The 285705-nt window shown below is 37.7% G+C and overlaps 5 protein-coding genes and 1 non-coding gene across 17 annotated transcripts; 4 read left to right on the plus strand and 2 right to left on the minus strand.

The window, feature by feature from the left end:
* Positions 1-10856: 10856 nt before the first annotated feature.
* Positions 10857-30642, plus strand: LOC127866889 (protein PERCC1-like). Of its 4 annotated transcripts, XM_052407726.1 has the most exons (3): positions 20317-20567; positions 26219-26341; positions 28345-30642. In XM_052407726.1, exon 3 carries the CDS (start codon positions 28396-28398, stop codon positions 29395-29397), a length of 1002 nt encoding a protein of 333 aa, XP_052263686.1. In that variant the 5' UTR covers positions 20317-20567; positions 26219-26341; positions 28345-28395; the 3' UTR covers positions 29398-30642. The 4 variants fall into 4 exon arrangements, with proteins under 4 accessions (XP_052263685.1, XP_052263687.1, XP_052263686.1 ...); XM_052407725.1 differs by lacking the exons at positions 20317-20567; positions 26219-26341 and adding an exon at positions 10857-11015; XM_052407727.1 differs by lacking the exons at positions 20317-20567; positions 26219-26341 and adding an exon at positions 11592-11739.
* A 6268-nt stretch (positions 30643-36910) lies between these two features.
* On the plus strand, positions 36911-192990 carry LOC127866890 (serine/threonine-protein kinase SMG1-like). 3 transcript variants are annotated; one of them, XR_008043150.1, is made up of 70 exons: positions 36911-37429; positions 42551-42687; positions 44752-44810; positions 44996-45073; positions 45526-45607; positions 47079-47123; positions 47701-47826; positions 55992-56162; positions 56561-56728; positions 57518-57590; positions 58557-58708; positions 59112-59213; positions 59960-60229; positions 61199-61329; positions 61584-61745; positions 62532-62738; positions 65029-65130; positions 65428-65610; positions 66340-66445; positions 71959-72151; positions 74358-74485; positions 76782-76946; positions 85569-85723; positions 86462-86663; positions 89222-89355; positions 89639-89812; positions 91862-92012; positions 92505-92628; positions 93329-93583; positions 94246-94373; positions 95018-95168; positions 95569-95728; positions 106879-106939; positions 107611-107706; positions 114528-114710; positions 117011-117320; positions 124437-124602; positions 125202-125421; positions 126090-126260; positions 126681-126907; positions 133708-133806; positions 134555-134834; positions 137222-137476; positions 138005-138124; positions 138355-138629; positions 139119-139292; positions 140116-140215; positions 141389-141529; positions 143990-144180; positions 144979-145114; positions 148171-148264; positions 149126-149224; positions 150549-150742; positions 153494-153682; positions 155641-155883; positions 157649-157849; positions 159349-159599; positions 160749-160914; positions 167108-167284; positions 169363-169487; positions 171751-171829; positions 173158-173283; positions 174841-174939; positions 176419-176603; positions 182399-182487; positions 182749-182877; positions 183740-183790; positions 185056-185162; positions 186445-187910; positions 188063-192990. XR_008043150.1 is itself a non-coding variant. In XM_052407729.1 (69 exons), the coding sequence occupies exons 1-69, from the start codon at positions 37021-37023 to the stop codon at positions 186520-186522; spliced, it is 10770 nt and encodes a 3589-aa protein (XP_052263689.1). In that variant the 5' UTR covers positions 36911-37020; the 3' UTR covers positions 186523-192990. The 3 variants fall into 3 exon arrangements, 1 of the variants encoding a protein (XP_052263689.1); XR_008043151.1 differs by having other exon boundaries at positions 188209-192990; XM_052407729.1 differs by having other exon boundaries at positions 186445-192990.
* Positions 192991-194712: 1722 nt separating this feature from the next.
* On the plus strand, positions 194713-223820 carry LOC127866892 (axin-1-like). Of its 5 annotated transcripts, none has more exons than XM_052407741.1 (11): positions 194713-194980; positions 197017-197981; positions 202070-202210; positions 206134-206230; positions 206455-206604; positions 208484-209124; positions 217159-217302; positions 219260-219481; positions 220278-220409; positions 221112-221297; positions 221579-223820. In XM_052407741.1, exons 2-11 carry the CDS (start codon positions 197035-197037, stop codon positions 221754-221756), a joined length of 2838 nt encoding a protein of 945 aa, XP_052263701.1. In that variant the 5' UTR covers positions 194713-194980; positions 197017-197034; the 3' UTR covers positions 221757-223820. The 5 variants fall into 5 exon arrangements, with proteins under 5 accessions (XP_052263701.1, XP_052263696.1, XP_052263698.1 ...); XM_052407736.1 differs by having other exon boundaries at positions 194714-194980; positions 219257-219481; XM_052407738.1 differs by having other exon boundaries at positions 194714-194976; positions 219257-219481.
* Positions 223821-238126: 14306 nt separating this feature from the next.
* On the minus strand, positions 238127-280982 carry LOC127866893 (H(+)/Cl(-) exchange transporter 7-like). 3 transcript variants are annotated; one of them, XM_052407743.1, is made up of 22 exons: positions 280886-280982; positions 277394-277516; positions 273497-273562; positions 272033-272165; positions 269391-269500; positions 267578-267721; positions 265256-265339; positions 264366-264524; positions 263888-263998; positions 263531-263585; positions 262339-262538; positions 261507-261600; positions 259711-259880; positions 256313-256364; positions 248171-248298; positions 247726-247811; positions 247279-247426; positions 245714-245788; positions 245128-245220; positions 244771-244854; positions 241252-241332; positions 238127-240872 (listed from the first exon to the last, which is right to left on the minus strand). In XM_052407743.1, the coding sequence occupies exons 1-22, from the start codon at positions 280964-280966 to the stop codon at positions 240771-240773; spliced, it is 2379 nt and encodes a 792-aa protein (XP_052263703.1). In that variant the 5' UTR covers positions 280967-280982; the 3' UTR covers positions 238127-240770. The 3 variants fall into 3 exon arrangements, with proteins under 3 accessions (XP_052263703.1, XP_052263704.1, XP_052263702.1); XM_052407744.1 differs by having other exon boundaries at positions 280904-280966; XM_052407742.1 differs by having other exon boundaries at positions 280880-280966.
* Positions 252046-252162, minus strand: LOC127870521 (U5 spliceosomal RNA). Its single transcript, XR_008044868.1, has one exon. It is a non-coding gene; the product is annotated as a U5 spliceosomal RNA (small nuclear RNA).
* A 1776-nt stretch (positions 280983-282758) lies between the features above and the next one.
* Positions 282759-284189, plus strand: LOC127869704 (uncharacterized protein K02A2.6-like). The gene has a single exon (XM_052412360.1). The coding sequence runs from the start codon at positions 282759-282761 to the stop codon at positions 284187-284189; it is 1431 nt and encodes a 476-aa protein (XP_052268320.1).
* The last annotated feature ends 1516 nt before the right edge of the window (positions 284190-285705 follow it).

Genomic DNA, 285705 nt, shown 5'->3' on the forward strand with positions numbered 1-285705 from the left:
TATTATCGCATGAATATGTAAATTAAAAATGCTGAGAAATTTTGCTTCAATAATGTTTGTTTTAACATTTTTTATGACACTGTCATGTTATATAGTGATGTTCTATATTTACAAGGCGGGGTATTGAGATCTGCGAAGAACTACTTTTATTGTGCGTGAATTATGTGGTAAAGCGGAATTTTGGGAAATTGGTTTTTGGCAGCAAGCCAATTCGGATAGGCTCAGAACTGTATATCATGTATGGCCTCGGGGCTACGCCCCAGGCCAAAACATGTTTAAACATACACCAAATACACCGATTAGGAGTGTATTCATTCTAAATTACTGACATGACTTCATGACACTAAATGTATGTATTGGCGTCGCACTGGAGTGCGGCGACTAGTATGTTATGCATTTTTCTCGCTTATGGGAGAAGTTATTTTACGGATCAATGTATATATTTTTGTTTTAAGAATATCTTGCCTAGTGGTGAAATTTTGTGTAAATTAGTGTAAATAAGTACTGCATTTGTGCCTATTACATTTATTACAACATTTATTGCCAATAATGCAAAGCTAATTGTTTAATTAATAACTGATCCACAACTGATCACAGGGGAAAAATCACAGGGACTGGGCAAAAACGCGAAACGTTCTGGTTTTGTATAAAAACAAAACATAATCAACATATATTTATTTTGAGGTTTTTCTAATTTGCTTATTTAGTGGAGAATCAATTTAGTACGATATTTGACAACCTATTGCGCAAGCAAGTTTATTGGAAGGCGTAGTGGTACGAAAACGTACACTGTATTAGTTTATTAATAGACATATAATTACGATCGCTATACACAACTTCACCAAATAGCAGTACATAAATGAATGTCAGCCTGAAAAGCTCAGTTGGGAGAGCGTTAGACTGAAGTTGTTTACGGAACAGTCATCTGGAGGCCCCCGGTTCAATCCCGGGCTCCGGCACAAACGGAAAGGTTCGGCCGCTTACAATCTTTTTTCAGTCAGGTAAATACACATAATAAAGCTTTATTTTATGTAGACATTTTAAAATCCATTTTAACACAATTTGACATTTTCATTAAAATTAATGGATGCCGCGTGGTGACAACGTTATTTAAAATTTCTGACATCACTTAAATATCTTATAAAACATACACGTGTTTTTATATTAACAAATATATGCAAACAACACATCTATTATCCTCGATTTTTATGGTTGTCTATCATAGGCCCTAAGTACTATCCCTACCAAATATAGAGCGCGAAGCGCGACACGTATTATTGATTGTAACAATGAGTTGCGATAAAGGAAGCAGCCGCTTATCAAGGAGGACGTGTGTCCCAGCAACCCGTTTCCCTAGAGTCAAGCACTCCTCGGAGTTTTTTTAAGAACCACATATAGAGCGCGAAGCGCGACACGTATTACTATCCAGGTGGTATGGACCCTTTAGCATTATCCGACCATTACGGCCATAGTTATCTTCCTTAGAATTTCCTTGTTCAAAGTCCAAAATTTTCATCCGATTCTTTCCAAACTTGCACAGGTTTTTTTATCAATGAGGACCCAACCCAAACCCTATATGAGCAATATCGGACCATAAGTCCAGAATTATGTCTCTTTGAATTTAAAAATAAAAGTGAAAAACTGCTTGGTGAGGTGATTATGTCAACATTTTTCATCAGATTCTTTCCAAAATTACAGTGTCTTCATATCAATGAGCTTTTTTACCTCATTTTAAATGAGAAACATCGGGACAATAAGTCCAGACATTTTTTCTATTAAATTTGAGAAAATAAACAATTTCCACTTGTTTAAAAGATTTCACAACTTTCGTCTGAATCTTTCGAAACTTGTTAAGTGTTTTTATATCAGTATTACTCGAACCCTATTGAAAATGATGAATATTGGAGCAATAAATCTATTATGATCTTTTACTGAATTTGAAAGTATTGTGAAATGCAGCTTCGTATGTGCAATTTACAGTTTTCATTCATTTTTTTTCAAACTTTTACAGTGTTTTCATATCAATGAGTACTCAACCCCTATCGTAAATGAGCAACGTAAGAATAAGTTCAGAATCATCTCCCCTTGAAGTTGAGAAAAATATGAAATTACGCTTACAAGATGAAGCAGATTTTTTAAAACCTACACATTTCTGTTCCATTAATGAAAACTTCACACGGATGCCATTAAAAAACGAAACCAATGTAAATAAAATGAACTATGAAATATTTTGGGGTTACAACACAAAATCATAGATAATGGTTATTTTGGGGTTATAACATAACATCATAGATAATGGTTATTTGGGGTTCATAACACAAAATCATAGATAATGGTTATACCAGTATCTTTTTCTATTTTCTTTAAAATAATCGGTCAATATATTAACATTTACAGTGGAAAAAAAATCGTTCTATGTAACTTCATTGAGTGCCTTTTACACTGAAATTCCCGACGCCCTTTGATGCTTTGCATCAATACTTATCTTGTTAATGAATTTAGTGAACTAGATTTACTATACAGAAAATCCTTACTACATTAAAATGTTTACATGTATACAATTGGACGATTTAATATATATACTGCAAATGCATATTTATGATAACTTCGTGTTTGAATATAAAGTCTATTTCATCAACACAGATCAGGTTTTCATAAATGTATCTATAGGGCATTGAACAATAGTTAGGGTTTACAAATAACTTTCTGGTATGTCTATAACGTTTAACTCAGTATTATTATAATGAACACAGTATTTGTTTATAAGTTATTGCTATAAGAGACAATGGATACGAATATAAAGTCTATTTCCTCAGTTCTGAAATGTGACCAAGCATATTCACCATTCAGCGTGATGTTTTTTCCGTGTCACTACCAACGGCCAAGATAACGGTTTCCAGTATACTAAAATATGATTTATCTTCCGACACACTGTCAGCCGGGACGCCCACTTCAAATATATACCTTTGCCGCAAAAATATTTCAAGCATTACCTCCCGGTTAGATTTGAATTTAAAAGTTTGATAACATATTTTAATTGACAAATGTTAGTGCATGACTCAACTGGATTATCTGAGCTACGAATGCGCGCATCAACCGTCAATGTCATGCGTTTGATCCCGTAATCTAGAGTACTGGCGAATAAGAAACTTGTCGGTTGGTTATGTTTCAAAGGATTTCAGTATTTAAAAACCGCAATACCCGAATAAACGAAACGATACAGCCGTTATTGGCCATTTTCCCACGCATAGGCGTTTTAAAATCACGTTCCTGTAAATTCGTGTATTTGTTTTATCGACGAAGTTGAAACAATCATTATTCATTCTATGTTTGCGGGGGATTTTAGAGTCACAGTTAATTTAGACTCATTCTGGGAAAACAGAGCTTAATGCATGTGCGTTAAATGTCGTCCCAGATTAGCCTGTGCAGTCCGCATAGGCTAATCTTGGATGACACTTTCCGCGTTTACTGGATTACCGTCAGAATGGACCTCCATTTTAACGAAAAAGTACATCAAAGCGGAAAGCGTTGTTCCTGATTAGCCTGTGTGGACTGCACAAGCTTATCTGGGATGGCACTTGACGCACATGCATTTAGCCAAATTATACCAGAACGGGGCTCAACCAAAACATATTGTACGTTGAAATGTATAGACAATTCCAAAATCGATAAATTGACCGCCGCCATATTGGCTATCACGTGACCAGCTACCATTACGGTACTGAAGAACTCATAGACTACAGCGTTCAAAGATATCACAAACACAAAGATTGGAAACATTAACGCATTATGTTTCACATCATTAAAAAGTAAAAGTTAGATTTCTTACATATGTGTCTCTACAGCAATATTCAGTGACAACATGTAATGTTTAAGGCTGAAATAGCTGGGGGTTTAAAGTACTCATTTCAGTTATGCCTTTGCTTAAAACACAATAATTTCTTTTTGTTTAATGTAATTATTCGACTATAATTTTAAAGTGTATATCAGCATCTTAAGTCTGAAGTAACTTTGTGATTTTTAGTGTTAATAGTTCCGGTGATAATAATTGCGAAACTTTGAAACATTTATTTCCGAGGTACCCACATAAATTGAAAATCAGATGTCTGCCTTTGTTCAATTTGTTTGTATAAAAGCTTCTAATTCCGGAGATACTCATCAAGAAAATGTTTAAGATTTAAGACAGATGCATACTTTTTTATTGAATAGTGCATAGCTTTGTTTTTCTTAACATTTATTATTCGTTATGAATATTTTTTATTTAAGTCTCATTTTTAAAGGTAATGCAAAAATCTATAGCCGGAATAAAGTTTGTGATTTTTACTAAAATTGATCGGAAAATATTTACAAGCGAACTCAGTACGAATTCCGGTAGAGGCGAACTGTTTAGTATTAAAAAGTATCTGGTTTAGTCTAAAACGTAAGTACTTTTTATTAACATCTTTATTTATGGTTCGCTTTCAAGCTAAAACAAAAATATCTAGCCGGACATGAATTTTGTGAATTTTGTTATGTTAAATGAACGAGTACAGAATATATTTATTCGCGCAAAGATCTACAAATACAGATGTTTCTTAATAGGTCTTTAATAAGCAAAAATGTGTAAGATGTCAGATTTTTTTTTATTATTGAAAAGTGCATATCTGCTTTTTGCCTTTAACTTTATTTTAATTTTATTATAATAATAACATTTTACTGGTAAAATCAAAGTCTAAATCCATACAAACATTGTTTTTGTGTTATTCTCAATATTTTCTTTCTGATTTCTTGCTTTTTTATATTTTATTTAATACACATTCTTCACGTATGTCGATGCCGTTATTAAGATAAGATGCCATGCGTCACCATCAAATAACATGTATAATGACAATCAAGGCATAAATCATGCTGTGTTTTATAACGTTAACAAGAGTGACAAACTGTCACAAGATACGCCCGTTTAAAGGTTTTGGGCAACTTGATAACTTTACCATTTGACTAATGGACTAGGGTAAAAGACACAATGGTGATTGTTTTAAACGCACTAAGTGTCCATTTTATTGATCCGGCATGACCCATATTTGAACTTCTGACCAAATTTGTTGAAGATCGGATGAAAACTACTTCAATTAGAGAGCGGACACCATGCTAAATGCTAGAAATGCACTAAGTGACCTCGTGACCTAGTTTTTGACCCGGCATGACCCATATTTGAACTTGACCTATAAATCATTTGACACAACTTCTGACCAAAATTGTTGTAGATCGGGTGAAAACTACTTCAATTAGAGAGCGGACACCATGCTAAATGGTTGAAATGCACTAAGTGACCCCGTGACCTAGTTTTTGACCCGGCATGACCAATATTCAAACTTGATCTAGATATTGTCTAGATACAACTTCTGACCAAGTTTGGTGAAGATCGGACGAAAACTATTTGAAAAAGAGAGCGGACACTGATGTGGACGCCGCCCGCCCGTCCACCCGCTTGCCCGCCCGTCCACCCGCTTGCCCGCACGCCAAGGGTGATCTTATAATACGTCCCGTTTTGAACGGGCGTATAAAAATGCAGATGAACCTTATTTCAATTAATCACAAAATAACTGATAAACATATTTGATTAAAAAATCCGAACGATTGTGTGATGATCAAATCGATAAGTGAAACTATTTTAATCTTCAAATATATTAAATATAATCGCTTCGCTTCCTCTTATTGTTCAGGTATCGACGAGTATTCCAACATCGTGGCAGTTCTAACATCGTGGTATCCATTATTCTCGTGACCTCTCGTCGCGTGCGTTATTTTTCCGCGTGCGACTTCTGTGAAAAGTGACATCGGTTTGTTTACATAGCGTCCGAGAAGAAATTCAGCGAAAATGCGATTCAAACAGGTAAATAATAAAAAAATGAATTACCACATTTCTAAAAAAAAATGATATTTTACTATTCCATGTTCATATCACGTAAAAAATGACCGATATAACGCCCCAAAGTGTTGCCCCCATTTCTTTTTCGTTTACAGAGCAGACGACCTGATCTTTCCAGGGCCGCGCATGCATATGGGTATTTAAATTTTAGGCCAAGCAATTTTTATTTTTCGGTTAAAGTGACTTGATAGCTGTTTTCTACCTTTTATCAATGGTTTGCAATAAAATAGCACTGAGTTTAATGGGTTAATTAAACGCTACTAATTACATCATGCCTATGGTATTCACTGGATTATCATTCAAAGGACCTCCATGCTGCATATTAAAGGGATACATTATAAGAACACAAGTTTTAAAATAGAAACTTTCACATTTAATGAACAATAAAGAATGTATATTCCTGTTTGTTACACACAATAAAGTAAGAATGTATTTTCCAGGAAAAGGTATCAGTCCTAAATATGTTCTTATTTCAGCCAATTCCTCAGCATGTGATTACAAGGAGGCAGTACTCACCTACAACCTTAACAAAGGCATACCTTGCAGTCAGGGAGGAACATTTGAGTGTCTATAAAGCCTCCAAAGTGTATAAAATACCAGAGCAAACACTTCGTGATCGAGTGATAGGCAGAATCAGCATCGATACAACAACCACTGGTCGCTTTCCTGTCTTTTCACTTGATGAAGAAGAAAAGTTAGCGTCCTATCTTCAAGTTATGGCCAAATATGGTTATGGATATATAAGACAGGAGTTATGCAATATTGCTACCGATTTTGCCATCCAGCTTAGGAAAAGGACAAAGGAGAATTCTTTCACTTTAAATTGGTAAAACAAGTTTATCAAGCGATGGCCCCAACTAAGAGTATTGAAACCAAGAGGTTTAGAAAAAGTAAGAGCTAAAGGAGCCTCCGATTCTGTTGTCGCTGACTACTTTAAGGAACTTGAAGCCATAATAAAAAAATATGATCTTAGCGACAAACCAAATCTGGTATACACATCGACGTGAAAGGAGTTATGCAAAACCATACTCCACCTGCTATTGTTGCTGGCACTGACTTTCATCCTCAATCAGTTGTTACCCAAAAGGGACAGACATCTACAATTATTGGATGTGGTTCTGCAAGTGGTGTAGCTGTTCCACCCTTTTTTGTCTTTGCTGGTAAACAATGTATTCCAGATCTCATGAAGGGTGCATCACCAGGAGCTGACTGCATGATGTCTGATTCAGGGTGGGTGAATGCAGATGTATTCAGATACTATATTGCAGAAGCATCTGACAAAATTTCTACCACAACGAGAAAATGAACAACACCTTCTACTAATTTTGGATGGTCATAAGTCCCATATATCGCTCGACCTTGTAGAATGGGCAAAGAAGCAAAACATCATTCTCTTCATTTTACCAGCTCATTGCTCCCACATTCTCCAGCCTCTTGACGTTGGCTGCTATGGACCGTTCTTGAGGATGTATAATTCCACCTGCAATAAGTTCATGCGAGAGACATCTGCAAGTATTACCAGATACAATATATGTGAGCTATCATCTAAAGTTTATTCTACAGCTCTTTCAGCATAGAACTTGCACTCTGCATTTAAGAAGACTGGGATATATCCTTTAGAAAGCACGGCAATACACAAAGAAAGTTTAATACCTGCTGAAGTATTTTGTGCTACAAGTGGAACTGAAAGTGACAAAGAAGATTTCAGTGAAAAGAATGAAAACCATATGCCTGCTTCTTCAGATAGGCAGGTAAATGAAGATGAAGCTGGTGATCGGGATGAGGATATTTTCACGTCAAAAGTGAAGGATTTATTTGAAATCAAAGGGAGAAAGGATGAGAATATACGAAAAAGGAGAAATGTGAGTGATATAATAGCAGGGAAACCCATCACAGAAAGCCCAATTCAATCAAAATTGAGTACTTATAAAGAGCAGCCAACATCAACACAGAAAAGAGAAAATGTCAAAAGAAATAAAGGGAAAGTTCCAATATCAAGCCAAAAGCCTATGTCGGCCTCATCTCAGAACAAATCTATTATAACAAGGACTCCAGCTGATGACCCACAAAGGCCTGGTACATCTCATGTATACTTAAGTGAAAGTTACCAAGTTGAAACTGATGAAGAGATGCCCGAATCTGAAAAGTGTTGCGTCTGCAAGCGATTCCAGCCTAAAGAATTGGTCAATTGTGTATCTCTTGTTTTTACCAAGTGGGTTCAGTGTACTGTTTGCTCTCATTGGGTGCACCTAATATACTGCAGTGACAAAAGAGTTGTTAGGAGTGGGGATCCCTTTTACTGCATCAATTGCTCACCTGGTTCAGAGGAATAAGTTATGTTTTAATGAGACATGTTAATAGTGTTTTTGTTGTTTTCAGTGTTCAAAAGTTATAACTTGTTTATCCCACATACAAAAAAAATTCTCAGCTAAATGAAAGTTAATTAGTTACAGTAAACAATTGTTTTGATTGGCCTAATGCAAAAAATAACATATTAAAACCGGAAGTTGATACATTTTAACCTGGAATGTTTACCACGAACTTAGGATACACAGGGACCGAGACGCTGAGCAATGGGTATGCAATGAAAAGGTAAATTATGTAATATTTTGCTGCATGTTTTTTTGTTTTATCTACCGTAGTTAACATTAACCGATAACCGATGTACTATTTAAGTGTTGAACCGCCATGATCTCTTGACAGTTTACGTCGCGCGAGGATGACTTTCGTTATTACCACGATGTTAGGATACTCGAGGATACCTGTATAAATATATAGGTCCCGGTATCGTTATTCGGTACCATAATGGCGGCGCATGCGAGTATTCAGGGGAGGTAATCCAGTAGATATCGAATTCTGGGAACCTTTGAGAATGTGTGTTCTTTACGTATCATACAATTACCACTTTCTTTTCTGTACTTTACATTTGTTACAGGGCTTGTGATATAGGAAGTAATGCATTATTTTCTGCCGCTCTTGTCTACCAACATTTTATTCTTTAAAGTTCAGAAGTCCAAGGCTTCCGAAACTCCATCATGTTAAAATATATATTTGAGAAGAAAATTTCAAGTGATGTTCTAAATATAGATCTATTTCTCTACATGATTCGCCAAAAAGTATTAAGTAAAAAAGTGTTATCGTAACCTTGCATTTATACTTACTTTCAATTCCAAAATAGACAAAAAAGCGTTTCAATTCTTCATTGCCACTATTGATAATATTTATAGCATTATGCATTTATTTGCAAAACACATCTATTATTTTATTAAACTGCTATCCAATTTTAAGCACTGCATTTTGCTCAACATTATTAACAAAATAATGTTTCCATCTGACAAAACATCTTTCTTCCCGAGCATACTTCTTTAAATGAGTGCCAAATGCTGGTCGCCACTCTCGCAGAGCACAAAGAGATGAAATTCAGTAAGTATTCTTGGATGGCCAAAATACCATCCGCATCATTACAATAGTGTCTTCTTTGGATGTAACACGTGTTTAGTAAACTGAAAGATAATATTACGCTTTAAAAACCATATTGAACATATAATGTATGCTAGGAATGTTAAATTAAAGGAAACATGTTTGAAAATTATACAGCGATGAAGGTTTTCTAAGTTATATGTATAAAAAATCCCTTTCACGACGTTTTAACATTTAAGACTGTATAAAACTTTATTTTTTGTTGTTGTTGTTTGACATATCTTCGTGTTTCTCGCTTGCTTAAATGTAGGTTTTATTATCATTGACATGCAAAAGTACATACGTGGTCTCTTATAATCCTATATAAGGCTGGAATGCAATAGAGCCATGCTCTGTGAAAAGGGGGTTTCATGTATGTGCGTAAAGTGTCTTCCCAGATTAGCCTATGCAGTATGCACAGTCAAACCAGGGACGACAATTTTCACCTAAACTGGATGTTTGCTAAGAAGAGCCTTTCTTTAAGAGAAAATTATCATAAAAGCGGAAAGTGTCGTCCCTGATTAGCCTGTGCTGCCTGCACGGGCTAATCTGGGACGACACTTTACGTACATGCATTAAAGCCTCTGACCTTGAAATGAAATACATGTTAATCAATACATATAGATTCAATTTGAAAGTGTGCAAATTTGTCATTTAATCTATAGCCTAGTTAGCAAGTAATTTATTATTTTTCAAACGGTACCGCTTTAAAAACCGAAAGTATGATTTCTATACGTATACGTCCATTTCGACAAACGCGATTATTTTTAAGTTTAAAAGCACAAAAAAGACGGATTTCTACCTTGTAACCACCAGATATATTCTAATTGGCATATATTAAATTAAATTTATAGCCTAGTTAGCAAGTAATTTATTATTTTTTAACAGTACCATTTCTAAAACCGAAAGTAGGATTTCTAGACGTATACGTCCATTTCGACAAACGCGATTATTTTTAAGTTTTAAAGCGCAAAAAACACGGATTTCTATCTTGTAACCACGTGGTATATTCTAATTGGCATACATTAAATATGTTTCATATTTATACTTTAATTTACTATGCCAAATAAGTTGTGTGACTTAAAACCCCCTTTTCACAGAGCATGGCTCAATTATAAAAAATGTTATTTTTTATGCCATAATGGTATGAATGTATATAGGTGAGACTCAAATAAAATAAAATATACGTTACATCAATGTCACCTTAACTTTTTAACATGAAAACATATCATCAAGCAAACGAACAAAAACCACATATAAACCTACCCATAAAAAAAAAAAAACAATAAATTAAAGGCCGACATATCAACTCATTCTTGTGGGAAAATATTAAATCACAGCATATTAATTTACTAATAAATGTTCACCTATTTAAAATATGACTGATGTGGTAAATCCTTTGAGATAAGGCACGGCGGACTGAAGTTGGCTGCACAAGCGCCATGTTTCCCGTGCAACCTGTCTGCCATGATGGAATGCCTGAGACTGGCCATACGCACTCAGAGGAGCGCAGTCTAGCGGCGCAGTGAATATAGAGTGGTGTACAAGACGGCAGACAAATATTGCAAAATATACTTACTATATACACGATTGATTTAAGTGTATGTGCTGTGTTTTCTATGTGTGTGGTTGGGATGTTGAACGCAGGGTAAGAATTGGGGTTCTTTTTGTAGTTTGTGTGTGTGTGTGTTTCTTTCTTCTTTTTTACTGCGTGGGGGAGGGAATTATTATACCTTCTTTTTAATTTTAAATATGTTTTTGAAGGGAAAGTAAAACATTCATGTCCGTCACAAACATGGACTTTAACATCCAAGAATCACGATGTTTGTAAGAACGGCAAATTTCTGCATATTTGCAGCAATGTTTTAAGAATACCTGAGTAGTCGAAATCAACGAAGGAATTTACTCAACAAGATTAAATATATAATAATCAACAGCCTCATTCAAAGGATGCGTGCAGTACCCATGAGTCAGATCGAAGATGACATCGCGATATTTGCCTTAATGGGGATGACAAACACATTTTCCATCTATCCTGCGATGTCTAATTCAGAATCTAACAAAGTGTCCACGGCGTTTGCAGATATTCGGACAGGTGATTGACAGTTACGGATACCTACCAACACAATATTGGTGTATCTTCTTATTAGTTTTGATAGGAAAATATCGACCGCTATTCTTCGAGTGTCAACGAAAATGATAAAAATCACTGGATTAGTTCAATTTAGTAGATAAAGCAAGTGTCAAGATCAATGTTATCATTTCTTTTAATTCGCTGGACCATTCACATTCAATATTTTGACTACGACATTTTAGAGGAATTCATACATTAATTTATGTTGAAACAAGCCAATTGTTGAAGTTTGTGTCAGGTAAAATTACCAAAGATAATTAATTGTAAAATTAATATTTTTTACTCTAGTCGTAAAATAGTATTTATTTATTCAAATTATAATGTTTTATTAATTTTATTCATTTATTTAATTTAATATTTAATATAACCATTACCTATATGACAATGACATGTTATTGCATTTTTAAGATTATGTGTTAATTTATAATGAGATTTTTTAATATGTGTACTTGTAGTTACAGAGAGATTATATCCAAAAGTAATACAGTTAAAGAAACAAATATATATAGCATGAATTATGTTATGACATGCGTCTAAGTTGATTGGTGCATTAAAGATGCCAAACGTCTTGTAAACATGATGTCAATAATAAGAACAATCGGGAAGAACTTATTTTCGAACAAAACTTATGTTTTAAAGAAAGCGGAACAATAATTTCAATGCCAATTTTTATTATTGAAAATATATTTTATTATTTAAAATATCTCAAAATATTTTATTATCTTTGAGATTTAAAAAATATTGAGTTACAATACTTCTCTTAAATTAATTTGGATTGTATCATCTTAATGTTCAAAGACATAAAATTGTAAAGGGCGAAGATAATAACAATAGAATAAAAGGTACTCTAATTTTCATTTCATGAAATAATTTATTTTTTTACTTATTTACTTATGTATTATATCACCAGATAAACCTATTTTGCATAGTTCATATAATTCAAACAAAGATAAAGGTCAAACTGAAAAAAGGTTAAGTTTGTATATTCAACGAGAGAATTCAATAAATGTATACATGTATTTGTTATCATTAAAATATGTAAGCCAATGGAATGTAAGTGTTATTTAGTTGCCTTTGATTGGAAATAAACTTATGATATATTAAATGTTTTATGGGCACGTTTTTTGGAGTGGGCGGGAATATTTATATGTATAATTCAAAAAGTGAGGCATGGTTAACACGCGTTCTTATTATGGATGTCCGAACTTTAGGGAAGTTTCAACCGACTTTTACCTATTTTTGTGTGGAAAACTGGTCACTTGCATAAAATAATACACTAGCCGACTATATAAGGTTTGGTAAAACAGTTAACATGTTTGAATTTATCAATATTTACAAGCGATTGCAACAACACACATAATCATTGCGGATAGGTGATGTTTTGGTGTTTGATTTCAAATCTAATTTTGCTGTGACTATGAGATGCCTCGAAAGAAAAACAAAACATGTCGAACATTCGTTTGTACAATATACATCGAGAAACCCTATGTTAAAAGGATCTTTTCACGTTTTGGTAAATTGACAAAATAAAAAAAAATGTTTCAGATTCGGAAGTTTTCGTCGTAGTTATGATATTTGTGAGGAAACAGTAATACTGGACATTTACCATGCACTAAAATACCCATTATATGCATCTTTTGACGATTTAAAAATCTGAAAATTATAAAGCGTTGCAACGCGAAACGATTTAATAAATTAGAGAGTTTTTTTGTTGTCGTGCAATTGTGCGACACTACGAGGATTGCTTATATAAAGTATAAAATACAACAATCATTATCTGAGCACGGATGGTCGAGTGGTCTAAGCGATAGACATTTTCTCCAAGGGTCAGTGGTTCGAGCCCACTTGAGGGTTACTTTTTTTTCTTTCTTGAATTCATTCTTTTTTTACTAGAGCTTTTTAGATCCAATGTTTACATCTATCAATATAAAGCATGAAAAACTTCAATACATGCCAAAATCTCTGAAAAGGCACCTTTAATGGAATTACCAACATTATTACCATTTGTTCATCGGTGGTTCTATACCAAAAGCTCCTATGTATCAACAATAAAATTTGAATCGATCAAATTTTAATATAATGTGGCATGAAGGTAAGTAATGTGAACGACGGAACAAGTCGAACCTCACAGCGGAGGTTGACAGCGCTATGAAATGCCTAAAATATGCATTCATGACTAAACAAATATAAGTAGTTGTTGTTTTTTTGCATTATTGGTTTATTGTTCTTATGTTTGTAATACATGCAAATATTGGTACGTTTATTTCGTCGATATTAAATGAAATATATTTCAAATGTTTAGTCATTAAAACGCATTCCTGTTTTATGCGTTATTTATCGAGTTGTTCATATGTTCTTTGGTGGTCAGTTATTTAATGAAAGCCATTTCCCAGTAAAAATAATTAATATTTAAAAATGACATCAGTTATCAGTTGAATAACATTTTGTGTGGGGCGAATGGATACATAATTTTCAATATTGTAAATATAAGTACGAAAGACCACAGTGTTAAATATTTACTCGATGTCCCCCAGACTCTCCACCGATTTCGATTTCAAATACTATGCTATTAATAATTACCAATTTGAAAGCTGTAAAACATAACCCATGTATCTACTATCATAATGATTATTACCAAATATGTATTGTATCAATGATTTAAATAGTTTTATATTGATACTCACCAAATCTTAATTATATGAAATATATACGATGATATTAAAAATTACGAAATATGTACTTTGACCGATTCAGCTACTATGATATTATTTACAACCAACCCTGTATTATATGACCAATTTAGATGCTATGATAATAATAATCACTTAAGCTGTATTATATGGCCCATTTAGCTACTTAGAAATAAATAATTACATAATTTGTACTATATGATCCATTAAACTAATATGATAATAAAAATTCAAACTTGTATGAGAACGATTTAGATACTAGGATATTGATAATAAGGATTCTATAACATGAATAATAATAGAGTAAGACAGGTAATGAAAGTAGTGTTTCGTCTCCACTGTGTAGTAACATACGTATAGAAAATAAGTGCAATTACAGCCTATTCTTTTTCTGAATTATTTGATAGTCATACTGGTGTGTAAAAACGTGAACCTTTATCACCATTATTATTTATATTGTTAGTTCATTGAAATTGTTCTCGAACGGCAAGTTTTTAAAACTCAAAATTGAAATAACCGTCTAGAGATATGTTTTCTCTATATAAACTCTTTCTAAAAATTCCATGCAGTATTTCCGATAAAATACGTCTTTTTGATGCTATAACTTTTTTTTTAAATATTGACCTATGGTACGGAGATTTGGGGATTCCATTCCAGTCCCGACATGGAGAAAGTCCGTTTAAAAATCTTAAAATATACACTGTCTATTCAACCACAAACTACGTCCGCGAAAGTGTATGGCGAGAGGGGTCGTTTTCCTTTTGAGTGTGTGAAAAAGATGCGTATTATTAAATTTTGGTTCAAAACAAAGCGAATTCCAGATTCCTTACACAATAAATATTTACTATAATTATATGACATTAGTTCACATATTCCTAACTGTGGTATTAAACTCAAGATATTGCTCCAGGAATAAGGGTGGTAGTTTGAGTATTATAAATCTAAGACAGCCACTAGTGATGTTAATTATATCTTTCAACGTATACATAATATCAGTTTACAATATGGTAAATGCTTGTGGTAGGATTTGCTAGACTAGACTTCGCTGTTCTGCACACGCACTGTCATTGAAGAAGGTAGATATACAAATATTCCAAGAAGCAAACAAGTATGTAACATGTGTAATATTGGTGTAATTGAGCATAAATACCATTTTTAACTTGTCCATTACATAGAGATTTAAGAAAATTGTTGTAACCTAAATATTTTCTACGCTGGCCTTCTATTAAAACAAATAAGCAACTGATGTCTACTTCGAAAAGGAAGACGTTAATTAAACTGACTTAATTTACCAAAATGGCCTTCGATCTATGCTCTTGTAACAATTAATATTAATTAAGTATATATGTATATTGTTGTTGTTGTTTTTTCATTTATTTCATAGTTTAAAAAATTGTACAACATGGTACATAAAGTATATATTACACATACAATATGTTTTGTCTGCTTATGGCATAAGAAATAGCAAACCAATCAATTAAAAAAGCATCATAGTTGATAAATCAAGCAAACAAAGATACAGGTTTATAAAATTCAATAAATTATATAATTTAATCTAAAAATTTGAGACAGTAAAGTAATAATACTATTATTGGTAAATGAATGTTATATATGTGGTCCTTAATAAATTTAATGTAGTTGACCTAGAAACAACAACTAATTTAAACTAGAAAAAAAACCTCAAATAGTAGCAAGCAGATGGGTTTTGACGGTGTACTTTAAAATGGGGAGGTTTTTAGCCTGTCTTATATGATGTGGCATTTCATTCCAGAGAGAAGAACCTTGATATGAAAATGACCGTTTACCAAAACCTATTAAACCTTTGGCAAACAAAATTTCCAGTGTCTGTGAATGAGTCACTAGAAGCACCAACTGACACTCTTAACCTAGTGGGATAGTTATGAACTGCACTAAGTGGAATAAAATGCTCATTTAGGTAACCTGGTGATCTACCACTGTAGATTTTGAACACATGGCACAACATGATTTGATCAACTCTTTAAGAGATTGGTTTCCAGTTTAGCTTGACAAAATGACTTTGATCTATATGAGCCCTTGCTTCAAGATCCAACACAAACCTGATCATTCTGTTCTGGGTGACCTGTAATTTATTCCTAAGTTTCCTGGTGTGTTGTGGTATTTCCGAAACTAATGTCACCACAATTGATCTAGGTTGTGATGTCTACGAGTTGGCTACTCTTTGCGTATGTTATTGTGGTCAACATTCACACAACCATTAAGCATTATTTCACACCCATTATATATACATATACCATACTGTTCATCACCATGTTGAATAAGCATTGCCACTATCTTATTTTTGTTGTTTGTCTATGTACTAATGTATTTGAAATAAAATTGACTTTACTTCACTTGAATAACGAAATCTGTATTTCATGAACGATTCCAAGGCAGGTTGTGAATTTGGTCTGTGAGATGGTCAGAACGAAGAATGTATGCACAGTTTTTTTTATGTATTTGGGGATCGGGTTTTAAGTGTTTTCAGCAACGCGTATCAAAATAAATGTTTCGTATTTACGAGTTCAGAATAAAAATAGCTTTCTAACAAAATTTCAGAACGTTGACTATAAGTTTGAACTTATTTTAATTAAATGTTCACGAGATGCTTTAATACACATTTGCAAAATTATTCTTAAAGTGGAACATAAGAACGATGCATTTGATCAGTGAATTCAATTTTTTGTAATAAATCTGATTACAAAATAATAATTTATAAAGTAAAAAATATTTAACTTGATGGTATGCTTATTTACATGTAACTGTTTAAATGATCACTTGCACATAAAACAAGTTCTTCAAAATATATTTCGATGACTTTGAACTGTTATTCAAATGAAATTTGCAATTCATTTTTCTAAACTTACAATGAAATAAAATACAGTAGTATATGCAACTTCTGATCCTCAGATATTGCAGAATTATTTGAATCAACCTATTTATCAACTAATAATATATGACGCGATATGAATTTGTCGAAGCAGTTCAAAGGGAAAATTATGTACATGTATATTTGAGAGACATCGTCCAGGGTAATCTGTGTTAGAGCTCCTATCAATGATAACCGCATGACTGCAACACTTTCATTCTTGATAACGTGCGATAATAACATGATAATCACACTGGAAATAATGCACCTATTGATACAATTCTTTGACAAGAATAACGGTCATTTATTCAGCTGTATCTTATTTCTTTGATAAAAAGAGAAAAATTTAATATACTAGTATTATAATGTGTTATTTTAGGTAATGTCTTAAAACAATATTTTAATACAATACATTCTAGTAATAATTATTTACTATTTCGCCGCTTGATTGCTTTAGTGCTCTAACTACCATTTTCATTTTTTTGGAGAAAACGCGTGTAAAGGTTTAACCTTTATTTTCTCACTTATTTATGCACGTATGTGGACAAAAATATACCGGAGTGGTTATCAGCAAACGGAGAATATGAATATAATAAAATATTTATTTTAGTAAATTATATGTTAATGTTAATTGCGATTTTATGTATGGAGATAAATTCTCGCAATTGATAGGCTAATCTGTGCGTGAATTTTACTTTGCTCTAAGTCCCGGAGATGGTGCAGTACAGCATTCACCCGTTTGTAAAAATGTGGGAGATAGAGCAAAATGGAATCGAAAAATAGGGAGATAGGGAGCAAAATGGAATAGAAAAACTTCTTCTGTGACGACTGAATCTTGAATCCGATTACGTCATATTAAAGATCTCGTCCTCACGAACACATCGATAAAAAACAACTCATTTTTGAAAAAAAATGCAGATCGAGCACTAAATAGCAATAAAGCGATGATATTAGTATAACAACATTTTTAATTCATAAAAATAAATCACAATAAAAGGACATCAGTTAATATAACACTAATTTTGAGTATGTTTGTTGTCAAAAATGATCATACAATTAGTTGTCCATTGTTTATGTTGAAATGACATTGGACACTTTAGTATCAACAAAAACAGTCCCCAGTGTCTTTATGCGAGTTTTTCAGTTTATGTTGTTTTCTCGCGATCACGTTCTTTATGTTACCGAGATGTTGATTAAGAACAGTTACAATTGAACTTAAAAGCAATCATCGAGTGCGTGTTTTTCCCCTAAGGATTCAGGCTAATTAAAAAGAGAAAACAAAAGATATAGTGAGTACAAGCATTCTTTATTATTTATATCATAATGCAAACATTTAAAACCAAAATTTTAAAATTGTCTTGTTGTTTGGAACTTTTTTTAAATCAAATACAGGAAAATGATAAATAAATGCAAAACAAATTGCTGGAATATGTTTTTATTTGTGTGCTGTTGTTTTTAATATCAAAACATATATAACGTTAGCAGGCTATCATTGCATATCAATCGACCTATGGCAATGGCAACATATTTTTTAACTTATTTTACCAATTAGTTCCTCCAGATTGCACATTCCAAAAATAAAAACATACACACAGGCAGCAATGTTTAAGGCAACAATGTTTTTCTCGGATGGGATCGTATTGCGGCTTCTGACCTGCAACGATCTAATGACTTAAACAACGTGTAGACTGTTGTCAATGATATTGTTTTGAGGCATGTTTATGTGTGAGGGACACGAATATCTAACGGATTGTTTAATAATCGTTTTGTCTCCTTGATTGAAGTTATTAACTTTGCACCACAGACGGATTTTTTTTTGATTTAATTTTAATATCTTAACCAAAACATTCGTGGCAGACATTATACCTCCAGTATGCACACTTTTAGAGTAATACTCGAACACCTTTCCAGAAAAATATGATAAGAAGAAAACTGGTGCTTCATGGGGCATCAGCAAGACATAACCTCTTACCATCTCAAGTCCTTCATTTAAAGCTCATGACCAATGACACGTAAAAAAGACACAACACAATTCAAATCAACTGGCATAAACAATTATTTGTTTTAAATTAAATTACCATGCAATAATTCAGTACTTGGATGCAGACCAGAGGAATTGACAATCAAAACGACGGCATGAAACCAAAATATTAACTCATCAGTTGTTATTTAAACAAGACTTAGAGATATAGCATCATATCGTTCGAATACGTCAACACATGTCAACTTTATTATTATAATACGAAAAATAACATAGAATGCCGTCAGAGGGGGTTATGACGTGATAATCAAGATGGCGAAGTCCATGCCGAGACTGTTATTTTTCGCCGTTTTATACCCTTTATTACTTTTGTTTATTTTTAAAAATAACGCTCACTTTCCAGCCATATCAGTAAAAAGGTGATTAGCGTTTATTTTGTATTAAAATTCGCTTTATATCTCGACTTTACTCCACGTAAATTCTCTTAGTGGAGCCCTAATTAAGTCATCCCGCCAAGAAATTTCTCAGCAAGTAAAGTCGAGATATAGAGCGAATATTACTATTAAATAAACGCCATTAACTTTCTTGCTGATATGGCTGGAAAGTGAGCGGAATTAAAAACATAAATACAAGAAATACAGGGTATAAAACGGTGAAAAACACCTGCATCGGCATGGACGTCGTCATCTTGACAATCACGTGATTACCCCCTCTGGTCGTGTCAATGTAAACATGTTTTAACCTTCGATCTATTTTATTTTGCGAAGTAAAAAACTTGATATTGATGAGTAGTTTATAGACAACTTGTTTTTTACATACAAAACAACACATACAGGGATCTCTTGCAACTGTCTTTAAAAGGAGTAAATGAGCGTGGCTGCACCTACCTGTTGGACCCGTTTAGGCATATATTCTATGGTTAAATTTAAATTGATTTAAATAAAAACCTAATTTAAACGCGATTATTCATTATGCAATATGCATTATAAGTTTCCATTAAGGCTAATCGCCAAAGCAAACTGGTCAATATACTAAGATTATGCTGTCAGTTCTTATCAGAAGTTTGTCTTTCGTAATGGAAAGGGCTTGTACTGGGCTTATTTCTTCAGCGATGTGTTTACATTATGCGATACTGGAGGGAAAGACTATTGAATATTCATGTTAAAATACGATTATCAAATCTCGATTCTGATTGGCTGAAATGTTAGTTGTATCACCTCCCAAATGGAGGTGAGAAAATGACAAACTTTTGATAAATGCTTTAGAGAGATAACGGGTAGGAAATTAAATAGTGTAGTATTTGTTGACGGGCATTACTCAATGTTGTGCCGTGAGTTAAACAGAACGAAAGAAACCTAGTTTAATATAATGAAACTTGCATGAAATCGGGATTAAGGCTTCTATGAATAAAACTGGTTAATTGTTAACGTTTGTTTCAAGGGTGAAGGACAAACAAAAATGTGTACTATAGTTAAATAAACGGACTTTCGGAAAATCGCTTTGATGTGGTAAGATTGTATTTATTTTCGATTTAATAACAAAACATTTTTCGTAAATAAATACTGCCAGTACTAGTAGAAGTTGAGTAAAATGAGCAAGTACTACGGCAGTAGTAGCAACAACATCATTGTTGTACTTGTTGTTGTAGTTGTTGAAGTAGTAGTAAAAATTATAGTAAAAGTAGTAGTAGTAGTAGTAGTAGTAGTAGTAGTAGTAGTAGTAGTAGTAGTAGTAGTAGTAGTAGTAGTAGTAGTAGTAGTAGTAGTAGTAGTAGTAGTAGTAGAAGTAGTAGTAGTAGTAGTAGTAGTAGTAGTAGTAGTAGTAGTAGTAGTAGAAGTAGTAGTAGTAGTAGTAGTAGTAGTAGTAGTAGTAGTAGTAGTAGTAGCAGCAGCAGCAGCAGTAGCAGCAGCAGCAGTAGTAGTAGAAGTAGTAGGAGGAGTAGTAGTAATCGTAGTAGTAGTAGTAGTAGTATTAGTAGTAGTAGTAGTAGTAGTAGAAGTAGTAGTAGTAGTTGTAGTATTAGTTGTAGTAGTAGTAGTAGTAGTAGTAGTAGTAGTAGAAGTAATAGTAGTAGCAGTAGCAGTAGTAGTAGAAGTAGTAGTAGTAGTAGTAGTAGTAGTAGTAGTAGTAGAAGTAGTAGTAGTAGTAGTAGTAGTAGTAGTAGTAGTAGTAGTAGTAGTAGTAGTAGTAGTAGTAGAAGTAGTGGTAGAAGTAGTAGTAGAAGTAGTAGTAGTAGTGGTAGAAGTAGTAGTAGAATAGTAGTAGAAGTAGTAGTAGTAGTAGTAGTAGTAGGAGTAGTAGAAGTAGTAGAAGTAGTAGTAGTAGTAGTAGTAGTAGTAGTAGTAGTAGTAGTAGTAGTAGTAGTAGTAGTAGTAGTAGTAGAGTAGTAGTAGTAGAAGTAGTAGAAGTAGTAGTAGTATTAGTAGTAGTTGTAGTAGTAGTAGTAGTAGTAGTAGTAGTAGTAGTAGTAGTAGTAGTAGTAGTAGTAGCAGTAGTAGAAGTAGTAGTAGTAGTAGTAGTAGTAGTAGTAGTAGTAGTAGTAGTAGTAGTAGTAGCAGTAGTAGTAGTAGCAGTAGTAGTAGTAGTAGTAGTAGTAGTAGTAGTAGTAGTAGTAGCAAAAGTAGAAATCGAAGTAGTAGTGCATGTAATTGACGTCGTCGTAGGAGTAGTAGTAGTAGAAGTAGTTGTGGTAGTATTAGTATTAGTATTATTATTAGTAATTATTAGTAGTAGAAATAGTAGTAGTAGTAGTAGTAGTAGTAGTAGTAGTAGTAGTAGTAGTAGTAGTAGTAGTAGTAGTAGTAGTAGAAGTGGTAGTAGTAGCAGTAGAAGTAGTCGTAGTGTTGCTGAAAGTAGATGCTATTGTTCTTGTTGTTATGCTAGTAGTAGTACTAACAGCTGTAGTGCCTGTAATTGTAGTGTAATATTACTTTTAAATTGATTTGCTTAAACCATTTCCGGGTGATTGTAAAAGCTGTCGCAAATCATTCTCCAAAACGGGAGTTTCATTTAATTTTACTTTCATTTCCTGATAACATATATTCAATTTCGAAAGTGGGATTACATGAGGCTTAATTAGCTGTAGACTGATGAATACATGTTCTTATAGGCTTTTTTTCTTAATGATTTTAATGTTATCGAAAAGTAACATGAATCATTTTTATTTAAAAGTTCGTGTAATATATATATAACTTTTAAATAGTGAAGCCACGTAATTGACCCCAAAGAAATATAGATAAAACCTCTCCCATTAAAATATATACATTGTAACATTAATTGTCTACGCGAGGCGTAAAAAGTGTTTTGTTTCTACCTTCCCGACAGAACCTATTTTTGTATGTTTAGTTTTCGATAATGTTTGCGATGTTTTATTTTAATATCAAAATTTAAAATGTTATCGCAAAATGAATTTAATGAAAGATATTTTGTTATTAGATTCAGAAGATTTCTGTATGCGAACACTATTATCCTATTTTTGGTGATTTGAGTGGAAAACAAAAATTAAGCTCTTTTGGGGGACCTACCGGCAATCTTATTCTTATAATTCTTATCAAAATAAGTCAGCATCTTTATGCCTGTATTAAAAAAAACTGGACTTTGTATATATTGAGTTTTATCATGTATCATGTATCGTACATGTGGTCTCTAATCAATTACGAACACTTGTTAAATGCACTTCACGCTATTGCACAGTCGACATTGCGCTGCAATACGGTAGGGCGGTTTTAGTTATCGCGTCAAACTTTATATCCGTACTTCACATTCGATTCATCATCTTTGATTTTCTGCTTTTTACGTTTCAAGTTCCTTAAACGTTCAAGGGCCGTATTGCATTTATATATTTACACATGCTTGCTTTTCGAAGTGCTTCTATAGCATTTTTCAAGTGACGCTTGGTATACTACAAACAGAGTTGTGTTGTTTTATGTGAAATGTCCGGTCTTTCGGGAGGGTCTGTATTAAATTAGGTAGGCGCAAATATTAACTGTCAACGCATTTATCGAAATATCAGCTGTGTAAACGCGATAAACGGTCATACAGAGCTAGTTTTCTATCAATCGTTTAACAAATTCATTTCCTTTCACAATACTATCTCACCTATAATACAGCGGCCGTATATATTTGTTATGTTAACCACATATTTGGACATGTTGGTCATATTCGTGAGTTGGCAGATATTTTATTAGAACTCTGTGGGTTCGGCGAGGGATTATGGCCGAGAGATTGAACGTATTATCGTGTCAGATATATGTTTACGTTGGAAATCTGTAATACGGCGTGAGTTGAGACCGCAGCTTTATTGAGAATAAAGCCGGATTTGGTGTTGGAGAACATGTCCAAGTTGTACTTTGCTGTTGTTTTGCTTGTTTTAATCATTATTTAATTCCGATGTTCATAGAACTTTGCAATGCAGAACACAGTGTCACAACTGAAACTATGATTTTTTCTTGTAAATGGCTCCATCGGTTCGCTCAATGTAATAATAACATATGTTCAAATAATATTTGTGTAAAGCTTTGCAGTTAAACAAGTGCAATCCCTAACTGGTGACAGATGCCAGCTGTTGCTCTTTAAGTTAGTGCGACATCCAAACAGGATGGATTTTGTAAACTACAGTTGAACCACGCTCTGGGAGAATAGGGTTTGATGCATGTTCCTAAATTGTCTTGTGAAGTCCGCATGGGTCCGCAGGGACGGCCCTTTCTGCTTACATAGTATTTTTTATTTAAAAGTAGTCTCTTTTAAACGAAAATATAGTTAAGGCGGAAAGTCTCGTCCATGATTGGCCCTCACAGGTGGAAAGTCTCGTCCATGATTGGCCCTCACAGGCGGAAAGTCTCGTCCATGATTGGCCCTCACAGGCGGAAAGTCTCGTCCATGATTGGCCCTCACAGGTGGAAAGTCTCGTCCATGATTGGCCCTCACAGGTGTATGTGGGATGATACTTCATCCACATGCATTTAGTCGGTTTTTCCACAGAGCGGGTCTCTTTTTTTGATTTGGGAAAATACTGCGTCAATATGTCTCTAAACATCGGCTAGAGACCTCTTTTTTAGCAAGTATTAACTGAATAATTTGGATTTTGACAAATACCTAGTTCAGCATTTTATAAAACATAAGTTTGTATAATTGTTTATACTTTATATCTAAATAAATAGTATAGCCCTATCGGCTATTACAACAATATAACAATATAATTATATATATTTTCTTAAAACCGAATACATAATATGAACCCATGTCTTACCATTTTAATTCAATATTTGAAAAGGCTGATTTCGTTCATACATGCTATTTCATTTGCATACTTAAAAAGTTATTATTCAAATAAGATTAAGTGCACAATAATTGCGTTCAGCTAAATAGTCGGCGATCTTCTGACTTAAACTATTTATCGGTATACTTCGTTTTTTCTGTATGAAATTATTTATTGCTTCTTAAACAGACAACTAAATTCTCAAGTTTTATTTTTTTACTTTTACTGTTAATTTATATGTTTACAAATATATTTTAATTATTTGCAGATAAACATTTAATCACTAAATGTCTTTTTTGCGGGAACTGTTATCAATTATGCTATTTCCCTACAATAATGAACACTTGAACAAAAACAACCTGGATCCCAATATTGATACGGATCCGCAAACAAATTCAATCATGTGTATATTGGTTAATTTCAATATTAAATTAACGTTCAACTGACAATTAATCTATTTTAACACGGACATTCGGTCAAACCATTTGTGATCTCATGCATTCGATGGTGCATGTTATAAATGTAATCCGACATATGGCTTGTTTTCAACAAAGTCACTTCTCTACAATTGATGGCGTTGTTCGTGCGTGCTGCAAAAAAAACATATGTCGAACAATCTCACATGTCACATTACCTCCTATCGCTAAGGCATGCATGGTATTTGTTATACGGAGACATTTTTATTTACATTGTATATTTGAGTGTGTCCTAATAATGTTAATATTGTTTAATATATATTTAAGACTGTTTTCCGTTTTAAATGCATAATAAAAGTATGTTTTTATTTGCCATAGTGTATGCCAAAAGCCCATTCATGAAATATTACATCCCTCGCCCCCCCCCCCCCCCCCTTTGATACATTTAAGTGAAACAGTTCAGATATGTCTTCAGTATATATGCTTATTGCAAACCCAAACGTATCATTCTGTTTTAAATATGTGATATGCAAAAGAGTTGTGTACATAAAAATTGATTAGTAACACATTTTAAAATTACAAACCATACAAACCAAAACATTTGCAATTTCTTTCATTTTATGCTCAGTTTTAACCCTTTCTCACTTTTGAACGAACTAAGTCAATATACGCTTTACAGAAAAGTAATGACCAAATTAAAGTTAAATCTCAACTTTCTGAATGGACGTATGATGCAGTTGAACAATACTTGAGCAGTTTAATTAATGGTTTAATATGCACGAGAGCAACATTTTGGAAGCTTTATTACTGCTACTACTGTGCCAACAAAACAACTATGACATTCGTCGCCTGTTTCTTTTCTGACGAGTTTTTACCTTATTGGCTCGACAAATTGGTTTGCCGTTAAAACAGTAAAAATGCAGCTTAGTTACACATATTTACTCTACTTTTTTTCTCTTGCCAATTCGTATTGTACGCGGATACGGTAGTGAGCCAAATTTGACTCATTGCCTTTACTTTTCGGCCCAAATATCATCGCCGATTGGTGCCATTCGCTTAGTTAGCTATCTGCAAATGCGTTGATCCGTTTGCGTTCCTTGTGTCTGCAAACGAGCACAGAATGCGCTGCCATTTTAATTATTTGTCGATTCAGAATTCAGCCCATTCATATAAGTACAAGCACATATTGTCGAATTCAAACAAATGAACCGCGCTCTTGGAAAACGAATCTTCATGGGGCGTGATCTGTGAATAAGGGTTTTAATGCATATGCGTAAATTGTCTACCCAGATTCGCCTGTGCAGTCCGCACAAGCTAATCAGGGACGACACTTTCCGCCTAAATTGGATTTTTGCTGAGAAGAGACTTCATTTAAACGAAAAATGTAATAAAAGCGGAAAGTGTCGTCCTTGATATCCTGTGCGGATTGCACAGGCTAATCTGGGACGACACTTTACGCACATGCATTATGCCCATTTTTTTTCAGAACACGACTCGAATGAACCGCGCTCTTGGAAAACGCATCTTTATGCATGTGTGTTAAGTGTATTCCCAGATGAGCCTGTTCCGTCCGCACAGGATATCAAGGACGACACTTTCCGCCCGTGCAGTAAGCCCCTTTTTCCTTAGCGCGGCTCAAATATATTGAAAAGGTAAATGGTATCACCATGTCGCGGATAATATGTCAGCGTGACAAAAGTGGTTTATCATTGATCGCCGTTGGAAACGCAGGTGTTAGGCAGGTGTCATCTACGCTGCATGGAAACATTCGTGTTCTTCGCTTGATATTAGATAAAGAACCAGCTCGCAAAATAATCGTATGTTTGACATGTTAGACGATGTTCATACGTACTGGCCATAGTTGATGCATTAAGTCTTATGTTTTCCATATGCTCTAGACAGTTTCGACAGACTGCATAATTTATTTAAGAGTTCAAATTTCATTGAACAAAACGCAATATCAAGATACTATTATATTATTAATATGGCAGCTGTTATTATCAAAAAGTTATCTTTTAAGCAAAGTTGATAGCGTTTTTTTTTATTAAACTTGGACACATGTGTTTAAAAAAAACTTTAAATATTAGTAGGAGAGGAACGGACAAAATTCTGCGTCGGCTGTTGTATTTATTTATTTGTTAATGCCTATTTATTCATTTATTAATTTATTATTAATTAATTAATTTTATTTATTTATCCATTCATTCATTCGTCATTATAGTACCGGTAATTAATGCATTCATTCATTTAGAATATTTGTTCATTTACTTATAGTCTGAGATACAAGTAGATTTTTTTCGTTAGCAGATGACAGCTAGCAATGCCAACAGTCGGTAGATAGGCAGCTTTAAATAGCCGCAAAACATTTTCGACAGCTGCCAATCTAATATCGTTCAAATGATACGTTAATAACAGGAACAATTATGAGACGACATGGTCTTGTTCCACATACAATTTCAATCAACCGCCCTTAATTGGATTACAACTTCATTACGCAAATTCAATAACAACTCACCGCGGTCCATTATTAATTCCGCGGCTCTGTTAATTGCGGGAGATTTGCAAGCGAAGCTCTGTTTCTAGGCATATTGCCCGGACAGGGCAAAATACGGATGCTCTGGAAACGGCAATGTAAACAAACCCCTCCGGCACAAACAGTTTGGACGAAGTTTTAATTAAAATTCACCAACTCAATACTCGGATTTGTAGAAATGCAATAGTAGATTAAACAAATTGAATTAAATCGGGGTAGCACGAGTTTCAAAATCTGCTTATTTCATTGTAAATTTCATTTGGTTGTTCGACGGTGACAAATCTTACGTGAATACGTTTTATCGGCATAGGGTCTTTTTATCTCGCATGTTGTGAAAATTTTGATAAATGTGCGTTGAAAGATTTCAGTAAATCTTCCCCCATCTCGATAGGGATTTCTACACGTTGTCAATGAAAATAATCGGTAATCCTAAAAAGCTTAAAAGCATTCAAGTGTCATAGAATAAATCACAGCCTGACATATATACAATGAAACTTTTATCGGCTTTTACTTTTTAAATGGAGGTTTATCTCAAAAATAGAGAGCATCTCTCCACACGGGTAAGCCATGTTCCACTTCCGACACAAAACGGTATAGACCGGAGGTTAGCAACTGAGGGTGTATGGTCAACAACAAGCTCGTATTATTGGAGTATTTGTTGTCTTTTAGCGATAGATTGTTTTAAATAATGGCTCACAAGGCGCCATTTTAATGCCTGGCTTCCTTCATGAAATCCGGTTCATGCACTTTCGGACGTGTGGGATTTTCAGCATGGGGGCTGAGTAAATTTGTTTGTTATTTTGTCTGAATATTTTTTGTGAAGTTCCTGATTGTTGAACGACATTCCCAGTTAATGACTGCTTCTATATCTGAACAAATATAGAATGTTGGAACCAATAGTAAATCGTTTGCTTTTATCAAATTTAATTCAGATGCATAGATAAATATATATCTTTCTGATTTTCGTTATGGATTTATATTGTTGTTTCGTGTTTTTGTCAATATTTCATAAATTAGAAAATAAGGATCAATATGTATACATGTACTTATAATAATTATAAATATGTTGTTTATTTTAGTTGATGCCCTGACCTCTCCAAATACTTCCGGTTACACAGTTCGGCGGACAGATGCTTGAGGTGGCCGGGTACGGACCTCTCCCGCACCGGTTCCCCGCCATGCACGACAGGAACGCCATGGTGCTGGGACAACAAGACCGGATGACGCCGAGCGGGACTCTAACCCCGCTACATCCGGTTCCTCCCCGTGAATTACAACATACTTCCGTGATTAAGAAGCTAGATCATTCAGTAGATTCCATCATCCCAGTCAACAGGAGCGATGGAAGTTCCCACGTATCAGCCTGCGTGGACTCTACACCTAGACCCATGTATGAGACGCGAGTAAGCGATGCGTTCATGGAGGACGATTTCAGTGACCACGACTCTCATTATTCTGAAGATTTCATGGAGGACGATGATGATATGGAAGTTGAAGAAGTGGCGCCTACCCCTGACATTACTAAACAGCTTCTTAACTTTGCCACTATGGTAAGTACGGATATTCAGAAATTCTTTGGAAGAAAGAAAGGCGAAGAAGATTCCTGTGATATTTACGAAGACAAGTGGGGCTCCACGAAGTCGGGCAGGGAGTTGTACTATGCTGATCTCATGAAAATTGTTCACGGGGAAGATAAGGTCGGGAAAAGCAATGGTTCGTCACTTCTTGATATTTCAAATTCGGTTAGTGAGAAAAATGACAATAGGGATAGCTTTTCCGGAAAACCGGACAAGAAAATTGGAATTGGTCCGCTTAATGATTTGTTTGAATACGGCCTGAGGCATTTTCTTACAGACAAAAAGTTGAAGCAATCTAAAGAAATAAAGAAGTTAAAAATAGATCCTAAGAAATTTGAAAATGTTGCTCCCATGAACACTAGAAAACTCCCAACCTCGTTTTGGAAAGAGCCCGGCACAGATTCGCGCGCGTTTGTTCAAAATGGCGGAAACTCGACTGTTTTGCAGACGAACAATCCACCGGATTTTAGTGACTTGTTGGAGAGTTGGAGGCTGGATAAATTTAACGGAGATATCTCTTCGAGTGAAGTCAGTATGTCCCCAGAATCGGTATGAAATAATGAGTAAAGTCACCACATTGGCTGTGGTTATATGTCACTTTCATTTATAAAAAAAGGTTATTTCTAGGTATATACTAATTGCTATTTAGATTATTGCTGTGTTCATTCAGTTATTTTCTTGAAAAGTTAATGGAGACTAGAATTGGTATTACATTATTTCAACATGATTATTTAAGATCCGATCTTTGTTTTGTTTATGTTTTGTCATTTCATCTATAAGACTGTAACTATATATTTTTTCATCATAGTTGATTACAAGTGCTATACGAGACTTTAATGCCTGTATAAATGTGAACAATGTAAATAGTCTATTTCACGTGTAATTTGTTGTTGTTGTTAACCTTAACTTGTATTTGTAGCACGTGTACAAATGTATAATTATCTGTTATTATGTGAAAATAGGAATGTGAGTCCGTTCCTGTAAAGTCGGGACTGCGCTGGAAAACAGATCTGAGTTTAATCAGCTTTTATTTCGCTAGGTTTTATTGTTATGTATCTAATTAAAAAATAATGTTATGTAAATGTATTTTTGTATTGAAAATGGAATGAATTTCCAATCTGATGTTGTAAAAAGAAATCCCTGAATTAGTTGGTGTTAAATACATTTTAGATATGTGGACATAATCATTTATTCTATGTTATTGTTTATTAATACATTTTAGCCGTGCTTTGTGAAAAGGGGGCTTAATGAATGTGCGTAAAGAGTCGTCCCAGATTAGCCTGTGAAGTCCGAACAGGCTAATCAAGGACGACACTTTCCGCTTTTAAGATATATTTTATTACAAGAAAGTATACTCATCATGCTTTATACGTAATGAATAAATATAATAAATATCTATATCAATATAAAAGTAGTAAATATGAAAAAAATGAGAAAAAAAATTCCAATACAAAATATAACCAATGCGTACATGTTTCTTTAGCATTATTGTATTCTTTATAAAAAATCATGTTTTATACACATTTTGTCAGAGGATATTTAAAATATTTTTCTTTAAACTACAATGCAATCAGATGAGTAGATTGTTGGCATTAAATTGTTTTCTTAAAACAAAAAACGGCAAAAAACTGGCGGATATTCATGTTATGATTAGTGCGTTGTTGTATTTCGACGTTTTGGATATGTCTGTTCTGTGTACATACAATATTTGGGTCGGTTAACAGGGTAAAATTGTACTGTATCTGTTATTTGCGATTATTTTGTTATGTATAGAATGACAAATAAATTCGCATATGCTTATTGTACGTGTTAGAACATAGTGTTGAGATTGTCGTCGTGCTCATGTATTTTTTATATGAGGTTTCATATTCCCTTACGACTAAGGTCTGTTAATTGTTATTTATAAAAGCAGCAGGATCCAAATATACATACATGCATATAAATGAACACATTAAACCATTTAAAAGGCACCTGTAAGGAGCATGCGAAATACGGACCATCGGTCTAGCACCAAAAAATATTAAGACCTATTTTGTCTATTTCGGACACGCCTCAAGTACAAAACAAGGAAGTGTGACAGATTATGCCTGTGTACACCTGGTCCGTATACACATCTCATTTTTAAAACTAAATTCATATCTAGAACCTATTCTTGAAAATGTTATGCTACAAAACTGTTTATAAAACTCTCATTTTGAATCTAGGGATGAAATTGTCATCATAAAGAAAAACGCCCATGAACGGATAAATGGCATACACAGACCAGTATATTTGCCAACACACGAGACGAATAGTATGTGCCAGTTTTGTCAAAGACTTTTTTATTCGTTAGTTGGTGACATGGATCTTAATGTATCATATGACTGTGAATGATGAGAAGAACCCAAACACTAAACACCTACGGCTACAACCATACAGAAATATAAACCAATTTTTGCCTAGTGGACTTTCCCATCCTTCTAAATTGGATCAATTTATTTCCAAAATTAGGGATGTATAGTTTTTTTTCTCTATATTTATAATATTTCTTACAGAAATTCCTTTAAGCGAACGGCGCAGAACCTGATGAGACGTCTCATCTGGGTCTATGCTGTTTGCCAAGGATTTTTTTCTAGACGCTAGGCATAAATGGGTTAATTAATCAAATTAAAGTAGTGTATAGCATATATACTTGTTAGTGTGTGTGCATTTGTTTCTAACTGCGTCGTAAATTAGGCATTAGCAAAAAAGTAATATAGCATGCATTAAACCAGGTTTATGACAAATTAAATTAAATTTTGTAACTTTATTTGCGGCATACATATAACAATCTTAAACCGGTGGCTGAAAAGGGAATAAATAAAGAAAAACACCTTTATCACATAACACATACCGGTAATAAACATGAATATAAAGATATAATAATAATAATAATAATAATAATAATAATAATAATAATACTGATACAATTAACAGTAATAACAACCATCATACTAGTAGTGGCATTATTATGCAGTATTGGGACGATACTGAATGTCAAACATTAGAACTAAATAATCAAATTATTAAATTATTAATAGCGTTTTGGGAACAATCCGTTCGTTTCTAGAAGCCATGCTATCCATGATTTAGCAGTTGCGCACTGTTTTCGTATCCCAGATTGCACGGGTTTGATCATCCGCTAAGAGCCTTTTACTTTAACGGCTTGCACAAAATGTTAATTAAATTGAGGAGAAGTGTACTGTTTTAAGTATTTCAGTATTTCATATTGATCTATGTTGCCCGCAAAATGTGAAATCTATAGTGTAATAGGACTTATGATATTCTGTAAAAGATTAATTCTGGGCTCATAAAATATATATTCATATTGAAATGCATACAGAATTGCACCCAACAACTGTTACAGTGGTTTTAAAACGGGCTGGACAAAACGTAAACACGCCGTTGAGAACTACACTTTGCAAATATCTCAAGATATTGGAAGAAATTTGCATAAATCTTTAGTGCAAAAAAAAAACAGTTGTTCTTGCAGTTTGTGCCTATATCTTAAGATTTAAGAATAAACCATTAAATACGGCTGAAATCGGTGCCAAAATTTCACGTTGCTTGCAGCATAACCGTGTACATAAATGCGGTATACATCAACATTTTGGCCAAGAACACAGGCTTATTAAATAAAGTAATTATTATCTATTTCATACTGCCATAAGCAGAACACAAAACTTTCTTTTATGCCCAACTTGAAATTCTTAAGAATTAGTTTTTAAGTTATTTGAAAAAGCTGCAATTACTGGTGTGTTTACATCCATTAACGTTTAATTGTGAACCCCACAAAGTCACGTGATATTGCGCCCTGATTTATGTCATGCATTTGTGAACATAATTCATAAAAGTAAAATCTTAAAAAACTTAAATGTAAATGGTCGAAAATTAGAACTCTCTATACCGGTCTAACACAAACGGGACCCGTACTCTCTTGATGACCGTTTTTCAAGGCAACTCCTTAGCCTTAAACTGGAGTTAATGCATGTGAGCAAAGTTTTGTCCCAGATAAGCCTGTGGAATTTGCACAGGCTAATCGGGGACGACACTTTCCGCTTTTATGGAATTTTTAATTTAAAGGAAGTTTACCGAAAATCCGGTTTCGGCGGAAAGTGTCGTCCCTGAATAGCCTTAGCCGACTGCACAGGCTAATCTAGGACGCCACTTTGCTCAAATGATAACGTCCAGTTTTTCCAGGACGCGGATCATATCATTGTCGTCATATCGCCCACCAGCCATGAGTTCCCGTCTCCCAGACGGTGGTTTATCTTTGTAAACATACAATGTCATTAACATACCTACGGTCCTAAAAACAAAGGGATTTTCTACCGCGGTTACCCGCGACGTTCGGCGTTTGATCTGAGGAGGATTTTACTTTGAAACAGTGTCCCTGATGCCATTTGCATTCTTGTATTGACGTGTCTCAAAAGATGTTGATGTTAATTGATCCTCGTTCTGTGAAAACTGTGCCTCGTGCATGTGCGTAATTTGCCATCCCAGATTACCCTTTGAGGTCCGCACGGGCTAATCCGGTATCACATTGTCCGCTTTTATGTTATTTTCGTTTAAATGAAGCCTCGTCAAACGAATATCAAGTTTAGGTGAATATATCAGTCCGCACAGGCTAATCTGGGACGACACTTTGCACAAATTGCGTTCAAAAGCAAAAGTATTTGTTATGTTCAGTCATAGACTAGTATTTATAAAATCACTTTCACACATTAACAATTAATCGATACATTGCGTAAGTCGATATTACAAATATACACCCAGGTTTTGCAACTGTCGTCTGTCACTATATATATATATATGATACAAACTGCTCGACAAAGGCGGGGCTAGCATGTGCATCATCAGGAGTTTATGGACCATATGTCTACAACATCAAATCGATATTGCTCGCTTGTATTTCTAACATGTTATTGTGTGTTTTATAGTATTGCTACATTGCCATGAAATATGGTAATATGGGACGCTTAGTTTTGTAACAGCAAACGAATATCCTTACAAAATCGTTAAACCACCCCATTAAAGGGGCCTTTTCACAGATTTTAGCATGTTTTGAAGTTTGTCATTAAATGCTTTATATTGATAAATGTAAACATAAAATTTTAAAACCTCCAGTAAAAAATCAAGAATAAAATTTAAAAAAGGAAAAAAAAGTAGCCCGCAGCAGGGATCGGACCAGTGACCCCCGGCATTCTGAAGTAAAATCGCATTAGCCAACTGAGCTATCCGGCCAAGCATACATAAGATGCGTATTTTATACGCTATATAAGCAATCTTCGTAGTTTCACAAATTTAAACGACAATAACAAAACTCTCCAAATTATTCAATCGTTTCGCGTTGCAACGCTTTATAATTTTTAGGATTATAAATCGTCAAAAGATGCATATAATGGCTATATTAGACCATGGCAAATGTTCAGTAATACTGTTTCCTCACAAATATCATAACTAAACCGAAAATTTGCGAATCTGAAACAATTTTTTTCAATTTTGTCAATTTACCAAACCGTGAAAAGACCCCTTTAAAAACACAAAAAACACCAGATCATTATTTTTGCTAAATATAGCAAATAAAGTGTTAATTTATATTGCAAAACTATTTGTTTCGTCGCGTTACCTTAGAGAATATTGTTATGATAACATTTGTTTATTTTTCAATGAGCAGCGATTTGTAGATTCGTATAAAATAAACCATGAGGGCGTTAAACCGATTTAATAATTAAATAACATTGTATAACCATGCATCAGAACGTAAATGCGTTGTTTATTGACGGATAAACAACGAAAATGCGAAAATGTTTTTATTATAACATTATTTGATTTATATTTGTTCAATTAGAACTAAATTTCGCTCTGCAGTGCTCACGCGCAGACCTTCTTTCCTTCTTAAGTCATGAAAGGGTATATAAACCATCACGGCATCGTTTTGTTTCATCGTAAATAAGCAATGATTAATGATCCTCGCTCTGGGAAAACTTGGTTTGATGCAAGGGTGTAAAGTGTCGTCCCAGATAATCATGTGCCGCCCACAAAGGCTCGTCGGGAAAGACAATTTCTGCTGTTATGGTATTTTTCGTATTAAGGAAAGCTCTTCTTAGCGAAAATCCAGTTAAGGCGGAAAGAATCGTCCCTTATTATCCACGGCACACTGCGCTCATACAGTAAGACCCGGTCCCTTATTATCCACGGCACACTGCGCTCATACAGTAAGCCCCGGTCCCTTATTATCCACGGCACACTGCGCTCATACAGTAAGCCCCGGTCCCTTATTATCCACGGCACACTGCGCTCATACAGCAAGCCCCGGTCCCTTATTATCCACGGCACACTGCGCTCATACAGTAAGCCCCGGTCCCTTATTATCCACGGCACACTGCGCTCATACAGTAAGCCCCGGTCCCTTATTATCCACGGCACACTGCGCTCATACAGTAAGCCCCGGTCCCTTATTATCCACGGCACACTGCGCTCATACAGTAAGCCCCGGTCCCTTATTATCCACGGCACACTGCGCTCATACAGTAAGCCCCGGTCCCTTATTATCCACGGCACACTGCGCTCATACAGTAAGCCCCGTTTTCCCAGAGCGAGGATCATTTGTTATGTTGATGCCTGCAGATTATTCTACTGGTTTAAAATTCATGCGTATCAAAACCGTAACTCGCCGTTTACTTACATATAAACAACATATAAACAACTATAACAGAACATCATGTCTTTTTTAATATAATCGGTTCTTTCGGTCAATGCTATATATCAAAGACATTTTTCTTTAAAAATTATTTACGGTAGATGTTTACTATATTCAAATGTCCAAATTTCATAACTCCGAGCTCTAAGAGTAACATGCGCTATAAGTAGCAAAACATATTCAATTGAAATTTAATGTTCATGTAAACAATCAAACGATTGTATGTTTCACATGAAAACGGCGCAAAAATACGTTCGATTTGGTTTTGGGGGGAAACCGGCCTTATTGTATGTGTCTAAATATATCCGGGATATCCGGGACGACACTCTGCTTTTATAAAATTTTGTGTTTCAAAAAGTATTATCAGGGTATCTAAGCTAAAATCTTCTATGCACAGAAAATAACTTTACATATAAATAATTATTATTTGTTCAGATTATTAAGATAAGATCATTGTTGTTTTTTCATTACAGTTGCTCAATGGTCATTCATTTTTAACACATGAGACTACCTTTCTTATGAACATCTCTATTCTCGATTCCTTTACCTTATGCACGGCGCATGACAGGAAGGCAGTCTGTACCGCTAGATTCAACTAGCCACTTATCACATAAGGTCGTGGCTCGCGGTAGAGACTCGAGCCTTTGACCTCACGTACCGTGAGGTACAAACACGATTATATAAAACCACTGCGGCCAGTTATGAAACATGAATATTGTGAACATACTTAAAAACTATGGGATTCATTTGTAGCTATTGTACTGCATTTTATCGCGCTTCGAAAAGTCTCAATGATGTTGCTTTGCTTTTTTAAATATTAAACCATAGAGAAATTAACTTGAAATTAGATTGAAGTTTTGAATTAATATTCTATATTTATAAATTGTTTTAAATTGAATTGCGAATCAATCTGGCCTAGCTGTGTTATTCGGGATACCTTTAAAACGATTTATTCCCTCATCACTTACCCAATCTCACCCCACCTGATTGGCAAACATTTCAAGCAACACCGCTGTGGCACCGGTTGGAATATGTTTAAATAATGTTGTTTCTGTTTTCGTTTGTATTGTCTATATGTAAAATATGCTTTTTGGGTATTGGCAAGGGTTATTCTCCTGGTTGTGTCCATGTGGTTTTAATATTTCTTTATTGAATAATTAAGTTTTTCAGTTCATTTAAAATCCCCAAAAGAGGAATAGCTATAGATCTAGACTACTCACCAGATGTTTTGGGTCATTTAGCATGAAACAAATATTCATTCACCTTAACGCTAGAAGATAAATACTTACTGGTTTGTAACCGCGTCTCTTTATTTTCATTATTTTAACTTCGGCCCGTATATTTAGAGTCCGAAGTTATCCGAAAAAACAATTCGTTACAAAAATGGAAAAATGGCGATATCTAATTAGAAACCCGTGAATTAGATAGAAATGAAACGTTAACAAAAAGTTGTAGGAATGAATGAGGACTCAGATGGCGTAAGAGATAAATCCGTTGAGATAAAAAATGACGGTCAATCGAAAGGCGAAGAGAATGGGGGTGGCAAACCCACCCCAAACCTGACTGAAAACGCAAGTAGGAATTCGAAACTGGTAGAAAATGGGCCTACGAAATTGTCTTCTGCTTACGAATCGAAAGCTGCAGACAAAACAAAGTCTGATAGATACGGGTCTTATGATAAGCGCTATGATTACAGAGACAGAGGTTATAAGAATGCTAATGGTATGAAGGGTGGGCCTAGTGGGCGCGGACGAAGGGAAGATGATCGACGTTCCAGTCCCAGCAAACCCTATCGGGGTAGGCAAGAGTTGAAAAGTTCTTATAGGAGAGATGACAGGCGAGAATCTGACAGCAAAAGACCTTATGGTAAACTAAACTTTGCTTCTGTTTGTTGTTGCATACATCTTTTTAAGTATCATTAAAGTACCTCTACCATACATGCCATAATTTTTTAGGTCCAAAGCGGGACATTCCATAAAAAATTGTCGGGACATTTGACCAAAAAGCAGGACACCTAAAACGATCTATTTTTCCACCTTTACTATAGTGAGTATAGTACTAACAAAAACCCTTGATACTTTTATTCAAGACGTAAAACATCTGATATGAAGCATGAAATCTAAAACATAACAATAACAGCTTTATTAAATAAGACAATAGTAAACAACGAAGATAATATTCATCTTTTTAAGAGTACAAAATGTAGAACATTACGACAACAATACTCATTATATTAATTTCAATGGCAAACATTAACGCAGGGGAGGCTATCCAGTTGACTGAAAGTATGGGTTACAGTACACTATCTACCGAACAGTTACATCAGTTACACACGGAATGCGCGGCCGTACACATTTCCGAGGTAGGGTTTTGGTGGAAGCAAACCGTCTTTGTGTTCATTTTAACTCGCAACAACGCCTCAATCGTTTTATGGCCCTGATTTTCTCTTTCTTCTTTCTGGATTTTTTTTTATTGCGCTGAAACAGCGTTCTGGATCGGCGTTTGAATGCGGGATTGACAGCGCTGCAAACGCAAGTGAAGAGAGTTGCGGGAATGTTCTCTAATGTTAATAATCATATTTTGTTTTCTTCTTATATACACAGATTAAACAGAATTGTGAATTGTCAGGCGCTGTATTGGGGTAGTGTCAAACTGTCATGAATAACAACACGTTGTTTTTATTACGATAACACAAGACAAGATGGGTACCACTTCTACTGTTTGTTGCGATGTTTTTTTAAGCATGTATCCATGTGCAGTTTGTTACTTGTGAATTGTCGCGGCTTAATTGGAGTAGGGTCAAACTGTCATGCATAGCACCTCGTTGTTTTTAGCTTAATTGGAGTAGGGTCAAACTGTCATGCATAGCACCTCGTTTTTTTTTATTACAATTACACCCAATTACACAAGACAGGATGGGTATCACTTATTGGACTGTTTGTTGCGATTTTGGTATATTGCACATTCGGATTATCCCGCTATATTGGAACTAAACATTGAATGTAAAAGACTCATTAATGACGTAGAGTTAATTTTACAAAACAATTGTTTTGTAAACCGTTTCAAACAAATACAAAAATAAACACATTTTCAACATTAATTTCATAATAAAACAACTATCGATAGCAATAAGCGACCACTATCTTGAAGACCACCATGGTGTGAATGCCTGATGAAATCAATAATTAGCCGATAAATCGCTGATAAGGTGTCATAAACAACACTGGTACACACGATAAGTAGAATCGGATTGTTAATTGGGGGCAATAAAGGGATTAGCGGTGGTAAGTGTTAGCGAAACAGAGCTTGAATAGCGAATTTTATTGGGAACCTATAGACCTTACATCGTTTTTTACGAATGTCGGGACAAATCATCTCATGGCGGGACGGCGGGACAAAGGGCCCAAAAGCGGGACTGTCCCGCCGAGATCGGGACGTATGGCATGTATGACCTCTACTCGAACCTCACCTCTTTTTGAACCCTTAATTTGTAAATATTTCATATGCATGCGCGCACACGCACGTCGTCACCGTTTTTTGTGTATAAGAAGTTTACATCTACTTGCACATAGCGGCAAATCAATGAAAATAAGTAAAAAACCAGTAGAATAAGTAGATTAATCATAAAACACATAAAAATCAAGTATTCCTTAATGCTTTTTACATATGCAGGGCTATAGATAACTAGCGTACTTGCATTATTACTCAATTAAAATAACCAAAAACGTAATTAAATTCAAAATGAAGCGTACAAAACGCAAATACAAATTTAATAATGCAATTCCAGTAAAAAACCTTGCGTCACAAAACGCAGTTGTTACGAACAACAGTGTATATTTTAGACTGGTTAGTTTCTGTACAATAATGTACTGCATAGTTTATATGCAGTTCTATGAGGAAAAGAAGGCAGTCTTTCCAGCGATTATCAATCTTTGGGGTAGTATGTAATTATTTGTAGACCCGTCTGATTTCTACTTTCATTTAGAGCTGCAACGATTCGATCTGATTCATCGAAAATCGATTCGAAATGCTTTGATTCGATTGCGATACCAAACGTACCAAACTGGATTCGATTCTTTAACATATATACATATATATACATAGATACGTAAAGCACGCTGTATTCTGACTATTGATACAGGAAGATGAAGGTTTTATCTTTACCTGTAATTACGAAGTGCGCGATTGGTTGCTTATTACTTTAGTCATCCAATCAATAAGCGCATTACGGTCTACTTTCGGAAAAGGCGTCCAAATGGCTGAACAAGTTGTTGCCAACAAATTGAAATTATCAGATTCGCCTTAAAAGCTAAAATCAAAAGTGTGGCAGTATTTTGGGTTTCGGGATGGTAGCCCTACCGATAAAGCAAAGTTTTAACTGTGCTTCACGGATCTGGCGTACGCTAAGTCCGGCTGAACCACTAATCCAATGCAACATGTCACAGAGCTCCAGATAAGGTTTTGTGAAATTCTTAAATTACCACCAGATTTTCAAAAAGAATTCTTAGCTCTGAAATTTTATTCTTAACGTTACTACTAAGTTTTGGAAAATAATTCTTATTTTTTCTAAATGACCTAAAAATAAATAATAATGGTTATTTTCATGCAAAAAAAAATCAAAATAAACATACTAGCAACTTTATTTATACGAGTTCAACAGTGTCTTTTCAGTATTATACAATTTTATTTTTCCAATACCTTCATATGCCCTTACTGTGTTTAGATTGCATGCCTTAGATGAATTTTTAGTTTTTTTTTACATATTTCACATTTAAAACAGGTCTCCCCTTCAATCTTTTCAACGATTAGCCACGGGACTTGTCCCTTCCACTCGTTCAATGTTTTTTTTTGTGTTTAAGTTTGGACCCGTCGTGTGGCGTTTTTGTTTAGCTTTTCCAACTGTGTCGGCAACTGAACATACAACATTGTATAAGAACTTTTCTATAATGTCTTTCTAAACATTTAACTTCGGCTCACTTTGCGTACAATATGTTAAAAGCGTGTTTTTGGACGCTTTGCAGTTTTTTAGAACGCTCTCTCTGGGCGCCGCCATTGTTTTTTGACAGATAGACTGTATACACCGCTTTTATTGGAAAAAAATGCGCTTTGTTAAACAAACCTGATAACCATTCTATATAAGCACCGCAAAGATCTTTAATACGCGAAAAGAAATCAATAAAAATCGATACGAACCGATGTAAAAATAATATTCGTTACTTGATTTTGTAATTCTTTATGGTACGACAAGATTTTAAAATAAATACTTAACTGACTTGAAAATAATCTGAATTACAAAAATACGACCCTTATCTGGAGATCTGTGTCAAACGCAAACATAACGTTGATTTAGCAAGACTAAGAGGTCGCACAAGTGCAACTACTGAAGTCGCGAGCCAGAAAAGTAGTTCTATTTCTGTTGGAATTTTGTTAAGTTTATTAGAGAATGTGATTTGTCCTACAGGTAACAGGTAATGCTGTCATGGCACAATGGTAGACATGCTTATAGCGGTTTTGGGTAAAAGTATAATAGTGATAGTACTATCATTCAACTGATTCCAGATATGTTCTTATGATTATTTATTTATTTTTTATATTATTGTGTAATCAACACAATCTTCTAGTCAGAAGTTTTTATATTAAAATTCCTAATTTGCTTTTCTTTTTTATGTGTTTTATTGAAATCACATTCGAACAGAAATGTTAATTTTGAGGCATAAGAGTGAATATATGATAAAACTAGGTTTGAAGATGAATCGAATCGAAAAAATCGGTATCGGAGTGTCTGAAATCGAATCGAATCGAGCTGTTGGTGAATCGTTGCAGCTCTACTTTCATTGTCAAGGTATTCAACTCAAAGTGACCCGAAAATGTGGTGCATCGCTTTGAACAGCCATAACTTCATCAATTGTGCAGCGACTTTCACGAATTCGGTCTTATCAAACGCAAAAATGAATAACTTTGATCAGAAATTCAGTAATTGTTTGTTGTTATGTACAGGTATCTTTTTGAATTCCATTTGTATAAATAATATAGTAACCTTAGTAGATTTGTATTATGTTATATATGTCATTCCCTAAATTACCCAATTGAGTAAACAAACCGGGGGTGAAAAACCCAATAAAGCTCAAAAGTACGGGGTGAAAATTTTTTATAAAACTATTGAATTTACAAAAACCCTGTTGTTGTCAAAAACAGGGGGTGAATTACCCAATATATCCCAAAAGTTATCTATAGCCCTGCATTATCCATATGTAATGATTTTCATTAATTTGTTTAATAAATACATGGTCTTATTTTCGTTCTCAACTTTGCTTGACAATTTACAAAAATCGCCTGCTGTAACAAGTCACGTGACGATGCTCAAATCATGGGGCGAATCAATTTTTAATGATGTACACTGAAGGGTTCCAAAGCAGGTACTCGTTGTTTTGGCGGCAATGAAAGTTTAACATGATATGGTGGTGCTGGAAACTTGCAAAAAATCTGTTATCAAAAGAGGATTAACATAACAATTAAAGTTGCCAGACATGTAGAAACAAGTTATTTATGAAAAAGAATTCCTATTAATATGTTTCACTATTTTCAATCTTAATTGTCACTATATTTGACGTGTCAAAAATTAAGAGGTTCGAAAGATGGTTCGTCCATGATAAATCAAAAAGTCGAGATTGAACAGGAAAAGTGTATCTGGTGTAGTGCTCAAACCTTTATATCACTCCATATCACATGCTTAACCATCATAGATAACCTGATAACAGGCCATCAAAATAAGCTGTTACCTCCTGTCCTTCTCCCCTAGCTGCTATCCCCCCTCCCAAAACCCTCAAAATTGTCATTTTGTCATGCATAAAGAATAAACACAAAAACGTGAGTTGAAAAATTGCTGTTTTAGGCAGCAGAGTCTTTCATACATATCTATAGATCACCATATCTATTATAGATCTTCAAATCTGCTAACATATTTTTTTTTAAATTATATTGTAATAGATTCCAGCAAAAGTTACTCAGATGAACCAAGGCTGACAAAGCTTATCAAGAAACTTCAGCGGGAGACTGAAAGGGACAGAAGGCTGTATGTCGTTAAGCAAATTTTAGATTTCCTGCCTACCCCTGATGGAAAAAAGGTAGCTGTATGATCCTGTAATAATCGTTGCATTTCATTCAAAAGATTAAGAAAGTAAATGCCTTAAAATGCTAGATTTAAGCCATGGAACTCTCAAGTTTTATTTTAAATTCATAAAACCAATATATTCTATGAAAGAAAATAAATGAAAATTTAGAAAAAATCAATAGCCAGCTGGACTGGAGCCAGTGTCCTTTGGATAAAAAGGTTTTGCGGTAATCCTTCGGCAATCTGAATATTATTTAACTGCATGCATTTTTATACTTCATATAAGTGATCCATGTGTGGACATTGTTTTGCATTTGTAATACTTAAAAATTATATCAATTTCAAATGATGATGGTTCATAAACACAGCTGTATTTTTATAACAAGGCTATGTTTTAAATGTTACATAGCCCCCTCCCTGATTTACTTTGTCCTGACCTTTTTTGAATCTGTTACAAAATGAAAAATATTTTAATTGTGACAATATGTGCACAAGTCTCTTAAGACTTAGATCTGTGTGTGCTGAGAAATGTAGTGAGATTCCAAAATCTCAAACTACTTAACTCCAAAAAATAAACAAATTTTCAAACATTAACTCCACAATGGTTATTGAACGTTTTATATGACTGTCAAACACTAAATAACCAGCTAGGTTGCGTCAGACAAGTTGGCCATATGACTAAAGGCCACTGATCTAATGTTCACTATGTTTGTATGGTTTTCACAAATCGAAACTGTTTTAATGCATTTTGAGTCGCTTTCCTTGGAGTTCCATCCATACACAAGGTTTCTCAATTTTAAAACCGGTAAATTCTTTGATAGCTGCTTGAAAGAGATTTCACGAGACATTGAAAGTTAGGTACATAATTAGCATGTGCAACATTTCATTATACATTAAACATTACGCATTTTTAACCAGGTTTTCCGAAGGAAAAAACTGGTTATTAGATTGGCAAATGTCGGTGGGCTGGCGGGCGGGCGGGCGGAACAAGCTTGTCCGGGCCATAACTATGTTGTTCATTGTGAGATTTTAAAATCATGTGACACATTTGTTCACCATTATGGGACTGTGAGTCGCGCGAAAGAATTTCGTCAATATCTCCAAGGTCAAGGTCACACTTTGAGTTCAAAGGTAAAAAATGGCCATAAATGAGCATGTCTGGGCCATAACTATGTCAATCATTGTGAGATTTTATAATCATTTGACACGTTTGTTAACCATCATTGGACGGTGTGTCGTGCGAAAGAATTACATCAATATCTCCAAGGTCAAGGTCACAATTTGAGTTGAAAACCTGGTTTTGTGACAGTTTTGTCCCTTGTTATGAATTATATTCTCATAAGGTTGTTTTAGATATTAAATGCATTAATAAAACAAAAAATTGCTTCAAAAATAAGTCTTCTTAAACAATTGGCACATAAATGCATACATTGCACCAAGACATTTTCCCAAAAAAGAATAGTGGCTCTTGAAATGATGTCATTGCGCAAATGGGATGTGCACACGTAATGCAAAAATTGGGAAATGAAATTTACTTTAATCTGGTCCAGGAAAACAAGGCTAATACGGCTGATCACGGATGACTCCGCCTAAATTGGTGTTTTACTAAAAAGAGACTTCCTTTTATCGAAAATTACCATAAAAGCAGAAAAGTTCAATGCTTTTTACTCTGTGCAAACTGCACAGACAAATATGGGACGACAATACATTGAATCCCATTGTCATAGAGTAAAACTCATCTTAATATGTATCTTTAAGCAGGGTTTCTAATGGCATTAGTTTTTTCTTTTTCTAAATTTACCATTAATCATAGAATTTACTACCGAACCTTAAGAAAAAAAGACTATATATGAGGACTTGTAGCTAAATGGAAAATTTTTGAGGTAAAAAATAGTAATTGTAGCCATCGGCTAAATTGGGGATTTAGTGAGAATGTTCTCAATGGCCCTATAAATAAACTGATCTCTAGATGCTACAACTTGGCAATATAAGTGAGAAACATTTTATTGTTTATGTCAAAGTCATGTCATGTTTTGTAATTGAAATCTAATTAACATAATTAAATCTAACTTTTCAGGCATTGCTGAGAAATGGCGATGAACATCTGGATAGTTTGAAAGATTTTTTCTTTGAAAGGTAATAATAGGCAGTATAAGAGTTCTCATGGATGTTAGAGAAAAAGGAAAAACGTTTGGCATGGTTTCCTTTAATTCAAAGTTTCATTTGTTTGTATGTAAAAAAAAAACAGTTATGCTGTTATTGTTGTTAAAATTCCTTATTATTACGATGCACCGTAGTTTAAAATATATGTATGATTTCAGGGGCTACAAGGATGTGAAGTCAGAGGTCGTGAAGTGTATTGGATATATTGGGGCTGTGCTCAACCATGATCCACAGAGGTGAAGGCATGCCTGTCTTATCAAACATTGCTAATTTAAATCTCCACTCAATTTACACGAAATGATCGTTATATGAAAACTTATTTATATGTGCAGCACTTATTTTCCTGATGGGTTTTTCTTTTGTTGAAAGATTATTAGAAAATTAGAGTAATACTTAGAATGCAAAAAAAGTAGAAAATATAAATTATTTCTTTTAAAGAGTTTGAAACTGCCAATTAACTTATTCAACTTATAAAGATGCTGATGATGCTTGCATGCAGTCCTCAAAAGTAACATGCCATCAGTCCTGATTAGCCTGTGTAGACTTCTCATGCTTATTTAGGATGACACTTTTGGCACATGCGTAAGCCCACATTGTCCCAGAACACAGCTCTTATACAACTGTAATTCTGCCTAAGCCTGTTTCATAATTGCCTATTGCCATTGCCTATATGTACCGCTGTTTACAGGTATTTCAACTGGATGTTTAGCCAGCTATCGGCAGTGGAGGAGGATGAGATCAGAATCTACTTCCTGCAGGCTCTGAAAGAGGTATGCTGCAGTCACTTGGCCGTGCTATGTACTTAATGAATAATAAATAAATGATAAGTATGTTGTTTAAATGAGCTTTAACATTTTGGTGAGAAGGTGATATGCAGAGGATATTTTTAGCTCGGCGTTTTCGGAGAAAACCTGAGGTATTGTCATAGCCAGCTCGTCGTCCGCCGTCCGCGTCGTGCTAAAACCTTAATATTTTGTTAAGGTTTTGAACATTAGCTCTAAAATCAAATTGCTTCCACCTACAACTTTGAAACTTCATATGTAGATGCAACTTGATGAGTTCTACACACCACACCCATTTTTGGGTCACTAGGTCAAAGGTCAAGGTCACTGTGACTAAAAAAATAATCTGACAAGCTTTCATTTATTCAAAACTGCACCCGTAGCCAAGCGTGGCACCCGTTATGCAGAACTCTTGTTTGCTTTTGACATGACACAGCGAATTATTTCCTCAGTAAAGTAAGAATATACTGTAAATCCAATATAACGCCCACCGTTATAACGCTGAATCCAATATAACGTGGGTGGGTCTTGGCTCTCATTTTTTCTCCAATCTTCCATTTCGGTTTCAAGCATTTTATGGAAATTTAAATATGGCGCCCGTTGTGCTGATTGCATTATTGCTATCATTGATTAGAGGCTAACAATTACCCATTGTCCCATAATGCACTGTACTCTTTACACTTCTGAAAATGGTGTGAATTTGTGTTTTGAAATTCTTAAACACATTTATCGTCATAAATGGCCAGAATGTTGTTTTTTTTAATTTTGATTGATTTTGTTATTATATTGTATAAATATTTTCCATCAAAAGTGGCCACATTCAAAAAAGTGTTAATTGAGTAAAGGGTTAATAGGCAGGTAAATCGAGTTGAAGCGACAGCGGAAGCGCTGAAAGTGGAGGAATATAGAATTGACGTTTTCCGTCCACAAGTTTGTCAGTCTGTCTGTCAGTCCGTCTTTAACACAATTTTGTAAGGGCTATACCTCAGAAACTTTGTAAGATATCAACATGAATCTTCATGGTCGTATAGATATCAATTATTAGAGGTACCATGCAGAAGAACCATAACCCTACACTTTGTTATTTAAAAGTTATTGCCCATTGTTTTTTGTTTGTCTAACTTTTCAGGGCTATATATCAGATACCATACAAGATTTCAGCATGAAACTTTATGGGTGTATTGATATCAATGAGTTGAGTAGCAATGCATAAAAGCAATAATCCTACACTTGATTTTTTGTTTTTGAGGAGTATACCGTATATAAAGAGATTTGCAACCATCTACAAACAAAGTGTATTTGGTGCGGGCTATGTATTCAACAAATTTGCTTGTTTTTTATAGTGGCCAAGTGGAAGATTATTTTAATAAATAGTGATTTAATGTTATGTAGCACTCAAAAAATGTATATTTAGTACATGTTTATACAAGGGTGCTCTATTGGTATCTCTCAATTTCAGACAATCAGGCAAATTGACAGACAGTTGATTGCGAACTCTGTAGAGGTGAGTTTTGATTTGCTTATAGATTGGCTAAACAAATGATCTTCTGAATAAAGTTTGTGAAGTAAATATTTTGCTTTGTATTCCTGATGACTTTGTTGAACTGTTTTAATACGTATGCAAGCTGAGAATGTGGTGGATCTTGGTATTATGTAAAAATACTAGGTTTTCTATTATCATTAATCCATGTTATTGCATTTTTGTCTAATATTGTAATTGAAATAAGTTGACATGCACCATTGCACAAAGTACAGTGTGACAAAAATGTGTGATGGAGAAAAACAAGGAATTTCAAACGGAGCAAAAATGATTAAAATCATTGTAATGTATAAAGTATCTTATAATTTAACTATAAATGTCAGGGAAAAGCACTTTCTGATGAAGGAAAAACACATGTAAGTTTGTCAACTATACTTATCATGCAATTCTGCTTAAATGTTAAGGTCATTGAGATGTGCCGAAGGCATGAATCAGTCACACCAGTTAACAGTCAAGGGTATATTTCATTGTGGAAAGTTTAAGACTAAAATTGAAAAGAACATTATGATTACATACAATAAGATAAATGTGTTTGTTGCAGGACGTGCTGAACACCCTACAGAGTCACCTGGAGTGTGCAGACACACCTGAGCTGCTGGTGGCCGTGGTGGACGTTATACTGGAGGTGACCAGGGGATTCCCAGAGGTCTTCCAGTACTACTTCAGGGTATGTAGAGGGGGCCTTGTAGTGAGACCCGCTATGGAAAAATGGGGCTTAATGCATGTGCGTAAAGTGTTGTCCCAGATTAGCCTTTGCAGATCGTACAGGCTAATCAGGGATAACCCTTTCTGCATATACTGGATTTTTGTTTTGAAGAGACCTTTTGTAACATAAAATTCCATAAAAGCAGAAAGTGTAGTCCCAAATTAGACTGTTCTAACTTGACAGGATAATCTGAGATGAGGCTTTACCAGTGCTCACACTGGCCTTCAGAAAATAATAGCCATGGTTTTTTCCTTAAAAAAAATAAAAGCCAAGACAGATGCGGACTTTTCCGCAAAATGGTACTGAAGGAAAAAAGAAAAAAACAATTAATCTAATTTTATGTTTTATCAAATGTATATCTATTGGATTTGAGTTATAATATATACTTAAAAACAAGCATAATATCAGTGTCATTTTCTTATAAAATATTATCATGGCTTTACTATAAAGAATACAATCAAGGTTGTGGGTGTGTCTTAACAAACCAGACATCAGCTACATTTACATACATTTATACAAAAAGATACATACTTTTATTATGCCCTCCTTCGAAGAAGAGGGGGTATATTGTTTTGCACATGTCTGTCGGTTGGTCCGTTGGTCTGTCGGTCGGTCAGTCCACCAACAGGTGGTTTCCGGATGATAACTCAAGAACGCTTAGGCCTAGGATCATGAAACTTCATAGGTACATTGATCATGACTGGCAGATTACCTCTATTGATTATCAGGTCACTAGGTCAAAGGTCAAGGTCACAGTGACTCCAAATAGTAAAATGGTTTCCGGATGATAACTCAAGAATGCTTAGGCCTAGGATCATGAAACTTCATATGTACATTGATCATGACTGGCAGATGACCCCTATTGATTTTCTGGTCACTAGGTCAAAGGTCAAGGTCACAGTGACTCCAAAAAGTAAAATGATTTCCAGATGATAACTCAAGAATGCTTATGCCTAGGATCATGAAACTTAATAGGTACATTGATAATGACTGGCAGATGACCCCTATTGATTTTCAGGTCACTAGTTCAAAGGTCAAGGTCACAGTGACTCCAAATAGTAAAATGATATCCAGATGATAACTCAAGAATGCTTATGCCTAGGATCATGAAACTTCATAGGTACATTGATCATTACTAGCAGATGACCCCTATTAATTCTATTTCGTCTAAAGAATTTCTGTCGTTCTTAAATGAGATATGTTGTGCATGCGCAAAGCAGTTTTTGTTGCGAGCGCTTCCGACGAAGCAGGTAAAAATTGTGAGTGTAAAATTCGATCGTAGATCGAAAAATACGTAATAAATACTAAAAACACTATTGCAGACGGAGTTTGCACATATTAATTTACATATAAACGCCGATAAACGTACAAAATAGTGCATTTTGTGACAAATAAACATACAAAATCGTATCAACACGTGGTGTTGAAAATACAAAATGGCCGACGCCATGACAAAATTGGCTGTGGAGGCACAGCCTGGAGAGAAATGTGACAAAAAGGCGAAAGGAAAGCAACCTGTTAAAAAACAAGTGGACAAAGCAAATGAGTCTAACTCTTCCGAAGTTCAGGTTTTAGAAATTTTGATGACATTGCAAGGTACTTTAGAGAGACAATCCTCAAAGTTGAACGAGTTCAACGAGAGATTAAATAACATGGAACAGACTCAACAGTACGAGGAATACTGTGATGAATATGAAATGGATTGTGAGGATCAATCATATATGATGGTAACGGAGGGTGACGGCCCTTCTGGATCAGAAAATGTCACTACAAAAAGATCGAATTCAGGCGATCCTGATCGTAACAATAATAATACCACTTCTGAAAGTCAGTTTGAGACAATGTCAAAACGATTCAAAGCGCATGAGGAATGCTCAGTCAATGTGGATGGAGTTCTTGCTCAAAACATAAATGAACTTTTCGTTGAAGGCATCGATGATGGCCGATACATGGAATTGACTAAGGACGAGATAAATGCCCGCCCTGAAAATTGTCATGGGCTTGTTGTGGTGAAGTTGAATCAAATGATATGGGATGCAATATCCCCTATGGCTAGAACACGAGACAAGAAAATGCAAAATATTGAAACGTCCGTGATAAAATCAGCTGTGATCCTCACAAAAGTAGTCAACAAATTAGCAAGCATCGAAAAGGAAAGAAATGACAAATTTGGCACAATAATTGACGAGTGTAATGACTCACTGGCTTTACTTGGACACGCTAACAGACAGATAAATTTGACACGGAAAGATTTTTTGAGGCTTGAACTGAATGCTGAGTACAGTCACCTGTGTAATCACAGTAGACCTGTGACATCATATCTATTTGGTGACGATGTCTCTAAATCTGCCAGAGAATTGGAAGATTCAGCAAAAATCACCAACAAAATGTTTACATCTGGTAGACCATACAGAGGTGGATTTATGCGCAGAAGAGCCGGACGTGTTCCACGTTACGGTTTTAGAGGTGGCAGAGGACGTGCTTCCCGTGGAAGAGGTCAATTTTACTTTGACACGCAAACAAGCGCAGAGTCAAAAAACTTCACTCCCAGGGGGTCATCCAGGGGAGTAGCCAGGCAATGATCAATGTAAGTACATGTGTTATTGCTGGTAGATTAAAAAATTATGTTTCAGAATGGCGTAAATTGACTGATGACCCACAGATTATTGATATTGTTGAAAATTGCCATTTTGATATTAAAACAGAAATGTTATCAGAATTGTTCCATCAGAACTATCAATACAAATTTAATGAAAGAGAAAATCCTGCTGTCAACAATGAAATAAATAAATTGCTCCATCTAGGGGTTTTGAAAAAAGTTGAGCCAGAAAATGGCAAAATTTTATCACCAATTTTTCTACGACCCAAGAAAAATGACGAATATAGAATGATATTGAATTTAAAGAAATTAAATAAGCACATTCCATATAAACATTTTAAAATGGATACCTTTGAAAAGGCTTTGACCTTGATAAATCCTGGTACTTTTATGGCATCAGTTGATTTGCGTCATGCATATTATTCAGTGACAATTGCTGAGGAACAGCAAAAATACTTTTGTTTCCAATGGAACAACAATATATATCAATATACATGTCTTCCCAATGGCATATCGGAAGGCCCTAGATTGTTCACAAAACTTCTTAAACCAGTATATGCTCAATTACGCAACATGGGACATGTAAACTCAGGATTCATAGATGATAGCTTACTATGTGGTGATACACAAGATGAGTGTAAGAAAAATGTATCAGATACTGTTAATCTTATGTCAAAGGTGGGTTTCATAATAAATGAAGAAAAATCTGTGTTTGAGCCATCTACAAAGATTGTTTTCTTAGGTAATATCATTGATTCATTATCAATGACTGTTACATTGACAGAGGAAAGACACAATAATATTATAAAAGCATGTAAAGAATTGGTATGTCTTTCACAAACAACTATTAGACAAGTTGCAAAAGTCATTGGATTAATGGTTGCCAGTTTTTCAGCTGTTGAATATGGCAAGTTGCATTATAGAAGCTTAGAAAAAGCCAAAATACTATCACTGAAACGAAACCAGGGAAATTACAATGCTTTAATGTTCATATCAGAGTGTATGAAACATGATATAATGTGGTGGATACAGGAATTACATAAACAAAAACGAACAATCTTAAGAAAAAATTCAGATATAAGGCTCTATACTGATGCATCTCTAGAAGGCTGGGGTGCAGTTTGCGAAGGTGTACATATTGGTGGTAGATGGTCAGACACAGAAAGGCAATTTCACATAAACAGCCTGGAGTTAAAAGCAATCCTGTTCGGTTTGAAGTCGTTTACGATCCAATTTAAAGATAAAAGTGTTCAAGTTTTTTCTGATAATTCCACAGCAGTAAGCTACATCACCAATATGGGTGGTATTAAATCTGAAGAATGCAATTTAATAGCTGTTCAAATTTGGAATTGGTGTATAGAAAACAACATATGGTTAACATGTTCCCATATTGCAGGGTCATTAAATTGTGAAGCAGACATAGCTTCCAGAAGTTTTAATGATAAATTGGAATGGAAATTACATTCCAAAATTTTTGCAAATATATGTAATATATGGGGAAAACCAGACATTGACCTGTTCGCAACCAGGTTAAATGCTCAAACATCCTGTTACTGTTCCTGGAAACCTGACCCAGAAGCACAATTCATAGATGCATTTTCTTGTAATTGGAACACATGGAATTGTGTTTATTTATTCCCTCCTTTCAGTTTGTTAGGAAGATGCATCCAGAAAGTCAGACAGGATCAGGCAACAGGCATTGTGATCGCACCGTTATGGCCAACTCAGACGTGGTTCCCACGGTTGATGGAAATTTTGGTGGATATATCAATTATAATCCTAAAACGGCACAAGTTACTTCAACTTCCATATCAAGACAAGGAACATACACTGTGGAAAAAACTCAAGCTGATTGTATGCAAAGTGTCCGGGAAAGTTTTAGAAAACAAGGTATTTCAGAACAGTCTACCAACATACTTATGTGTTCCTGGAAAAGAGGAACAAAGAAACAGTACCAGGTATTCATATCAAGATGGTTTTGCTACTGTAGTGAAAGGCAAATCAATAAATTTTCTCCAAATGTGGCACAAGTGATTGAATTTCTAACTGAACAGTTTAACAATGGACTTGGTTATGACAGTTTAAATACAGCCAGAGGTGCATTGTCTTCTCTTGGTATTAATTATGAGGGATTCAGGATCGGATCACATCCTCTTATAATACGATACATGAAAGGAATTTTCACATTGAAGCCACCTAAACCAAAATATACAGCTATATGGGATGTTCAACCTGTGCTTAAATATTTGAGAAAACTTTCACCAGTAAAACACTTAAAATTAAAGGACTTAACTATGAAGCTTGCAATGCTTGTTGCCTTAACGAATGCTGCACGAGTTCAGTCGTTGCATTTTTTAACTGTTGAAAATATAAAGAAGTTAAGAAATGAATTTGTTGTTCAGTTCTCTAGTTCGTTGAAACAAAACAGGCCTAACTATAATGTTTCATTTATGACTTTAAAGGCCTACCCTCCAGATAGGAGACTATGTGTATTTACCGTTTTAAAAGAGTATTTGTGTCGCACAAGAAGTGCAAGAAACGCCAATGGTTGTAAACAGTTGTTTATTAGTTATGTTAAGCCTTACGATGCAGTCAGTAAGGACACCATATCACGATGGATTCGAGCTATCATGACGAGAGCTGGAATCGATGTTCAGGAATTCGGAGCTCATAGTGTAAGGAGTGCAGCAGTGTCTACAGCTCATGCAAATCATGTACCAATATCAACAATTCTTGACAAAGCAGGGTGGTCAAATGAAAGAACTTTTGCAAAGTTCTATTGTAAGAAGATACAAAGCACAGATAAATTTCAAGATGGTGTCTTGGGATAAAGAATGCTGATTAATAGGAAACAAGGTATGCCGTTGTTTATCACATTATTGCTTTGAAATCTCATTTAAGAACGACAGAAATTCTTTAGACGAAATAGAATTTAAAAATTAAACGAGACTTACCTTGGTTAAGTTGACGTTTAATTTCAATTCTATGAGTTATAGAATTGATGGAGGGCTTAAATCCACCCACCCTCCCTGCAAACTAACTTCAAGGAAGTTTCAAATATGAAAATTTGACGATATTGTTCAATACATTACTTTCATTTTTAACTGGTAATATATTATAATAATGTGAGAAACATCGGGTTTTGGAAACTGCTTTGCGCATGCGCAACATATCTCATTTAAGCCCTCCATCAATTCTATAACTCATAGAATTGAAATTAAACGTCAACTTAACCAAGGTAAGTCTCGTTTAATTTTTAAATTTTCAGGTCACTAGGTTAAAGGTCAAGGTCACAGTGACTCGAAACAGTAAAATGGTTTTCTGATGATAACTCAAGAATAATTAGGCCTAGGATCATGAAACTTCATTCAGGTACATTGGTCATGACTGGCAGAAGAACCCGATTGATTTTTAGGTCACTAGGTCAAAGGTCTAGGTCACAGTGACAAAAAACGTATTCACACAATGGCTGCCACTACAACTGACAGCCCATATAGGGGGCATGCATGTTTTACAAACAGCCCTTGTTAAAATACTATTTATAAAGTAAGAAAACTGCTCTTTCAAATTGTTCAATTTTTAGCTCATCTATTTTTTGAAAAAAAAAAATGAGCTATTGTCATCACCTTGGCGTCGGCGTTGGCGTCGGCGTCCGGTTAAGTTTTGCGTTTAGGTCCACTTTCCTCACTTTTCTCAGAAAGTATCAATGCTATTGCATTCAAACTTGGTACACTTACTAACTATCATGAGGGGAATGGGCAGGCAAAGTTAGATAACTCTGGCATGCATTTTGACAGAATTATGTGCCCTTTTTATACTTAGAAAATTGAAAATTTTGGTTAAGTTTTGCGTTTAGGTCCACTTTTCTCAGAAAGTATCAATGCTATGGCATTCAAACTTTGTACACTTACTAACTATCATGAGGGGACTGGGCAGGCAAAGTTAGATAACTCTGGCGTGCATTTTGACAGAATTATGTGCCCTTTTTATAATAGAAAATTGAAAATTTGGTTAAGTTTTGTGTTTAGGTCCACTTTATTCCTACAGTAACAAAGCTATTGCTTTCATACTTGCATCACTTATTAACTATCATAAGGGGACTGTGCAGGCAAAGTAATGTAACTCTGACTGGCATTTTGACAGAATTATGTGCCCTTTTTATACCTAGAAAATTGAAAATTTGGTTAAGTTTTGTGTTTTGGTCCACTTTACCCCTAAAGTATCATAGATATTGCTTTCATACTTGGAACACTCGCAAACTATCATAAGGGTACAGTAAAAGGACAAGTTGCATAACTCTGGTTGTCATTTTTACGGGATTATGGCCCTTTTTTGACTTAGTAACTTTGAATATATGGTTAAATTTTGTGTTTCGATCCACTTTACTTCTTAAGTATCAAGGCTATTGCTTTCAAACTTCAAATACTTTCATGCTATCATGAGGTTACTGTACCTGGCAAGTTGAATTTTACCTTGACCTTTGAATGACCTTGACTCTCAAGGTCAAATTATTAAATTTTACTAAAATTGCCATAACTTCTTTATTTATGATTAGATTTGATTGATACTTTGACAAAACTACTCTTACCTGACATACCACAATAGACTCCACCCAAACCATCCCCTGTGCCCTCCCCCCCCCTCCCCCCGCCTATTTTTTTTTTTTTTTTTAAGATCATCTCACAAATGACCACCACACCCTCACACTATACCCCCCCCCCCCACCCCACCCCCCACCCCCAATTTTTTTTTTTAAACAGTTAAAAAACACAAATATTTATTTTATTAAAAATGAGAGTCCCTTAACCTTTCAAAAGAAAATAGATTAGCGGTCTGCACCCGCAAGGCGGTGCTCTTGTTTAAGTCTGTCTTGGTGCAAGTTCTGGTTTGTACAATACTAAATATTGTCAACCAGACCATCCGTAACACCTCATATGTATTTGTCATTCTATAAGAATGTTATAAAGAACGCGGAAAGTAAGTTAAAATCGACAAACCGTACGTATGTAAGTATTATGTTTTCAGATCAAAATGGATGAACACCAGCCAATGTTTTTTTGTCAACTTCAGGACCAATGTTTGGCCCATAACCAGTCGCAAACAGTTTTTTTTTGTCCAAGATGAATTCCTAAACTTCCCAACTGAAAGTTTCCATAAAATAAAATAAATAATTTTAGCAAAACACCAATAACTCAATTTAAGTCAAAACAATGGGAATTTTACTAATCCAAATGTCATGTTCCCTATCGCAAAATGTTGAAAAAAAACTCTGACCATGAGACAGGTATAACTTTTGCTAAGTTTGTAGGACACAGTTGACATCCTTGTGGGCTGGTACATTGATTTCAGTCAGTGTGATTGAGTGATTGAGGTTACGTCATCTGCCCTCATTTCGTTCAAGCAGTTCTGGGTGCATGTGCGTTAAGTGTCATCCCAGATAAGCCTGTGTGGACTGTACAGGCTAATCTGGGATGACACTACGTACATGCATTAAGACCCCTTTTCACAGAGAAAGGTTCATTTGTAGGACACAGTGGACATCCTGGTTGGCTGGCACATTGACTCCAGTCAGCGTGACCGAGTGATTGAGGTAACGTCAGAGGCCCTCATCTCGTTCCAACAGTTTTGGGTGCAGGACCAGGAGTTCACACGAGAACTTCTCGGACAGTTCCTGGAAGATATGGAGGCATATGCAGAGGTGAATATGCTCTGCAGTAACATTAAGTAACATTCAGTTTGGAAAAGTTTAATGGGTGAAAGCAGTAAAATCTGCAGTTTAACTTATTTGCCACAGTTTTATTTGTCTAGTCACCAAGTAGTTAGAGCTGTGCTACTCACCTTAATGTGGGCATCCATGTAATGCTCTTGTTATGGTAAATGTGCCACATCTCCATATAACTGTTTCTACTACAGGTCTTCAATGGAACCATCACACATGTGTTTGAAGGAATTGTTCGAGGTCACTGACCAAGTACTAAACTCTGACCTGCAGTTTTGCAGATTTATGCAATTTTTCTCATGACATGCCACACATGTATTTATTTAATGTTGAATGGTCAATTTTGTATTCACATTAAACTGTGTATTTCCACTCAGGACCTTAGAGTTCTTGTGAAAGATCAGCCTGGCAGCCTGGAACCATGCCCAGAGGAAATACTGAAGATTGGTTCCCTCTTGAAGGTCTTCACAACTGTAATGAAGAGCCTGGGAACGGAGTTTGATCCCAACCAGTCTGAGGAGCTCTCCTTTCCATATCTGCTGGAGGTTAGAAAAGTCACTGCCTGTTTTAAGTTGGGACGATGTTTTGTTTGCAAAACTTTAAACGATTTTGTATAAAATGCAGTATCATTCAAAGTCATATTTTTTTCAATGTCTTAATGAGAAATGAAAAATATTGGGCCCATAATGATATTTTCAATCCCATTCTTAGAATTAAGAATAAAGAATTTACGTAGAACGAAGAAAAATACATTCAGAGTATGAAATATGCAGGCTTCCACTTGCGATTTTGCGAATATGTCATTAAGAAAATGTTTCACATGACGAATGATGTAGAAGAAAATGATTTATTCAAAGTTTGACTAAAAATTAAATCAATTCTTGAATAATCCAATTTAAAGAATGTTCTTTATTCTTGAACTTTAATCTAATAATGGTTTAGTGAATACGGGCCATGAGCAGGGCAAAAAGAAAGAATTTATTCAAACATTACCAAATATACTTGGTTGCTTTGCTAGTAAGAATCATATTGAAGTGACACCATAAGCCAATGACATGCATTTTCTGAGACTGTCAATTTTATATAAACAGATCTGTCACATTTTTATTCATTCAAATGAATTGCTTTGGATTTTGTTTAAAAGAAAAAATTCATAAAAGCAGAAAGTGTCGACTCATCCATAAAAAGCCTGTGTGGACTGCACTGTCTAATCTGGGATGACATTTTACCCGCATGCATTTTTCCAAGTTTTCCAAGAAGGAGGCTGAAGTAATACAATCCTCATGAAACGTGCTTGCTGTTGATGACTAATATGGTGGTTGTTGTGTTTCTAGATGTTTGAGAAGACAGTGAGGACTATCGACAGCGCCGTGAAGTGTTCCTTCTCTGAGTACATCATCATTACAGGTGAAACCAACAGATAGAACCAATCTTTTGTATTGAATGTGCAAGCTTTTCACACTTAACAAATACTGATAAATATTTATATAGTAAGCTAAATTTGTACATGTTGTATCACTGGCTACCTTTGCATGCCTATTATGCAAGATGCATATGACCTTTGTCATGTAAAAATTGGTCTTTTGACAAATGCGGCCAGCATAGCTGGGAAGTCTGGTCAGTAGCTACCCTGCCAGCATAGCTGGGAAGTCTGGTCAGTTGCTACCCTGCCAGCATAGCTGGGAAGTCTGGTCAGTAGCTACCCTGCCTGGGAAGTCTGGTCAGTAGCTATCCTGCCTGGGAAGTCTGGTCAGTAGCTACCCTGCCAGATATTTGACAAATGCGGCCAGCATAGCTGGGAAGTCTGGTCAGTAGCTACCCTGCCAGATATTTGACAAATGTGGCCAGCATAGCTGGGAAGTCTGGTCAGTAGCTAAGCTGGGAAGTCTGGTCAGTAGCTACCCTGCCGTCAGTAGCTACCCTGCCAGCTAATAAGACCACAAAACCTTGTGGGAATTTATAGCTGACTGGGGAGTTTTAGAGCAGAAAGTGCATATGCACTGGCTGGTCTGGAGCTACGCTGGCTTCATATGGCTTACAAGTTACAACCCATTTTTGCATGACTTTGGTCATTTGATTATTTCTTAGGATCTCTCCTATGTCATCCCTAATCCAAAAGGGCTATACAGCAGCTACTGGGGGAACTTGTGTTTATCCTTGTCTTAAATGTGCTAATCAAATATCAGTTCTGATGATATCATAGTCTATGAAACAGTCATACTACTGATGCATTGAGAAAAGTTTTGTTTGTTCAATAGTTAAAACATCAGGTTTATTTAGGTTGAAATAATCATACATACCTAGATAACTTTTTCAAAGTTTTATATTGTTAATAATAAGGCTAAAACTACAACAAGACTTCCTGTTGTTCAGGTGACGAGTGTTTTGAGGTGATTCTGGTGCTGCTGCGTGGCGCAGTGCAGGATTGTCGGGATGTCCTACTAACCTACGTTACCACAGTAACCTTCCCCGCCCACCCGGTATCCAACAGATACATCTGTGCTGCTCTCAACCTCGTGTGCAAGGTCAGGGTCAGGGTTTTATCAAAGATATTATCTCAAGTGGAAGTCATAACTGTATTTGTAAAGAAAGAAATACCTTAATGATCAGAAGTAAAATACAGGACTTGAGGAAGATACCGTGTTAACAAATAGATATACTGCAGTATAGTGAGGATAGATGTACTTAAGTAAATTGATTATGTTTATATGTCCATATTTTTTATGGAATTCTTGTTTAAAGGAAGTTTCTTCCCTATGAAAATCCAGTCTTAGTGGAAAGTGTTGTCCCTCATTAGCCTGTTCAAAATGAAACACAGGCTAATCTGGGACGACCATTGTTGGCACATGCATCAAGTCCAGTTTTCCCAGAACAAGGTTCTAATAAACATCTCATACCAAACTCAAGTGAGCTCTATTGCTTTTACAGACAGTGGAGGTGTGTGGTGTACAGCTGCCTGTGTCCTGGCTGACCAGTGTACTCAAGACTGGCTCCCTGCTGAGGTCCAGCAAACTGCTCCACGACTCACAGGTATGTAACACTTGATATATGACACCTGTAACTGTGTCCTGGCTCACCAGTGTACTTAAGACTGGCTCCCTGCTGAGGTCCAGCAAACTGCTCCACGACTCACAGGTATGTAACACTTGATATATGACACCTGTAGCTGTGTCCTGGCTCACCAGCGTACTCAAGACTGGCTCCCTGCTGAGGTCCAGCAAACTGCTTCATGACTCACAGGTATGTAACACTTGATATATGACACCTGTAGCTGTGTCCTGGTTCACCAGTGTACTCAAGATTGGCTCCTTGCTGAGGTCAAGCAAACTGCTGCACGACTCACAGGTATATGATGTTTGAAAATAGGGTAGGTCAACTACACATATATCCATATCTTTTGTCGCTACCTGTGATTTTAAAGACTGCTTAAATGTCAATTCGATATAGCCTTTCCGAAAGGTAAGCTTTGATGTTTTAATCCATTGCGACGCTCACAAGCAAAGTGCTATATGCAACCATTACAAAACCAATAACTCACAGTCTGTTCAATTTTTATGCTGTTTGATGCTCACCAGTACCTTATTGTTAGAAATGAAGCCATTACAACTTGGATCTAAACTTGGATTTAGTAAAAAATCTCTTGAATTTAATTTTGATTTTCAAAGGAACTACAAACGGGTCAAAATGCATGCATGCATGTCTGAGTGGTTAAGAATAAATTAAGGCAGATTTCAGTACCTTCTTTAAAACCTTGTTTGATCTTCCTTTCCTCCAAGGTTCTTAAGGCCCTCATCCGGGTGTACAAAAGGCTACTCAGCCTGCGCAGCATCCCCCTGCTGGAAGAGACGTACCGACACCTGCTGGGAGACATTGAGGTGGCATTCAATATGCTGCTGGGGACCAGTGGGGACGAGGGGCTGGTCAGGCTGGTTACCAGCAACCCCTTCGAGGGCAAGACGTACAGCAGGATGGAGGCCGAGACTGTTTGTGTGTTCAGTCTGTGTGCACTGGGCGAGATTGGAAACACAAAGAATAACCTGATTGGGGTAGGTCACTGCCATGTGTGCACTGGGCGAGAATGGAAACACAAAGAACAACTTTATTGGGGTAGGTATCTACCCTGTGTGCCCTGGGCGAGAATGGGAACACAAAGAATAAGTTTATTGGGGTAGGTCACTACCCTGTGTGCCCTGGGCGAGAATGGGAACACAAAGAATAACTTTATTGGGATAGGTCACTACCCTGTGTGCACTCGAGGCTATCAGAAACACCGATAATAACCAGCTTGGGGTATGTTACTGACTCATGAGCGGACATGGATTAGGAAATCATAATGTTTTGAATAAAATCTGGAATTTGGTGTTTTATTGCCTTTTGCTGACATATACTTTATTTAGAATAAAAGTTTTCTTCAAAATTATATATACTTAGGTTCAACTAGTAGAGATGGATATGGAAAATGAACTTAATGTTGCAATTCTAATAAATGTATTTTTGGGGGGAAACCTTTAATTGGGAAATATTGGAAATCAGTTGGGAATGTATTTATTTCAGATAGGGGTTTGGCCAAATATTGGCCTGAAATTGACAAAAACAACAACACTGGCTGCCTTAATATACTCTGTTTAGAAATAAGTGTAAATGTTGGTCATAAAGTGGTAAACAGCTTCCCAACTTTAAAATCACCTGTAAATTATCAATGTTTGGGAAAGTCTATCAAGGTCTTCTTTGTCTACAAACATCTTAAAACAAAACATGTGCCTAACTCTGGGTAAACAGGGCTTTTTGCATGTGGATAAAGTGTAGTCCCACATTAGCCTGTGCAGTCTGCTCAGGCTAATCAGTTACGACACTTTCCTCATTAACTGGATTTGCGCTAAGAAGAGACTTCTTTTAAACAAAAAACCCATAGAAGTGTAAAGTGAGGACTGCACAGGCTAATTTAGGACAACACTCTGCACATGCATTAAACCCCTTTTCCCAGAGCGGCTGACATGTATGTGTGATGTTTTCAGATGTGGGCCCTGTCACCCAGCCTGTTTGACCTGTACAGTGAGAGGCTGGATGTGGTACGATCCTCCATTAGTGTCCAGTACCCCGCCCTACAGTACGCCATCCTGCAGGCTCTCTACTCACACTGTAACACGTGAGTATGGCATTGTGTCTTACCTCAGATTGGAAATCAGTTTCTTTTACACTTATAAGAATAGTTTAGATATGAAATTTAAAAATTAACCTAATATACCAGGATTTGAGGTTCATCTGAGCTCAAAAGCATAATCATAGGGGCTTTCTAAAAACCACAAGGGTCAGAGGTTTAATATTTGATGTGTAGCATCTTCAAGTGGTCTTTTCAAGTCATGCCCTTGAGATCAAAAATGGCCATTCTGCTGTTTGTAGTCATGGCAACTTCATCTCAACGAGCTCCCTGCTGACCCAGACCTCGCCCATGGAGGGCTCCCTGATGGCCAATGTAAGCCCTTCCACGAGCTCCAACTTCACGAGGCTGCTAAAGGTGCTGGCGGACCTACTCAGACACCCAAACACCTCCTTTGATAGCAAGTAAGACATTGGTACATAGCTTTTTACCGCTAAGAAGCAAAGTGAAAATGGCTATAAGCAGCCAGCATAAAACAAGACCAGCGTGTGAGATACGTGCAGGCTTTTCAGCTTTTATTCTGTTTGTTGCTCATCTGTATCTTAGGGCTGGTCAACAGCATGTAAGTTATTTGGGCTTAACCCCTGACCACTCAGGTACCCATTTTTAGGCATTTACAATATCAATAAAAATCTAAGAAAATTAAAGACCTTTTTTACTAGATTCAAGTTTTAAATGCTAAATTTACAACCCTAAGATTCTCATGAGGAGCAAACAGATGACACTTTAACAGCCTGCAAGTTACTTGCATGCTGTTCTGGTTTTGTTCTTGATGCATTTAGCCATTTTCACTTTCCTTCTGAGCGGAAAAAAGATTAAGACATGGGATTGGTTTTTAAACTTTTTTTTGGTAATTGAATTTTCTCTGGAATTGTTTAAAGGTTTTTCAATGAAAGTAACTTATTTAATATTTGAAAATCTCTGCTTCATGCTGGTAGTGTAGATCTACATTTTTGTCTTTAATGTAAAATATACAGGAGCATTTTAAACTGTGTAAACCAGTTAAATCCACGGGAAACAAATAAGCAGGATTTTTATTTCTTCAATATTCTTGCATTAGAAGACAAGGTTTGCAAGAAAGCTCATCTTAAATGAAATACAGTCGTTGCTTGTGGTCCTAGTACTGGAAAAATTTCCTCTTGTCAGTCAACTATTCTCTATGTATTCTACCCTGTCTCTCCCTGCCACAGGCTGCTGTCAGTGCGTTGGGTGACAGAACTTGTGTCTAGCCTGCGCTCCAGTCCCCAGGTGTACACAACACGCCAGTTTCTGACCCTTGTGCAGGCTCTCTACATCATGGGGTATGACTCAGAGGAGGAGGTGGCATCCAGCGTCCAGATCTGCCTCACCAACCTCTTCCAAAACCCGCGTACCTACCCCACCTACATCGTCAAGGGGTGAGTAACCCACACACATACATATGTATACTTTTATGCCCCCGGTAAGGTGGCATATAGCAGTTGAACTGTCAGTCCGACTGTCTGTCTGTCAGTCTGTGTGTTCGTCCGAAAACTTTAACATTGGCCATAACTTTTGCAATATTGAATATAGCAACTTGATATTTGGCATGCATGTGTATTTCATGGAGTTGCACATTTTGAGTGGTGAAAGGTCAAGGTCATCCTTCAAGGTCAAAGGTGAAAAAACAAAATCCAAGGGAAGTAACAAGCTTTAAAGGGAGATAATTTCTATTTATCATTTGGCAGGAACAGATCATTTTCACAAGGGAAGTCATATTTTTTAAAGGGATATAATCAAAAACACATTTTTAATTCAAAGCAGCGCAGTAGGGGGCATTGTGTTTCTGACAAACACATCTTTGTTTCCATTGAGAATGGGGCTTTTGAACACAATTTTGAACAGAAAAAAACACTGGTATTAATGTTTTTCCCAGGAGGGCAAAGGGGCATGGCGCATTACTTTCAAAAAGGGCATTTTAGCGCGCAGTTTAGGCAAAAAAGGGCAAAAACGTTACCTGAATACCTGAATACCTGAATTACGGGGCAACATGTAATCGCATCAGAAGCAGTTGTGGAAAAATAACATATAAACAAGCACATTTAATCGTAATTGATGTATTTAACTTACTATGATTTATATTAATATATTTACCTTGCAATGTTTATTTAAGTTCCATGCTGTTTCAATAAACTGTACAGCACGACAAACATAATAAAGCAATATATGCATATGAATCTGATTATACACAGATCCACTAACATATTAATGAAACCATGTTTGTCTTATCCCATTTTCTAACAATAATCTTGCCAGATATTTAAAATAACATTGCGAGTAAAATCAGTAAATTGATCGCTAACAATATGCAAACACTCGTTTCCGTGACATACATCCACCAAGTAGATTACAAATAAATAAATAATGTTGTTGCTATCTAAAACATGTTTATGCATTGTTGATTATCACAGACATTTCATTAATTCCTTCTTAATGTATAATCTCCATCGTTCATTCGATCGTTTACGACGTTATTTGCCATTTTTGCCGAGTCGCAATTTAATTCTGTATAGTCCATCATGTTGTTCAAATGTCAAATGATGTAAACGACAGGTGCGCATAGCAACGTTAAATTGTATACGCGATTCGCATTTTGTTAAATTAGAATACGTCTCAGTAATTATTACAATAAGTAGATCTAATTATCTTAAAGACGAAAGCGATAAAGAATAAATTTGTTTGTGTTTTTAAATGTAATTATGCGTAAAAATATATGTTTTGATATAACTGAATAATGCATGCAATGCACAATTGCCACGAGAATAACATCGAGTTTTTCATCAAAAGTCTCCGAAGTAACGATTTTATCGTGGATGAGTACACATTGTTGACCGAAAAGTGCTCTTGGTATAACATAGCCTCTGGCATTATCGATTGATACTGACACGGGGTTATTCACGCATGACTAATTCATAGCTTTGGAGCAGTCTACCTATAAATCGAGCACTGTAATAGATTAAATCTGCTCAAATATAGTCAATTAGACGTTGACGTCTCTCGAGTAAATCAAGCACAGTCGGAGCGTCACAGACAATCAAGGACGCTGATTTTTGCGGACCAAGTTAGATCGTAAGGCAATAAAGATGTTATCGATAAGGGCGCGTGGCGAAATGTGCCTTTGAAAAGAAGGGCGCGTGGCGAAATTTGCCTTTGAAAAGGGCAGCGTGGCGATCCGGGAGGGCAGCGTGGCTTTTCGCCACGCTTAAATGGCCTGGGAAAAACACTAGGTATGGTGTCTGCCGTGTGACTGGGAGATTATTGGCTAGATCTCTAAGCAATTTTAGATCTCTCTTAAGGACACCAAGAACTTGTTTCACCCCGTTAAATGACTCATACTCGTTTCAGTAAGCCTAATGCATTGAGCTGAAATGAATAGGGACAATCCAAGAATTACAGTATCAATAACAGAAGGAAATGAGCCTAGCTTAAGGATAACAGAGCTTTATGCATGTGTGTAAAATTTCGTCTCAGGTTGTCCCTTGTTAGCCTGTGCGGATTGTAAAGGATAATCTGGGATGACACTTTACGCGCATGTATTAACTTAAGCTTTGTTTGTTCAGAGCGTGGCTCAAACGTACCTGTTTTTTAGACTTACCTGTACTAAGTTGTCTCCGCCACGTACCTGTCTTTTAGACTTACCTGTACTAAGTTGTCTCCGCCATGTTTCAGGTGTGTGAAGCTCTGCATGTACCGGCTGAATGAAGGCAGTGAGACACTGAGGGACAACTACTTCTCCCTGCTGTGTCTGCTGCCTCTCAATGTCACCGCAAGGTCAGCTCTTTAGTGTCTGGTTTTAATATAATGAGCTCAAGACGTGCTCATGCTTTGTCGTCGTGAATGCAGCCGATAATTGCTACTAATACACATTCTTATTGTTACGTGCACCTGTTTCGTTTGTGTTCTTAATTTTAGTAACTCGAAACGACTGACGCAACATTGTTGTTTTCAGTTCAAACATGACTTTTGCAGTGAAATATACTGGCCGTTGGCCGTTATGGACAATTGCATATGGCAAAATATCCATTTTAGAAGTTAAACAATTTTAAACAAAATAGCATGTCGTTTCAGTAAGAACAATGGCTTGTACCTGCTAGAGGAGGTGACCCAGCTGGCGTACAGTGAGCACGCAGTGGGGCTGGAGTCCCTGTGGCAGGTGTGCAGGCAGTACACCACTCGAGTGCCTCTCGGCTCCTTCCACTCACACAACTTCAGACAAGTCATGGCTTATCTACTGCACAACCAGAAAAACAAGTATGGTCTGCTTTACTGAAGACACTTTACTTGTGGGAAAACTTAGCTTAATATATTGCAAACAACAATCTATCTAGTGAAATTCAATATCGGGCCTTGAAATAAGAAACCTTGCATTATTACACAAGAATGTTGCAATGTGTAAGTATATCCACACTTCTGTTGACATGTCCAGCATTTGTATTATGCTGGTTATGACCTTCTTTGAAGAAGAAGTGGGTCCGTAGGTATGTAGGTTGGCCTGTATGTCTATCAGTAGACCTTTTTACCTTGATATATCTAGAGAACGCTTTGAATGCATCCGTTCAAATTGGTATGATGGTTTCTTGGTTTGAATCAAGACGCCCACATATTTTAAGGTCAACTGAAATAAAGGTTAAAGGGTATTGCAACAGGAAATTCATTTCAAAATTATCTTTTGAGAATGCATTGATTAATGATCGTGCAAATTGGTGTAGAGGTTAAGATTGGATCATCAGGTCAAAAGTTTGGGTCAAAGGGTCTAATACTGTGAAATTGTTTTCTGCACAATATCTTGAGAATCCTAAGGATGGTATAAATGAGTATGCTGCTAACTGTTGATTAAGGATCACCCTAATTATTTTTAAATCATTTGATCTAATGTTAAGGTAGCAAGGAGTACTTTGCTGCAAAGGGGTGGGGCATACATGTTTTACACACATCTCTGGTTCCTGTTTCAGACTGGTTCATCTCTTGTTCCTGTTTCAGAGTGGTTGGTTCCCAGGCCTGGTTGGACTCCATGTTCCAGGCTGCCCAGCGGCCCAGCAGTAAACCAGACTGGAAGTCAGCTGACATGCTCGTCATGCAGAACTACGTAAGCAGGGTGTTTGATTGAAAGTAGATATATAAGCTCGCTCTGGGAAAACGGGGTTTGATGCATTTGCGTTAAGGTTTTTCCTAGATAAGCCTGTGAAGATAGGCTAATCAGGGACTATACTTTCAGCATAAACAGGATTTTGAAAGAGATTTCCTTTAAATGAACAAGAGCTGTCTTCATTGGAAGACATATATCCCCGAAAAACGTTTTTTGGAAACCTTAACGTGGACCCCAAGTTCAAGGCCAAGGTCAAAAGGATCAAAATTTGTGTGCGTATGGAAAGGCCTTGTCCATATGCACATGCATACCAAATATAAAGGTTACATCTGAAGCGACATAAAAGGTATGAGCATTTTTCAAAACCTAAATGCAAAAGTGTGACGGACAGACAGACAGACAGACAGACAGAAGGAAATGCGATCACCATATACCCACCTTTGGGGGCATAAAAAAACAATAAAAGTGTGAAGTGTCGTCCCTCTTTAAATCGTTTTCTCAGAGTATGGCTTCATTTAAAGACTTTATGAGATGGAATAAAGCAGTTTGGAATGTCTTATCAGCACAATTAACATTGAATGTTTACTACAATATGACAACTGGTTTGGAAGTAAGGAAGGGGGGTGAAGTGTTTGTATGCCTTTAACCCTTTCCCACTTAGAAGCAAAGTGAAAATGGCTATGTGCAAACAGAATAAAACCAGAACTTCCTGCGAGGAGCTTGCAGTCTGTTCAGGTTTTATTGTGTTTGCAGCTCATCGGTATCAAAGGGTTGGAAATGAAGCCTTTAAAACTTGAATCTAGTAAGGAAGGTCATTAATTAAATTGAACTTTCTATGGGACTACAAATGCATGAAAATACGTATCTAAGTGGTAACGGGTTAAGAAAAAAGTCACTGTCAGTCATTTGGTTGGGTTGTGGGTCAGTATGCAAATAGATGTGGAGCCATTGACTTCCAGGTTTTTAGCTCCACTGGCCAGAGGCCAGCGGGGCTTATGTCATGGTCCTGTGTCCGTCGTGCGTGCGTTAAGTTTTTCTTTAAACATCTTCTTCTCCAAAACTACAAGTCCAATTCTGATGAAACTTCTCACAAATGTTCCTGGGGTGAACCTTTTTCAAATTTGTTCAAATTATGCCCATGGGGTCAAATTTTACCCTGCCCCGGGGGTCACAAAAATGAACATATGCTTATATAAAGCCTATTTTGTGCAAACTTTAAAAATCTTCTTGTCCATAACCGTAGGGCCTAGGGCTACCAAATTCAGTATGTAGTGACAACTTATAGTTCTCTACTTAGTTTGTTCAAATTATGCCCCTGGGGTCAAATTTGACCCTGCCCTGGGGGGTCACAAAAATGAACATACGCTTAAATAAGGCCTATTTTGTGCAAACTTTAAAAATCTTCTTGTCCATAACCGTATGGCAATGGGCTAGCCAAATTTGGTATGTAGTGACATCTAATAGTCCTCTACCAAGTTTGTTCAAATTAAGCCCCTGGGATCAAATTAAAATGTTCCCCAGGGGTCACAAAATTGAACATATGCTTATATTGGGTCTATTTTGTGCAAACTTTAAAAATCTTCTTGTCCATAACCATTGGGCCTATTTCTACCAAATTTGGTATGTATTAAAACTTTTCAAATTATGCTCCACGGGTCAAATTTGACCCTGCCCCGGGGGTCACAAAAATAAACATATGCTTAAATAAGGCCTATTTTGTGCAAACTTTAAAAATCTTCTTGTTCATAATTGTAGAGCCTAGGGCTACTAAATTTGGTATGTAGTGACATCTAATAGTCCTCTAATAAATTTGTTCAAATTATTCCCCTGGGCTTAAATTTGACCCTGCCCCTGGGGTCACAAAACTGAACATATGCTTATATAAAGCCTCTTTTGTGCAAACTTTAAAAATCTTCCTGTCCATAACCATTGGGCCTAAGGCTACCAAATTTGGTATGTAGTGACATCTTATAGTTCTCTACCTAGTTTGTTCAAATAATGCCCCTGGGGCCAAATTTATCCCTTGAAGGCTCCCATTAAAAAGTTGTTCAAGAAAATTTGATTCGTCAAAAAACATGGCCACAGGAAGTCGTTGAACTTTGCATGTTTATGCGTTTTTGCTATTTATTTATTATGGGATGAATAAACTATTTTCTTCTCAAACTAAAAGTTTATCAAAATACACTTGGAATAATTTTTTATCCCCCGCCAGAGGCGGAGGGATATTGTTTTGGCGTTGTCCGTCCGTCCGGTACTTTTGTGTCCGGAGCCATATCTTGGAAGTGCTTTGGTGGATTTCATTGAAACTTTGTATGAGTATATATATGCATAAGAGGATGATGCACGCCAAATGGCATTGTACACCATCTGTTAAAAACAGAGTTATGGCCCTTTGTATCTTGAAAAAATGCTTTTTACTATAGGCACTTTTGTGTCCGGAGCCATATCTTGGAAGTGCTTTGGCAGATTTCATTGAAACTTGGTATGAGTATATATATGCATAAGAGGATGATGCACGCCAAATGGCATTGTATACCATCTGTTAAAAACAGAGTTATGGCCCTTTGTATCTTGAAAAAATGCTTTTTACTATAGGCACTTTTGTGTCCGGAGCCATATCTTGGAACTGCTTTGGCGGATTTCATTGAAACTTGGTATGAGTATATATCCCCCGCCAGAGGCGGAGGGATATTGTTTTGGCGCTGTCCGTCCGGCTGTCACTTTTGTGTCCGTAGCCATATCTTTGAAGTGCTTTGGCGTATTTCATTGAAACTTGGTATGAATATATATATGCATAAGAGGATGATTCACGCCAAATGGCATTGTATGCCATCTGTTAAAACCAGAGTTATGGCCCTTTTTATCTTGAAAAAATGCTTTTTACTATAGGCACTTTTGTGTCCGGAGCCATATCTTGGAAGTGCTTTGGCGGATTTCATTGAAACTTGGTATGAGTATATATCCCCCGCCAGAGGCCAGAGGCGGAGGGATATTGTTTTGGCGCTGTCCGTCCGTCCGTCACTTTTGTGTCCGGAGCCATATCTTGTAAGTGCTTTGGCGGATTTCATTGAAACTTGGTATGTGTATATATATGGATAAGAGAATGATGCACGCCAAATGGCATTGTACACCATCTGTAAATAACAGAGTTATGGCCCTTGGTATCTTGAAAAAATGCTTTTTACTCAACACTCTGAAAATTGAGTGTATATAAACATTGAATATTTTTGTGGAAAACGCATGACTTAATAATTCACCTAAATAAATTTTGAAGGCTCAAGAACCTTCCTCTGTCTTAGTTTTGAGTTTTTGTCCTCCGTCCGTCCATCTGTCAGTATGTTCATCTGTCCGATTTGCACCCATCCTCAAACAAAGCATATTTTGCGGGGGATATCAATTCTACAAATTTGCTTGTTAATTATAAGAGATAAATGCATACATGTTGAGCGTGAAAGGTAGACCAACATGTTAACTATCCATAAATGTTAACCCTTCACCAAACGACACATTTTGGACTGCCCCAAATTGAAAGAGATTGCAGATGAGAAATAATATTGTAAAGGACTATTTATAAATTGGCTGGCTGGGGTAGAAATCATTGTGATAAAAGGAGAAATTGCTCATCATGAGCAATTTCTCCTTTTTGAAACCGGAAGTCCTGTTTTCAAAACGAAAACAGACTCTTCAGAAGGAAAGAGAAAGTCACATGCTTGAGTACATTTCAACCGATGCGCATTGCATGCTTTTTTTTCGCATAAAAAAAACAGTGGAGCCATCATGGCCCTCTTGTTTAAGAAATGAAATGAAAATAAAAAATTTGCTGTGAAAATCCCCGTGAAATGTGTATGCCATGCCTCAGACAAAGCAATGCTGGTGTATTCATCCATGTTTGTGGCAAATCTCTTTTTAATACCATTATATATTGAACCACCGTCTGAGAGAACTGGGCTGAATGCATGTGCAGTAAATGTCATGCCAGATAAGCCTGGGCAATCTTCACAAGCATACTACATTCTGTGTTATGGGACTATTTGTTTAAAGGAAGTCTCTTCTTCTGCTAATCCACTTTAGGTGGAAATTGTCGTTCCTGATTAGCCTGTGCAGATTTTACAGGCTAACCTATTTTAACATTTAACGCACATTCAGTTTTCCCAGATCGAGGCTCCATTAAAACTTGCTTTCGGTTCCCTGCTTTCATTTTTACCTTATTGGCTCAGCTGGTAGAGAGCTGGATACATAAACCCAGGATGGTGTGTTTTATTCTAGGCATGGGCCACATGACTTGTTGTAGTGATTGGTCATGAAAAATGTTCTACAAGCATTTCTCCAGCCTTTACTTTTGATTTAAGGAGACAATTTTCAGTAACTGTCATTAGTATGTTCTGATATAACAAGCTCAACAAGGAAGAGCGTCAGTGAGTTAGTCCTGACCAGAGTTCTTATATACTGTTCAAAATGCCAAATCTAAACTTTTAAGCTTAAATCTGACAATGGTGGCTTGATTCAAATAAACAAGTAATTTCCAAAGTTAAATCTGCACAATAATTTTTAACCAGGTTTTCCGAAGGAAAAAACTGGTTATTAGATTGGCGAATGCGGGCGGGCTGGCTGGCTGGCGGGCTGGCGGGCGGGCGGAACAAGCTTGTCCGGGCAAAAACTATGTTGTTCATTGTCAGATTTTGAAATCATTTGGCACATTTGTTCACCATCATTGGACGGTGTGTCGCGCGCAATAATTACATCGATATCTCCAAGGTCAAGGTCACACTTTGAGTTCAAAGGTCAAAAATGGCCATAAATGAGCTTGTCCTGGCCATAACTATGTCATTCATTGTGAGATTTTAAAATAATTTGGCACATTTGTTCACCATCATGGGATGGTGTGTCGCGCGAAATAATTACGTCGATATCTCCAAGGTCAAGGTCACACTTTGAGTTCAAAGGTCAAAAATGGCCATAAATGAGCTTGTCCTGGCCATAACTATGTCATTCATTGTGAGATTTTAAAATCATTTGGCACATTTTTTCACCATCATGGGACGGTGTGTCGCACGAAAGAATCACGTCAATATCTCCAATGTCAAGGTCGCCACGACTAAAAAAAGATTTTTTTTTAAAACAAACTTAAAAAGGGGGTTAATTTTGTTTGTTCATTTCAAAAGTTCAGTTTGAGTTTTCTCCCTTTATCAGATTTATTTTCACAATGAAAACCTGGTTTTGTGACAATTTTGTCCCTTGTTAATATAGATGTAATTTGACTGTAAAAATAACTGTTAACTCTATTTTAAATTTGTATGAAGCTTGAAATTGATGTAATTGAGCCCTGTTCAAGAAAACAAGACTTAATGTCTGTGCGTTAAGTTTCATTTAAGATTAGCCTGTGTAGTCTGCACAGGCTGATCAGGGACGGCACTTTCCGCAGACTGCACAGGCTAATTTTGGACAACACTTTATGCATATTTAGCCCAGCTTCCCAGAATGTGGCTCAAATGGTTTTCATTCCCCCTGTTAAGGTGAGCCAGAGTGTGACGGTGCAGTGGTTCTGGGGGACGTGGGAGGCAGCCCAGTTCTGTGTGCTGACGCGGCTCAAGACGCCCCTGGGCAAGCCCCATGAGACATTCACGTCTATAGAGGCCGTGCTCAAGTCCCTGGCCAATCAGGTGCAGGTGCACTCACAGGAGGATGAAGACAATGACAGGAAGAAAGGTACATGAGCAGCTGCTAATGTTTTATTAGCATTGTTGTGGGAAAATGGTGTTTATTGCATGTGTCTGCTGTGTTTTCCCTGATTATCCTGTGCACTGCACTGCACTGGCCAATCTAGGAAGGCACTTGACACACATGTTCTGAGCCCAATTTTCCCAGAAGACAGCTCATAGATTTCAGTAGATTGTCCCCGTTTCAATGCTGGCATTGATCAATCAATAGATTTTCAATCTACAGGAGTGGTTTAAAAAAGAATTTGGTGAACCAAATAAGAAGTGTATGGTATTTATTAGGGATGGCAAACCTAAGCAAATCGAGCGGTTAACCGGTTAACCGACTTTCGTTGTACCACATACATGAAACAAAAAATGTCCGAAAAACGTATGCAATATGCAAATATATTCTGTTTTATTGATTGTCTTGTAATCTAATTACTTTAACCATTTTATCAATGAAATACTATTTCTTTACAAATTTTGTTGGTCCTTTAAATTGGGAATTCAAATTCTAAATTTAATTTTATACATTTTGAATCTAATACTTAGTCATTTTCAAAAGTCATTTTCAAAAGTCATTTCCGACATTTTTTAACATGCTTGTCGGTGAACTGTGATATATTTTTAGCTGGGCATTTTCAGAGAAAACCCGAGGTATTGTCATAGCCAGCTCGTCGTCCGCTGTCATCGTCATGCTAAAACCTTAACATTTTGTTAAGGTTTTGAAGATTGGCTCTAAAATCAAATTGCTTCCACCAACAACTTTGAAACTTCACATGTAGATGCACCTTGACGAGTTCTACACGCCACACCCATTTTTGGGTCACTAGGTCAAAGGTCAAGGTCACTGTGACCTTTAAAAAAAATCAAAAAAAATCTGACGAGCTTTCATTTATTAAAAACTGCAAACGTAGCCGAGCGTGGCACTCGTTATGCGGTGCTCTCGTTTGTTGTAATATTAGCTTATGTCATTTACACATAATTATTGTTCTACATCCTGATCAATAAAAGCTAGATATACGTGCAGAATTTGAATTATGTTGTGTTTTATTAACACTCATTATCCTTTAAGAATTACTTGCATTAACAGTTTTCTGATAAATAACACTCGTCAATTAGCGTAAATATATTTTGCAATGGGCAAAGTGGTTTCAAAACCTCTGTTGTTAAGGCCTGTTTATACTCAGTGTCTTTAATAGGGCGTTTAAGTTTGCAATAGTTGTTAAAACAACATTTGGACCGACTTTATACTGGATATTCACGTTCATGTAATATTTAATAAAAAAGGACATGTGGCAGTAAAATGTGCTAATTGACAAGCCTAATTGGTCTGTTTATAATTTAAATATATCAATATGTGAATAATTGAAACACAATAGAATGTAAAGTGCTAATTGCTCGTGTGCCTACTTATTAATCCGCTGCACCCCGATGGTTTACAACTCTAATCGCTTTTGATCCAATGGGAAGCATCACGGGATGGTAATTGCCGATAATTGCGATAAGATAAGCGGATTAGCCAATACAGTGAAATGAAGTCAAACAAAACTTACAATTTGAGCATTTATTGCGTTCAACATACAAAAAAATGTTTTCTGCAAGAGTAACCGAATATTAATTTTGTAACCGGTTAACCTCCTTAAGAAACGGATAACCGGTTAACCGAATAACTGTTGCCATCCCTGGTATTTATTCACCATTCAGTTGATCGTCCACTTTTCAATGCCACCATTGCTGATAGATTTCAACTTTAAAGGGGCTGATTAAAAGAGAATTTCTGTGTCCATCCCTTGTTTATTTACAAAATCACACCCCGTCAACTGCATTCAATGCCAGTCCCCATTTTCTGGAGCTCAGTTTTCGGTTAAAGTCGCACACTTAGTAATAGTGAATGGCTAAAACTGGCCTAAATTGGTTGTAGCTTTTCTTGGGAAATGTTTGAGTATTATGTGTTGTCAACCTGTGTGAGTCTTGTTCCAGGACAACTGGGCTAAACGCATGTGATTAAAATGTCGTCCTAGATTTGCACAGGCTAATCAGGCATTATTGAATTTTTCATTAAAGGCTTGTCTCATCTATAGAAAAATCCATTTTAGGATGAAAATGTGTTCCCTGATTAGCCTATGCAGAATCCATAATCTGGGACAACACTTTATGCATTAAGCCCTGTTTTCCCAGAACAAGGCTCAGTATGTGTCTACCTGTTACAGGCAAGGTGTCCAGTGGAGAAGGAGAGCTGCAGCGTGTCAAGTTGCTGCTGCAGTTCATGGAGCAGCTAGAGAAGCACCTGTACAATGCCTTCGAGGGCACTGCAGGAGCAATGCCCAGCCTGCCCAAGGTACTACTGGTCTACAGTAAATACTTTGTTGCGTAAAAATATGTTTGTTTCTAGTTACTTGACATAACTAATAACCCTTGACCTGACAATAATTTATTATGTATTATGCCCCCCTTCGAAGAGAAGGGGTATATTGTTTTGCTGGATGTCGGTCAGTCTGTCAGTAGACCAGTTGGTTTTGATTAGGGATGGCAAACCTAAGCAAATCCATAACCGGTTAACCTGTTTTGATATTCGAACGGTTAACCGGTTAACCGCCTGTCTTTGTACCACATAAATAAAAACAACATCCGAAAAACATATGAGTTTATAAACAATTTTTCATACGCTTGTCGGTGAACTGTGATATTTCTTTGTTGTAATATTAGCTTCAATTCATTTACACATAATTATTGTTCTACATCTCGATCAATAAAAGGTAGTGCAGAATTTGAATTGTGTTGTGTTTTATTAACACCCATTATCCTTTAAGAATTACATTCATTAACAGTTTGCTGATTAATAACAATTGTCAATTAGCGTAAATATATTTTGCAACAGGCAAATCGTTAAAGTTTGCAATAGTTGTTAAAACAAAAGTGATCGGGTGTAATCAGTGTCACGCTTTATTGATTTTTATCAAGAAATGGTAGTCAAAACAATGGCATACTTCATGGCACGTGTAACTTGTGACATATCATATCATGCAAAAAAATATTGTAATTGACTCTCTTTCTGAACCAGTCATCTTTTTCGGAGTATTTACACAGCAGTCCAGTGATGTCAGCTTTACTGGAGATGGCTCACATCGAAATTCAGCGGGGTGTTGTAATCTCATGTGATTACGGAGCTTGGATGTACCCCCCTGCAACGACAATGTCTTTGGGCATAGTATGCATGTAGCTGATTTCTTGTCAGCAGCCCGTTTAAAACATTTCCAGGCATCCGATGATAGAGACATGATTATAGATTGTCGCTTTACTTTTTATATACGTGCTATCTAATCAAGCTTTACCGACTTAATACTGGATATTCACGTTGATGTTCTATTTATAAAAAATAGGACATATCGCAGTCAAATGTGCTAATTGACAAGTGTAATTTGTCGTTTTATAATTTAAATTTATCAATATTTGAATAATTGAAACACAATAGACTGTAAAGTGCTAGACAAACACACTGCAGAGTAGGTGCTCGTGTGCCTTCTCATGATACCGCTGCACCCCGATGGTTTACAACTCTAATCGCTTTCGATCCACAGGGAGGCATCACCTGGTGGTAATTGCCGATAATTGCGATCAGATTAGCGGATTAGCCAATACAGTGAAATGAAGTAAAAACAAAACTTTTGATTTGAGCATTAATTTCGTTCAACAAAAATTGCGTTTTCTGCAAGAGTAACCGAATATTAATTTTGTAATCGGTTAACCTCCTTAAGAAACGGATAACCGGTTAACCGATTAACCGTTGCCATCCCTAGTTTTGATCAATAACTCGTCAACGAATTGACCGATTGGCTTGATACTTTACATGTGCATTGGTCTTTGACAGTAGATGATTCCTATTGAAATTGGGGTCACTAGGTCAAAGGTCAAGGTCACAATCACAAAAAGTGTGAAAATCGTTTCCGATCAATAACTCATCAAAGAATTGACCAATTTGCTTGATACTTCCCATGTGCATTGGCCTTGGACAGTAGATGGCCACTACTGAAATTGGGGTCACTTGGTCAAAGGTCAAGGTCGTTGTCACAAGAAGTGTGAAATTCATTTACAATCAATAACTCATCAATTTATTGACTGATTGGCTTGATACTTCCCATGTGCATTGACCTTGGACAGTAGATGACCCCTATTTAAATTGGGGTCACTAGGTCAAAGGTCAAGGTCACTTTGACAATAAGTGTGAAAATCGTTTCCAATCAATAACTCGTCAACAAATTGACCTATTGGCTTGATATTTCCCATGTGCATTGGACTTGGACAGTAAATGACCCCTATTGAAATTTGGGTTACTAGGTCAAGGTCACTGTCACAATAAGTGTGAAAATTGTTTCTGATTAATTGACTGATTGGCTTGATACTTCACATGTGCGTTTGGCCTTGGACAGTAGATGACCCATATTGAAATTTGGGTCAGTAGTTCAAAGCCCTGTTTTGGGAGCATATGTCTCCGACCACGAACTCTTGTTTATTTGTTGATTTATTTAGAAAATTTAGGTTTGTAATCTCAACACTATTATTAGGAATACCAGGCATGTTTATTTAGAAGAAACGCTTAGACAGACTTGAAATGACATTGAGTCTCTTTATTGCAGGCAGTCCGCACGTTCTTTCGTACAAACAAGAACACATGCCTGGAATGGCTGTCTCGTGTGCGTATGTATGTGATCGTGCTGGCGATGCATGCTGGGATGTATGCCACGGTGGTGAGGCAGGCCTCGGTTGTCCTACGGGACCTCAAGGATACAGATAACACACAGGTCAGCTGGGGAGGACAGCTATTAAGCATTGTGAGCTGTGTTTTGTGAAAAAGGGGCTTAATGCATGTGTGTAAAGTGTCATTCCAGTTGGCATCGTCTAATCAAGGACAACATTTAACGCCTTAACTGGATTTTCGCTAATAGAGACTTCCTTTAAATGACAATATAGTAAAAGCAGAAAGTGTCATCCCTTATTAGCTTGTGTAGACTGCACATGCTTATCAACGACGACACTTTACACAGATGCATTAAGACCAGTTTTCCCAGAATATGTCTTATTCTTTAAGCTTTTTTGTATTTTCACTTTAAGTCTGATTATTCACTGAATAGTCTGAGCTCTACTGCTCACCCAAATGTCTGCATATGCATGATGCTCTGGTTAAGGTAATCGCGCAACAACTCCATAAAACTGTTTCTACTTTAGATACTCAATTGAAACTCCAAACATGTGTTCATGGTCATTCAGTGAGATCACGGACCAAGTTCCATTACTTGGACATAAAATTAGTATAATTATGTCCCTTTTTGTAAATTCAGGTAAACCTGTCCATGTGACACCTCCATATCTCTATGTCTACTGCAGGTATTGAAATAACACTAAATATATGTGTTTAAGGTCTTTTAATGTCATAAATACTGACCTGTTATCATATGCTTATACTTTCCAAGGGGAAATAACTCATCCGGAATTTTAACTGGGAATCCGCCACCTCAATACCGTAATACAGGCCAGGTTAAACATAGTGCAATGCCACCTAGCCAAAAATCGGTAACCAACCCTCAATATTCTTTCCGGATCAACCAGGTGTATACGTGTCTTTTACGGCTCTGAATTAAAATATTGTTTTTCACTTGGTTGATTGGGGTTTTGAATAGATAAATTGTGTTATTTATCTTTTTATTTCTCATTCGGATTAATTTGTGTGGATTTAATGGATTTTGTTTCATTTGTAAAAGGTAAGCCATGCTTGTTTTTATCGAACAATGGTTTATTTCTACCATGCTGGCTGTTTTCAGGCGCGAACGACCACGTGCAAAACGTGCTCTTCTAATACATTGCTAGAACGTGCAAAGCATGTTCTTCTAATGTGTTACGAGATCGTGCAAAGCGTGTTCTTCTATTGACAGATTGTTCATCATTTGCCATTGTGTGCAATAATGATTTTAACGTTCCGTTTGACAATCTAATTGATCGTCATTTTATTTTTCATCTGTTTTGAATTAAACTTTTGTTTAATTTATGATCTACGGCAGTATTATTATAATTTTCATTATGGTCAAATAATGATTTTATGTGCCGTATGATAATCTGGTCTGTGACCAGTTTATGGTTGAATATGCTTTGCGCTTGTTTTTCAAATATTCGACTACATGATGGTCGCAGAAACAAGAGTGGATAAATACCCGGTGACTTCGCAGATCATGGATGATAGTTGCAGTATCAGTCACCGGGTATCGGGAACGATCGCGACCGTACTATGCTAAGTCTCTTGGACAGTCGGTCAACATCAGACCATATGGCGACACCCGTCAGCCGGTCTTTGCCCGATGGCATTGGTCAAGGACATCGACCAATGCCGGACCATTTGGCATCCGCCATACGGTCATTATCCGGTGACAACACTGGTCATGATATGACCGGTACGTCACCGGGGACGTTGATCACTGACCATTGATCGACGTCTGACCGGCCGGTCCGGTCACCGGTCATGTCACCGGTCCGGTCCGGTCATTGAGCACCGGTCCGGTCACCGGTCATGTCACCGGTCATGTCACCGGTCCGGTCACCGGTCCGGTCCGGTCACCGGTCCGGTCATTGATCACCGGTCCGGTCACCGGTCCTGTCCGGTCACCGGTCATGTCACCGGTCCGGTCACCGGTCATGTCACCGGTCCGGTCACCGGTCATGTCACCGGTCCGGTCCGGTCACCGGTCCGGTCATTGATCACCGGTCCGGTCCGGTCACCGGTCCGGTCATTGATCACCGGTCATGTCACCGGTCTGGTCACCGGTCCGGTCACCGGTCATGTCACCGGTCCGGTCACCGGTCATGTCACCGGTCCGGTCATGTCACCGGTCCGGTCATGTCAACGGTCCGGTCCGGTCATTGATCACCGCTCCGGTCACCGGTCAACAGTCATCAGTTAGGCCTGCCACCGATAACACCAGTCACCGGTCAAGAAGAAGATCTCGGTCTTCTTCATTTAATTATTCTCCTATTCTTCGTTGAATACATCGTCTTCATCAAGGATTAGACATCGGACACGCTCTTCTTCGTCGAGCAGTTCTCATCGTCGCGGCTCTCGTAAGCGATCACGTCGTCACTCACGGAGACGTTATTCTAGAAGATCTCGGTCTCATCGCAGCCGATCCACATCTCGGCCGATCCAGATCTCGACATCGCAGGAAACGAGGACGTCGTCAACCTTCACGTAGACATCAGCGGACTGCATTGAGCACCACTGGATAGTTATCGAACATACCTCTCCTTCATTGAGCAGTTCTCGGCGTTGATACGCTCGTAAGCGATCATGTCAATGCTCACGGAGACAATATTGTAGAATACAATATTTCCAGCGTAGCCGAACAATATTTCGGCATCGAAGTTATATGGATGTCGCCACTTCTCACGTAGGCGTTAATGAACCTACTGGTCATATCGACGTTCTCCATTTTATTCCTTTAGGAATATCATGTCTCCATTCCACGTGTGATGGTTCTTCTTATGGCATCCACACATGTTGCAGTCACCGAGCCGTAGTTGTATACGAACACTAGTTCGTTTAACATTCAGGCTTCGGGATAAGCTGTTCTTTTCTCCACTACGACTACAAGGACACTTATGCCTATTTATACTGATAATATACCGTTGTTTTCCGGTTAACATTATCAGATGACTTCGTGGATGGTCATTCTTCTGCACCAGATATTTCCATTCTGACGTTATATTATACCGGTCCCGATCACCGGACATCGGTCACCATTCATCGGTCATATCACCGATCACTGATCACCGGTCAGAATAAGTGATGTCTCATCGCCATCTAATTGGATTTTTTGGCATGATCTTCTTTTCCGAGCAGTGCTTGACATTGATAACAGACCATGTGGATTCCACCATTTTTCGGTCTTTAACTGGTAACGTCACCGGTCATATTATGACTGGTCCGTTCACCGGGCTACAGTTACCGGTCATTGACCGGTCCGGTTCGGTCACCACTTACCAATTACCGGTATTCCACTGTGTTTTCATCGGTCAATTTTTAGTATCACGGGTATCGTCTACATTACATAGTTGTATACCCCTGGCTATGATTGTTTTGAATACTATATTTTATGGATTCAACAATCTACATGACTTTTTGTGTTTTTCAATACTGATGTTCTACTGGCGACGGTTACCAGATCATGCTATATCTGTTATTTGTACTTCTATCTCAACCGGCTACATGCAGACTACTGGTCTTGCAGATAGATCGGCTGAAGTGGGCTCGGAGACTAGCATTGAGGTCGAACATTACTGTTTGACCTCTATTAATTTATGTTCGAGACCCGAAGGATGAATTGTTTTAACCGCCTTTACCTGTCGGCTACAGACTTTGCAGTCAGTGTCACGGAACAGTTGGGACACATTAATGACGCTAGCAGGATTAGCAAGACGACATTTGTATCGACTTCTGCTTTTCTATTGCTCCTACGGCAGTGCATATTTTCAAGCTACTGGAATCAACAAGAGTTCTGATACATAGGATTGCCTATCAGATTGACCGCATAGCGGCTACAGTCTTGTAGATGGCTTAGGACCTATTGAACTCAGATCTTAGATCCTAGGATCTGGAGGGACCTCATCTTAAAGTTATTCTTCTATTACACTTCTGGCCATAACAGGCCGTCTTCCTATAACTGGTCGTATTCCTTTCAGAATTCGTCCCGGTTAGAAGTCTTGAAGTAAATGGATTAATCAAGTAAGAATTTAAGACTTCCATGCATTCTACCGGCAAGCGTGGACCCGCTTAAGGTTACCCCTAGGGTTTTCACCTTTTTCTGCCATCACACCTCCGATTCCGGAGGTACCACTATCAATCATATTTCCGTACTTCGCAAATCGATGACTTCGCGACCTGTATTATCCAGGATTTTAAAGGCGCCTGTTATTGGTTCAAGAAGAGGCTATATTCTGTAGATAGGTCATAAACTTATAAGTGTTAAACACTGTCCTATTCTACCAATTTTCAAGTGTGTTTGGAGTGGGAAAGTTCGGCTTGCCGTGGTTTCTTTGCCCACCCATCCTTGACAAATGGTTCCGGTCACCGGTCGGTATTTACCGGTCCGGTCACCGGTCCTTCTGCTGAGATGTCTTTTCTTACGTCCGTTTCAGCTTTATTTTTAAGATAATTGTATTAATCTCGGGATTATTTAATGACACAGATTTCCATCTTTTTGTCATTATTTACCACTATTCAGTGGTGTCTAGACTAGAAGATTATCTTTGCAAGACTATAGTTTATTCTACCACAACCTTCCTTACATCTTATACAGATGTGAGCAGATAAGGTTATGAACGATCACATAGAACAACGTATCTTGATTTTCTCAATTATGTGGTATCCTAACGAATATCACCTGCACATCTACATCTTGAAAAGCGAAAATTCTTTTTAGCTGTTTTTCATTTACAACACATTTTCACGATTCCTTTGTGATGGTTTCAACTATCACACATCGGTCGTGGTTTACTTACAGACACGGAGATGATCATATTATCACTCCTTGTAACTGGAAATCAGGAACTTATTCGTTCTTTGCAAGAACAACAATTTTTCTCAATCGTCTTTCTCATACCAGTTCATCTCTACGCCCTGTTGGACGTTTTGTCCTGCAGTTCTTTCTTTCGAATTATTTTTCCGTTGGGTTCAATAATGTAATTGCGCATGCGCGGCAGTGAAGTTGCAGACGAGTTGCATGGTGTACATAGTATATCAAAGAATGTTGTTTATCATCAAACGCTAGTTATTAGCGTTATGCGATCGTATATCGCAGTGTATACCGGTATGCTGAACAACGTCAACAATGCAGTTCACAGAAATCGATCCAGCAGGGTGTGCGATTGTTATACATTCGTCCATTGACATAAACTGGAATATCTTGCCTTCTTGGTGAGTTTTTGCAATAACTGAGTTTTTGCCATAATTTCATGAAATATACTTAATGAACCATGGGATTATGGTTCTACGACCTTTTAAGTCTCCTGTACAATTATTTTCAGGAAACTTCTTCACAGGTCAAATATCATATCTCACTGAGACATATTTTTACTGATCCAAACATGTGCCACTTCATGTCTGGCCATTAATAACTTTTAGTTATCTCTACAGAAGAACGTTTTTCTGTTAGAGTTTCAATCCTTGTTACTTGTGCAAGGATAATTCCATCAGAACTGTATAAGGTTCTATGGAAATTCATTTTTTTACTGGGTAATTGAGAGCATAGTTATTACCTTAATCACTCTGCTAGATACATAGAGGTTTTTTCTCATCTTTTTCTTGATGATAAGAAATTTGTTCTTTTCTTCATCAAAGGATAGAGATTATGCTTTCGTATACCTTGTTTTGTGTAAGTCATCGCAACTCTGTGCTGTCTTACCTATTTTGGAACTGATCCAAACTATGGAACGTCAACACTATGTTTTTCGTTCCTTTACCTTCTTAAGCGGTTTTGACTTGTGTAACATGTAGGGATGCTTAATGAGCTCCCTATGAACCTTTTTCATCAGGCTTATTAACAGTTCCAATATAATTTTAAGACGGTTTTCCTTCTTATTATGGCTTTTACCATACGGAGAATTGAAATTCATGCTTTTTCTGTTGAATACGACCAATTCCAGTTGGATCTATTGTCGTTTTCACTTTGTTGTGTCAGCCAGGATTCCTTGCTTAATATCAAGTCCTCTATATGGCTTCTACCTTCAAGTTTCCAAGTTTTCTTAAACTGGTAGTCATGAAGATGAGGATAAACTTCTTTGGGCAATCAGGGCTTTGAAGTTCTATCTCAGCAGTGTTAGTCAGAAGTCCATTCGAGGTTCTCAAAGACACTCTTCATTTCCCCAAAAAAAGGGGGGGAGATGTGTCTGCGGCTTCTATTTCTCGGGGTTAGACCTCGACTAAGGAAAGTTAATCTTATCCTATCTAAGGATTCATTCCTTTTTAGGATCTGACCTCATGAATTAAGAGCTCTGTCTGTTTTGTGGGCATATATTAATCACACCCCACTTTTTGACGTGCTCTAAGCTGTTTACTGGAGGAATCCGACCACCTTGTCATCTTTTTATCTTCGTTTTCTGAAGTGCCAACAATACAATTTGTATACGTTTGGGCTTGTTGTGGTTTCACTAACGGTAGTGTCTTCTTTACGACATAGACATATTACTCTGTCTGAGAAGTCATAATTAATACCGTTTTAACGAAGATTACTTGATATCATTAGCTGATAACCCTGTTTATGGGTTCTACTGTGTTGGGAAAATATATACGAACCTTCCCACCGCAGCTGCAAAATCAGCATATGATAACAGGTCAGTATTTATGACATTAAAACAAATTTTTTTAATAAAATTCATTTTAATTATTAAATACTTACCTGTTATCGGTAAGTCCCACCTCCCACCCCGCTATTCGATTAATATTTTTGTATATATATTGAAAGAATATTGAGGGTTGGTTACCGATTTTTGGCTAGGTGGCATTGCACTATGTTTAACCTGGCCTGTATTACGGTATTGAGGTGGCGGATTCCCAGTTAAAATTCCGGATGAGTTATTTCCCCTTGGAAAGTATAAGCATATGATAACAGGTAAGTATTTAATAATTAAAATGAATTTTATTAAAAAAATTTGTTTTTAAACAATAAATGACATTTTGTATACCTTTGACCAGCTTTTTTACAGGATTATTCCCAGTTTTCTTCTAAAAATAGTCAGGTTAAGGTAAGGCATGCATGTTGATATTCAGGTTTTAGTTTGCATGCAATAAGGATATATCTCTGTAACAAGTGCAGATCTTCCATTGAAACTTTACTCATGTGTTTGGGATCATTATGTGAGGTCCCCAACCAAGGTCTTTAATTCTTACCTGCAATTAGCAGAGTTGTTCCCCATATATGTCTTTTTTACTTGGGAAATTGAGTTAACTGTTTGCATGCAACAACTCATATCTCTAGCTGACATAGAGTTGCATTTTGGGCCAGTTGGGTCAAGGTCACCATTGCTGAAAACAGATAACAAGTTTTCGCGGAATAATATAAGGTAGGATCGAAACACTGTGCAGAAATTGTGTGTGTAGATTTGTTACAGGCTGATGATTGCATTTTGGGCTAGGTGGGTCCAGGTCAATGTTACTAAAAACAGAAAAAGAGTATCTGTTCAATAACTTAAGTTTGGATGGAGGTATTGTGGCTTAATTTTGTTTGTAGGTAGCTTTAATGCAGACAGAGTGGGATTTCATTTAGGGCCCATTGGTTCAAGGTCAATGTTGATAAAAATAGAAAAATGATTGAAACTCAATACCTTGTATTATGATGGAGGTATTGTGATGTAATGTTGTGCATAGAAAGCTTCAATGCAGACATTGCTTTCAAAGTTTATTATATTCAACTAAATTAATTGATAAAAAGTTAAATATAGTTTCCTAGCATAGTCAAGTTCCTTGTTTTAATGTATAAATTTTCAAATTTATGTTTTACATATACTATATTACTACTACAGATATTCAACATCTAATATGTCTTTGTGGTCATTATATCAGGCAACTGACAAAAAGTGTATAGTATACCATCTAAGCGGAAGAATAGTTGAGACTTTGTCTTGGGAAAGCTCTTGTTAATGATTGAAACCGCTATGTTTCATTTTGCAAATGTCTGGCATCTTTATAGCTGATTGTGAAATTAATGTTTCGGACATAGTAATGAGCTGGTAAAATGGGGCTTAATGCATGAGCAGAAAGTGTTTCATCCCAGATTAGCCTGTACCGCCCGCACAGGCTAGTAAGGGCGACACTTAACGCTTTAATGGAGTTTGTTGTTCAAAGAAATAGAGAATATTATGTGAGCTTTGGATAAAGATCAAGTTTATCATACAAGGCTTAGAACCGATGTAGCGCGAGGCTTGCCGAGCGCTAACATGGTTCGTGCCGAGCATGATAAATTTGATCTTTATCCAAAACTCACATAATATTCTATTTATCCTATTATTTTGTGGTCGTTTATCGTTCAAAAAGAGTAAAAATACTTTAAAATTCAAAGAAACAGCGCTGGTTTTCCAAGTTGACTCCGAAGTGTTTGTTTACTTCAACGTCATCATTTGCTATGACGTCACATTGAAACATATAGTGTTCTTAAGATAGAGATCGGAAAACCATGGTCTTAAAATAGCGATATTAGGTATAAAGGTAAAGTTTATACGATCGTTGTTATACTATCGATTTTCATCTGGTAATAGGATAAAGTCTCTTATTTTCCAAAATCCAGTTCTGGCAGAAAGTGACTTTCCTGATTAGCCTGTGCAGAATGCACTGGCTTATTGGGACGGACACTTAATGCACATGCCGTCTCTGTTCTGGTCCACTGCAGGGTTCAGAGGTGGAGGTGATGGTTCAGTACCTGGTACAGGCATTGTGCAAGCTGGGTGAGGCAGACGCTGTACAGGGCGTGTACTCCTGGTGTCGGGAAGCCCTCGGTAGGAAGTTCATGTGGGTCAAGGCTGCCGTGGAGAAAGCAAGCGGCAGGTGAGTGGGTGACCAGCGATTTGAGTTATAATATCGCCATGAAATTATATGGCATAATAGTCTCATGATATCATAATCTTAACAAAATTTGAAGAGTATCCATGAATTGCTTGTTTGAAGTTGCTTTATCGTATTAACAGCCGTATACATATAGAAATATGAACAACAGTATTAAAAATGATAAACTTCATGAAAAATAATGATTATAATAATTATGCATTTTAACAGTTTCTTAATTATGTCTATCCTTTTTCTCTTTTGAATTGTGTGTGTTGGAAGGAGAGGGGGTGGAAGAGAATTTTTCAAACTAATACTTATGACCTATTTTATCATAAATTATTACATAAATGACATTTTGTTTTGTATTTGTTATTCATGTTTGTTTTTGATGAAAAGTGAGAGGGCTACTAGTGATTGCCCCTCAAATGTATGGCACAAAATGTAGTTAAGTATGACTTGCCTGCTTTGAAGACTAACATTTGAGCCGGATTTTGGAGAAATGGAGCTTAATGCATGTATTTAAGAGTTAACCCAAATACGAGTTTGCATGAACGCCACTTTGCATAACTTGATTTTTATTTCGAAGAGAATTTCTTTAAATGAAAATTTCATAAAAGCGTAAAGCATTGTCCCTGATTAGCCTGTGCAGACTTCACAGGCTAATCTGGGACGACACTTTTCGGACAAGCATTTGGCCCAGTTTTCCCCAAACGTGTCTCAATGGTACATGATCTGCAGGTATGAGAGCGCAGCCAAGGAGTTCCAGTCTGTGATCAAGGTGACCTTGCAGCAAGTCCTGGACAGTAAGGAGGAGGCTGGGAAGGAGAATGAAGTCCCCACCCCCTCTCGCATAACTGGCATACTGAGCAAGCCCTCGTCCTTGTTCAACTCTACCCTGCCCACTGGGATACACTTTAAACTCAACATGTTTGTCAATGAGGTGAGATTAGTGGCATTTCAGGGTATTATGAACATTTTAATAATATATGAGCCTTGCTCTGGCAAAATAAGATGTAATGAATGTGTTCCAGATTAGCCTGTGTGAAATGACACATGCTGATGTAATGAATGTGTTCCAGATTAGCCTGTGTGAAATGACACATGCTGATGTAATGAATGTGTTCCAGATTAGCCTGTGTGAAATGACACATGCTGTAATGAATGTGTTCCAGATTAGCCTGTGTGAAATGACACATGCTGCTTTGAATGTGTTCCAGATAAGCCTGTGTGAAATGACACATGCTGTAATGAATGTGTTCCAGATAAGCCTGTGTGAAATGACACATGCTGTAATGAATGTGTCCCAGATTAGCCTGTGTGAAATGACACATGCTGCTTTGAATGTGTTCCAGATAAGCCTGTGTGAAATGACACATGCTGTAATGAATGTGTCCCAGATTAGCCTGTGTGAAATGACACATGCTGCTTTTATGGTATTTTTAATTTAAAGGAAGTCTCCTCTTGGCGAATATCCAGTTTAGTTGGGGAGTGTTTTCCCTAAATAGCCTGTGTGGACTGCACAGGCTAATCTGTGACAAAACTTTATTCACATGCATTAAGCCTCATTTTTCCAAAGCAAGGCTTATATGCAAGTCCTGTACTCTTAATGTGGAATCTTACTTGGTTTTCATGTTTAACATTCTTAGAATTGCTAAGTTTGAAGGCTTTGAAAGCAAAGGGAAGACACTAAGTGACTTACCCACTTACCTTTGTTACCTAGTGACTTCCCGTTGTCACTAAGTGTCTTCCCTTTGTTACCCAGTGACTTCCCCTTGTTTCTCAGTGACTTCTTTTTGTGACACAGTGACATCCCCTTGACTTCCCTTTGTTCTACAGTGACTTCCCTTTGTTTCTTAGTAACTTGCCTTGTTACCTAGTGACTTCCCTTTGTTACTCAGTGACTTGCCTTTGTTACGTGGTGACTTCCCTTTGTTACTCAGTAACTTCCCTTTGTGAAACAGTGACATCCCTTTGACTTCCCTTTGTTCTAGAGTGACTAACCTTTGTTTCTTAGCAACTTGTTTTGTTACCTAGTGACTTCCCTTTGTTACTCAGTGACTTCCCTTTGTTACTTGGTGACTTCCCTTTGTTACTTGGTGACTTTCCTTTGTTACTCAGTAACTTCCCTTTGTTACTCAGTAACTTCCCTTTGTTAGCTCCACTGGCCAGAGGCTAGCGGGGCTTATGTCATGGTCCTGTGTTCGTCGTGCGTGCGTTAACTTTTCCTTAAAACATCTTCTTCTAAACTACTGGTCCAATTCTGATGAAATTTCTCAGGAATGTTCCTGGAGTGAACCTCTTTCAAATTTGTTCAAATTATGCCCCTGGGGTCTAATTTGACCCTGCCCCGGGGGTCACAAAAATAAAAAATTGCTTTTATAAGGCCTATTTTGTTAAAACTTTCAAAATTTTCTTGTCCATAACCATTGGGCCTAGGGCTATCAAATTTGGTATGTAGAGACATCTAATAGTCATCTACCAAATTTCTTCAAATTATGCCCCTAGGGTCAAATTTGACTCTGCCCCGGGGGTCACAAAATTGAACATATGCTTATATTAGGCATATTTTGTGAAAACTTTCAAAATTTTCTTGTCCATAACCATTGGGCATAGGGCTACCAAATTTGGTATTTAGTGACATCTAATAAACCTCTACCAAATTTGTTCAAATAATGCCTCTGGGGTCAACTTTGACCCTGCCCTGGGGGGGTAACAAAATTGAATAAACGCTTATAAAGCGCCTATTTTGTGAAATCTTTAAAAATCTTCTTGTCGAAAACAATTCAGACTATGGCTACCAAATTTGGTATGCAGTAACATCTTATAGTCCTCTACCAAATTTGTTCAAATTATGCCCTGTGGGTCAAATTTGACCCTGACCCGCGGGTAACAAAATTGAACATTATATACGTCTATATCTTGCTTATTTTGTGAAAACTTTAAAAATATTCTTGTCCTTAACTCTCTGACCTAGGGCTACCATATTTTGTATGTTCATATAGTAGTGAGATATAGTAGTCCTCTACAAAGTTTGCTCAAATTATGCCCCTGGGGTTAAATTTGACCAAGCCCAGGGGGTCACAAAAGTGTACATGTGCTTAAATAGGGCCTATATTTAAGTATTTGCACATGCAGAGAATATTTGTTTCAGCCTTTTTTCAGCAGTGGAGCGATACAGGGCCATCATGGCCCTCTTGTTACTCAGTAACTTCCCTTTGTTACTCATTAACTTCCCTTTGTTACCCAGTGACTTCCCTTTATTACCCAGTGACTTCCCTTTGTTACCCAGTGACTTGCCTTTATTACCCAGTGACTTCCCTTTATTACCCAGTGACTTCCCTTTGTTACTCAGTAACTTCCCTTTGTTACCCAGTGACTTCCCTTTATTACCCAGTGACTTCCCTTTGTTATCAGTAACTTCCCTTTGTTACCCAGTGACTTCCCATTATTACCCAGTGACTTTCCTTTGTTACCCAGTGACTTGCCTGTGTTACTCAGGTGCTGGACTGCTATGTGCAGCTGAATGACTGGGAGGCGGCTCTCACCTGGCAGCAGGCGTACACTGAGATGAGGGAGACCTCTATCCTGAACACCCCACCACCCACGTACAACATAGACACAAATGTCATCAAGTAGGTGAAAACCCTCAAAACACTGCTTAGGGCCTATGTCCCTCTTGTTAATTAGTATTTGTATGATGATCATTGGATGTGTCAGGTACCATTTTTGTTCTCCTAGGTGAAAAGTTAGTGACCATTAGATCAATGCCTGGTTATAGGTTATGAATTTTCATTTCTGCTTTTAATGTTTAAAGATTAACATAATGTCATAGGAAAAACATGCATTCAAAAATAAAATTTAATAGTCATGACATAGTAGTAATATAAAATGTTACGCCAGTTCCTTTTTTTTCAGAGCACTGTCGTTGTTTGACCAGGGTGAGGTGGGGTCCGTGTCGGACCTCCTGGAGCTTGTACCAGAGCCAACAGGGTCGGGTCACTGGGGCGTGGCAGAGCGGGAGAATCTGGTGTTGAACAGGCTCCTGCGTGCAGCAGCTATCACCCACCAGCATGCCAACAACAATCACAAGTAAGGGGTGTAAAGATCTATTTCTGCACTAATGAGCTTTGCCCTGGGGAAAGTGGGCTTGTGCGAGTGTCGCCTCATATAAGCCTGTGCAGTCTGCTCAGGCTAATCAGCAAGGACACATTCCGCCTAAAGTTAATTTCACTAAGTAGAGACTGCTTTCATTATAAAAATATCTTAAGGGCCGAAATTGTCATTCCTGATTAGCTTGTGCAGACTTCACAGGCTAATCTGGGACAATACTTTATACCCAAGCATTAAGCCCTGTTTTCCCAGAGCGATCTAATTTGAAAAGCCTGTATACTTCTGACAGGCAATTGAAGGACAACCATGTAAACTGTTTTATAGGTCTGTGTATACTTTGAAATCTTCTTCCTTCCAGTCTTAAAAAGTTTTAATTTGAAAAGCATTTGATTATTGATAAGCATTGAATAAGAAATGACGGAAGTTGAGATTTGAGATGATGAGATTTTGGTAAATATTAATTTTCATTTCATATAATGATTTATAAAAATTGTGCGGGAAATGTTTAAGTAAGCTTTCAAAAGATTGGCTTACTGACACACTTTTTGTTTAATCAAATATGGTTTGATATGGCATTTTGTGTCAGATCCTATATTTCTTTAAGCCTACTTATAGCTTTTTCTGGATATACTATTTTTCATTAACAGCGGTGTTATGTGGTTTTTAGCTCAACTATTATATATGAAATATATATAGTGGAGCTATCCTACTCACCCCGGCGTCGGCGTTCCTGTTAGCGTAAGCGTGCAAATGTAAAAGATTGCGTACTACCCCAAATATGTCCTTTGACATATTGCTTTTATATTTTGCATACTTCTCTACCAACATGACCCCAATCTATAAACAAGAGCAGACAACTGTATCAAGCATTTTGACAGAATTATGGCCCCTTTTATACTTAGAATATTCATATTATTGATAAATCTATGTTAAAGTTTGTGTACTACCCCAAATATTTCCTTTTTCCTGTGACATATTGCTTTCATATTTTGCATACTTCTTTACCAACATGACCCCGATCTATATACAAGAGCAGACAACTGTATCAAGCATTTTGACAGAATTATGGCCCCTTTTATACTTAGATAATTGAACATTTGGTTAAGTTTTGTGTTTTGGTCCATTTTACTCCTGAAGTATTATAGCTATTGCTTTCAGACTTGGAAAACTGGCTAACTCGCTAACTATCGTAAGGGGACTGTTCAGGGCACGTTGCATAACTCTGGTTGGCTTTTTAACGGAATTATGGCCCTTTTTTGTCTTAGTAACTTTGAATATTTTGTTAAATTTTGTGTTTACATCCACTTTACTTCTAAAGTATCAAGGCTTTTGCTTTCAATCTTCAAATACTTTCTTACTATCATGATGGTACTGTACCTGGCCAGTTTAATTAGACCTTGACCTTTTAATGCCCTTGACTCTCAATGTCAAATTAATTTTTTTTGCTTACATTGCCATAACTCCTTTATTTATGATCACATTGGATTCATACTTTGACAAAACAACACTTACCTGACATACCACAATTCACTCCACCCAAACCATCCCCCACGCCCCCACCAAACCCCCCCCCCCCCATCCCCCCCAGAAACCCCCCCCCCACCCAATTTTATTTTTGTGATCACACACCCACATTATACCCCCCTCCCCCCTCCCCTCTTTATGATGGCTTACGTTATACTGTCAAGCACTCGAATAGTCAAGCACGCTGTCCTCTGGCAGCTCTTTTTTTTTACATTTTGGGAGTTGGGCCAGGACCCATTGGATTTGGAAAAATCACCATGTTTTGACTAAATTTGTAAATTGATGTGTTTTGTTTGCTAACACAAACTTAAAAATTGAGAATAAAAGTCTTATCACTATTATTTTAACAAAGGCTCAGATATAGATCTGATTTTGGGATATGCACTTAATGTTGCAATTTGTGGATAAAAAAAGGGAATTTCAGTCAATCATTTGGGAAAAATATGTACTTTTTGAGATTTGGAATGGGGCTAAATTTTGATCTGATCTGTCACACTTTTACAGGTCTGAGATAGTGGGGCAGCTAAGCGAGGTGGTGGAGATCTGTGAGGGCCTCCTGAAGGTGCAGTGCAGTGACTGGCCTATCCTGGCCTCCCCTGACACCCTGGCACTGCTCACCATAGCTGCCACACTGCAGGACCATGTGGACAACAAGGTACCATACTGACATAACCATAACCCTATTGACTGGCCACATTGCAATCTCAGTCGGCCATGTTAACATCACACTTTGTTTTGGATCCAATATACATTGAGCCTCATTCTGGGCAACTGGGCTTAATTCATGTGTGCAAAGTGCCGTCCCAGATTTTCCTGTGCAGTTTGCACAGGCTTATTAGGGACTACACTTTCTGCCTTAACTCAATTTTAGTTAAAATGAGACTTCCTTGAAACAAAGCACTGGAAAATGATGATCCTCGAATCTTCTCAAATTTGCAAAAAGTAATCCCAGTCTGCACAGGCTACTAAGGGATGGCACTGTCAGCTTTTATGGTATTTTTCATTTTAATAAAATTTATTTTTCATGAAAATCCAGTTAGGGATAAAGTGTCAGCCTAGGCTAATAAAACACATGCATTAAGACCCGTTTGACTAGAGCCAGGGTCATGCGTTTCAACAGTTTACGTTGTAGCCTCTGTATCTTCAGAGTGTGTGCCTGTTACCACTGAGTGACCGGTTCCACATGGATGAATCCGACCATCGACTCTCTACATTCCTGCAGGCACTGAGGCTTGTACAGCTGCAGCATCACATCTCTAATGGGACGCCAGGTAAGTAGACAATGGAGCCTCTTTCTGTGAAAACTAGGCTTAATCCATCTGCGTATAGTGTGGTCCCAGATTAATCTGTGCTGCATAGGATAAATAGGGAGGGCACTTTGCACCTGAACCGCATTTTCATTTAGAAAATACTTCCTTTTAAAAAAATCCTATAAAACGGAAAGTGTTGTTCCTGAATAGCTAGACTGCACAGGCTAATCTGAAACTACACTTTCACAAATGCATGAGCCCTGTTTTCCCAGAATGAGTCTCAATTGGACTCTAGGTACGGAAACAAAGGTTAAAATTAGGGATAAGTCCTAAACGCGTTGTCTTTTGTATAGCTTTGTGCATTATTTATGCATTTTCAAATAACTTTGAGAAGTGACAATCATGGTGTGATAACATTGTTTCATGCAAGAACCAGGTCTTTAGGTCAAAGAGTCATGGTTGCAGTTTAAGGTATAAGGTCAAGTTTGATTAACCAACATATAACACTTCCTTCTTAGCATATCTATATAAATCATGGATTGAAATGTCTTGGCTAAATTGATGGGCATTGTTTGACCAAGAATGTCATTCAATGCACATGTTTCTATTTAATTTTTCAAGATTAAAGGTCAAGACATAGTCTTCTTCAAAAACATGATTTTGAAAGAAATTGGAATTCAATTAATGAAATATTATTTTTATTGTAACCATTTGTTTGTAGATCTTTTGGAGCAGTTACATCGTCTACAGCTATCTGTTGCAAGTCTTGCCAGAAAACAAAGCAACTCAGGTCTTGCCCAGCGTATCCTGAACACCCAGGCGACCTCATTCCTAGAAGGTCAAGGTGACATCAAGGTGGGGTTTGACCTTGACTCCCTCAAGGTCAACATGAAGCAGCTGCTGGGGGTTGAAGGTTACAGCCAGGTGAAGTCTCTTAGACTGCAGAGAGAGGCAGCCAAGCTCTTACATTGTGCAGGTCTGTGGCTCAACAAATTCGTGCCAAAGTTTGTTTAAAAAATGCTTCAGTTATTTCATTTAAGGTAACGGTCAGGAATATTTTAAATAGATTTAGTTACATTACTTGATTATTTTTCCTATAAAGAACACAAATAGACATGAAATGAACAAACAATAGTTTAGTAGAATAGATGTAGAATTGAGCCGTGATTTGGGGAAATTGGGCTTAATGCATGAGCATAAAGGGACGACACTTTTCACCTGAAATGAATTTTCCTTTGAAAGCGACTTGCTTAAAACAAAAAATACAATTCAAGTGGAAAGTGGCTTGCCTGATAAGCCTGTGTGGACTACACAAGCTTATCTGTGATGACACTTGATGCACATGCATAAGACCCAGTTCTCCCAGAGAGAGGCTCAGTTGTCTTGCTTTATGAAGTTTTAACCAGTTTGAATGTTGAGCATTGATTTGACATGTAATTGCTCTACTACCGACCCTTAGCCTCTCTTCACCATTTAAGTCATTGGTTGGATCCGCAATTGGGGAGCGTTGTTGAGATCTTTCTCATAGAAACAAAGTACTGGTTCTATTCAGGAAACAGACTTGAGAGCATTGCAATAAGCCTTAGGTTTTGGATGCAATTGAACAAAAAATAGATTGAAATTAAATCCCACTTACAGGTGACCACCGGGATGCGGTTGATCTGCTGTCCAGCAGCGTGGTGGGGTATGTCCAGTGCGGAGTGCGATCTTCCACATGCAGTGACCTCACCGCAAGGTCACTCCTCACCCTGGTCAAGTGGCTCCAGGTGAGGTTGCATTATCTGGAAAAAACATGCATAATGCATGTGGATAAAGTGTCGTCCCAGATAAGCTTGGCTTATCCAGAATGACTCTTTCCCCCTTAACTGGATTTTGGCTAAGAAGAAACTTCCTATAAACGAAAAATACCATAAAAGCCTTAAGTGTTGTCCTAGATTAGCCCGTGCAGTCTGGGGCGAGACTTCATGCCCATGCATATATCCCATTTCTACTGAAATATGGCTCAATAATGTTCACTAAAATGAGGATGATTACCAAGATGATTAAAATTATTATGATATCCTTGGTGATACTTACCATGATAATGATAATGAAGATGATGATAACAATTATAATGGTAATGGTGTAGAGGAGGATTACTATGAGAAAACTGCTGTAAATGATTGCCATGAAAATGAGGAAGATTATTGTGGTTACAATGATAATGATAATAATGTTGATGATGATACCCATGCTTAGGACAATGATGATAATGATATTCATTATAATGAATATTTCTAAGTTGATGATAACCATTATTGCAATGTGAATAAATACAACATGTAATGCACATGCATGAACCCAGATTTCCCCAGAGCGAAGGCTCATACCAATCATTCCTATTGAACTAAAACCTGTCCCCTGCCTGTAGGTTGACCACAAGCTGCTGTCTAGCCTAGCGAGCAGTGTGGGTCAAGGGGATGGTCTCAACACGCTGGCGGTCAATGTACAGCATCTGCTGGATCTGGAGGAGAAGCAAGCCTCCAGTAACATGAGACTGATCATCAATAAGGACAGCGCAGGTAAGCAAGCCTCCAGTAACATGAGACTGATCATCAATAAGGACAGCGCAGGTAAGCAAGCCTCCAGTAACATGAGACTGATCATCAATAAGGACAGCGCAGGTGGGGATGTGTGTAGGTTTTATTAAGGGAATGTTTAAGAGGGATCATTTTAGTTTACCCTTCATGCAGTGCTAGATAAATGCAAATATATATATATATATGTCTTATATCATTACAATTTATCAGCTTAAAAAACCTATCTAATATTTATTTTATACTCAATCAATATATCGTACCTTGGAAGTTGAAAGCAATAAAATATAATGATTATGTGTCGTTTATGGCTGTTAAAACATGCTTTTGTATACTAACAAGGACGTGCCATTCTTGTAAACCATTTGAACATTGCTGGTCTCAGATTTGAAGATCGGGGACAACCCTATCCTGACTGATACGGACCGTATCGTGGGTCGCCTGCTTCACCTGAGCACAGTACAGAGCGAGAGTCTGCCCAAGGGCTGGTACGCCTTCGCAGGCTGGTGCTACAAGTGGGGCAGGAAGGCTGTGGACAATGCCAGGTGAGTGGGACACTCTTATCTTTCTATAATTTCTCGAATATTTTCTCAAGTTTGTTTTAATACGATAAATTGAAGCTCATTTTGTTATTGCAAGAAAATTCACACAAATGTCTTTTAATAAAAAGCAGAAGTGTAGTTGCAATTAATTTGTGAAAAAAGTGTTCAATGATATTTGTCAATCAAAAATATTTATGTAATCATATCACATGTATAATTTCATTATATATATGAGCCATGTCATGCAAAATTGACCTTAAGCCATATGTGGCAAGCCTAGCCCCAGTCAAGTCTGAGCATCTGCACAGTTGGGTCTGGAGCTACCCTGCCTCCTGGGTATCATGGTCTCATGGAGCTACCCTGCCTCCTAGGTATCATGGTCTCATACGTGGACAGGTTCTGGTATGGAGCTACCCTGCCTCCTAGGTATCATGGTCTCATAAGTGCACAGGTTCTGGTCAGGAGCTACCCTGCCTCCTAGGTATCATGGTCTCATAAGTGGACAGGTTCTGATCTGGAGCTACCATGCCTCCTAGGTATCATGGTCTCATACGTGGACAGGTTCTGGTATGGAGCTACCCTGCCTCCTAGGTATCATGGTCTCATAAGTGGACAGGTTCTGGTCTGGAGCTACCCAGCCTCCTAGGTATCATGGTCTCATAAGTGGACAGGTTCTGGTCTGAAGCTACCCTGCCTCCTAGGTATCATGGTCTCATAAGTGGACAGGTTCTGGTCAGGAGCTACCCTGCCTCCTAGGTATCATGGTCTCATAAGTGGACAGGTTCTGGTCAGGAGCTACCCTGCCTCCTAGGTATCATGGTCTCATAAGTGGACAGGTTCTGGTCTGGAGCTACCCTGCCTCCTAGGTATCATGGTCTCATAAGTGGACAGGTTCTGGTCTGGAGCTACCCTGCCTCCTAGGTATCATGGTCTCATAAGTGGACAGGTTCTGGTCTGGAGCTACGCTGCCTCCTAGGTATCATGGTCTCATAAGTGGACAGGTTCTGGTCAGGAGCTACCCTGCCTCCTAGGTATCATGGTCTCATAAGTGGACAGGTTCTTGTCTGGAGCTACCCTGCCTCCTAGGTATCATGGTCTCATAAGTGGACAGGTTCTGGTCTGGAGCTACCCTGCCTCCTAGGTATCATGGTATCATAAGTGGACAGGTTCTGGTCAGGAGCTACCCTGCCTCCTAGGTATCATGGTCTCATAAGTGGACAGGTTCTGGTCTGGAGCTACGCTGGCAGCTTATGTCAGAAGGTCCATTTTTGCATGTCGCAGCTCTTATTAATTACAAAGTTTCTATACATTAATTTTAATTTAACTTTGCATATGGTTGCCTGTTTAACAAGTGTTTCTGTTCTTAAGTTAAAAATAATGTAAAACAAAATGGTGCTCTTGTACTGCTTAAAAATATCTTCTCTATGTTAACCAATTGCAGCAAATGCACTATTTTCATGAGGTTAAAATTACTCACTAAGAAAGTGGCCATGATTTTATTATGCAGACATACACTGTTTAGACAGATAGGTTTGGGTGGTATTAAAAGCTGCACAATACTGCAAAACCATTCCAGTTATCTAGCCATAATGACAAGACAGGGGTCATCCGTACATTGCTGGCAAATCATGTTAGAACTATTGTGCATAAGTGCCATAAAACAAGTCCACTGTGTGTACAATTATGTGTTTATGATGATTTTATAAGGACTGGAGAATGTAAGAAATTTGTCAGACCAAATGCCAGTAATTTTAGACAGTCATTTTAATGTCATAAATACTGACCTGTTATCGTATGCTTATACTTTCCAAGGGGAAATAACTCATCCGGAATTTTAACTGGGAATCCGCCACCTCAATACCGTAATACAGGCCAGGTTAAACATAGTGCAATGCAACCTTGCCAAAAATCGGTAACCAACCCTCAATATTCTTTCCGGATCAACCAGGTGTATACGTGTCTTTTACGGCTCTGAATTAAAATATTGTTTTTCACTTGGTTGATTGGGGTTTTGAATAGATAAATTGTGTTATTTATCGTTTTATTTCTCATTCGGATTAATTTGTGTGGATTTAATGGATTTTGTTTCATTTGTAAAAGGTAAGCCATGCTTGTTTTTATCGAACAATGGTTTATTTCTACCATGCTGGGTGTTTTCAGGCGCGAACGACCACGTGCAAAACGTGCTCTTCTAATACATTGCTAGAACGTGCAAAGCATGTTCTTCTAATGTGTTACGAGATCGTGCAAAGCGTGTTCTTCTATTGACAGATTGTTTATCATTTGCCATTGTGTGCAATAATGATTTTAACGTTCCGTATGACAATCTAATTGATCGTCATTTTATTTTTCATCTGTTTTGAATTAAACTTTTGTTTAATTTATGATCTACGGCAGTATTATTATAATTTTCATTATGGTCAAATAATGATTTTATGTGCCGTATGATAATCTGGTCTGTGACCAGTTTATGGTTGAATATGCTTTGCGCTTGTTTTTCATATATTCGACTACATGATGGTCGCAGAAACAAGAGTGGATAAATACCCGGTGACTTCGCAGATCATGGATGATAGTTGCAGTATCAGTCACCGGGTATCGGGCACGATCGCGACCGTACTATGCTAAGTCTCTTAGACAGTCGGTCAACATCAGACCATATGGCGACACCCGTCAGCCGGTCTTTGCCCGATGGCATTGGTCAAGGACATCGACCAATGCCGGACCATTTGGCATCCGCCATACGGTCATTATCCGGTGACAACACTGGTCATGATATGACCGGTACGTCACCGGGGACGTTGATCACGGACCATTGATCGACGTCTGACCGGCCGGCCGGTCCGGTCACCGGTCATGTCACCGGTCCGGTCCGGTCATTGATCACCGGTCCGGTCACAGGTCCGGTCACCGGTCATGTCACCGGTCCGGTCACCGGTCCGGTCCGGTCATGTCACCGGTCCGGTCATTGATCACCGGTCCGGTCACCGGTCATGTCACCGGTCCGGTCACCGGTCATGTCACCGGTCCGGTCACCGGTCCGGTCCGTTCACCGGTCCAGTCCGGTCACCGGTCCGGTCATTGATCACCGGTCCGGTCCGGTCACCGGTCATGTCACCGGTCCAGTCCGGTCACCGGTTATGTCACCGGTCCGGTCATGTCACCGGTCCGGTCATGTCAACGGTCCGGTCCGGTCATTGATCAACGCTCCGGTCACCGGTCAACAGTCATCAGTTAGGCCTGCCATCGATAACACCAGTCATCGGTCAAGAAGAAGAACTCGGTCTTCTTCATTGAATTATTCTCCTATTCTTCGTTGAATACATCGTCTTCATCAAGGATTAGACATCGGACACGCTCTTCTTTGTCGAGCAGTTCTCATCGTCGCGGATCTCTTAAGCGATCACGTCGTCACTCACGGAGACGTTATTCTAGAAGATCTCGGTCTCATCGCAGCCGATCCACATCTCGGCCGATCCAGATCTCGACATCGCAGAAAACGAGGACGTCGTCAACCTTCACGTAGACATCAGCGGACTGCATTGAGCACCACTGGATACTGTGAAACCATTATTAATCGTCAGGCATTAATTTTCATAAATTTCGTCAGTCGACCGATCGGCGAATTTAAGATCCTAACGAACAATCATGCTCTATGTTTGAACACAAACAAACACTAAGTTGAACAATATTTTAAAAGTTTACCGTAGACATGAGGCATTAAATTCCAACATAATCCATGCACACATTCACTGCTGTTTCGCAATCAAGATTAATCCGGTTTTGACACAAAGGGAAGTTGATTACACAAGGTACTTAACTGACACTTTACACTTCTTTAAAACGCGTGTGCAGTACAGCTGTATCGAATGCGTTAACTTCGTTTATGTAGAATGGTAATGAATTAGCGCTAATTGTTTATAACTTTATTACCCATTAGGTGCATTGTGTTATTCAGGGGTGTTGCATATTAGCCATCACGCAGCGAATGCTGATGAAAGACAATAAACCAAATGAAAAGATGACGATGTGTGATCAACATGCGTATTTATCACAAATAAATAAAGAATATTTTAATTGCTGTTTGTTGTTTGATTGTTTGCGTTTAACCGCACTTATTACTATTTTATATGTATCAATTTATTTATTTTTAAATTATTGACATTATTGATTTATATACCGGTAGTTTACTTTTTAAGAACAAACACACACATAGAGTTTATAATTTAAATGTTTATATCAGAATAAAAAAGCATTTTATTTGAAAAAAAACCACTTAACAATCTGGAACCTCTTTCGTATAACACAAACAGTTTTAAAACGGTATTGACAGCATTTTAATAAAATTGTTATCAGTATGGCAATTATAATAATAGAATAAGACTAATTGGCAATTGGCTTCGTTGTTACAAACACTCGTTAACGGTTATTCGATCCCACTTGTCCGCTAATCATAACAATGAACGTGTGAATGACATATATTATGAGGGTCCATTACTGTCCCTTGATAACAAAAGACTAGTTAATTGGCATGTGACAAACAGGCCCCACCTCCTGCAGTGATTCTCAAGTGTGTTCCCGCATTCGTACCATTTTTCGCAACTGCGATTGATCGCGAATATGTATTACACACAAATCGGATATTGGCTAACGCATTTTTTAAAATTCAAAATCAGAAATCGGCGAATTTAAGTGCTGACGAAATCGTCATTTTTATAAAAATGACGAAATTTTGTGCTGTCGAAAATAAATGGTTTCACAGAAGTTATCGAACATACCTCTCCTTCATTGAGCAGTTCTCGGCGTTGATACGCTCGTAAGCGATCATGTCAATGCTCACGGAGACAATATTGTAGAAGACAATATTTCCAGCGTAGCCGAACAATATTTCGGCATCGAAGTTATATGGATGTCGCCACTTCTCACGTAGGCGTTAATGAACCTACTGGTCATATCGACGTTCTCCATTTTATTCCTTTAGGAATATCATGTCTCCATTCCACGTGTGATGGTTCTTCTTATGGCATCCACACATGTTGCAGTCACCGAGCCGTAGTTGTATACGAACACTAGTTCGTTTAACATTCAGGCTTCGGGATAAGCTGTTCTTTTCTCCACTACGACTACAAGGACACTTATGCCTATTAATACTGATAATCTACCGTTGTTTTCCGGTTAACATTATCAGATGACTTCGTGGATGGTCATTCTTCTGCACCAGATATTTCCATTCTGACGCAGTTATATTATACCGGTCCCGATCACCGGACATCGGTCACCATTCATCGGTCATATCACCGATCACTGATCAGCGGTCAGAATAAGTGATGTCTCATCGCCATCGGATTGGATTTTTTTGGCATGATCTTCTTTTCCGAGCAGTGCTTGACATTGATAACAGACCATATGGATTCCACCATTTTTCGGTCTTTAACTGGTAACGTCACCGGTCATATTATGACTGGTCCGTTCACCGGGCTACAGTTACCGGTCATTGACCGGTCCGGTTCGGTCACCACTTACCAATTACCGGTATTCCGCTGTGTTTTCATCGGTCAATTTTTAGTATCACGGGTATCGTCTACATTACATAGTTGTATACCCCTGGCTATGATTGTATTGAATACTATATTTTATGGATTCAACAATCTACATGACTTTTTGTGTTTTTCAATACTGATGTTCTACTGGCGACGGTTATCAAATTATGCTATATATGTTATTTGTACTTCTATCTCAACCGGCTACATGCAGACTACTGGTCTTGCATATAGATCGGCTGAAGTGGGCTCGGAGACTAGCATTGAGGTCGAACATTACTAGTTGACCTCTATTAATTTATGTTCGAGACCCGAAGGATGAATTGTTTTAACCGCCTTTACCTGTCGGCTACAGACTTTGCAGTCAGTGTCACGGAACAGTTGGGACACATTAATGACGCTAGCAGGATTAGCAAGACGACATTTGTATCGACTTCTGCTTTTCTATTGCTCCTACGGCAGTGCATATTTTCAAGCTACTGGAATCAACAAGAGTTCTGATACATAGGATTGCCTATCAGATTGACCGCATAGCGGCTACAGTCTTGTAGATGGCTTAGGACCTATTGAACTCAGATCTTAGATCCTAGGATCTGGAGGGACCTCATCTTAAAGTTATTCTTCTATTACACTTCTGGCCATAACAGGCCGTCTTCCTATAACTGGTTGTATTCCTTTCGGAATTCGTCCCGGTTAGAAGTCTTGAAGTAAATGGATTAATCAAGTCAGAATTTAAGACTTCCATGCATTCTACCGGCAAGCGTGGACCCGCTTAAGGTTACCCCTAGGGTTTTCACCTTTTTCTGCCATCACACCTCCGATTCCGGAGGTACCACTATCAATCATATTTCCGTACTTCGCAAATCGATGACTTCGCGATCTGTATTATCCAGGATTTTAAAGGCGCCTGTTATTGGTTCAAGAAGAGGCTATATTCTGTAGATAGGTCATAAACTTATAAAGTGTTAAACACTGTCCTATTCTACCAATTTTCAAGTGTGTTTGGAGTGGGAAAGTTCGGCTTGCCGTGGTTTCTTTGCCCACCCATCCTTGACAAATGGTTCCGGTCACCGGTCGGTATTTACCGGTCCGGTCACCGGTCCTTCTGCTGAGACGTCTTTTCTTACGTCCGTTTCAGCTTTATTTTTAAGATAATTATATTAATCTCGGGATTATTTAATGACACAGATTTCCATCTTTTTGTCATTATTTACCACTATTCAGTGGTGTCTAGACTAGAAGATTATCTTGGCAAGAATATAGTTTATTCTACCACAACCTTCCTTACATCTTATACAGATGTGAGCAGATAAGGTTATGGACGATCACATAGAACAACGTATCTTGATTTTCTCAATTATGTGGTATCCTAACGAATATCATCTGCACATCTACATCTTGAAAAGCGAAAATTCTTTTTAGCTGTTTTTCATTTACAACACATTTTCACGATTCCTTTGTGATGGTTTCAACTATCACACATCGGTCGTGGTTTACTTACAGACACGGAGGTGATCATATTATCACTCCTTGTAACTGGAAATCAGGAACTTATTCGTTCTTTGCAAGAACAACAAATTTTCTCTATCGTCTTTCTCATACCAGTTCGTCTCAACGCCCTGTTGGACGTTTTTGTCCTGCAGTTCTTTCTTTCGAATTATTTTTCCGTTGGGTTCAATAATGTAATTGCGCATGCGCGGCAGTGAAGTTGCAGACGAGTTGCATGGTGTACATAGTATATCAAAGAATGTTGTTTATCATCAAACGCTAGTTATTAGCGTTATGCGATCGTATATCGCAGTGTATACCGGTATGCTGAACAACTTCAACAATGCAGTTCACAGAAATCGATCCAGCAGTGTGTGCGATTGTTATACATTCGTCCATTGACATAAACTGGAATATCTTGCCTTCTTGGTGAGTTTTTGCAATAACTGAGTTTTTGCCATAATTTCATGAAATATACTTAATGAACCATGGGATTATGGTTCTACGACCTTTTAAGTCTCCTGTACAATTATTTTTAACCAGGTTTTCCGAAGGAAAAAACTGGTTATTAGATTGGCGAATGCGGGCGGGCTGGCTGGCGGGCTGGCGGAACAAGCTTGTCCGGGCCATAACTATGTTGTTCATTGTCAGATTTTAAAATCATTTGGCACATTTGTTCACCATCATTGGACGGTGTGTCGCGCGAAATAATTACGTCGATATCTCCAAGGTCAAGGTCACACTTTGAGTTCAAAGGTCAAAAATGGCCATAAATGAGCTTGTCCTGGCCATAACTATGTCATTCATTGTGAGATTTTAAAATCATTTGGCGCATTTGTTCACCATCATGGGACGGTGTGTCGCACGAAAGAATCACGTCAATATCTCCAATGTCAAGGTCGCCACGACTAAAAATAGATTTAAAAAAAAAAAAACTTACAAAGGGGGTTAATTTTGTTTGTTCATTTAAAAGTTCAGTTTGAGTTTTCTCCCTTTATCAGATTTTTTTTCACAATGAAAACCTGGTTTTGTGACAATTTTGTCCCTTGTCAGGAAACTTCTTCACAGGTCAAATATCATATCTCACTGAGACATATTTTTACTGATCCAAACATGTGCCACTTCATGTCTGGCCATTAATAACTTTTAGTTATCTCTACAGAAGAACGTTTTTCTGTTAGAGTTTCAATCCTTGTTACTTGTGCAAGGATAATTCCATCAGAACTGTATAAAGGTTCTATGGAAATTCATTTTTTTACTGGGTAATTGAGAGCATAGTTATTACCTTAATCACTCTGCTAGATACATAGAGGTTTTTCTCATCTTTTTCTTGATGATAAGAAATTTGTTCTTTTCTTCATCAAATGATAGAGATTATGCTTTCGTATACCTTGTTTTGTGTAAGTCATAGCAACTCTGTGCTGTCTTACCTATTTTGGAACTGATCCAAACTATGGAACGTCAACACTATGTTTTTCGTTCCTTTACCTTCTTAAGCGGTTTTGACTTGTGTAACATGTTGGGATGCTTAATTAACCTCCTATGAACCTTTTTCATAAGGCTTATTAACAGTTCCAATATAATTTTAAGACGGTTTTCCTTCTTATTATGGCTTTTACCATACGGAGAAGTGAAATTCATGCTTTTTCTGTTGAATACGACCAATTCCAGTTGGATCTATTGTCGTTTTCACTTTGTTGTGTCAGCCAGGATTCCTTGCTTAATATCAAGTCCTCTATATGGCTTCTACCTTCAAGTTTCCAAGTTTTCTTAAACTGGTAGTCATGAAGATGAGGATAAACTTCTTTGGGCAATCAGGGCTTTGAAGTTCTATCTCAGCAGTGTTAGTCAAAAGTCCATTCGAGGTTCTCAAAGACACTCTTCATTTCCCCAAAAAAGGGGGGGGAGATGTGTCTGCGGCTTCTATTTCTCGGGGTTAGACCTCGACTAAGGAAAGTTAATCTTATCCTATCTAAGGATTCATTCCTTTTTAGGATCTGACCGCATGAATTAAGAGCTCTGTCTGTTTTGTGGGCATATATTAATCACACCCCACTTTTTGACGTGCTCTAAGCTGTTTACTGGAGGAATCCGACCACCTTGTCATCTTTTTATCTTCGTTTTCTGAAATGCCAACAATACAATTTGTATACGTTTGGGCTTGTTGTGGTTTCACTAACGGTAGTGTCTTCTTTACGACATAGACATATTACTCTGTCCGAGAAGTCATAATTAATACCGTTTTAACGAAGATTACTTGATATCATTAGCTGATAACCCTGTTTATGGGTTCTACTGTGTTGGGAAAATATATACGAACCTTCCCACCGCAGCTGCAAAATCAGCATACGATAACAGGTCAGTATTTATGACATTAAAACAAATTTTTAAAATAAAATTCATTTTAATTATTAAATACTTACCTGTTATCGGTAAGTCCCACCTCCCACCCCGCTATTCGATTAATATTTTTGTATATATATTGAAAGAATATTGAGGGTTGGTTACCGATTTTTGGCTAGGTTGCATTGCACTATGTTTAACCTGGCCTGTATTACGGTATTGAGGTGGCGGATTCCCAGTTAAAATTCCGGATGAGTTATTTCCCCTTGGAAAGTATAAGCATACGATAACAGGTAAGTATTTAATAATTAAAATGAATTTTATTTTAAAAAATTGTTTTCAAACCCAATTATATATCTTTCTGGTCAAAATGAAATTGATATGATCCCTGATTGTTTTAGAAAAAAGTAGTCATGTTGCTTCATGCAGGGGTCAACAATGTTTTTTTCAGCAACTTGCTCTGCAGGGCAAGTAGCTAAGAATTTCACTTGCCCTGCTGAAATATGTACTTGCCCTGCAATTTATTGAAAAAATGCAATAAATCAGTAACTCATATGTTTTATTGTGATTTTTAACCAGGTTTTCCGATGGAAAAAACTGGTTATTAGATTGGCGAATGCGGGCGGGCTGGCTGGCTGGCTGGCGGGCTGGCTGGCGGGCGGGCAGAACAAGCTTGTCCGGGCCATAACTATGTCGTTGTTCATTGTCATATTTTAAAATCATTTGGCACATTTGTTCACCATCATTGGACGGTGTGTCGCGCGAAATAATTACGTCGATATCTCCAAGGTCAAGGTCACACTTTGAGTTCAAAGGTCAAAATTTGCAATAAAAGAGCTTGTCTGGGCCATAACTATGTCATTCATTGTGAGATTTTACAATTATTTGGCACATTTGTTCACCATCATGGGACGGTGTGTCGCACGAAAGAATCACGTCAATATCTCCAATGTCAAGGTCACCACAACTTAAAATAGATTTATTTTGAAACAAACTTACAAAGGGGGTTAATTTTGTTTGTTCATTTCAAAAGTTCAGTTTGAGTTGTCTTCCTTAATCAGATTTTTTTTCACAATGAAAACCTGGTTTTGTGACAATTTTGTCCCTTGTCTATTGGTTATCATATAGAACTGTTAACTCATGAACTCCAATAAAGTAAATAACACACTTTTAACTTGTTTGTTTTTCATTTTGTCCTCATGGTCGCAATCATTATGATTACACTTTAGGAGCATTGGAGAGTCCGAAAGGCATTTTGTTAAACTCAAGCCTCTGTGTGATAAAAGGCAGTTTTTTCTTTGTCATTTTCGTCCATTAAAACTTGCCAATAGCCACTCTTAAAATTTTAAGATGTGAAGAATTTAGACAAATTTTTTAGCAGTATTAAAAGAATCTATACCGTACTGTATAGGATACATTCACAGAACATACTATTATTGGCGTGTAACGGGAACAGGACTAGTTTTAGCGCAGTGTGCAATAATCAACATCCAGTTAATTTTTAATCGCCGATTAAACATTGTTTTCTTTGGTAAAGATGTGTTAAAACTTGAAATTTTAGTCTTTTCAGCCAGAAATGCCACTCGCCCTGCAGGACGAGCGCTGCCGAAATATTCACTCGTCAGGAGCCGATTTCTACTCGTAATTATGAGCGGGCGAGTGGATTTGTCGAGCCCTTACTTCATGTCTTGTGCAGCATTTGTTGAAGGGCAATAAAATAATGCATCTTTTATGAAACCAGATACATGTATAAACACAAGCCTGTATGTAACTTTGTTTCAGTCATGGCAGTGTACAGTTGTTGTCAGAAGAAAAGACCCAGATTCTTTCACTTTTGCCAGAGGTACAGGGCTCTTACTGTCCTTTACTTTAATAATGTTAGATAATACATTTAAGCTTAGCTCTAAGAAAACGGGCTTTTATACATGTGCATAAACTGTCGTCCCACATTAGCATGTGCAGTTCGCATAGGCTTATCTGGGACAGCATTTGCGCATGCATTAAACCCTATTTTCCCAGTGTGAGACTTATTAATATTTATTTTACTTTTCTGTGGTTTAATGCAGTTGTTATTTCCATGAACATTTTGTGACTTTGAAGAACCTGTTTTGCCTCTTATTGTGACCTATATTGTGATTTTTAACACCTGTTATTTCTTACTAATTTGCTGTCACTCTTATTCTTAATATTTGCAGTCATGTTGTACATATACAATGCAAACTAAACACAGTTTCATGGTTGTAATTTTGCACACGTTGTCTGCTACATAAAATAATTCTTAATGTAACATATGGGAAAAAAGTCCGCACAGGCTTATCAGAGACAAAACTTTCAGCTTTTTTATAAAATTTATTGTAAGAGTCTCTTCTTTATTAAAATTCTGTAAAGGGGGAAAGTGTCATCCCAGATTGGCCTATATGAACTGAGCAGGCTAATCTGGGATGACACTTTATGCACATGCATTAAGCCCTTTTTCCAAAAGTGTGGTTCATATGGATGATTGTTTGGCCACAGGACATCAGTGAGGGGGAAAGAGATGCAGTGGTCACTATACTGGGTCGTGTCCACTCCAGCTTGACCAGTGAGGAGGATATTAGTGATCAGGACCAGGTAAGTGACCAGCCTTGTCTGACATAATGTGTTTTTGGTGTTGGTAGTTACACGTTGGGGTGTAATACTGAACATATTATTAGTGTCCTCATTCTTTTCAGTAGCCATTAGATGGGCTTGAGCGCTGTCAAGTGTACAGTTTCTTGCTCGTGAAACTGATTAATGTCCTATGTTGTTATTGATTTTAATGTCATAAATACTGACCTGTTATCGTATGCTTATACTTTCCAAGGGGAAATAACTCATCCGGAATTTTAACTGGGAATCCGCCACCTCAATACCGTAATACAGGCCAGGTTAAACATAGTGCAATGCAACCTAGCCAAAAATCGGTAACCAACCCTCATTATTCTTTCCGGATCAACCAGGTGTATTCGTGTCTTTTATGGCTCTGAATTAAAATATTGTTTTTCACTTGGTTGATTGGGGTTTTGAATAGATAAATTGTGTTATTTATCTTTTTATTTCTCATCCGGATTAATTTGTGTGGATTTAATGGATTTTGTTTCATTTGTAAAAGGTAAGCTATGCTTGTTTTTATCGAACAATGGTTTATTTCTACCATGCTGGGTGTTTTCAGGCGCCAACGACCACGTGCAAAACGTGCTCTTCTAATACATTGCTAGAACGTGCAAAGCATGTTCTTCTAATGTGTTACGAGATCGTGCAAAGCGTGTTCTTCTATTGACAGATTGTTTATCATTTGCCATTGTGTGCAATAATGATTTTAACGTTCCGTATGACAATCTAATTGATCGTCATTTTATTTTTTATCTGTTTTGAATTAAACTTTTGTTTAATTTATGATCTACGGCAGTATTATTATAATTTTCATTATGGTCAAATAATGATTTTATGTGCTGTATGATAATCTGGTCTGTGACCAGTTTATGGTTGAATATGCTTTGCTCTTGTTTTTCATATATTCGACTACATGATGGTCGCAGAAACGAGTGGATAAATACCCGGTGACTTCGCAGATCATGGATGATAGTTGCAGTATCAGTCACCGGGTATTGGGCACGATCGCGACCGTACTATGCTAAGTCTCTTAGACAGTCGGTCAACATCAGACCATATGGCGACACCCGTCAGCCGGTCTTTTCCCGATGGCATTGGTCAAGGACATCGACCAATGCCGGACCATTTGGCATCCGCCATACGGTCATTATCCGGTGACAACACTGGTCATGATATGACCGGTACGTCACAGGGGACGTTGATCACGGACCATTGATCGACGTCTGACCGGCTGGTCCGGTCACCGGTCATGTCACCGGTCCGGTCCGGTCATTGATCACCGGTCATGTCACCGGTCCGGTCCAGTCACTGGTCATGTCACCGGTCCGGTCCCGTCACTGGTCATGTCACCGGTCCGGTCATTGATCACCGGTCCGGTCACCGGTCATGTCACCGGTCCGGTCACCGGTCATGTCACCGGTCCGGTCCGGTCACCGGTCCGGTCATTGATCACCGGTCCGGTCACCGGTCATGTCACCGGTCCGGTCACCGGTCATGTCACTGGTCCGGTCCGGTCACCGGTCATGTCACTGGTCCGGTCCGGTCACCGGTCATGTCACCGGTCCGGTCATGTCAACGTTCCGGTCATTGATCACCGCTCCGGTCACCGGTCAACAGCCATCAGTTAGGCCTGCCACCGAGAACACCAGTCACCGGTCAAGAAGAAGAACTCGGTCTTCTTCATTGAATTATTCTCCTATTCTTTGTTGAATACATCGTCTTCATCAAGGATTAGACATCGGACACGCTCTTCTTCGTCGAGCAGTTCTCATCGTCGCGGCTCTCGTAAGCGATCACGTCGTCACTCACGGAGATGTTATTATAGAAGATCTCGGTCTCATTGCAGCCTATCCACATCTTGGCCGATCCAGATCTCAACATCGCAGGAAATGAGGACGTCGTCAACCTTCACGTAGACATCAGCGGAATGCATTGAGCACCACTGGATAGTTATCGAACATACCTCTCCTTCATTGAGCAGTTCTCGGCGTTGATACGCTCGTAAGCGATCATGTCAATGCTCACGGAGACAATATTGTAGAAGACAATATTTCCAGCGTAGCCGAACAATATTTCGTCATCGAAGTTATATGGATGTCACCACTTCTCACGTAGGCGTTAATGAACCTACTGGTCATATCGACGTTCTACATTTTATTCCTTTAGGAATATCATGTTTCCATTCCACGTGTGATGGTTCTTCTTATGGCATCCACACATGTTGCAGTCACCGAGCCGTAGTTGTATACGAACACTAGTTCGTTTAACATTCAGGCTTCGGGATAAGCTGTTCTTTTCTCCACTACGACTACAAGGACACTTATGCCTATTAATACTGATAATCTACCGTTGTTTTCCGGTTAACATTATCAGATGACTTCGTGGATGGTCATTCTTCTGCACCAGATATTTCCATTCTGACGCAGTTATATTATACTGGTCCCGATCACCGGACATCGGTCACCATTCATCGGTCATATCACCCATCACTGATCACCGGTCAGAATAAGTGATGTCTCATGGCCACCGGATTGGATTTTTTGGCATGATCTTCTTTTCCGAGCAGTGCTTGACATTGATAACAGACCATATGGATTCCACCATTTTTCGGTCTTTAACTGGTAACGTCACCGGTCATATTATGACTGGTCCGTTCACCGGGCTACAGTTACCGGTCATTGACCGGTCCGGTTCGGTCACCACTTACCAATTACCGGTATTCCACTGTGTTTTCATCGGTCAATTTTTAGTATCACGGGTATCGTCTACATTACATAGTTGTATACCCCTGGCTATGATTGTATTGAATACTATATTTTATGGATTCAACAATCTACATGACTTTTTGTGTTTTTCAATACTGATGTGCTACTGGCGACGGTTACCAAATCATGCTATATCTGTTATTTGTACTTCTATCTCAACCGGCTACATGCAGACTACTGGTCTTGCAGATAGATCGGCTGAAGTGGGCTCGGAGACTAGCATTGAGGTCGAACATTACTATTTGACCTCTATTAATTTATGTTCGAGACACGAAGGATGAATTGTTTTAACCGCCTTTACCTGTCGGCTACAGACTTTGCAGTCAGTGTCACGGAACAGTTGGGACACATTAATGACGCTAGCAGGATTAGCAAGACGACATTTTGTATCGACTTCTGCTTTTCTATTGCTCCTACGGCAGTGCATATTTTCAAGCTACTGGAATCAACAAGAGTTCTGATACATAGGATTGCCTATCAGATTGACCGCATAGCGGCTACAGTCTTGTAGATGGCTTAGGACCTATTGAACTCAGATCTTAGATCCTAGGATCTGGAGGGACCTCATCTTAAAGTTATTCTTCTATTACACTTCTGGCCATAACAGGCCGTCTTCCTATAACTGGTCGTATTCCTTTCGGAATTCGTCCAGGTTAGAAGTCTTGAAGTAAATGGATTAATCAAGTAAGAATTTAAGACTTCCATGCATTCTACCGGCAAGCGTGGACCCGCTTAAGGTTACCCCTAGGGTTTTCACCTTTTTCTGCCATCACACCTCCGATTCCGGAGGTACCACTATCAATCATATTTCCGTACTTCGCAAATCGATGACTTCGCGACCTGTATTATCCAGGATTTTAAAGGCGCCTGTTATTGGTTCAAGAAGAGGCTATATTCTGTAGATAGGTCATAAACTTATAGGTGTTAAACACTGTCCTATTCTACCAATTTTCAAGTGTGTTTGGAGTGGGAAAGTTCGGCTTGCCATGGTTTCTTTGCCCACCCATCCTTGACAAATGGTTCCGGTCACCGGTCGGTATTTACCGGTCCGGTCACCGGTCCTTCTGCTGAGACGTCTTTTCTTACGTCCGTTTCAGCTTTATTTTTAAGATAATTGTATTAATCTCGGGATTATTTAATGACACAGATTTCCATCTTTTTGTCATTATTTACCACTATTCAGTGGTGTCTAGACTAGAAGATTATCTTGGCAAGAATATAGTTTATTCTACCACAACCTTTCTTACATCTTATACAGATGTGAGCAGATAAGGTTATGGACGATCACATAGAACAACGTATCTTGTTTTTCTCAATTATGTGGTATCCTAACGAATATCACCTGCACATCTACATCTTAAAAAGCGAAAATTCTTTTTAGCTGTTTTTCATTTACAACACATTTTCACGATTCCTTTGTGATGGTTTCAACTATCACACATCGGTCGTGGTTTACTTACAGACACGGAGGTGATCATATTATCACTCCTTGTAACTGGAAATCAGGAACTTATTCGTTCTTTGCAAGAACAACAAATTTTCTCTATCGTCTTTCTCATACCAGTTCGTCTCAACGCCCTGTTGGACGTTTTGTCCTGCAGTTCTTTCTTTCGAATTATTTTTCCGTTGGGTTCAATAATGTAATTGCGCATGCGCAGCAGTGAAGTTGCAGACGAGTTGCATGGTGTACATAGTATATCAAAGAATGTTGTTTATCATCAAACGCTAGTTATTAGCGTTATGGGATCGTATATCACAGTGTATACCGGTATGCTGAACAACGTCAACAATGCAGTTCACAGAAATCGATCCAGCAGGGTGTGCGATTGTTATACATTCGTCCATTGACATAAACTGGAATATCTTGCCTTCTTGGTGAGTTTTTGCAATAACTGAGTTTTTGCCATAATTTCATGAAATATACTTAATGAACCATGGGATTATGGTTCTACGACCTTTTAAGTCTCCTGTACAATTATTTTCAGGAAACTTCTTCACAGGTCAAATATCATATCTCACTGAGACATATTTTTACTGATCCAAACATGTGCTACTTCATGTCTGGCCATTAATAACTTTTAGTTATCTCTACAGAAGAACGTTTTTCTGTTAGAGTTTCAATCCTTGTTACTTGTGCAAGGATAATTCCATCAGAACTGTATAAAGGTTCTATGGAAATTCATTTTTTACTGGGTAATTGAGAGCATAGTTATTACCTTAATCACTCTGCTAGATACATAGAGGTTTTTCTCATCTTTTTCTTGATGATAAGAAATTTGTTCTTTTCTTCATCAAAGGATAGAGATTATGCTTTCGTATACCTTGTTTTGTGTAAGTCATCGCAACTCTGTGCTGTCTTACCTATTTTGGAACTGATCCAAACTATGGAACGTCAACACTATGTTTTTCGTTCCTTTACCTTCTTAAGCGGTTTTGACTTGTGTAACATGTTGGGATGCTTAATGAGCTCCCTATGAACCTTTTTCATCAGGCTTATTAACAGTTCCAATATAATTTTAAGACGGTTTTCCTTCTTATTATGGCTTTTACCATACGGAGAAGTGAAATTCATGCTTTTTCTGTTGAATACGACCAATTCCAGTTGGATCTATTGTCGTTTTCACTTTGTTGTGTCAGCCAGGATTCCTTGCTTAATATCAAGTCCTCTATATGGCTTCTACCTTCAAGTTTCCAAGTTTTCTTAAACTGGTTGTCATGAAGATGAGGATAAACTTCTTTGGGCAATCAGGGCTTTGAAGTTTTATCTCAGCAGTGTTAGTCAGAAGTCCATTCGAGGTTCTCAAAGACACTCTTCATTTCCCCAAAAATGGGGGGGGGGGAGATGTGTCTGCGGCTTCTATTTCTCGGGGTTAGACCTCGACTAAGGAAAGTTAATCTTATCCTATCTAAGGATTCATTCCTTTTTAGGATCTTACCGCATGAATTAAGAGCTCTGTCTGTTTTGTGGGCATATATTAATCACACCCCACTTTTTGACGTGCTCTAAGCTGTTTACTGGAGGAATCCGACCACCTTGTCATCTTTTTATCTTCGTTTTCTGATGTGCCAACAATACAATTTGTATACGTTTGGGCTTGTGGTTTCACTAACAGTAGTGTCTTCTTTACGACATAGACATATTACTCTGTCCGAGAAGTCATAATTAATACCGTTTTAACGAAGATTACTTGATATCATTAGCTGATAACCCTGTTTATGGGTTCTACTGTGTTGGGAAAATATATACGAACCTTCCCATCGCAGCTGCAAAATCAGCATACGATAACAGGTCAGTATTTATGACATTAAAACAAATTTTTAAAATAAAATTCATTTTAATTATTAAATACTTACCTGTTATCGGTAAGTCCCACCTCCCACCCCGCTATTCGATTAATATTTTTGTATCTATATTGAAAGAATATTGAGGGTTGGTTACCGATTTTTGGCTAGGTTGCATTGCACTATGTTTAACCTGGCCTGTATTACGGTATTGAGGTGGCGGATTCCCAGTTAAAATTCCGGATGAGTTATTTCCCCTTGGAAAGTATAAGCATACGATAACAGGTAAGTATTTAATAATTAAAATGAATTTTATTTAAAAAAATTGTTTTAAAGTTTGGCAAGTACCAACCAATTCTTTTTGTATTACCTGAAAGCAAAAAAAAGGTATATTCTTGACCCATTTTGTTCAAAACTAAGGATCTAGGATTTAGGTACAAAATTTGACACGCCTCATGTGAAAATCTGTCACCTGCCATATGGGGTTAAAGTAGCTGCAGCCCATCTTGCAATCCCGAGCAGGCTTATGGTATCCTGTCTGAAATTAAGTTACACAAGGTTTCATGGTCTCATAAGTGGAAAAGGTAGACCCTTACCAAAAATGCGTGATCGGGCAGGCTGGTCGAGAGCTAAACTGGCTGCATATGGCAGAAGACCCAATTTTGCATGAAGTTTGCATGAAGTGGCTCGTTTATTAGAGCAAGGCTTACAAGAGACTGCTTACAGTACGCTCATTCTATCTATCAATTCCAGAGTCAGTATGATGATGGTACAGAGACGCGTCGTCAGTTGCTGGTCTCCTGCGAGGCCCTGTGTGACTCAGGTGATGCATTGGAGGCCCTGCTGGGGGTGTGGCGGGGCGTGGTACACAGGATCTACCACTACTATCAGCTGGCTGCCAGCTCTTACTTCAAGTTCCTCAAACTGAACGGAGAGGTATGTGTATATAGGGGATGGCATATCACTTTTGATAATGTCTTGATAGAACAGCCCTCTGATGTATAAACATCGCACAGGATTGATAGAAAGAACTTCTGATTTGTGCCTGTCTTTGTGTTTATAGAACTACCCCTAATCAGTGCTCCAGCTAGCAATAAATAGAGGGGCGCTGCGCCCCTCTAAAATTTGCCCCCTTAAAAAGGGCCCCTCTATTTTTCTGTCAAATGCCCTTTTGGTCTCTAAATTCCTGTTTGCAGGCCGTATAAATCGCAAGAAACATCGACTTGAATTCACAGATAAGACCCTTATCGGTCCATGACTGCCTGTGGCATATTAAGTCAACACATTGTGAACAAACAAGCCCCAATGGCATGGTTTGTTATCAGATCACTAATTAGCCTTTTGTTGCAGACGATAGTAACATGCTGTGAAAGATTATCTCTGAGGTCACACGCTTGGTTAGGCACAATCAAACTCCAATGAAATCAAACTCAGCTCTATTGATTTTTTTTAACTTCTGAATTCTTTGGCTTTGATTTTTTGTTTGCCAAAATAGTGATTTTTAATTCAAAATACCTATTAAAATTTGAAAATTAATCATCTTTTTTTAATGCGAATATGCGATTAATTTCTAGTCCGAAATAACGGCATGGTAAAACATATTTGTGTTTGGATTTTATTTCTGAACTTTAAAACACTGTCTGTCCTTAATCATGATGAATTTTAACATGAAAAGGGGCAGACAGTTGTTATTTTAACAAATAAAGAGCTTGTTTGAAAGAAGGATTTATCACTCTGCAAGTAAAATGTAATTTTGATATTGTCATATATTTGTGCGACCTAACAAAACTGTCAACGTTGTTGACATTAGTTGAAAAAACGTGTTGTAAAATGAATATATCCTATTATTAACGATAAGAATGTTTTATTTTAATCTCCAGACTGGATGCTACTTCGTGGTGATATTGATCATTGTTTTGACTTTAAATTTGTCAATATAGATTTTTGTTTTAATTAGATCTAATATTATTATTGTGAACAAACATTGGCTTAAAGTTATTTAAAGCAACGAATTTAAGTGGTGACAGTCACAACGTTTTTTTGACCAAGTGAAACCCCTGAATTTATTTCATGTTTTCTTCGTTTCTTCCACAAGACCACTGATGCTGAAACTGAAACCTGAAAGATTAACCTGCAGTTCAATGATGATAGTTGATAAAGAAACATCAAAATCCCCCCCCACACACACACACCGGAAAGAAATACATCTACATATCTCCAATGTAGTTGGATGCTAGCCCAAGTCGGTTATGAAATTGGCTACTAAGTTGTTTTCCTTAGCGCCAATGGAGATAGTAATATATTTATTATAATTTCATTACAGAAAATGAGGAACAGCATAAAATTGGTGAAATCATCCAATTCACTAATGTTTACAATTCATAAGTATATAGTATAACCAAAGTATATAAAATTAAGTATATTTATAACCAAATGCCCTATTTTCCAAAATAAGGCGTGAAATGTGCCCTTTTTGGGAAAGCTCCCCTCTATTTTGAAAAGCTTGCTGGAGCACTGCCCTTGATTCATGTAATTGACATTTTTAGAACGACTCTTGTTTGTATAGATTAATACCTTCATTTTTGCTAACTGACAAATCTCTTGATGTATAATTCTGACACTTTCCCCTTATTTATAGAACAATACCTTTATTATTCGCCTATAACATTCCCCATATATATAAAAAAACACTTTGATGTATTATACTGACACATTCCACATAATTATAGACCAACCCTTTGATTTCTTAACCTGACATATTCTCCTTACTTATAGAACAACCCCTTTTAGTATTGAGCTGACACATTCCCCATAATTATAGACCAACCCTTTGATTTCTTACCCTGACATATTCTCCTTACTTATAGAACAACCCCTTTTAGTATTGAGCTGACACATTCCACATAATTATAGAACAACCATTTGATTTCATAACCTGACATATTCTCATTACTTATAGAACAACCCCTTTTAGTATTGAGCTGACACATTCCGCATAATTATAGACCAACCCTTTGATTTCTTAACCTGACATATTCTCCTTACTTATAGAAAAACCCCTTTCAGTTTTGAGCTGACACATAACGCATATTTATAGAACAACCCTTTGATTTCTTAACCTGACATATTCTCCTTACTTATAGAACAACCCCTTTTAGTATTGAGCTGACACATTCCGCATATTTATAGAACAACCCTTTGATTTTTTAGCCTGACATATAGATCCTTATTTATAGAATGATCCTCTCAAGGAGGAGAACACAGAGGACTGCAACGTGATCAGCACACTGCGTGTCCTGCGACTCCTTGTGAAGCACGCCTGGGAGTTGCGCACAGTTCTTGAAGACGGGCTAGCGGAAACGCCCACCACCCCCTGGAAGGGGATCATACCCCAGCTGTTCTCACGGCTGAGCCACCCAGAGGCGTATGTGCGCCAGAGCATCTCTGACCTTCTGTGTAGAGTGGCCGAGGACGCCCCTCACCTGATAGTGTACCCCGCTGTGGTAGGCAGCTATACCACCAAGATGGAGGCCAAGACGGAGACTGGTAGGCTCTTTGTTGTTCTTCTTCTTCTTCTTGGCGTTCGCGCTACACAATCATGCCAGTTTCTGCAATGAATGTTGTAGTCCGTCTTAGATCTTCCAGACCTCCATACAGTTTAAGTTCTTTGTTGTTGTAGTGAACAGCGTAAACTGGATTTTTGCTTTGAAGTGACTTTCTTTAAACGAAAATGCCATAAAAGCAGAAAGTGCTGACCATGATTGGCCTGTTATATTAACAATTTTTTTTATATAAATCCAAATGTTCAGTTGATTTCCTTATCAACTGTTATGAGTTGATTCTGAGGAGATATAATTTTAACAATACATTTATTTTTCAATTTGATAGTATTTTAATATCATAAATACATACCTGCTATCCCTAGCTATACCTTTTCAAGGTGGGTTAGCTTCTCCAGAAATCTTCAAGTGCCGGAATTCGGCCACCTTCCCACTGAAAACAGATCAGGTTAAGCATAGTATAATGTAACCTAACCGGAAATCAAGAACCGTAACTCATCTTCCTTTTCTGGAGAACACCGAGACAGACTGCCATTTTTCTGCTCCTGTGAAATTTGGTGTTTTCTTTCATTTCTGCGTGGTGTTTTGGGTTTACGATTTGATAAATTACATAATTTGTCATTTCTGCTATATTCAGAATTTTTTTTCTTTAAATTTCGTTGTAAATAATGTTTTTTTCAGATTTTGCCGGGTTTTTCTACGGGCTTGTGCACGAGCTTTTCGTGGGTTAGTCAAAAAGTATTGACTATATTTTGTACAGTTTATATACCGTATTTAACGGTTTCATTCATCATAATTGTCACAAAAAGTATTGTTTCTTGTGTAAATTCTTTTCTATTTTCTAAATAAGAAATTAGAATGAGTTTTCAACTACTTGGCGTTTGTGGTCATTTAAAATGTCATGGGATAACCACAACACTTGTTTATCATGCACTTTGTGTACAGTTGAACATAAATGTTCTATTTGTATTTCATGGGACGACGACATTTGGCAAAAATCAATACGTCGCAGAATGTTTTTGAGCAGGAAACGAACAGATGTACCATCAACAGATGGTTTTTGCTCAGTGACTTTACTGACGTCAGATGATCATTTGCAGCATCAGTCACCGGGTATCAGGCAAAATGGCGATTGTACTTTATCAACATCAGACCTTATGGCGACAACCATCGGCCGGTCTTTGCCTGATGGCATTGGTCAAGGACATCGACCAATGCCAGAACAATTAGCACCCGCCATGCGGTCTATATCCGGTGACAACGCTGATCATGTCATGACCGGTACGTCACCGGGTACCGGACCGGTCACTGGGGACCGGTCTGGACAAAGACCGGTCACCGGTCATCGGGGAGCGGTCAAGGCAACGGAGACCGGTTTGGTCACCGGTAACCGGTCTGACCCACCGGTCACCGGAGACAGGTCCGGTCATCTATTATTGATGACTGGTCCGACCCACCGGTCACCAGTCATCTGTTACTGATGACCAGTCCGACCCACCGGTCACTGGTCATCTGTTACTGATGACCTGTCCGGTCACCGGTCAGTACTACCGGTCACCAGTCATTGGTCAATACTACTGACAGGACACCGGTCAACATGCACTGATCATTAACTGGTCAACAGTTTCCAGTCACCGGTCGACGATCAGAAACAGACGTTCTTCTTCATCGGATTATTCCACTTCTTTGTCGTCAAATGCACATTTGTCGTCGACTAGTTCCGATTATAGAGGTAGACGTCGGACATGCTCTTATTCATCGAGCAGTCCTCATTCCCTTCATCGTTAAGATCATGATTGATCATCACGAAAATGATACTCGAGGAGACTTTATTCCCGTCGTAGCTGTTCTTGCTCTCGGCGTCGTAGCCGTTCTAGATCTCGACATCACAGGAATAAAGGTCGTAGACAAGCTTCACGGAAGCATTGTCGTTCCGACTTTCATGACCGGTCACATTACTATCTTTTTTCTGATTGTAATGTCTTCATACCCTATGCACCAGTTTCCAGTGTGATGTCAACACATGTTGCAGTGACTGATCCGATTTCACAGCCCTTCAATTCTGGTCATCTCACCACAACGTCTGTTTTGTCTGCACCCAGGGTATCTACTACTATTTCTAGTCGGAAACCCCCGGTTGCTACTCCGTCTATGCGTGACACATGGATTCAAGATTCCTTTGGGAATTATGTACCTATCACTCCTAATAATTCACTGTCTATTTCCGGTTTTAATTATCAGTGTGTAGACTTTGCGGATAACCATTCTTCGTTACCGGAGAAGCATTTGGTGCAGGATAATCCTCGTATCATTCCTACCACAGTTTCTATGGATTCTTTGCACACCTCTGGCGTTGTTGACAGTGAGCATGAATCGGATGCAGATAATGATACTGATCATTATTTAGCATCCATTCATCAGATATACGAGCTCATGTTCCAGACTCTTGGCAAAGAGTATTTTTCACGACCTGTGGAGGTGTCTGCTTATTCGACCATCTCTGTCACTGAGCATTTGGTTTGTACATTTGATCCTAACAGGGTTACTAAGGCTAGTTCCCACCTTGATACACGTCTTCCGATTGGTGCTTCAGTTTTATCTGTGTTTCAGTCGTTGGAATCAATCAATAAAACGATTCCTAAACAAGGAGAGATATGGAGAGTACCTAAAGATTTCTCCAAATCAAAAACTCAGGAACGTACTTGAAGCTATAAGCCTCCAGTACCTGATCCGAATTCTGGTTTAGATTTCTCTAAATTACCTATTCAGGATCCTGACATGAATAAACTGTTGCTTACCATACTTAGTTCTTCAACATCGGTTTCGGTTCCTTATGCCATCTTAGAACAATGGGAAAGAAGAGAGAGAAGAGCTTAAGGTTTATCTAACCAAATAGACTTAATGCTAGCAGCTATCCTGGGCCTTGTTTGTGATTGGTCAGATTCGGTTCCGGATGAACTTCGGGATTTATTGATACATTTATCCCGAACGACATTGAACCTTTCACATAATGCTGCTTCTTCAAGGTCGGAGATTTTACGGATTCGTAGAGATCTTATCCTTTCGTCTTTACCTAAAGAATTTCTATAGGAGCCAGGTATGAATTCGCTCAGGTCAGCACCTCTCTCATCAGGATTTCATTTCGGTGGAAAGATACAAGAAGCACTCACAGCTGATAAAGATGATCAACTTCATGCTTCTCTTGCAAGAAATAACTCTGGACAACGCCAAGGGGCCTTTAAGCGACCGGCTTCTAGACCACCGGCAGGTCCAGTAGTTAAGAAGGATAAGAGGACTTATCTTTTCTCTAAAAAACCTTCCTGGAATCCTCGGTCAGGTTCTAATAGATCTACTCAGAGTAACAGACCATCTTTTTCTCAGAGGTCTTCTGTTAGGAACCCTGCTAAAAAGAACAAACCTCAGCTAGATAAGAGGAATTCCAAACCTCCTGTCGGCAGGGGCGGGCCTCCTTCTTATCAGCCCTAAAAAACAACCCTTTCTACCACCATCTCCACCGATGCCGGAAATACCAGAAGGAGCCAGACTTCTACATTTTTCAAATCGATGGCTTCAAATAACTTCGGACGCTTGGGTTCATTCTCTTGTTGCAAAAGGCCTGACTTCAGTTCGAGAACAGACCTCCTCTTTCACGCGTCCCAATAGAACTGGTATCTCCACATCCTCATATTCCAGAGTCCATTCATGTTCTTATGGAAAAACAGGCCGTAGAAAGGGTACAAGATCCATATTCTCCAGGATTTTACAGTCGTCTTTTTCTTGTTCAAAAGAAAAATGGTTCCTGGAGACCAGTTATAGACTACAAAGCCTTCAACATGTATCTACTCAAACCAACTTTCAAAATTGAGACTCCTTCCTTCATAGGGGACTCCATCAAACCTCTGCACTGGGGTGTGTCCTTGGACTTGGAAGATGCATACTTCCATGTTCCTATACATCCCAACTATCGGAAGTACCTGCAATTCGCCTTTTTAGGCCAGGTCTACCAGTTCCGAGCGATGCCATTTCGGTTGGCAACGGCTCCACTAGTCTTTACCAAGCTAATGGCTGCGGTCGGAGCACACCTCCAGGTGCAGGGTATCCTTATTCTCCAATATTTCGATGACTGGCTGTTACACCAGCTCGATCGTCAATTGCTTCTGCATCACATAGAATTCTCTTGGAAGGAACTCTTATCTTTAGGACTCCTTCTAAATGCGGACAAGTCAGATCTCATTCCTTCTCAAGATTTCACTTACGTGGGAATGAATTTTTTTACTCACGTCAATCGGGTCAGAGTTTCATGTCAATGTATATCAGACCTTTTGCTTAAAGTCAAATGGGTTTTGTCCCAATCTCATATAACAGCTCAAGAATTCTTCTCTTTCAACGGTATCCTGAGCTCAGTAGCATACTTTGTGCAGTTGGGATGTCTGTTCCTTCGTCCTCTTCAGCATTACCTCTCAGCGTGTTGGAAATGGTCTCTGGACAATCTGTTTACAAAGATTCCAATTTGTCCAGAATTACTACCCCATCTTCAGTGGTGGCTAGACAAGGACAATCTCTTGGCAGGAGTACCCCTTCTCCCTCTGCAACCTTCTTTATTCCTAATAACGGATGGGAGCAAGGAAGGGTGGGGTGCTCATCTGGAACCACTCAGTCTGATAATTTCAGGGTTGTGGTCTCATCTGGAGTCACAGCTACATATCAACAATCTAGAAATGAGAGCAGTTTTTCTAGCAGTATCTCATTTCCAGTCACGCCTTCGAGACTCGTGTGTGATGGTGTCAACAGACAACACGTCAGTTGTGAATTACATTCAGGCACAGGGGGGAACACATTCTCACTCCCTGTATCTGGAAACCAAGGAATTACTTGTTCTTTGCAAGACGCTTAATATTTCTCTTCTGGCCAAATATATTCCAGGTCGCCTCAACGCCCTTGCAGATGGGTTGTCTCGCAAACACCAATTACTACCATCAGAGTGGACACTTCATCAAGAAGTGACCAATCAGATCTTTCACATTTTTGGTTATCCTCTGGTCGATCTATTTGCAACCAGACACAACCACAGGCTTCCACTGTATGTCAGTCCAGTGTACGATTCAGCAGCGTGGGCAGTAGTCGGCTTTCGTTCGATTGGGACCAACTGGACGCCTACGCCTATCCCCCACCCATTCTGATTCCCCAAATATTGGGGAAAATCAGGGTGAGTGCATGTCTCATACTCCTGATTGCTCCTTGGTGGCCCAGGAGAGCTTGGTTCAACGATCTTCTCAGTCTCCTGTACGATTATCCCTGGAAACTCCCTTACAGGTCAGAGCTTCTGTCTCAAAGAGGCCGACTACATGCGGATCCAGCAATGTTCCACTTACACGCTTGGCCATCAGGCAATCTCTGCAGAAGAAACGATCTTCTGTCAGGGCTTTAACCCTCGTTGCTTCGGCAAGAAGGAAGTCCACCAGAGCAGTCTATGATGCTCGCTGGAAACTCTTCTCTAATTGGTGTATTCGAGGGAAGATTGATCCCCTCAATCCCTCTGCTGGACGTGTAGCAGATTTTCTCATCTATCTTTTTGATGATAAGAAACTTTTTCTTAGCTCCATCAAAGGATACAGATCTATGATTTGGTATACTTTGGCTTTTACTAAGTCATCACAAGTATGTGCTGATCCAGCAATTTCGGAACTTATTCGAGCTATGGAACTCAAACGTCCTTTTTCTCGTACACTTGCACCTAAATGGGATTTTGCTTGTGTTCTTGATTCTCTTACTAAGGCTCCATACGAACCTCTAGATCAAGCTTCTTTACAGTTCCTAACTTGGAAGACAGTTTTCCTTCTTACTATGGCTTCATCCAAAAGGAGAAGTGAAATTCATGCTTTTTCTATCGAGGATGGTCATCTTCGTTTTGATTACTCAGATGGATCTTTAACTTTGTTATGTCAGCCAGGATTCCTTGCTAAGAATCAACTCCCCTCTATGACTTCTAAACCCTTCAAAGTTCCAAGTCTTTCCAATACTTTTGGACATGAGTAAAAGAGTAAAGTCTATTTGAGGTTCTTGTAAGAGACTTTTCATTCCGTTAAAAGGGGGGGATGTGTCTGCTGCTTCTATTTCTCGATGGGTAGCCTCGACCATAAGGAAGGCTTACTCTTCTCTGTCATCTAGGGATTTATCCCTGTTTAGGATTAGACCGCATGAATTAAGAGCTCTTTCGGCTTCGTGGGGGTATATTATGTTCCACTTTTTGAAGTGCTTCAAGCTGCTTTCTGGAGGACTCCGACCACCTTTTCCTCATTCTATCTTCGTTCTCTTGAGTGTCAACAGGACAATTTATATATGTTGGGTCCTCTTGTGGTTGCTCAAACAGTAGTTTCTTCCATGGCATAATGTACTTGTGCTATTAAGAAACTAAGTACAATACTGTACTAACGAAGATTTATGAGGACACAATTCGACTATCTCTGGCTGAAAAACCTGATTATCGGTTTTTGCTGTGATGGGAAAATATAACTAGAACCTCCCGCCACAGCTACAAAATCAGCTAGGGATGGCAGGTATGTATTAATGATATTAAAACAAATTTTTCTAAAATAAAATTTGTATTAATTATTAAATACGTACCTGCTATCGGTAAGTCCCACCTCCCAACCCCGCTCATCGTCTTATATTTTCTGAATTAATTTGAAAAGGAAGATGAGTTACGGTTCTTGATTTCCGGTTAGGTTACATTATACTATGTTTAACCTGATCTGTTTTCAGTGGGGGAGGTGGCCGAATTCCGGCACTTGAAGATTTCTTGAGAAGCTAATCCACCTTGAAAAGGTATAGCTAGGGATAGCAGGTAAGTATTTAATTATTAAAATGAATTTTATTTTAGTAAAATTTGTTTTAAGCAAGAAAAAAAAATGTAATGTCCCAGTTTTAGTCCAAACAATTCAATTTTTCCCAAGCCAAAGGGCTCCCGCCACATTCTCAAAATGATGGAAAAAAACAATGAAACATTGGTCATCCAATGGATTAATATGAAAGTTTGCTGATGATGTATGATCAATATGAGACTGTAAACACTTAACCTTTACTTTTGACCTTGACATTTCAGGTCTACTGACAAACTACTTGGCTGTGGAGGGTGTTGGTGAGGGTGAAATGGAGGGTGATGTGGTGCCCTTGCAGGAGGAGGAGGGTGACACAGACCCTGAGGCAGACTCTATGCTCCACAGCTGCATTGTGTCCATGCTGAACACCCTGGCAGTGAAGTCTCCACAGTATGTATCTTGTGCCCATTAAAGTAGCTGTAGTAGTAACCAAATTGTTTTGTTTTAGAGAAATTTGTGTCTTTAGATTTTGGTATGTTGTCTCATTGGTTCTCATATTTTACTTGACAATATTGCCGCTTCCAAATGAGATTGACCTCTGAATGAAAATGGGTGACATCATTCATTGCTGGATACTAGGGTACATGACTCGGTGCATGACACAGGGTGACCTGATTCAGTCCCTGAAGATTAATTCAGATTTACACAACTCTGGGATGATATTGTTTCCATGTATTGTATGCGCTTATATCTGCAGAATGATTGAAGACAAGAGATTGAGACTTTCTTCGTTAAATAAACTGTTCTTTGTTATGTTAAAATTCAGCATCATACATTGCCGAAGTATTTTTCTGTGTCAAACACAAGTTTTCTCTTTTGAGGACATGAAAGTTGAAATGCAGCTATTATACATAGCTGTTGTATATTTCTGTTTATGAAACACAAGTTTGTGTGTTTAGAATGATTGGTGACGTGAAGCACTTTAAATGCAGCTATTATATATAGTTGTAGTATATGTCTGTTCATCAAACACAAGTTTGTGTGTTTAGAATGATTGGTGACGTGAAGCAGCTGATAGAGGAGCTGCGTCGTATCACGCTACTCTGGGACGAGCTGTGGCTGGGAACTCTCAACCAGCAGCACCAGGACGTGGAGAGACGGATCTCACAGCTCGAGGCAGAGATCAAGAGGGTCAACAACAACTCTGCCCTTGGCAACGACGAAAGGGCCGCTATCATACGGGAGAAACATAAAACCGTTCTCAAACCGGTGTGTAGCCCATCTAACTTACTTTGAGCGGCGTTCAGGGAAAACAGGGCTTAATTCATGTGCTTATAGTGTCATCCCACCCTTCATTAGCCTTCACAGGCTAATTTGGGACAATTGAATTTGAAAGGAAGTCTCTTCTTAGCGAAAATTCAGTTGATGCGGAAAGTGCAGTCTCTGATGAGCCTGTGCGGACTGCACTGGCTAATCTGGGACAACACTTTATTCACATGTATTAAACCCTGTTTATCCAGATTTCTTTATATTCTTTGCTATTACTGTAATCTTTTTGATATCTTTTTATTTTTCAGTCTTATTAATCCATTTCAGGCGGTAGACAACTTCAATTGACAATGCGAAGCAAAGCCTCATAACATTTGAATTGCAACTTTACGATAGATTGACCTACTAGTTACAGATTAAAAATTGTTGTTAGTATGTTTGTGTTTCTCGCGTTGAACTGTACAACGCAAAAAAGGATTTTTTCTTTCATATTTATTTTTGAAGAACTAAAATCAGGGTAATACAAATAAAACAATATCCCAAATTAAATGAATTAAGGCGTAATTATTCTGAGCCTGGTTCCGTCAGCAGTGTTGCATTGTTTGGACATTGTTCTCCCCCTGTTATAGACTGTGTTTATGATGGAGTGTGTTCTCCCTCTGTTTAAGACTGTGTTCATGATGGAGCGTGTGAGTGAGATCACCAGTCAGCCCCCTGCCACACCCCACGAGGTTTGGTTCCAGGAGGCGTATGGACAGTTGATCGCGAACGCTCTTAACAAACTGAAGAACCCACCAAACCCCAGCCACCCCCGGGCCAGCTGGCACCCTTTCAAACAGGTCTGAATCTACCCCCGATGGTACTGTAATATCAATCTCATTCTTGTGTGCATTAGTGTGTCTTTGTAATTTCTACAACTAGGATGGTACTTTAATTTCAGTATTCTGCATGTGTGCTCTGATAAGTCTTTGTAAGACATACACCATAAGCTTTAAATTTTTAATTAGATTTGACAGATGAAGGAAATCCTATGTGTTTCACATCCAGAACATTTTTAGAAGACAGTTTTGCTATAAATTTTTCCTTTAAAGGAAATCTCTTATTAGCAAAATTCCAATTAAGGTGGAAAGTGTTGTCCCTTATTAGCCTGTGCTGACTGCACTGGCATATCTTGGACAACACTTTACGCCCATGCATTAAGCCTGGTTTTCCCATACTGCTGTATATATAATTTTTCTTGAACTCCCTGCTCCATGAAGATCCACGTGAGCCTCCAGCAGAGGGCCCAGAAGCGTGTCAGCCTCATTCTCAAGATGGAGGAGATAAGCCCAAAGCTGCACGCGCTGCGTAACACCGTGATCGCCATGCCGGGCCTAGGGGCCGCCGGACAGATAGTCACCATCGAGTCAGTCTCCAGCGCAGTCCAGATCCTACCCACCAAGACCAAGCCCAAGAAACTCGTGTTTAAAGGGTCCGATGGCAAGAGGTTGGTGCTTGTGAATTGCTTTAAAAAAATATATTTATTGACACGCTTTTTCTGTTTAAGGCACTTAAAACCAGTTGTTATCAACTGTTAGAACCACTTTAAACTTAATGCTACTATGTCTTCCATGTGCTTATATCTGCATGTTTGTGTTCAAGGGTGAAAATGCCTCCTGTTGGTAAGGGATCTAATTGCCCCCTGTTATGTTCCACACACATAGTTTACAGCTCTGTGTTCTATGTCAAGTGTCTACCTTGTCAAGTGTTTAGATATTTGAACTTCCAGCTCTGTAATACATTTAGTTATTTACCGCTCTATGGTCCAGGTACCTGTTTCTGTTTCAATGGGTTGGAGCATAGACAGATGCCTGCTGTGTGTTAAATGGATCTTTGTGGTTAGGAAATGCCATTGCAAAATAGATAATTCAGATACCTGTATCTGTTAAAGAGTACAGACAATCTTAATTGCTGCTTTGTGTACTGGAGATCTAAATGTCTGCCTTGCCCTTATTTAATTTTAATGTCATAAATACTGACCTGTTATCGTATGCTTATACTTTCCAAAGGGAAATAACTCATCCGGAATTTTAACTGGGAATCCGCCACCTCAATACCGTAATACAGGCCAGGTTAAACATAGTGCAATGCAACCTAGCCAAAAATCGGTAACCAACCCTCAATATTCTTTCCGGATCAACCAGGTGTATACGTGTCTTTTACGGCTCTGAATTAAAATATTGTTTTTCACTTGGTTGATTGGGGTTTTGAATAGATAAATTGTGTTATTTATCTTTTTATTTCTCATTCGGATTAATTTGTGTAGATTTAATGGATTTTGTTTCATTTGTAAAAGGTAAGCCATGCTTGTTTTTATCGAACAATGGTTTATTTCTACCATGCTGGGTGTTTTCAGGCGCGAACGACCACGTGCAAAACGTGCTCTTCTAATACATTGCTAGAACGTGCAAAGCATGTTCTTCTAATGTGTTACGAGATCGTGCAAAGCGTGTTCTTCTATTGACAGATTGTTTATCATTTGCCATTGTGTGCAATAATGATTTTAACGTTCCGTATGACAATCTAATTGATCGTCATTTTTTTTTTCATCTGTTTTGAATTAAACTTTTGTTTAATTTATGATCTACGGCAGTATTATTATAATTTTCATTATGGTCAAATAATGATTTTATGTGCCGTATGATAATCTGGTCTGTGACCAGTTTATGGTTGAATATGCTTTGCTCTTGTTTTTCATATATTCGACTACATGATGGTCGCAGAAACAAGAGTGGATAAATACCCGGTGACTTCGCAGATCATGGATGATAGTTGCAGTATCAGTCACCGGGTATCGGGCACGATCGCGACCATACTATGCTAAGTCTCTTAGACAGTCGGTCAACATCAGACCATATGGCGACACCCGTCAGCCGGTCTTTGCCCGATGGCATTGGTCAAGGACATCGACCAATGCCGGACCATTTGGCATCCGCCATACGGTCATTATCCGGTGACAACACTGGTCATGATATGACCGGTACGTCTCCGGGGACGTTGATCGCGGACCATTGATCGACGTCTGACCGGCCGGCCGGTCCGGTCACCGGTCATGTCACCGGTCCGGTCCGGTCATTGATCACCGGTCCGGTCACCGGTCCGGTCCGGTCACCGGTCATGTCACCGGTCCGGTCCGGTCACCGGTCCGGTCATTGATCACCGGTCCGGTCACCGGTCATGTCACCGGTCCGGTCACCGGTCATGTCACCGGTCACCGGTCATGTCACCGGTCACCGGTCATGTCACCGGTCCGGTCACCGGTCCGGTCATTGATCACCGGTCCGGTCACCGGTCATGTCACCGGTCATGTCACCGGTCATGTCACCGGTCCGGTCCGGTCACCGGTCATGTCACCGGTCCGGTCATGTCACCGGTCCGGTCATGTCAACGGTCCGGTCCGGTCATTGATCACCGCTCCGGTCACCGGTCAACAGTCATCAGTTAGGCCTGCCACCGATAACACCAGTCACCGGTCAAGAAGAAGAACTCGGTCTTCTTCATTGAATTATTCTCCTATTCTTCGTTGAATACATCGTCTTCATCAAGGATTAGACATCGGACACGCTCTTCTTCGTCGAGCAGTTCTCATCGTCGCGGCTCTTTAAGCGATCACGTCGTCACTCACGGAGACGTTATTCTAGAAGATCTCGGTCTCATCGCAGCCGATCCACATCTCGGCCGATCCAGATCTCGACATCGCAGAAAACGAGGACGTCGTCAACCTTCACGTAGACATCAGCGGACTGCATTGAGCACCACTGGATAGTTATCGAACATACCTCTCCTTCATTGAGCAGTTCTCGGCGTTGATACGCTCGTAAGCGATCATGTCAATGCTCACGGAGACAATATTGTAGAAGACAATATTTCCAGCGTAGCCGAACAATATTTCGGCATCAAAGTTATATGGATGTCGCCACTTCTCACGTAGGCGTTAATGAACCTACTGGTCATATCGACGTTCTCCATTTTATTCCTTTAGGAATATCATGTCTCCATTCCACGTGTGATGGTTCTTCTTATGGCATCCACACATGTTGCAGTCACCGAGCCGTAGTTGTATACGAACACTAGTTCGTTTAACATTCAGGCTTCGGGATAAGCTGTTCTTTTCTCCACTACGACTACAAGGACACTTATGCCTATTAATACTGATAATCTACCGTTGTTTTCCGGTTAACATTATCAGATGACTTCGTGGATGGTCATTCTTCTGCACCAGATATTTCCATTCTGACGCAGTTATATTATACCGGTCCCGATCACCGGACATCGGTCACCATTCATCGGTCATATCACCGATCACTGATCACCGGTCAGAATAAGTGATGTCTCATCGCCATCGGATTGGATTTTTTTGGCATGATCTTCTTTTCCGAGCAGTGCTTGACATTGATAACAGACCATATGGATTCCACCATTTTTCGGTCTTTAACTGGTAACGTCACCGGTCATATTATGACTGGTCCGTTCACCGGGCTACAGTTACCGGTCATTGACCGGTCCGGTTCGGTCACCACTTACCAATTACCGGTATTCCGCTGTGTTTTCATCGGTCAATTTTTAGTATCACGGGTATCGTCTACATTACATAGTTGTATACCCCTGGCTATGATTGTATTGAATACTATATTTTATGGATTCAACAATCTACATGACTTTTTGTGTTTTTCAATACTGATGTTCTACTGGCGACGGTTATCAAATTATGCTATATCTGTTATTTGTACTTCTATCTCAACCGGCTACATGCAGACTACTGGTCTTGCAGATAGATCGGCTGAAGTGGGCTCGGAGACTAGCATTGAGGTCGAACATTACTAGTTGACCTCTATTAATTTATGTTCGAGACCCGAAGGATGAATTGTTTTAACCGCCTTTACCTGTCGGCTACAGACTTTGCAGTCAGTGTCACGGAACAGTTGGGACACATTAATGACGCTAGCAGGATTAGCAAGACGACATTTGTATCGACTTCTGCTTTTCTATTGCTCCTACGGCAGTGCATATTTTCAAGCTACTGGAATCAACAAGAGTTCTGATACATAGGATTGCCTATCAGATTGACCGCATAGCGGCTACAGTCTTGTAGATGGCTTAGGACCTATTGAACTCAGATCTTAGATCCTAGGATCTGGAGGGACCTCATCTTAAAGTTATTCTTCTATTACACTTCTGGCCATAACAGGCCGTCTTCCTATAACTGGTCGTATTCCTTTCGGAATTCGTCCCGGTTAGAAGTCTTGAAGTAAATGGATTAATCAAGTCAGAATTTAAGACTTCCATGCATTCTACCGGCAAGCGTGGACCCGCTTAAGGTTACCCCTAGGGTTTTCACCTTTTTCTGCCATCACACCTCCGATTCCGGAGGTACCACTATCAATCATATTTCCGTACTTCGCAAATCGATGACTTCGCGATCTGTATTATCCAGGATTTTAAAGGCGCCTGTTATTGGTTCAAGAAGAGGCTATATTCTGTAGATAGGTCATAAACTTATAAAGTGTTAAACACTGTCCTATTCTACCAATTTTCAAGTGTGTTTGGAGTGGGAAAGTTCGGCTTGCCGTGGTTTCTTTGCCCACCCATCCTTGACAAATGGTTCTTCTGCTGAGACGTCTTTTCTTACGTCCGTTTCAGCTTTATTTTTAAGATAATTATATTAATCTCGGGATTATTTAATGACACAGATTTCCATCTTTTTGTCATTATTTACCACTATTCAGTGGTGTCTAGACTAGAAGATTATCTTGGCAAGAATATAGTTTATTCTACCACAACCTTCCTTACATCTTATACAGATGTGAGCAGATAAGGTTATGGACGATCACATAGAACAACGTATCTTGATTTTCTCAATTATGTGGTATCCTAACGAATATCACCAGCACATCTACATCTTGAAAAGCGAAAATTCTTTTTAGCTGTTTTTCATTTACAACACATTTTCACGATTCCTTTGTGATGGTTTCAACTATCACACATCGGTCGTGGTTTACTTACAGACACGGAGGTGATCATATTATCACTCCTTGTAACTGGAAATCAGGAACTTATTCGTTCTTTGCAAGAACAACAAATTTTCTCTATCGTCTTTCTCATACCAGTTCGTCTCAACGCCCTGTTGGACGTTTTTGTCCTGCAGTTCTTTCTTTCGAATTATTTTTCCGTTGGGTTCAATAATGTAATTGCGCATGCGCGGCAGTGAAGTTGCAGACGAGTTGCATGTACATAGTATATCAAAGAATGTTGTTTATCATCAAACGCTAGTTATTAGCGTTATGCGATCGTATATCGCAGTGTATACCGGTATGCTGAACAACGTCAACAATGCAGTTCACAGAAATCGATCCAGCAGTGTGTGCGATTGTTATACATTCGTCCATTGACATAAACTGGAATATCTTGCCTTCTTGGTGAGTTTTTGCAATAACTGAGTTTTTGCCATAATTTCATGAAATATACTTAATGAACCATGGGATTATGGTTCTACGACCTTTTAAGTCTCCTGTACAATTATTTTCAGGAAACTTCTTCACAGGTCAAATATCATATCTCACTGAGACATATTTTTACTGATCCAAACATGTGCCACTTCATGTCTGGCCATTAATAACTTTTAGTTATCTCTACAGAAGAACGTTTTTCTGTTAGAGTTTCAATCCTTGTTACTTGTGCAAGTATAATTCCATCAGAACTGTATAAAGGTTCTATGGAAATTCATTTTTTTTTACTGGGTAATTGAGAGCATAGTTATTACCTTAATCACTCTGCTAGATACATAGAGGTTTTTCTCATCTTTTTCTTGATGATAAGAAATTTGTTCTTTTCTTCATCAAAGGATAGAGATTATGCTTTCGTATACCTTGTTTTGTGTAAGTCATAGCAACTCTGTGCTGTCTTACCTATTTTGGAACTGATCCAAACTATGGAACGTCAACACTATGTTTTTCGTTCCTTTACCTTCTTAAGCAGTTTTGACTTGTGTAACATGTTGGGATGCTTAATGAGCTCCCTATGAACCTTTTTCATCAGGCTTATTAACAGTTCCAATATAATTTTAAGACGGTTTTCCTTCTTATTATGGCTTTTACCATACGGAGAAGTGAAATTCATGCTTTTTCTGTTGAATACGACCAATTCGAGTTGGATCTATTGTCGTTTTCACTTTGTTGTGTCAGCCAGGATTCCTTGCTTAATATCAAGTCCTCTATATGGCTTCTACCTTCAAGTTTCCAAGTTTTCTTAAACTGGTAGTCATGAAGATGAGGATAAACTTCTTTGGGCAATCAGGGCTTTGAAGTTCTATCTCAGCAGTGTTAGTCAGAAGTCCATTCGAGGTTCTCAAAGACACTCTTCATTTCCCCCAAAAAGGGGGGGGAGATGTGTCTGCGGCTTCTATTTCTCGGGGTTAGACCTCGACTAAGGAAAGTTAATCTTATCCTATCTAAGGATTCATTCCTTTTTAGGATCTGACCGCATGAATTAAGAGCTCTGTCTGTTTTGTGGGCATATATTAATCACACCCCACTTTTTGACGTGCTCTAAGCTGTTTACTGGAGGAATCCGACCACCTTGTCATCTTTTTATCTTCGTTTTCTGAAGTGCCAACAATACAATTTGTATACATTTGGGCTTGTTGTGTTAGTGTCTTCTTTACGTCATAGACATATTACTCTGTCCGAGAAGTCATAATTAATACCGTTTTAACGAAGATTACTTGATATCATTAGCTGATAACCCTGTTTATGGGTTCTACTGTGTTGGGAAAATATATACGAACCTTCCCACCGCAGCTGCAAAATCAGCATACGATAACAGGTCAGTATTTATGACATTAAAACAAATTTTTAAAATAAAATTCATTTTAATTATTAAATACTTACCTGTTATCGGTAAGTCCCACCTCCCACCCCGCTATTCGATTAATATTTTTGTATATATATTGAAAGAATATTGAGGGTTGGTTACCGATTTTTGGCTAGGTTGCATTGCACTATGTTTAACCTGGCCTGTATTACGGTATTGAGGTGGCGGATTCCCAGTTAAAATTCCGGATGAGTTATTTCCCCTTGGAAAGTATAAGCATACGATAACAGGTAAGTATTTAATAATTAAAATGAATTTTATTTTAAAAATTTGTTTTTATTATCTGATCTGTGTTCAAGGTACCGGAACCTGTACCTACACTCCATGACAGTACCTTCTCTGTGTTCATTGCATGATTGTACCTACTCTGTGTTCTAGGTACCCGTACCTGTTCAAGGGTCTGGAGGATCTCCACCTGGATGAGAGGATCATGCAGTTCTTGAACATCGTCAACAACATGTTTGCAGCTGCCGATAAGTATGGGTGACTTTGATGTCATTTGTATTCAGAATTACATCAATTGTCATTTACTGTAAATGGCTAGATTTGGTAATTATCTTACATATATTAAAGAAGTTAGACCATCATTACATTGAGGAGGTGCAATATGCCTTTAATTTTCATTTCTAGGGAGCATTTACTTTTATTAGCTTCATTTAAACATAATGAGTACCAAACGGCGATATCATGTAATATTCTATTGAGTTCAATCTTATTTGTATAAAGAAAAACTGAGGTAAAAACTTCAAATAAAATCTTATAAGAGTTTAAACCATTAATTGCTCAAACAAAGATTGAAATTGAATATTACTACTAAACAATACAACCAAAGATTTAAACTAGCAGTGTTCAATTAGGATTTTATGATGATTCACTCCACTTTTATAGCAGCGTTGTGGGAAAACTGAACTCATTGCATGTGAGTAAAGTGTCGCCCCAGAACAGTCTGTGGGAAAACTGGAATCATGGCATGTGAGTAAAGTGTCGCCCCAGAAAACTGGACTCATTGTATGTGAGTAAAGTGTCGCCCCCAGAACAGTCTGTGCAGTCTTGTTTGGAGTTTTTCGTTTTAAAGTCTCTTCTACAAGGGAAATCCAGTCTAGGCTTAAAGTGACATCCCATATTAGCCTGTGTAGACTTCACAGACTAATCTAGGACGACACTACGCACATGCATTAGGCTCGGTTTGCCAGAGCAAGGCTTATTTTTTACCTGTTCATTCCAGGGGTAGCCATGAGTTGTACCGCGCCCGCCACTACTCAGTGACCCCCCTGGGGCCGAGGTCAGGCCTCATACAGTGGGTGGACGGTGTGACCGCCATGTTTGCCCTGTACAAGCGCTGGCAGCAGCGAGAGGCGTTGATTCAGATGATGAAGCAGCAGGCTGCAGGGGCAACCAATCAGCAGCAGACTGCAGGGGGAGCATCTGCCAATCAGCAGCAGCCCAATATTCCACGTCCTAGCGAGGTCTACTATAATAAGCTGACACCTCTACTTAAAGAAAAGGTACATTTGAGTTGTAATAACGCATCAGCGTTCAGAGTCTGAAAAATTAGTGTTTGTGAAATGGCATGCATTTGAAATTTTGTAATAAGAACAAGTTTCTGTTTTGGCTAAAGTGGCTTTAAAATTAATTATGAAAAAAGAGAGATAAAAATTGTGCATAGACATTATTGTGAATTATTGAGAGAAAAATATAATTAATTGAACATGTAGACATATGCAGAAAATAAGTGCTAAAACGGGGAAAACTAAAGTTGATGTTTTTTTCTGTAGTCTTTTGACATGTGGTTATGCCCTTTAAAGCGACATGTAATCATAGCATGATACATAATAACTTATTAACTCCTTCCTGCTCAGAAGCAGAAGAAGAAATGAGCAACTCGCAGACTGTTTATGTTTGTATGCTGTTTGCTGCTCATCAGTATCAAATGGTTGGAAATGAAGCCTTAAAAGTATATCAGTATGCACAGGCTTATCAGTATGCACAGGCTTATCAGTATGCACAGACTTATCAGTATGCACAGACTTATCAGTATGCACAGGCTTATCAGTATACACAGGCTTATCAGTATGCACAGGCTTATCAGTATGCACAGGCTTATCAGTATGCACAGGCTTATTAGTATGCCCAGGCTTATCAGTATGCACAGGCTTATCAGTATACACAGGCTTATCAGTATGCACAGTCTTATCAGTATGCACAGTCTTATCAGTATGCCCAGGCTTATCAGTATACACAGACTTATCAGTATACACAGTCTTATCAGTATGCACAGTCTTATCAGTATGCACAGGCTTATCAGTATGCACAGTCTTATCAGTATGTACAGGCTTATCAGTTTGCACAGACTTATCAGTATGCACAGGCTTATCAGTATGCACAGACTTATCAGTATGCACAGGCTTATCAGTATGCACAGACTTATCAGTATGTACAGGCTTATCAGTATGCACAGTCTTATCAGTATGCACAGACTTATCAGTATGCACAGGCTTATCAGTATGCACAGTCTTATCAGTATGCACAGGCTTATCAGTATGCACAGATATATCAGTATGCACAGGCTTATCAGTATGCACAGTCTTATCAGTATGCACAGACTTATCAGTATGCACAGGCTTATCAGTATGCACAGTCTTATCAGTATGCACAGTCTTATCAGTATGCACAGGCTTATCAGTATGCACAGTCTTATCAGTATGTACAGGCTTATCAGTTTGCACAGTCTTATCAGTATGTACAGGCTTATCAGTTTGCACAGGCTTATCAGTATGCACAGGCTTATCAGTATGCACAGGCTTATCAGTATGCACAGGCTTATCAGTATGCACAGACTTATCAGTATGTACAGGCTTATCAGTATGCACAGTCTTATCAGTATGCACAGACTTATCAGTATGCACAGGCTTATCAGTATGCACAGTCTTATCAGTATGCACAGGCTTATCAGTATGCACAGTCTTATCAGTATGCCCAGGCTTATCAGTATACACAGACTTATCAGTATGCACAGTCTTATCAGTATGCACAGGCTTATCAGTATGCACAGATATATCAGTATGCACAGGCTTATCAGTATGCACAGACTTATCAGTATGCACATATATATCAGTATGCACAGTCTTATCAGTATGCACAGGCTTATCAGTATGCACAGATATATCAGTATGCACAGGCTTATCAGTATGCACAGTCTTATCAGTATGCACAGATATATCAGTATGCACAGGCTTATCAGTATGCACAGGCTTATCAGTATGCACAGGCTTATCAGTATGCACAGGCTTATCAGTATGCACAGTCTTATCAGTATGTACAGGCTTATCAGTTTGCACAGACTTATCAGTATGTACAGGCTTATCAGTATGCACAGGCTTATCAGTATGCACAGGCTTATCAGTATGCACAGGCTTATCAGTATGCACAGACTTATCAGTATGCACAGACTTATCAGTATGCACAGACTTATCAGTATGCACAGGCTTATCAGTATGCACAGTCTTATCAGTATGCACAGGCTTATCAGTATGCACAGGCTTATCAGTATGCACAGGCTTATCAGTATGCACAGGCTTATCAGTATGCACAGGCTTATCAGTATGCACAGGCTTATCAGTATGCACAGACTTATCAGGGACGAAACTTTCTGCTCACACTGAATGTTTGTTTAGATGAGGCTCCCTTTAAACAATAAAGTTTGATAAAAGTGGAAAGTGCCGTCCCTTGCTACACATGCTCATCTGGGATGGCAATTTTTGCATATGCACGAAGCCCAGTTTTCTCATAAAGACGCTCATTTAATAACCTATTACATGCAATGTCTATGCAACTTTGAGTGCTTGACATCTTTAGCCAGCACCAACATAATGCTACTAATGTTCTGTGACAGGGTATCAAGGACCTAGAGAGTCGTAAGGACTGGCCCCTCAGCGTGCAGTGCAAGGTTCTACAGGATCTGATGGCAGAGACGCCCCGTGACCTCCTCTCTAGGGAGCTCTGGTGTACCAGTACTGGCCCCAATGAGTGGTGGTACGTGACCCAGACATTCGCACGCTCCACCGCGGTCATGTCCATGATCGGCTACATCATTGGGCTTGGAGACAGACATCTTGACAACGTGCTGGTGGATCTGTCTACTGGCGAGGTGAGACAACCAGCACCCGTAGTTACCAACCCATTCTTAGACTTAAGAATAAAGAATAATCTTAGACTGACCAAAAAGCCCCATGTGTCAAAAAATATGTGAAGTCTTCAATACTTTGCTTTATAATGTCCTATTTTGAGGATTTTTTTAGGTACTATCAAATACAGACCTATCATCAGATACATAGTATCATACACAAACAAACAATTCATTCATCATTCTAGGTAATGATCCAGCTTAAATCATATAAATTAGACACAAACAGTTTGAAACCTTGCAAAGAAAAGTTTGATGACCCAAAATATTTTGCCTTAGGAGTTTTTTAAACTTAAAAAATCTGCTTTGCGTGCAGTAGGAACATTTAAGGTTAAAAATGATTATGTTGATTAAACTCAAAATTGACTTGTTATTTTTTATCATCCCAGATTAGCCTGTGCAGTCCACACAGGCTTATCCGAAATGTCCCTGATTAGCCTGTGGGGCTCACTGTATTTCTCTCCCTGACACATGGTGTCTGCCTGTTTGCAGGTGGTCCACATCGACTACAATGTCTGCTTTGAGAAGGGCAAGAGCCTGCGCGTGCCTGAAAGAGTGCCCTTCAGACTGACGCAGAACGTGGAGTCTGCGCTGGGAGTCACAGGAATAGAGGTCCACATTTCTCTTGTTTCTGTGAATATTTGAATTTCATACACAACAAAAGTAAATAAAGAATGTAGCAGTAAGCAAATATTATTATCCAAAATAAAATAAAATGCTTGCATGGGCACTTAATTAAAGTTTTTTAGATTTACTTAATATGAACATATAGGGTTTGCATCACCAGTAGTTGCAAGTTTTTACATAGGAATAATATAAGATGACCTACTTTCCTCAATTAGGGTACATTCCGCCTAGCGAGTGAGCATGTGATGAAGACACTGAGGAAAGGCAGGGAGACCCTTCTCACCCTTCTTGAGGCCTTCGTATATGACCCCCTGGTCGACTGGACGACGGGCAACGAGGGGGGGTACACAGGGGCGTTCTATGGGGGCGGAGGAATGGGAGGGGGTGGAGGGGACAGCAGACAGGGCCGGGTGGACATGGAGAGAGAGATCACTGCCAGCATGTTCTCCATTAGAGTCGCAGAGATGAGGGTCAACTGGCTTCAAAACAGGTACAGGGTAGAACTTGCTGGTTGCATGTTGTAGGGAATTGTTCAATGTTTAATCTGTGACAATGTCCTGAACAAATTATGACATTTATGTTTATTGTTAGCCGTGACAAAACATAAGATTCTGATTTATTAATTGAAATCTGTCTGAAGAGAATGTCTGTTTGTATAACAATTCCAACATTTACAGTTTGAGATCAAAATGTTTCCAAAATTGATTTTATTTGTCAGTGCATTTAGTATGTTTTTTGTAGACATGCTTGTGTCCGAACAATCTATAATACTTAAGAGTGACTATGTGTCTGGCCATTCCAGATTCCAAGAACTCATCCAAAAAATGAGTGATTTGTTCAGATTTACATCATATTAGCCTTACTATAGAAAAACAAGGTTTAATTCAAGATTGTGAAGTATCATCCCAGATAAGCCTGTGGTGTCCACACAGGCTAATCAGGGTCGACACTTTCCACTTAAACTGGACCTGTCCTTTAGAGATGAGCTGCTGGCCGTGTTGCCCCGGGCTCAGGGTCACCTGGACAACCGGGCGGCCCGGATAGCAGAGTACACCCAGCTAATGGTGGAGGAGCAACATCTACAGGAACTGAGACAGCTCATACAGGAGGCACAAGCTAACCCTGCCAGCCCGCTTCTGTCTCTAGCTAGGAGGTAAGCACAGGCTAACCTTGCCAGTCCACTTCTGTCACTAGCCAGGAGGTGGGAATGATTCTGTCTTTGTTCCCATCCTTCGTCATTTTGTCGCATTAACCTCCATAATGTGAGTCCAGCTTTTTTAGCATGGCCAGGATAAAGACCTCAATTTTTCAAAAAAAATGATGGAATAAATATATAGGGTGTAAGTGTTAAATACAGATAAGTTGATTTGCAAGACACACAATTCTGAACAACTCAGTACGACTCTTTTCTTTTAGTTTTCTTAATATCACTTCTTAAAACTTGTCTGTATTCAACACTAAAGTTCTATATTTTCATTCACTCTGAAAAAGTTCGGTGTATTGTGTCAGTTGGTACAACCCATTGGTTTCTAGTTCCTGCTCTTGTCAGCCCAATTCATGATGAAGAGTAATAATTAACAATATTAATTCAGGAATTGCAAAGTTTTGTCACTTAAATGGTCTGAAACTTGTACTTGTAGCTGTTTTTTCCCCTGAATGAGAAGTTGTTTACGTTTAAAGACAATTACAGTAATCCTCTTAGAGAGGGTTGTGGAGGGGGATCATAGTGTTTTACAAAGAGCTTCTGTATTTATTTACCAATTACTGTAGTTTGTTTTACCCTTGCCCAGAGCCATGTGAGCTATATTTAATTATGTGTTTAGAAAATATGTCATAGAGATTTCCTTTTGTTGGCAATTTGTTGATGACAAGGTCTCAAATGTGACTATACTTTCATATAGCGTTAAGAAAGTGGTTGATGTAGTTTTAATATTAAAGGTGCCATATTGTGATGTTTATCTATTACACCTATGTAGGTATGGAGAGTATGAGGTGATCAAGAGGAACCGTGACAGTGTGAACGCCCTCATACAGGAGAAGATAGGAGAGTGTCTCAGCTGGCATAACATGCACAAGGTACGCTCTAACAGGCCTGTATATGCTCAAATGTTGTCCCAAATCAGATGGTATGTTTGAACATGATTCAATATAGGGATTATACACGTTTTCGAGGGCATGATCATCTGCGGGCACTCGAAAAATCCGTTCCAGCCCGAGTGCGCAGCACAGGGGCAGGAAAGATTTTGACAGCGCCCGCAGATGAGCGTGTCCGAGAAAATGTGTATTTTCGCTATTATTTCATAAACAAATCACACATACCAAAATAGATTAAAATAACATTGAAAAAAATATGTTTTGTTCATTCGACATCGACAAAATAATTTGATTATATGCCTCACTCCGTCATCATCCGAAATGACGAGGCAGTTTTCGATTTAAAATGTGTTTAAACAGTGGATTAATGCAAAGTTGAAATGCAGCCGCGCAAAGTAAGAAATGAGAAATTATTTTGGAATTTACAGCAAGTTGTAGGTACATAAACACTTACATTTACAGCATAGTCTTTTGAAAGTGTTGAGTAAATAACCTCGACTTCATTGACGTTGCCAATAAAATAAAGCTGTTGTCAAGAGAGTGCAGAAGGTATAATTTGAAAAGTGGATTGAAATAATCATCATCCCTGCATGCATGAGGAAACTGGTGCTTATTCAGTTCCCCATTTATGCTTGGAAATTCGTTGAAGGCTGGAGAAGGGAAGTAACTGCGCGTGGACCAGATTATGGATATGAAAAACACATAACAGCGCTTGAGCGGCACGTGAATCGCCTTGTTAATACACCATTTCTCCCGTTCAAGCCCTCCTTTTGCCAAGTTTCTGCACCCCGCCAGAGGGCATTATAGATAGAGTTTATGCAATAATATTTGTTCATGTGCATTTATATGTTCAGGACTGCTTTCCTTGTTGCCATGATCACCCATTTCAAAGGGTAGCACTTGTACATTTTTTCCATAATCATACATGTCATTTCCCTAATTCTATGCTTACACACATACAATTTCCTGATTCAACGATCACGTTTATGCATGTCTGTGCTCACATATGTAACTTTGTTGTTTACTTTGTCTAGACACATAAATACATAAATACATTAACAATTGCCATGATCACACACACACTCACACATTTGATGTCCCTGTTGCACTGATCACACACATCTCTATTTCCATGATCTCTACTGTACATTTCAGCATGTGATGACCAAGGTGGTAGGTGCAGCCTTCCAGCAGATGTGTGTGGACATAGCTGCCTCCCTCAACCTGGGCACTCCCAGCTTCAACACAGCCAAGGACTTCCTGCAGAGTGCTGGACAGGGGTCTGTCATACAGCAGGTAGGCACAGGGGTCTGTCATACAGCAGGTAGGCACAGAGGTTTGTCATACAGCAGGTAGGCACAGGGGTCTGTCATACAGCAGGTAGGCACAGGGGTCTGTCATACAGCAGGTAGGCACAGGGGTCTGTCATACAGCAGGTAGGCACAGGGGTCTGTCATACAGCAGGTAGTCTCAGAGGTCTGTCATACAGCAGGTAGGCACAGGGGTCTGTCATACAGCAGGTAGGCACAGGGGTCTGTCATACAGCAGTTAGGCACAGGGGTCTGTCATACAGCAGGTAGGCACAGGGGTCTGTCATAAAGCAGGTAGGCACAGGGGTCTGTTATACAGCAGGTAGGCAAAGGGGTCTGTTATACAGCAGTTGGGCACATGGGTCTGTCATACAGCAGGTAGACACAGGGGTCTGTCAAACAGCAGTTAGGCACAGGGGTCTTTCATACAGCAGTTAGGCACAGGGGTCTGTCATACAGCAGTTAGGCACAGGGGTCTGTTATACAGCAGGTAGGCACAGGGGTCTGTCAAACAGCGGGTAGGCACAGGGGTCTGTCATACAGCAGTTAGGCACAGGGTCTGTCATACAGCAGTTAGGCACAGGGGTCTGTCATACAGCAGGTAGGCACAGGGGTCTGTCAAACAGCAGGTAGGCACAGGGGTCTGTCATACAGCAGGTAGGCACAGGGATCTGTAGCAGGTAGGCACAGGGGTCTGTCAAACAACAGGTAGGCACAGGGGTCTGTCATACAGCAGGTAGGCACAGGGGTCTGTCATACAGCAGGTAGGCACAGGGATCTGTCATACAGCAGGTAGGCACAGGGGTCTGTCAAACAGCAGGTAGGCACAGGGGTCTGTTATACAGCAGGTAGGCACAGGGGTCTGTCACAGCAGGTAGACACAGGGGTCTGTTATACAGCAGGTAGGCACAGGGGTCTGTCATACAGCAGGTAGGCACAGGGGTCTGTCATACAGCAGGTAGGCACAGGGGTCTGCCATACAGCAGTTAGGCACAGGGGTCTGTCATACAGCAGGTAGGCACAGGGGTCTTTCATACAGCAGGTAGGCTTCATACAGTTTTGGGTATAGTTCCCACGTGAAGAGCTCCAGCAAATTTAGAACAAAATAGATAGTTATTATGAGCAAGATTCTAGCAGTTTTAATGATCGTCTTCAGTCTCTTGTATCCCTTTCAAAGATTGTAGAACTTAAGGCCTGTCTTGAGCTAATGTGGTTGCATATGGCATATTACCCATTTTGGCATGATGCTGCCCATATCAAAGTTTCAATGGATAAGCGCAGTCTGGTAAAGAGCTACCCTCTCTGTTTCTGTGAGCAACAAAACGTTGTGTGTCTTAATAGGGGACAGCATAGCTGCTGACCAAACTGTGCGATTTGGCAAGCTGGTCTGGAGCATTGACGGCCGCATATGGCATAAGACCCATTTTGGCACATGGTTCATATACTGTAAAATAAAAACAAGAATTAAAAAAGAGATAAACATGCTGATCACTAATTTGAAATTTCCGAGGCTATAAATTTTAAAAATGTACTGAAGTGACGAGGCATCTAGCAATTTATCAATCCATTGACTTATATACGATTCCTATTTGTCACTAGGACATTGTTGTTCGTGGGGAAAAACATGGCAGTGATAAACAGTATCTGACTGGTTGATTAATGAGTTTGATCAACAGCGGACCAGTGGTCATTCTTATTTCATCCAGTGACAAGTGACAACAAGGCAATGCATCAGTTATTATTGGTTTTACACCAGGTCCTCTTACCTTCATCACTGCTCTCCTTATCACTGTGTTCATCTTATGATCAGGAAACATTTTAATGGTCCTATTTAACAATAAAAAGTTTCAAGCCCATCCCCCTATATGATACGGAGAATCCAAAAAAGTGCTAGTGCAGGCTGTGCAAACGTGTGCTTATTTGTTTCACTGGGTGTAGATCTCTCATGAACAAAATTATTGAAGTACAAATTATGGCTGTTATGTAGGTCATCAAATGGTCTATATCTGTAGAAACTATAGAAACACTAACATTACCAGGTAGCTTTAATAGGCCGGTCAAAAGAAGCTCTAGCTTTAAAATATGATAAAAAATTGAGTGTGAGAACTGAATTTGGGGATAAACTTGGAGGAAGGGGGCGGGGGGGGGGGGGGGGGGGGCAATAACTCCACTGATAGATGGAAAATGGGCTTTATGCATTTGCATTAAGTATCATCACAGATAAGCCTATGGAGTCTGCACAGGCTTATCAGTGACAACACTGTCCACCTAAACTGTATTTTCATGTAGATACTTTTTAAAATGAACAAATCCATATAAGGAAAGTGTGGTTCCTGATTAGCCTGACTGAACAGGCTTATCTGGGATGCCACTTTATGCACATACATTAAGACCAGTTTATCCAGAACGCATCTGGAATAGATACAAGCTGTATTATGGTCTGCAGTGTGAGCTGGTGGAGTCTGAGCTGACGGCCAACCTGACTGTGCAGCGGGACAACCTGCGGCTGATGATTGACGTGCTCCATAGGTACGGCACCATTGTGTCCCAGTTTGGACAGAGCTTTCCGGACAACACACGCACCAGCCACTACCTGAACTGGCTACGAGAACTAGTGGTGGACTTCTCAGAATCAAAGTAAGGGCCCATTATCATGGACATTCTGGATTTTTCAGCTCACAAGATGAGCTGTGAGTTTTCACTCAGCCGATCACTGAAATGTTGGTCAGATCACAAACCACTTCAAATCCCAGCTATAGAAACATTTACATATTCTTTTTCAAACTCAGGTTTAAGTCATTTAGTCTAAGATCGGTTTCTGGAAACCTACATTTAGAACAGCCTTCTTTTTAAATACTTGGTAAATTTGCTATCTTAGAAATATAAATGCAAAATCTAGAATGTGTAAAAAGAACCAGATTGATTTTTTTTAAGGAAAATACCAAAATATGTAATTGTGACTTACTTTGAGACACTCTGTACCAGCTCACAAAATTATCACCTATTTAGCATAAAATATGTGCTTCAAATTTTGTGGAATTAATTTCTCTTGAACATCTTGATTGTTTTTCCTTTAAACTTTCACTACTGAACAATCTTTGTGCATAAGAGATATCAACTGTTTTTTGTGTGTCTGCCACCAATTTTAGCTTAATTACCCATTCTTTATCCAGAGTAATTAGCTATAAAGGCTTATTCTGGGAAAACTGGGCTTAATTTATGTGGGAACAGTCATCCTGAATTAGCCTGTGCAGATGTAGGGACAACCCTTTCCGCTTTTATGGAATTGTTCATTAGGGGCGGAAAGTGTTGTCCCTGATAAGCCTGTGTGTACAGCACATTCTTATCTGGGTCAGCACTTGATGCACATGCATTAAGCCCATTTTTCCCAGAACGAGGCCCTATAGTATCTTTCCTTATTTACCTCCACTACAGGTGTGAGGATATCATCCGTCAGTGTGGTGACACATTCGGGGACAGCAGGATGACCCCAGCGCGGGTGCAGGTGGTGCGTGCCACAGACTTGCGACTGCAGACCATCATACAGGATACCAACACCAGGCTGCTTAAAGTAAGACCATGGCTGAAGGGGTTTTATATTGACTCTGGGTGCACGAGTGCCTCAGAAAAAAATTAATATGAGCTGTGCTCAGCTTAATTCATATGCATAAAGTGTTGTCCCAGATTAGCCTGTGCAGTCCACACAGGCTAATAATTGACCACACTTTCAGCCTAAACTGTATTATTCCTTTGAACAAAAAATTCTATAAAGGCAGAAAGTGTTGTCCCTGATGCCGACTGCATAGGCTAATCTGGGACGACTTTAGGCACATGAATTAAGCCCATTTCCCATATTAAGGCTCGTTGATAGTATGCTTGATCTCTTGAAAGCAATGCCAGAATATGTACTCAGTGGGGGTTTTTGTTCAAATTTGGTGCAGGTATAGGGACCGGTTTTCAATGGAAATAAGTATAATATGATGTTAAAAATTAAATTAAGAAAAAATCTTCAAAATTACACTGTAACTCCAATATAACGCTCTCCGTTATAACGCCGAATCCAATATAACGCAGGGGTGCTTGGATCCCGTGTTTAGCTCGACTATATGAAATATATATAGTGGAGCTATCCTACCCACCCCAGCGTCGGCGTTCCGTTCCGTGCCGTGCTGTTAGCGTGCAAATGTTAAAGTTTTCGTACTATCCCAATTATTTTCATTGTCCCGTAATATATTGCTTTCATATTTTGCATACTTATTTACCAGCATGACTCCAACCTATAAACAAGAGCAGACAACTCGATCAAGCATTTTGTTATAATTATGGCCCCTTTTCCACGTAGAATATGCATATTATTGATAAATCTATGTTAAAGTTTGCATACTACCCCAAATATTTCCTATCTCCTTTGACATATTGCTTTTATATTTTGCATACTTGTTAACCAACATGACCCCAACCTATAAACAAGAGCAGACCACTGTATCAAGCATTTTTACATAATTATGGCCCCTTTTACACTTAGATAATTGAAAATTTTGCTTAAATTGCCATAACTTCTTTATTTATGTTCACATTTTATTATTACTTTGACAAAACAACACCACCTGAATACCACAATGGATTCCACCCAAACAATACCCCACGCCCCTACCCATTTCTTTATCCGTCCGTTTAATCGATTAGAGGTTGGTGTTAATCTGTTGTGTAATGTCAGTAAAGGTGTGAAAAACTCGCGAGTCAGTGTTTATTACATGTATCCCCTATCAGAGTGGTTCATTGTATAAACTATGGCTGTGTTATCGTTTATAATATGCTATACATGTTTGATAAATGAAACGATCTTTGTGTATGTTTAATGTTTCAGTACGTGTTAGAAAAATAAATTAAATGATCCTGACGATTTATTTACATGCTAACGCAGTATACTTGTTAACAGAGATTCACTTTAATTTTTGCCCGTTATCAGAAAGTCCCCTGGAAGCACGTTTTTTACATGACGCGTATGACGCAATAATATTTTTCTTTGTACATGTATCGTATTGCAATTCAATCTAAATTTAAATTTGCTCGTCCAATGAAAGCTCTGTCCCAAAATGCACTGTACTCTTTTTCTGAAAAATGGCGAAGGCATATGGATGTGTGTATGAAATTCATAAACATATTTCTCGTCATAAATGTTCAAGATTATTTTTTTGTAAGTGATGTTGCAATTATATTGGATTATGGGATAAATGCGCACATTAGAAAAGCGGTATGTATACTGTTATTGTTAGATTCTGTTTATATGCATGTATTTGCGGATGACAACACAGCATGGCAATACACGGGATCTATATTATAGATCTATATATAGGTTATACTTAAACTGTTTTTATAACCCCCTGCAATAAATGAGCACCAAATTTATAAAGCGGATCCGTTTTTAACGCTGTTTCCCGGCTTGGACCCCATTGACAGCGCTATATTGGACTTACAGAGTAGTTAATTTCCCCTTTAGCTCTATAAGTTAAACTTAATTAAAAATAATATGAAAATCCCTTTTATTCTCAATTTAATTATATTTTTTTGAAAACCAAAACCATTTCTTATCAAATTTTAGTCGGTACAATGTGATTTTTCCCAATCCAAAGGGACCAGGCACCATTCCCAAGATGGTGAAAAAACACCTGGTAATCCTCCCTTTAAGATCAAGGATAGTCCCAGGCCTATGAGATCACTCCTTATACAGGCCATATATCTTCTTTGGGAATTGGTCAAGGTATAGATGTTCCCCAGCAGAAATTGGGGTATATTGGAGTCACTCTCTGAGTCAGTAAGTTGCTGCAAATCCATGCTTCCTTTAACCAATTAAATTGGCTCTTAAAATATGTCATTAAAATTAAGTCTATATGTGCAATGACTCTGTTCGTCCTCTAGTGATCCACACTTTCCTGTGATATTTTTTCTAAAAACATTGGTGACAAAGCGGTGCACTTGTACAATTCAAGCCTGTGACAAGTCCCTCGCCCTTGCTGTTGTAGAGCAGTTGTCAGCTAATGACATAAATGTGTACTATACTCACACTTAGCTTGCTCAGAAAGTTGTATTAGTTTAAGTGACTGCTGTAATGTGAATGAAAATAAACTAGCTCTGGAAAAAGGAGGCTAAATGCAGGTGCTTAATGTCTTAAGTTCCAGATTAGCAATTCACCTCAACTTCATTCTTTTAAGAAGAGACTTCCTTTAAACAAAATATTCCATAAAAGGGAAAGTGTTATCTGTGATTAGCCTGTGCAGACTGCACGGGTTAATCGGGAAGCGGACAACGACAATGAGGGAGGCATGGTATTGTAATGCGCATGGGGGGGTTAGAGGGTTAGGGTATGGGTTAAGGTTAGGGTTAGGGTTAGCCTTAACCCATACCTTAACCGTAACCTAACCCCTAACCCTTACCTAACCATAACCCAGGGTTATCTCACCTATTCCATGCCTCACTCGTTGTAATTGTCCTCTTCTCGGGTTAATCTGGGATGCCAATTTACGCACATGCGTAAAACCCTGTTTTTTTAGAGCGTGGCTGACATGTTTGAATAGACCTTACGATTGTGTTGGTCGTGTAACATATTACATTGTTGTTGCATGACAGCTGCTAGATAGACGTAGACAGGAGAAGGCCGACATTCGAATGCTGGAGATGAACGTGAAAGAGTGCCGCTCAGCCATTGATATCTTCATTCAAGGTGAGCTTTGGTGCTGTGTTACAATGGTTTTCTATGAAATTACTTTTGCTTTTTGGAGGAAAAAGTGCTCATAGAAAAATGGATCAAAACTTTCTTGAAAAAAGGCTGACAATTTTATGTACTCAAGTTGCTCAGTTGGTATACCTTTGGACTCACTCTGTGTTTTTATGCCCCCGGATCGAATGATCTGGGGTATATTATTTTTGGCCTGTCTGTCTGTCTGTCTGTCATTCTGTGGAAAACTTTAACCTTGGTTAAACTTTTGCAATAACTTTTGCAATATTGAAGATAACAACTTGATGGGGTATTGTGTTTCTGACAAACACATCTCTTGTTTATTTTCAGAAAGCTACAAAAGAGTTTGAGTCATATCATGCAAAAATAGGTCTTAAGCCATATGCAGCCAGAGTAGCTCCAGTTCATCCTGCACATCCATGCTGTCTAGTCAGGAGGTACCCTGTCCCATAATGAGACCACAAAATCTGTTGGTACTTTATAGCTGACAGCATAGATTGTGTGATTAGACAGGCGTTCTTATTCTACGCTGGCCACATATGCCATAAGACCGTTTTTTGCATGATGTTACTCATATTAGTGAATAGTCACTAGGGTTTATATTCAGTCATATCTCATCAGAATTGTGTAATCTTCACTTTTGAATTATTGCCACTCTCTTATAAATTATATTCTGATTCTCATTCTTTCATCTTAAACCGTGAATTACAGGCCCATACACAAATATACAGATCATAGCTACAAACCAACATAATAGTATAGATCTTTATTAAACTTTAGCACCTGCAATAATGTTATGACACCTAACCCAGCCTGCATACCCTGCAAGTTGTGTGTATGTTTCAGAGTGCGGTGACGCTGGAGTGAAGAGCCTTTCTGCGGTGGTCCTCACAGTCCTGTGTACCCTCAACAAACGCAATCTGCAGATGGAGGCCGCAGCAACAGGTACGGAAACTTCATCAACATTCAGGCGGTTAACCCTTTTCCGTTCAGAAGCAAAGTGAAAATGTCTATAGGCAAACAGCATAAAACCAGAACAGCCTGCAAGTAACTCGCAGCCTGTTCAGGTTTGATGCTGTTTGCTGCTCATAAGTCACTCGGGTTTGAAAATGGAGGCTTTAAAACTTGAATCTAGTAAAAAAAAAAAGGTCTCACAATTTCATTTGATTTTCAAAAGGAACAACAAAGGCGTCTATATGCGTCTCTGAGTGGTAAATGGTTATATGCTTCATTTCCAACAATAAGGTACTGATAAGCATAAAACAGCATCAAACCAGAACAGACTGAGAGTTATTTGCAGGCTGTTCTGGTTTGATTCTGGTTGCATATAGCTATTTTCTCTTTGCTTCTGAGTGGGAAAAGGTAAACCAGAGACGGCAAACTCAGTTTTTTCAAACGTTAGGAGTTTGTAGCCCAATGTGGGGTCAGTTGTTAGTTTTTTGCTTAAGTATGTGCTATAGTTCGTGTAAATCAGATTACCCAGGAAAACTGTGAGCCAAATAACTGACCCCTGTTATATGACTGAAATGCAGTTGAAAACGATGAAAATCTAACCAAACACACAGTAAACTTTCTGAAAACAGTAAAAAATCTAAACAAAACAAATCAAGCAAACAACTTAATATGAACATCTCTACCTTACTCCCATCCCAGCAGGTGCCCATGACTGTCAGATGGGAAAACAGGCATGTGCATATGGTTAAATTGTCATCCCAGGTTAGCCGTACAGTCCATACAGGCTTAATAGGGACAACACTTCCACCGTGACTTAATTTTTATGCCACCCTTCGAAGAAGAGGGGGTATATTGTTTTGCACATGTAGGTCGGTCCGTCGGTCGGTCGGTCCGTCCTTCAGATGGTTTCCAGATGATAACTCAAGAACGCTTGGCCTGGGGTCATGAAACTTCATAGGTACATTGATCATGACTGGCAGATGACCCCTATTAATTTTCAGGTCACTAGGTCAAAGGTCAAGCTCACAGTGACTCGAAACAGTAAAATGGTTTCCGGATGGTAACTCAAGAATAATTAGGCCTAGGATCATGAAACTTCATAGGTACATTGATCATGACTGGCAGATGACCCCTTTTGATTTTCAGGTCACTAGGTAAAAGGTCAACGTCACAGTGACAAAAAACGTATTCACACAATGGCTGCCACTACAACTGACAGCCCATATGGGGGGCATGCATGTTTTACAAATAGCCCTTGTTTCTAAGAAGAAACTAAAACATGTTCATCTTTACTCTACCCTCCCTACTCCCGCAGGTGCGGGTGACCGCCTGATGGACCTGACCTCGCGCGATGGTGACTGGTTCCTGGAAGAGCTGTGTAGCATGAGCGGCAACGTTACCCAGTTCCTGGACATGGTCTCCTTGTACCAGCCTCAGCCAGATGACTCACAGCTGGGGGTCATGTACCGTGGCATGCAGGCCACCAACCACGTGTACAACGCCTTGCAGGTAGGGAACTCACAGCTGGGGGTCATGTACCGTGGCATGCAGGCCACCAACCACGTGTACAACGCCTTGCAGGTAGGGAACTCACAGCTGGGGGTCATGTATTGTGGCATGCAGGCCACCAACCACCTGTACAACGCCTTGCAGGTAGGGAACTCACAGCTGTGGGTCATGTACCGTGGCATGCAAGCCACCAACCACGTGTACAACGCCTTGCAGGTAGGGAACTCACAGCTGGGGGTCATGTACCCTGGCATGCAGGCCACCAACCACGTGTACAACGCCTTGCAGGTAGGCACCGGAACATATTGAGTCTCCCTCAGGGAAAACTAGGCTTAATGCACGAGCGTAAAGTGCCTTCCTAGATTTGACTTCGAACTCTGCACAGGCTAATTGACTCTTTCAGCTTAGACTTGATTTATGCTTAGAAGTGACTTCCTTTCAACAAAAAATACCATAAAAAGCAGAAAATGTTGTCTTTGATTATCCTGCAGACTGCACATCAGGGACAACATTTTACTGGCATGCATGACTGCACAGGATCAGGGACAACATTTTACTGGCATGCATGACTGCACAGGATCAGGGACAACATTTTACTGGCATGCATGAATCCCAGTTTCCCAAAAACACAGCCCTATTTATGGTACGTTGAAACTTTTATAGAAAATGCTCAAGAACAAAAATGGTAGTACACATTAAGAAAATGGATGGTAGATTTTTATGCCCCGGGATCAAATGATCGGGGGCGTATTGTTTTTGACCTGTCTGTCATTCTGTCCCAAAACTTTTAACCTTTTTTTTGTTGGAATATTGTAGATAGCAACTTGATTCACTGCAACGCCGATATATCGCAGATCGGTATATGGCGCTGTCCAATATATAGCGCTTTGGCTATGGCTCCCAAAAATTCGACAAGCATGATCACTAAATTACATGTTTTAATCTGAGAACTTAAGCAAAAACCGGTTCTAGCCAGTATTAACACCCTATATTTCGCGGCTTACTATGGCACGCAATGAAGCGTGAAAAACAGTCGATTAGTGACAATAAATTGTTTACACACGTCTGGGGTTGTTTTTAACACTTAAGAAATAACCAATTAGTGTCATTGCAAAGGTAATAATGGCAGTTTACTGGTATATACATCGTTAAATTTCGGTACTGGTCATGAATTTCTTTGTCGTGATAAAAAGCACACGAAAATTGGCGTGGGTGTATTTATTTGTAATAAAAATTTCGTAGCAGGTACAACATTGAGATATTTTAATTTCCATTAAAAATTTCGTTGTAAATTTCATCTAAAGTACCGCGGTATCTCTCGAATTATAAGGCATTGATATTTCCTCTTGAAAAAATATAATTCAAACACGCTGTTTCGTTACCGTTACGCTGTTTTAGTTCCTTCATTATGACTATTTATGAGGGTAAATTAAAATCTATGCACAATTAAATTTTATACGTTTTTTACGGTAAGAATTATTCTTTTCAGCTTATTTGTGAGCAATCGTACATGAAAATAAAAAATATAATTTACATTTTGGTTTTTATGATAAATACAGATTCGTATGTAGTTATGAAAATGTTTATTGTAGAATTGGTTTGCAATTATTACTATACAAATATGTAGCAGCGCTGTATATAAAATGAAAACATTGGGGAAATTTAACAAATTAACCGCAATTTAATTAAGTTAGACATTTCTCGAGTTATATCGCGCGCCGGATATACCGAGCTCGCAATCTTTCGACCCCACCAACCACGATATATCAGCGTTGCAGTGTATCTGGCATGCATGTGTTTCTCATGAATCTGCACATTTTGAGTGGTGAAAGGTCAAGGTCATTATTCAAGGTCAAAAGTAAAAAAAAAAAACAATCCTAGGGAAGTTATAAGCTTTAAAGGGAGGTAAGTAATGAACATGCCAAATGATAAAAAAAAAATCAAAGTGGCGCAGGAGGGGGCACTGTGTTTCTGACAAACACATCTCTTGTTATTTCTAAGCTAAGTTTAAGTGCTCTAACAAAAAGGAAATGTTTCCAATTTTATTCCAATTGTATTTGTTTCTTGTTTGCAGTTGTAGTTTTTTGACATGGTTAGTTGAGTGTTGTGTATTGTCAGCAATCACTTTTATGTTTTAGAATTTTACAGCTAGATTTGAAATAATGTGAAACTGTTAATTTTTGTTGGTATGAAAATTGGGTGGTTAAAAAAAATTGTGGGCATTTAAATTTATTGATTTCCAATTTATTATGTCCCCCAGTCTATACATTTAACAGTAGTAAAATGATATTTCTAATTTGGGTTTAAGCTCTACAATATGTAATTATCATGTACATCATTAATATAAATAGGGCATTGGATTGTCATGACAATATTTAAGTACTGTTGATTTTTATGATGCACATGGAAATCACAAGTTGTATTTGTATGAATTGATTTATGTGACTTAATATTTAAGGAGTTATTGAATTTGAAAATATTATTTGTTTGTCATTGATGATGATAGGCTTGGTGTAATGAAGGGTATAAAACATAGTTACAAGTGAAGATTTTATTAAACGCCAAACAGAAACCACTTCTCCTTTTTGTGGCATCACTTCTCCCTAATTTGGACTCACTTCTCCCTAATTTCAGCCTAATTTGAACCTAGGCCGAGCCCTGGTTTACGGTCTCTTTAAAATGTGCAAACGAAAAGTAAATCTTATGTTTCCAATAATATTCTAATTGTTTTTGTTTCTTGACTGCCCCCAGGACCTGAACGTTAACTTCCGCACGATCATCCTGCCAGAGGCCCTGAAGATCATCCAGAGTCAGGAGTCATCAGTGTTCCTAATCCTGTCCCGTCTGGAGGCCATCCTACGTGAGCCCGGCGGTCCCTCCCTAGACACAGTCATACAACAGCTGGAGGTGCTGCATAGGAACGCTGTCATGGGAATCAAGGTGAGAACTCATAGTAGAGGTCAAGTTTTGCTGTTGTTTCTTTTTACATTAACAAGCAGTGTAAACAGTTGTTTCTAGTCTCATTTTGAAAAAAAATGCTATCACCTGCTACACATCTGGTGATTCAGTAGCTGTGGGCCTTATCCTCTTAAAATGTTTGAGAGCATGTGTAAGTTAATTGATGGGAATTCAATGAAGGTTTCATGCAAGATGTGGTATTGATATATATGTTGAACCATGAAGCTTATTTAAGTTGACTCAGTTTTTTATGCCCCCAGATCGAAAGATCGGGGTATATTGTTTTTGGCCTGTCTGTCTGTCATTGTGTCAGTCAGTCATTGTATGTGTGTGTCACAAAACTTTAACCTTGGTTAAACTTTTATAACTTATGCAATATTGAAGATAGCTACTTCATATTTGGCATGCATGTGTATCTCATGGAACTGCACATTTTGAGTGGTGAAAAGTCAAGGTCAAGGTCATCCTTCAAGGTCAACGGTCAAATATCATTGTTTTTTTCTTTCATAAAACTTTAACCTTCGTTTAAGTTTGGTCATAACTTTTTATGTCCCCCACTATAGTAGTGGGGGACATCTTGATTTTGCCCTGTCTGTTGGTTGGTCTGTTGGTTGGTTGGTTTGCGCCAACTTTAACATTTGCAATAACTTTTGCAATATTGAAGATAGCAACTTGATATTTGGCATGCATATGTATCTCATGGAGCTTCACATTTTGAGTGGTGAAAGGTCAAGGTAAAGGTCATCCTTCAAGGTCAAAGGTCAAATATATGGGTCAAAATCGCTCATTTAATGTACACTTTTGCAGTATTTCAATATTCAAGATAGCAACTTGATATTTGGCATGCATGTGTATCTCAGGGAGCTGTACATTTTGAGTGGTGAAAGGTCAAGGTCAAGGTCATTCTTCAAGGTCAGATGTCAAATATATGTGGCCAAAATCGCTCATTTTATGAGTACTTTTGCAATATTGAAGATAGCAACTTGATATTTGGCATGCATGTGTATCTCATGGAGCTGCACATTTTGAGTGGTGAAAGGTCAAGGTCATCCTTCAAGGTCAGAGTTCAAATATATGTGGCCCAAATCGCTAATTTTATGAATACTTTTGCAATATTGAAGATAGCAACTTGATATTTGGCATGCATGTGTATCTCATGGAGCTGCACATTTTTAGTGGTGAAAGGTCAAGGTAATCCTTCAAGGTCAAATATATGGGTCAAAATTGCTCATGTAATGTCACTTCTGCAATATTGAAGCTAGCAATTTTATATTTGAAATGCATGTGTATCTCATGGAGCTGCACATTTTGAGTGGTGAAGGGTCAAGGTCATCCTACAAGGTCAAACGTCATATAGGGGGACATTGTGTTTCACAAACACATCTTGTTGAATATTGAAGATAGCAACTTGATATTTGGCATGCATGTGTATCTCATGGAGCTGCACATTTTGAGTGGGTCAAGGTCATCGTTCATGGTCAAAGGTCAAATTTATGGCTTCAAAGCGGCGCAATAGGGGGCATTGTGGGGCATTCTGACAAACACATCTCTTGTTTTCTGTTTAAGAGAGTTTAGGTGACACTAAATCTTTTTTTGCATAATAGATATGATTGTGTGTAATATTGAGTCAAAATAATGTAGAGATAATGAACTTAATGATTTCATTATTATGAACAATGTGAATAACCCTTTCGTGCTAAGAAGCAAAGTGAAAATGACAATATGCAACCAGAATGAAACCAGAACAGCCTGCCAGTAACCCCATGGCTGTTCAGCTGTTATGCTGTTTGCTGCTCATCAGTATCTTGGGGTTGAAAATGAACCCTTAAAAATTAGAATCTATTAAGAAATGTCTTTTATGTAAATTGATTTTCTAATCAACTAAAAACAAGTTAAAATGCCTATCTGAGAGATTAAGAGTAAACCTTGCCGTACTACAGAATGAGAACACAGAGCTGCTATCACGTGTGACTCGTATCCGGGCCGTGTTCAAGGACCTGTTGGAGACGGGGGTGACTGGAGTACAGGACCTGACGCCCGGACAGATGCTGCTCATGGGCTTCAACGGTCTGTTCACGCGTCTGGAGGAGGAGTTCTCCTCCCTGCTGGAGAGTGTCGACAGTCTGCAAGTGCCCAGCATGTGGAGGAAGGTGGACGTGGTCAAGGAGGCAAAGTCTTTACAGGTGAGCAAAAAAATCAATAAAAAAATCCATGCTTGACTAAAATGGACATATTGTTGACATTTTTATGTCCCCCACTATAGTAGTGGGGGGCATATTGTTTTTGCCCTGTCTGTTGGTCTGTCTGTTTGCGCCAACTTTAACATTTTGCAATAACTTTTGCTATATTGAAGATAGCAACTTCATATTTGGCATGCATGTGTATCTCATGAAGCTGCACATTTTGAGTGGTGAAAGGTCAAGGTCAAGGTCATCCTTCAAGGTCAGAGGTCAAATATATGTAGCCAAAATCGCTTATTTTATGAATACTTTTGCAATATTGAAGATAGCAACTTGATATTTGGCATGCATGTGTATTTCATGGAGCTGCACATTTTGAGTGGTGAAAGGTCAAGGTCAAGGTCATCCTTCAAGGTCAGAGGTCAAATATATGTGGCCAAATCGCTTATTTTATGAATACTTTTGCAATATTGAAGATAGCAACTTGATATTTGGCATGCATGTGTATCTCATGGAACTGCACATTTTGAGTGGTGAAAGGTCAAGGTCAAGGTTATCCTTCACAAGGTCAAGGTCATCCTACAAGGTCAAACATCATATAGGGGGACATTGTGTTTCACAAACACATCTTGTTTATGTTTGACTACAGGTTAACAAATTGTTCAAGTGTTTATGTGTTTGACTTAAGGTGGGCAAATTTTTCTTGTTAAACATGTTTGACCCTAAGTGGGCAAATTGTTCATGTCTTCCACGTTTGAGTCATGGGGGGGCAAATTGTTCGGGTTTTCCATGCTTGAATAAAGGTTGGCAAATTGTTCACAATTTCAATGTAAACTTTAAGGTGAGCAAATTTTATATACTTTATAATGCCTGACTAAAGGTGGGCAAATTGTAAATTTGTTCCATGATAGACTAATGGTTGGGGGCAATTTTTTATGCTGTAAATGGAGAGGGATTTGTCTTTGTTTCCATGTTTGACTACAATGGGCAAATTAATCATGTTTTCCATGTGTTAGTCAGTATGGGGTGAAGGGTCTGGTAATTGTTCATGTTTTCACTGTTTGACTTAAGAGGGCATATTGGTTCACATTTTCCATGTTTGGCTAAAAGAGCAAATTGTAAATGTTTTTCATGTTTGACTTAAAATTTAAAAAATGTTGACCAAACTAGGTCAAAGTGTTCACATGTTTGACTAAACGATGGCAATTTTTAATGTTTTCTGTTTTTGACTTAGGTGTGCAAATTAATCACATGTTTTATGTTTGTTTTATGGTGAGCAAATTGTTCACAATTTTTATGTCCCCCACCACTAAATGGGGGACATAATGTTTTTGCCCTGTCTGTTGGTCTGTCTGTCTGTAGGTTTGTTTGCGCCAACTTTAAAATTTGCAATAACTTTTTGATATATTGAAGACAGCAACTTCATATTTGGCATGCATGTGTATCTCATGGAGCTGCACATTTTGAGTGGTGAAAGGTCAAGGTCATCCTTCAAGGTCAAAGGTAAAAAAAACTAAATCAAAGCAGCGCAGAAGGGGACATAGTGTTTCTAGCAAACACATTTCTTGTTTTTATATTAGATTAGAGGAGGGCAAAGTGCTTGTTTTGTCCATGTGAGACTCAGGGGGGTGGGGCTAATTGTTAATGTTTTAAAGGTTTGGTGCATTAAGTTTCCCAAGAACAAGTCTTAGTTAATTTCGTCCATACACCAGCTTCATGCTCTGCCTTTGAGCCACAGTTCTGTACATCTCAATCCTCTTGTCTGCAGCTGTCCTCGTTCACCACCAACACCCGCAGCCTGCTGTCAAGCCTGTTCTTCATCCGCCGGCTGCAGGTGATGCAGGAGTTTTTCCACACCTGCACACAGTTTGCCGCAGCCATCCAGGGGCTTGAGGGGGGAGCCTGCGCTGATGATGAGCAGTTCACGAGGCCTGTCAAACGCTTTGTGGCAGACTTCGTCAGAAAACAGGTAGTGTGGTTGTTTTGTTTATTTCTTGTCAAGAAAAACTAGCAATAATGATGTTAGCTAGCAATAATGATGTTAGCTAGCAATAATGATGTTAGCTTGCAATAATGATGTTAGCTTGCTATAATGATGTTAGCTTGCAATAATGATGTTAGCTTACAATAATGATGTTAGCTAGCAATAATGATGTTAGCTAGCAATAATGAGGTTAGCTAGCAATAATGATGTTAGCTTGCAATAATGATGTTAGCTTGCAATAATGATGTTAGCTAGCAATAATGATGTTAGCTTGCAATAATGATGTTAGCTTGCAATAATGATGTTAGCTTGCAATAATGATGTTAGCTTGCAATAATGATGTTAGCTTGCAATAATGATGCAAGCTTGCAATAATGATGTTAGCTTGCAATAATGATGTTAGCTTGCAATAATGATGTTAGCTAATGTATTTGAGCCTCACTCTGGGACAATGGAGCTCAATGCATGTGCACAGGCTAATAAGGGACAACACTTTACGCCCAAGCATTAAGCCCTGTTTTCCCAGAGCAAGGCTGATTTAGAGGTCATAGATGTCTTAAATGGCCATAAGGGTGTCTGCCCAGATGCTGGAAAAAGCTGCAATAAAGGCCTTGTGCACCCATCATGTTTGTTACGAACTAAAGTAATAGACACATCAAGTAATATTATGGGGCTTTATATAATACAATCATAGTTTAAAATGTTCAATGGTCATAAATTTCTATTTATGTAAGACTATAAATATTGTCTTGTTTGTATTGACAATTGGTATTATAACCATCTTCTTCACGCTAATATTCTGTTTTGGTCTTTGATACAATTCTTCTGAAAATGTTTTTAATGTGTTTTGGCAGCGTTAGTCTTCATAAGGATGATAAGCTGTAAAAGTGAGTCAGATTTTCCTGCAAGTTTAAACAAAATAACAGTCCCATGCATTTGAAAATCCATGTAAACAATGAAGACAATTCAGCCGCTTTCTTTGAAAAATGGGCTTAAATCATGTGCTTATCAGAGACCATACTTTCAGACTAGGCTGGACTTCTGTTTAGAAAATAATTCCTTTAGAGTGCGAATACCATATAATCTGAAACTGTCATTCCTGATTAGCCTGTGCAGACTGCACCAGCTCATCTGGGACAACATTTAACACACACGCTCTAAACCGATTTTGTGTAGAATGAGGCTCAATTATTGTTCCCTACCGGTTTCACCGGAGGGGACTTATGGTTTTCACTCTGTCTGTCTGTCAGTCAGTCACACTTTTCTGGATCCTGCGATAACTTTAAAAGTTCTTAATATTTTTTCATGAAACTTGAAACATGGATAGATGGCAATATGGACATTATACATGTCATTTCATTTTGTTCCTATGTCAAAAATTCTGGTTGCTATGGCAACAAATTTAAAAAAATCTGACAATGGTGGAATTTCTGACAATGGTGGAGCCGGTAGGGGACAATAGTCTTGTTATCAATGTATTGCAGATAATTGGGTTCCCGACCCAGATCCTGGGCTACATCCTGTGTTCCACAATGGAGTCGATGGGTCTGGACGTGACAGCTGAAGTGGAGTTGAAGGACGTTGGGGCAGAGTCGAAGGCGCCGCTTGAGGAGCTCTGCAAGAAGGCCGTGGACCAGGCGCTGAGGCTGGCGCTCTTCCAACAGGTGCACTTAAGTCAGGCCAGCACCCTGACCACCAGCCAGGACGCAACCTGGCGCAGGCACGACCTTACCAGGTGGGAAGGAATTAGGTCAAATTAGTATTGTTTTTCTTAAATGGGGAATAATGCATTTGTGTTAAGTGTCATCCCAGATTAGCCTGTGCAGTCTGTACCTTCTTATTAGGGGCGATACTTTCGGCATAATGGTATCTTTCTTTTAAAGCAAGTCTCTTCTAAGCGAAAAATTCAGTTTAGACAAAGAGTGTTGTCCCTCATTAGCCTGTGCACAGACTAATATGGGACGACACTTTACGCTCTTGCATTTAGCCCAGTTTTACCAGAGCAAGGCTCAAATACAATGGTTATGCCGTCTTATTAGTCTGTGTCCTGACTCACTACTCTGGCATCGAACTGAATGGGATAATAATTACACAGAAAAGTTTGTAGGCATACAATCTTCCAAATTCCTTCCAATTATTTCAGTGTGTTTTTTTTTAATATGTCATTGTCACCTGTTAGTTTGGCCATTTATCATATCTGAGCACATAGTCAATATGTCTGAAATCATTTTGTGTATGTGCAGATGTATACCAAAATTGTAATATTTCTCACAGTTTTTAACCAGGTTTTCCGAAGGAAAAAACTGGTTATTAGATTGGCGAATGCGGGCGGGCTGGCTGGCTGGCGGGCGGGCGGAACAAGCTTGTCCGGGCCATAACTATGTCGTTCATTGTCATATTTTAAAATCATTTGGCACATTTGTTCACCATCATTGGACGGTGTGTCGCGCGAAATAATTACGTCGATATCTCCAAGGTCAAGGTCACACTTTGAGTTCAAAGGTCAAAATTGGCAATAAATGAGCTTGTCTGGGCCATAACTATGTCATTCATTGTGAGATTTTACAATTATTTGGCACATTTGTTCACCATCATGGGACGGTGTGTCGCACGAAAGAATCACGTCAATATCTCCAATGTCAAGGTCACCACAAATTAAAATAGATTTATTTTGAAATAAACTTACAAAGGGGGTTAATTTTGTTTGTTCATTTCAAAAGTTCAGTTTGAGTTGTCTCCCTTAATCAGATTTTTTTCACAATGAAAACCTGGTTTTGTGACAATTTTGTCCCTTGTTGATAACTCGAGTAATATTTTGTAATAACCTATGACAGTAAAATGTCTTCTTACTGATTGGCTATTTATTCCTCTTTCATTTTTGCAGACGACTGGACTGTAACCTTGAGATCTTAAAGTCTAGCCTGCAGCGAGCCAGGCTACACATCACCAGACTGCACTGGATCCACGAGGACGTGTTCATGAGAGAGGGCGTACTGCCAAACACCATGGTGATGGCAAACAGGGCAGCAATGATGTTGGAAATCAAAAGGGTAAATCACAGCACACGCTGTAATAAATGTTTTTGACAGACAGGGTCACTTTGATGCCAGAAATCAAGAGGGTAAAACACAGCACACGCTGTAATAAATGTTTTTGACAGACAGGGTCACTTTGTTGTCTGAAATCAAGAGGGTAAAACACAGCACACACACATCTTAATTAATGTTCATGGCAAACAGCGCTGCCATGATGTAGGAAATCAAGAGGGTCAAAGCGCTGCACACACCACCATCGCCAATCACGTTGCTTGGATGTCTGAGATAAAAATATTAAAAACAGACAGTAAACAGTGTAGCCAGTGTTTTTTTCCACCATATTGGGATTGGGGCCAGTTCCCTTTGGATTAGGAAAAAAACACAGTGTTTTGACTAAAAGTGTTGTTCTGCTTACAAATGCTTCAAAATTGAGAATAATAAGTTTTTAATATTATATTGACTAAGGTTCAACTTATAGAACGTATAGAGCTAGATGAGCTGGATTGGGGATGAACTTATAGAACGTATAGAGCTAGATGAGCTGGATTGGAGATGAACTTATAGAACGTATAGAGCTAGATGAGCTGGATTGGTGATGAACTTATAGAACGTATAGAGCTAGATGAGCTGGATTGGATATGAACTAAATGTTGAAAAAAACAAACTTGGGGGGTGGGGGGAACTTTCAAATTTAAACGAAAAACAACGCTGGTAGCAACCCTTGAAAAGAGTCTATGTGGCAGAGTACATTCAACTCTTGATGCCTGGAATTTGCCTTTAGCAAATTTCTATGGGAGGCATGTGAAGCATTGTACTTGTTTGTCCTTGCATATGTACCTCAGAAGCTTGTGTTTTGAAATCCTCCTGAACTACTGGTTGAATCTATCACAAACACTGAATGACCCTAATATCTACAAGATCTTAAAGAGAGAAATAGTTACGGCAACCAGTTTTGTATGAATTATAGTGCTTTGTCTACTGTAGGATATATAATTGATTTGTTTGTATCCAAACGTGTGTTTTGGGGGCTTCAGTGTCATATCTGGGGTTGTTGCTTGGCACTAATGTAAAATGCTTGATCATGATGCTATGGATTTCTAAGTGTTTGTCTCTGCCTATGTACATATTCATACATTTAGTCATTTTTGTTTAAACACACCTTGGTGGAATCAAGTTCTCAATGGATAGCAATATTATGGATTTTCAGTTTATAAATAAGGTAGAACAATTTGCCACAATGTCCATAAATTTACAAATGCAATTTGATCTTAAGTCTTTTAATAAAAAATAAATCTTTTTATTTGTATCTTTTTTCAAATTTTCTTGGACACAAATATATATGCGTATCTTTTTGTTTTGATCAAAGCAGTGCGGCAAATTGTTATGAACCCGTTAGGAATCATTCTTGTGGGGTGCCCGTTAGGAAACATTCTTGTGGGGTGATCCGTTAGGAATCCTTCTTGTGTGGTGCCCGTTAGGAATCCTTCTTGTGGGGTGCCCGTTAGGAATCATTCTTGTGGGATGCCCGTTAGGAATCATTCTTGTGGGGTGATCGTTAGGAATCATTCTTGTGGGGTGCCCGTTAGGAATCATTCTTGTGGGGTGTAGGAATCATTCTTGTGGGGTGTAGGAATAATTCTTGTGGGGTGTAGGAATCATTCTTGTGGGGTGTAGGAATCATTTTTGTGGGGTGTAGGAATCATTCTGGTGGGGTGTAGGAATCATTCTTGTGGGGTGTAGGAATCATTCTTGTGGTGTGATCCTTACAAATAATTAAAAACTGAGCTATGCTCTGGAATACTGGGTTAAATGCATGCTGGTGCACAAATTGTTGTCCCAGATTAGCCTGTGCAGTCTGATAAGAAGGATTTTTGCTGAGAATGGAATTCCTTTAATCACACAGCACATGCTTATCTGGGATGACTTTTAACACACATGTATTAAGCCCCATTTCCCCAGAGTGAGTCTCAACTGTAATCTACCCTATTGCTGTCTCCAGTCTCAACTGTAATCTACCCTATCACTGTCTCCAGTCTCAACTATAATCTATCCTATCGCTGTCTCCAGTCTCAACTGTAATCTACCCTATTGCTGTCTCCAGTCTCAACTGTAATCTACCCTTTCTCCAGTCTCAACTGTAATCTACCCTATTGCTGTCTCCAGTCTCAACTGTAATCTACCCTATCCCTGTCTCCAGTCTCAACTGTAATCTACCCTATTGCTGTCTCCAGTCTCAACTGTAATCTACCCTATCCCTGTCTCCAGTCTCAACTGTAATCTACCCTATCCCTGTCTCCAGTCTCAACTGTAATCTACCCTATTGCTGTTTCCAGTCTCAACTGTAATCTACCCTATTGCTGTCTCCAGTCTCAACTGTAATATACCATAAAGCTGTCTCCAGTCTCAACGCTAATCTACCCTATCCCTGTCTCCAGTCTCAACTGTAATCTACCCTATTGCTATCCCTAGTCTCAACTGTAATCTACCCTATTGCTGTCTCCAGTCTCAACTGTAATCTTCCCTATCCTTGTCTCCAGTCTCAACTGTAATCTACCCTATTGCTGTCTCCAGTCTCAACTGTAATCTACCCTATCCTTGTCTCCAGTCTCTACTGTAATCTACCCTATCGCTGTCTCCAGTCTCAACTGTAATCCACCCTATCCTTGTCTCCAGTCTCAACTGTCATCTACCCTATTGCTGTCTCCAGTCTCAATTGTAATCTACCCTATCCTTGTCTCCAGTCTCAACTGTAATCTACCCTATTGCTGTCTCCAGTCTCAACTGTAATCTACCCTATCCTTGTCTCCAGTCTTAACTGTAATCTACCCTATTGCTGTCTCCAGTCTCAACTGTAATCTACCCTATCATTGTCTCCAGTCTCAACTGTAATCTACCCTATTGCTGTCTGAAGTCTCAACTGTAATCTACCCTATTGCTGTCTGAAGTCTCAACTGTAATCTACCCTATTGCTGTCTCCAGTCTCAACAGTAATCTACCCTATCCTTGTCTCCAGTCTCAACTGTAATCTACCCTATTGCTGTCTCCAGTCTCAACTGTAATCTACCCTATCCTTGTCTCCAGTCTCTACTGTAATATACCCTATTGCTGTCTCCAGTCTCAACTGTAATCTACACTATCCTTGTCCCCAGTCTCAACTGTAATCTACCCTATTGCTGTCTCCAGTCTCAACTGTAATCTACCCTATCCCTGTCTCCAGTCTTGACTGTAATCTACCATATTGCTGTCTCAAGTCTCAACTGTAATCTTCCCTATCACTGTCTCCAGTCTCAACTGAAATCTACCCTATCACGGTCTCTAGTCTCAACTGTAATCTACCCTATCGCCCTCTAGTCTCAACTGTAATCTACCCTATTGCTGTCTCAAGTCTCAACTGTAATCTAACCTATCAATGTCTCTAGTCTCAACTGTAATCTACCCTATCACTGTCTCTAGTCTCAACTGTAATCTCCCCTATCGCTGTCTCTAGTCTCAACTGTTATCTACCCTATAACTGTCTCCAGTCTCTACTGTAATCTACCATATCCCTGTCTCCAGTCTCAACTGAAATCTACCCTATCCCTGTCTCTAGTCTCAACTGTAATTTACCCTATCGCTGTCTCTAGTCTCAACTGTTATCTAACCTATGGCTGTCTCCAGTCTCTACTGTAATCTACCATATTGCTGTCTCCAGTCTCAACTGTAATCTACCCTATTTTTGTCTCCAGTCTCAACTGTAATCTACCCAATTGCAGTATCCAGTCTCAACTGTAATCTATCCTATCACTGTCTCCAGTCTCAACTATAATCTACCCTATCGCTGTCTCCAGTCTCAACTGTTATCTACCCTATCACTGTCTCCAGTCTCAACTATAATCTATCCTATCGCTGTCTCCAGTCTCAACTGTAATCTACCCTATCGCTGTCTCCAATCTCAACTGTAATCTACCCTATTTCTGTCCGCAGTCTCAACTGTAATTCACCCTATCCCTGTCTCTATTCTCAACTGTAATCTACCCTATTGCCGTCTTAAGTCTCAACTGTAATATACCCTATCGCTGTCTCAAGTCTCAAATGTAATCTACCCTATCGCTGTCTCCAGTCTCAACTGTAATCTACCCTATCGCTGTCTCCAGTCTCATCTGTAATCTACCCTAAGGCTGTCTCCAGTCTCAACTGTCATCTACCCTAAGGCTGTCTCCAGTCTCAACTGTATACTACCCTATTGCTGTCTCCAGTCTCAACTGTAATCTACCCTATCACTGTCTCCAGTCTCAACTGTAATCTACCCTATTGCTGTCTCCAGTCTCAACTGTAATCTACCCTATTGCTGTCTCCAGTCTCAACTGTTATCTATCCTATCGCTGTCTCCAGTCTCAATTGTAATCTACCCTATCGCTGTCTCCAATTTCAACTGTAATCTACCCAATCGCTGTCTCCAGTCTAAACTGTAATCTACCCTATTTCTGTCAGCAGTCTCAACTGTAATCCTTCCTATCCCTGTCTCTAGTCTCAACTGTAATCTACCCTATTGCTGTCTCAAGTCTCAACTGTAATCTACCCTATTGCTGTCTCCAGTCTCAACTGTAATCAACCCTATAGCTGCCTCCAGTCTCAACTGTAATCTACCCTATTGCTGTCTCCAGTCTAAAATGTAATCTACCCTATGGCTGTCTCCAGTCTCAACTGTAATCTACCCTATCCCTGTCTCCAGTCTCAACTGTAATCTACCCTATCCCTGTCTCTAGTCTCAACGGTAATCTACCCTATCACTGTCTCTAGTCTCAACTGTAATCTACCCTATCGCTGTCTCTAGTCTCAACTGTTATCTAACCTATGGCTGTCTCCAGTCTCTACTGTAATCTACCATATTGCTGTCTCCAGTCTCAACTGTAATCTACCCTATTTCTGTCTCCAGTCTCAACTGTAATCTACCCAATTGCTGTCTCCAGTCTCAACTGTAATCTATCCTATCACTGTCTCCAGTCTCAACTATAATCTACCCTATCCCTGTCTCCAGTCTCAACTATTATCTACCCTATCGCTGTCTCCAGTCTTAACTATAATCTATCCTATCGCTGTCTCCAGTCTTAACTGCAATCTACCCTATCGCTGTCTCCAGTCTCAACTGTAATCTACTCTATTTCTGTCTGCAGTCTCAACTGTAATTCACCCTATCCCTTTCTCTAGTCTCAACTGTAATCTACCCTATTGCCGTCTTAAGCCTCAACTATAATCTATCCTATCGCTGTCTCCAGTCTTAACTGCAATCTACCCTATCGCTGTCTCCAGTCTCAACTGTAATCTACCCTATTGCTGTCTCCAGTCTCAACTGTAATCTACCCTAAGGCTGTCTCCAGTCTCAACTGTAATCTACCCTAAGGCTGTCTCCAGTCTCAACTGTAATCTACCCTATTGCTGTCTCCAGTCTCAACTGTAATCTACCCTATCACTGTCTCCAGTCTCAACTGTAATCTACCCTATTGCTGTCTCCAGTCTCAACTGTAATCTACCCTATTGCTGTCTCCAGTCTCAACTGTTATCTATCCTATCGCTGTCCCCAGTCTCAATTGTAATCTGCCCTCTCGCTGTCTCCAGTTTCAACTGTAATCTTCCCAATCGCTGTCTCCAGTCTCAACTGTAATCTACCCTATTTCTGTCAGCAGTCTCAACTGTAATCCACCCTATCCCTGTCTCTAGTCTCAACTGTAATCTACCCTATTGCTGTCTCAAGTCTCAACTGTAATCTACCCTATTGCTGTTTCCAGTCTCAACTGTAATCAACCCTACAGCTGCCTCCAGTCTCAACTGTAATCTACCCTATTGCTGTCTCCAGTCTCAAATGTAATCTACCCTATGGCTGTCTCCAGTCTCGACTGTAATCTACATTATCGCTGTCGCCAGTCTCAACTGTAATCTACCCTATCGCTGTCTCCAGTCTCAACTGTAATCTACCCTAAGGCTGTGTCCAGTCTCAACTGTAATCTACCCTAAAGCTGTCTCCAGTCTCAACTGTAATCTAACCCTATTGCTGTCTCCAGTCTCAACTGTAATCTACCCTATCAATGTCTCCAGTCTCAACTGTAATCTACCTTATTGCTGTCTCCAGTCTCAACTGAAATCTACAATATCGCTGTCTCCAGTCTCAACTGTAATCGATCCTATCGCTGTCTCCAGTCTCAATTATAATGTACCCTTTTATTGTCTGCAGGTCATGCAGGCGGTGGTGAGTGAGGAGCAGCAGCTGGGCCAGTGCCAGGCGCAGTATGCCACCCTGGAGTCCAGCATCACCCAACGCCTCAAGTGGGCGGCTGGAGCCAACCCTTCCCTCAACCTCGTACTTCAGCAGTTTGAGGACGCCAGCCACATCAGGAAACAGCTTGCTGAAGTAGGTTATATTTGTAATTAAGCCTCATTTGCAGGAATATTAGTTTTATGCATGTGCATTAAGTGTGGTCCCAGATAAGAGGTGTGCAGTCCAACCGCTTCTGAATGAAAATCCAGTCTAGGGGGAAAGTGTTGTCCCATATAAGCCTATGCAAACTCTCCAGTCTAGGGGGAAAGTGTTGTCCCATATAAGCCTATGAAAACTCAACATGCTTTTCTGGGAAAATAATTTGCGCACATGCATGAAGCCCCTTTTCCAAAAGTGAGGCTATACTGTGATTATGTAATGTTACAACACTGGCTTTAGGTGTCCTTTTTGTGTTGTGAAAAAGGTCTCATGAATTATGTCAGGTTTCTATGTTCTTATATCATTTGGTGTGTTGCCATGTTACTGTAATTACTCTAAGTTTTCGGACACTTAAAAAGAATTTTATTGTTTTCTTGTCCGAAAATTTATATACAAACAATATTTTAAAAATATGAGTGTTCGAAAATTAGAGACATATATGTTATATTTGTTTGTCAATAATTATCTTGAAATAAAACCTATTAATATATGTGCAATAATTGTATTGTGTTGTACTCTCCTTTCTCTACTTTTAATAAAATTCAACTTCACTTGTTTGCAATTTCTTACCTAAAATGGTATATACAAACGTTATAAAAAACACTGCTTCCTGAATACGATATCATTTCAAATTCTATCTGGTGAAACCATGGTATGCCAGGTTTTATGACCCCTAAATCTGGTTGTAAAACTTTATGATCAAAGGGTCCCAGATAAGAGAAAACGGGGCAGAAATATAGTAGAATAGTGCTGTAAAATATACTGTCTGAAAAATTGGGAGTCCTTAATTATGGACGAAAAAAACACATCTGTCCGAAAATAAAGAATGAAGAAAAATAATTACTTTGGCTTAAAAAGGGGATGTCCGAAAACTTAGTGTCTGAAAACTTAGAGTAATTATGGTATATTATCATGTATTATGTTTTTTGTCTGTTCTACAAATTCTGCAACCATTTAATATGTTCTTCCATTTTCTACAATAATGTTTTTCATGATCTACAACCATGTTGTATGCATGTCCATGCGCTACAAGATTTTTTGTATGATACCATGTTCTACAATCATGATTTATGGTTTTAAAGCATGTGCTTGTGTTACCATGTTCTACAAATCTTGTCATACAATGTTTTACCATCTTATCTGTGTGTTGACACTGTAACAACCATGTTAATAATGTGCAACATTGTTCTACTATAATGTCTTTTGTTCTCTACTCATATAGAATATTCTACAATCATGTCCTGTGATCTCTTATCATGGTGTATGTTCTTTAATCACGTCCCATGTTCTCTACTTATGGTGTATGTTCTACAATCATGTACTATTTTTATGTCCCCAACCACTATAGTGGGGGACATATTGTTTTTGCCGTGCCTGTTGGTTGGTTGGTTGGTTTGTTTTTTGTTTGTTTGCTCCAACTTTAACATTTTGCTATAACTTTTGCAATGTTAATGATAGCAACTTCATATGTGGCATGCATGTGTATCTCATGGAGCTGCACTGTTTGAGTGGTGAAAGGTCAAGGTCATCCTTCAAGGTCAAAGGTCAAATATATAGTTTCAAAGTGGCGCAGTAGGGGACATAGTGTTTCTGACAAACACATATCTTGTTCTTCTTCTGTTGTATGTTCTACAATCATGTTCTATGTTCTCTACTCATGTTGTGTGTTCTACAATTATGTTCAGTGTTTTCTTATCATGTTGAAGGTTCTACAATCATGTCATTTGTTTTCTACTCATGTTGTATGTTCTACAATCATGCCCTATGTTTGCTACTGTGTTCTATGTTCTTCAATCATGTCCTATGTTTGCTGCTCACGTCCTATGTTCTACCCTAATGTTCTTTGTTCTACAATCATGGCTTATGTTCTTCAGTCTTGTCCTTTGTTCTCTACTCATGTCCTTTGTTTGTTACTCATGTCCTATATTCTACCATAATGTTCTTTGCTCTACAATCATGGCCTATGTTCTTGTCCTATGTTATATACTTTAACTCCTGTCCTTTGTTTTCAGGAGGAGGCCAAGAACTCCCAGGAAGTGATCAGTCTGTGTCAGGGTATCCTGCACATGGAGGCACTACGGACCCGCACACCAGAGGCCCTCACGTCTGAGACCAACTTTTTGCTCCTCATGAACAAGTATGTCCTAAAATGAGCATCTGGAAAACTGGGCTTAATGCATTTGCGTCGTGTCATCCCAGATTAGCCTGTGAAGTCATTACAGGCTAATCAGGGATGACACTTTCAGCTTTTATTGAATTTTTATTTAGAGAACGTCTCTTCTTTGCAAAAATCCAGTGTAGGCGAAAACTGTTGTCCCTGATTAGCCAGTGCAGACTGCATTAAGCCCAGTTTTCCCCAAAAAATGCTGAAATATTTAGAATGTCTAGACTCTTTACAGCATTTGATGCATGGCAGTGTAAATTTTTTCAACATTTGGCCCAAGGCTACCACTTGTCCAATCCTGATGCTATTCACCAGCCCATCCCTCTTTCTGGACTACCTTGGGCTAGTGATGTGTTTTCGGCTAGTAGAAATCCAATTATGTATACATAATGATGGTTGACAGTCACAGGTTTACTATGACTTCATTCTTACTTGGGCAAGTGGATTTAATGAGTAACTGTGAAGATTGCTTAGATCTAAAAAGTACTCAAAATTAGTAGACTGTTCTTGTGCTTTAGAATTTTTTAGCTCTACTGGCCATAGACCAGAAGAGCTTATGGGATGGCATGGTGTCTGTCTGTCTGTCTGTGTGTGTGTGTGCGTTAGACTTTCTTTTGTTTATCCGATAAAGTCCACATTTTTCATCCCATTATTTTCAAACTTGTTCAGTGTGTTGATATTTATGAGGACTCGAACCCTTTTGAAAATGGGTTAAATCAGAGTAAAAAGTCCAGAATTATCTCCCCTTGAATTTGAGAAAATTGTGAAATAAGGCTTGTTTGCGCAATAAAGTCCACAGTTTTCATCCAGTCATTTCCCCACTTGCACAGTGTCTTTAACTGAATGATGAGTCAAACCCTATTGAAAATGAGCAATATTGGAGTTATAAGTCCAGAATTATCTCCCCTTGAATTTGAGAAAAAAATGAAAATCTTTAACATTTTGCCATAACTTTTGCAATATTGAAGATAGGAACTTCATATTTGGCATGCATGTGTATCTCATGGAGCTGCACATTTTGAGTTGTGAAAGGTCAAGGTCATCCTTCAAGGTCAAAAGACCAAAAAAAAAATCAAAGAGGCGCAGAAGGGGACATAGTGTTTCCGACAAACACATTTCTTGTTTGTTTACATATAAAGTTCTATCCTTTTGAAACTTCAACAGATGTTTTATATCATCAAGGGCCAGAACCCCATTGAGAATGAAGGAACCATTTGAAGTTTAAATTTTACGTTTCTTCTTGTTTATGCGATGAATTTCCCATTTTGTGTCTGTTTGTTTCAAACTTAATCATATTGTTCATACTAACAAGGGCTTAAGCCCTATTGATTCAAGCCAGTAGAGCGATTCAGGCCCTCATGGGCCTCTTGTATTATTATACCCCCACTAAACAAAGTTAAGGGGGGTATATAGGAGTGAGCTTGTCTGTCGGTCGGTTGGTCGGTCCGTGTCCGCTTTCTAATTCAAGTAGTTTTGATCGGATCTTCACCAAACTTCAGATGCTGTATCTACATGATGTCTAGGCCAAGTTCGAACATGGGCCTTGCGGGGTGAAAAACTAGGTCACGGGGTCGCTTAGTGCGTTTTAAACATTCAGCATGTTGTCCGTTCTCTAATTCAAGTAGTTTTCATCAGAGCTTCACCAAACTTGGTCAGAAGTTGTATCTAGATGATGTCTTGGCCAAGTTCGAACATGGGTCATGGCAGGTCAAAAACTAGTTTTTACCAAGGAAAGCCTTGATTGAGAAATTCATATATTGTTAGGTTGAAATGCATTAAATTGGAAGGTTAAAAACTCATTGATATTGTCCATAAATCATGTGAGATGTCCAATCAGGGCCTTTAGCTATTGATTAACAGAGATAATCAGCTGAATACTCTTGTCTAAACACATTCTGCAGTTTTATATATGAGCTGGAAAAAATAGGCTTAATGCATGTTCCTAAAGTGTCTTCCAGAGTAGCCTGTGCAGTCCGCACAGGCAAATCAGGAACAACACTTTTGCCTAAGCTAGATATTCATTAAGATGAGACTGCATTTAAACAAAAAAAATCCATACAAGCAGAAATTGTTGTCACTGATAAGCCTTTGCAGACTGTACAGGCTTTTCTGGGACATCACTTTATGAACATGCATTTAGCCTGAATTTCCCAGAGCAAGGCTCATAATTCTCCCCACTTCTCTCCCCACTTCTCTCCCCACTTCTCTCCTCACTGCTCTCCCCACGCTGTTGTAGATGTCTGGAGAGCTGCCATCAGACGTCCCAGTCCAACAGCTCTGTGGGTCACCTAGAGATCATGCTCATGCAGATGAAGGTAGTATAACATTTGTGTCACACTGTGGGAAATCATGCATAAAGTGTTGTCCCAGATTAGCCTGTGCAGTCCACACAACCTAATCAGGGACCACACTTTCCACTTATATGGCATTGTTTGTTTGTTTAAAGGAAGAAACAAAAATACTTATGATAATTTTTTTTAATCAAAAGGAAACCACAAGGTCATTAAGTATATATTAGCAAATCTTGTATAACATGTTTGAACATTATTGCTGCTACATAGTATTACTTTGTTTTTATGATCATATACATGTATACATTATATGTCTTATATTGAATAAAAAAGAATAAAAAGAATCAACAATCTTCTCAGCAAGAATCCAGTTTCTGCAGAAACTGTCATCACTGATAAGCCATAGCTTACTGAACAGGCTAATCTAAGACGACACTTCGCAAATGTAGTGAGCCCGATTTTCGCAGAGTGCGACAAATTTCCTATAAATTTACCTCAAGATCTATGAGTGTATGTTTGTTGTACCATAACATGTTGTGTTTTTTTTAACAAGTTGAAAAAAAATATCATTCAGATGAAAAATGAGAAAAATCGTATATGCGTGACAAAAATTAAGGATTAATTGCATGTTAGCATGTGTGCTTTTATGTAGCACAGCTAAGGTGGGAACTACCAAACAAATTGTGCACTTTCTACTTCAAGCTGTGTATGTTGAGAGTTTTAAAACCAATGAGTGCCTTGTTTGTTAATTCAACAGATTGAATTCTTTGAAAACTGGGCTTAATGCATCAGCTTGATGTTGTCCCATGTTGTTTTTTTTTCTGCAATTTAAGAAAAGCCGTAAAACAGACCCGATCCCAAGGTAAAGGGAACCCAATCCCAAACCGAAATTTCTAAAAGAAATTCCAATTTTTTTATATAAAAAAAGTCTCTAATGATTATTATATCTCAAATTTATTGCATACACATTTAAAAAAGTATATAACAATAACTCTTCATGCGAATTGCATGTTTGCCCAAAATGGCCAGGACAATTCCTGATAGGCCTATGTTGTCGATAAAAATTCCCACATTTGCCATTTTATGGATTTAAAAAATACCACTTTTGCTCCTTTTCCCAAAATGGCTAGAAAAACCCCTGTCCCAGATTATCCTGTAAAGTCAGGGACGAAGTTTCTTTTAAATGAAAATCTAGTCAAGGCAGATTTAAGTCAAGTTTTCCCACAAAGTGTACACTTCGGACACTAAGCTGTACATGTTGAAAGTTAAAATTGCATTTAATGCCTTGTTGATCATGCCATACTTGTCAGCTTGCCCATTCACTAACCCCCACTGTTCCCGCCCCCCTGCAGCCACTGAGTGATGGAGAGCAGACAGACGGGGCGTGGCTGGTTGGCGCACACAAGGAGGTCACACAGAGGCTCAAGGAGGCAGACAAGAAGATGTTGGCGCTGAAAAACAGCATCGATGATGCAAGGGTAGGTGTAGGGGGCTAGGGTAGAAATAGCTTGAAACAGCATCGACGATGCAAGGGTAGGTGTCGGTTGCTAGGGTAGAAATATCTTGAAACAGGATCGATGATGCAAGGGTAGGTGTCTGGTGCTAGGGTAGAAATATCTTGATACAGGATCGATGATGCAAGGGTAGGTGTCCGGTGCTAGGGTAGAAATAGCTTGAAACAGCATTGACGATGCAAGGGTAGGTGTCCGGTGCTAGGGTAGAAATAGCTTGAAACATCATCGACGATGCAAGTGAAGGTGTCGAATGCTAGGGTAGAAATAGCTAGAAACAGCATCGACAATGCAAGGGAAGGTGTCAGGTGCTAGGGTAGAAATAGATTGAAACAGCAATGACGATGCAAGGGTAGGTGTCCGGTGCTAGGGTAGAAATATCTTGAAACAGGATCAACGATGCAAGGGTAGGTGTCCGGTGCTAGGGTAGAAATAGCTTGAAATGGCGTCAATGATGCAAGGGTAGGTGTCCGGTGCTAGGGTAGAAATAGCTTGAAACAGCTTCAATGATGCAAGGGTAAGGTCTCCGGTGCTAGGGTAGAAATAGCTTGAAACAGCATCGACGATGCAAGGGAAGGTGTCGGATGCTAGGGTAGAAATATCTTGAAACAGGATCGACAATGCAAGGGTAGGTGTCCGGTGCTAGGGTAGAAATAGCTTGAAACAGCGTCAATGATGCAAGGGTAGGTGTTGGGTGCTAGGGTAGAAATAGCTTGAAACAGCATCAACGATGCAAGGGAAGGTGTCGGGTGCTAGGGTAGAAATAGCTTGAAACAGCATCGACGATGCAAGGGAAGATGATTGGGTGCTAGGGTTAGAAATAGCTTGAAACAGCATCGACGATGCAAGGGAAGGTGTCGGGTGCTAGGGTAGAAATATCTTTAAACAGGATCGACGATGCATGGGTAGGTGTCCGGTGCTAGGGTAGAATTAGCTTGAAACAGCGTCAATGATGCAAGGGTAGGTGTCTGGTGCTAGGGTAGAAATAGCTTGAAACAGCGTCAATTTTGCAAGGGTAGGTGTCTGGTGCTAGGGTAGAAATAGCTTGAAATATCTTAAAACAGCATCAACAATGCAAGGGTAGGATTTTTGTGCTATAGTAAAAATTGCTTGAAACAACATTCACAATGCAATGGTGGTCATTATTTGGTTTTATAGATTTAAAGCGCTGGAATAGAAAATGTCTTTGAAAAAACTGTGTGATTTCTGTCAAAGTAAATGTTGATGTATTCAATATCTGTAGAAGTTAATGTTTGTATGGTTATGGCTCAGATATTCTCCCATTGTCTGTTTATGTGATATCATTAGGATTGGAAGGAGCCAGTAAAACAATGATGTTGAGGAAAAGTATCTTATACATTTGCCCTAATTGATTTTCAAAAGAGCATAAGTATCTATTTAGAAGCTAGCCTTTATGGTACTTTTGAAGATGACATTTTTAACATTATAAGAAACATATTTATGTGTGCATTTTACATAAAATTGCTTTTATGTAATGATCATTCCTTGTGTCTGTGTTTACAGGATGGAATTCAGGCAGAAGTTGACACCATCAAGTCCGTTATACAGACCCATCATAAGCTGATGTCTGACATCCGCACCATTCTCAAGTCTCTAGCTAAGGTTTGCCTATTTGTAGCTATATTAACATGAGTAGGGGACTGGTAATATGTTTGTTGTATACTTGAATGAACGCCTTCTTTGAACTCTTGTGTAACTCTTAAGCATCAGTACCAAACTTTCAGAAAGCACTTGTTAGGTAAAAATCTATCTGCAAGATTTAAAGTTATAGTATGATGCTGGAAAGGGCAGGTCCAAAGAGAATGAACATTATTTAAATTATACATTAGAATAATTTAAGATACATTTTGTAATGTTTGGTGTTCAAAATATAGTCAACATCAGTATTCTTACGGTATCGCTATGTAGGTGGTATTTCTATTGCACTCCTAAATGCTGTTAATAATAATAATAATTTGTGATCCATTTTCCATTCGCTGTCAGAACACAGTTTTACCAGTGATCTTGGTATCTTGTTGTTATCAATCAAAAACATTTCAATTGTTTATTCATCTGCTTGCACTTTCACTTTCCCTGAGTCTCATTAGAATGTGCATTTTTCTAGCTCTCGCCATTTGATTATGCATCACTAAACAAATGTTAAATTGCTAAGAAGGGGAGGCACCTTTACATGCATCCATTGTCGTTTACAGAGGAGTGGTATAAATACAGTGGTGCAGTTCATACGGCAGTTGAACTATTAATATGAGCCATGCTCTGTGAAAAAGGGGTTTAATGCATCTGTGTTAAGTGTCGTCCCAGATTAGACTGTGCAGTCCGCACAAGCTAATAAGGGACGACACTTTACGCTTGTAATGTATTTTTTGTTTAAAGATAGTCTCTTCTTAGCAAAAATCCAGTTTAGGCGGAAAGTAAAACTGTTATGAGAAAGGCAGAGTGTTTGATGCATTTGCAACCAGTCTATTAGGGTGCATCTGAAACAAATGACAATTTATTTAGTCCCTCTCAGGGAGGGGTATATTAGAGTCCTTATGTTGGTCAGTTGGTTGATGTTTTCACATAACAAAGTTATAAGTTTGTGGAACAAACTTCTTCCACTTTTCTCAAGCATTGTAATTGAAACTAAAATATGTTATCTTCATGAACTGGAGTTGTGCAAGACACTTGTTCAGGCCCAATGATCCATATGTTCCCGAGATACCGTCCCTTATATATAGCTGACAAAGCAGTATGGTGGTATAAATCACGTTTCCAACAAAGCTTTTGTTCATTTTAAGAAATGAGGGTGACTGAAAACAATTGAACTGCTTCTGGGAAAATTGGACTTAATGCATGTGCACTAAGTGTTGTCCAAGATTACCCTGTGCAGTTTGCACACTTTCCGCTTTTATGGAATTTTTAGTTGAAATGAGGTCTCTTCAAAACCGAAATCCAGTGTAGACGGCAAGTGTTCTCCCTGCAGGGGCAAAACTGGGACAACACTTTATGCACATGCATGAAGCCCCATTTTTTTCAAAGCAAGGCTTAATAGTTGTTTAAATATAAAAAGAAGATAACCAAACCAATCTGCCTGTATTGCAGCAAGAGGAGACTGAGCAGGGAGAGCAGGTGATTGCAGGCGGTATCCGTGACTACCTGAACATGCACAAGAAGTTCTCTGAGAACCTCGTGTTGGGGCTCAAACTGATGGTCAGTGAGGAGTTCACAGCAGACAGCATGGCAGAGACACGGCAGCTGCTGGCTAGTCTGGCAGAGCAGATACCACTGTGAGTAATGGTTGTACTTAAAGTATCGACCCAGATTAGTCTGCAGTCCATTCAGGCTAAACACGGAAGAAACTTTCCCCTTTTATAAAATTATTTGCTCAGTTGAAGTCTTTCCCAAACAAAAATCTAGTCTAGGCAGATCATGTTTTCCCTGATTAGCCTATGCGGGACTGCGAAGGCTTATTTGGGACGATAGTTTTAGCACATGCAAAAAGCATGGCAGAGACATGCCAGCTGCTGGCTGGTTTGGCAGAGCAGACTACACAGTGAGTTGGGTTTGAAGTGGTCATGACACCAAAATGGCTCTGTATATAGTAGAAATACTAAAACTTTCATATACATTTATGAATTATATATTTGTGTAATAGTTTCATATTGTAACATTAGTAAAAGTATGTTCTGAAGTTATGTAATGTCATGATGCCAAAGATGGCCATGTTAGCCTTCCTGATAACAGTTGAGCAATATTTGATACAGTTTCATCACCTGGGATGTAAATGCTACAGTAGAAGAGAAATATGTTTGGGCTGGATTCACCTTTTATACTGAGTTCAGTCATACGTCTATAGCAGTAGGTTGTTATACCCCCACAAACGAAGTTTAGGGGGGTATATAGGAGTGAACTTGTCTGTCGGTCTGTCTGTCAGTCGGTCTGTCTGTCGGTCTGTATTAAGTGTCTGCTCTCTAATTCAAGTAGTTTTCATCCGATCTTCACCAAACTTGGTCAGAAGTTGTATCTACATGATGTCTAGGCCAAGTTCGAACATGGGCCTTGCCGGGTCAAAAACTAGGTCACGGGGTCACTTAGTGCGTTTTAAACATTCAGCATGTTGTCTGCTCTCTAATTCAAGTAGTTTTCATCCGATCTTCACCAAACTTGGTCAGAAGTTGTATCTAGGTGATTTTAAGGCCAAGTTCGAACATGGGCCTTGCCGGGTCAAAAACTAGGTCACAGGGTCACTTAGTGCGTTTTTAGGTGATCTATTTATTTTTTTTAAATTATGAGCTATTGTCATCACCTTGGCGTCGGCGTCCGGTTAAGTTTTGCGTTAAGGTCCACTTTTCTCAGAAAGTATCAATGCTATTGCATTCAAACTTGGTACACTTACTTACTATCGTGAGGGGACTGGGCAGGCAAAGTTAGATAACTCTGGCATGCATTTTGACAGAATTATGTGCCCTTTTTATACTAAGAAAATTGAAAATTTTGGTTAAGTTTTGTGATTAGGTCCATTTTATTCCTTAAGTATCAAAGCTATTGCTTTCATACTTGCAACACTAACTATCATAATGGGACTGTGCAGGCAAAGTTATGTAACTCTGACTGGCATTTTGACAGAATTATGTGCCCTTTATACTTAGAAAATTGAAAATTTGGTTAAGTTTTGTGTTTTGGTCCACTTTACCCCTAAAGTATCATAGATATTGCTTTCATACTTGGAACACTCGCAAACTATCATAAGGGTACAGTAAAAGGACAAGTTGCATAACTCTGGTTGTCATTTTTACGGAATTATGGCCCTTTTTTGACTTAGTAGCTTTGAATATATGGTTAAATTTTGTGTCCACCTTACTTCTTAAGTATCAAGGCTATTGCTTTCAAACTTCAAATACTTTCATATTATCATGAGGTTACTGTACCTGGCAAGTTGAACTTTACCTTGACCTTTGAATGACCTTGACTCTTAAGGTCAAATTATTAAATTTTGCTAAAATTGCCATAACTTCTTTATTTTTGATTAGATTTGATTGATACTTTGACAAACCTACTCTTACCTGACATACCACAATGGACTCCACCCAAACCATCCCCCCTGCCCTCCCCCCCCCCCCCCCCATCACCCTCCCCCCCCTTAATTTTTTTTTTTTTTTTTTTTTTTTTAAGATCATCTCACAAATGACAACCACACCCTCACACTATACCCCCCCCCCACCCCACCCCCCCCCCATTTTTTTTTTTTTGAAACAGTTAAAAAACACAAATATTTATTTTTATGCCCCCCCTTCGAAGAAGAGGGGGTATATTGCTTTGCTCATGTCGGTCTGTCTGTCGGTCCGTCGGTCTGTCTGTCCGTCCACCAGGTGGTTGTCAGACGATAACTCAAGAACGCTTGGGCCTAGGATCATGAAACTTCATAGGTACATTGATCATGACTCGCAGATGACCCATATTGATTTTGAGGATACTAGGTCAAAGGTCAAGGTCACGGTGACCAGAAATAGTAAAATGGTTTTTGAATGATAACTCAAGAACGCATATGCCTAGGATCATGAAACTTCATGGGTAGATTGATCATGACTTGCAGATGACCCCTATTGATTTTGAGGTCACTAGGTCAAAGGTCAAGGTCACGGTGACCCGAAATAGTAAAATGGTTTCCGGATGATAACTCAAGAACGCATACGCCTAGGATCATGAAACTTCATGGGTAGATTGATCATGACTCGCAGATGACCCCTATTGATTTTGAGGTCACTAGGTCAAAGGTCAAGGTCACGGTGACCCGAAATAGTAAAATGATTTTCGGATGATATCTCAAGAACGCTTTGGCCTAGGATCATGACACTTCATAGGTACATTGATCGTGACCCGCAGATGACCCCTATTGATTTTCAGGTCACTAGGTCAAAGGTCAAGGTCATAGTGACAAAAATCGTATTCACACAATGGCCACTACAACGGACAGCCCATATGGGGGGCATGCATGTTTTACAAACAGCCCTTGTTATTATTTTATTTTTGAAATACCGTCCAACCATCGCACCCAAGAATCCCCTCCCCCCACCCCCCCCACCCCCGAAATTTTGTTTTTTGTTTTGCATTTTTTTTTCCGCATTTTTGGAAGATAATGTAAGAAATGTCCACACCCCACACTATACACCCCTCTTCACTCCACCCCTCCCTCCTTTGTGATTGAAATTGAGAGTCCCTTCACCTTTAAAAAGAAAATAGATGAGCGGTCTGCACCCGCAAGGCGGTGCTCTTGTTCAAGTAGTTATCATCCGATCTTCACCAAACTTGGTCAGAAGTTTTATCTAGATGATCTGAAGGCCAAGTTCGAACATGGGCCATGCCAGATCAAAAACTAAATCACAGGGTCACTTTACGTTTTACACATTGAGCATGGTGTCCGCTCTCTATTTCAAGTAGTTTAAATCCGATCTTCACCACACTTGGTCAGAAGTTGTAACTAGATGATGTGTAGGTCAAGTTCGAACATGGGCCATGCCGGGTCAAAAACTAGGTCACTGGGTCACTTAGTGTTTTTTAACCTCACCATGTTGTCAGCTCTCTAATTCAAGTAGTTTTTATCCAATCTTCACCAAAATTGGTCAGAAGTTTTATCTTGATAATGTCTAGGGCAGGTATGAATATGGATCATGCCGGGTCAAAAACAAGGTCACGGGGTCGTTTAGTGCGTTTTAAACATCACAATGTTGTCCGCTCTGTAATTCAAGTAGTTTTCATCCAATCCTCACCAAACTTGGTCACAAGTTTTATCTAAATGATCTCTAGGACAAGTTTGAACATGGGCCATTCCGGGCCTAAAACTAGGTCACGGGGTCACTTAGTGCGTTTTTAGCTCACTTGAGCACAACGTGCTCATGGTGAGCTTTTGTGATCGCTTTTTGTCCGTCGTCCATTGTCCGTTGTGCGGCGTCAACATTTGCCTTGTTAACTCTCTAGTGGCCACATTTATTGTCCAATCTTCATGTGGCTACAGTAAAACCTTATTTACACTCTAGAGGCAACATTTATTTCTGATCTTCATGAAACTTGGTCAGAAGACTATTCCCAATAATATATTGGATGAGTGTGAAAATGATGCCAGTTGGTTGAAAAACATGGCCGCCAGGAGGCAGGGCATTTTTCATATATGGCTATAGCATCACCTTGTTAACACTCTAGAGGCTTCATTTCTTGTCCAATCTTCATAAAATTTGGTCAGAACATTGGTTTCATTGATATCTTGGATGAGTTCGAAAATGGTTACGTTTGCTTGAAAAACATGGCTGCCAAGGGGCAGGGCATTTTTCCTTATATGGCTATATATGGCTATAGCAAAATCTTGTTAACACTCTAGAGGCCACATTTATTGTCTGATCTTCATAAAACTTGGTCAGAAGATTCATCCCAATAATATCTTGGACGAGTTCGAAAATGATGCCGGTTGGTTGAAAAACATGGCCGCCAGGGGGCGGGGCATTTTTCTTTATATGGCTATACTAAAACCTTGTTAACACTCTAGAGGCCACATTTATTTTCCGATCTTCATGAAACTTGCTCAGAAGATATGTCGTACTGATATCTTGGATGAGTTCGAAAATGGTTTTGGTTGCTTTAAAAACATGGCCACCAGGGGCGGGGCATTTTTCCTTATATGGCTATATATGGCTATAGTTAAACCTTGTTAACACTCTAGAGGCCACATTTATAGTCAAATCTTCATGAAATTTGGTCATAAGATTGGCCTCAATAGTATCTTGGATGAGTTCGAAAATAATTATGTTTGCTTGAAAAAAATGGCTTCCAAGAGGCGGGGCATTTTTCCTAATTTGGCTATAGTAAAATCTTGTTAACACTCTTAGAGGCCACACTTACTGTCCGATCTTCATGAAACTTGGTCAGAAGATTTATCCTGATAATATCTTGGACAAGTTCAAAAATGATGCCGGTTGGTTGAAAAACATGGCTGCCAGGGGGCGGGGCATTTTTCCTTATATGGCTATTGTAAAACCTTGTTAACACTCTAGAGGCCACATTTATTTTCCGATCTTCGTGAAACTTGGTCAGAAGATTTGTCCCAATAATATCTTGTTATCTGAGGTGAGCGACTTTGGACCTTTCAGGTCCTCTTGTTTAACATTCAGCATGGTGTCCGCTCTTTAATTCAAGTAGTTTACATCAGATCTTCACCAAACTTGGTCAGAAGTTTTATGGAGATGATCTTAAGGCCAAGTTAGAACATGGGCCTTTCTGGGTCAAAAACTTGGTCAAGGGGTCACTTAGTGCGTTTTAAAAATTGAACATGGTGTCCGCTGTTTTTTGTGAAGACGACATGCAAAACATTATGTGTCAATGGGGCATGTGGGGGTATTCGTCACGTCTGTGACAAAGCTCTAGTTTTCTTACCAAGATATTTGGTGCTATGTTTAACAAGTTAATGGCTAACTGATCATCTGCTAAAAGAATGGCTGCAAATAGATTTAAAAAAATGCTCAGCTGAAGTTTTGGATAGAAATAAGTGAAAGTAAATCTTAGCAGTATGTCAAAACAATACCTCTAGAATGTGCCTCATATTGATTTTTATGGACAAATATACAGGTAGTAAGGTCCCCTCTCTCCCCTCTTTTTTCTCATAGTAGAACCACTTACGTTCCATTCTTGGATACTTGGAGAATGGATTACTAGGCTGTGTCCATGTTAAATGAATATGAGTCGTGCTCTAGAAAAACCAGGCTTAATGCATGTGTGAACAGTAATGTCTCTGAGTCGTGCTCTAGAATAACCAGGCTTAATGCATGTGTGAACAGTAATGTCTCTGAGTCGTGCTCTAGAATAACCAGGCTTAATGCATGTGTGAACAGTAATGTTTCAGATTAGTCTGTTCAGTCTGCACAGGCTACTCAAGGTTCACACTTGCCACTTTTAAAGATTTTTGTTTAAAGAAAGTCTATTCTTAAAGAAAAGACACGTCAAGCCTAAAGTATCTTTCCTGATAAGCCTGTACTGACTGGATGACACTTTACACACATGCATTAAGCCTGGTTTTCCCATGATGTGTCCATTGCAGGATCTATGACGAGTTGGTGAGCCTGGCGCCCCCTCTACCTAGCAGTGGCGAGGACCAACGCAGTGGCAGTCCACTCAGCTTTGCAACAGGTAGGTGCAAGACCTTATTCCGCTTCTTAGATATTTAGTTTTTTGCTCAAAATTAAAAGAAACAGATCAAGCTTTCTGATTCAGTAAACTTTAGTTCTGTTACTGATGCTTTGGAGCAAGAAAATTGTACAGCTTCAAAAATAAGAACTGAATGTGAATCTAACTCAAAATGTGCAAGTGCATGGGTTGCAAAATTGTGCTTGTCTGGATCATGGTATGTATGCATAGTTTTGTAATGCTGTTTTAATGATGTGTTTACAGCAGTGAAGAAGTCAGCATCAGGTACTGAAGAGGCAGGGCTGCGTCGCTCATCAACGATGCACCCGGCCCAGACCAATACCCCACCCAGTAATAGTCCACAGACCAACGTCGGCAAACCAGCTGTCTCCAGTAGGTGTTATCATGAGCCCCTGTAGAGGGCAGTTGTGTGAAGTGACATAGAGATAAGGGTTGATAAGAGCATTGCCTTGGGAAAACGGGGTTGAATGCATGTGGGTAAAGTGTAGTCCTAAATTATTATGTGCAGTCTGTACAGGCTAATTAGGGCAACACTTTCAAAATACGATTAAAGTAGAAAGTCTTGTCCCTGATAAACTGCACAGGCTAATCTTGGACAACAATGTACACACATGAATTAAGCCCCATTTTCCCAGTATTTGACTTAACATGAAAAAAGAAGGCACGTTCTGGAAAAGTTTGCATGTGGAGAAGTGTTGTCTCTGATTACCATGTGCAGTCCCTGATTTTTGTTTAGAATAGACCGCCTTTAAACGGAAGATTTCATAAAAGCAGAAAATGTCGTACCTGATAAAGCTGTGTGAACCCTGATAAGGCTGTGCAATCTGTGTGAACCCTGATAAGGCTGTGTAAGCTGTATGAACTGCAATGTCGTACCTGATAAAGCTGTGCAAGCTGTGTGAACCCTGATAAGGCTGTGCAAGCTGTGTGAACCCTGATAAGGCTGTGTAAGCTGTATGAACTGCAATGTCGTGCCTGATAAGGCTGTGCAAGCTGTGTGAACCCTGATAAGGCTGTGCAAGCTGTGTGAACTGCAAAGGCTAACCTTGGACAACACTTTACGCACATTTATTGAGCCCTAGTTTTGCCAAAACCAGTCTTAAAGTTATGTAATCAGTCAAAGAAAAAGCCATTTAAGTCCTCAAAATCTTGAACATGTTCAAGGTACTGTTTTTGCATGTTTTTCAGTGTGTCCTTTGACTGCTTATATAGTTATTTGTTTGTTTACTTTAAGCACCAGCAAAGAAGTCAGAAAAAGTAGCAAGGGACCCTAAAACTGGGAAAGGTATCTATTGTTTATCAATTATGAAACAACCCTTTTCATTTTTTGGTGGAATCCTAGCTCTTTAGTTAAGTTTATAGAATCTCCTTTAAAGATTATAATTAATAGTTATTTATTTTGCGTTTCAAAACTATATTTTGAAACAGATCTATTTGGATTTATTTGCTACAAAAAGATCTGATGAAATTAATACATATTTTTGGGAAATTTTTCAATGGCAAATTAAAAGAATAACGTACTTTACATCAAAACTTTAACCTATCAAAAATACAATGTTGATTTCACCACTGACTGATTTGGGTATAATTTGCATGCTGCTTTTCATATAAAATCCTGCTTTTACAGGTTTAAATAATACATTGTTTGTATTGCGAATACGGTGCTAAAACAACACTGTTGAATATTCAATAATTATAAACACCCATCAATGTGGTATATGTTCACATTAAATTGTCCCTAACTAATTGTCACTGTGAATCTTAAATTACTCAAGCAATTACGAAGTGCAAGAACACAAAGACATATTTTTTATACTTTATTCAAACATTTAATTACTCTACAAATTTTTGCTGCTTTGTTTACTACTTCCAAAACTTCTTTCGGTATTTTGACAACAGTCTTTTGAACTTGCAAAATAAATGGGTTCTGTATTATGGAAAAACTGGCTTAGTATCTATTATGAATAATAATGATTGCATTATTTTATGTGTGGCAAATTCAGCAAGAAGAATAGTGTTGTATCAATTTATCAATACACGCTAATTTTTAACGCTGTTTGAATTGAAATGGGTGTTAAAAACCTTGTATTACACATGGTAAAGGACGGTATTCTTAAAGCCCTTAATTATAGGTATTAGACTTGGACATTTCTTGGATTAAGCAAATCAGTAGAAATTGTTTCCCGATTGGCCCAGCTTTCCATCTTGACCCTTTTAGCAGCACCTTTTTCTTTTTGTGATGTAAGCTATTTCCTTACATTTGCATATATATATATATATATATAAATGCATTGTGTGATAATCAGATTAAAATGCATGTTTGTTAAGTGTCTTCCCAGATTAGCCTGTGCAGTTCACGCAGGCCTGTCAGGGACAACATAGACTGAACTTTTGTTTAGAAGAGACATCCTTTAAAGAAAACAAATCCATAAAAATGGAAAGTGTTGAGACTGCACAGGCTAATCTGGGGATATTCTTCACGCCCATTAATAAAGCCCAGTTATCATAGAATGAGGCTCATTAGCATATGATTGCTGTCTGTGTGTTCAGCTATCCAGGAGCGGAACAGTTACGCGGTGGGCGTGTGGCGCAGGGTCAAGATGAAACTTGACGGACGTGATCCGGACCAGAACAAGCGTCTCTCTGTGCAAGAGCAGGTACGACTAAGACTTGTTATAATGGGCCAATGTATTGATACAGACAAGTCTTCCATCGGGAGCTCAGCTTAATTGAACACTGAATCTTGTTATCTGGGAAAACAAAGAGCAGACTGTGTTTTTGTTTTATGGCCCTGTCAGGCCAGTTAAGCTCAAAGTTACTTGTATCTTTTGTATTATACCACGTAAGGTTAAGATACATATGTGCATTATGTCAAAACAGGGATTTTGTATGCCATCGCACAAGTCAAGATGGCATACACAATTAAATCATGTATGCATCTCATGTGTAAAAATTAAGACTTTTTAAAGCAGTGAAAACCATCGATTATCCCGCGCCATAGGCGGAGGGATATTATTTTGGCATTGTCCATCCTTCCGTCCGTCCGTCTGTCCGGCACTTTTGTGTCCGGAGCCATATCTTAGAAGTGCTTTGGCAGATTTCATTGAAACTTGGTATGAGTATATATATGGATAAGTGGATGATGCACACCAAATGGCATTGTACACCATAGAAAAATAATGGAGTTATGGCCCTTTGTATTTTCAAAAAATGCTTTTTTTTGTGTGTCAGAAGCCATATCTTGTGTCCAGGAGTATAATGGCGGGGGATATCAATTCAACGAATTTGCTTGTTATATACTGTTTGCTCAATTTTAATTAAAAACCATAGAAGACACAGAAAAATATAAATAAATAATTCTGATGATCAAAATGCTGACAGCAGTAGGGCAATTATTCACAGGAATTTTTGTTTCACTTTGACCAATTTTCTGAAAATATTTTATGCATATCGCAGTCAATCTTAATTTAACTTTTCTTGTTGCTTGGTTCTTTTCATAAAATGTGGATAGTGCTGGATGCAGGCATCCCTGTTATTTATGCAGGTTAAATGAAAATACCCCCATCCCTTAATTGAATGTATTTGAATTCTTCCAAAAACTCGCCAATATTTGTGTTCATACATTTCTTTTTATACAATTATTACCAATATTTGTTTGAACTGATTTTAAAAATGAAATAAGTGATTCTACTGAAATAAACTAGATTATCAGGGAATGGATAGAATTTGGAAATGTTTCATGAATCCAGTGATGGACATGGTAGGGTATATAATTTTATTTATACTTAAGCTAGATCACAAGCACATTTTGTAAGGGAAACACAGTTACTGTTTTTCATTGGAAAACTTATTTTTTTAATTTAGTTTTTAGCCTTGAAAAATACTTTAAAGGGACTTGAATTTTGTCTTTCAATTTCTGTATTTCTCCCTGGGTTTCAGGTTGAGTATGTGATCAACGATGCAACCAGTCTGGACAACCTGGCAGTGCTGTACGAGGGCTGGACGCCCTGGGTGTGAACCAGTCTGCATAGCCTGAGCAGCAACAGAGCACGTCTTGATACGACGTCTATCGCACTATGCCCCACACTGAGGATGCGTGCCTCATCGTCGCGGCGATTGTGGGACGGACAGGGGTCAGTCGGCAGGGTAGAGCCTGGAATGTACCTTCATAGCTATACAAACAGTCACAGGGCCCCGCCCGGGGGTCCAAACATGTGGCTTAGCGAACGAAGGCGATTTTTACTACCAACTTCTGTTATTTCACTGTGAGGTGTTTGCTGTAGAGAACTGTGTTTTGTCTGTAAATTGAGGACCATTGGCTTATGTGATCTGTACGTATTCGTGTAACATGGAACCCTTTGTGTTATGTAGTGTGTCAGCGTGGGTGAGTTTGTGTTCATTTAAATGATATGAAAATGTCTTCTTTATGTCTGAAGTTGAAAAAAATTGTTTTTATATGTTTTATGAAATTATGGTGCAAACAACTGCAGTTACTTAGCTTTAAGGAGGTGAAAAATTATATTAAAACACTACATTACATTTTGTTCTTGACATTATAGTATCAAAATCATTTTCAATAATCAAACGTTTCAATAGCAATAAGATGAGTGACATGTAATTTCTTTAAATACAGCACATTGAATAAGTAGCATCATTCTTCACATGTGCCAATTTTCAGCTTCGTATGTCTATGAGCTCAACAGAAGCAGGTAAATATAATTATGGATATAATAATCAGGGTGGAGGATCACGTGGCTTTGTGGGGTTCACAATTGAACATTAAAGGATGTTAACACACCAGTATGTGGTGCTTTGCTTCATATAACTTTTTAAAACAATTTTTGTTTAGAATTTCAACTTATGCATAAAAGACAGTTTTTATGCTGTTAATAGCTATGTCAGATACGTCAGTATTACTTTAATACGCCTGTTCTTGGGAAAAAATGTATGTATAACGCATTTATGTACACTGTTATGCTGCACGCAACATGAAATTTTGGCACTTATTTCAGAGATATTCAATAATTTATTCTTAAATCTTAAGATATCAGTACAAACTGCAAGGAAAACTGTCTTTTATGCACTTAATATAGTAGTGGGGGACATATTGTTTTTGCCCTGTCTGTTGGTCTGTTTGTCTGTTGGTCTGTTTGCGCCAACTTTAACATTTTGCAATATCTTTTGCTATATTGAAGATAGCAACTTCATATTTGGCAGGCATGTGTATCTCATGAATCTGCACATTTTGAGTGGTGAAATATCAAGGTCATCCTTCAAGGTCAGAGGTGAAATATATGTGGCCAAAATTGCTCATTTTATGAATACTTTTGCAATATTGAAGATAGCAACTTGATATTTGGCATGCATGTGTATCTCATGGAGCTGCACATTTAGAGTGGTGAAAGGTCAAGGTCAAGGTCATCCTTCAAGGTCAGAGGTCAAATATATGTGGCCCAAATCGCTTATTTTATAAATACTTTTGCAATATTGAAGATAGCAACTTGATATTTGGCATGCATGTGCATCTCATGGAGCTGCACATTTTGAGTGGTGAAAGGTCAAGGTCATCCTTCAAGGTCAGAGGTCAAATATATGTGGCCCAAATCGCTTATTTTATGAATACTTTTGCAATATTGAAGATAGCAACTTGATATTTGGCATGCATGTGTATCTCATGGAGCTGCACATTTTGAGTGGTGAAAGGTCAAGGTCATCCTTCACAAGGTCAAGGTCATCCTTCAAGGTCAAACATCATATAGGGGGACATTGTGTTTCACAAACACATCTTGTTGCTAGTGTATTTCAATAACTTGAGGTATTTGCAAAAATAAAGATATTAACGGTGTGTTTACATTTTGTCCAGCCTGTGTGAAAACCCCTGTGAACCATATTGATTCTGCACCCTGATAATGCATAAACAATGAATTTAGTCCCTGTAAAATTGATTTGTATGTAAACATTGTAAATGACATTATCAGAAGAATGAAGGTTGGCGTGTACTACCTTTTAACTGTTAACAAAGTTTAAATGTGGGCAAAGAAACAAAATCAGTAATGTTTGTTTTAAAATCTTAGTTCCTTCTTGTTCGTCACAACTTTATAATTTTGTTATTATTCCACACCATGGCCTTGTTGGGATAAAGAGATGGAACGCTTTATAATATTTTTAGAGAATAATTAGCTCCTAGATCTGCAACGCATTTTGTCAAGGTTTCACACTTGCATTTTTTTAAGGAGCTAATGTTTAAAATTACATAATACCAAGGCCTTGTGATTGAAATTTGGCTTTTTTGTGTGAGAAAACTATTATTATCGCCAAATTATACAGCACACTTTGTCAAGGTTTCACAATAACTTATTTTTTAGGGAGCTATTTTTTTAAATTACATAATACCAAGGCCTTGTGATGGAAGTTTTTCTGTTTTGTTTGAAAATTCAAATTTGTACTGTACCCTTTTGACTACAATTCACCCATGGGGTGGATTCACTCCCTGTAAAAACTTAGCCAACAGATTATTTAATATGAAAAATATTGAGGCATTGTGAAAAAAAAACTCACTACTTAAGAAGACTTTTAGTATCATTTAATTGCGAAAACATTCACCATCTGTAAAAAACTGTTAAACATCTGTGTGCTTAATGTATTGTTGATGTGTGTCGGGAAATGATTTCTTGTCCAGGTTTGCTTACTTTCCGAAGCCAGTGGTTCAGTAAGGGAGTTTTAAGACTAGGTATGTGGAATTAACAGCTGCACTCCTACAAAGTAGACTTGGTGGAATCACCAGAGAATTTGACATGGAACATAATATATAGTTAAATATGTGTCAGAGAAACTTGTGCATTGCAAAAGCTGGAAACAACAAAGTGGATGTAATTGTTGGTTTTTGTACAGCATATATTTTATGTTTTGATGATGTAAATAACATTGTTACTTATAATTACTGTTGTGTTTTTTCCTTTCATTTACTTGTTTTTTCGATTTTGTTGTATAATTATGCAAAATTTACATTGAAAAAAATAAATAAATGGATGTATTCCACACAAAAAAAGATGAGTGGTAAATGTATTTTAATAGTGTTTAGTTGTATTTATTTTATATGATTATTGGGTATGTATATAAGGAATACCCACATATGTAAATAGCTAGTGGATGAAAATGACTAATCGTGCTGTTTTTTATTTGTACCAGTTTTGAACATAACAGCCATGCTCTGGGGAAATGGGGCTTAATGCATGTGTGTAGTATCGTCCCAGATTAGCCTGTGTAGTCTGCACAAGCTATCCAGGGACGAAACTTTCAGCCTAAAGTGGATTTTCCTTAAGGAGAAACTTCCTTTAAATGAAAAATACAGTGTAAAGTGTTGTCCCAGAGAGGACTGCACAGGCTAATTTGGGACGACCCTTTCAGACATGCACTTAGCCTATTTATCATAGAGCAAGACTCATATTTTTAGTGTTGTTTTAGCAGCATGGTTGGTGTTGCTGCCTGTGCAGCCGTCATGTGCAGCCATTTTGTATGGAATCAACGCTAACATTGACCACGGAGTGTAGCAAGTTTGTGTTTACTGGTAGTTTTTGTGCCTGGAATATAATCTGTTACAAAAGACAGTAATAGATTATTATGATATACCATTTTTTCCTGCTGCCTAAAGAGATACAAACTGCTTATAAGATCTATTTGGCAGTAGTTATTTAAGGTTTTCATTTATATTTGAAAGAAATAATCTGTATGTATTTTGGTTGTTGTCTTTATTCATATATCACTTAGTCTACATATTGCTGAATATTATGTAGTATCTTTTTTACTGATGAATGTATTTTTAGCTCGACTATTATATATGAAATATATATAGTGGAGCTATCCTACTCACCCCGGTGTCGGCGTGAGTGTCTGCGTTAGCGTGCAAATGTAAAAGTTTTCGTACTACCCAAAATATTTTCTTTGTCCCTTGACATATTGCTTTCATATTTTGCATACTTGTTTACCAACATGACCCCAACCTATAAACAAGAGCAGACAACTCTATTAAGCATTTTGTCATAATGATGGCCCCTTTTCCACTTAGAATATGCAGCAAATGTTAAAGTTTTCGTACTACCCCATTTATTTTCATTGTCCCTTGACATATTGCTTTCATATTTTGCATACTTGTTTACCAACATCACCCCAACCTATAAACAAGAGCAGACAACTCTATCAAGCATTTTGTCATAATTATTGCCCCTTATATACTTAGAATATGCATATTATTAATAATCTATGTTAAAGTTTTCATACTACCCCAAATATTTCCTATATCCTTTGACATATTACTTTTACATGTTGCATACTTGTTTACCAACATGACCCCAACCTATAAACAAGAGCAGACCACTGTATCAAGCATTTTGACATAATAATGGCCCCTTTTACACTTAGATAATTGAACATTTTGCTTAAATTGCCATAACTTCTTTATTTATGATCACATTTTATTATTACTTTGACAAAACAACACTTACCTGAAAACCACAATGGATTCCACCCAAACAATACCCCACGCCCCTACCCAGATTTTTTTTATGTCCCCCACTATAGTAGTGGGGGAAATATTGTTTTTGCCCTGTCTGTTGGTTGGTTTGTTGGTCTGTTGGTCTGTTTGCGCCAACTTTAATATTTGCAATAACTTTTGCAATATTGAAGATAGCAACTTGATATTTGGCATGCATATGTATCTCATGGAGCTGCACATTTTGAGTGGTGAAAGCTCAAGGTCAAGGTCATCCTTCAAGGTCATATATATGGGTCAAAATCGCTAATTTAATGTACACTTTTGCAGTATTTCAATATTCAAGATAGCAACTTGATATTTGGCATGCATGTGTATCTCATGGAGCTGCACATTTTGAGTGGTGAAAGGTCAAGGTCATTCTTCAAGGTCAGAGGTCAAATATATGTGGCCCAAATCGCTTATTTTATTAATACTTTTGCAATATTGAAGATAGCAACTTGATATTCGGCATGCATGTGTATCTCATGGAGCTGCACATTTTGAGTGGTGAAAGGTCAAGGTCATCCTTCAAGGTCAAATATATGGGTCAAAATTGCTCATGTAATGTCACTTCTGCAATATTGAAGCTAGCAATTTTATATTTGAAATGCATGTGTATCTCATGGAGCTGCACATTTTGAGTGGTGAAGGGTCACGGTCAAGGTCATCCTTCAAGGTCAAACGTCATATAGGGGGACATCTTGTTTATTTATTTTTTAAACATCATCTAATAAATTACCACAACCCACATTAAACCTCCCTCTCACCCCCCCTACCCCCCCCCCCAAAAAAAAAAATTAAAACAAAATTTATTTATTTTTTCCTTCTTTTTTATTTTTGAAAGATCTTCTAATAAATTATTGAATATGAACAATTTCCCCATGATGTCTTACGTTATACTGTTAAGCACTCGAATAGTCGAGCGCGCTGTCCTCTGACAGCTCTTGTTTGTTCTTTTTACCAAGCACCATTGCAGGTGTGTTATTGTATCACAGGATTATGTTTTTGTGCTTGACATGTTTTGCACAAAGTATCATAACATGTGATTACCTGCACAATTATTTATTACCTTTATAAATAATAACTTGCAATTTTTAAAAAGTATCATCAGTGCATTAAAGCTGTATCTCCAGGGAAGTCCAAACTTAGTTTTAGTGCACTTAGTCAACAGAGGGCAAACTCTGGTCGGGAGCTACACTGTCCGCTATAAAGCCATGAAACAACTGTAATGTCTTAATATTTAAATGGATGAAAATTATAAACAGGTAATAATTGTATAATTGATCATAATTTCTTTAATCAAAATATCTGCATAGATGTTCTCAGTAACTTACAAAATTGTTGTTTTTTTTTAAATAAAAAAGTAGATTAAAACAAAGATATAAGCTGATTGATGTATGCACATGTGTATATTTATTAACATAATTGCAAACTGCATCTTAAAGTACTCATTTACATTAACCTTGATGGGTGTTTGACAAGTAAACATGAATGAATCATTCTTTCTTTCGTTTATATATATTAGTAATGGTTATTTTCTTATATAAAACACATTTTGTGGTTTTATTTAATTTGTGGTTTTGAAATGTAAATGATTTTTCTAGGAAAACTCAAAGTAGATAAAAAAAATAATGCCTATTTCCGTATATCATTAATTAAATGCAAGATGTGCTGTGTGCTAGTTAAGCTAAGAGTTGTTTCCCTTTCTTTAAAACAATCGGATTTCTCTTATTAATTTAAATGTCTAAACATTATTTTATTGCTTGAATGCATCTTAATTGCAGTTTCTTTGTTATGATTACTTTGTTCAACATATGCCACCCTTGGTTATAGATGAATTGGACATGATAATTACATTGATATTATTTTGTGGTAGAATAAACTGAAAATTCAAGGGAAATTTAAATCATTTTCAAATCATTTTCTGTTCATGAAAAATAAAGCTAATTTTTGGACTGACGCGTTTGTTGTTTCTTTTGGACATTCATTATGCTGAAACTGAATATTTGTATTTTGAAAAAAAATGTAATCGAGTTGCTTTTCTTGACTGCTGTTGCTTCTGCTGATGATGATGACAAAGCGGGAGACAATCATCATTGATATTATTACAATTATGGTTTCCGTACTCAATAAGTTTGCGAATTTTCAAATTCATTATAATTCAAATTACATATTTTCCTTAAAAAGTTTGGAGCAAAAGAGCAAAAAGTTCCCAGCTTCAACAAGCAGTTTCACCGCGTAAAAGTTTTGATACGGGTTATTACAATATTCTGTTAAAAGCTCCATTCATGTTTATCCGGGTGCCGTTAGTCCTACAATCTGTCATTTGTTTTAAAAGTAAAAGAAATATTCGCAATCTAAATGCAAATAAAATGCATCCGCCAATCACAATGAATTGCTGGATATAAATGCATTACCTGTTTATCATTATGTATAGGATAAGTATTATAATTCAAAATAGAGATTGATGCTAAAATTCTTGCTGTTCGGGGTATCAAAAATATGGGTTCAACTTCACATCGCACAAGCGGGCAAGACACCAACACAGACGAAATACGTCTTCCTTGACCGCACCCGGAAGGGCCCGGTTATTGTGTCGTCGTGATGCCTTTGATGTTAAGATCAAATATACTAAGCCGTTGTTTATCAGATTTTATCACATTAACGATGATTACAGTGCGAAATGCGCTATTGTTACGCAATTGATCAAGTCCGGGATATGTTCTAACTGTGGCATATGGGGTTCTTCTAACAACTATTGATTAATGCAAAAAATACACTCGCCGGTCGGCCCTCTGATCTTTTTGAAGTGGTTGTATTAGCTGTTTTTTCTGTCGGCTTTTCCTCGTATGATCACTGTTTTGCAGCGATCAAAGAATAACATACTATTAAGTACACGCTACAATGAGCCCAATACGCGGTGAAGTGTGATTTTACGTAATATATTCATTTCGAATTACATACGCATTTTTTCCGTTTACTTGTTTTGAGCGCGAATTAAACGCAATATGACATACAATTTAATACAACAAAAACATATCCGTCAAGGAATAACCAGAAAATGTTTAAAATCTGTCATCTAAATTACACTTTCAAGATTTGAAAAAAAACCACTCGGTTTGATTTACAATCTGTTCGCTTACCAAACATCAGATACATCAAAGGCATATCTCGGCAAACCAATGTAATTTATACGGACAAAAGTATTATCTACAAAGAGAAATTTAAATCAAAATATCTCGTATAATGTTATTGCAAAGCGGTTGATAACTCGTGATATGGACAATGAGAAGTAAAGGATTATATTGTTCTTTGAGGAGATATCAATATTTTTATTGTAATTTGTTGTATTTATTGTTAACGAGATTTAAAACATGAAAGACAAGAATTCTCCCAACTTGTAATTTGCCTTGAAGAGTTATTGACCCGCATTTTCTATCTAGGGGTGTTTGAACTATAACGTTCAATAAAAACAAGAAATCTTCAGGTTTTTGTATCTATAATAAGTATTTATTTTCAAAATATTTTCTATAATTTCATGTTGGCTGTTATATTGTGTTCAAATTACAGAATAATTAATTTACATTATTTTACGTGAACACCGCAGTCCCCGCAAAAAGTGGTATCACCCTCAGAGTTTCTCAATGTTACTATTTGCCGAGCGCTGATTGGTGCGGTTCACCTCAAAGGCGTGACGTCACGCTTGTAAAGTGGGGGATTGACAGCGGCGGCATGTGTTCCTTTGATGTTTTATTTTGAAAACTTTTAGAAAGTTTTTGCAACACATTGGAAGTAAAACACAAAGAAATGGATTTCTTGAAATTTAGTTTTCATTTTTGGAACTTCTTTTAGTGGACATATTTCTGTGTAAATAAATAATTTATATAAAAGTGTTGGAATTACAACCCGAGGTGCTTTTGGGATATAACACAGTGTGTGTAGTAGGTAAATTTGTTTGTGCTAATTTCGTATCGAAGAAAAGTTGTTGTTTTGTTGTTTGTTTACGGATTGATAGTTTGGACATTAATGGAGCAGTGGGTGCGGAGTTAATTTTATTGTGTACGGAATATGTGCTTTATTTGGTAATTGTTTCTTGGTTATCATATAAAACCAATGTTAATCACACTTCGTTATACTGTAAACGAATACTTTGCTTTGACAATTAATTAAAATACTTGCTTAAATGATAAAACATTGGCAAATCGTTTGATGTGTGTGAGTAATTTAAAAAGTTTAATTTTCTGTTTACATTGATATAACTGCATCCAATTAATAATTTAGGTCCATGTGTCTTATTGATTCCCTCTCTTGGGCCCCGTTTATAAATTCAATACACGAACAATGGCGGCGTTTTGGATTCTCGGTGAAAAAATAACAATTTATATTTGCAAGTGTTTATTTCAAATACTGTTCATAATAGTTAATTATTTATTTTGTTACGGCGTCATCCTTTTGAACATTATTTCGTTCTTGACGTGAAAAGAGCGCTCGAAAAAATCGCCGATAATTGGCCGTAAAGAAAACACTGACGACATAAAATATGTGCATGCCGTATTTATTGTTGAAGTTGAACCCAAGAAAAATATCAACAGTGTCATAAACTCAGTAATAAAATGTCCCATCGCCATTATGTTCAAAGGCAAACTGCTACTTACGGGTTGTAAAGACTTGGTGAGAGTCTCCAGTTGATGAATTCTTTCCTTTTTTTATCATGTCTAAAAAAGTCATTTGTTTCCACTAACATCGCCACAAAACAATAAGGAAGGCATGTTTGTATTTGATTGTTTTTCTGTACTTCTTTATGATGTCCCATTGAACATGAATATTCACTGACATGCATACATCTTCAAATCTATTTTTAACATTATTTCTTAAAGGGGCCTTTTCACAGATTTTGGCATATTTTAACTTATTCATTAAATGCTTTATATTGATAAATGTAAATATTGGATCGTAAAAGCTCCAGTAAAAAATCAAGAATAAAATTTAAAAAAGGAAAAGAACATTACCCGGAGCAGGTTTCGAACCAATGACCCCTGGAGTCCTGAAGTAAAAACGCTCTAGCCTACTGAGCTATTCCGCCAAGTACACATACTTGTCGTATTTTATACCTTATATAAGCATTCTTCGTAGTTTCACAAAATTTAACGACAAAAACAGAACTCCAAATTATTCAATCGTTTCGCGTTGCAACGCTTTATAATGTTAGGTTTTAAAATCGTCAAAAGATGCATATAATGGCTGTATTAGACCATGGTAAATGTTCAGTATTACTGTTTCCTCACAAATATCATAACTAAAACGAAAATTTGCGAATCTGAAACAACTTTTTTCAATTTTGTCAATTTACCAAAGCGTGAAAAGATCCCTTTAAGTTATATTTTGTGAATTGAATGAAGTTCTTTTAGTAAATATTATATCTATTTCAACAAAAGTGACTTTAAAATATATACTTTAAGGTGATATTCGATAAAGCAAAAACGGTAGAAAACTGAACATGGACTAAAGAAAGGGTCGGCATCAACAAATCAGGGTCAGTTGGTGTAATAGAAACAAACTTTTTCTACACCTCATTGCTGAAGTATAGAAAATAACAATTGCACTTATTGCTTATCCTTTTAATCAGCAAGCCGTGGTGTTAGATTTACATATGAATTTGAGAAAAGTCAGTCTGAGCATTGAAATTGAGAGAATGTAGAGAATATTTGCAAAAATACTTTAAATTTCAAAAGATGTTCATGCCATTTATTTCTACCTAGATCTTTCCCTAAAAATGTGTCACATATGGAGTTCGGAAAGTACTGGTTCTACCCAGGAAAAATAGCTCAATAGTGGCAAAAAGTCTCACGCCTTCAATAAGGCTATATATATATATATATATATATATATATATATATATATATATATATATATATATATATATATATATATACATGTCAAATAATGTATATAACCTTAATTAATTTGCCTTATCTTTGTAGGCATGTTGAGGTCAGAGTATGTCGTCTAGTAAAGTTGACATGTTCCTGCTGAACAGTGGAGGGACAAACTTCACCGAGACCGCCCCTCGTCCGCCAGTCCCTGGGGAAGAAAACGAGAAGGAGTCCAATGGGGGAATGTCAACGAAGAGCTCTGGGTCACACAAGAGCCAGGTCTCCCACACGTCTGGTCGTAGCGTGAGCTCCAATAAAGGTGATATCAATCCAGCTACACCACGGAAATCAAACATCGAGAAGCCTGCCAATGTGAATCTTTCCATTTGTGGTATTGATGATGATGACGCTCCTCTTGGATTCGAGCCAGAAGGTTCTGCTACAAACTCTCCGCCATTCACTGAAAACAGTACGCCCCCGTACCTCAAATGGGCTGAAAGTTTGCACAATCTTTTAGATGACCATGATGGTGTTAAATTGTTTCGAAATTTCCTCGATCAGGAGGAAATAGGCTCAGCTTCTATAGATTTTTGGTTTGCATGCCAAGGATTGAAGAAAAAGCCAAAAAATAGTGAAGAAATACCTCAGTTAATTAAATTAATGAGAACTATATACAAAAAATATATCAAAGGTGATAGGTTGCCATTTATAGATTACGAGACCAAAAGGATTATTTCGGAAAGTATTAGTTTGCAAAAAAGTGACGTGGATGTTACCTTGTTTGATGATGTTCAAGCTCAGGTGGAAACTTACATGAAGAGCAACACATATCCTTTGTTTTTGAAGTCAGACCTTTATGTTCAGTATGTGTCAAAGGAGGGTGTTAGTCCAAAAAGTTCAAATTCTAGTAGTAGTACGAACAGTAGACCGGTATCGTCTGGTCCCCTCCCAACATTGCAGGAGGACCAAGAGTTGGGAGCTAGTGACTTGTCCTGTACAGTGATGGGCCCACCCCCCATCAGACACCATAGTCGCCCCACGCACGTGGACACAGTGCGACCAGAAGCATTAAGGTATCCTCATAATTAAGTTTTGATTGCAGAGTTTGGCTCAAATAAGCGTAATAGGCGTAAAGCTTGTAAAAAAGCTCTTTAGATTCCTATATATAATCCCTGAACAAGCCTGTAAATAGATGCTGCATAATTCATTCTGATATTTAGCCCTGCTTTTGCCTGTAAATACGAGCTGCATGAGTCTGTCAATAAGCCTTAAAAAAAACTATAAATAAGCCCAGCGTAAATCTATAATTAAGCACTGCATAAACATGTAAATAAGCCAATGCAAATGAGTGTAAATAAGCCATGCATTAATCTGTACATAACCCCAGGGCCTTTTTCCTATTTTTGTGAAGCGGCCTTGGCCCCTCCATTTTGTGAAAAAATAAATGAGTCGCAAACTGTTCAATATTGTGAAAAAATGAGTCACGAACTTTCTAAAATTTTGAGTCGAGAAATTTGAAATTTCTACAATTGTGAAAATTCGAGTCGCAAAGTTCGTGAAATTGTGAAAATTTGAGTTGCGAATTTCCCAAAATTGTGACAAACTGCCAATCTCACAGAAGGAAAAAAAGCCCTGAAGCCATGCATATGCGTGTAAATGACCCCTGAATAAATCTGTAAATAAGCCATGCATACGCGTGCAAATAAGCCCTGCATAAGCCTATAATTAGCCATGCTTGTTTAGTCTTCACTATTTCTTCATTTTATTTAGATGGGCTTTTACTTAAACTTTTTAAAAGCATGTCATTTTGTCTGCATTCAGAAGTTTTTAGTTGTCTGCAATAGTAGACTAGTGTCTCCAAAGTTTTGAATGCAAAGAAACTGCACCTTTTATGTTTATTTAGCTACAGAAGTCAAAGCGTAGATAGAAAAAGGATAAAAAGATCAGAAATTTATTTTAAGTAAATAATATAATGTAATCAGAAGTTAGTAAACTTGAGTCACAACAGGTCTTGTGTTTCCCAAGTCCAATACATTAAAGACATTTATACTTATAGATGAAAGATGTAAGTAGTTTTTGTTCAAACAAACTACTGCTTTGATCTGTAATGTCATGAGACTAATGTAAGATGGGCAATAGATGACACACAGGACTAAATGGAAGATCAAGGGTTTACAATTACTTTGAGGAAATTGCTAAACAAAAGATTAAGTTCTGATAAGACTATACCCTTGAGGAATATTATTGTGGGCAAACTTGTTGTAGCTATTTGTGAATATTTTGTAGATCTGCAGGTATAGGTTGCATTATATTCAGTAAATATTATTCTTCATTTAAACCTTTTCAGTTTTGTGTTTTTAGAAAGATCGGGGGGGGGTATAAAGTTTAATCACTTTTTTAATATTGAAGATAGCAACGTGATATTTGGCATACATGTGTATCTCATGGAACTGCACATTTTGAGTTGTGAAAGGTCAAGGTCATAGGTCAAATTTATGGCTTCAAAGCGGTGAATGATCAGGGGTATATTGTTTTTGGCCTGTCTGTCTGTATGTGTCTGTCATTGTATGTGTCTGTTCCAAAACTTTAACCTTGGTCATAACTTTTGCAATATTGATGATAGCAACTTGATATTTGGCATGCATATGTATCTCATTGAGCTGCACATTTTGAGTGGTGAAATGTCAAGGTCAAAGGTCAAATATATGGCTTTAAAGCAGCGCAGAAGGGGGCTTTGAGTTTCACAGCTCTTGTTTTTTATGTTCCAAACATCTTAGATTAGCCCATGTTAGTAATTACATTGTATTACAGTTCATTGTTGAAAGTGTTGGATAAACAATTATGAATTTTGTTACTATAATATTGGAAACTTAACCACCAAAACAATGACATTTTATTTTAATTTAATTCAATAGGTTAGTAGCAACAAGACTTACTCTGTCTAGTGAAAGGCATGGGTCGTGATTAGTGCAGCCTTTAAAAAAGTGTCTACTTTGTTTATTTGTGCAGTCAACAAATGTACAATGATTTGACATTTTTGTTGGAGTGTTGAGCCAGAGCCTAAGTGGTGTGATAAGATAGGTCAGATAGGGCCCCTTTGATTTCTGTTCTGATATCTTGGGTGACCAAAGGTTTGAAATCACAGCTAGATGCAACATCTGTGTTCTGATTACATACACTGATAGACTGGGCACACTGAGGGCTGTGTAAACACCCCGGGGATAGCTTGATAATGGTGGTCAAAATGTAGAATGACTCCTTCCTCATTATGTAACACAGTCTGGTGTTAATCTAAATGGAGAAATTTTAATTTAAAATGATATTATTCTACCCTTTTTTGATAACTTGAAAAAATGATGCAGAAGATTTAAAGCAATTGTTCTAATTTTCGACTCTTGCATGAACGTGAAAACGTCTTCTGAAAGTTATCAACATTGATGGAAATACAGAATATTATGGTCAGCCGGGCTCTGCCCAGACTGAAAGAACCACTTAAGTAATCACTAAACGTCTATGTATCAATTACATTTCCTTTGTATAGTGCTCTCATCAAACAGATTTTTGTCTTCATTTTGTTAACCCCCTCATGTGGAGCAAAGTACTGTATGTTACATTATCACCACAAGACCTATTTCCACAGGCTTTGAAGACATATTTTATCCTGCTCGCTTCAAAGGTAGTGGGTTTTACTTCACTCACTGAGGAATGTATGTATGGCAACTTTCAAGTGCCTCTTATCTTCATTTCATCCATATGCTGCAGACAGATTTCAAACATAGTCATTTCTTTTATGAACAGACTTTGTATCATTTTTATACCCAGAGTTACATAAAATCCTAGCTGCAGTTTGTATCGGAAGCATAAGTGACAAATCTCTTAAGTTTATTATGTCTACCTGCATCAAAGCTTCTTTTCATGTCTGTTTATATCTTCATAAGTTGCGGTTTAAGTTACACCAATAAAGTGGAATGCATTAACCATATGTTTTGTTTCACAACTTCATTGTTGTTTACATCAATAGCCCCAGGGATGAAAGGCAGGCCTATCTCATCACAGACTCACACTCATTTGTTTGTAGTAAAATTTATTTGTTAGATCAAAGGCAGCCAGCTGATGCCCTCCAGTGATGGCAGGACTGGTCACTGTTGGTGTACATGTAGTGGTCATTGGTCTGAAAGGACCAGGTGGTCATTGATTGCAGTGCTTTTCAGGGCTATAACTTCAAGGGGCCAGCCTTTCAGACAAAGCCTCTAAAGGGGGCTATGAGCAACATAAACAGGCTGTAAATGCAGTTGGCTGGATCTTGTTTTCAGTCTCACTGAGTCATTCTGTACATGTTATTAATTAATATTGTTAAAATGGCATAATTATGAATGAAAATGTCATAAATATTAATGAACTGATAAGGGCATTTGTCACAAAACTGAATGCAGGGGTGTCAATTGGCGGGATTATTCAGGATATCCGGATTTGAGCTGTCCAGGGTTGGTTTTTAAATCCATGTAAATATGATGATTTGTTGTTGTTTTTTTTTGGGGGGGGGTAGGGACAAATTTGTTTGAATGTTTTATCATTTGAGGTTAGCGGATAGCGTTGACATGTATTGTAACTGACAAAAAATCTTGGCTACTTTCTGAAAATCTTACATGTCAACGAAAGGTTGCAAATGCCCATTTTCGACCTTCTTAAAAAAAATAAAAAAAATAATGACAAATACACATGCGTTGCTTCAGACTAACTGGTATATAATATTTGGCATTGTTGTCAAATGAAATTGCAACTAGAAAGACTAAAAAAAAAATTCAGGGAAGGGGGCTCTGCCCTTTATCCCCCATGGGAACCTGCGGCCTCAAATTCACAGCCTAATTTTCCGGATTTCTAATGCGGGACAATTGACACCCCTGTTAATGTAAATGTACTATTTTGATTCACCTTATTGAAAGTGTAAGTTAATCAGGCTTTAACATCAAGTGTTAAATTTGAATGCCAATTTCAGTATTTTTATTCACAAATTAGTATTCTATATTAATTATAAAGAATTAAGTAGACATAATGTTCATTAACTTAAAGTTGTGCTGATTTATATTAATAAAATATGTTTATACTATGAATGTTTGCTGTTTGCAGCACATGTATTGACCTCTATTTATGTGTGTTTCAGTTCCCTGTACCCATACCACCCACGGCCAGTGTCACATCACAACTCGTACGCGCCGGTGTCTGCACAGGACAGCGAGCTCCAGAGCCTGTCCAGTCAGGACACGTTCTCAGAGGATGCCCAGTCCATCACTGACAGTAGCATGTGAGTATCCACACATCCTCGAAGTGGACAGTAATAATGAAATTTAAGGGACTAAGACCATTTGAACCTAGATCTTGAAAAATAGGGCTTTATGCATTTGTTTAATTGTCATCCAAGATAAGCCTGTGCAGTTTGCACAGTGTTGTCCCTGATATACCTGTTCAGACAAGGTACCTGTAATATGGATTCACACCTATGCATTAACCCTTTGCATGCTGGGAAATTTGTTGTCTGCTAAAATGTTGTCTTCTGAATTTCTAAAATAAGCATTTTCTTCGATTTTTTTCAAAGAATACTATCAGAATAGCAAACAGTTTGGATCCTGATGAGACGCCACGTTCTGTGGCGTCTCATCTGGATCCAAACTGTTTGCAATGGCCTTTAAAATTCGGTTCCAGCGCTGAAAGGGTTAAGCCCCATTTCACAGAGCAAGGCTCATTGTAAGATGTTATCTCATCAGAAAATCATATTCAGTTCCTTGCACCACTATAGTATTTAAGGCAATTTTCTGAATACTTTTGAACTTCGTTCTCAAATTTTGAAGCTAGGATTGACTATCATGCTATCATTGGTGTTTTTAGAGTTTTGAGTCAGACTCAAACTTAAACTTTAAGCAAGAGAATGTTCCATTATGAATCCATAATTGTTAGATCTCATATTTGACTTTGAGGTAGTGGATGGTCTGAGACAATATTTTCAACTCAGGCGATTGTAACTAAAATCTTGTTAATATAGTTATAAAATTTGGACAGAAAAACAACAAGAATGATCTCTTTTCTATTAAATATACTTCCTTTTTTCCTTTTCTGTTAAAATGACCCATAAAGATAGCTTACATTCTGTAAGTAAATAAAAACTTTTTTTCTCTAGAAACAGCCTAGAATGTGTTTTGCAAATTGGCAATATTTAAATTGCCTATACAGCCGTGGAATGTTGAGTGTTTAATTTTGTACTTGGTGGTTGGTTTGGATATATAGCGCAATAAAATGAATAACCAATTACTTGTTTTTTGTGAGCCCCAGTAATGTGGAGCACACAGTAAATAGTTTCTATAATTAATTCATGCTGTATACAGAATTAACCCATTTTCCATTTCAATAAAACCCCAAGATATAGGAGGGTCCTTTGTTACCACAAAATGCTTTCACAATTTTTTTATGAATGGGCGAATAACCTCAGCTGAATGCATTATGGACCTGGCTTTTATAAATCGTGAGTGATGTTTACACAGCCGTGGTAGTGTGTAAGGACACCTGACTTGGTCAATGTTATCCATGTTTCAGTTGGCCAGACTTAAATCTTGGCCAATGTAATCCCTGGATCTAACTGGCCTGTAAATATTGCTTTTAACATCTTAGAGATAAAATTCACATTGAAGCATTTCATTGAAAAAGCATTTACATGAAATATGACAAATTCAAACATTAAATCCCCTTATCAGTTTTTCACTTGTAAGACTTTTAAATTACTAAGTTTACATTCTATGAAATTGTTCAGTTCTGTACGCCTTGCACTATAAATGACCCCACGTCATGCAAGAATGGGTCATATGCAATATGATATGAGCCATGATCTGTTGAAAGGGGGTTACACTGCACAGGCAAATCAAGGACAACACTCTCCGCGTTGATGATAATTTACATTTAAAGAAAGTCTCTTTTTAGCGAAAATCCAGAATAGGCTAAAAGTATCATCCCTGAGTAGCCTGTGAGGACTGCACAGACTAACCTTGGACGCCACTTTAAGCACATGCATTAAACCCCCTTTTCACAGAGCACGGCTTGTTATAACTCCTGACCAGAAGCTACCCTGATGGTCTTTGAGACCAAGAAACCTTGCGTCACTTTATAGGAGACAGGGTAGCTCCTGACCAGACTGCCAGATTGCTGAGGCTGGTCTGGAGCTACCCTTGCACGTAGATAATTTACGATTACATATTAGCAATATGTCATTAGGTAAAGAATAATTGTTTTAGTTAAGAACATCAGTATTATCATTTCACTATATGACTGAATGAGCACATTTGAGGATATAATTGATTCTAATTACTAAATGACCCCCTGTGTTCTTGCTTCAGCTAAATTCCTAATCAGCAATAGAATCATATAAAATGTCATTTTATACTGTGATGTTCATGACCATGTTGCCTGAGACTTTACATCAATTATTTTAATTCGATTCAGTAAGTGACAAAATGCTGGCTGGTTGAATGGCTCACTTGAGATATTGTATTCAGTAGCCACTCTCATTAAAGTCAATTATATCATCTTGCCTTTGATCTGAGCATATTTTCCCTTCCTCCCTCTTTGAAGTTAAGTATGCTGAATATTCTCTAAGCTTTACCAGTTCTAACAAACTGGTGCATGAAGAAGTGAGTAAAATGTACAAATTGTCAACAATTGGTTAAAAAATGCAGCGGAGTTTGCATAATTTAATACCCATAAGAAAGCATATCAAATAAAATAATGACCTTAATTTACGTATTTGTTTGATATAGTTCAAAATTATAAGGCCTCAAAATTATTATGGAAATCATGTTTGCAAAACTCTTCATCTTAAAGGTATGGTAGACTGGTGCACTTAAAACCTTTTAGTCTACATTTTTCTTTCTAATTTTTAAATTAGTTACAATGTCTTATCATACAGGAAAAATGTCCCCTTGGTCGCTTACGAGTTTTTCAATCAAAGCTTCTCTAATGTTGAATAGACAATGAGATTTCCTAAACAGTATCGCATAACTTTGTAACCACGCTTCGTACATTCAACAGGACAATTTTAATGACATTGTAACTTGGGGACTCTCTATCTATGAGCACTGACTGTTGAAATGTAAATGGGCCTATTTCTGCTCCACAGATTCTGTAAATTAACATTTAATAGTAAACATTTCTCTCTTCTCTTGCTGTATAAATGATGTATAACACGATTTTCTATGATGTTTTACCCAGATCACTGATCATATAAAGCAATTTTAGAAATGAGATTTGAAAGCATTCCAGCGGAATTTTAGGCTATTTCAATCAACCTTTATGCAGACACGCATAACTCTCCCTAAAATTGCATAGGAATTTTTAGATGATTTTCAAACTGCTCTTCAACCTAGTGAGGTAAAAGTGGATATAAGCCCTTACATTTTATTACTGTCGAACCTGAAGTATCATTGAGGGTTTTAAGAATATGTATATTCGCTGAAACTTATTTCAGAAGTTAATTAAAATGAAGTGCTTATGGCTGTAATATTTTCCTGTTTTTATACGTTTTATGTCAATCTTGCATTTTCTTCTCCATGCTAGCTAGACAATGAGTCTTCTCACCTGCAATATAACAATATGCATTAATACATGTTGGAAACAAGAGCAATTGAACAGCAAATAAAATATACAATTAATATCATCTTGTTCTTATCCTTCCACAAATCTATGTTTCCATGACAATATACATTACCTATATTCAGCAGTAATAAAACATTTTTGTCTATGAAGGAACCCTTTATAAAATATCTTAAGGGTTGAATGGGAAACTGTTTTGTCTGATCTATGAACCTCTTAGATGATATTTCAGCAAAAACTTTTTTCCAACCCCAGACAGTTGATTTCTACTGAACAAACCATCAGTGTTGACTTTTTCATGGATAGTTGACACTGACCTTTTACTTGTATCCATAATAGTGACAGCGTGTGCAGGAGTATACTTCGAAAAAGCATGACAGTTTTGTCTCATAAATGTACTTTATGTGAACAGAACAGGTAACAGATTCATGTTCCATACTTCACATCTGCTATAAAAAAAAAATAAGTTGTTTATACTGTCAAAGAACTTTCATTGCATGTAGCATGTACAGACCCTATGTTGTCATGTTAATGGAAATAGAACAAGCAACACTTAATAACAACTAAATATAATAAGTTATCTCCCTTTTTTAGAGACGGTCATTCTTATCGAGAGAGGCGAACACGTCGGGGTATCAGACTTAGACGACCGCCGCCGAATCGGGAGAATGAACATGAGCCCTTTATTCCTGTGAGTGAACTTTCATAGCCCTACTACACCAAGTCTTTAAAATAGGTGTTAAATGAGGCACATGTTTGGGATTCAAGAAACAATGAAATTAATTCCCCATTGGGGAAGTGTTAATATATCTGTCATATTTAATCAAGTTGAGAAATGTTTAATACCTATTTGCAATGGCAACACATCCTTTGCAGTTGATTCTATAACTAATATTTGTTATTTGAATTGTACAGCGACCTGACCGGGGCAATTTAGCCAAGGACAGGAACATTGCGGAGACAGACTGTCCGCGGTTTGCCAAGATGCTTATAGAGAAGCTGCAGGCAGTCGTGGATGAGATAGAGAAACAGGAGCGCATGCAGAACTCTCTCAATGCCATCAGGGTATGTACAGGAGAAAAATGTCCCCTTGGTATGCATCAAAAATGTCTTCTTGGTATGCATCAAAAATGTCCCCTCTGTATGCATAAAAAATGTCCCCTTGGTATGCATAAAAAATGTCTACTCAGCATGTATGTTAAATGTCCCATCGGTATGCATACAAAATGTCCCATCAGTATGTATAAAAAATGTCCCCTCTGCATTTATGAAAAATGTTCCCTCGTTATGCATCAAAAATGTCCCATTGGTATGTATGCATAAAAAATGTCGCCTCAGTAGGCAATAATAAATATCCCCTCCGTATGCATCAAATATATCCCTATCAGTATGCATAAAAAATGTCCCCTCCATATGCATCATATTATGTCATCAGCACACAATCTGCCTTTCCCTCTGGTTGGCCAATGGGCTCATATAATTATGTTACTGTGGAGCCTTATCAAGTACCTTTAGAAACATTGCTTTTAGTTTGTTATTAACATTCATTGACTTTAATCCCTCTTACACTGATGAATTCTTTGTGGAAAAACAACAGATTCCTGTGATTCTTAACAACAGATTCCTGTTTTTCCTTGATTTGTGGAAAAACAACAACAGATTCCTGTGATTCCCTTGATTTCGTTTATAGGCTTTTAAGCTTATTGCTTTGTTTTTCCATAATTAATTTTAACAGAGTATACATGTATCTTTGCTACTGGTAATACATAGATGGAAATGGTGCAATACAAACAGCTTTTAAAGCATTGACATGTGTCAATTATCTCCACAGATTCATTGTAGGTATAATGCTTTTTCTTCCTAGTTGTTGTGTTAGTTCTTTAAGAGTTTAGTCAAAGTATAATTGATAGCTTTATTTGAAAACAAACTTGTTTGGGGGCAACCCTACAATTTCTATGATTTCATTTAACTATAAGCTTCAAATGTTGTTGTTCTCCCATTTGAGATGGAAAGCCATGAAGTGAAGAAATCTGTCATTAAGTGTTCAAAGATAGGACCAACTCCTCCTTTGGGGAGATTTCTTTTGATCACTGCCATTTAGCTTACAGCTAATAGAGGATCATTAATAAAAGTGTAGAACGTTTGATGTTTCATCTCACTTTGATGTTGAATGAAAATTGATCTTTAATATAAAAAAGGACAATTGATAAAACTTGATTTTGCATTGTCCATCTAAATCTATCACAGTGTTGATGTTGTGTTTGTGTGGTGAGCCATTAATTTCACATTTACCATGAATGAAAAGAAATCTGTTCTTTGAGATGAAATGCTGAAATCTGATTTTATTACTTTGTAGCAGTTTGCTATCTTGTTAACTCTCAGAAACAAATATTCTACTCTCATTGAAATTGGGATTAAAAACAATACTTGGCCATTATTGGGACATTAAATGCTTATAACAATCTGTTAAATGCTGTTTGATTGGTGTTTGAAATCTCTGAATTCAAAGGCTTCTATTTGACATGCTAACTTTTATAAATTGAACATCAAGTGTGCAGTTCAAAGGGAATGAACAATGTGCTGGTGGACTGATCTAGATTACAATATCAGCATCAAAGGGTGGCCACAGCTGAGTAGAAATTGCCTCTCTTGATGTCCTGCCTCTGACTTAAACAAGGGACTGGCCAACACTTTGGTGATTTCCCTTGATGAACAGATCAAAGTAGATGGAGGATATGAACTTTAAGAACAAAGATAGCAATTATGGGCAAATGTTTGAATGTTTAGTTTAGCCACTGGGTGTGGTGTTGGTATTGTAAGCATTTCATGGCTGTTAATTATATTGGTACATTCAGGTTTGTTATTTAAAATCTTTGTGTGAATAGTTATAATTATAGACGTTGATGGATATGTAATCAAAACATGGCCTACCTTGTTGTTGCAGAACGAAGGTCACGAAACCTTAGACCGGTCAAATGTATCAAATACATCAATAAAAAACAACACGACATCTACCTCGTTACCTCCCCTCCTCACCTCCTCGTTCATTGAAGAGGAGAATGCAGATTCTATATTAGATGAGCATTGCTCGAGGATATGGGAGCGGTCGGCTCAGCAGACACCTAGCCGGTCTCCAGGCAGACACTCCCCGCACTCAAAATCTCCAGACCGATTTCGGAAACCTTTACCTCATTCAGGCAGTGCTAGTATGTCTGGAACATTACAACATGTGCGCTCGTCGCAGAGTAAAAAACGGACTAACATGTCACATTCCATGTCATCATTTGACAGCGGAATGGGCGACGATCTTAATAAGTGTGTAGAAACACATAAGCATATTCATCATCATCACCACCACCATCACGAGAAACAACAGAGAAAGAACAAACAGAGGCTGGAGTTGCAGGCGCAGCAGCACAGCATGGTGTGTTGGGGGGACGGCACAGCACAACACCATGGCGTGCGCAGCGCGCGTCAAAAGGCTCGTGTCAGCTCAGATGTGTGCAGTAACCTGGACAGCGGAATAAGCATGGTGGAGTCATGCCCAGCCACTCAGGATCTTGCCATAGACCCAGCACAGACAAAGTATGTATATGAGAAACACTCTGGGAAAATGGGGCTTTATGCATGTGTGTGAAGTTTTGTCCCATATTAGTCTGTGCAGTCCGCACAGGCTAATCATGGACAACCCTTTCCACTTTTATGGAATATGTTTGAAAGAAGTCTCTTCTTAACTACAATCCAGTTTAGAGGGAAAGTGACATTTCTGATTAGCCTGTGCAGACTGCACTTGCATTAAAACCCGTTTTCCCAGCCTTAGAGTTTAGTTTAAAATCTTAAATGATTTGACCTGTGTACATTTTTGTGAAAGATTGAAATCAAATTAATATGTTAGACTAGCAATCGGCCTGACCTCATGTTTCCCTTATCTGTGGCTTTTGTCTAGTTAAAACGGTGCAGCACACTTAATAAAGAATGGTCTGTATAGCAATTAACAAGCCCTCGTTGGGATTTTTTCCTGTCTGTTGGAAATTGTTGAAAATTTGAAAGTATATGCATGCTTTATTTTCAATGGCAATTTAGCAAATGATTAACCTGGGAAATGATTAGACATTTCATTAATAATTTTATGCAGTATAAATTCATCATTCTTGGAAAGTGCATCGAACTTGAGCTATAATGGATTAAATATGTACTTGCTTGGTATATCTGGGATTTCTTTCTTGATCGTGTGTACTTGTATATTATAAATTCTTGTTTCATAAAGTGCCTGATTGGTTCGTGAAATGACATAATGGAAAATGGCTTTGCTTATCCGATGTCAATGGTTGGGAAAAACTATTTGAAAATATATTCCACAAGACATAGTTTTTAGGTACCTTGAGACATTTTTAAATATTTTAATTTTTTACAAACACTATATCAATGCTTGCTTCACTGTGTAGTGTTGAACTTCAGTTGTAAAACTGGCTGTTCAATTTTGGTGTAACTGCAATTTTAATTTAATTGCTCGGCAAGTAGACTGGTACAATAGATGGCAAAGCAAGATGTGGCTTTTATCTGTAATTGGCAAGGCTTTATAGGTAACCCCGCCAGTCACCACATTATTCAATAACTCAATAATAAAGCTTTCAAGTGAATAAATTAAACTGACTACGGAAAAGCAAATACTTGAAATGTAGCTGTGGCAGAAAGGCTCTTTTGTCAATGATGAAAAATGCAAACACAAATCTTTATCTAAAGAATGGTTTCAGTCTGCACTTATGGCATTTTTTGTAATAAATTTCTTTTAGTATTCATGGACAATTTTGGATTATGTTTTTCTATGAAATCGTTAAAAAAAGTCTTTCATTGTTTTGTTCTTCATTAATATCTGAAGACTGATTTGATAATCTGTATTTTATAGTTCTCAATGTATTTATGGATGCCTTGTGTCTCTCTCCCACCACGAATCCCTGGGTCTATAATCAGTGTAGGAAGGACAAAATATGCATATGTTTCTGAATCTGTTTTACAAAACACAAGAAAGAATGTCTCTGTTTTCTAAGGCAATTGGATTCATTAGCTCTAACAGACCCGTTTAATGATTCACCTTGCTTAATCTAAAACAACTGCACTGCAACAAACACATGTACTGAATCAATGCTTTTTTTGTTTCGGCCACCAGGGTACAGAGCCAAATCCTGTTGTCTGTAATTAAATGATCATTAAGTAGGATTTTTCGTAACAGTTTATTTACCAATTTTACCTGTTTATTGTTTGAAGTTTTTTTGGCAAAACATTATTTAACAGAAGGTTTAAAAGTTAAGGATTATGGGTCTCGCTTGATATATGACTAAAACTTTACAAAACATTGTCAGCGCCTTGTCTGTAATTTGTATTTAGTAAACAAAGGTTAAATTTCAATAAAAATATGTGGTATTCACAGCCCGTACTTTGATAAATGCAGGCGAGATGAAATCTGAGCTGCGCATGTGAAACATAGCTGTTAAAGAACTGAGACTTTGTACAGTGTAACCCGTAGTTAATTTAACATGAATGACGCCTAATTACACTGCTCCGATTTCAAAGGGCTTTATGTTAGTATTGAAAGAAGACTGTTTGAATATTTGCCCATAAAAGCTGAATTTTAAATAGCGCGAGTGGTAGAGTATTTATTTTGTGTTTTTCTTTGTTGTTTGTGCTCCACAACACTATCAATGTAGGGGAAGATGGATTTTATATGAATTATCAGTGTCTGTAAAAGCTTCTGCAAAAACATAACACGAGCATGAAAGTTATCAGTTACAATCTATTAGGTCTTCATGAAGCAGATTAAATTGCTAACAAAATAATTTTATTGGCAATTCTTTTGTGAATGTTAGACTGGCAGTGTTTTTGCAATTAGAGTCTGCAACTTCAGGGAGATAATTACACAGGCAGTCCAGGTTTTAAGCTTGAAGATGTAAGAAACAGCTCAAACATTAGAGGCTGTGTCCCTTTAGATGATATTTACAGACAAAACATCAAAAAGCTTTTTTCGAATGCAGCATATGACTCTGTGAGATCTCAAGCTGAGAGCTTGAGCCGGGATGAGGTGCTGTTGGCATAAAACACCCTGAAAAAACACAAGGCAGCTTTGAGGTGGGATTGGGCTTTGAAACATGAAAATGGGAGGCTTCTCATCAAAGGGTTGCCTCATTAATAGGCAAGATCTTGGGCCCCTTTCATCTTTTATCATGCACAATTTGCTGTATACTGAAATAATTGATCTTCTCAGAGGCTTGTATAGGTTTGAACATGGTGTTAATCAGATTGAATGGTAATGGAAAATTTAAAACTCATCTGCTTAAAACTGCTCATGGTGATTTTGATCCATTTTCAGCTATCAATTACAACATTTTGGTTTCACTCAATGTAAAATTGATTTCAACCATATTGGCGTTGAAAAGTTGATTTGTGTTTAACACTAATGTCAATCTTGCTTCTTTTAGCTGTTATCTAATTCAGATTATATAGACGTCTGAGATGTAATAATTTCATATTTCTTTACACCATTTTGAACTGAAATGGGTTTCATTCAACAGTTTCATGTCTTTTTTATACATGAATTTCTCTTGATACAGTAAATTTAAATATTGTAGTTCTCATTGATTTTTTACAAGTGCTCCCTAATTCAAAACTTTGATAAACTTCAAATCTTTTCTTTTGATAAAACTCCCATATTAAAGCAGGCCTGGTTGAAATTAATATCCTGAAACACCCTGTGTGGCCTCAATGTCTCAGATAGCTCAATGGTAACACAAGCCCCTATGAACTGATGGAATTGCAAGTTCATTACCCAGAGTTCCTCTGTGCCTTGCTCTGTGTAAACTGGGCTTAATGCATTTGGGTATAGTTTCAACCATAGATTAGCCTGTGTAGTCCCCACAGGCTAATCGGGTCCGACACTTTGTACCTAGAGTGGATTTTTGTTTTAAAGAGACTTCCTTTAAATGAAAAATACCATAAAAGTGGAAATTGTAGTCTCTGATTAGCCTGTGCAAACTGCACAAGCTAATGTGGAACACTTAATGCATATGCATTTAACCTCATTGTCCTAGAGGAAGGCTCAAGTTCATAACACAGAGTTCCTTTATTTCTGTATTCCTCAGGGTCAATCTATCCTTTGTAATATTGATACAGTGGCATGTTGGTTAGGTTTACTTAATAAAGTGAGCATCTCTAATTCTGATTTGGATGCTGTTGGTTGTGCTTTAGTTTAAACTGCATATGTTGGCACAGTATTGAAAAATCCATTTGATTGTTACAAGCTGAAATGAAATTTTGCTTCATTTTAAATTCAGTTCGAAGCTGTAAATTAGAATATTCATTGGCCCTGATGGCTTGAAAGATTTATGTTTGAAAACATTATAGTTTAAAGCTGAACACTTGGGTATTTTTAGTTGATGAGTACAGACAGGGAATGCTCTAATGTGCCCTAGATGAATACAGAGACAGCAGTTCAGCATGAATAGCGATTAATGTTAGGCTGCATGATAATTAATTCGGCAGTTAATTTAAGTTTTATATGGCCTAGCTGGATTGTAATGAACTCAGGAGCACATAAAAAGCGGCATCAAATACTTGAGAAATATGGGTGTATGGAAAACCGAAGTCTCTGTCGATCAAGTGCTGCTTAAGTGCGAGCCTTTCCTGAGATTTCTCTGCATTCTGCTTTCAATAGATCATTACTGCGGCTCCAGAATAGATATTATAGATACAAAGGGTTATCAAACTTCACGAGCACTGGTGCATGTGGCTACATATGTTTTCAAGTCCTTGTGCTGATCTATCGTGACTGGCCTGGGTTTTGCCAAGTTTTCTCCAAGAATTGGCCTGGGTTTTGAAACCATTTTGTGATTAATTAAAGGCTTTTGTAGAGACCAGAAAGTACCCACAAGTATGCAAACAAAGCACCAAGTTTATTTATATTATGGAAGTTTTTTTATGTTCTGTTCCATTTGCATAACTTAATGGTAGAATTTTATTTCTCGAGGTATACAAATCAGGTACTTTGGTTCAAAAACATTTTTATATTTAAGAGGTATGCAGATATAGAATTTTTACAGTTTAGTCTTAACAAAAACTGGTCTCATTTTTTGGTATATATATATGAAGGAAAAAATATTATTATTATTTTATTATCTTAGTTTATGACTATCATAGATGGTCATGGTTCATACACGTATGAAATAAAAATGTAACTTAGTAGCAGTAAAGTACTTTCAAGATGATTAATCTTAAATCTCTGCCTTGCTTTTAAACTACTTTTATGGGTTTTGTTGGTGGTGTAATTTCAAACCTTTCCCTGCAATAAACGTTAATATGTGACAGTCAAACTGGATCACTTCAAATTACAAGCCAGCGAAATCTGTATTTCAAACAGAGCATACATTGAAAACAATATTGGGAGAATTAACAACAGCTTTATATGCTTCAAAGCCTCTCTTCATTACTATGTAATTCTCTCTTTTATGATGTGGGGAAAATTAAGGCCTGTGTGTTGATTTGAAATTTAACCGAATAAATATTTGAATGTGATGCTTTGAAGTACACATCAAAGGGGAGATTACAAGTGCGAGTGTGTACATCAAAGCAGTTGAGGGGAACAGCTGGCTACTAGAGGCAGGGTGTATTGATCCCTTGCTGATAACACTGCACTCCACTGCCTGGCCTAGCGGCAATGGGGCCTACACGTCACAACAGGATTCGGGGTCTGGGAAAACAGAGCTTAATGCATGTGCGTCAAGTGCTGTCCCTGATTAGCCTGTGCAGTCTGCAAAAGCTATTAAGGGACGACACTTGCTTATTTATATATATTTTTTCATTTAAAGGGGGTCTCTTTTTAATCAAAATTTAGTTAAATGGGAAAGTGTTGTCCTTGAATAGCCTGTGCAGATTACACACAACAGTATGCACATGCATTTAGCCCTTTTTTCTTGAACGAGGCTTATATGGGCAGTAGACACTGCTTATCACCTCAATTCTTATACAACTACAACCTTTGTCAACTGGAATAAGATTCAATGTTCACCTTATATTGAAATCGATACATCTCTGACTTTTATCTGCTTCTTTTAACATGAAGTAATGTGTTTTGTATTCAATTGAATATTTTAGTAGTATTAATTATTCCATAATCTCTTTGGTGTCATAGTCAGAAGGCTTCCATATTTTCTGTCAAGGCATGGATTTAATTATTCAAGATTTATTATAAATGGCTTCAATTTGTTTTAACAAAATGATATGGCCCACTTGCAGAAACAGAGAAAATGCTTGTGAGATATTGATCCAGCATTTGTTACTTTGTATCTGTGACCCCATCCCAACCTTTCTCCCTCTGCTTCTATGATTCATTAATGAACATCTTGTCTTTGATGTTTTGTTAAACATTCAGCTTTGATGTTTGATGCTAAAAAATTGTGTAAATAATGGGGATAATTAATGTTTGGTTTTCTGTACAATGAATTGTTTTGATCTCAGATAATAAAGCCCATGCATAGTGCCAAAAGAAAAGATAAAGGCACTTATTTAATTAATATGGACTACAATATGATATTAGGATCAAAACGCTGAGCATTGTTTCCCCATCAAACTTAGTGATATTTGAAGCCACTCAAAAGGAAGCAACTTCAAACACTTTGTGAGTCATTAAGGCAGCCGCTGTTTAGATTGCTGATCAAACAAAATAAACCATGCATTAGTCTGTATGTCGCAATCCAGAATCTCACACTCCAGCTGAGCAATGCACCATTAATTTAAGACTGCAGATTATGTAAGAGAATAAAGGGATTCTTCTGATAGATAACAAAGCTGGTTAATGGGGAACCACTGGCTGTCAAAGAAGTCTTGTACAGTTTTGGTCACTGCTTGGAGATAATCTCCCCAGAGCCTTGTTCTTGGAGAACTGAGCTTAACTCTTTCAGTGCTGGAACCAAATTTTGATGGCCTTTGCAAACAGTTTGGATCCAGATGAGACGCCACAAAATGTGGCGTCTCATCAGGATCCAAACTGTTTGCTATTCTGATAGTATTCTTTGAAAAAAATCGAAGAAAATGCTAATTTTAGAAATTCAGCAGATGACATTTTTGCAGACGACAAATTTCCCAGCATGCAAAGGGTTAATACAAGTGCGTAAAGTGTCCTCCCAGATTAGCCTGTGCATAAGTCTGTGCACAGGCATATCAAAAAGGACACTTTCTGCTTACATAAAAAAAATGAAGAAGTTTTCTTCTAAATCTGGTGAAGATGGAAAGTGTCATTCCTGATAAGTCTGTGTGGACTGCGCAGGCTAATCTGGGACAACGCCTCACACACAGGCAATAAGTTGTTCCCAGAGCAAGGTTTCCCCAGGTTAGAGACACACAGCCAGGGGCTTATCAGCCCTCAGGTTGACTATGATGGCCAGCCTTGCCCTGATCAATACTTCTTGCTCAGAGGTGTGAGAAATGGTTGATAATCATTTCAACCTTTGATGATAACAATCACTTGAGAAGACTTCAAAAGGAATAATCTAATTTACAAGAGTGGGCACAGTGTGCAGGGATGAATGTTATCTGTAAAGAATACAAGGCGGAGAGCCTATTATGTGATACTGTTGAATGTGCAGTGTCTGATCCTGTGCTTACTAATGGAGTTGTGACATGCACAACTCTTGAACAGGATTTAAACCTAAGCTTACAACCACAGGCTCAGTGGGGAATATAGATCAAACCGTTCAGTAACTATATAAGGCAGTAATCATTTAATATTTGATTGGATTTAAGGCAATCATAATTTAATATTTGATTGGATTTTCAAATTGTTTCAGAAACATTTATTACTTTATCAATACTAATTTCAATATATAAAATTTGAGAGAATTGACACTTTCCAGATTCTGTTTAGATAGCTGCAATTTAGTAAGTTTTTATTGATCATACAAGCCTGTTAATGAAAATGTGAAATCATCTGTAATAGATAACATGCTGATAGCTGCTGGTATTATAGATATCAAACAAAGTTGAAAAGAAACTTTTAACAGATTAACATTGATCAAATTGTATTCCTGGATTTAAGATATTAGAGTCAACAGAAGTCTCTATCCAACCAATTTGTGTTGTGTCATTGTTTGAAGAGATTTCAAAATCAAATAAGCGCATGTTTAACTACTTTTAAAGAAACTTGATAAATAAATTATAAATTGTTGTCATGATGCTTGCATTTAAAAAAGAGGAGCATCATGCAAAAATGGGTATTATTCCATAGGCTGTCAGCATTTCTCCAACATGATGCTTGCATTTAAAAAAGAGCAGCATCATGCAAAAATGGGTATTATTCCATAGGCTGTCAGCATTTCTCCAAACCAGCCTCCACATTCACACAGTCTGGTAAGGAACTACCCTGTCTGTAAAAGAAGTCACACACAAGGTATCGTGGCCTCTTTAGCAGACAAGGTAGCTCCTAACCAGTCAATAGCAAATGTTCAGGCTGACTCCGAGTCATGCTGGCCGCATGTGCCATAAACTCTATTCTCACACAACGCGGCTAAAATAATTTAATAGTAACACAATGGAAGGTTCAATAGCAATGTCTATGAATTTTCTGTCTGCCTTCAGGGTGCTTCAGTGGATCATGGACAATGAAAACATGAACCGTGGCACGAGTTCAGCGTACACGGACTCAGACAGGACGAGCTCCACTCAGAAACGGTCGCACAAGTCGGCATTGACTCCTGTCCCTCAGCAACCTTACAAACACAGGTGAGTGTTCATAGGAAAGTGGGCGGCTGAATAATCATGTTTCATATATCAATAACTTTAATTTAAACAAACAGCATTATGTGTTAACAAATAAAAAAATGCACCTTATAAATGACTGTTGTAATATTTGCTATTGTTAAAGTAAATCATTCTGTTTTGTTGAAGTATATTAGTTTGACTTATTATTTCTTTGAAGTTGTTAGATAAAAATTATATACATATATATATATATTAGATCATTTCCATTAATTGAATTCTCCTAACATAAATCCCCAAAGGAAGCTTTTAGTAGTTTTTGTAACGTAAATATTATTACTGAATTTCTTTAAAAAGAACTCAGTGATATTTACCTCCCTGATACATTAATTGCCTACATGATGATCATCAGATATTTTCATGTAAGATGAACATATGATTTGAAAATGATCAAAAGAAAGACTTTTTGTGGAATGGTTGGCTCGGGTTGTTTATTTCCACTGTTCTGCCTGCCTGCAGCCCAATAGAGGAATCCAATAAAGCCATTAGATTACAGTATCTGATACCAGTAAGCTGATGTGCAGATAATAATGGTCCTTAGGCTGCCAGTTATGCCGGGGATAATGTCTTAATGAATGTCTAATTTTGGAAGCAGCAGGCACTCTCTGTGAGATACAATCTCAATTAAGACTCCTGCCTAAATGAACGTGAGTTTTGCTGTGGAAAAATGGGGTCTAATGCATCTGTGTGAATTGTTGTACTAGAATAGCTTGTGCAGTCTGCACAGGCCATTCAGGAATGTTGCTTTCTGCATGTGGTATTATTTGTTCAAAGGAAATCTCTTCTAAGCAAATTTCAGTATAGCTACATTAACGCACTGTGCTACAGTTTAGGTACATTACCGCACTGTGCTACAGTTTAGGTACATTACCGCACTGTGCTACAGTTTAGGTACATTAACGCACTGTGCTACAGTTTAGGTACATTACCGCACTGTGCGCACATGCATTAAACCCTGTTTTCCCATAAAAGGCTCCGATGATCATTAAGATCTCATCAAACGAGTCGAGTTGCAAGAAAACTGGGCATTATGGATTTGCGTAAAGTGTGCAGTCTGCACAGGCTAATCAGGGACGACACTTTCTGACTAGTTTGGATTTTTGCCAAGAAGACACTTTCTGTAAACAAAAAATTATAAAAGTGGAAAGTGTCATCCCTGATTAGCCTGTGTGGACTGCACAGGCTAATCTGGGACGGCACTTAACACACATTCATTTAACCCCATTTTCACAGAACACAGCCCAAATGAACTTTTTTTCCTTTACAAATTAAAAAGACTTGCTCCATTATAAGAGATACAATTTTTCAATAGGATTTGGATATAATCCTGGTAACTGCAATCCAGCAGAAATACAAGCTTGCCAGAAATACCATGGCTGTGTGAAAGTTCCACTAACATCAAGATTTTGAAATAATAACATCAAGATTTGCACATAATAACATCAAGATTTGGACATAATAACCTCTCTTACAATGATGGCGACCATATGGGGGTCTCCCTGAATTCTGTAAACACAAGCTTCAGGGGTACAAAAACTGAGGGGCAAATAAGTGAGAGTGTGATAGCTGATGGTTTGCTGCATTCAGGGGCATATTTTATTGATAAGCATTTTGGGCTACATCACTAGAAGTGTCTTGAAACATCTTGGCACAGATTTGAGCTTTAATTTTGTTTAATTGTGCATAAATGGGAAAATTATTATTTCAGAATTTCTAAAACCTATAGATCGATTGTTTCATAAATGTTTCACTCCAAGACGAACAACAATCCTGAACAGAAAAGCATTCACTGATTAAAGAAACCCTTGTAATTGCTCACTCATTTAGTGCCCTTGTAAGCAATTGCTCATTGAGTGATGCATAATGAACAAATTACTTATTGACGTTCAAATACAAGGTTAATAATTATCTCTTCCAGTAGTTCCAAGAAGAGCAGCAGTGGTCACAGCATGAACCGGTCTGCGTCTGTTGACAGTGGGAGTCGTGTGCCGTGGGTGGGAGGGGACGCAGGCGTGATGCCCAGTCAGCCCTTCGTGCAGGACCCCTCGATGCCTCTCATGCCCCCACCAAACACTCGGGTACAGCTGGAGGAGGTCAACAGGAGACTGTACGCTGGGGACACCAGTGGGCCCATCAAGTCAAAGTATGTACCACTGGACATTGAAAACTGGTGTTTCTTGTAAAGGAGACATCCTTTAAATGAGATATTCCATAAAAACGGTAAGTGTTGTCCCTGATAAGCCTGTGCAGACTGCACAGGCTAATCTGGGACGACACTTTACACACAAGCATGAAGCCCAGTTTAATCGCCATCTGTATGCTGGAGTCTGTATGCTGGAGTTTGTATGCTGGACACAATAGCAGGCCAATCAACACAAAGTACGTCACACAGACATTTGAACTCTGCAATCTCATTGACTGTTTCAATATGATAGATTGTGTACTTTTTTCCCAGGTTTGTCTAAAATGTTACAAGCTGTGAATGTGTAAATTAAGGTTTTAAAGTTTTCTTCCCTTGCATGAGCGTGAGGCTTCATACTCACAGACGACATCTGTCTTTCAAATATTGTAAATACTGGGATATGTGTCAGTCATGGTTACCATACATCAGTCTTTGTATCATATGATATGCTTGATCACACCAGTAATTTTTGATGCAAGCAGGGTTTTCTTGATTTGAAGAAATGGACTGGCCTTCCATTTTTATGAAAAAATATGGACAAAAATGAGAGAAGAAAACATTGCTCAAAGTAAACTTTAAGTTTGGGAATATTACATCATTTTAAAGAAATTCTCTTTGGAGAAGGGGCTTTTCTCTGGGGGGGGGGGGCCTTTATAAGGCCCATGCTACAGAAAAAAAAATTGGCTAGTTCTTTCTAAAAGATTTTTGCTCTACTGTGTTGAAATATCCTCCTCATGCCCCTCCTGGTGTGTTTCAGATCCTCTGCAGGCCCCATGGCAGCCAAGGACCGGCGCCCAGTCATGTCTATCTCCATGGGCTCAGGCCAGGACATGTGCAAGTACTCCAGTACAGTGCCTGCTGACCTTGACCTCTCCACCGATAGCTTTGGGTATGACATTGTTGAACAACTTTTTGTTTTTAAGTACAGTTATTTATTATTTGTTGTAATAACATTTAAGTTTGCCTGTAAGCAGATGATCGTTATTCGGGATGTGAATTTTCCTCCGTAAAGCTGATTTCCTCCCCTTAGTTGTCAAATTAATTTTACAAATGGGTATTAACTGTTTAAGTGCTGGAACCGAAATTTGAAGGCCTTTGCAAACAGTTTGGATCCAGAACGTGGCGTCTCATCAGGATCCAAACTGTTTGCTATTCTCATAGTATTTTTTGAAAAAAAATGAGAGAAAATGCTAATTTTAGAAATTCAGTTGACAACATTTTAGCAGACGACAAATTTCCCAGCATGCAAAGGGTTAACTTTGCTGGATCTATATATAAATGAAGAGTTTACCTGAACTTCATAAGGAGGGTAGGGCATTGTCCTCCACTTAGATGGTTCTTGGTTCACACCCCTGTGAATAAAGTTTAACTTAAGTATTAGGATTTGAAAATTGTTAATTGCCTGTGCCTTTTAATTCTAAAGACATGGTCATTGACATGTAGTGTAGTCTGTCAGGATGCTTTGAAGATGTTATTTTCTCCATAGATTTCCAAGATGACTTCATGTAGTTTATAAACATGAACCATAGTCATATAAATTATTAGTGTTACTGGTGGTGGTGCAGTGTTCTAATATTGCGTTTGCTTATAGGAGAAGGGTTGGCAAGAGGACCTCGGGCAGTGGCAATACCAGCAATATGTCTGGATGCAGTCGACCTGAGGAGATCACCATCGGTTACTACTTCTGCGGGGATCCAATCCCCTACAAGACAACCATCCCTCAGTCATGTATCACCCTCGGACAGTTCAAGCAGCACAGCAAGCGTGGAAACTTCAGGTACAGCATAATTAGTTCTGACAAGATCGTGCGTTTTGATTGATGTACCCTAAGTAAGGGTTTTTAGAAAAAGGTGGATTAACTTCAGGTTATATTAGCTGTTCTATTATACCATGTCATTTAAATGCAAATTGCGCATAAATTCTGAACAAAAAAATGAACTTAAATGTTTATATCCTACATTAAAAAAAACACATACGTTAAATGTATGCTCAGATAATTATTATGAATTAATCACAGTGTTGTGTGAAGTATCTAACCAGTAGATCTGTTTATACCAGGTATTTTGTCAAGACGTTCAGCAATGATTTCGACTCTGAGGCCGTGTATGAGGAGGTACGAGAGGACCTCAAGTACCTGCCTGTCTACGACGGCAAAGTGCTTGTGAAGATCGAGCGAAAAGATGACCTCGATTCGTCGAACAAGTCATCTGGAAGTGAGAAAAAGTTCCAATCTTGAGTTGGCTTTGACGTTGTTGTGTTGTGAAAGTGTTCAAAGCCTCGGCTCACTTGATGCTGAGTAAGGGAAGTTACAAAGGACGGGAACCGTGTGGTGCTGTATGAGACCTAAGGGTTGAAGGTCAGCTTGGGGGATGAAGTTTGACAAACCTTCAGACTTGTCATATAATGGATTGTGTATGGCTTGAAAAAAGCATGAGCAGAATGGCAAAAGAGGGGTAATAGATGTTGAGGAATTATAACTTTCTGCAATAGTGAAACCATGGACATATTGGTGCTTTCAATGACAGCTTGTTTGCAAGCTAAGTCATGTTTGATTTATTCCATTTCGTTGTTTCGAGTTTCAGGACTGGAATATATTGGTAGAAAAAGGGAGAGAAAAAACATTGAATGAGAAAAAACTTTTGAGGCCGGGAAAACTAAATTTGGAGAACAAAAGCTGTTGCAATATAAACATTCATAGATTTAGTGTATAGAACAATGTACAGTTTGTATCATGCAGACACTAAAATACTTGTGATGTTTGCTATATTAAGACATAATATGAAGCAAAAATGAATCTTATTTATTTATGTTAGTTGTTGTTCTGTTTTAAGGCAAATAACTTTTAAAAGTTGTGTTAAATATGGGTGATTGTTTGATGTCAGCCATATTTATAAAATAGTGGAGACCTTTGTTGTTAATATATGTTCGTGTAATGTTTACTGGTCAAATATAGTGCTATTTAAAACTGAACTGCTGATTCATCAAGATATTGATTAATTCAGGATAACATAAGTGGTAACTAGTCAAAGCTTAAATTTGAATAAGTTTTGTTCAAAGATTACTCACAAAGTAGATAACAAAACTGTTTTTATCTATTAAACAGGTGTAAGACTGATGTACTAGTAATTGTATGTAAACATGGTGTATTCATCATTTTGAAACACTGCAGATGTAAATTAAATTGATTACTATTTATAACATTCCAGCTGTTTTCATTCGTGGACTTTTGTGTTTTGTCCCATTGCATAACACCAATCTCTTGTTATCATTTTAATGAAAACATTTGTACTTGTCATTTTTCAAGCAACGTCCTAACCTATGTATTTTTAGTGTTCGCCATAATGACTTTCACAGAAATGTAAGCATTTTAAAGACTTGTTTTTTTTAAAGATAACAGGCATATTTTAATTATCTAATATAACTTTAATGTGAAATGTTCTATGTAATTAAGTTGGTGCTACTGATTTACAATGTTATTTCACCTACCCTGCTCAGTTGACATCATTCTTCACTGCTGTATTCAAGCAATCCCAATCTATATCAACATTATGGGCCGTGCTCTGTGAACAGGCGGTTGAATTCACGTGTGTTAAGTGTGGTCCCAGATTAACCTGTGCAGTCCATACAGGCTGATCAGAGATGACATTTATTTATAATATGCTTAAAGAAAGTCTCTTCTTAGGCTACTGTCTGTATTTTTGTTATAAACAGTTCCATGAAGACAAGTAACAGCATTATTGCAGAATTATGGCGACATTGCTTTCAGAAATATTGATTCAAACTCGTGGAGAATACCTCTTTTCAGTGAGAATAATTTTTTCAGTGTAAGGTACTGGTCACGTTTCAGTGAACTAAAATCATGTATTGATTGTTTTGTAGCTATCATTTATTACATTTAATCAATCAAATATTGACCCAATTGTCAGATTTATGCTTGTTACCATTATAAAGGAATGTTGTTATTCAAGGGCATACAGTAAGCATTAGTTACGTTCATTTTTTTAACGGTTAAAATTTTATTTGCACAGTTTGTGACTGCAAATAATTGCATATCAGAGGTTGTATAAACTGTGGTATCTGATATAGATGTTTGAAGCTAATACAACAGTTTCATTAACAGCTCCAGAGATATTGATTGTAGCATCATCATCATCATCAATAACAACATTTGTAATACCTCAGGAACCATTCTTGGTGTGTGTTTACTTGGAAAGTACCACACTGTTTTCAGCATGTGGAATATTGCCTGTGCGTTTTAAAATTGTTTTTATTCGTTCTCAATGAAAATTTATAAAAAACATATGATGGACTTTGTTTTTAATGTGCTACTACAGTATTGGCAAGCATTTCAACAAATCTGGTTGGCCAATAAAAAGAGATTCTGCTTCCATTTTGAGTAAAACTGTCATTTTATTAATTCACTTCATAGTTTATAAATTGTTTAACACTAATGACTGTTATAAATTAACGAAAGCAAATGTTTTACAATGGTAAATTGAATAGTTTTACAATTAAAATGTCTTGAATCTTAATTTAAGTATAAAAAGCATGAACATTGAAATGTTGGAAAATTTCATGGACACCAGTTTTGATTAATGTGTGCATAATTAGGGTACAAAACAAAGTGTTCTTAAATAAGTTTAGTGTAACCTCTTGGTTGTTTTTTTTAATCTTTTAAATATTTCTTATCTCTCAATGCCTTACAGTTTGTTCATTTTACTGTGGCATGTGTGCGAAGGATTTATGTTGTTCTTATTTTAATTACAATCTAACATTTTCCTCAGTAAAATATGGAAATTTTTACTAATAGTATATAACTTTCTGGTAAATCTTTTGGCTCCTGTCAAAAAATGTACACTACACTTTTCAAGTCAGTTTCTCTATACATTTGTATATTCGATAAAATTATCATGTAAATATAGGCCAGACATTATAAACTTCATGAATTAAAATGTTCATTTAGTTGAAAGAGAAGCATGGCACGGTGGTATCTACTGAATAGGATGCAAAAGTTATTAAGCTATTCTAAAAAAAATAATTGGGGTTCGTTCACTTTCTATCAAAATAAAAACTGTTACTTTGGGTTACACAATACCATGCTTGCTATAGGTTGTTCTACTCACTGTGATGTTGATTTGGCAGTGTCTAGAATGCTGATGATTACATTCTGTGGTGTTGATCAAGGGTTACCATATTACTGTATCTGTATTGGTGATCCACTGGGCCGCGTACTTGTCTGTGATTTCCTATTTAATTGTCATGTATTTGCAACTTTGACTGAATAAATCTTAAGTGTCAATAATAACCGTTTTGCTTTCTATTTGAAATTCACACTCAAATCTGCCTTGGACAAAAGGAATTATGTTAAATATTACTAATATAATCTTTTTATTATGCCCCCGGATCGAATGATCGGGAGTATATTGTTTTTGGCCTGTCTGTCAGTCAGTCATTGTATGTGTGTGTCCCAAAACTTTAACCTTGGTCATAATTTTAGCAATATTGAAAAAGCAACTTGATATTTGGCATGCATGTTTATCTCATAGAGCTGCACTATTTGAGTGGTGAAAGGTAAAGGTCATTCTTCAAGGTCAAAGGTCAAAAAACTAAATCCAAGGGAAGTAATAAGCTTTAAAGGGAGATAATTATCTGTACCTGCCAAATGATAAAAAAATAATTAATAAATCAAAGCGGCGCAGTAGGGGGCATAGTGTTTCTGACTAACACATCTCTTGTTAATTCTACAGCATCTGTATGTTTATCTTAGTTAATACTGTAAACGTATAGAAATTCGTCGGTATGAAATTTCGTGGTTTAATAAAAAACAACTAATTCGTTGACACGTAATTTCGTGGATTTCAAATAAAAAACAACTAATTCGTTGGTATGTAATTTCATGGATTTCTAATTTTCGGGGAAGACTGACCGTCATAATAATTACACTTTTATTAAAAACCCAGAGTAATAACGAAGCATTATCTGCTAATCTGTGTTGACAGCAAGACTTGAGGTTAATGTGCACTGAAGCATGAAAGTGTTGTCGATAAGAGCGATAAAGTGGCACACTTGTTGGTCCCCGCTCGCTAATTGCCATCAATGTTGTTTTGACAATATTTGTAATTCTCAGCGCAATAGGTCCCCAAGTAGTAACAATTGAGTAATAAGGTCCCCAAAATAAAACCGTTATCTCTCTCGCCTCTTTTAACTTTATTTGGCACTAATTGACATACGTGATAAATCTGAAAACTGCGTAAAAAATGATATTTTATATTAACACACTACTTGTTATTCATACTAAGTAATCATTAACATCGTAGTTCTTATCATACTAAGTAATCATAAACATCTATGTTTAAACATATATAATTTACTTCAAATGAGTGGAAAATAACAACACCATTTTTAATTCGGAAATATTTTAATTAGTCAAGATAAAGTGTAATGTGACGTACTGAAGTGAAGTAACTATAACAAACAAGATGTGTTTGAGAAACACAATGTCCCCGTATATGATGTTGACCTCGTAGGATGATCTTGACCTTGACCCTTCACCACTCAAAATGTGCAGCTCCTTGAGATACACATGCATTTCAAATATAAAATTGCTAGCTTCAATATTGCAGAAGTGACATTACATGCGCAATTTTGACCCATATACTTGACCTTGAAGGATGACCTTAACCTTTCACCACTCAAAATGTGCAGCTCCATGAGATACACATGCATGCCAAATATCAAGTTGCTATCTTCCATATTGCAAAAGTATTCATAAAATAAGCGATTTGGGCCACATATATTTGACCTCTGACCTTGAAGGATGACCTTGACCTTGACCTTTCACCACTCAAAATGTGCAGCTCCATGAGATACACATGCATGCCAAATATCAAGTTGCTATCTTGAAGATTGAAATACTGCAAAAGTGTACATTAAATTAGCGATTTTGACCCATATATTTGACCTTTGACCTTGAAGGATGACCTTGACCTTTCACCACTCAAAATGTGCAGCTCCATGAGATACATATGCATGCCAAATATCAAGTTGCTATCTTCAATATTGCAAAAGTTATTGCAAAATGTTAAAGTTGGCGCAAACAGACAGACAGACAGACCAACAGACAGGGCAAAAACAATATGTCCCCCACTACTATAGTGGGGGACATAAAAACAAATATCTCGGATTACCGACAACAAAAGACAATGTCGGAAATGACATACGGAAATGACCGATTTCGGCTTAAGAATGTATAAATAATCGCTGGTACTTGAATTCATGGTTCAGCGGACCAATGAAATCCACGAAAATTCGTACCACACGAAATTTAATGATTTTACAGTAGTTAATTTAGTGCAATTTTTGATTGCCAAGACCTGCAAAGATTAGAGATCCAAACTACATAATAATTTATTTTTTGTAATCTGAAGTACTATTATCTGTTAACTTTCCTATTTTAAGATGAATTAGGAAAAATGTGTAATATACATACACGCATCTAATGGGTCACAATCGCACCCAAACCCCAGGAAGCATTGTAGAAACAGGTGTTCAAATAATTGAGCTTGCATTTTACACCATCCTTTAATTGAATACTTCCCAAAGCAATTAAAAGTGGATGGGACACCCTTAAGTCCTGTATATCAAGGTTCCTCTCCATCAATTACCTGTCGATTCACAATGTGCAGTTGAACGTCAAATAAGTTATAATGTATTTGAGACTTTGGTACCAATGGACCAAGGTACACGGTCGTGCAAGAACGGAGTGACTGCTTTCGGTGAATGATCAATTGCCTTCGAAAAATAGTGGTCTTGTTGAGAACAAGAGGGGAGGTATTTTCAATTACTCTGCAATTAAAGAGTAATAGTATAAACGTTCAAATTGGATGTGTATTTGCAAATTCTTATGTAAGTAGATGGAACAATTCATTGTAAACAAAATTTACTTTGTTTAGAAGTATGCATGATTGTCAAATTAAGACGACTCCATTAAATCAATAAGACTATATCTTAAATATATATGGATATTTAGGTGGTCTACAACATTATAAAAGATCAACTGAAAGATGTTTGAAATCATTAAATGATAACAGAGCGTAATGAGCCACTTCATGCAAAAATGGGTCTTATTCCATATTTGACAAGCGGAAAAGGGTCTTATTCCATATTTGACAAGCATAGCTCCAGAGTAGCAAGCAAAATCGCTCTGTCTGGTCTTTACCCTTTACCACTCACAAGCGCACTTTGACGCATTTGAAGTCCTTAAGAAAATCAAATTAAATGTAAGTCCTTTCTTAATATTTTCAAGTTTGAAAGGCTTCATTTCCAGCCCTAAAATACTGATAAGCAGCAAAAAGCATCAAACCTGAACGGACTGCGAGTTACACGCAGGCTGTTCTGGTTTTATGCTCTTTGCACATAGCAATTTTCACTTTGCTTCTGAATGGGAAACGGTTAAGCAACCCTGTCTGATATAACTTACGCAAAGTTTCAAAGTCTCATTAGCAGACAGCATAGCTCGACACCAGCCTACATGAATGCCACATATGGCTTAATACCTATTTTCGCACAACACAGGTCAAATACTACTGGCACCAAGTTTTATACAGCCAAATGCTTTGCAGACCATGCACACTTCTCACATATGAAGTGGGTTCGAAACAAAAAAATACATTGTGCATGTATGTTACTGAGGTAAGCTTACTATAATGCAATGAAATTTATGGCACAAAGTACATCTTATGAGGCACTGGTTATTCCGTTATACTGGTTTTAAAGACCAATGTAATCTATGGCGATATTTCAGGTATTGGTCATGAGTATCGAGACATTATAAGACATAATGGCATCTTCGGTGACTTTATGTAAAGAAAGTTGCAGTTCTTGCTGCAAAGATTGGATAGAAGATGGTGTCTCTAGACCAATCACTCATTGAATCACAGAGGCTTGTATTGGGTGGTCTCTGTGGTGCTGAGCCCCAATGCTTTGGAATATGCCGCAAAACAAATATGGTAGAGTCTGGTGATCATATGTGTCGCGTTCTGAGAAAATTGGTCATAATGCAGTCCGCACAGGCTAATCTGGGACGACACTTTCCGCCTAAACTTGATTTTCTGTAAGAAGAGACTTCATTTAAAAGAAAAATGTCATAAAAACGGAAAGTATTGTCCCTGATTAGCCTGTGCAGACTGCACAGGCTATCTGTGACGACACTTTACGCACATGCATTATGCCCAGTTGTCTCAGAACACGACACTTATATGTTCACATAAAGAACAATACAAACCATCTTCAATGTGTGTGGATTATTCTTTGAACGAAAATGGATCCGAAGCCAGGCGCATCTTTGGCCAGGAGCTACACTGTCCACTAATGAGACCATATGAAGTTCATGAAGTCCTTCCACGCAGGTCCAGCATGTGAGGATCAGGAGCATGTACCAACCAACTCACAAAAGGGAAGAATTTTAAATAACAGTTTCTACTTGCATTTATTTCATTTTTCTTGAAGATATTGAATTTCGGTGTGGTCTTTTGTTGTTGATGAGGGCTGAAGCACCAGGAGGTAACCCCATGTGTCCTGTCCGTTATGACCACCAACCAAGCTCACATGTGCCAGGGTTGAACCCAATGAGAAGCTTGAGTACTAACCACCGCCCTAACTGGAAAATCACCCAATGTGGCCCTGGAACCTTTACAGCTGACAGAGTAGCTCCTGAGAGGACCACCCAATGTGGCCCTGGAACCTTTACAGCTGACAGAGTAGCTCCTGAGAGGACCACCCAATGTGGCCCTGGAACCTTTACAGCTGACAGAGTAGCTCCTGAGAGGACCACCCAATGTGGCCCTGGAACCTTTACAGCTGACAGAGTAGCTCCTGAGAGGACCACCCAATGTGGCCCTGGAACCTTTACAGCTGACAGAGTAGCTCCTGAGAGGACCACCCAATGTGGCCCTGGAACCTTTACAGCTGACAGAGTAGCTCCTGAGAGGACCACCCAATGTGGCCCTGGAACCTTTACAGCTGACAGAGTAGCTCCTGAGAGGACCACCCAATGTGGCCCTGGAACCTTTACAGCTGACAGAGTAGCTCCTGAGAGGACCACCCAATGTGGCCCTGGAACCTTTACAGCTGACAGAGTAGCTCCTGAGAGGACTGTGCAATTATGCAGGCTGGTCTGAGGCTTTGCTGGCTGCATATGGCAGAAGACTCATTTTTGCATAGAGCAGCACAATTTATTTACCATGTTCATGTAAATAGCAAGACACACCACCTCGCCAATTTTATTTTCTGTGTTCAAGCATTAATTTTTTCTGACACGCGGACTATTAAGTGTTAAGCAATAATTATTTCCTGTTAATTATATATAGATTTAAAAATAGAAACATTTAAATTTAAAGGGGCCTTTACACGTTTTGGTAAATTGACAAAAATAAAAAACAAGAGGGCCATGATGGCCCTGAATCGCTCACCTAACTAATCTTGCAACATCAACTTAAATTCTATCAGACCCTTATACAATACCAAGCCAGATTTCATTAATTAATAAATTCTGACACAATTTCATTAAGACGTGATGAAAACTGTGACCTCTTTCATCTACACAAGATTTTACTAGAATTGGCCCAGTGACCTAATTTTTGACCCCAGTAACCCATATACGATCCAAAATCAGATATTATCAAGATAAACATTCTGACCATATTTCATTAAGTACAGACGAAAACTATGCCCTCTATTGTCTACACAAGGTATCTCTATTATTTGACCTAGTGACCTAGTTTTTGACCCCAGATGACCCAATTACAATCACAACCCAGATTTTATCAAGATAAACATTCTGACCAAATTTCATTAAGATTGGATGAAAACTGTGACCTCTACTGTCTACACAAACAAATTGTTGACGGACACACGCACACACCCACGCACAACGGACTGCCGGACATCACACGGTCACATAAGCTCACCATGTCACTTTGTGACAGGTAAGCTAAAAATTGATTCAGATTCACAAATTTTTATTGTAGTTACAAATGTATGATATTTGTGAGGAAACAGTCATAATGAACATTTACCATGTTCTAAAATATCCAATATATGCATCTTTTGACGATTTAAAAACTTGAAAATTATAAAGTGTTGCAACCCCAAACAATTGAATAATTTGGAGAGTTCTGTTGTTGTCATTATTTTTTTTGATACTACGAGGATTGCTTATATGAAGTATAAAAAACAACGCTCATTGTATGAGTATGGATGGCCCAGTGGTCTAAGCGATAGACTTTTACTCTAGATGTCAGTGGTTCGAGCCCAGTTGAGGGTTACTTTTTTTTCTTCCTTTAATTGTATTCTTGCTGTTTTTTTACTGGAGCTTTTTAGTTCCAATGTTTACATGTAAAGCATTTAATGACAAACTTCAATACATGCCAAAATCTGTGAAAAGGCCCCTTTAAAAGACTGATCTATTAATTTTACAGGGTAACCAAATGGTATCTTTGACTCCATCACAACAATCTTAGCATTTGCCATGTTGTCTCAATATTATTACCTGAAAACAAAGGTAACTTAATTGACCCTTGAGATTGCAAATGAGCTAAACAGCTTCGGTTACAAAATATTTGTATTGTTTACCAACATTTAGAGACTGACTCAGTATAATGAGTTTAGAGTTAAATATAAATATCCTCCAATTACAGTGCACTTTATCATCAAAAACCATGCACTTGTACACATATAACTTGATATGGATATTTTTGTAAAACATTCTATGTCTAGCACTTTTGTATGTAATAAAAACTAGTTTTTTAATATCAAACTTAGACAAGGACCACCATACGATGCTGGATACCAAACCTGTGGGCTTCGCAGTTTCAGAGAAAATAAAGAAAAGTTTTCTTTATAAACATATTAAGAAACAAGTAACCTCCAGGAAGGGGCACTAGTGTTTAACCCCATGGGCATGATTTTAACAATTTAGTAGATGACCAGCATGCCATTATACATGCCAAATAACCAAACCTCTGGGCTTTAGTTTCAGACAATTGTTTGACTATGTACATATAAGAAATAAAGTAACCCTGAGAGCGAGACTGATTTTGATCTTTGGGGCATAAACTAAACAAACTTAGATGTTGTTACATACCAAATACCAAACCTTTGGGCTTTATTTCAGAGATTTTTAAAATTGTCAATAAATGCATGTAAAGAAAAAATATATAGAAACCCCCAACTTGCGGGGCCAATTTTGACTACAGTGGATTAATTTTAACAAACTTGGTACACAATCATCTATGCGGTTTCATGCCAAATATTATATGTATGTGCCTAATGTTGCTTTATAGAATATTTTACAAATTATTTCACTATATTATTTTGAAAAAATCAAGTAACACCTTCGTCCTGGCCAGTTTCTACCCCATGAGAATGAATAAACTTGGCTTATCAGTAAAGATCAAAGATAAGGCTCTACAGTGCATTAGTACATGTACAGTTATTTTATGACATAGAAAACAATAGGTTTATTAAGGGCATGCAAACTACTGTCTTAATGTACACCACATTTTATGAAGGAAGTCCCAGGTTTATACATGGGAGTCAACTATTAGAAAGTATGTACAGGTTATCTTTCTTTAACATTATTGCTTATCAGAACTAGACTGTTCACATGTTTTCATTATATACATATATAGAAAAATGCCCCACCCCCTGGCAGCCATGTTTTTCCACCCATCATGATCATTTTCGAACTCGTCCGAGATATCTATAAAATTGATGTTTAGAAAACAAATTATGATGATAAGGCAAAAAATGTGACTTCTAGTGTTCACAAGTTTTTTTACTATATAAATATAAGGGAATTGACCCCCCCCCCTGACAACCATGTTTTTTATCGATCCGAACCATTTTCAAACTCAACCGTCATATCCAGAAAACACATGTTTTGACCAAATTTCATGAAGATTGGACCAAAAATGTGACTTCTAGAGTGTTCACATGTTTCCACTATATACATAAAGAGAAAACTGCCCCGCCACCTGGCGGCCATATTTTTTCACCGATCTGGACCATTTTAAAACTCGTCCGAGACATCAATGAAACCAATGTTTCTGAACAAGTTTCATGATGATTGGCCAAAAATTGTGACTTCTAGAGTGTTCACAAGGTTTTTCTATAGCCATATAAGGAATACTTCCCCGCCCACTGGCGGCCATGTTTTTCAACAAACGGGAACCATTTTTGAACTCAACCATTATATAATTTAGACAAACATTTTGACAAAGTTACATGAAGATTGGGCATCAAATGTGACTTCTACAGTGTTCACAAGGTTTTTCTTTTTAGTGACCTAGTTTTTGATCAAGCATGACCCAGTTTCGAACTCAGTCGAGGTATCAATCGGACAAATGTTCTGACCAAATTCATGAAGATCGGATAATAAATGTGGCCTCTAGAGTGTTCACAAGGCAAAATGTTGACGACGGGACGATGCACACGTTGTGCTCAGGTGAGCAAAAAATGTGTGTGGAACGAGTATAGGATTTTACATACAGAATATTTTACCTATGTTTCTTTTGGTTTCAGAAATATTTCTTGAAGTTATTTGAAACCTATTTTATGCCCTGGAGACCTACATAATTATGCAGATCACAATTTTACAAGATTTAAAGTGGGTCATGCAAGGATCGTTCCTGTTAAGTTTCATGAAAACCTGCTTAGTGGTTTAAGAAATGTCGCTTGACTAGATTGTTTGATGGAAAATCCATGTCACACTCACACACACACACCATGTCATGCACTTACAAACATCACTTCAATTCCACACATACGTCTGGGACAACAGTATAGCGATAGCTCATCATGGGCATGTTGGGCTAAGGTAGGATAATAAATAATAAGAAATACCAAACCTCTGGGCCTTGCAGTAACAGATTAGAATTTAAAAGTTGTCACTTAATAGTAAATACATGTAAGGCAAACAAGTTAACACCAGGTTTATATTGACCCCAGAGGCATAATATGAACACACTTGGTACAGGACCACGAACACATGTTACATCACTGATACCAAATATGTGAGCCTTGTGGTTTCATTTTTTTTTTTAAGTTTTCACTATTCATATGAGGAAAAAAAATTACCCCCAAGGTGTGGCTAATGCTTAACACAGTGAGATGATATGTACAAACTTTGTAGAGGACCAGGACATGATGATACAGGATAAAGATTTAATCTCTTGCCCATGCAGTTTCAAAAGAGATTTTTCAAATTTAACTTTAAACCCCATTTGCTTATTGAACTGGAACCATTTGAAATGTTTTTTAGAGGACCCTCTAAGAAACATTATTGTGAAGTTTCTTCATATGCTGCCCAGCGGTTCAGGAGATGTTGGTTGAAGAAAACGTTGACATGGACCGTTGATGGTGACATGGACCGATGGACGACTGATGTAAAGGTATCACAATTACTCACCATGAGCAGTTTGTGTTTAGGAGTGTGAATTTTTTTATATAGATTAGATAAATGTACATATGCCATTTGTTGCAAATTGTCTTGCTGGTGTGTTTAAGATCATTAAATTATGATTTCCCTTTTATCATTCTTTTGTTATTTTTATGAGGACAGAGTGTATTTTAAATACAGTTTTTGTGATACTTTGATAGATGTTTTTGAGCATAATATGTATAAATGACAAAGAATCAAACCAGATGCCCATTGTGTTGACCAATGGGCTTGGGAGACGGGCTTTGGGCAAAACACGCCACCGTAACACTGTAAACAAGTAGGGCATGTTATTTGAAGATTGTAGTTTTAACGTTTTATTACCATCTTCACAAGCTATATCACGTCCATATTTACCAGTGGCCTGTAAGTGTAACGTAACCTTTGACCTAGGAAAACAGGTCTTGTTCAACATGCTGTCTGAATATGGTGAATATGGTTTGGTAAGTTTTTTGTAAAATTGCCTCGTGTATGAAGATGTTAATGAACAGACAAGCTATATATTGTCATCAAATTGGACATTTAACCTCTAGGTTTGACCTTGACCATTGACCTAGGGACACATTTCTGACCAAGTTTCATAAAGATTGGGCAATTTAAGTTTCCTCTATGGTTTGTAAGTGTTTTTATTTAAATTGACATGCATATAGCTTCAAAGTTTTGACCCACTGTTATCCAGATTTGAACCAAACTATCATTGGGACAAATGCTCTGACCAAGTTTCATACAGATTGGGCAATAAATGCAAACAAAAGGCTTGTCCATAAAATATTTGACATGGTCACTAATATAACAAAACAAATGCATTATTTGGAATGCTTGTTCATTTATTAACAATTAGAAATCTAGTTACTAGTATATTAAGACCTTAATTTATCTATAGATGTGAACATAAGTTATTAACAAATATGTACCCATTTTAAAACATACATCAAAGGTACCGGTAATAGAACACTTTAGAAGACAACTTTATGGACAATTTCCCTTATCATCATGAAAACCTAAAACAAGAGCACCGCCTTGCGGGTGCAGACCGCTCATCTATTTTATTTTAAAGGTGAAGGGACTCTCATTTTCAATCACAAAGGAGGGAGGGGTGGAGTGAAGAGGGGTGTATAGTGTGGGGGCGTGGACCTTTTTTGACATTATCTTCCAAAAATGCAAAAAAAAAAATGAAAAAAAAATAAAAAAAATTCAGGGGGGGTGGGGGGATTCTTGGGTGCGATGGTTGGACGGTATTTCAAACATAAAATAATAAAAATTAATATTTGTGTTTCTTAACCGTTTAAAAAAAAATAATTTGGGAAGGTGGGGTGGGGGGGGGGGGGTATAGTGTGAGGGTGTGGTGGTCATTTGTGAGAGGATCTAAAAAAAAAAAAAAAAAAAAAAAAATTAGGGGGAGGGGGGGGAATTCGGGGGTGGGGGAGGGGGGGGGCGGTGTAGGGGTATTCTTGGGTGCGATGGTCGGATGGTATTTCAAACATAAAATAATAAAAATAAATATTTGTGTTTTTTAACCATTTAAAAAAAAAAATTGGGGGAAGGGTGGGGTGGGGTATAGTGTGAGGGTGTGGTGGTCATTTGAGAGATGATCTTAAAAAAAAAAAAAAAAAAAAAAAATTAGGGGGGGGAAATTCGGGGTGGGGGGGAGGGAGGGGGGGGTGGGGGGTATTCTTGGGTGCGATGGTTGGACGGTATTTCAAACATAAAATAATAAAAATAAATATTTGTGTTTTTTAACCGTTTCAAAAAAAATAATTTGGGAAGGTGGGGTGGGGGGGGGGGGGTATAGTGTGAGGGTGTGGTGGTCATTTGTGAGAGGATCTAAAAAAAAAAAATTAGGGGGGGGAATTCGGGGGGGGGGGGGGTATAGTATAGTGTGAGGGTGTGGTGGTCATTTGTGAGATGATCTTAAAAAAATAAAAAATTAAGGGGGGGATTCGGGGGGGTGGGGGGTGGGGGGGGGTATAGTATAGTGTGAGGGTGTGGTGGTCATTTGTGAGATGATCTTAAAAAAAAAAAAAAAAAAAAAAAAAAAATTAGGGGGGGGGGGGGGGGTGAATTCGGGGGGGGGGGGGAGGGGGGGGGTTATTCTTGGGTGCTATGGTTGGACGGTATTTCAAACATAAAATAATAAAATAAATATTTGTGTTTTTTAACCGTTTCAAAAAATAAACAATTTGGGGGGGTGGGGGGGGGGGGTATAGTATAGTGTGAGGGTGTGGTGGTGGATCTTATAAAAAAAAATCGGGGGGGGGGGGATTCGGGGGGGGGGGGGGGAGGGGGGAGGGCATGGGGGATGGTTTGGGTGGAGTCTATTGTGGTATGTCAGGTAAGAGTAGTTTTGTCAAAGTATCAATCAAATCTAATCATAAATAAAGAAGTTATGGCATTTTTAGCAAAATTTAATAATTTTACCTTGAGAGTCAAGGTCATTCAAAGGTCAAGGTAAAATTCAACTTGCCAGGTACAGTAACCTCATGATAGCATGAAAGTATTTGAAGTTTGAAAGCAATAGCCTTGATACTTTAGAAGTAAAGTGGATCGAAACACAAAATTTTACCATATAATCAAAGTTACTAAGTCAAAAAAGGGCCATAATTCTGTAAAAATGACAACCATAGTTATGCAACTTGTCCTTATTGTACCCTTATGATAGTTTGCGAGTGTTCCACGTATGAAAGCAATATCTATGATAGTTAAGGGGTAAAGTGGACCAAAACACAAAACTTTACAAAAATTTCAATTTTCTAAGTATAAAGGGCCCATAATTCCGTCCAAATGCCAGTCAGAGTTACATAACTTTGCCTGCACAGTCCCCTTATGATAGTTAATAAGTGTTGCAAGTATGAAAGCAATAGCTTTGATACTGTAGGAATAAAGTGGACCTAAACACAAAACTTAACCAAATTTTCAATTTTCTAAGTATAAAAAGGGCACATAATTCTGTCAAAATGCCAGTCAGAGTTACATTACTTTGCCTGCACAGTCCCCTTATGATATTTAAGAAGTGTTGCAAGTATGAAAGCAATAGCTTTGATACTTAAGGAATCAAATGGACCTCAACACAAAACTTAACCAAAATTTTCAATTTTCTAAGTATAAAAAGGGCACATAATTCTGTCAAAATGCACGCCAGAGTTATCTAACTTTGCCTGCCCAGTCCCCTCATGATAGTAAGTAAGTGTACCAAGTTTGAATGCAATAGCATTGATACTTTCTGAGAAAAGTGGACCTAAACTCAAAACTTAGCCGGACGCCGACGCAGACGCCAAGGTGATGACAATAGCTCATAAATTTTTTTCAAAAAATAGATGAGCTAAAAAAGATATTTCATTTATAAATAACAATAAGTAGCTTTTACCAACTTAAATATTGTTACAAAGTAAAAGTTAACGCAAACAACATGAAGGCCAAATATGGCATAAGACCTATTTTCACACAATGTGGCTTATAAGTTATATATTAACAGTCCCAAAATAAGTGGCAGCAGTCTTCGCATAGGGTCACCAAAGGAACAGTTCTGTTGGATTATTTCAAAATCTAGAGATGGTTTCAGACAAGTACACTTTAACAGTTTCTCATAAAAATATAGCAACACTAAGAAAACAAATCAAAGCAGCTCTTATAAGAAGGTATCTCATAGAGGTGTACATAAGGAGATTCTAAGTGAAAACATTCCCAAATCTAATGATTTAAGATGAGAATACTTTCAATATCTCGATTGATTATTGACACCCATTGATACATTATGAAATTTGTTTACAGGACCATCTGGGACTGTTCTGGACAAATTTGCTTCAAATCTGCCAAGAACTTACAGAGAAGTTGTTAAAGCTATAGTTGCCAAGCTATTCATTCCATGGTACAGTTGCCAAGCTATTGATTTCATGCTATAGTTGCCAAGCTATTGATTCCATGCTATAGTGGCCAAGCTATTGATTCCATGCTATAGTTGCCAAGCTATTGATTCCATTCTATAGTTGCCAAGCTATTGTTGCCAAAGGATGGTGCCAGACAAAAGACAAAAACTGATAAAAATTGCAAATCATGGAGAACTTGGTGCCCACATTAGCTAAATATAAAACAAAATAACATTTTCATCAGGGTCTGAATTAAATAAAGCTTTAATGCACATTTCTAACAAACATACCATACATGCCATGTATGTGTCATGCACTTTTTTCTACAATTAAAACACTACAATTTTTCTTAACGTCATACGTTTTCATACATCAACTGTCTTCACATTCAACCTTACAGTCTCATTTGCATCAACAGAACACACACCTGATTCATGCCCTGGGAAAACAGTGTTAAATCAAATGTGCATAAAGTGCCACTATGCAGTCCTCATTTAAGTCCAGTTTTCACAGAATGAGGCTAAACGTATGAAGACAGCAACAACTTCTCCTCCAGGCTAGCTACAAATGTTCTGAGAAAACTGGGCATAATGCATGTGTGTAAAGTGTCATCCCAGATTAGCCTGTGCAGTCCGCACCGGGTAATCAGGGACGACATTTTCCGCCTATATTGGATTTTTGCTAAGAAGAGACTTCATTTAAACAAAAAATGTCATAAAAGCGGAAAGTGTCGTCACTGATTAGCCATGCATTATGCCCAGTTTTCTCAGAACACGACTCAAATGAACAGATTGCTTCTGCTGATGTGGCAGGTCTCCAAACAAGACACATTTACCAAAAAATCAAATAAATAATTTTCAACTTTACAAACATGGTAATTGAAAATAACACTGTCATTTAATTATATACATACAGGTAAACATTGAATATTTCATGATTAAGCAATATAAAAAAAATAAAATGTATTTGTGGCTTACTGAAAACAATTGGTATGAAATAGAGACACACAAAGATAAACAAACACCAGAATGTGACCATTGCATTCATGTTTTTCATTTCGTGTTGGTTAGATGCCCATAATCATTGTTTGCATTTTGTTTATACCTGGTAAACCTATTTCTGGTAATATTTTGTTCAATTATAATATTTGTATTTTAATTCTTGCAAAGTGTTCTGAAAAAGTATACAATTCTGAAATGCATGACTGTTTTATCAGTACTCATATTAAATTTACAATCAAATTATGTTTTTGATTTCTTGCTCCGTTGACTACAATAACATATTCCCATAAAATGCTGATCTTTATCTTTGAACCATCTTTCAAATTAATGATTCATATGAGTTTATTGGGTAATAAACAGGGTATTTTACTTCAATTTTAAAGAACAATATCAGGGTAGTAGAATATGAATGATAGTTGATGATGTACAATTATTTGTCAAACTCAGTTTAATTATCCATGCTGAACCAAATAAAGGGTTAATTTAATATACCGTTATTACCAAATGATGATAAATTTCTACGACAGGTAAATCATCGTATGCAAAATAGAACTGCCAGATGGCACAATGAATTATTTATGAAAAGAATAATGATACAAAATGTTGTCAACATTCAAATGTCTAGTACAATATAACTGTTAATAATAAAAATAAATAATAAAATTCTGGCAGGTGCAAAAGTTAAATATATTGGTAGCACAAAAGCACAATATTACAAAAACAATTTTCTCTAACATGTCTTATAATTAAGAATAATATCCATGTACATATAACACTCTGTAAAAAGTCTGTAACAATATAAATTTGAAATATTACAGCGAGTACAGTTTGTATAAACCAAATTTAATGTCAAGATTTAATTTTCACCATCTATTACCAACAAAATAATATGAATGAGGAACGTCAAATAAAATTATTAGAAAATAATTTTATGCACATATGATAAGTTGGATGTTTTTTTTTCAAATAAGTTTTTTTTCTCATTTGGGATATAAATATCTTAAATAAACTCCAAAAGCAGAATATTATTAAATCCTTAAAATAAAAAAACCCCTAGAACTTGTCAATGGGTGATGACCTTAAGACATCAGAAAGTTTCAAAAAGTTTTTTTTTCTCATTCGGGATATAAATATCTTAAATAAACTCCAAAAGCAAAATATTATTAAATCCTTAAAATAAAAATAAAAACCTAGAACTTGTCAAGGGGTGATGAGTACCCCCAGACACTGCATGCAGTTATATGTAGCAAGTTATAACAATACAAAATTTAACTTGTTTTTAAATTGTTGCCAGTTTAAACCACAGGGGCATTTATTTTTACCAAGTTTGTAGAAACCACAAGACCATGTTACATACCAAGTTTTAAACTTTTGGGAAATTTAGAAAAGATTGTATGCTATGAAAGTCTTTATAAATATTTTGACCCAACGGTGTCACAAATTATGACCTCTGGGTCATGATTTAATGAAACTAAGCAGAGTGCAAACTCAAAATGTACAAAAATCCTATGTAGAAAAAGGGTCACAAATTTTGTAATTTATAACGTGGAACAATAAAAATAGAACATGCACAACTTCGTATCATAAGGAAAAATGTTTGCCAATTTGAACGCTGTACGTTAAAAATTGTAGGATGATGCCTGCGGACCATTTTGTGTAGAGACAGACAGACGTTCATGGTGATCCCTGTATAACCCCCTTTGTTTAATAACAGCGTGTATCATCACGTTGCAAACCGATCTCCACAGTTGCTCATATACTTGTGCAAGTTGCATGTCAAAGAGTACTAGAATCTCATTGCTTTAATATATTGCATCATAATCTACTCCACTACAGCAATTTGTTTAACCCTCCAATCACAGTTGAGACATCAATCTGGACCAATGGTATCACTTGGACACGTGGAGCTCGTGTATCTTGATCTTGCCGCGTGCCAGTGAGACGTCGGCACGATACCGCGCCAGATCCTTCCTAGTCACCATACCCAGCACCTGCAGACAACATACACAATGTTACACGCTTACATATTAAGGTCATTTGCCTGTTAAGCAAGATTCACTTATCAGGTAAAGAGGAAATATAACCCAACAAATTAGAAGTTTGAGTCAGATGAACCCAGCAACTAAAGAGGAGTTGAAAGCAGAAGATTCAGGGGACATTATATTCTATGTTGGAGGAAAACAAAGCTGCCATAATTCTGTACAAAATCATTTTTGTAGGATCATCTGTACATTGAGGTCATACAAATGTGAACCAGAAGTTCTAAACATAAACTTCTTGAAGTATGTACAGGTGGAAAAATTGCAATGCTTATATGCTTGAGGACATAAAAACAACAACAAAGGGTAAAAAATACTTTAGTTTAGTTACCTCATTTTTATAATTTATGACCACCACATGTCGCAAGCCCAAGGCACGAAACAGACGGAATATTCTTGGTAAAGTCGCACACTGAAATGTTACATGTATTTAAATAAATATTGTTTTATCGTACTATTATGCAGATTTCAAATGGTATGCACCACCGTTCAATGTTACAGTGCACCTTATGATCAAGCAAGATACTCCTGATGCATTGAAGTGTTAAAGTCACCTCTAATAAGGGACAGGTGTTCTCACTGACAAACATCATTAGATGTCACTAGTCATCATAAGCAAAACAAATTGAGCCTCGCTCTGGGATAACGGGGCTTAATGCATGTGCATAAAGTGTCCTCCCTGATTAGCCTGTGAAGCCTGCATCTGTACACTTTAACCCTTTCCCTCTCAGAAGCAAAGTGAAAATGGCTATGTGCAAACAGCATAAAACCAGAACAGCCAGCGAGTAACTCACAGTCTTTTCAGGTTTAATGCTGTTTGCTTCTCATCAGTATCTAAGGGTTGGAACTGAAACCTTTCAAACTTGGATCTAGTAAGAAAGGCCTTCAATAAAATTTAACTTTCTGAGGGACTACAAATGCTTAAAAATAGGAATCTAAGAAGTAAAGGATTAAGGACATGTATTATGCCCTGTTTTCCCGCAGTGAAGCTCCTATATTAAGAGATAACACACCAATACACTAGAACACCACATGACACAGAATACTAGGGTTTAATGTGATCCTCTCAACTGTACTAATGAGCTTGTCACAGTATGGGCAAATACCCTCTTCATCAGGAACCCCCCACCCCCCCCCCCCACCCCCCCCAAAAAAAAGGGTATCATATGAGCAAGTTATAATTTATTAATTTGTCAGTTAAAATAAATGTCTTGCACAACTTCATATAATAAGGAACAATGGCTGTAAGGTTGAATGTTGTACAACGAGAACCGTAAGGATACTTCATCAGACATATTTGTGTATAAAGACAGGCAGATGGACAAACAGAGATCCGTGGTGACTTCAGTACTTTCCCCATCTTAAACTGTGTATGCACTGCAACACATTTTAGATAACACACAAATAAAATATCTAAGAATACAAAACCAAATCTGTTAGTAAAATAAATACAAACAATTTTAAAATATCCATTCAGTGCTAACTATTTGACCAAAGGGAGCAAAAACATGTTTCCAAACAGTAATTTTAAGCTATGTTTAGAGGCACAAATTTGTATTCATCAGTGTGATGAAGTTAATAATGAGATATTATGGCAACATTTATATGACTGCTGTTGAAAATCAGTTGAAAACCTACATGAGTCACAGATGTAACCCCATGTCACATGTTTCGACAAAATTCTCAAACTTCTTTCATTTGCAATCAGCAACACATACAAACTTAAAAAAGTAAATTAGCTTTGCAAATTTATATGAAATCCATCCAGCATTAACCCTGTCTAATTCAGAATATAAGTGAAAATGGCTATGTGCAAACACCTTAAAACCAGAACAGCCTGCCAGTAACTCGCAGTATGTTCAGGTTTTATGCTGTTTGCTGCTCATTAGTATCTAAGGGTTGGAAATGAAGTCTTTAAAATTTGAATCTAGTAAGTAAGAATGGTCCTTAATTAAATTTAACTTTCTGAGCAAATGCTACAACAAATGCGTCAAAATAAGTATCTTAGTAGGAAAGGGTTAACAGAGGAGTTGAGAATACAATCTTCAGGATGTAGATACAGACGATTAAAGACATTTGCTCATTGCCTCCAACTTTGTGTAGCATAATAATACGCAGAAATCTAATAGTTGTGCTGCACAGAAAGTCACACCCTTCTTTCAAGTTGAGTTTATAAAGGAATCATATTTAACATCACAGAATCTGTTCAAAGAAGAACTTTAATACTTCAAATATGGGACATCTCAGTCATTAATGTCTTACAGAGCTTTCATCTCCAAGACAAATCAGAATCTGGAATCACATTAAATCTCATTAAAGTTGTCTTTTACTGAGACAAATAAGTTCTTGAACACTTTAAAGAGAGATCAAGAGAACTTCAAAAGGAATTATGAAAATCACTCTCTTTGACCAATTTGCCCACATGCTTTTGATATTGTATATATGGACTTGACAAAAAGCCAAACAGTACCTTTTGAAGTATTTCATGCCAAGGAAGGAAATTGCCATTTCATGCCTTTCATGCCGTAAGGACGCGGTTAATCGTGTGTAAACATCAATAATTATGCTTTCATCATTACAAAACAAGTAACCCATGCCGTGTTAAACAAATAGAACAAAGGACTTTGAGAAAAAATATTTGATCATTTTATTTTACTGATTTTGATGAAATTACCAGAAATAAACAACTAGTACTTTTATAACATCAGCCTAACTAACTAACATAAAATGTAATTGAAAATCCTTTTAAGTTAGTTTAGTGTTTTTGTAAATATTCTGAAAAGTTGTATTTTAAAGATATATGTTATTTTTTTATAAAATGAATATCTATTATAAACATCATGATCTTGTTGATGACCAATAATCTTCAGGGGTCCGTCTTATCAAAGATCGTACGACAATGTTAACTTACGATTGAATTTTGTAATTTAAAAATATAAGTGATTATGATCTGTATGTTTCAAATATAAAACATATCTAAGATCTACATTTGGAAATAAATGGAAATCTTCAACAAAAGTAATTATAAAAGTGACGGTTACATATTTATTGCGCTTCGAAAATTGCATCGTAAGGTAAGAATGTCGTACGAAGTTTGATAAGACGGGCCCAAAACTTTTATCTAACATACGTGTTATACTGCTACTGTGAGTTGTACATAACGTAAACAGTGTTGTGAAGTAATGATTCTTTTTAAATGATTTTTGCATACAACATTCTATTACTGAGAGTAAATAATATATAGTAAGCTAAACTAAATACCCATAATTTACAAAATGTTTGGCTAGCAAGTTGTTTGTACGTGTAATATTTGCTTGATCAATATTTAAGTACTAATACTGAAAGTTAAATTGAGCCGTGTTCTAGGAAAACTCAGTTTAACACACGTGTGCAAAGTGTTGTACCAGATGAAGAAAATGTCTTCAAATTATTGTCACATAAGAAGCATATCCTGAATATGATTGGAGTATATCCTGAATATGATTGGAGTTACCTCAGTCACACAAAATTATCTGTAAATGAGCAGAACACAGACTTGTATGGACATTATTATTTCACCAAATGCAGCACTTGAAATGCTATTTGTGCAAGCCTCAGTTTATCTGTGTTAAGTGCATTTGTATATGAGCTATGCTCTGTGAAAAGCGGGTCTAATTAGGTACTACACTCTCCGCCTAAGCTGGAATATTGCTAAGATGAGACTTTTTTAAACGAAAAATATCATAAAGCAGAAAGTGTCGTCCCTGATTGCACAGACTGCAGACTGCACAGGCTAATCTGGGAAGACACTTTCCACACATGCATTAAACCCCTTTTTAAAGAGCACAGCCCATATTTGTGTCCCACTCACGTCCTGTATGGTGTAGCAGGCCGGATTCATAAAAGGTTCAAGGTCCATAGTGAAGTCTCGCTCATGTGGAGAGATGTGAATTTGCTGAAAAACACAACGGTCAACAATTTAATACAGACGGCAATCAAAACTTGAATAGGGAGGGTGTCAAATGGTTCCATCAGGTAAAAAGACATACAAAATAAGCCCCTTTGGAAGTATCCCTCAATGACAGATGAATGGTGATTTTCTGAATCTTGCTGCTCTTAATGACAAAAACATTTTGTAAATACAGTCTGTATGTACAAGCTTAGTATTCTGTTACCTTACGTTCAGAATGTACACCTATAAATCTATTAATTTCACAATGTAGATTACCTGAATAGGTGGAAACCTCGGATACGCATCTCTGAAATCAGACGCCTTTAATTGGCTCATCTTCTCCTTAATATCTGCATTTTCTAGAAACACCTGTAAGAAAATTTCTTAAATAACAGTTTACACCATTTTTGTGCCCAAATGTTATTTTTATCATATAGTAATACAGTTAAAACAAATAAAAACTCATTTTGAACCTTTACAATTAAAAAATATTCTAGAACTTTTAAAATAAAAAAAAGCTTAATAACACACTTGTTCCATTTAAGGAATAGATATTGGAGTCATGTTCTGAGAAAACTGGGCATAATGCATGTGCGTAAAGTGTCATCCCAGATTAGCCTGTGCAGTCTGCACAGGCTAATCAGGGATGACACTTTCCGCCTAAATTGGATTTTTGCTAAGAAGAGACTTCAATGCAATGAAAAATGTCATAAAAGCTGAAAGTGTCAGTCCCTGATTAGCATGTGCGGATTGCAGAGGCTAATCTGGGACAAAACTTTACGCACATGCATTATTCCTTAGTTTTCTCAGAACACGACTCATATTGGTTCTAAATGAAGCATGATAAGTAACTGCACCATACCTTCAGTTTAAGAAGAACAATGAGCTGTGAGCGCAATATTGTTCCACGGAATGTACCAAACGTTTGAACAACATCCTGAAAATAATCATTGAACATAAACAGCATCCTTTTGGTCCAAACTGACCAGGAGTTTTCTATTACATATTGATATTAAATTACGCAACTTATGTGTACAACTACATGATTCACACAAAATTTACAGCAAAACCATTATTATTCGTATGACCTTAATTAAACACCTTTTTACTAAATTGAAGTTTTAAAGGCTTCATTTCCAACCCTTAGTTAATGATGAGCAGCAAACAGCATAAAACCTGAACAGACTGCAAGTTCCTCGCAGGCTGTTCTGGTTTTATGCTGGCTGCAAAAGCCATTTTCACTTTCCTCCTGATGGGGAAAGGGTTAACACTGTGTAAATAGCTGACACTTGACTTTTCCCTGACAACACACATACCATTAACTTCGTTTATCTAGATTAACTAGGATAAGCACTAATTGTTGATCCATTCTTGCCCAGCGTGTTTACTTGTGCAGGGATGTTGTATTTACTTGTGCAGGGATGTTGTATTTACTTGTGCAGGGATGTTGTATTTACTTGTGCAGGGATGTTGTATTTACTTGTGCAGGGATGTTGTATTTACTTGTGCAGGGATGTTGTATTTACTTGTGCAGGGATGTTGTATTTACTTGTGCAGGGATGTTGTATTCACTTGTGCAGGGATGTTGTATTTACTTGTGCAGGGATGTTGTATTTGTATCAGCCCAGAGTGAGGCTCTGATAATTACCTTTCAGAATTAACTGAATCTAAAAACTCCAGTAAAACACAAGAATAAAATTAAAGAAAAAACGAGTCACCGTGACCTTGACCTTTGACCTAGTGACCTGAAAATCAATAGGGGTCGTCTGCAAGTCATGATCAAAGTGCCTATGAAGTTTCATGATCCTGGGCGTAAGCGTTCTTGAGTTATCATCCGGAAACCATTTTACTGGTTCGAGTCACTGTGACCTTGACCTTTGACCTAGTGACCTGAAAATCAATAGGGTTCATCTGCGAGTCATGATCAATGTATCTATGAAGTTTCATGATTCTAGGCGTAAGCGTTCTTGAGTTATCATCCGGAAACCATTCGGTGGACGGACCGACGGACCGACCGACATGTGCAAAACAATATACCCCCTCTTCTTCGAAGGGGGGCATAAAAAGAAACCCTCAACTTGAACCACTGACCCCTGGAGTAAAAGTCTTACGATAAGTCTACTCGGCCATCCGTGCTCATACATTGAGTGATGTATTTTATTCTTTGTATAAGCAATCCTCATAGGGACAGAAAATATAATGACATCAACAGAACTCTCCAAATTTATTCAATCGTTTCGCATTGCATCACTTTATAATTTTCAGGTTTCTAAATCGCCAAAAGAACTTCAACGAAAATTTGCGAATCTGAAACAATTTTTATTTTTTATTTTGTCAATTTACCAAACGTGAAAAGGTCCCTTTAACCCAGCGGCCTAACAACATTTCCCTACACACCATGCACCAGAAGTCAAGGTGGACTCTCACCTCTATTCCAGAACCCATAGACTGGTTGTCAGGGTCAAAGTCCTGCACGACGGGGAAGCCATTGTGAGGTTCTGCCTTCAGCAGGTCCACTATACGACCCACCTTCTCTCGCGAACGCATCACTGTAACTGGGTGACTCATCACCTCTCTGGGGGCAGAGAAAGAGAGAGCAGTGGTAGTCTGATAGTGGGATATAAAGTAAATGACATGAGCTCTGGGAAAAGGGGACATGATGCATGTGCATAAAATGTCATCCCTGATTAGACTGTGCAATCCACGCTCGCTAATAGGGATTACATCTTGGATTGTGGTTTCAAATACTTAGTAGACTTCCTTTACATGAAAAATTCCTTAAAAGCATAAAGTGTTGTCCCTTTATAGCCTGTGCAGACTTCACAGCAGGCAGGGCTTACCAGACAAACATTGTATAACAGAATACAGATTTACCTTGCAGATATATTGGAAGACATGAGTGGTGGTTCCCAGCCCAGTATAGGAACTCCCTGCAGGTGAATGTGGGTGTCATAGATACCCTGAAGAGAAAGTGTCAAGAGCACAACATAGGTTTTCAGTTGCAATTCCATTGAATGGTTGACCAGGACAACTCTTTGGCAGCTTTGCAAGCCCCCTACTGGTCAAAACAATTACAAATTAAATATTGTATGTTACCTTTTTCATCAAAGCCTTTATCAATTTGTATCACTTCTTATGGATATCCCATGTACATTTGTGACAATATTATTGAATTTAAAGTTGTATTCTCCCTATTTTAAAACAGTGTGTTTGAAAGACACTTAAGTTTGTCTGTTGGGAAAACCAGTATTTTTCCGCAGAAAAGAAGATATTGAGAACGCTTCCGGAGTATGGATTGCACAGGATGACTTTACCCTACCTCGTTAAAGAGGTCTCCAATCCACTTGGCAATCATGAGCACAATCATCACAGGTAGGCCAAACGTGATGTTGCCTGTGGCCTCAATGATAATCACTGTGAGACTGATGGTCATCCTCACACAGCCTCCTGCAGGAGAGATCAGATAGTTGAACAGCATTCAGGGCTTAATGCATATTAAGTTAATTAACCCTTTACTACTTAGATACTTATTTTGACTCGTTTGTAGTCCTTGAGAAATTTGAATTTAATGAAAGACCTCTCATACTAGATTCAAGTTTTAAGGGCTTAAACAGCAAAAACCTGAACAGGCTGTGAGTAACCTATAGGCTGTTCTGGTTTTAAGCTGTATACCAATAGCCATTTTCACTTTTGTTCTGAGAGGGAAAGGGTTAACATACACCTGGACTGATACAGACACATGGACTGGTACAGACACATGGACTGATACAGACAATTGGACTAATACAGACACATGGACTGATACAGACACCTGGACTAATACAGGCACCTGGACTGATACAGACACCTGGACTGATACAGACACCTGGACTAATACAGACACCTGGACTAATACAGGCACCTGGACTAATACAGACACCTGGACTGATACAGACACCTGGACTGATACAGACACATGGACTGATGTCAATGACCAAGATCTAAAGAACTACCGGTATATAGCCCCACACATTCGGGACAAAATAATGTTTACTGATCATTTGATATTTGTAAAATAAATGGAGTTTTTGTATTATATTTTTGTTATAATATTGGCGAATGTTTTTGTTAAACATAATTTTTGTATATATAATACATCATTCCAATTTATAAACGATTGTGGGTATACTAAAATACCTATGTTCTTTCATGCATATTATATTCTTACACATTGTAATCCTGTCAAGGGAAATCACTGTAACACTTGACAGATACGAGAATGCGATTTTATTTAAAAGCAAGATACAGACTTTATAATATATTTTTGTTCCTTGTTTGTCTTTAAAGTGTTTTAATATTCAGTAGCTCCTAACTCATTTACCGCATAGCCGTAAATAAACTGTAAATGTTCCAGATGGAAGCTAACAGATGCATGTGTAAGTGAGTGTACGTGCATGTAAAACTGAGCTTCTCTCTGAGAAAATGGGGCTTAAACAGCTGAATGCATGCGTGCAATGTGTTGTACCAGATAAGCCTGTGCAGTTTTACAGACAACAAATTCTGCTTTTATGGTATTTTGTAAGTAAAGAAGCCTCTTCTAAGAGAAAATCCTGTTTATGCGGAAACTGTTGTCCCTTATTATCCTATCCGATCTAAATAAGCTTATTTGGGACGACAATTTAATTTAATTAAAGACCTTTCTTACTATATTCAAGTCTTAAGGGCTTCATATCCAATTCTTAGATACTGATGAGCAGCAAACAGCATAAAACATGAACAGACTGCGAGTTACTCGCAGGCTGTTCTGGCTTAAAGGTGTTTTCATATAGTCCTTTTCATTTTTCTTTTGAGAGGGAAAGGGTTAACAGACACATGGACTGATACAGACGCATGGACTGATACAGACACATGGACTGATACAGACACCTGGACTGATACAGACACCTGGACTAATAAAGGCACCATGACTGATACAGACACATGGACTGATACAGACACCTGGACTAATACAGGCACCTGGACTGATACAGACACATGGACTGATACAGACAACTGGACTGGTACAGACATCTGGACTGATACAGACACCTGGACTGATACAGACACCTGGACTGATACAGACACCTGGACTAATACAGACACCTGGACTGATACAGACACCTGGACTAATACAGACACCAGGACTGATACAGACACCTGGACTGATGCAGACACATGGACTGATACAGACACCTGGACTGATACAGACACCTGGACTGATACAGACACCTGGACTGATACAGACACCTGGACTAATACAGACACCTGGACTGATACAGACACCTGGACTAATACAGACACCAGGACTGATACAGACACCTGGACTGATGCAGACACATGGACTGATACAGACACCTGGACTGATACAGACACCTGGACTGATACAGACACCTGGACTGATACAGACACCTGGACTGATACAGACACATGGACTGATACAGACACCTGGACTGATACAGACACCTGGACTAATACAGGCACCTGGACTGATGCAGACACCTGGACTGATACAGACACCTGGACTAATACAGGCACCTGGACTGATACAGACACCTGGACTGATACAGACACATGGACTGATACAGACACCTGGACTGATACAGACACCTGGACTGATACAGACACATGGACTGATACAGACACCTGGACTGATACAGACACCTGGACTGATACAGACACCTGGACTAATACAGACATATGGACTGATACAGACACCTGGACTAATACAGACACCTGGACTGATACAGACACATGGACTGATACAGACACCTGGACTGATACAGACACCTGGACTGATACAGACACCTGGACTGATACAGACACCTGGACTTATACAGACACATGGACTGATACAAGCACATGTACTGATACAGACACATGGACTGATACAGACACATGGACTGATACAGACACCTGGACTAATACAAACACATGGACTGATACAAACATATGGACTGATACAGACACATGGACTGATACAGACATATGAACTGATACATACACATGGACTGATAGACATATGGACTAATACACACATGGACTGATACAGACACATGGACTGATACAGACACATGGACTGATACAGACACATGGACTGGTACAGACATATGAACTGATATAGACATATGGACTGATACATACACACGGACTGATAGACATATGGACTAATACACACATGGACTGATACAGACACATGGACTGATACAGACACATGGATGGATACAGACACATGGACTGATACAGACATATGGAATGATATAGACACGTGGCCTAATACAGACACCTGGACTAATACAGACATATGGACTGATACAGACACATGGACTAATACAGACACATGGACTGATACAGACACATGAACTGATACAGACATATGAATTGATATAGACACATGAACTGATACGGACATATGGACTGATACAGACACAGACTGATACAAACACATGGACTTATACAGACATGTAGACTGATACAGACACATGGACTGATACAGACACATGGACTGGTACAGACACATGGACTGGTCAGGACATATGGACTGATACAGACACATGCACTGATACAGACATATGGACTGATGTCAATGACATAGAATTAAAGAACTACCGGTATATACCCCCACACATTTGGGGAAAAATAATGTTTCAATTGATATTTATTAAATAAAACTTTTATGGAGGTTTTGTTTTATCATTTGTTATAATATTGATTTTGTTTATAAATATATATACGTTATAATAAGACATCAAATCAATTCATAAGCGAATGTTTGGATGAATGCGTGCATAATTCTTTCATTTACATTATATACATTTATTTTATGCTTTCCTGTGGTTTATAGAGAAATATCAGTGAATTAAAACTGATAATTTCACTGTTTCAAACAATGAAAATTATCAGTGAAAATTATCGATAATTTTCACTGTTTATGGTAAATGACGTCATTTTTTTGACGAAATGACGTCATTTTCCCAGCAAAATTCTTTAGCTAAACTCTTTAACAATGTATATAAACTGTGAAAAAAGGCATTAAATAAAAAGAAAATTTGTTGGGTTCGGTGGATTATCGATTTAATTCACTCGTGATCATATAAAATATATATTTTCTATGATCATTCGTGAATTAAAATCGATAATCCACCGAATTAAACAAATATCCTCTATGTACTTCATAATATCCCATAGAGATGGGACTGCAGAAATAAGTCTATAGACTCATTGATTGTTCCACTGCACGGAAATCTTTAGTAAAAGGCGAAAGATTTATTCGTGACTGTAGTGAAACCAGAGTTACTATATACATAGTAGTTCAACACTTTATATTACCTTCTTATTTCAGTACACAGTTTACATTACGGTTATTTAAAGCAGAAGTATGTTTCCATCATTTTATTCTTCAGGAAATTATACTCACATAGAATAGGAATAAAATCAATTCAATAACATTTAGGAAATAAATTACTTAATTTTTTAATGATTGGTAATATGTACACTTGAAAATTAGGTAAAAAGACAATATTAATCAATTTGTCAGTATCTATTTTTAGAAGAAATGGGCAGCAACTCTGGCTTCTTCCTGTCAAGGGAAATCACTGTAACACTTGACAGATACGAGCATTAGGTTTAATTTTAAGCAAGATAAAAGATTGTTTATTATATTTTTCTTCCTTGTTTGGATTTATAGTGTTTTAATATTCAGATAACCCCTAACTCAGAAGAAGGTAATATAAATTGTTGAACTACAATCGTTCTTAATGGAAAGAAGCCAAAAAGTTATTGTTGAAGGTGAATCCTCTTCTACATGCACAGTAGACTCAGGAGTGCCCCAGGGTACAGTGCTCGGTCCTCTACTATTTTTGTGCCATATCAATGACCTCCCAACAAGTGTAACATCACAAGTACGTCTCTTCGCAGACGATTGTCTTTTGTATCGACCAATAAACTCTTTTGAAGATCATATCAACCTACAAAAGGACTTGCATTCACTTGAAAAATGGTAAAAAAACTGGGGAATGAGGTTTAACGAAACAAAGTGTTATCTCATGACAATGCATAGACAACGTGTACCATCAACATTTAACTATTCTCTGAACAGCCATTTTTTAAAAAGTTGAAGATACATTTCTAGGAGTCCAGATCAGTGAAAACTTAAAGTGGTCAACACATGTTAATAAAGTCTGTAACAGAGCAAGCAGTATTCTTGGATTCATCAGGAGAAATTTAAGACACAGCAACAAAAACTTCAAAGGGCAGGGCAGGGGCGTAGCCAGCGATACGCACTTACGCACGTGCGTAACATCATTTAGAAAAATAAAAATGTAAACATGGCAAAAAAGGCTTAAAAGTGTACGGCTTTGGCCTTAAGAGGTTAACCTTAATGGCCATGATAATGAAAGATCTCCACAAATCTGACAAATCAAAGCAATAATTTACGAGACTTATTTGAGTCATTTGAATCTGAAGTGATGAGAGGCCAATGGTACGACGGGGCCACATACATGTCTAGTTGTCATCGCGGTGTCAAAGCCCGCATTCAACAAGAAGCTCCAAGAGCACTTTATACACATTGCAAAGCGCATTCCTTGAATCTTGCTATTATTCACGCGTCCAAAGAGCCCTGTGCAAGAAACATGATATCGACCGTCCAGGAAATAGCATTTTGTTTTCAGTACTCAGCCAAGAGGTTATTTCGGTTTCAAGAATTCCTTAGCAATAGTGATGAGGATTGGGTTGAGATGAACAGGAGGACCAAACTCAAAACTTTGTGCGAGACCCGGTTGGCGGCCAGAGCCGATGCCCTTTTCACATTTGAGGCTTCATTTGAAACAGTTGTGTGCACACTTGAAGGTAAAGCCCAAAGCAATGATGCAAAGGCTGGCGATTTTAAAGCAGCTATTACACAGTTTAGTTTCATTATTATACTGGTGGTTGTAGAGCATGTTCTGTCTGCGTGTGTGTCGCTCTCAAAACTACTTCAGGCTACTGCATGCAATCTTCTGCAAGCTGCAATTGAAGCTGAGGTCGTAAAACACAGGTCGAGACAGAACGCATCGATCCCCTTTTATGGCAGGCATTGTTTAAAAAAGCCGTTGACATGGCAAGCTCCGTTGATGTTGAACCTACATTTCCACGCGAAGGGCGACAGCAGAACCGCCCTAATGCAGCGGCTGCTACCGCATTTGACTACTGGAGGGTCAATAATATGTATTTACCATTTGCGGACCATTTACGTGCAGAGCTTCAACAACGGCTTTTACAAGGAAATGAAAGATATGCCATATAGTACCTATTACCAGATCGTGCCCAAAACCTCAATGATCAACGAACAAATGCAATCTTCTTAGGCAGCACAGGCGGACCTTGGAGTTAACATGGAAACATTTCATAGAGGATGTCAGCGTTGAAAATTCCGCTGTGAACAGACACAGATTTTATCTACGCCTTTTCCGGAAATCACGCTGCTCGCTCTATCGGAAGACTTGTATCCGAATATTGCTAGGTGCTTCCACCTGTTGCTTGCGATGCCAGTATCAACTGCTTCAGAAGAACGCTCGTTCATTACCATGAGACGCCTTAAAACCTACTTGAAGTCAACTATGACTACTGAAAGCATGTCTGGAATTGATCTCATGAACGTTCACAGGGATAGGGAACTGAATGCAACTGGAGATGTTGACCTATTTGCACAAAAAATGAAATGGCGTTTGGCACTTATCTTTCATGACAATTGAACTGGTAGATTTATACACAAGCCAAGCTAAATGACAATGACATATAATGTTTATCATTTGATAAATTAAACAATAAAGTCAAATAGAAGAAATAAAGTTTGAACATACTATTATCATTATTAATTTATTACGTCTTATGACTTCTTGGTCTGACTGTCACAACAAGTGAAAGCTTTTTTCAGATAAATTACAGGATGTAATATTAAGTGGTCAGTAATTCCTTCAAATACATCTCAGCGCCTACCATTTAAGTTATGATTTTAAAAGTCTCTCGAGGAAGGCCCCCGAACCCCCATAAGCGGGAGGAGGTCACCCCCTCCCACACCGTCCCTCATTTGTGCGTAACATTCCTTTATGTCTGGCTACGCCCCTGGCAGGCATACATATCACTAGTACGTTCAATTTTGGACTATGCAATTATTGTGTGGGATCCATATCTTCAAAAAGACATTGATAAACTGGAAGGAGTACAACGGCGTGCAGCCCGTTTTGTCTGTAACAACTACAAAAGCAAGATCAGCATAACAGAAATGCTCGAAGAACTGAAATGGCAACCATTGAAGGACCGACGTAGAGACCAACGATTGGTCTTCTCCCACAAGATCATCTACGACCTGGTGGCCGTCCCCGCTGACAATCTTCTAGAAGTCAACAAACGCTCACAACGTAACTCTAATCCTAAATCCTATCAAACTGGCAACAAGTAACACTGACATTTATGAATACTCTTTTATTCCGCATACTATTCGGGACTGGAACTCGTTGCCAGACAGTGTAGTGACTTGTACAAAAAGTGATCAATTCAAAAGTGTTCTTATTAAATCGTGCTATTAACAGTTTAACATCAAAAACACACACCACACCCTCAATAAGTTTTGCTCATAAGTGAGCTAGTTTCGAGTACCACACATATACAGATACAGATTTACCGCATAGCTGTAAATAAACTGTAACTGTTCTAGATGAAAGCCAATAGATGCAGGTGTGTAACTTCTCAAATTTTAGGGTAGGGGTGTCCCGCTAGACTTCCGAAATGTGACCCATTTTTATACCGGAACTCTGATAAAGTAGACCTATTTTGATACAAGATTTTTGAAAAAGCATACCCATTTGTATACGATACCATTGAGAAAGTGGACTCATTTCAATACAATACAAGAAGTTTGATCAACTGGACCCATTTAAATACTAGAATTTGATTAAGTGGACACATTTCATACTAGAATTTTAATCTCTTTCATATCAAAACAGTATACTTATTGAATTTGCTATTATCTTTCCCAGTACTGAAATTTACTTGTTGCTACCCATTTATATACAAGAATGACATTTATCATATCCATTTCGATACTGATACTTTCAAATCTATATGCATTTATATACAAGCAAATTTCTGATTTCAATACCCATATCTATACTTTAGATGCTCCCCCCGGGCCTGTACCACTGAGCTTCTTTGAGAAAATGGGACTTCATGCATGACTGCAATGTGTTGTACCAGATAAGCCTGTGCAGTTTTACAGACAACAAATCCTGCTTTTATGGTATTTTGTAAGTAAAGAAGCCTCTTCTTAGAGAAAATCCTGTAAATGCGGAAACTGGGGTCCCTGATTATCCTATCCGATCTGAATAGGCTAATTTGTGACGACAATTTACGCTCATGCATTAATGCCCTGATTTCGCTGAGCGCAGCTGACCACTGCAGTTCATACCTAGCTGTGCTGCAGCTCCTATCAATGCATACTTTCCAGAATCTAGCCACACCTACAGCAGAAAGGAAGAAAAATTTGCCTCATTCTGGGAAACCTATAGGCTTCATGCATGTGCATAAAGTGTCCTCCCAGGTTAGCCTGTGGAGTCGGCAGAGGCTGATTTGGGACAACACTTGTTTTTTTTGTATTGGAATTTTTCGTTTAAAGGACGTTTCTTCTACACAATTATCCAGTTTAGCCGGAAAAGTTTGTCCCTGATTAGCCTGTGCACATTTCAAAGGCTAATCTGCGACGACACTTTTAAAAGGCACATGCATAAAGCCAAATTTTTTCCAGAACAAAGCTCATACTATGTTAGTCACAGAAGATATTCTAAAATTCACACAATCCGTGTGATAATGGTAACAAATTAGGGGAGGAAAATACCATACCCCCATGTGTTTACAAAAACTTCACTTTTCAACAGGTCCATGTTTATTTAAGAATAACTCTGAATTATTATAACATGACAACATGAGTACATGGACACAAACATTCTTAACATTGCATACCAATGCTATCAAATACATTAATAGTATAGTTTGATGGTATGGGATGCGGATCTATCAAATACAGTAATAGTATAGTTTGATGGTATGGGATGCGGATCTATCAAATACAGTAATAGTAAAGTCTGATGGTATGGGATGAGGATTGATTAAACATATTGTTATTTTTATTTTTTGTTAAAAAAATATTAAAGCATCTCAGCTCAACAGCATGTTTAATATTAAGCTAAGGCAGTGGGACATGGCCTTAAAACATAGTTACAAACAGGTTTGTGAACATTAACATCTGTAAATATTCCTGATAGTTACAAAATTCCTCTGTCATAGTGCTAATCAAAGAAAGATAACTCATAAATTGATTTTATTTGTATTAGAAGAGCTAGGAGCCAGGGTGTAAAATGAAGTAATTGAAATACATCTGCAAAAATCTTTAGCGCATAAAAGACAGTTTTTCTTGCAGTTTATGTCTATATTTTAAGGTATAAGAATAAATCTTTGAATACGTCTGAAATCGTTGACAAAATTTCATGTTGCGTGAAGCAAAACCGTGTACAATTAATGCAGTATATACGGAATGTTTTAAAAAGAACACAGGCTTATTCAATAAAGTAATTCCGATGTATTTCACATTGCCATAAGCAGCATTAAAATCTGTCTTTTATGCACTATGTGAAATTCTTAAGAAAAATAATTTTAAAAAGTTATTTGAAATAAAGCACTACTTACCGTGTTTTTTCAGCAAATTATCATATTATTGCATCCATTATAATGATAAATGTATATGCAGTGATAAATATCTACTAGTTAACCTGTGTTAAAATAGTGGAAGCAGTTAACCAAATATAGATACCAGTATTTAAATGCATAAAGAATAAATTTATACTAAAATGATTACAGGTAAATTAACATTATTAATTTAAGTTCACAGCATATTTGATTTGCTTAGTTTATATTCATCAGGCTAGTAAACAAAATTCAATCTTGTGATTTTGCTAAACAACTAGCACATTTACTGTTGCTCCAAATGCATGAGAAATACTTGCTGATCTATAGACAAAGAACAATTTTTGTTGAAATTTTGAACTTTAAATTTTCCTGCTAAAGGTGAGTAGACACTAAAAATAAAAGTGGGCTGGCAGAACTTATGTATAGTTACATTTGTATGCCCCCCTTTGAAGAAGAGGGGGTATATTGTTTTGCACATGTCGGTCTGTCGGTCGGTCCGTCTACCAAATGGTTTCCGGATGATAACTCAAGAACGCTTAGGTCTAGGACCATGAAACTTCATAGGTACATTGATTATGACGGGCAGATGACCCCTTGATTTTCAGGTCACTAGGTCAAAGGTCAAGGTGGTTGGGGGATGCATATGTCTCCGACCGCGGAACACTTGTTTGAGACAGCATCTCTACACAAAATTATTTTTGGTATTTATTGAAAATCAAGCACAATGAAGTTCTGAGCAAGAAATATACAACTCCATTCATTATACCCCTGTACAGAATATGTACACACTTGTGCACACAAGTGTAACTGTGTCCTTGACCTTTAAGTGAATCAAAAAGTTGTTGCAAGCAGCACATCAGCGGCACTGTGACCTTGACCTTTAAGTGCATGACAAAGTTAATGCAAGCAGCACATCAGTGGAACTGTGACCTTGACCTTTAAGTGAATCACAAAGTTGTTGCAAGCAGCACATCAGTGGCACTGTGACCTTGACCTTTAAGTGAATGACATAGTTGATGAATGCAGCACATCAGCGGCATTGTGACTTCGACCTTTAAGTGAATGACGAAGTTAATGCAAGCAGCACATCAGCGGCACTGTGACCTTGACCTTTAAGTGATTGACAAAGTGAATGCAAGCAGCACATCAGCGGCACTGTGACCTTGACCTTAAAGTGAATCACATAGTTGATGAATGCAGCTTAAGTTACTGTGACCTTGACCTTCAAGTGACCCAGGCAGAAAGTCAGTGTCACCAACTGGCCATTACCTTAAGGCTAGACATATCGTTCATGCATGCAGCACATCAGCTTGATCTAAGAATCATTTGTACCCAATACCTTTTTAAAATCCCATCATGCACAATAAAGTTATGAACCAAACAAGAACACGAAAATGTAATGATCCAATCCCAAAATGTCACAAATACATACAGCCTCTACCGTAATTACTATAGCTTGTCAATAACCCACAGTGTGTAACCTTAAGTTTAAACCATAAAATAATTAGAAGTGGCATAACTATTTTATTGTTTAATCTAGCACAATAACAAGAGATGTGTTTGTTCAGAAACACAATGCCCCCTACTGCGCCGCTTTGAATGATTTTGTGTGTGTGGATTATATCCCTTTAAAAAATATTACTTCCCTTGTGAAAATGATCTGTACCTGCTAAATGATATAAAATAGAAATTATCTACTTTAAATATTGTTTCTTCCCTTGGATTTATTTTTTTACCTTTGACCTTGAAGGATGACCTTGACCTTGACTTTTCACCACTCAAAATGTGCAGCTCCATCATATACACATGCATGACAAGTTGCTATCTTCAATGTTGCAAAAATTATGTTGCAAAAATTATGGCCAATGTTAAAGTTTTCGAACGGACGCACAGACTGACTGTTCAACTGCTATATGCCACCCTATATATGGGGGGGGGGGGGGGGGGAGGGCATAAAAAACAAACAATAAAAACTTCATATCCTATGAAGTTATGTATGCATGATCACATGTTGCACTTTAAAAAATAGAAGACCAAGTATATAAATCTACTTGGAAACAAGCGGGTATAATAACAATGAGGTAAATAAAACTCATGTAATAAATCATGTTATATATGCCTTACTGCATGAGGGAAGATAAGCTGAAGACTGCGTCCAAACAGCCTCCCCCAGGCTGCCCCCAAGAGCAGGCTAGGAATGAACAGACCACTGGGAATGGAGAGTCCGTAAGTCCACACGGCAAGGACAAAGAACACCACCGTGAACAGGCCCAATGTCTCTAATCTGTATGTACCTGGAGACAGAAATATGTATATTTTGAATTTAATTGTTAACAAGAAACCGTCGGAGACGGGTGATGCTCCCAAAAGTTTTTTTTGTCACAATATTGCACTATATATTCAGATAAAAGGAAACGTCTTGAGGGCACAGTAGTTGGGGGGACAAGATTTTTTTTTAAAGAAAATTAATTTTTAAAGGGCCATAACTCTGTGAAAAATCATCCGACCAGAAACCGCTGATAATATGCACATCTCCTCTTGAAAGTGAAGCTTCCCATAAAGTTTCATTGAATTCCGGTTATTAGTTGCTGAGAAATAACCCGGACAAAAAGTGCAAGGACGGACACACACACGGACAGACGAAGCAGCGACTATATGCTCCCCCCAAAATTGAGCATAAAAATTGCCCTAAAAAACAGGGCTTAAAGCATGTGCATAAACAGTCAGTCCTCACAGGCTAATCAGGGATGACAGTTGCCATGTTAACTGGATTGTGGTTTAGAAAAGACCTTTTAACAAAACATCCCATTTAAGCTGAAAGTGTCATCTCTATTAAGCTTGTTAGAACTGCACAGGCTTATCTGGAATGACTCTATACACACTACTCTATGCAGTTTACACACTACTAAATGACTCTTTACACACTACTAAATGACTCTTTACACACTACTAATGACTCTTTACACACTACTAAATGACTCTTTACACACTACTAAATGACTCTTTACACACTACTAAATGACTCTTTACACACTACTCTATGCAGTTTACACACTACTAAATGACTATACACACTACCCTATGACTCTTTACACACTACTAAATGACTATACACACTACCCTATGACTCTTTACACACTACCCTATGACTCTTTACACACTATCCTATGACTCTTTACACACTACTCTATGACTCTTTACACACTACTCTATGACTCTTTACACACTACCCTATGACTCTTTAAACACTACTCTATGCAGGTTACACACTACTCTATGCAGGTTACACACTACTCTATGCACGTTTTCCAAGAGCAAGGCTCCAATGGTAATGATGAGCTTGCTGGATATGAACAGACCATTACAGCACTGGGGAAACAGGTTCCATAGGTGAAACATGAAAAACACGAGTCCTGTAGGATCAGTGTCAGCAGGATGTAGGTGGAGGAGGAAAAAACAGTTTTTCTGTGTTCAACGGCTCGGAAAGCCGACTTTATTTTCTAAGAGAAAGGCTTTATTATATTTTTTTAAATTAATAAAAAAACACTATTTCAGTATTCATCAGTCTCATCAGTCTAGATATCCCTTGATATCCATAATCCATAAAGCCAAGAGCACCAGAAACTAATACATGTGGTACAGTATTAGCAAGTGTGATGAAATAAGCCTTATTCTGGAAAAACAGGGCTTAATGCATGTGTGTAAAGTGTCATTCCGGATTAGCCTGTGCAATCCACACAGGCTTATCAGGAACAACACATTACTCCTAAACTGGATTTTCGTTTAAAAGAGTATTCCTTTAAATGAACAAAATCCGCAAAAGCATACTGCACAGGCTAATTTGGGATTACATGTTATGCACATGCGTTAAGCCCAGTGTTCCCAGAAAGCCGCTGAAATATTGCTACATGAAAACCCACCTTCAGCATCATGGAAAAGATGAATAGCACTGCTCTCTGGGGTCTGGAAGAAAAGGCCTGCAGTGGAGCTGTACTGACCATCTGGGCAGAAAAACTGGAAACAAAAGTGAGTGAAGTAGCAATTGAATTGAAATTACCATGGCTAGCTTTAGGTTTCTTAGCGCTTATTAAATATCTGCCATAAAAAACTAAATAAATTTCAAATATTACCAAAAATAAATATTACCGGTAAATAAAATGATTTTTATTTTGCATATGACTGGAAAGCATTGTATGCTTTTTCTGTATTTCAAGCAATAAATTAGTACCTTACCAGCAAAAATCTAATCACCAGTCATTTGATCTTTTAAAATCTCTTTTATAATAATCCTATGCATGATTATGCGATTAAAATCAATATATATACCTAGTTTCATAATAATATCTGACATAGTTTTAAAGTTATTTCAAAGATTGCTAACTGACCGGCAGAAAGTGGAATTGATGGACAGACACATGGAAAACCTAAAGCTCAATATGTATGAAAAGTTCAGTTATTACATTTGATGTTCTTTTTGAGTGAAAACAATTTAAAGTGTGTTTATTTTTTTAGCGACAAACATCTGACCTTTGTTCACAGGTGGCAAACAGAAGAATGTGCAGAAATCTCACATTATCCTTTAAAAATATACCAAAAAAGAAACTGTCATGAATAAAAACAACTAAACAACTTAAATTACTCAACAACAGTTGATAAGGCAATGGTATATTGTATATGGTAATAGTTATAGAAGTTTAATAGTACATTGTAATCCTACGGAGCATACAAGGCACAAGTTTATGTGTTCCTCACCTGAACAGGGTATGTTGCTGGTTCAGCCCGCATTGGTTGGCAGTCATTGTACAAAAGAATGGTGAGAAACGAAATGGTGCCAGACAAAATGGCCACCAATACAGCCTCTGCCACCTTTGCAAACCTGTTGTGAATGTAGCGGATACGGAACACAGTCAGCTTAGTGTTGATGAAGATGAACAAAGCACCCAGCAATCCACCTGCAATTCAGTAGAAATAGTGCGTCATGTCCTGTCATATTGTATTGGTATATACTAATTATGTTTTTATGCCCGTAAAGAGAAGAATATAGTAATTGAATATCTGTCCTACCATCCGTCCGTCTGTCTGTCCCACTTAATGCTCAGAGCATAACTCAGAAGTATCGAAGTGATTCTGACAGAGAGAATTCAGGGCAAGTGCTGAGTACAAAACCCACAACTCACTCTTCATGATTAACAGAGCCTTTGCATTTCGTAAATGTTCTTGTGTGGAGCATAACTACCTTTGTATTGAAGGCATTCAAATAAAACTGAATAAATTGAATAAGGAAGATAAAAGGAAGTGAATATAGAAGAACTTTAACTTTCTACTTAGTATTGTTGGAGTAACTGCACTTTTTCTTTATTTTTGTATAGTCCATTTCTTGTGTGAAACATAACTCTGCAAGTATTAAAGCACTTCAAATAAACCTTCAAATATTGTTAATGGTTTAAAGAAAAAAGTAGAGTACTGTAACTCTGTCTCCAGTGTTCACAGAGTTATTGCCCTTTGTATTTACTTGAAATCTATCAGCATTGCTCTGGGAAAACAGAGCTAAATGCATGTGTGTCAAGTGTTACCCCAGATTTTTCTGTACAGCCCACACAAGCTAATCCGACTACTCTTCGGCTTTTATAGAAGTTTAAGTTTACATTAAGTCCATTTGCAATAAAATGGGCAGAAAGTGTAGTCCTTGATGTATCCAGTGATTCACATGGTAGAATTTATATTCACAAAGCTTCAGCTTCACATTGGAGAATCTGTGTTGGTGTTTTGAAAAGGAAATATATGTTCTACTAAATTTGTTATTTATGTTGTTTAAAATAAGTGTTTATTGTGAGATTTGTTGTATTGGTTTTGTTATAAATACTCAACATAATACTTAAGCTTTAATCTCAATATGTTTTTATGTTTAATTTTAACATACTTTTGATATATCAAATCTGCTTACCAATACAACCCATGATGGCGAAAAAGAAGAGCTCTCTCGGATCATAGCTCACAGTCTGAAATAAGACACCATTAAAATCAGGTTCTAAAATTTGACACCATCAAAATCAGATTCTGACATAAGACACAATTGAATCACAATCTGACATAATGTTATCCAGACAGCATCAAAATAAGACACAATTGAGTTTAGACACTATCAAAAATAAAATGAAATTAAAATCAGGACCATGAAATTCTGGCACAATCAAAATCCAAACACCATCAAATCAGGACAGACTCAACTGCAATCAGACAGCAACAAAATCAGACACAAACAAAAGCAGCAATAATTGAAATAAACTTGAGAACTGCTTACTCCAAAATTGCCAAAGTTGAAGAGACCGGGCAGTGAAAGGTTGAAGCAGTTGCCATTACGGCAGCTGGCTATGATGTTCAGGGTCACGGTGGATAACATGGAGGCAAAGAACTGAAATTGCAAATAAATACAAATAGAAGAAAATCATTCTATTATAAACTGAAAAAAAGCTATAAAACACCACATGAAAACTGTTGTTTTTTTCTATAAATAACATTGAAATAGCAGCATTTCCAAGTTTTTTTCAGATTTTTCATCTTGCAATAATACTTATCATTATATTATTAAAGTAGTTCATGAATGTGTTCAAGCAAAAAATATTTGACAAATATGGAAGAATTATGTATTTGACATGGACAATCTTATAATAATACATTGAAAAGGTTGCAGTGCTTTTCATTCTGTGGAGTATATTTTTGTAACACTTAAATAATTCAAATTAACATAACAAATAATAATTTCCATATCTGTGACTAACAATTCTCCATGTGAGAGCCTGATTCCAGAAGCTGGCTCCCTCTTCCAAACTGAAGAGTACCCCACCGACAGGGGAACCGAACGCAGCAGACACACCTGCTGCCGCCCCGCCAGACACAAAGTCACGCTTCTCTGTGTCCGAGCGAAAATACTCAAACAACTGCAACACACACAAAACCATAAGACACATGTAAGGTGGATAAATGTGAAGTTTATTTATGGTATATATTAATGCATATAAATTCATGCATGTGAATTTCATGCTTATTATATTTATGCAGATGATTGTTATGTACTTGATATTAATTCATGTGATATTAATGCAAGTGATGTTTATGCACATGTTTACCCATTTCCTGTTTATGCATGTGATATTTACATAATCATGTGATGTTAACATGTGAGATATTAATGCGAGTGATTTTTCTATATGTGATGTTTATGCACGTGATTTATGCACATGTGATATTAATGCATGTGATGTTTGTAAACACATGTGATGTTTATGCATGTGATGTTTGCACATGTGATATTTATGCATGTGATGTTTTCACATGTGATGTTAATGCATGTGATTTTTACACATGTGATGTTTATGCATGTGAAGTTTACTCATGTGATGTTTACGCATATGATTTTTAAACAATGTGATTTTTATTCATTTGAGGCTTTCACATATGATGCTTAAGATCTGTTAAAATTAATATGAAATTTATAATATTATTTTTATGGCATGAAGATGAAAAAAATATTATATTGAATAATATTCAATATTACAAATTTAATAAAACTTACCAAACATTTTACATCAATGTAAACAACTTTTATACAAAACATGAAATTCCCAACACATGAACATGCAATGCCTAAATGTTAAAAGGTGGGTGTTACCTTTAAATCAAACCTAAAGGTCGAGGATCGTCCCTGAGAGATCCCTGCTGCCACCACGGCTCCTGAGTGAATCATAGGGCCTTCCTGTCAAGTAGATTTAGAAATGAGTCCCAGTGTGGGAAAATGGGGTGTAATGCATGTGCAATCAGCAGAGGCTAATAATAGACAACACTTTTCCCCTAAACTGATCATTTGCTAAGAAGAGTCTTTATTTAAATGAAAATTACAATAAAAGCCTAACTGTCATCTCTGATTATCCTGTGAGGCTGCAAGACTAATCTAGGAAGACACATGTCGCACATGCATTAATATGCACAGGCATTAATACGCACAGGCATTAATACGCACATGCATTAATACGCACAGGCATTAATACGCACAGGCATTAATACACACAGGCATTAATACGCACAGGCATTAATACGCACATGCATTAATACGCACAGGCATTAATACGCACAGGCATTAATACGCACAGGCATTAATACGCACAGGCATTAATACGCACAGGCATTAATACGCACATGCATTAATACGCACAGGCATTAATACGCACAGGCATTAATACGCACAGGCATTAATACGCACATGCATTAATACGCACATGCATTAATACGCACAGGCATTAATACGCACAGGCATTAATACGCACAGGCATTAATACGCACAGGCATTAATACGCACAGGCATTAATACGCACAGGCATTAATACGCACAGGCATTAATACGCACAGGCATTAATACGCACAGGCATTAATACGCACAGGCATTAATACGCACAGGCATTAATACGCACAGGTATTAATACGCACAGGCATTAATACGCACAGGCATTAATACGCACAGGCATTAATACGCACAGGCATTAATGCGCACAGGCATTAATACGCACAGGCATTAATTCCCGTTTTCCCACAGCCACATTCAAATACAAGAACATATATTAAATAATTATAATTACAACTTCTGTCACATTCATGTGGATGCTGCATTCTGATTGGATAATTTGTTCACGTGACCAGTTTTTCATTTTCCGATGAACCCACTTCGTATGCAAATGTAAACATGAATATTCATAGCGCTACTTTCTGGCCATAAAAAAGTTGCAAAAATGACGTTTTGTTTTGTGCGAAACTTAATGGTGTTTTTTTTAATCTGACAATAGCAAAATGATGTTATATTTTTTGCGCGAACTTCAACGATATGCCTGTTTGACGTAGATGAATCCGAAACTGAAAATAGATTCATACGCTAGATTAAAAAGGACTTTTATGACCCTTAACCACGAAAGAATTTCAGCTTTAAGATAATTTTTTGTTGTAATTATAAGAATTGAATAGCCGTCGGCGTTAATTCAAATCAGGCGTAATTTTCCTGACAGTTCATACACCAATGAAATGCAGAAAAATGCTATTCAATTCTTAAGTATAATACAAAATACTAAAAAATAATACAGTTCAGACAGAAAGTGTCATCCCTGATAAGCCTGTGAGGACTGACCGGTCTAATACTGCATGACACTACGCACATGACCGGTCTAATACTGCATGACACTACGCACATGACCGATCTAATACTGCATGACACTACGCACATGACCGGTCTAATACTGCATGACACTACGCACATGACCGGTCTAATACTGCATGACACTACGCACATGACCGGTCTAATACTGCATGACACTACGCACATGAGCGGTCTAATACTGCATGACACTACGCACATGAGCGGTCTAATACTGCATGACACTACGCACATGACCGGTCTAATACTGCATGACACTACACACATGACCGGTCTAATACTGCATGACACTACGCACATGACCGGTCTAATACTGCATGACACTACGCACATGACCGGTCTAATACTGCATGACACTACGCACATGACCGGTCTAATACTGCATGACACTACACACATGACCGGTCTAATACTGCATGACACTACGCACATGACCGGTCTAATACTGCATGACACTACGCACATGACCGGTCTAATACTGCATGACACTACACACATGACCGGTCTAATACTGCATGACACTACGCACATGACCGGTCTAATACTGCATGACACTACGCACATGACCGGTCTAATACTGCATGACACTACGCACATGACCGGTCTAATACTGCATGACACTACGCACATGACCGGTCTAATACTGCATGACACTACGCACATGAATTAAGCCCAGTTTTCCCAGAATGCAGCTCAATGTATGCAAACAGATCAACAAAAAAGACCAACTGACAGAGGGACTCTGATACACTGCCTGCCATTCTAAATATAATGCAATGCCACAAAACAAAGCACCTTGCCGACAGCCAGCCCGCCAACGACGGAGGCTATGACTCCTATAACCTTGACGATGAGCGTCTTCAGGCGTACAACTTGCGGTACCTTGACACCATTGAGGAAACACTTGATTTGCGGGATACCGCTACCTGCCGCCACCGGCTGGAACAGACGTTACATTTTGTGTGAAAAGAACATGTACATTAAATATTTACCATTCAACAGATGCAGTTTTTGCATTTAAATTGAAAAGATGTCCTAAGAAATAATATCTGCAGTTTAAAAACACAATGCCCCCTACTGCGCCGCTTTGAAATAAAATTTCAATTTAACATTTGGCAGGTATAGAAATCGTCTCCCTTTAAAGCTTATTATTGCCCTTGGATTTTGTCCAATCAACCGAGGGGGGGGGGGGGGGGTCTGTAGACAGTCAAAAATGACCCAAGGCCTGTGGTTTATCAAAGGGTTCAAAGCCAGAGTTCATCATGTATCTATGGACATAAGTCCACAGGTATGTAATGAACCCTACCATTCCCAAATTAGAACAGGAAAGAAATGATAATAATCATTTGAGTTATAAATAATCAAAATAAAAAATCTGTACAGTATCTGTGAAAAGAACTTAAATTCTTGGTAAGGAAATATATAATCTGAGATTTATAATTATATAAATTACTTCCCTTGAAAATAATAGTCTCTAACAAATCTCTACTTTTAGTAGCAAATAATTAAAAGCCACTACCGTGACTGTAGATTCACCACTCAAAATGTGCAGCTCTATGAGAAACACATGCATGCCAAATATCAAGTTGCTATGTTCAATATTGAATAATTATCTCCCTTTAAAGCTTATTACTTCCCTTGGATTTGTATTTTTGACCTTAGATCTTGAAGGATGACCTTGACCTTTTACCACGATGTGTTTATCAGAAACACAATGCTGCCTACTGCGCTGCTTTGATTTATTTAACAAAAATATATAATTTGGCAGGTCAGATAACTATGTCCATTTAAAGCTTACAACTTCCCTTGGATTTGTTTTTTCGACCCCGTGACCTAGTTTTTGACCCAGCAGTACCCCTATTCGAACTTGACTTAGATATGGTCTAGATACAATTTCTGACCAAGTTTCTTATAGATCGGATGAAAACTATTTGAATGAGAGAGCGGACACGAAAAGTGTGACAGACTCACAGACAGACAGACTGACTGACGGACAGTGCGAAAACTATATACCCCCTTTTCTTCGAAAGGGGGCATAAAAAATGTCATAATGGATAATGAAATAGCAAAGAATATACAAAAATGAAGTCATGTATAACTTAGAATGGGGAATATTTTGCAGCTGACTTATTTGGAAATGTTGATAAATACTTTTTTCATAAATACTTTTCTTTTATAACAAACATTTAAAAGTCAAATAAATACGGAATATTATGCTAGTAAATTGTTCCATGCGTTTGTATCAGTAAAGTGGCTTGTGTGATGACGTATCTCATGAGAGGTGGAGCCACGAGTGTGATACGAAATAGCGCAAACCACAAGACTGATACAAACACATGGAACAATTGACTAGCGTAATGTTCCTTTTATTGTATACAACTTTGAATCATATAAGTTAAAAAAATGAGTTTCAGTGTTCATAACTAACCAAGAATGCTCTTATAATTTTCTGCATTCAAAGTGAAGTCATTAAAAGTAATCCGGCTAGTATGGTAATATGGAATTGGAAAACCAGCGAGGAGCATCATATGGGAATTATTTCTGTGCAGTTGAGGCAGAATATGGACTTAAGCATATAATAAACTGTTGTACATGCAAGATTACCTACTGCTATAAAAGTGCAAAGTGTAGATCCAACGAACACAATAACAGCATTGATGGCCACCCAAGACAACATTGGCTCTATCAGGCAGTATTTCTCCGTGCACTGGTCCACATCTGAACTACTGTTAAGGACATATTACTGATACAGTATGGGCTGCAAAATGAGAACATGGGTCTTATGCTCCAGACCAGCTTGCGCATCCAATGAGACCAGGAAACCTTGCATGACTTTACAGTGGACAGGGTTACTCCTTACCAGATTGTGTCATTGACGTGGCTTGTCGAAACTCAACTGGCAGCAAATGCCATAAGATCCATTTTTGCATTTTTCCAAGTTCAAAAGTGAAACAAACAATAAAGAACTTATTTTATAGTAATTATTTTTAGTTGTGATCTGTTAAATGTGTTGCCATTTGAAATACTATGGTATATATATTATATATCTCACTACAGCTTGTTTCTTAAGACAGCAATATTGTAACAAAGATTGATGCTAATACAAATACAACTAATTTTGAATAGGAGAGCTGACAAGGTTAAATTGGCCATTGTTTTAAATATAATTTAAGGGCCATAATTCATATGTGCATCAAGAAAAATGGCAGTTATCAAACCTGCTAAGATGTAATATCCAGAAACAAGTTTCATGATGATCAGATTTAAGTTTTTGAAATAGAGTGCAAACATTGACTTGAATATCATCTGTCCACTGGAAAGATAGATAGATAGCTAGATAGCTAGATAGCTAGATAGATAGATAGATAGATAGATAGATAGATAGATAGATAGATAGATAGATAGATAGATAGATAGATAGATAGATAGATAGATAGATAGATAGATAGATAGATAGATAGATAGATGGTGGCATGACATAGAGAGACATGAAGTGTTGCTTAATAATATATCACAGATTTAAACTGAGCATTAATAATACTTGATTTGGTGGACATTATTGTAGAAATATCACAATTAAAAATGAGCACATACAACATGAAGTTAATAAATGACTTAAGAAATTAAAATAGTTATAGCAAATAAAAATTTATCACAGATAATTACAACATCAACATCACAAACTGACTAGTGAAATGTAATTAAGAAGCAGAATGTATTAAAACACACATTATACAGATTACTTAGTAAAAGAATATTATAAAATCTGACTTCAAAAGTGGTCTTTGACGGCAACCTTAAACCTATGGGACTCAGATATATTAGTAATAGAAGGAGGTAACCCATTCCATAGTTTACAACCCACAAACGCAAAGGATTTGATTTTGAAACGTTTAACCTTTGGCATTGTGAAAGAGCCTTTTTTTTACCGAACCTTGTTTTGTGACCATGTGTTTCCTTAACCGAAATGAAATGCTCATCCATATAATCAGGGTCTGTAGCAGCAACAATTTTAAATACTTGAGTCAGAATATTTTGATTGACTCATTTGGATACTGGTAGCCAATTTAATAGTTTAAATTGCTCAAGACCAATGTGTGACCATGGGTCTAAATTCAAAACAAACCTTACCAACTTATTTTGAGTTACCTGTAACCTGTTCATCCATGATTTATTCAAACCATAATACCAAAAGGAGCAGGCATTGTCAAAATTACATTGAATAAGTGACATAACCTAAAGTTTCTTAGTATGTTGAGTGAGATATTCATGTTTCCTATATAAAAATTTTAACCTAGAGTTTGCCTTTTTAATGACTGAATAGCCATTGAATCACAAGATAAATTTTGATCCAATGTTGCACCAAGATAATTAACAGAAGAGGTTGGCTCAATAACCTGGCCATTACATGATACATTTAGATAAGGATTAAACTGCAGTTTGGGCTTAGAGGCAACAAGAATGGACTCATGTTTTCCTAAGAGTAATGACAATTATTTGTCAATGAGCCATTTACTAACAATCTCAATTTCCTCATTCAAGGCATTTTCAACATCAGATTTATTTTTATCTGGTAACAATAATGCCAGAATCATCAGCATACAAGAAAAGCTTGTTTTTTACAACTGCTGACATGTCATTTACATAGATTAAAAACAGAAGGTGTCCAAGGATTAAGCCCTGAGGAACACCACAAGAAATATTCAAAAAGAAGGAAAACATTCCTGAAACATCAACCAGTTGTTGCCATTCAGAATAGTACGATTTGAACCACCTTAAAACATCTTTACTGAGACCTAAAGCTTCCATCTTCATTAACAGTATATGGTGGTCTAGAGGCCTATCAAAGGCCTTTTGAAAATCCAAAAGAATCATACCAACAAGATTGCCTTGATCCATTTGGAATGTAATAAAATCAGAAAGATTAATTAGACATGTATCAGTGAGTAACCTTGCCTAAAGCCAGACTGGAACAAATTATTTTTACAAAGATATTCTTCAACCTTGTCAAAAAAAAAGATTTTCATAGATCTTAGAGATTATACTAAGAATAGACACTGGGCAATAATTACTCACTTCTGTCTTATCATTTTTTTTTGTAAAGGGGAATAACCTGGGCTGACTTTAAGTCATCAGGGACAACACCTTGAATTAAAGACAGAAGGGTTTCCATAATATGACCCATTTTAAAACAGGCATTTAACAACTGAATTTGTCCAAGAATCTCCAAAATAAATCAGTCAAGAATACATTTCTTTATGAAGGAGAATTTCAGCTCTGATATTTTCTCAACAGAGACATCTATAAGGGAGGCGATGAGTCCTGTGATGATTCCTATCATACCCATGATAAACCAACGGGCCAGCTCGCGCTTCAGCACCCACTGAAAGATACAAACCCCATAGAAACATAACAATTAGAATATTCATGAGCCTTGCTCTGTGAAAATGAAGCCCAATCAGAGACAAGACTTCCTTTATACGAAACATTTCAGAAAAGCAGAAAGTGTCGTCCCTTATTAGCCTGTGCACAGACTAACCAGAGAAAACACAATTTATACACATGCACTAATCTCTGTTTTCACAGCGTGGCTCAAATGGTTGTTTACAACTCTTTAGATGCAGTAATAGGGTAAACAAGAGCTGTCACCATAGGATGACTTATGCCCCCTATAAACGTTTGATAAAGTTATGAGCTTTTTTCGAAACCTAAACGCAGATTTCGAAACCTAAACACGGACCCCAAGTTCAAGGTCAAGATCACGGGTCAACATTTTTGTGCGTATAGAAAGGCCTTGTCCATATTCACAGGCATACCAAATATAAAGGTTATATCTCAAGGGACATAGAAGTAATGAGCATTTTTCAAACCTAAATGCAGATTTCGAAACCTAAACACGGACCCTAAGTTCCATGTCAAGGTCACAGGGGTCAAATTTTTGTGCGTCTGGAAAGGCCTTGTCCATATACACATGCATACCAAATATGAAGGTTATATCTCAAGGGACATAGAAGTAATGAGCATTTTTCAAAACCTAAACGCAGATTTCAAAACCTAAACGCGGACCCTAAGTTCAACGTCAAGGTCACAGGGGTCAAAATTTGTGTGCGTATGGAAATGCCTCGTACATATACGCATGCATACCAAATATGAAGGTTATATCTCAAGGGGCATAGAAGTTATGAGCTTTTTTTTAAAACTTAAACACAGATTTTGAAACCTAAATGCAGACCCTAAGTTCAACGTCAAGTTCACAGGGGTCAAAATGTTTGTGCGTATGGAAAGGCCTTGTCCATATACACATGCATACCAAATATGAAGGTTACCGGTATATCTCAAGGGACATAGAAGTAATGAGTATTTTTCAAAGCGCAAAGTGTGACGGAAAGACGGAAACACAGACGGACAGTCCGATCACTATATGCCCTCCTACCGGGGGAATAAGTACTTTCATTTGTGACAGTGATTTATTTTAGTTTATTAAAAGGGTCCAGTTAAAGGAACGGTCCCATACTTATCCTTCACTTATTTACTCAAGGGGTTTTAATTTGCTTACACCTGTATACAGATTGCTTTCACACATCACTTATCTGACCATTTAGAATGTCATTTTAGCACCTCCTTTTAATCATTTGATCTTTACAATAGAATGTAATGACCCTCAATACCTGTAGACTGTGAATGAAATAAACTGGACAATGTTTTGTCCCTTACCCTGGTTGAATGCAGCTGCTTATCTTTGAGATGTATCTGGTTTTCACAAACGTCATAGTCCAAACTCTGGAACAGAAAACATCACTTGTCAAACACTGACATTTCACTTGCTGCAGACAGCAATTTGAGCTTCACTCTGTGAAAATGGGGCTTAATGCAAGTGTGCAAAGTGTCATCCCAGATTAGCATGTGCAGTCTGCATTAGCTGAGCAGTGACGACACTTTACGCTTTAATGGTATTTTCCATTTAAAGGACCTTTCTTCTTATTGAAAATCCAGTTAAGGCGGAAAGTGTTGTCCCTGATTAGCTGGTAAGGACCAAACAGGCCCATCTGGGATGCACTTAATGCACATTAATTAAAACCTGTTTTTTTCCAGAAAAAGGCTCATTTGCATTCACAGCTGTTCAAAGCTCGACATTGCCGCCTTTCTGATTGTCCTGGACAAACAAAATATAGGTAATGACAAGTAAACAAATACTCTGTGAATCTGACGGGACAAGTGAAAAATTCTAATTCTTCTTTTTTAATAATTAACGAGCAAATGATCCAATAGGTATGCTGGTATTAACTAACAAAACTTGATGTTGAAATCAAAATAATACAGCACAAAGTTTTATAGATACACACTTACTGTGCTGTAAACAAGAGAGCATAATTGCATAGTACTATTTGCAACACTATTGCAGTTATTTCCCAGGTATTTCATTTCACAACTTCATTCTTCCTTGCAGTTTATTTATGCATAATTACAGGGCTTGACATTAAGTTCAGTCCGATTGTCCCAAACAACCAAAATATTGCGAGGGACAAATAAAAATTGGGTCTGCTTATCTGAAGAGACAAATGAAACAAGTGGGCCTGAAAGGCCCAAAGTCGCTCACATGAGATAACAAGATATTATTAGGACAAATCTTCTGACCAAGTGTCATGAAGATCGGAAAATAAATGTGGCCTCTACAGTGTTAACAAGGTTTTAGTATAGCCATATAAGGAAAAATGCCCCACCCCCTGGCAGCCATGTTTTTCAACCAATCGGCATCATTTTTGAACTCTTCCAAGATATTATCGGGATGAATTTTTTGACCAAGTTTCATGAAGATCGAATGTAAATGTGGCCTCTAGAGTGTTAACAAGATTTTACTATAGCCATATAAGGAAAAATGCCTCGCCCCTTGGAAGCCATTTTTTTCAAGCAAACATAATTATTTTCAAACTCATCCAAGATATCATTGAGACCAATCTTTTGACCAAATGTCATGAAGATTGGACAATAAATGTGGCCTCTAGAGTGTTAACAAGGTTTTACTATAGCCATATATATAGCCATATAAGGAAAAATCCCCGCCCCTGGTGGCCATGTTTTTAAAGCAACCAAAACCATTTTCGAACTCATCAAAGATATCATTGGGACAAATCTTCTGACAAAGTTTCATGAAGATCGGACTATAAATGTGGCCTCTAGAGTGTTAACAAGATTTTACTATAGCCTTATATAGCCTTATAAGGAAAAATGCCCCGCCCCTTGGAGGCCATGTTTTTCAAGCAAACATAACCATTTTCGAACTCATCCAAGATATCATTAAGACAAACCTTCTGACCATATTTCATCAAGATTGGACAATAAATGTGGCCTCTAGAGTGTTAACAAGGTTTTACTATAGCCATATAAGGGAAAATGCCCCACCCCCTGGCGGCCATGTTTTCAAACAAGCAGCATCATTTTTGAACTCGTCCAAGATATTATTGTGATGAATCTTCTGACCAAGTTTCATGAAGATTGGACAATAAATGTGGCCTCTAGAGTGTTAACAAGATTTTACTATAGCCATATATAGCCATATAAAGAATAATGCCCCTTCACTTGGCAGTCATGTTTTTCAAGCAAAGGTTACCATTTTTTAACTCATCCAAGATATCAATGGGACAAATCTTTTGACCAAGTTTCATGAAGATCGGAAAATAAATGTGGCCTCTAGAGTGTTAACAAGGTTTTACTTTAGCCATATAAGGAAAAATGCCCTGCCCCCTGGCGGCCATGTTTTTCAACCAACCGGCATCATTTTTAAACTCATCCAAGATATTATTGGGATGAATCTTCTGACCAAGTTTGATGAAGATCAGACAATAACTGTGGCCTCTAGAGTGTTAACAAGATTTTACTATAGCCATATATAGCCATATAAGGAAAAATGCCCCGCCCTTTGGCAGCCATGTTTTTCAAGCAAACGTAACCATTTTCAAACTCATCCAAGATATCATTGAAACCAATCTTCTGACCAAATTTCATGAAGATTGGACAATAAATGTGGACTCTAGAGAGTTAACAAGGCAAATGTTGACGCCTCACAACGGACAATGGACGACGGACAAAAAGCGATCACAAAAGCTCACCATGAGCACGTTGTGCTCAGGTGAGCTAAAAATGGAAGGCCTTCTCTTTCTCTTATTATCTAGCAACCAATCCATTAAGTTTGCTGGTTATAACTAACAAAACCTGATGTTGAAATTAAAACAATTAACTGCAAACAATTCAGAGAACACTATACTGCACAATTAACAAAGGAGTATATTGACACAATTGTATTTGCAACACTGTTATTAGTTTGTTTGCTTATATTGTATTTAACAACTTCATTCTTGCGTGTGGTTTATTATAGTAAGATTATGAAACATCATTAACAATTGACACACATTCTTAAGCTCTAGTCAAGTTTGTATGTTTATAAATCAAGATATTCACTAAGCACAATAATTGGCTGTCAAACTATAAATGCTTTTATTGATATTTCAACATTATTGTGATCTATGATAGAGTAAACCGATTGTTTACTATATCAGTCACTATTGCATCATTGGATTGTTTTAATCATACTGAAAGATTGAGGGACACCATAAACATATAATTTCGTGCTAAGCTACCATATACATGTATATGTTGTCAAATTACTGAACAGTTACATGGTTTATTTACCGGTAGATACTTTTTAAGGATAGTACAAGTAACTTTTTTCGTCTGGACAAGTAAAATTTTATGGAACTAGTTCAAGTGGAAAATTTGTTTCAAAAATAAATGTCAAGCCCTGCTCTGCTTATGTTGGATTACCATAATATTTGCCAATAAATTTTCATTTTGTTATTGCTAGCTGTGTTTGTGACAACTTTTCATACTTTTGTATAATTTTGATCTAATTATAACCCACAAACACAAAGCAACAATAATAATGGCAACTAATACTTTGTCTCAAAAGTGACTAAAAATACCCTTCCATTGTTTTGACCCAGGCATAGAAGCCATGCCATATTCAAGTGCATATTTCTCAGAGGATCAATTCAAGCTATAAATGTGTCTTGCATATCTGCACTTCATTGTCTTGACATTGTTCAAGTTTCAAGTAAATCCCTCAGTTAAGTTTAAACCTATTTATTTTAGCTCTATTGCATAGAAAGCCTAAGGCTTATTTGAAACGCTCTCGTGAAGTAAATCACTTGAGAAATGTAGAAACGCAGAACATTGTTGCTTCTGCAACATGTATAAGAACAGCTTAGTTTAAGGGCACATAACTCAGAAACATGTTCTTTATTTGGCATGAAAAAAGTTTCTTACACATATACATGTACACACTTCATGATGATTAAATGGTTTAAGTTTCAATGAAATCGCTTGTAGAAGTAGTAGCTCCTAATACTTAGAACATTCATGCTGCTTTCATAAAATTGCTTACTTTAAGGGCACAAAACTAAGGAGCATAACTAGGCATAAGACAGGTTATGTCTTGGATATGACAATCTTATAACTAAATGAGAACACTTTTTCTGTAAGACTCTTTCTTGATTGGTTGCTAAGCAACTAGACTCAGTAGGTCAGTGATCTAAAACAAAAATGCTGAATGTGTACCTCGTACATTCCTGACAACACATGGCTTGTGTCATCAATATCAAACTCTACATTTGATTGGAGTCCATTATTTTCCGCATCATAACCATGTGGAGGCACTGATTGTATTCCGTCATCATTGATCTGGAAAAAAAAAACTTGGTCTGGGAAAACCGGATTTAATGCATGTGCGTAAAGTGCTGTCCCCAATAAGCCTGCGCAGTCTGAAAAGGCTAATCTGATGACATTTTCCGTGGTTATTGCATGTTTTGTCGCCAGGAAGTCTCTTCTCAACAAAAAACCCATTTAAGACAGACAGTGTCATCCCTGATTAGCCTGTGCAGACTGCACTTTACGGCTTGCAATAAACCCTGTTTTCTCAGATTGCTGCTCAAACACAATATGAGAGACAACTCAAGACAAAAAGACTCCTCATTCAAATCCTGGACTGCCAATCATTGAACCTTCACATATTTGATTGTACTCCACACTCTGGTTTCTAGAACTGGGCTGGTATTCTTAATCCATCTTAGGTAATTTTATCTATTATTATAAAGAATTAAGAAAAATGATATCATTCCATGATTGACTATTCATTTTCAAGGTGAGAAAAATTGTTTATTAATTACCTGTACTGTTATAAAAGCACTAGACCAATATTGCTTAAACTCATGATACTTTGTCAATGAGCAACAATAAGCATGTTTACAAGAAACACTTGGACAACAATAGTCACCAAAATATTTTAATAGAACATCATGCAAATTATCTTATTAAGTTTGCATTTTTATTATAAATTTAAATGCATATGCATCAGATAACATATACATATATTATATGGTATTTACCTCTTATGCTTTCTGTGCACAGAAACTTTACTTTACTTAAGTCATTTGATAATAAGTCATTATTGTATGTGCTATTTGTAATATTTACACTGAAAGTAGCATAGTTATGTTGTATTGATTCTAAAAACAAATATGGTACTTCTATATCAATATTTCATTTTTACAATTGCTTACAATTAATATGATACATTCAACTGTGTTTGTGTGATAAATAACCTTTTTTAAAGACATATCCTCCAACCCTTAATTTTTTATTACAAAAGTTGTTCATTATTAAACTTGTTTCTTAAAAATAAAAACATACAATTAAATTTAGCTCTTATAATAATCAGGACTAAACAATTATCTGCTTCATATTTCCACCCAGTTATATAGAAATTCTCTATGGACAACATTATATTTACTACATTAAAAAAATGCATAATATGCACAATACACAAAAGATATATTATTTACGCTAAAACAAAAATAGATATTCTCAAATTATATGCAACATGCAACTGCATACCAACTTCACTACTTAACTTCTGATAAAACAACATGTCCAGGGAAAGACCTCAAATGAAATTGCAGGTTTCTATAACCTGCTCCTGTGTGCTTCTGATGCTGCTGCTCCTCTTGAGTGCTTAACATTAAATCTTGGCAAAACTTTTCAAATGTAAAATACTTTCACAAATATTCAAAAGCAACTTAAAAGACTATTCTGAAAAGCCTTTTTAACTTTTGTTTGGAGTAAGAAATTCCATTTATTTATGCAATTAGCGACATCTGTTGCCAGACTGGATTGGATTGGTTTCCATTCAGCCCCTTTTTAGCACCACCCTGTGTGTATTGTGTTAAGGGGGTCTGTAAGTCTGATTAATAATCTCATCAGTAAATTTTTATATAATCAACTTAAACGTTTTTATTTCTTAAACCATAGAATGTCTTTATCTAAATTACCAATATATTATACAATGTGAATACATGGATGGTGAATATTTCATGCATAAAACTATCTGAAGAATATATACATGCATATCAGATGCTTTCAGATCCACTTGTCCCATCAGACTAGTGCCTTAAAATGTCCTAACCTAAAAATGCTGCATTCCCAAAGTGGTGAGGAAAAATGCTCTTACATAATATGTTATTAGTTACGTTATGTAAAGGTAAGGAGAAGTATATTTTTGGTTCTGACATGTGAAATTTTAGGGCACTTAGATATCTGGCTAAAAGGTTCATGTATAGCCCCGAAATATTATGTCTAGCAGTTTAGAAATATTGTATTGTTAACTATCAAAGCGATGCTTTTACATCATCAATTTCTTAAAATTATTCATAATGTTAAACAATTAACAGCCAGAGCTCCAGATAAGGGTCGTATTTTCGTAATTACGAATTATTTTCAAGTCCGTTACGTATTTATTTCAAAATCTTGTCGTACCATTAAGAATTACAAAATCAAGTTACGAATATTATTTTTACATCGGTTCGTATCTATTTGTATTAAGTTCTTTTCGTGTATTAAAGATCTTTGTGGTGCTAATATAGAATGGTTATCGGGTTTGTTTAACAAACCGTATTTTTTCCAATAAAAGCGGCGTATACAGTCTATCAGTCAAAAAACAATGGCTGCGCCCAGAGAGCGTCCTCAAAAACTGCAAAGCGTCCAAAAACACGCTTTTAACATATTGTACGCACAGTGAGCCGAAGTTAAATGTTTAGAGAGACATTATAGAAAAGATCTAATACGATGTTGTATGTTCAGTTGCCGACACAGTCGGAAAAGCTAAACAAAAACGCGACACGACGGGTCCAAACATAAACACAAAAAACATTGAACGAGTGGAAGGGACAATTCCCGTGGCTTATCGTTGAAAAGATTGAAGTGGAGACCCGTTTTAATTGTGAAATATGTAAAACTTCATCTAAGGCATGCAATCTAAGCACAGTTTGGGCATATGAAGGTATTTGAAAAATAAAATTGTATAATACTGAAAAGACACTGTTGAACTCGTATAAATAAATTTGCTAGTATGTTTATTTTTTTATTTTTTTTGCATGAAAATAACCATTATTATTTATTTTTAGGTCATTTAGAAAAAAATAAGAATTATTTTCCAAAACATAGTAGTAACATTAAGAATAAAATTTCAGAGTTAAGAATTCTTTTTAAAAATCTGGTAGTAATTTAAGAATTTCACAAAACCTTATCTGGAGCTCTGAACAGCCGAGTTATTTTTTATGCTTTTTCTTTTTTCCCCATTTATCTGTGAACACCACTGTTTTAAACATATATTAAAAAGTTTTATATTATAAAACAATTAAGTGAACTGGTTATTCGCCTAAATAATTGTGATTCTAGATGTTTCCCTCTATGTTTGACAGGCTTTGATAACTCAAACCAGAACTCCATATCATATGGTATGCAGGCGTTAGTGACATTTAATTTTAACTATTTCTGGAATGCAAAAAGGACTGCCACTTCCGCATCGGCCTGCTTAGCCACAATTAACAGGCGTTGCCACCAAAAGTGACAATTCAAGAGTGCATCCGCATAGTCTCCACATAGCGGTACAAGCTCTTCCAACATAACTTCTGAAAGTTTTGGATTATACATACGTAATTTACAGTTAAAAAGACATTTAACAATTAAAACAATAAATTATCTAATTACTTCTACCGAATTTGAAAAGTCTACATTGTTTCTGCGACGGACATCACCAATAAGCGGAGTTCGTTCCGAGTTTGCGTCATCCGCCATTTTGAGTATCACGTGATTTTGTTTTTTGAACTTGTGGGTAAACGTCGTCCTTTAATGCAAAACACCAATCTTCTGCGCAGTGGTCTCCCTTATACTAGAAAATCGACTGTTTTTACACCTTTTTCCGGCCGTTTCTTAATGGAATGTAACCTTTTTCAGTGCAATGCTTTACCATAGACTCTAAGTTTATCATATTTAAGGAATTAGTGGTGAACACCTATTCATGCCCTACCACTGTCTCCAAAAGATAAAACCCGAACATTAGTTTAAAGTGTAAAACATGCCTTCGAGTCAACTATGGTATTTTTCGGCGTAAGCTGTATTAAGCCAGCTTTTCACCCTGACTTGATCTTTGTAAGTGTCCAATAATACTCAAATAAAATTTCCCGCGGCTAGGTACGAATGAATACACTTCATTTATTCCATTGGCTGATTTGAGTATAACACCAGAACATTGGAAACATATCCGCGTCTTTGTAACACTGTTTTACTGCAATTTTATCTCTAATGAAAAGGCTCAATAGATAGAACAGTTTTACAATCAATTTTCGACATAAATACAGTTTGTGCGTTCACCTTTTATTTTCAGAGAATTACCAGCGCAAAAGCGTTTATACTAAAGGCTATGTTGTCATATTTAGTACTTACTTGCATTGCATTTCAACTCGCGAGGTTTCGGGTCAATTCGCGGCCATTTGTGAAAGTCAGAGTTTATATACAGTTCATCACCGGAGTTCGCAGAAGGGGTTGCGAAGTATTACACCGGTCTTACTGACAATAACGTAGTGACTGTAATGCATTGCATTCCAATCCGCAAGGTATCAAGGTCAGTTTGCGGTCAGTTGCAGAAATCTTTATATAAACGCCGTCTCGTAAACTTTGTGCACTTGAAGTCTGTTTTGATCAGAAAGATACTAAATAAAGATATTCGGCGATATTATTGTGGTATGTCAATCATCGAATTTTAATATGGTTTCAACATTTGCATGATAAGGACCAATTTTGATAAAATTAATTAGAAATATTTATCCATTTAGACCAGTTTATTTATGAGCACAATAATTCACTATACTATAATTATGCAATTAAATAAGATTCGAGTATTGCCGGCTGACCTATATGCATGTAATAACTCTGAACTCGTCGGTGGGTAACTCACAACTGGCTTTATTCATAGATTCACATATATATAAATCTCAATACAAGTAACTCATGACTGCATGCTTTAACAAGACAATACGAGTTGTGTCCCTTACATTACAATACATGACATCCCCTTTTCTTTCTTTTTTTTTAAAAATATAAACACATGATACACCAACTACTCTATCGTTACATATGCGAAGAGGTTTATGAAAGAAAGCAAATAACATAACCTGTAGTAACACATTATAAACTGTTCTTTTTATAAAACCATAGTGGGAATTTCTTTTAAACCTCTGAGTGTTAAATTGTTATTGAAAATAGAATATTCTATATGAATAAAATGCACTCTAAGTAATGAAGAACTTCTTATAAATTAAATATGCAATTGAACTTCATTAAATCAAATTAACAATAAAACAACATGTAAGACAAAATTATTCACTAAAATACATGTTTGCTAACTTTCCAAAAAATTGTCTCTGTTATCTCGGATTCAAGCTTGTTCAGGACAAAATGACAAATGCCAGATACAGTAAATGTCGGGTTTCAGCTAGGAAATGATAACAGACTGTTATAACTTGTTTCAACAAAAGTACTTCAGTACTACGACTTGAAAAAACCTGTCACACTCACAGTAGACGCATCAATGAGAGGCCTGGGAGCCGCGATAATCCAACAGGACCGTGTTGTGGCATATGCGTCACGTGCGCTCACACCGACAGAGCAACGGTACGCTCAGATCGAAAAAGAAATGCTAGCCGTTGTATATGGCTGTGAAAAATTCCACAAACTGCTATATGGCCGAGATACTTTCCTAGTGGAATCTGATCACAAACCGTTGGAGTCGATTCTAAAGAAAGAAATACATAAAGCTCCGCTAAGGATTCAACGAATGATTTTAAAGCTTCAACCGTATGACTTCAACCTCGTTCACAAAAGCGGCAAGGACATGGGTCTAGCAGACTGCCTCAGCAGATTACCGTTAGAAAATCATTATGAGAAAACTATCGATGAAGAGTTGATGGTTTTGAAGCTCGACACGCTGTCGTGTTCAAACCATGACAAAATTGCACGCGCAACGCAAGCGGATGAACAATTCCAAGTACTGGCAAAGGTTATCATTCGAGGATGGCCAGAAACGAAGTGCGAAGTTCCAGTTGAAGCCGTTCCATTTTGGGATTACCGCGATGAAATATCAATTTACAATGGAGTTCTGTACCGAGGGGAACGCGTGTGTATCCCGAAAGAAATGAGAACAGAAACGTTGAAAGCGATACATAAGTCGCATTTAGGGGTAGTAAACTGTAAAAAGAGGGCGAGAGAGTTAGTATTTTGGCCCGGCATGAACAAACAAATTGAAGATCTTATTGGCAAGTGTAGTGCGTGTTTAATGCATCGCAAGATGAGCCAAAAGGAGCCAATGATCATCCAACCAGTACCTGAGCTACCCTGGAGCAAAGTTGGAATGGACTTATGCGAACTAGAGGGTAACAATTACCTAATCATTGTAGACTACTTCTCCAACTTCATTGAAGTAGCACCATTGCAAAGAGACACTCGAACGAGCACCATCTTAAAACACATCAAGCAAAACGTGGCTCGTTATGGAATCATTGACTCAATCATCTCGGACAACGGTCCACAGTTCACCAGTGCTGAATTCCGAGAATTCATCGAAAAATATGGCATCACCCATATTACGTCGTCGCCTTTGCACCAACAAACAAACGGCCTTGCTGAAAAGGCTGTACAAACCGTTAAAAATCTAATTAAAAAGTGTAGCGAAACAGGGGACGACATCTACTTAGCCCTGTTAGAACTAAGAAACACACCACGCGATAACATCGGATCACCGATGCAACGTTTGATGGGTCGACGCGCAAAAACACTAATACCTATGAAACAAACAATTCGACAACCAGAAACAACCAGTGAAAATGTCGCACCAAAGTTGTTGGAATTTCGTGAAAAGCAAAAATGCTACTACGACCAACACGCGAAGAGCAAGGACAATCTTCAGCCAGGGGACGCAGTAAGATTAAAACCCCATCTGGCTGGAAACCGGCAGAGTATGTGAAACCGTCCGAATACCCGCGATCACATATCGTTAAGGCAGGCGAATCGGGGCGCGAATATCGCCGAAACACGGACATGCTAATGAAAACAAAGGAAAGACCACACATTATCACCACAAACAATGACGTGTACATACCGGCACCCACAGCGCCAACAGAGACGGTAGCAGAACAACCATCAACAACTCCAAATCACGAAAACAGTGCTAGTGCGAGATCGAGCGAAACTCGAGACAAACCGGGGAAAGAGAGTGTACAAGACACTGTTAGAAAGAAAACGAGGTCGGGAAGAGAAGTTCACAAACCGATACGGTTAAATGACTATGTGTAAGATGTGAAGTGCAAAACATGTGTCATATGACTGCCTTATTGTAGTGCAAAATAAACTTATTAATAAACTGTTTAATAACTATCATTCGGTAATATTGGTATTTGTATATGTAAGATGTATTGTGGTGGTAAATGCATAATGTTCTTGAAACTGTACTATCATAACGAGTAAGGAACAGTTTGTACATATTTATTTTTATCATATCAAACTGTTGGTTAAGGTTTAAAGATTCAGTGCCTTCAGCGCTTTGATTTTTCTTCTAACAACAAAATGTTCATGGAATTTTCTTCTCACAAAAATCCAATATTAATTATTTTTGGGTGTATCTACTTTCTAGTTTGTTTTCGGTGTTATAACAGTCTGTTATCATTTCCTAGCGCCTTCACTGCTGGCCCATTGACACCGCTAATAATAACATCACTCCTTTTGATTGGTGCAACCTTTTCAAATAGCTTCGCTGTTCCATATGACATGACACTGCACATTGCGCCACTGTCGATTTCAAATTTTATCGTTTTACACCCTATTTTCAAGTTAGCGGACCATTCATGATTATCTTCACTCGATGTTGCGATAAATACGTCGTTCACATCCGCATGTTCAAACTGGTTAAACATTTCATCGACCTGGTCTTCCTGGGCTTCGGTGTAGTTGACACGTCGTTGACCTCCACGGCCCCGATATCCACGGTGGATTCCCCGATCACTTCCGCGATGACGCAGTCTACGTCCATAGCCACGTGCCCCTCTGTGTGATATCCCCTTTTGTTGATGCGATGTCCCACCGACTGCAGGACATAATTTGGATGCCTTGAAATGGCCAAACTCACCGCAATTGTCACACTGTTTTTGATAGGCGGGACATTTCCTTACTTCATGTTTTCTGCAACACTTGGCACAGTATTTTTGTTGCTTATGAGGGTTTTGTTGCGTTCTAGCGATGTTTACGTGAGGGCTTTCGCCCAGTGATTTGATGTGAGACGCGGTCAATTCTATTTGCCTACAAACCTGCACGACACGTTCGATGGTAAGTTGTGTAACCGGTATCTCCATTAGCTTTTCACTACACTTTGTGTCATTCACGCCATTAATGATCATGTCACATATTAACCCTTCTTTTTGTTCCCCATATTGACAGTGTTCGGCCTTTCTTTTTAATTCCGAAATGTAATCCATTATTGACAGGTT

The sequence above is a fragment of the Dreissena polymorpha genome, chromosome 2 (genome assembly GCF_020536995.1).
Source record: "Dreissena polymorpha isolate Duluth1 chromosome 2, UMN_Dpol_1.0, whole genome shotgun sequence".
In the NCBI taxonomy this organism is placed as follows: Eukaryota; Metazoa; Mollusca; class Bivalvia; order Myida; family Dreissenidae; genus Dreissena; species Dreissena polymorpha.

What these genes read in the sequence shown, in the direction of transcription:
- LOC127866893 (XM_052407742.1), bottom strand. Translation starts at nt 280,966, where the DNA reads ATGGCGGATGACGCAAACTCGGAACGAACTCCGCTTATTGGTGATGTC. An exon ending in ATTCTCCTTCATAAAGAAAT is followed by an intron (nt 269,501 to 272,032) that starts GTATTCTTGACT and finishes ACAGTAGTTCAG; the next exon opens with ATGTGGACCAGTGCACGGAG. An exon ending in TCTTCCAATATATCTGCAAG is followed by an intron (nt 247,427 to 247,725) that starts GTAAATCTGTAT and finishes CTCTGCCCCCAG; the next exon opens with AGAGGTGATGAGTCACCCAG.
- LOC127866892 (XM_052407736.1), top strand. Translation starts at nt 197,035, where the DNA reads ATGTCGTCTAGTAAAGTTGACATGTTCCTGCTGAACAGTGGAGGGACA. An exon ending in GTGCGACCAGAAGCATTAAG is followed by an intron (nt 197,982 to 202,069) that starts GTATCCTCATAA and finishes TGTGTGTTTCAG; the next exon opens with TTCCCTGTACCCATACCACC. An exon ending in CAGCAACCTTACAAACACAG is followed by an intron (nt 217,303 to 219,256) that starts GTGAGTGTTCAT and finishes TATCTCTTCCAG; the next exon opens with TAGTTCCAAGAAGAGCAGCA.
- LOC127866890 (XM_052407729.1), top strand. Translation starts at nt 37,021, where the DNA reads ATGAATGAGGACTCAGATGGCGTAAGAGATAAATCCGTTGAGATAAAA. An exon ending in CTCTCAACCTCGTGTGCAAG is followed by an intron (nt 58,709 to 59,111) that starts GTCAGGGTCAGG and finishes TTGCTTTTACAG; the next exon opens with ACAGTGGAGGTGTGTGGTGT. An exon ending in ATAAAACCGTTCTCAAACCG is followed by an intron (nt 125,422 to 126,089) that starts GTGTGTAGCCCA and finishes CCTCTGTTTAAG; the next exon opens with ACTGTGTTCATGATGGAGCG.
- LOC127869704 (XM_052412360.1), top strand. Translation starts at nt 282,759, where the DNA reads ATGAGAGGCCTGGGAGCCGCGATAATCCAACAGGACCGTGTTGTGGCA.
- LOC127866889 (XM_052407725.1), top strand. Translation starts at nt 28,396, where the DNA reads ATGCTTGAGGTGGCCGGGTACGGACCTCTCCCGCACCGGTTCCCCGCC.